Source organism: Pelodiscus sinensis, chromosome 1, assembly GCF_052426305.1.
Source record: "Pelodiscus sinensis isolate ZL-2025 chromosome 1, ASM5242630v1, whole genome shotgun sequence".
NCBI lineage: Eukaryota > Metazoa > Chordata > Testudines > Trionychidae > Pelodiscus > Pelodiscus sinensis.
Window position 1 is genome coordinate 312,464,923 of NC_143052.1, and position 288,358 is coordinate 312,753,280.

General features: G+C 43.2%; 2 protein-coding genes and 1 pseudogene across 8 annotated transcripts; 1 reads left to right on the forward strand and 2 right to left on the reverse strand.

Moving 5' to 3' along the window:
• Window positions 1-4,915: 4,915 nt before the first annotated feature.
• Window positions 4,916-17,045, reverse strand: LOC149525839 (uncharacterized; annotated as a pseudogene).
• On the forward strand, window positions 6,725-205,610 carry ZMYM2 (zinc finger MYM-type containing 2). Of its 7 annotated transcripts, XM_089775574.1 has the most exons (26): window positions 6,744-6,896; window positions 7,796-7,852; window positions 30,434-30,544; window positions 31,692-32,190; window positions 32,452-32,545; window positions 59,723-60,008; window positions 68,692-68,857; window positions 70,283-70,495; window positions 103,161-103,311; window positions 104,225-104,340; window positions 128,769-128,885; window positions 132,622-132,772; window positions 155,420-155,592; window positions 162,168-162,333; window positions 164,236-164,270; window positions 165,797-165,926; window positions 166,081-166,196; window positions 166,980-167,151; window positions 171,768-171,875; window positions 182,731-182,825; window positions 190,111-190,279; window positions 191,217-191,368; window positions 196,016-196,130; window positions 197,251-197,502; window positions 197,889-198,009; window positions 202,803-205,610. In XM_089775574.1, the coding sequence occupies exons 4-26, from the start codon at window positions 31,702-31,704 to the stop codon at window positions 202,993-202,995; spliced, it is 3,780 nt and encodes a 1,259-aa protein (XP_089631700.1). In that variant the 5' UTR covers window positions 6,744-6,896; window positions 7,796-7,852; window positions 30,434-30,544; window positions 31,692-31,701; the 3' UTR covers window positions 202,996-205,610. The 7 variants fall into 7 exon arrangements, with proteins under 7 accessions (XP_089631697.1, XP_089631699.1, XP_089631700.1 ...); XM_089775571.1 differs by having other exon boundaries at window positions 6,725-6,843; window positions 31,692-32,545; XM_089775573.1 differs by having other exon boundaries at window positions 6,743-6,896; window positions 30,434-30,514; window positions 31,692-32,545.
• Window positions 205,611-263,516: 57,906 nt separating this feature from the next.
• GJA3 (gap junction protein alpha 3) lies at window positions 263,517-280,863 on the reverse strand. Its single transcript, XM_089775577.1, has 2 exons — window positions 280,718-280,863; window positions 263,517-271,974 (listed from the first exon to the last, which is right to left on the reverse strand). Exon 2 carries the CDS (start codon window positions 271,955-271,957, stop codon window positions 270,431-270,433), a length of 1,527 nt encoding a protein of 508 aa, XP_089631703.1. The 5' UTR covers window positions 271,958-271,974; window positions 280,718-280,863; the 3' UTR covers window positions 263,517-270,430.
• Window positions 280,864-288,358: the final 7,495 nt, after the last annotated feature.

Sequence of the window (288,358 nt, forward strand, 5' to 3'; positions counted from 1 at the left end):
GCTAGGACTATAACAGAGTTTAAAGAGAAGCTAGATAATTTCATAGAGGTTAGGTCCATAAAAGGCTATTAGCCAGGGGGTAGAAATGGTGTCGCTGGCCTCTGTTTGTCAGAGGCTGGAGATGGATGGCAGGAGACAAATCGCTTAATCATTGTCTTCGGTCCACCCCCTCTGGGGCACCTGGGGCTGGCCACTGTTGGCAGACAGGCTACTGGGCTAGATGGACCTTTGGTCTGATCCAGTATGGCCATTCTTATGTTCTTATGGGGAAGGGGACTGAGTGTCTCCATACACTGCTCATGCCCACAAGTGCCACTTCTGCAGTTTCTACTGGCCAGGAACCATGGAGCTGCAGGGACAGTTCTGGGGGTGAGGCCAGTATACGGAACCACTACTCGTCCCCTTCTGTTAGGAAGTACAAAGACGTGATAGCAACCAACGGCTTCCAGGAGGAGCGTGGGGTCATAGCATGCAGGCAGCCCGCCTGAGCCCGCCTGGACTTGTAGCAGCATGGAGATCATAATGGATTGGCAGAGGCTCCAGTATCAACCGGCTGATCACAATAGATGGGTTGTTCGACCACTGAAAGGGTTTATTTTTGCAGGGCCCTTTTAGCTTGGGACTCTGGGCTGCCCCTAAAGCCCCTGTGTTAATCCGGCCCTTGCTGTCATGACAGGATTGTAAAACTTCCACTCTTTAAATACCAGCCCATCTGCTGATTTCCTCCCTCCCCGCAACGTAGCTGGCTTTTAATTCCTCTTCCCGATTTACCTATTATCTTGCTTGACAATGCTGGAATCAAGTCACTCTGCAATTGATAATCAGTGCACAAAAATACATTATGTTCCTATACAGGACCTCAAATAATTGTCGTGTTTTAAAATGTTCCCTTCTCATCTGTAGTTCTGCTTATTCAGCTATATTTTTTTTTCTAATTTTCCAGTTATCTATTTTATACAGGATGCCTGGTCACCCACATCAGTGCACCCTGTACTCCATTTTACATTCTCTTGCCTGGGCATAAGGAATTGCTGATTGCCAGTCAGATTGCAAGTCGTCTTTGCAGGTTTAATTATACAAGTGTCCATATCTGGTGATATTAGGGAATAGTTCACAGCAAAGGCCCCCAAATATCTTCTGTGAGCAAATGTCCATAGGAATTATCCACCTTTCTAGAATCCCTTCTGGTAAGGCAATTGCATACCACTACGCTATGTCTACACTGCGCCCATTTGGTGCAATAAATATGCAAATGAGGCTAAGCGTGGAATAGTGTTGGTTGCCCCTCATTTGCATAATTAATGATGCTCTATTTTTGTGCAAAACCTCCCTCTTGCGCAAGAGCTGTTCTTCCTGAAAAAAATGCAGAAGAACGGCTCTTACGCAAGAGGGGGTTTTGCACAAGAGAGTTTTATTTTGCAGAAAAGCCTCTTGGGCAAAAACGTAGCCTCATTAATTATGCAAATGAGATACAGCAATATTCCACACTTTGCCTCATTTGCATACGTTTTTGCGTAAGAGGCCATAGTGTAGAGCTAGCCATAGGGTTAGGAATGGTCATAGGCTTAGTTAATCACAGCCTATATTTGCCATGTCCAGTATTATCTGTGGGCTTTTGTGGTATTTTTATAGGGGCAGCAGTTCCCCCACAGTGCTGCTCCACCACATCTTGTCAGTTCTGTCCTCAAATTATCTGCAATTGTTTATTTTGACAAGTCTTCCTGGTTACATTGCAGCTAGCCTTTGTAGCTGAAGGCTGTTCCACTGTCTGCAACCATGGACATGTTCAGTGGTAGATGCTGCAGCTCCTGGGATGATTACACAGGGCACCTAGATGTATACCCCCTTGTGCTAGGCGCTGTATGAACACACAGAAAAAGACTGCTCCTGTTTAAAGGAATTTCTAAGCTTCCATTTCTTTATTTTTTACATTTGTGTGTGTATATATATGTAACTACTTAGTTTAGGATGGGGCTGGGGTGAGGAATGATAGAAGGGGTAGAATAAACTGGAGTAAGCAAGAGGAATAAAATAAGGAAGGGAAAAAAGAAACTGAGGGAGGAGACATGGAAATGAGTGGAAGGAGAGAAAAATGGAAGCAGGGATAGTGAGATGGAAAATAGAGAGCTTGTGAGGGAGAATGACAGGAGAAGAAAAATGAATGCATTAGAACACAGTTTTATTTTGGTTACAAATTGTACAAGGGACTAGATTCTGTTTTCACTCACACTGGTCAGGTAATCACACTGACACTTTTAAAAGGTATATGCTTTATTTGGGTTGCAGACCTATGTTTTTCCAAGCCGGCCTTCAAATCAATTGTAATAAACTGTAGGATTGAAATACTGTATCAAGTTTATCAAGCCATCTTCAAATCAGGTGTAATAAATTATGGGATTGGAATGTATGTAGTTTAAAGCTACCTGTTCCCTATCACTTTACAAGTGTTCACATATGCCAAACAGTGGTAGACTCATACTTTATCAAAATATTCCTTCTTCCTCCTTGAAAATGGGTCACCTTTCTAGAGGTTCTTGGACAGATTCTGTCCTAAGTTAAAGTATTGTAAATCTTGATAATGAAAAGGAAGTCCATGAATACATGAAATATTCACTTTTTAATTCTGGAACAAGAGTCTAGTTATTTGTTTGCATGTGTGAACACCTGTGAAATGAGCAGTAGTCGTAGGAAGCTTTAAACTACATATAGTCCAATCCCATAATTTATTACACCTGATTTGAAGATGGCTTGATAAACTTGTCAGGATTCCTGTGAAAGCCTAAGCTGTTTTCAAAATGTCAAATATTTGATTTCTTCTCCATGAAAACACAGTGGACTGCTAGTTGACACACTTCTACTTCATGTGACATTGAAAGATAAGTCATGTAAGTCATTACTTATACTAGTGGTTCAGATTTGGTGAATTTATCTATTTCAAGTCAATAAATTAGAACTTTTGTAATTAAGCTGACAACATCAGACCTGTCTACAGTGTGGAGAGTATAAATATATCAGTTTCATGTCCATGGTGCTTATGAAGTGATATTACACTTGTTTTTTGTTTTGTGTATTTTAGTTTTGGGGTTAGAACTAGTGCTTACCTGCTTGAGATGGGATTTATTTATTTTAATGGCCTTTTTAAATAAGGTCAGCCTCACCATGAATGTTTAGATGATGAGACAGATAAGACTAGATATACCAATGCTTGATTTGGAAAACATAGGTATCTATGCCATCCTCTGACTTCACTCCTGTCAGTTGAAAAAATAATTAATTAAAAGATAATTGGGACTATGTCTACACTGAATTTCTTTTTCGGAAGAGGCTTTCCCGAAATTTGGCCTGTCTACATTGGGCCAAATGTCAGAAAAAAACCATTTTCGGAACAACCTTTCTTCCTCATATCACAAGGCTTACAGGGATGCCGAAAAATGTGTTTGCTTTTCTGAAATATTTTTCGGAAAAGCAGACGTGTTCCTTGGATGTGGCAGAGTTTTTCTGGGATATCCTGGAAAAACTCTGCAGTCTAGACATAGCCTGGTATATATCATAACCTCTTCCCAAGCTTGAGTAATGAGAGTGAATTCAAAGCTAGAATTTGTGATCTTTAATGGAATTATGACTAGCAAAACTCTGGTTAAATACATATATTCCTAAAATTGCAAGCACAATGTTCAAATTTAAACTTAAACTTTACATTCTGGTGTCCTAGTGATGATAATCTGTACTAATGTGCGAGGGACCCACATGTTACTACTAGTTCAGGTCTCCTGCTGTGACTTTGTAGAGGCAGAATGCTCTTTTGACTGATTAAACAGAATTAAACAGGTTCCATCTACAAATCCTGATTCTTAACAACACTTCAGCATATGCTTAAGTTCATCCCTATTCAAAAAGCACTTAAATGTGATTTTTTTTTTTAAGTCTCACTTTGGTAGGATTTTAAGTATGTGTTTTTAGCATGCACTTAAGCACATTTCTAGAATAAGAATGTTTTAATAAACAGAGAGGAGAGTTACATTTTTCCCTTTGCAACAAGATGGCCAAAGTGTATGGACTATTGAGGGGAAGTTAAATTTGTTCTGATACTCAGAGAACCCAACAAACAAACCAACAGAACCATAAATGTCAAACAGGTAGATCATATTTTTTGTTTAATATTAAGCATTTCTTTGGTTCTTATGTATACAGGCAGTCCCCAGGTTTCGTACAAGATAGGGACTATAGGTTTGTTCTTAAGTTGAATTTGTATGTAAGTTGGAACTGGCTCCAGATTCAGCTGCTGCCACTGAAACTGACCAGGGGCTGACTACAGGAAGCGGGAGGCAGAGTTGCTCTGCCCCCAGCTTCCTGGAATCAGCCTGATCAGTTTCAACAGCTGCTGAATCTGGAGCCTGGGACAGAGCAGCTGGGGCGCTGCCCGGTAGGTTCCCACAGGACCAACCGGGTAGCACCCCAGCTGCTCTACCCGAGGCATCCCGCAACAAAAGCCTGGTCTGCTGGGGGGGCGCACTAGCTGCGCCCGCTCCCCCCCCCAGCAGACCAGGGAGACCCGAGCAAAGCCGCACAGGCGGAGGGACCCTGCTGCCTGTGCGGCTTTGCTCCTGTCTCCCTGGTCTGCTGGGGGGGTCTAGCAAAGCCGCTGGACCCCCCCCCCCCAGCAGACCAGGGACACCGGAGCAAAGCCGCCGCCTGGGCGGCTTTGCTCGTTTGCCCGGGAGCAAAGCCGCCCAGGCAGCGGGACCCCTGCTGCCTGGGCGGCTTTGCTCCTGTCCCCCTGGTCTGCTGGGGGGGGGGGCGGGTCCAGCGGCTTTGCTGGACCCCCCAGCAGTAGACCAGGGAGACCGGGAGAAGCTTTTCTCGCCCCGTTCGTAAGTGCGGATCCGACATAAGTCGGATCCGCGTAAGTCGGGGACTGCCTGTATAACTAGCTGAACACTTTTCTATTTTCAAACCATTTACTATATGTGCTGAAAAGAACCGTTCACTGCAGATGGTGATTAAGGTTATTAAAAGTGTCATCCTTTCATAGCCATGGAGTTAGACTTTTCTCATTATCACTTCATTTCTTCCTTGCTTCAGACACAACAATGGTTAAGTATGACATTGTGCTGTAGGTGCCTCAATCATGGGACCACGCTTTGCCCCATAGCAACAGGCATTCTAGTCTTTCTAGAGCATTTGCAGCTAGGGTGAGGAGCATAATCATCCTTTCCTAGGGGTACCACCATCATGCAGTATCACAGAAACGTTTGGCTTGGGCTGTTCACTTCCGTCTTAGAGTCAGAGGGGGGCCGTTGATAGGAAGGAACTGTACTGTGAGAAAAGAAGGCAGATATAATATTTCTAGTCTTTCCCCTGCATGGGAATTATCCCAACGCACCAAGGACTGGAGAAGAGCCCAGCTCTTCAGTCGTTTCTCCTCCCTCTCAGAAGCACCGCTCCTTAGCAGATTACTACACAGATTCCCTGGCTTGGTGTGTAGAGGTGGGATGGAAGTGGGGCAAGAACCTCGAGTCGCCCGCCGTGCTCCTTATACAGGCGTGTTGAGGCGCTCCCCGGGGGCGTATTGCACAGCGTGGTTGACATGAATTGACGCATGATGGAAAGAAGAAGGCTATCTGCTTCCTTGCAGGGCAGGGGGGGAACAGTCCAGGAGAAAGGGCTGGATTAACTAGCAGCGCAAGAGGCTGAGCTCTCCAGGTCCTCGAAGAAGCGGGCGTGAGTCCCATGGCTGGAGAGGGGGAAGCAACCGCGCAAAGGAAGTGCGCAGCCTCCATTTTGGCAGAGGGAGCGAGGAAAGCCAGACTCTCAGTGCCTTGTCGCCTTTGGAGCTCTGAGCCCGGCGGATCACCCCGGGGCATTGCCTGGTGCGTCTTGCGTGTGTCACTACAGTACAAAGGCGCTTCAAATTGGCCCTTTGCTGAGCCTCACGTTGGTTTGAATTGGTCCCAAGTTCCCCGCAGCAGCTTCCGACAAAATGGAGGACGTTACCACTACTACCACCACCACCACCACCAGCAGTTCCTCCAGGAGCCATAGCGGCTGCTGCAATGACTCCCTCCCCCAGCGTGGGTAGGTGTCGGCGGGAGTCTCTAGTGGAGGAGGCGAGGAGACTCCTAAGTGGGGCATGGGTGTAGAGTCTCTGCCCTGGGGGAGGAGACTGCGCTCTCTCGCTCTTCTGTGTGGGAGGGTTTCCATTAGCCATACTCTGCCCTTCATGGAAATGGCCCCTGTTTCATAGCCCTGCCGGGGGCGGGGCCCAACCTGTAAGAAGCTAAGGATGAGCTATGCCAGCCCTGCCCTCGGCGAGCACGGGCTGTCTGGCCCCGTGCTCAGGGCTGGGGCCGTTGTCCATGGGCTCTCAGCACAAGGTTGGATAGGTAATACTCTCCCCGCCCCAGCAGATGTCTGGATGAGTGTGGGCAGCCTTGTATCTAAACTTCTGCAAGTTACTGTCAATCAGCAGCCCTAGAAACCGGAGTGGAACCCCCGTCGCGTCCATGCCCCAATACCCGGCATTAAGTGTTGCTGCTAGTGGGCAACGAAATTCGGGTTTCTCTAACCTGATGGATCAAAGGGGGAAGAACCGTGGGCGTGGTTGGGAGAACGATTGACAGCTTTGAGGCTCAACCAGCTGCAGGATGCTCTGATGGGCCGATGGGTGGCTCAATCAGACTGCCTAACACTAAAGCCCGCCCTCTGTGGGAGCCAATGGGCGGGCTAGGGAGGCCGTTCTTCCCCAAGCTCGGTTGGCCCTGCTCCTCCTTCCCCTCGCTAGCAGCTGCGCTTAGCCCGGGACTGGACCGAGTTAGAGTTGAGGCGGCGGAGGAGTAGCTCGGAGTGCGTGTGAGCGGGGGGAGGGGGACCCGTGCCTGTGAGCGTTGGGGAGCTGGGTAAGGTGGGGACGGGGAGCACTGCACCCTAGGTGCGGAGAGGGGGCAGCTGGAGGCGCACAGCTGCCCCCAGGGCGGGGATGGGAAGGGAGCCGCCGTGCCTCAGAGCCACCCGGGATAAATACCCCAATGTGGCGTCGCTGCTGTCGCCTCTCGCCACGGCGGGGGAGCTGGATAGGACGGGGGCAGCTTAGCTGACAATCCCGGTCTGGTGGCGGTGAGGGGGGTAAATGGGAGGCGCGCTGGGGCAGAGCTGGGGGCGCAGGGGCATTTGGGGGAAAGGGGTATTTCAGTTCTAGCGCCTCCTATTTTAAGTCGCTCCCTACCCCTCCGGGTCTTGGCGGCTGTTGTGCCCCGCTTCCTCGCCCCTCCCGCCCGCGGGTGTCTCCCTCCTTTGCCCGGCGCTGCGCTGCGCGGATCCTGCTGCCGCCCTGCTCCCCTCCCGTATTGTTTGGCTGGGTGTCTCTAATGGCGGACAGGAGGCGGCAGTGCTGCCGGCCGACTGCAGGGGGGCAAACCGGAGACCCGGGGCAACTGCTAGGGGAGCTTGCGGGGGTATAAGGGCGCTATTCCAGCACAGAAGGGTGGCTGCTGGGGGTCCATGCCCTCCCGCGCTAGGGGTCTACTATTGGGGGCTGTTTGGGCAAGTTAGCAGGTTATAACCCTTCTCTGCTGCTGGGCTGCTGCATACTTGTACCTCCTCAGGAAAGGCCCCGGGGTAGATCCGTGAAACCCTTTTTTGGGGGTGGGGGAGCCGACTGTCCCCATAACGCACTGGGAAGGCCATGTGTAGGGAGGGGGAATGAAAGGGCAATACAAGTAATACCTGCCCATGCAAAGGGGACGCTGATGGCTCCCCCCCCCCCGGCCGTATGTTAACCCCCATGCCTTTCCCTTAGGCTCCAGCCCAGTTTGGTGCAGCCTTGGCAGAGACCAGCAAGGAAAGGAGCTCCATTGTGAGTGCTATTTATGTATCTATTTCTGCCTCAAGTAGCTCTGCCTTTGGGGGAGGGGTCAACCCCCTTCTCCGTTGCGGTGCGGGGTTCGGGATAAGAGGAGCGTTCGGGATAAGATGGGGGAGATGCCTGGGTGCAGCAGCTGCTGCCCTGGGGCGAAGCCCCAGTAATGGCTGTGAGGCGGCTCCTCCTCGGGGTGGGCGCTGCTGCAGGCATCGCTCCTGCAATACCAACTCCTGCAAGCAGACGACGGGCTCCTCCTGCTGCTGCTCACGTTACTCAGCTTGGGAAGGGGGGAGGGCATATTTCGGCTGCCCTCTAGAGTTTTAGATTGTACATTAAAATACACAACGTGACACATTTAGCCATCTTTAATTTTTGTATCTTCCCCGTAACCTGCCTGTAGGAGTACGGGGGAAGGCAGAGATCTAAAATAATCCAGTAATTCGTAGAGCCTTTTCTAGTGACTGGCCTTTGTGTAGTTGGATCAGTTCTTTCTGCCTTCGGTTTGCTTGGGTGATTCTGTCGGGTGCCATTGGCGTTTCTTGTGTCACAGCAATGTTAAGCAACCTTCTCCTTTGCTCTTTCCCCCGAACTCCTGAGGTCACCTGAGAAACTCACAGCTGGGCACTGATCCGTTTCAATGTTTCATCTGTATGTGTTTTTTCAAAGCAGATTGTGTTCTCTTTTGGGTGTTAGGTAAGCTAAGAAGAGACTGAGTGTTGATTCCTATTCACATAGGTATTTGTCGCAGGTTTGCACCTTTTTAGTAATGCTCTTTTCTGCGCTCTGGGCAAATAGGAATCCCCAAATTACAAAGTAGCGCAGTGAAGGCGAAAGTAATACCAATATGTATAGACACAATGTATTTTGAGTGCTCACGAGACTGGATGCTGTCGGTGTTGCAGGTGTTTCTCCACTAGAGGCCGCTGCAAAGAACTACTGATTGCATTGAAACGTCTCGTTAACAAAACGCGCTGAAGGCAGAACAAAACAAGAAGTTACTAAGTACATACTTTGGGCAGTAAACTCGGTTTTGTTCAGGATTCCAGATTTGAGTATTTACATTTATCTCTTGTTTGATATTTAAACATGATATAGGGCAGTGAAAGAAACTAAAAAATTATTTTTCAGTAGCATTGGGCAGTGTCTTTACTTTGCGCTTTTTAGTGTTATGTGCATAGATAGAGACTAGGTGGCTCCCTAAATAAATCCATGGCTCTAATCCTTTGGCATTCAAGTTTTGATTTATTCTGGAGTTCTAAAATGAGCAGTAAAACTGACCATTAGAACTCACTGCTTCTAATTAAAGAGCCTGTTCTAATATAAGATATTTTTTGTTTGTTTCTGTTCTGCTTGTGGTATAAATCTATCTTCTTGCCTCAGCTCTGATTCATTATATATTCCAGTGTAATAACTATTGTAGATTTTGTTTATAGTGCATATTCGTGTAATAGCTAAGTTCTGAGTAACATACCTTATGTCAGTCAGCATTGCAAAATTTCACTAGCCTTCTCACCCAATACAAGTAGGGTTTTTTTGGATAAGTAAATGTAACATCATTATTACTACCACTCACAATGGCAATGGGAAGGCAAGTAGATTTTTGTTTCAGAAGAATATCTGTGTTAATCTGTTTCAGCATAAGCAACAAGGAGTCTGGGACTAGAACACTTTCATGACAGTCTTGCTTGGCTGCCTACAAGAAGGCAAAACCAGACACACAGTATGCTATATTTTGTCTATATAAAACTACAGATAAGAACCAAACATCTTGAAGTAGTATGGTGTTTTAAAGACAGATGAACAGAGCAAATCCCTTTTTCCAACTCTATTTATCTTAATAAACTAAGTCACTTTTAATTTTTCATTGACCCTAAATCTTTCATTCCATTCTACTGTTGCTTTTTCTTTGGAATAAAATGTTGGGAAGGATGATTTTGACAAGCATATAAAAGAAAGTGAATGTGAAATTTTGTATCTTCTATCATTTGTTTAGCACAAGCTCAATTATGACAGCATGTGGGAACAAGGAAAATCTCAGTTGATTTCTTTTCCAACTCTTTTGGTAGATATTGTTGATGCAGTATCTTGTTCAGTACTACTAATTTAACATTGTGGTGGCATCCTTTCATCCCCAAAACCTTGTGTCTTGTACAGATAACTATTGAAATCTAGTTTACATCTTTTATGGTGGATGGCAACTAACATACATATGCTGGACAATAGGGAAAATGGGGGAAATTTGATCAAGGACGCCAGGGCCAGTACTGCTGCTAATGAAAAATACTACAAAATCTTCAACACTTGTGCAGAATGGGCCTTTTACGTTAGATTTTCTTCCAAAATGCAGGTTTTCCTCAAAAGGCAATGAATTCTATCTAAAGTACCCAAGAACAATGAAAGGCTATGGTACAGAAGTCTAGCTGAATGAAACCAGTTGGGAAGAGAACTCCTCTCCTCTAGCTGGATAAAACACTTGTTTAATGTAGATCTTATAACTATGTGTGTTGAGAATCTTGACTATCAGAGTTTAGTTTTGTATCCTGTTGAAAGCAGTTCACTGCAACTTGTTTTAGTATTAAAGCCAAATTTTTGCCTCCAGTGATTTAGGCTGTCTCTACACTAGCACTTAAGTCAGTAAAACTTTTTGTTGCTCAGGGTATGAAAAAACACTACCGAGTTATGTTAAGTTTTGGTGGCATAAGCACTCATCTGCACAGAGCTATGTTGGATGGGTGACACTTTCCCACTGATTCAGCTACCACTGCTCATTGAGCTGGTTTTATTATGTTGATGGGAGAGAATTGCATTGGCGTTATGTGGCTATAAGAGTACCCTTACACTGGCATAGCTTTATCGATACAGCTCTGGTGTTCTAAGTTTGTAAATATAGACATGGCCTTAGTCGTCTTGTCTTCCTGAAGCCTGTGACTTAGATTTCTTATGGATGGGAAACTAATAAGTTCTTTTTTGAACTCTGTTCCTTACTACTTGTAGTCTGCCTACTAGTAACAAATGTTGCTGAAAGTGGAAATTGGTATATCCTGAGGGTCCTTTGTGCAGGACCAAAGCTCACTTCCTAGTCACTTGAGTTTAAATCTTTCATTTGAAAGAAGTTAAGTAATGGATTAAGATTACGAAAACACCTATGGTGTAATTTTCATCCCCTTTTCCACTTAATACTTTGATATATTGATTAAACTTATAGGTACTTAAATAGTAGAGCGTTTTTTGGTAGTCTATGTCCACTTCCAGTTTCTAGAAGTGATCAGTTATAAGATAAAACATAATTAATCTCTGAAACTCAGTGACTCTAGATATAATTGAGTTAAAGAGTTTTATAGTATTCACTAAAAGGTTTTTTTAATATACATTAACAAAGTTACATGAGAAGATTTTTTTTTTTTTTTTTTTTTTTTTTTTAAAGAAGGAATAAAGACTTAGAGCTTCAGGACTTAACTCTTATCAGTTAGAGATTGTCTTAAGAGACTTTTTATAAATAGTTATTTCATAATTGTCCTCAACAGGGTTTCTTGTATCTTCCTCTGAAGCATTTGGTACTGATCAGGGACAGGATAGTGGTTTAGGTAGACCGCTGTTCTAATCTGATATGGCAATTTCTGTGGTTGTGAAACAGCCAGGCTGCTTTCTGCCAGGTGTCTAATTTGGTCCTAGCTTGTATTGGTGTGTGTGCAAATTATTTTAACTCTGTAAATGTTTCCCAGTTATTTCTGTTAATATTTACAGTTAGTGAAAGGCTTACTAATTCAACATATCTAAAATGATTCAAGGTCATTCAATTCTATACTCAAATGAGCATTTTCAGACTGATGCATAGTCTGTATAAACTTGACACTAAAAACTTTTGAAATAGAATATTGTGTGGGTGATAGTCCTACAGTTTGTTTTAAAAAATGGTTAAACTCTATTCTGAGCCCATCCTGCCCCCAGTCACACTGAATGACTATATAATGATGATCTCATACTTAGGTGTTAGTCTCACTTCAAAATTTACATTCAAGATTTTTAGTAACCTAATTTTAAATCTTGCTTTGCTGTTGTACTTCAGGTGTTCACTGTTTTAGGTCCCTAGAACAGAGGTTCTCAAATTTTTCAAATTTTTCTTATTGTATGTCGCCTTCCAGATCTGCTAGCTGCCCACATTTCCCTACCCTGCTCATCACTGATACTGTGTTAATGCTATCTGTCTTTAGCCATCTACCCATATTTCACTGTTATGTACAAATGTATAGTGTAATGTATACAACTGGAAGCACCCTCCCTTCCAAGTTTTGAGCTTAGTTCAACTGGACAGTTGCTGGGCAACTGAACGTGTGCTGTACAGTGATTGGAGATGAGAGCTCTCTATGTCAGCAGTGGTATGCTCATTGGTACATCTTGAAATAAATGAACTACAGGAAACCCTTGTCATCTGCGGTGGATGCATTTCCCTGCACCACTGCACATGACGAAATTCATGAAGACTGAGAGTTGCAGCTCCCAGTTTCAGTGGTGGGGAATTCACTGTGGCTCCTTGTTGCCCCATCCGAACTCCCACCCTCCCTTTTCCCCAGGCCTGGGACAGGAGACTCCTGTGGATATGTGGAACTGTGAACAGTAATTCTGCAGATCGTGAATATTGATTTCACAAATCCTGAGGAGGTGTGTCTCTTTTTTTTTTTTTTTGTCTGAGTAACCTATTATGAGACTTAAATAAAATTCATTGTTACACAATTTCTCTCATGTCTTGCCTACCCCCAGGGGTACATGTACCACAGTTTGGGAACTCCTGCTTTAGAACGTTCAGTATTTAAATGTATTGCCTCTTCATAGAATGAGTAACACGTTTCTTGCAATAAATCAGTCTGCAAAACTAGATACACGCAATACTAACCATGTTCATTTAAATAAATGTGGTGCACTTTCATTTTTGTCCATGCTGAAAAAGCTTTCTTAGGTTACTTGGAAGAACTTTATTTTTATTGTGAGTGCACCAAAGGTGCTAATCCAGACGAGCTCCATAATGTGACAGATGCAATACTGATATCTAGGAAGACATGGTCCTTACCAGACAGTGTTTATCACCTTTCAGTTGTCACTTGTATATGAAATGGCAGTGTGCACATTCTAACAATACTAAATCATTTAAAAATATTGTCCTTTTGCTCTGCTCCCTGCTGACTTAGTTACCATTAGTTGGACCAGAAGGTGATTATTAGGAGATGGTAGTGGCCTTTTACAGGGAATGCATATTTATCTGCATGAGGCATCTCAGTGGAAAGCATGAACATGGGTGTTGTAAGAGGTCAAACTGGCATTTGAGGTTGGCATAATTGTGGCAGAGTAGAGTGAATGGGGGGAAGGATGATCGTTACAGTTATAGTTGCAACAGCGTATTAAGGCATAAATTGAACCATCTATCATTTCTTTCCCTCCTCTCACCAATAAAAAAAAAATTGCAAGCAGGTGTGGCATGCTGGGAGGGATTTCTCTGGTTTGTATAATTTGGGTTATATTGATACTAGGGTAGTGAATGCTGTATACATGCCTATAAAATTACTATGCTAACTTCACATAGCTTTTATCTCAGATTAGGATCAATTTGCATAGAGATTAAGGCAGAAAAGATCACCAGGTCTTGATCTATCTGAATCTTGACTAGTCTGACCTGTACAGGCAGTCCCCGGGTTACATGGATCCGACTTGTATCAGATCCCTACTTACAAACGGGGTGAGGCAACCCCGCACTAGCTGCTTCCCCCCAGCAGACCAGGGAGACGCGAAGCTAGCGCCCCCCCCAGCAGACCAGGGAGTGGCTTTTCTCAGCAGACACCTCAGCTTGAGAATAAAGGACAGAGGGAAGTGAGGTGTGGGAGAATAAAACTGAGCTCTGGAGAAATGTTTGGCTAGAGTTTCCCCTACAATATGTACCAGTTCCGACTTACATACAAATTCAACTTAAGAACAAACCTACAGTCCCTATCTTGTATGTAACCCAGGGACTGCCTGTATATCACAGGCCATCAGCGCCAACTACTGACTAAACCCAACAACCAAAATTAGATCAAAGTATCACAGCTCACAAAAACTAGATTTGTGTCACAAGCAGAGAATGAGGGAAACCAAGTTGAGACTCCTGCCTGATGTCCCATCTCCAGCTGTGGCCACCCCTGATGCTTCAGAGGAAGGAAACAAAAAATACCCTCCCCCCCCATACATTAGGGGGTATTTGTGGTGGGCTAGCCTTTCCAGATCCCTGCAGCTGGCCTGCTGAAATCCTGAAGCATGAGCTTTTAAAAATGTAAAATATAAATCTCAAGTGAGCCCTGGGCTGCTGAGTCTTATCTCTTACCTTAAAGAAGCCCATGACACAATCATGCTCAAATATATCCAGCTCTCTTAAAACTAAGTCTCTTTGTCTCTCTCCGAAATTCTTATTGGGAAACTGTTCTAGAATCTCACCCCTTTGAGGGCTAGAAACTTCTGATTTCCAGGTTGAATTTGTTCAAGGCTAGTTATATATATTCATTCTTATGCTAGCACCATCCTCTAGCTTAAATAGGTCTTCACCCTCCCTGGTATTTATCCTCTGATGTATTTATAGAGAGTAATTATATTGCTTCTCTGCCTTTTTTTTTTTTTCCCCTAGACTGAAAAAGCTAAGCTGATCCATTCTCTCATAAAATAAGCCCTCCATTCCCTTGATGATTCTAGTAGTTCTTCTCTGCACCTGTTCGAGTTTGAATTATCTTTCTTGAGGAAGGATGACCAGAATTATGCATAGTATTTCAGACAAGTTCTTATGATGCATTGTACAATGACATTAATACTACATCTTTTCTGGAAATGCCTCATCTGATGCATGAGGATCACATTTACCTCTTCTGCAGCTGCATCACAATGGTGGCTCATAATTATCCTCTGATCAATCTACATACTCTTGTTTCTCTCATCCTCTGTCACTTCCAGCTGCAGAGGCCCCTGTTTTAACAGAAATCCTTAGACTCTGTCCAAGGTCAAGCACTTGTTTTTGTTGTGCTATTGAATTTCATTCCATTTCTGGTCACTCTAGTCTGGTCACTTCAAGGTTATTCAGATCTTCCTGTATAACATTCTGATCCTCCTTTTATGTTGAAGATGTGTCCCTATTTTGTGTTATCAGCAAATTTTATTAGCACATTCCTACTACTTGTGCCAAGGTAATTTATAAAAATATTAAATATGAGTATTTCCAAGACTGATGCTTAAGGAACTCCACTTGTAACCTCCATCCAGCCTAATAATTCATCTTTCAGAACTATCTTTCTCCCCTTGAGTCAGTTCCTTATCCACCTTAATGTTTTTGTACTGATCCCTCTCCCCTAATTTAGCTAAAAAGCTTTACTGAGTATATTAAATCCACTATGTTTCTTTTATCTGTAAAAATAAATTATTTTCTTGAAAGAAATTGAGTGAATCTGGCATGATCTACCTTTGGTAATCTCACATTCATAGAGGTAAATGGTTCTAACATAATTATTCTTTCCTCCACACATTTAAAGCCTCACATACTATACTCCCTGAACCACTTTTTTCCCCTTTTTTGAACATGGGTGTGATGTTAATTATTCTCCAGTCATATAGTATGCCCCCTGAATAGATATTGTTTAAAAATCTTTGATACAGGGCTGGCAATCACATATGCCTGTTTTCAGTATTCTGAAATGGAAATTATCTAGTATTCCTAATTTGAGCACATCAAGTTTTTAAATCTTTTCTTCCTCCTTAGATGTGGAAATGTCCATATCTAGACATAAGAACGTAAGAATGGCCGTACTGGGTCAGACCAAAGGTCCATCTAGCCCAGTATCCTGTCTGCTGACAGTGGCCAGCACCAGGTGCCCCAGAGAGGGTGGACCGAAGACCATGATCAAGCAATTTGTCTCCTGCTATCCCCCTCCAGCCTCTGACAAACAAAGGCCAAGGATGCCATTTTATCCCCTGGCTAATAGCCTTTTATGGACCTAATTTTATGGACACTCATTTTAATAAGCTGTACTTGATTTCATCCACATTCTCCCTATTATCATCATACTGGAAATGGAGGCAACATACTCATTTAGTTTTTGGGCCACACCTAGATTATTTTTAATTTTCCTACCTGCACTGCGGCCTGACCTCATCCTTCCTTAGCCTCTTTTTATTTATATAACTAAAAACGCTCATGTTAATAGCCTTGGCATGAACTAATTTAACTTGACTATTAGCAATTCTTAATTTATTCCTACATTTTCTAACTTCCACAATGTAACTTTTCTGATCAACCCCCTTTTCCATTTCCTGTATGCTTTCTACTTGCTCCTAATGAGCTGGTTATTTATCCAGCTGAGTTTGGAGTTGAAGTCTTTCTCTACAAATCCCCTCCTTCCTTGCTTGCTATGCAAATTTTATAGCATTTGTATAGTTGCTTTGAAGAAATTCCAAGTCTACTCCACATTTGAGACCTTGAGCTTTTAATTTCAGTTAATTTTTCTAATTCCCTTAAATTCTCAGTCTGGTCTTTTGGAAAAATAATTTGATTAAGCTGGTATTGATTATCGTTCCACATTTTTTTTTAAACTGAATTAGCTTGTGTTCACTTATGTCTTCACTGCTTATCAAAACGAAGTTTAAAATAGCATCACCTCTTGCTAGTTCAGTTTGAATAAAACTGTCATCTGTCCCATAAGGTAGTATTTGGGTCCTACCAGTTTTAGTATTCATTCTCCAATTTATAGCTGGGACATTAGTCTTTCATTATGACACAATTCCTAAAAGTATTTTTCTCTTACAATATTAGAGCTCTTTATCCATATATATGATCCTAGGGCACATAGTAGAGCACTAATGCTATTCACACACAACCTCTTTTACAGTCTATCTGAAAGTGATTTTGAACTGAACAGGCCCTGGCGCACTCACTCACAAACAGCACATTTTTTTTTTATACCTATAGACCAGCGGTGAGTGCTCATTTTCCATGTTTCTATAATCCCTATGCCACTTACATCCTGCACCAGTAGTTCCAGTTCTTCCATTTTATTGCCTATACTCTTGCGTTCATGTACAAGGATTTCAGTTGTTTCCCTTGGACCTTGCCCAGTTTTCTAGTCATGTTACATAAAGCCTTTTCACTAAGTATAACACTTACCTGAGTACTGCTGCAATCCATATTTCACTTGCTTTATGCTGGATGTGAATACTCTTATATTGTAAAGGAGAACACAGCATCACTATATATTCATTTAGCTTTTGTTTTTCTCCTGTTTTGAAGCCTGGCATGGGGATTGTATGAGTCTTTCCAAGCTACTCTCCATACTTGCTAGTTTTAAAGCTCTTATCAGTTATGTCATCCTTGATCCCAGCTGGTATTCAAGTGGAGCATCTCATTTTGGAAAGAGCCAGGTGCTCAGACTTTTTTGTGTTGGGTGCCCTAAAAGGATCCAGTACAAACAATTCTGAGCATCTAGCTCTTTGCTTGCGGATATCCTTTAATTAAGTTCTTCAGTGTGGTTTTTGCTTTTTGCACTCCACAGAGAAACTGCTCTTGATAAAGACTCTGATTTCTTCCTAGCCAAATCTGATAATCGGTATTCCATCCTTGGTCATCTTTGATGCAGTCATCTGTGCTCTTCTGGGCTTTCTTAGCTTCCAGATTACTCCTTCAGCATGTCCTTAGGAGGAGCCTTCTCATCTCCCGCTTTCATGGGGGGAGGGATATTTCTGGGGTCTGCCCTTGGGCTTCTCTCTCTACACCTTATCTCTAGTAATCTCATCTTCAGACACAAATTCAACTGCCAACTCTATGTTGACTCATCTCCTTTTATCCCAACTAGAATGTCACTCAATCTTTGCCCCCAAACCCTTTCCAATACAGTCTGTCTTCATCATTTTGGACCAAATCACAGTCCTTCCTGGGCCATGAACTCAGTGATAGCTTTGACTTTTTTTCATCTCTTTCTAAGGTTCTTGCATCCTGGATATGTCTAAGTCTTGCAGGTTTTCTGCATAACATCTCTTATGAAGTTTCTTATTCATCCACATAGCTGTAACTCTTATGCAGGCTCTCATCACCTTACATCTTGATTACTGCAACATCTTTATCTCTGACCTTGACACATGCAGTTTTGCCAGGGCTTGTATCCATCTGTAATGCTGTTGCTAATATTGTTTTCTTAGCCCATCATTTTGATCACTTCATGGTTCTGTTTGCATCACTTTTCTGGTTGCTCCCTTTTTTTTTTTTTTAAACCTTATCAGATGTTAGTTAGCTGCTTGTCTTCATTTGCTTGGCCAATCCCCATCCTACTTGCCACCTCATTTACTATCGAGATGTCCAGTCATTCGGACTGTGATGGCAATCTCCATTGCTCACTTCTTACATTTTCAAACAAATGTCGTTTTGCTTTCTCCTTTGCTGCTCCTCCTGAAAGTTTTTCAGATGTCTATATGAAATATATCTCATCTACCTTTTAAAATTCTCCTTTGCTGTGATACCTACAGACAACTTGGCAATAATGAGGCTGTTGGGCTGAGACAGTTACCTGTCATGATGACCAATACTGTCTAATTGTAGGCTTCTGGAGAAGGGACTTCTTTTTGTTTGTTCTACGTTTGTATACTTTAGAGTCTAGTCAGTGACTAAGGCTTCAGGAGGCTAGGATGTTGATAATGTTATTAAAAGCTGTAATGTATTAGTAAAGATTCACCATCACTTAGATGTTTGTGGTGGAGTTGGGGAATAGGTCTAGTTTTCTGTTAAAACATTGTATTATTTGTCGAGCCCTGATTATATACAATCTACTCACCTGTAGCAAGTAGATTACAACCCGGAAGAGCTGGGTTCAGGTGATCTGCGCATGCGCAGATCGCCGGACAACGTGGCTGGTGAGCGGGGCTCACCGCGGTTTGGCGAGCCCTGTATATAATTTTTTTCTAAGATTAATATCCTGCTTTTCCAGTTAAAATATTTAATGTGTGCTTAACTTAAACTCCTCTCATTCTGATTTATCTCTCTCCCTTTGAACTTTCTGCCTTTGTTCCACAACTAATCTGCGTCCTATGTGCTCTCAGCTCGCTCTTGGCTCCCAGCCTTCTTCCATGTGGTCCCTTACAGCAAGAAGTCCTTCCCTTATTCAGTTTGGTGTTCAAGCATCCTGATGTGGGGTTTGCCTGTGCTGTAGTGCCCCCTCTTAGTCAAGGGAAATACAGCTGGCTTTCCCTGCCTGAGTTGCCTTCCCTGAGGTTTGTTTTCTGGACATTCCACACACCCAGGTCTGTGTTGGAGAGGTGGGTTAGCTGGATCATAAACTTTGCCCTCCACATCTCACAATATCAAAAGATCAAACCAAAAACTCTCAACACACAAAAAAAGGTTATTTTGGCTTTTGAAGGGCTTCTCATCATTCCTCATTTGGGCTTTCTTCCCAGCTCTTTTCTGGGCTACCTTTTTAAAAAAACTTTCTGGCTGTAGATAGCGCACTCAGTCCTAGGGTTCTTTTGGAGAGCTGTTCTCAGCCACTCCTGGACTATGTTCTTTTGAGTCCTTCTGTGCTCTGCTTTAAGAGCACTGGGCCTTGGAGTATCATTTTCCAGTAGACCCTAGGTCTGTGTGCTTCCACTCCCCTGACTGATCCTTTTTATAATATGCAGATATTCATTAAGTTTGCACTTGACGGTCTTTAGTCCCACCTTTCCAGCAGCCAGTTGACACACATTACTTGCCCATCCTTCTTGAAAGGAGCCAGCAATTGTATGACGCCCTCTCACAAATGTCTTATTTTAAACTCACTAAGCTCTTTTATTCCTTAGTCCTCTTATCTGATCAGTGCTACCAAACTAGATGATAGAATCTTTACAGTTGTGGACTCATGCTATACTTAACTTGCTGCTTCCTTTCTGTTTGTGTTTTATGTAGTTCTTAAAAACTCTTGAAGGGATCGTGATTTTTCATATTTCTGGCACGCAGTAAGAACTGTACAAATTACATGGTTTTGAATTAAGTTCTGCTGATTCATATTATACCTAGCCTATTGTTAGGAGTAGGAGTTGTGATTTGTCCATATGAGGATCCTTGGAACTGTGATCTTTCAAGATGTTCCCTCTCTCAACAAATTATTTAACTGAAGCATGCGAGCCAGTCCTTGAGAATATCTTCTTGACACATGGATACAAAACTAATTATTTAGATAATGAACTCAAGAGGTTTCCACCTAGAACCATGGCAGTTTTTGATTTTTTTTTTAAATCCATAGGCTACCTGTCCTTACCTCCATAATATATGCTCGTATATCATTCTGAGTGCAGTGAAGACACCTCTCTTGTTAGTATCTGAATGAGAAGAATCTCAAAAGATTCCCTCTGAATTAGCAGACTGGATAATAGTGACCATTGAAAGCAATCAATGTTCATGGCTGAAAAGTGTCTCCCGTGTTTGAGTGAGCCAAGAGTGTTCTGAGAGCCTCACATTAGAAAGCCAGGAGAGAACACTGTGATAAATTAATCTGAACTCCTGCATAACATAGGCCACAGAACTTCTCTGAAATGTGCTCTAGTTCATACAGGAATTCTCTCTTTAGAGCAACATCTGTAGAAATCCTTGCATAACGCTTGGCAAATTTTTCCTATGTTGAATTACCATCACTATTAAAATGGTATGCCTTATTGTCTAAATTTTGTTTAGCTTCAGTTTCTCACCCCTGGGTCTTGTTTTGCTTCTGTCTGTTACATTGAAGAATACATTATCAAACTTCTGGTCCCAGTGTAGACATTTACACACTGTGATCTCTTTGTAAAGATGAATAGATTGAGCTCTTGAGTCTTTCATTATAATGCATATTTTCAAATCATTTAATCATTCTTCTGGATCTTCTCTGAACCGTCTCCACTTAATATCTCTCTATCTTTATGGAATTGTAAACACTAAGGATGTAACAGTGTGGTCAATTAAGGAGTAAGCAAAAGCTAATAGGTTAATGCTATAGACTGTATGCCTCCTCCCCCCGCACCTGCCACCAGTAAATTTTTTAGCAGTCTGTCCAGCAGCCTGGTTCAGTTCTGGCTCGCGAGAGTCTGGGAGCTCAGATCTCCCCAGACAGGGGCTGCTACCAGCCCGTGCTGCTGCCTCTTTATCAGAGGTAGCAGGGCAGGGTGACAAGCAGCCGTTCTGCCAGGGAAGCTGGTTTTTAAATTGGCTCTCTTCAGACGAGCTCCCGCCTGGCACCCCGAGGTAGATGCAGCAGCGCCGAGTGGCAGAGGGCTCCTCAGGAGTGAGGCTGGAGCGCATTGGCTGCCTGTCCCGACCTCAGGGACTATAGAGTAGTCAACTAACCAATAAGAATTAATGAGGTTACTCAACTATTCAATTAACCGATATTTAACATCCCTAGTAAACACCAGAACAGGTCACAATATTCTACTAATGATTGCACCAATGTCAAATGAAGGAAGGCAATGTATAGTTTATCTCTATTCAGATTTCTGATTTGGTCTCACTTCAATTTTTTGTCCACTTGACTGCTACACCTCCATCCAAATGAAAAAAACTACCCAAAAAATTAGACTGGCAAAGTAAAAAATTAGGAAATGCCAGAATTAAGGTTTCCTGTGCAATCTTAGTTTGGCCCTTTTATCTGTGTACATTGTAATAATGTCACTAAAGGCTATTCTATTTTTTTCCTTGGGTCCCCTGCTTCATTCTGTGTTCTAGGATGAATGAATCAGAGTTGTAGTGAATGCAGTTGTAGGGTCTGTGCCATAGTTGTTTTCTCTAGCCTTTTCCCGAGAAAAGGATGAACCATTTTAGTTCAAACTTTAAAATCAGCTTGAGGCAGATACCTAGCATGGAAAATTGAACCGTGGACAGTTTGTTTTGCAAAGTTATAGGCACCTGATGACAGGATATTTATAGTGGAAGGAGCTGGGCTGCTTCCTGTGCTACCCATAAAAATATATTTAAAATTTGTCTGTCTTGTTAGTCTGCTCAGAGGACAAGAAGGGAGAACCAGAGTCCATTTCCAATTGCAGGATTACTTTTTTACATGTGAAATGACTACAAACTGGGATGCCTTTAGAATTGCAGAGTAGTATGTGACTCCCCTTTTTATGTTAATTACTGGTAACTGATGCAACAGTATTTTTTTTAAATGAGAAGAATAAATGATTTTGGGAAATAGAATGTAGACCTTTCAGCTCCTTATGCAGCATTGTCTAGACCAGTGTTTTCCAAATGATGTTCCAAGGAACCCTGGGGTTCTGTGAAGTGAAAGTAAGGGTTCCACGAGAACCCGATCACTCTTTTACCCCCCCCCCCCCCCCAAGAGACAGAGAGGAGCCAGTGCACAAAGACACTGGCTCCTTCTCTGGTTTCCCACCGGCTTTCAGACACCTCCCCTCCCCCACTGCCACTCTGCGTCCTGCTGCCACTCTGTTTCCAAAGCCCACTCGAGACATGCATGACTCCGTGGGTTTTTTTTGTTTTTGTTTTTGGCTTGGCAAATTTTCTCCCCAGCTGTAGGGGTTCCTCGAAATTCTTTGAGTTTAAAAGAGTTCCATGGCCAAATAAAATTGGGAAACACTGGTCTAGACTATATTTGAACCAGTGACCATCGCTGCCATGTAACATCTGTCTGGCTACGTGAAATCAACAGTTCTAGACAACACTAATCGTTGTCATATATCGCCATATTAGTTGAGGGACTCTAGTGTCCATACCAAAAAAAAAAAAAAGAGCTCAGAGACTCAACTGTCTGCTGGCTCTTGGAGGTAAAGAAGCATACAGGCAGTCCCCGGGTTACGTACAAGATAGAGACTATAGGTTTGTTCTTAAGTTGAATTTGTATGTAAGTTGGAACTGGCTCCAGATTCAGCCGCTGCTGCTGAAACTTACCAGGGGCTGACTACAGGAAGCTGGAGGTAGAATTGCTCTGCCCCCAGCTTCCTGGAATCAGCCACTGATCAGTTTCAACAGTGGCTAAATCTCGAGCCTGGGACAGAACAGCTGGGCTGCCAGGTAGGTCCCTGCAGGACCAACCCGGCAGCACCCCAGCTGCTTTACCCCAGGGTCCACAACAAAAGCCTGGTCTGCTGGGGGGGGGGGGGCGCAGCTAGTGCGCGCCCCCCCCCCCCAGCAGACCAGGGACACGGGGAGCAAAGCCGCAGCGGGGTGCCACGCCTCTGAGCGGAACCCCTCCGCCTCCCCGGCTTTGCTCCTGGTGTCCCTGGTCAGCTGGAGACAGTCCCCAGCAGACCAGAGGCACCGGGAGCAAAGCCGCAGCGGCGGCGGGGTCCCGCACCTCTGAGGCTTTGCCACAGCAAAGCCTCAGAGGCGCGGAACCCCTCGGCCTCCCTGGCTTTGCTCCGGGTGTCCCTGGTCTGGATACGGTCCCCAGCAGACCAGGGGCACCCGGAGCAGCTTTTCTCGCCCCGGAGGTCGAGGTGGCGGGACCGCTGCGCTCTGGGCGGTCCCGCTGCCTGCGAGCTCCAGGGCGAGAGAGCCCCATTCGTAAGTGTGGATCCGACATAAGTCGGATCCGCGTAACTCGGGGACTGCCTGTATCTAGAAGTTAAATATGAGCAGTGCCACTACATTTTATCTGGGTATGGATTACAGATGTTAGATAGTGATTAATTGAATAGTCGTGTAACTATACAAAATATTAGGGATGTTAGATATCAGTTAATTGAATAGTCAACAAACTGCATGAGTTCTTATCGGTTACTCAGCTATACTATGGTTTCTGGGGGTGGGACTAGCAGCCAGTGTGCCCCTGACCTCTCTTCCAGCCCCATTCCCGGAGAGCCTCCTGCCACCCCATGCTGCTGCCTCTGTTTCAGCAAGGTGGGAGCCAGTTCACAAGGGGATCCAGTTTAAAAAACAGCTCCCCGTGCAGACTGGCTGTCTGCTCACAGCTGCCTCTGATACAGAGGCAGCAGCATGGGGTGGCAGCAGACCCTGCCTGCAGTGGGTCCGAGCTCTCCATGGACAGAGGCTGTTGTGGGGCGGGAGGGCAGGGGAGGCTGCCATGAAGCAAGCTCTGTTCACGGTGGCCTGGGAGCATGGAAGCTGTTCCCAGACAAGAACTGCTAAGCAACGCCCTGTGGTTGAGGGCTTGTCCTTCTTGAAATCCTTACTGGGTGTGGGGCGGGTGGGGGTCACTGCTCTGCCTAGCTCCTTCTCAGAATCTGGCACCTTCCTGTCTTGGGCCTTTTGGCTGTGCAGGGAACCCTTTGCAGGCTGCTGTCAGCCATGTCCTAACCTCAGCCCTACTCCCCACCTTAATTTTCAGTAACTGTAAAAATAGTTAAAAATAGAAAATCTAAACAATAAAAATGTTAATTGTCAACACTAGAAAAAAAACTTTCTGCCAAGCATATGTGTTAGGTTTGACTGTAGACTAAGAGTTCTAATGCATTTCAGTATGAAAAATAAACATAATGTAAGACAGGTGGTGGCACTCAATTTAAGCAACAAAATTAAGGGCTTTTTCAGCAATAGGCCTGGAGTGCTGTATCTTAGGAGATAATTGGATAAGATTGTTTCCAGCTTTTCTCAGTGATCTTGGTGTCTCTACCTTACCCCAAAAGGCTATAAGATCAACCTCATTGTGGCTATATACCAATGAGTCTATTTCTTGCAGAGAAGATCTGTAGGAGGGGAAAAATAGATTAGAAGGACTTACTGGTTTATTTAGTTCATTCCCTTTACTTGTACAAGATTTGTTCTCTACAAATTACCTAGAGATTTGTACAGTCAAATTTTATGTAACTTTAGCAGCGGTAATTCCATGGTTAAGTAGACTTTATTGGTCAGAAGATTCTTAATGTTGTTCAGCCTAAATTTATTTTTCTTATCTTCATCCTCTGGGTCACTCCACTCATTTAGTCTTACTTTCCTTGATGTTTCCTTACTTTGCTTGGTGTTAAGTCTCTTAAGTGTTTGCAAGGTACAATTTCCTGTTTCTCCTCTGAACTGTTTTTTTTTTTTGTAAAGTCACAGTGTTATACATGTCCTTAATTTCTCTCTGAATGTGTGTGTTTGTATAAGTGTGTGTGTGTGTGTGTGTGTGTTTGTGTGTGTGTATACCTGCCGGATGATAGAATGTCATCTCGCTCTCACTCCAAAATGCCATCGTCATGCTTTCTCGCTTTCTGGTCAGAGCAGGGGGTGGGTTGGCGAGCATAGCAAGTACTAAGTTCTGCCTGCTAGTATTCATAAAATCAGTATTTTTAACTGCTCATTTTTGTCCTCTAAGCTCCTATAATTTATAAACTTCTTACTAGTAATGAAATGCCAGAACCGTACAGAATCTAGTAGAGGCAAGAATCAGAATTTTCACAAGAGCAGTGTTGCAATCTCGCTTATGACAATGGTTCGAAGAAAAGTCTTTCTTTGAATAACTCATTGGAAAGAGGTGATGGAAAAGCATGAAGGCGATGGATCAAATTCATTCTTATTCCATTATGCATGACTGTGGTCTAGCTTTTCAAGACAGTTGCCACAACTCCAGCTGAATAACTTTTTTTTGTTACTATTAAATGCTATTATGCAACAGCAGTTTGACTCGAATTCCTTCATGTATTATTAGCTCAAATGGGTGTGTGTCTGACTTTTAGGGAGGATTTAGTTCTTGATTTTGTTTGCATACTGTATTTCTTCAAGCTTGGCTAATGGGTAAGGGGGCATTAGTCCAATATTTTCCATAGTGAAGAGTCCAATATAAGTATCTTTTTAAAATGAAAGTATATTTACTCTAAGAATATCAACCCCCCACCATGACTCTAATTTTTATTTTGTTCATCCCATCGTTTCCTCTGGCCCCTTTTAAGACCTGGTTTTACAAAGGGCTACACTAAAGAGGTGGCTAAACGGATGGGATGGACAGACTACAGACACCATTTTAGTTTTATTGCACCTGGAAAACTTAATGATTGGTACAAGGCATGAAGAGTAAGTTCATATTTAGCTTAGTTTGACATTTTCAATCCATAGTATGTGATACTGCATGTTAATTTAATAATATAGGCCATGGTTGTAAGTTGGGATGAAAGTATTACTTTTGACTGAGGAATCCTGTGGCACCTTAAAGACTAACAGATTTATTTGGACATTCCATCAGTGCATCTGACAAAGTGGGTCTTGGCCCATGAAAACTTATGCCCAAATAAATCTTTTAGGCCTGGACTATAGTAGGGATGTCAGCGAATAGCTGTTCAGATAATTAACTGATGAGCCTAGGCTTATCCGTTAATCCAAATGACTAAATGCAACCCTCCTGGAGATGGAAGATTGGCTCTCCGCACATACCGGTTCCTGTGGAGCCTTCTGTCTTCCCTCCCCCACTGCTGCCTCTGATAGAGAGGCAGCAGCACAGAGGATGAAGGGGAAGGTGGAAGCTGATACACACAGAGAACCAGCTTTTAAGCCGGCTCTCAGCACTTATCAGCTCCCGCAGAGTGACCTACCACCCCTTGCTGCTTACCACAGAGCCAGAGGGGTGGGAGGAAGGTATGATACAGAGGCAGAAGTTTGGGGAAGGGGCAGGAGGAATACCAGCGCAGCCTCTTTCCGTGGGAAGCTCAGGCCTCCCATGGACAGGGCTGCTTCCACAGGACTGCAAGTGAAGGAACAGGACAATGTCTTTTCCCCTCGATGACTGTGATGGAGAGCGTTGTGGTGTACCTGGAGAAGAAACCTCATCTCCTGGCCCTTGCTACATTTAAATTGCAGAGCTGCAGCTGGGGCAGCTCCTGGATCTGGCACGAGCTGGGACGGAGCTGGGGTTGCTCGATCCCAGCTTGTGTCGTGTCCGGGACCAACCCCTGCTTGTGCCTCTGCAGTTTAAATGTTGTAGGAGCTGGGCTGTCTATGCCTTTCCTTATCAACTAATCATGTAGTCGATAAAAATTCTATTGACTACATGATTAGCCGATTACCTGTCTCTTAATATCCCTTAGTTTCTGAGCCCCCTGCCCACTTTGAATTCCTCCCCCTTTTCTGTCCTTCCTGTCTTTCCCTAAGTAAAAATGCATGATCTCTGAACAATAGTCTCTTTATTGCTTGTTTTGCAGGGGTGGGATATTACAGGCATACAAACTGAATGTAGAGGCGCATCGTTCAGAGCAATGTGCATGACTCTCAAAACTGGCTGTTCATAAAAATTTATTTCAAAGCCTCTCTGATTTGCACTGCCCCAAGCTGTGTTCTCTTTATCGCCCTGTTGTCTTCCTGCTCAAAATACGGTTATGCACACTGCTTCAGGCCCCTACCCTGCCAGATAGCTTTCCCCCTAGCTCTCACAAATATTATGGAACATGCGGTAGGCTGCTACCACAAAGGGAATGTTGTGTTTGCTGAGGTCTAATAGTCAGTAGACTCTTAAACCTTCCCTTTAAACACCCAAAAGCACATTCAACCACCATTCTGTACTTGCTCAGCCTATAGTTGAACTGTTCCCTACTATGGTCCAGGTTGCCCATGTATGGCTTCATGAGACACAGGAGCAAGGAGTAGGCTCGTTTGCCAAGGATCATTGTTAGAATTTCCACCTCTCCAATTCTAATTTTCTAGTCTGGGGAAAAAGTTCTACCTTGCATCTTTCTGAAGAGGCAAGTGTTCCTAAAGATGTGTGCGTCATTTACCTTTCCTGACCATTCCACGTTGATGTCTGTGAAACTGTCTTTGTGATCTTCTAGCACCTGCAGCACCATAGAAAAGTACTCCTTGTGATCTATATACTTCTTGGGAAGTTGGGTGGGGTGCCGAGATAGGCATGTACACTCTATTGCCCTACCGCAGTTTGGGAACCCCATTGCAGCAAAGCCCTGTACCGTGGTATCCATGTTTCCCAAAGTCACTACCCTTCGTGATTGATTTGGCTACTTGTATAACAGCCCCCACAGTAGGCTTCCCTGCTCCAAATTGATTCCCAGTCGACTGGTAGCTGTCTGGCATTGCAAGCTTCCACGATGCAATTGCCATGCACTTCTCCACTGTCAGAATGGGTCTCATTTCAGTGTCCCTGCGCTTCAGGGAAAGCCATTTGCAAAGTTCCATAAATGTGCAAGGCACTTTTGAGAAGTTTTGCAGCCACTGCTGATAGTCCTGTACCTTCACCATTATGCAGTCCCACCAGTCTGTGCTTGTCTGATGGCCTCAGAACTGGCATCCCACTCTTCCCACAGGATCAAATGCCATCTGCATTTCCAATTCACTCAATGCAAGGATTTGCCTGTACAGTGTGCCCATGGCATCGTGAGATGCTCTTCCTGGTGCAGTGATGTGCTTATGCTCCCTAAATACTGCACTGTTAGGCACACCAAGGTAGACCACAACATTACAATGGCTTGATGCAAAATGGGATCCATTAGGGGAGCCATGTTCACGTTGCTGTGGCATCTATGTGGGTAACCAGGACACAAAAGGGTACGAAAAGACTGTTTCCTCTTGATCTCAAACGAGGGGGAGGGAGTAGATGAATATGATGCGGATGATATGAATCCAGAACAACCTGCTGCACGGTTTTGGTCCCAGCATGCACCAGGAGCATAACCCAAAATGCGAAGCAGTGCAGTCTCCGTAATGGGCATGTGCTACTTTGAACTATGTTGGTTTCTTGCGTACAGTGAGGACATGCACCTTTGACTTTATAAAATCGGGTGGCAAGAAATCTACCATAATAAATCTGACCTTATCTACTAGTGTAGACCTGGCTTAAGTCTTTAAGGTGCTATAGGACTCCTTCTTTTTCCAAATTCAGATAGCTAACCTACCTGACGCTTTTGACCATGTGATGCCATATATAAAAGTTAAATGAAAGAGGCTAAAATAGTGAGACACCCATATTGTGTTGTAAGTTTGATCTATTTTTAATGTCTGTCTCCAACTTGTGTGTTTCTCATGTCTGTTACCGTTTAATGGGTTCATTGCTGTATAATCAGCTCGACATATGGGAACAGATATTGTCCTTCAGAAATTAAAGTGATTGGGTTTGTTACTTTTATTATTCTAAAATTTGCAACATGATTTGATTAAAGCTGTTAGTGATGCTTCAGTTTTCTCTTAAATAAGAAAGTTGTGTTGCATTCCAAGTTAGTGAGACCAGGTCTATACAGTAAACTTCCGATAATCCGGCACCTTTGGGACCCAGGGGGTGCCGGATTATCAGATATGCCGGACTGTCAGAAGGGGGGGCCTATGAAGGGTCGGGGGGGGGGATGCCCCCCAGACCCCTCATAGCCCCCCCTTCCGATAGTCTGGCTCTGCCCCAGGCGTTCCTGATTCAGCCGCTGCTGAAACTGACCAGCAGCGGCTGAATCGAAGACGCCTGGGGCAGAGCAGCTGGAATGCTGCCGGGTTGGTCTGGTAGCGCCGACCCTTGGCACGGCCAGACCAACCCGGCGGCACCCCAGCTGCTCTTGGGGACGCCTGAGGCAGAGCAGCTGGGGTGCTGCTGGATTGGTCCCGCAGTGCCGAGGTGTAGCGCTACTGAACCAACCCAGCTGCTCGGCCCCAGGTGTCCCCAAGTCAGCTGCTGCTGAAACTGATCAGCAGCTGATTCCAGGAAGCCCGGGGCAGAGCAGCTCTGCCTTGGGCTTCCTGGAGTCAGCCGCTGGTCAGTTTCAGCAGCGGCTGAATCGGGGACACCTGGGGTGCTGCTCGGTTGGTCCCGCAGCCCCGAGGGGCAGCGCCCCAGCTGCTCTGCCTCCAAGGGCTTCCCCGATTCAGCCACTGGTCAGTTTTAGCAGTGGCTGAATAGGGGAAGCTCGGGGCAGAGCAGCTTCAGTGGTCTGGCTGCCCGGAGCACTTCCGGGTTCCTGATGGTGCCGGATCATCAGGAGTGTCGGACCGTCAGATGCCGGACCATTGGAGTTTTACTGTACTACAAATTTCTGTTGGTACAAATACGTCACTCTCGGATGTAAATAATCCACACACCTCCCCAACAGAGCTATACCGACCTAACGCCCACATAAACAGTGCTTCATCAGTGAGAGAGCTTCTGCAGTTGACATAGCTACCACCTCTTATGGAGGCTGTGATACAGCAGCCACTGCAGGATTTTAAATGTAGATTTGCCCTGATAGCTGCTTGAATTTTAGCACCCTTTGCTGAAAATAATTTCAGTCCTCTTAACCTGCTTTTAGTGAATGTGTCCATGTATCTATCTAGGATCAACTAAAAAGCTCTCCAAGTACAAACTGTTGCACTAGTATAGAATCTGGAATGACCACCTTTTAGGAGAGATTGCCCTTCAGTTTCCATCTCTTGGCCAGGACAATCTCATCATCCAGGAACATTAAACTGATATTAGTGCCGTATGTTAGCATTATGTGATTGCACAGTTAATAGTGCATTACCCACCGAGAACACAAATAATTATAAATACTATGAGCTGGAGAGCATCTCTCATACAGAAGGATGACGTTACTTTAGAAGTCTGTCTAAACTCTCTTCTGGTGTGAAGGAAACAGATTTGTTATCCTGGTTAGTAAGACTTTGGATATTGGAAACCTTGTTATATGTGCAAGGGTCACATGAATTTCTTTTTGACTCTATTTCAGGGAATTTCAAACAAGGGCACTAGGTTAATTGGTATAAGAGGAATTGACTCTACATTGGAGCACTTGGAGCAACTTATTAAGGTAAACAGGCTGCAGTGGATTTCTGGATGGGTGAGTATTGGAGGGGAAATCCTCCCCTCCGTTCTTTTAAAAAAGATTATTTGTAGAAACCCACAATGACATTTTTCCAGACTTATACTAATCTTCTGTCATTAAATACACACAGAGATTTGATGGTATAACACATGCAAATTCAGGTATGTGTTCGAGTATCATGCAGTTATCTTTATATCCTTAGTGCCTGCAGCATCACCAATGCACTTCATTTACTTCCTGTTTCTATTTTGTCCTTTCCATTGGTCCTGATTAAATATATAATCTTATATGATAATAAGCAAATATCTAGGGATGAAATTTTATTTGGCATATTAAAAATATTAATGTTGTCATGCCAGTATCCACAAGAATAAAAACCCCAGCATACTTCCCAAAACCCCAGATTAACCATCTGAAAACAACCATGTGCTGGATGAGTAGTGGATGAAGGAACCTTCAGCAGCATCTGATGTAGAGAAGAGAGGAGATTAAAAAGTGAATCTTTTACAATTTTTCAAGAATTTTAAAGGAGCCAGGACCTCAAATGAGCCTTGTTTCACTGCTCTCTTGCAGTGGACAGAGTTGAAGGCTGTTAGTCAACATTTTCCTTTTTCCGTAACAGATGGTACATCCCTTCTCCTGAGCTTTCAGCTATCCCAAGACTCCTTTCCCTCTTTGCATTCCTTCACCACACTTCAGCTGGGCTGGAAATGTGTGATGGAGGTTGTACTTCTAATTCAGACTATTAAGTAGTCTTGGTTAGCCTACACCTTGAGAGCATTAGTCCGTATAAAGTAATTCCTTTACTAAGCACATAATTTGTGCATTTGATGTTGAGATGGTTTTCCTACCACTTTAAGAGGAATAAAAACTTCAAATATCCATGCTCTTGATCTTACCTTGCAGTTGAGTGGAAACAATGCAGTTTGACGTATTGTGCATTCAAGAGAAGTGTGGGTTATGGGGGTGGGAAGCTTATGTGTTAAATGGCAACAAAAAACTGACAATTCTGCTGAATTCTATTGATGTTGCCAACATTTAAGGATCTAGTTAAGAGAAAATAAGTAAATTAGACACTTTAAATTTAATGTAATACTTGGCATGTAAAGAAGTTAAATCTTGTAACTACATTACTTTTGTTTCTCTTTTACTTACAAAACAGCTTATCTGGAATGGATAGAAGTTCTCTCGGAGGATTAGATCGCTCTGAACATACTTCTGGTTTACTAGGAACTACTGCCATGGCAACTGGTCTTGCAAATATAGGAAATACTTTTGGAGGTCCGGCTAATAGTCTAGTTTCTAGACCTAATAAATTCCAAAACTCATCTATAGAAGATGATGATGATGTTGTTTTTATTGAACCTATACAACCTCCACCAACTTCATTACTAATATCAGATCAGAGAAACATTACATTTATTTCATCAAAAAGCGAAGAGCTTCAAGGAAATGATTCCAAAATGCTTCCTCCTTCAAAAGACTTAAGTTCTCAAAAGGGAAGTATAAGTGAGACTATTATTATTGATGATGAAGAAGATATCGAAACAAATCAAGGACAAGAGAAGAATGTTTCCAGTTTTAATGAACGAAGACTTCCAGAGTGTAAAAACAGATCCAGCGATATGGAATTCTCAGCTTCCAGTTTTTCAAGAAGTAAGGTAAATGCAGGAATAGGTAATAGTGGTATAACCACAGAACCAGACTCTGAAATTCAGATTGCTAATGTTACCACATTAGAAACAGGTATGAGCTCTGTGAATGATGGTCATTTAGAAAATACTGAAGGGCGTGACATGAACTTAATGATTACACATGTAACATCACTGCAGAATACCAACTTGGGAGATGTGTCTAACGGACTGCAGTCAAGTAATTTTGGTGTTAATATACAAACATACACCCCATCTTTAACTTCACAGACCAAGACTGGTGTAGGACCTTTCAATCCTGGTAGAATGAATGTGGCTGGTGATGTCTTTCAAAATGGAGAATCTGTGACTCATCACAATCCTGGTAAGTAATACTTTAAAATATTTTTCTAAGTGTATAGAAAGTGTAAAATATGAACAGTCCAAAATATTAATTTGTTTATATGTGAAATATGGAGCCTCTTATACACACGCACACATACTCTTAACTTCATTCTTAAAAAAGCAATTTTGTTTTTTATCTGTCGTTTTATTTGTGCATTAATAGAATCTGTTTGCTCAATGAGATGAAGTGTATAAATCAGTAAATTTTTCTTGGATTAATAACTAGCTAGCAAACTGAATCCCTCTCCTGCACTAATAAATACTTTGTGTATAGCTACGTAGTCTTTCAAAATGACAATGTACTTGTTTTATGTGTAACTGAGTTGGGATGTGCATCAAGAAGGCATGTATGTACCTAGATAATTGGTGAACATTTGTGCATAGGCTTAGTATTTGAGCCAAGCTTCTCTTTCTGAAGTTCTGTGGCTTGTACTGTGCATCAAAGCCCTTTTCCCATGAAATGGAAAAGCATTAATTTATGATTTTTGTTGTCAATACTCTTGGAATAATGTTTAATATTCAAAGGATTAAGTGTGAGGCCCTAAAATATTAATTGAATCATCATGGTAGAAGTTAGCATTTTAAATTTAAGTTCTGTGAAGTATGGGCTATACCTTTTGTTTGCATGTTGTCTAGTACAATGAATCTTAGTCTGCTCGTGGCTTCTAGATATTCTCATAATACAAGTGTTCTTCAGTGAGTGGTGTGCCTGTGGGTGTTCCACTCAGGACTCGGTGTATCCTTTCACCTCTGATCAGAGAGTTTTGGTGAGCAGTGCCCCATGTGTCATGCCTGCACACCGAGGCTAGGTCTACACTGCCCCCGTTTTGCGCAAAAAATATGCAAATGAGGTGAAGTGTGGAATATTGCCATGCCTCATTTGCATAATTGAGGCTCTGTTTTTGCGCAATAAACTCCTCTTTTGCAAGAGCCATTCTTCCTGAAAAAAAGAGGAAGAATGGCTCTTGCGCAAGAAGGGCGTTTTGCGCAAAAAGGAGCCATGTAGATGCAAAAACCTCTTGCGCAAAAACGGAGCATTGTTAATTATTCAATTGAGGCACGACAATATTCCATGCTTTGTCACATTTGCATATCTTTTGTGCAAGGGGGGGCAGTCTAGACAGAGCTCTAGCATCTTGTGTCCCTGCTGTTTTTTGAGTGCGCACGCAGCGCAAGCCCCATCTGTTCCTTTTCTACCGTCCTTGGCTGAAGATGAGTCAGAGCAGTTATCTTCTTCCTGACAGAAAAACAAGATTATTAGAATTAGTTTAGTACTTTTTCCTCATAATTTGGTCAGTTATAGTTAGTTTTAATGTTCAGTATACAGAAAAGAAAAAAAAAAAGGACAAGTGCTGTCGGAGGTTTTTTTTCCTTCCATATTCCGGGTTTCCCCGGCTTTAAAAGATGCAACTCATGCTGAGACTTGATGCCTATTTTCAGGGCTTGCCTAATCGCGGCGAGCCCCACTTGCCAGCCACGCTGTCCGGCGTTCTGCGCATGCGCAGATCGCCCGAACCCGGCTCTTCTGGATTACAATCTGCTCGCCATCGGCAAGTAGATTGTATTATTTGTTGAGCCCTGCCTGTTTCTGATGGCCATGCCTACTGTGTTAAATGCCTGGGAGAGTCTCATGCAGCACATAAATGCCCATACTTTCAGAACATGACAGCCAGAGCCAGAAAAGACCATGAAATGGGGCTCAAAACCTCCTCTGGGAAAGTCCCTATAACCTCCACAGGAGAAACCTGAGGGGACACGGGACAGGAGAAGCCTACTGACAGGGCTGCATTACCATCACACAAAGGCTCACAAGCCTCACGGGTTTCCCTGGCAGACTCATTACCAGCACTGCCCAGAGCCTCTTGTTCCCCGGTGCCATCAGTCTCTGGCACTGCAGAGAAACCAGGTCTGCACCAGCCAGAAGAGCTGAGTCAGAACCCAAGTGCACTGCACCGGTTGGTGCTGCTGAGGCAGTGGCACTCATGAAGCCGCATATGCGACCACCACCAGCTCCTACAAGCACCTCTATAGTGCCTGAGCAAGCTGGTCAGACCAAACTTGACCGTGCTCCAGCACCGCAGCATAAGAAAGCACTGTGCAAGACGTGGCACTTAAAAAATCTTCTTACCCAGGCACACTGTTCAGATCAGGAGCTTACTTACCACACTCCTCAGTGGTGTCTTATACCCAGGGGCACACTCATATGCCAGAAAGGGCATCCCACACTCCTATGCTGACCATGGTAGTGGGCATAGGAGCAGATTTTCATCATGCCATTCATCTCTGTCCGGGTCAGTGGCTTCCTGGTATTCATATCAAAATCATTCTTTCCATGGATGTATCCTCCTCAATAGTTCTGGCCTCAGTGGGATTCCTGAGAACCATGGCAAGGGTATAAGCCACGTTTCTCCCATGCATACCACTCGCGATACAGCTTCTACATCACAACAATATACATTTCTAGGTGCTCTCCAACCATATCTGCGCATTCCTCGCTATCTCACCCACCCTCAGTAATAACACAAGCAATGAAAATGATAACTTACCTCATTTGGACTGAGTTCCCCACACAACCCCAGATCCACTCGACTAGACTAGGCAGTCTTCCAGATATTGTCCTCTCCACTGGCAGATGATCTAAAACAATTTCAAGAATTATTTAAGTGGGTAGGTCAATCACAAGACATTACACTCCAAGAGGTGCAAGACAAACAATACAAATGACTGATGATACTACAGCCCATGGCATTTTTGAAGATAGGTCTCACCATCAACGAAGCTATCCTGGAACCATCAGATGCGCTGTGGCAAACCCCAGACTCTATTCCCCCCACAAACCTCCTGGTGGATAGAAAATAATTTGTCCTTACAAAAGATATGGACTTCCTCTTCGTGCACAACCATCTTCCTACCATGAAGAAGCTATCTTCTTCCCACCCACCCGAACTCACTGGTTGTAGACTCGGTTAATCGCAAGGCTATGAACCCATAATTTAAGTTTATACCCTGCGACAAAGAGCATAAGCGGCTAGACACCTTTGGCCGCAAGGTGTACTTTTCTGCCACCTTCAATTCAAGACATCAAATTATACAGCCCTCCTGGCCAGCTAAGATCATGCCAACTATGCCAGACTACAGGACCTGCTGCAGGACCTTCCTGATGTTAAAAGGCCGCACCTCCAGTCCATCATTAAGGAGGGTTTATCTATAGCAAAAATGGCCCCTTGGGCCACAATGGATGTCGCTGACACTGTGGCTAGAGCCACGACTAGAGCCACTGCCACAGCCATTGTAATGCGTAGGACCTCATGGCTGCAGTCATCAGGGGTTCCAAAAGAATTGCAATTGAAGGTGGAGGATCTCCCCTTTGATAGAAAACAGCTATTCGCCACTAAGACAGACGAGGTCCTACACTCAATTATGGACACACTCACCACATTCCTTACTCTGGAGATGTACACCCCACCTAATAAGAAACACAAGTACACCCCCTACCACAGGCCAAGGGGCTATAATTATAACCAGGGCTCGACAAACTGCGGCAAAAACCACTTGCCAGCCCCTCACTGCGCATGCGCGAACCGCCGGTGAACGGGGCAACTGGCTGAAATCTACTCACCCAGGAGAGTAGATAAGTGGATTTGTCGAGCCTTGATTATAACTACTACAGGCAACACCAAAGGCCATATGATAACAGGCCTAAGCAACACACTAACAGGAGGAGAACACCACAAAATCAGTCCACCACCACTCCATCAACTTTACACAAACAACAAATTTGAAGTCTTGGTCGGGGGCCTGAGCGACCACCCCATAGTTCCAGTGCATCCCAATGCCACTTTCCTCCACCACCACTTAACACCCTTCTACCGAGAATGTCCCCACATCACTGCAGACCAGTGGGTCCTGGAAATTATCAAATTGGGTTACACAGTCACCATCATACCCATGCTGCCTACCCAACCTCCTACTCTGTCCCTCTTCAGGGACCCATCTCAGGAGCCTCTGCTACAAGCGGAGGTGCAAAAGTTACTCACCCTAGGGACAATAGAACCTGTTCCCACAGAATATCGAGGGAGAGGGTTCTACTCCAACTATATCCTAACAGTCAAAAAAACAGGCAGATGGAGACCAATCCTGGATTTCAGGAAATTCAATAAGTTCATCCTCAACACGAAATTCAGGATGGTGACTCTGGCAACTATCATACCTATACTGGACAAAGGTGATTGGTTCTCAGCCCTCGACCTTCAAGACTCATGTTTTCATGTAACCATCCACCCTGCCCACAGGAGATTTCTTAGATTTGTCGTAGGTCAAGACCATTATCAATACAGGGTCCTTCCCTTTGGTCTTTCTATGGCCCCTCAAGTGTTGTCAAAGATGCTAGCCATAGTCACAGCCTTCCTCAGAAGATAGAAAGTCACCATCTTGCCTTACCTTGACAATTGTCTCATCAAGGGCTTCACTTGTCAACAAACCATAACAATGACAACCGCTACCAGGGAATGTTTTTCCCGACTTGGCCTGCTTATCAATATACAAAAGTCCACCATAGAGCTCACATACCTGCCACCACAAAGAGCCTACCTGCCACCACAAAGGGCTCATCTAGACTACACAGAAGAGTCGAAAGACGATATGAAAATTCCCTGGGAATTTGCATATCGTCGATATCACTTTCAAAACTGAAAGTAATCAAGACGCATTTTTGGCAACCCCTCCTTTTTTGAAAAGCCGCGTAAACCTCATTTTTGAGGAAAAGCAGCTTTTCGAAAAAGGGAGGGGTTTCGGCCAAAACGCCTGTCCCGTCTTGATGACTTTCACTTTCGAATCTTCTGTGTAGTCTAGATGAGCCCAAAGATTCAAGGCAGTCTGCGACCTCATTTGTGGGGGGTCAAGAATATTCCTTTTTCCACGGTTCGGACGTGTCTCCGATTATTGGGGTGCATGATGTCCACAACCTTCATGGTCCTATTTTCTAGGCTGCACATGTGCTGCCTACAGCATTGGCTCGCAACCACCTACATCCAAACCTGACACAGCCTCACAAAGTGCCTCACTCTTCCTCCACCAGTACTGCAATCTCTCGACTGGTGGACTTCTACCAATCTACTTGCTGGTATACCCTTCCACCACCCAGAACCATCAGTAACCATAACGATGGACGCATCATTTATGGGCTGGGGTGCTCATTGTGGTGCAAGGTCAATATAGGGCACATGGTTCCAACGGGAAAGACACTTCTATATTAGCATCCTGGAGCTCAGGACCATTTGCAGTGCATGCGCCCATTTCCTTCCCATGATAAAGGGCACAACCATTCATGTACTCATGGACAACACATCCTCTATGTTCTATGTCAACTGACGGGGGTGCCCGATCACGCTCACTATGTGCAAAAGCAATCAGATTCTGGAACGGGTGTATCAGGAACCACATAACTCCAAATGCTACATATCTACCATGACAGAGCAGGCACTTCTCAGACCAGCATGAGTGAGCAATCAACACCAATATTCTCCTTTCTGTTTTTTGCAAATGGGGTTTCCCCAACTACAGACCTTTTTGCTACACCACTCAACTGCAAATGCTACAAGTTTTGCTCCCGTTCAGGACTGGGCAAGAGGTCGGAGGGGGATGCCTTCACCATCGACTGGATGGCTCCCCTGCTCTACGCCTTTCCACCAATCCCTCTTCTCACCAGAATGATCAACAAGATCTGATCTGACCAGCCCACAGTAATTTTAATAGCCCCCTCCCCCCCGGCTGAGACAACCCTGGTTGCCTTACTTACGCTCCCTGTTGATAGATCAACTCGTTCCTTTCCCCACGGTGCCGAACCTCTTGATGCAGCACCATGGCAGAACATAAGAACGGCTGTACTGGGTCAGACCAAAGGTCCATCTAGCCCAGTAGCCTGTCTACCGACAGTGGGCAGTACCAGGTGCCCCAGAGAGGGTGGACCGAAGACAATGATCAAGTGATTTGTTTCCTGCCATCCCTCTCCAGCCTCTGACAGACAGAGGCCAAGGATACCATTTTATCCCCTGGCTTAATAGCCTTTTATGCACCTAACCTCCATGAAATTATCTAGCTTCTCTTTAAACTCTATTATAGTCCTAGCCTTCACAGCCTCCTCTGGCAAGAAGTTCTACAGGTTGACTACACGCTGTGTGAAGAAGAACTTTCGCTTATTAGTTTTAAACCTGCTCCCCATTAATTTCATTTGGTGTCCTCTAGTTCTTCTATTTAGGGAACTAATAAATAACTTTTCTTTATCGGCCCTCTCCACGCCACTCATGATTTTATATACCTCTATCATATCCCCCCTCAATCTCCTCTTTTCTAAACATGCCATGTGAACATCAAAACTCTGAAACTCACAGCATGGCTACTCCATGGTTCCAGAATGAAGAACTTACCTGTTTGGACAGGGTCAAACAAATCCTTCTGAAAAGTAGACTGTCCTCCATGAGAAGCACCTACCAAAACAAATGGACATGCTTTCAACAGTGGTGCACAACACACAATTTACATCCTAATACCGCCCCTATACCTACTGGGTTGGAGTATCTCATGGAGCTCAATGACGCGGGTCTCTCCATCAGCTCTATCTGGGTCCACCTGACGGTGGTCACGGTGTTCCATAAACCTGTGGACGACCTCTCTCTCTCTGCACATCTGATGGTGAAGCGTTTTCTCCGAGGCCTGCAGAGAACGTATCCAAGCCTGCGTTCCCCAGTGCCATCGTGAGACCTGAACATGGTCCGCGACACGCTCTCCAAGCCCCCTTTGAGCTACTAGCCACTACACCACCACGATACTTATTTATGAAGGTAGCCTTCATACTGTCTATAACATCAGCAAGATGTGTAGGTGAAATTGCAGCCCTTGTGGCAGACCCACTTTTCACCACCTTTACTAGGAATAAAGTGATACTCAGGCTTCACCCCAAGTTGCTTCTGAAAGTCATATCTGACTTCCACTTAAATGAACCTATTTACTTACTTGCTTATTTTCCTAAACCTCCTACCTCCTCCAAGGAGGCCATATTGCACATTAGATGCAAGGCAGGCGATTGCGTTCTACCTGGAGAGAGAGAACCAGAAAATCAGGTAGTCTGTGGTGGCTGCTTGCCACCAAGTTCATAAGCTGTATGGATGCAGCTGGCAATCCTTTTGGACAGATGTTGGGTGGAGACAGTTGTTCCTGATCATGCTACAAAGAGTCTATCAGGGCTCACTCCACACATGTGATGGCCATAACAATGGCCCTCCTAAACTTGTACCATTAGTGAACATTTGTAGAGCAGCCACATGGTCCTCCCATCACACCTTTGCACAGAATTATGCACTGCAGAAGGGGCCAATACCTTTCACATCTCTAGCAGATGCGGTCTTTCCTTCCTCTGCATGCCTCCAATTCCCACCACCATCTGGTGGGTGCTGCTACTGAGTCACCTGAGTGGAGCACCCACAGGGGCACCACTTGCTGAAGAAGTAGTAGTTCCTCACCAGTACAATAATGATACTTCTTCGAGATGTGTTCCCTTGTGGGTGCTCCACTACCCTCCCGTCCTCCCCTCTGGCTGGAGTCTTAGAGGACTTCAGGTAGAAAAGGAATGGATGGGGCTTGCGCTGTGCATGCATTCGACGAACGGCAAGGGCGTGAGACACTGGGTGCACAGGCATGGCGCGAGGGGCACCGCTCACCAAAACTCTCTGATCCGCAGCATGAGGATGCACTGAGACCTGAGTGGAGCACCAACGGGGGGACACATCTCAAAGAACCATCATTACTGCACTGGGTGACTAACTTTTTCTTAATTGTTACAGAGTCCTAGAACACTAGAACTGGAAGGGACCTTGAGAGGTCATGGAGTCCAGTCCCCTGCCCTCACGGCAGGACCCAGTACCCAGTAGACTATCTCTGATAAATGTCTATCTAACTGGCTCTTAAATATCTCCAGAAATAGAGATTCCACAACCTCCACAGGCAATTTATTCTAGTGTTTAGCCACCCTGACAGTTAGGAAAAACTTCCTAAATGTCCAGCTTAAACCTCCCTTGTTGTGGTTTAAGCCCATTGCTTCTTGTCCTATCCTCAGAGGCCAAGGAGAACAATTTTTCTTCCTCCTCCTACAATTACATACAAATATGTAGTTACTTGTATGTTACCTTTCAGAGTTACTTATGCTAAAACATATGTGCTATATACACTTGGGGATAGTTGGTTTTTGTGTTAGAGCAGGAATATCAGTAAACGTTACTTAGCTAACAACAGGTTCCAGTAGAATGGTGGTACTCACAGTTAAGTCACATGGGAACCACATTTGCAACCACTGCTAATCAAGAGAGCCACATGATTACTGTGTGCTCTGCTCCCCACCCCACCAAATACATACACAATAATATTAAGTATGTAACTGTAAATCAGTATGTCTCAAACTTTTTGGCCCGTGGCCCACCTGGCTCAATGCAAACCTTTCTGTGGACCACCCGTTGCTAATGGAAACTCACTAATGGATTGATAACTGGTTAAAAGACAGGAAACAAAGGGTAGGAATAAACAGTAAATTTTCAGAACGGAGAGGTGTAACTAGTGGTGTTCCCCAAGGGTCAGTCCTAGGACCAATCCTATTCAACTTACTTGTAAACTATCTAGAGAAAGGGGTAAGCAGTGAGGTGGCAAAGGTTGCGGATGATACTAAGATAGTCAAGACCGAAGCAGACTGTGAAGAACTTCAAGAAGATCTCACCAAACTGAGTGATTGCGCAACACAATGGCAAATGAAATTTAATGTAGATAAGTGTAAAGTAATGGACGTTGGGAAAAAATAAACCCAACTATACATACAGTATATGATGGGGGGCTAACTTAACTCAAAGATCTCTTTCCTGATTAGTTGTAGCTATCATGGATAGTTCTCTGAAAACTTCCATGCCGTGTAAGATGCTAGGAATTATTAAAGGCATAGAAAACAAGATGAAGAATATCTTACTGCTCCTATATAAAACTATAGTACACCCCCATCTTGAATACTGCGTACAGATGTGGTCCCCTCATCTCAAAAAAGATATTTTGGCATTAGAAAACGTTCAGAAAAGAGCAACTAAAATGATTAGGTGTTTGGAACGGGTCCCATATGAGGAGAGGCTAAAGAGATTGGGACTTTTCAGTTTAGAAAAGAGGAGACGGGGAGGGGGGGTATGATAGAGGTCTATAAAATCATGAGTGGTGTGGAGAGGATGAATAAAGAAGTTATTTACATGTTCCCATAATATAAGAACTAGGGGACACCAAATGAAATTAATGGGTAGCAGGTTTAAAACTAATAAAAGAAAGTTCTTCTTCACACAGCGCACAGTCAGTCTGTGGAACTCCTTGTCAGAGGCGGCTGTGAAGGCTAGGACTATAATAGAGTTTAGAAAAGAGCTAGATAAATTCATGGAGGTTAGGTCCATTAAAGGCTATTAGCCAGAGGTAAGGAATATGGCCCTGGCCTCTGTTTGTCAAAGGCTGGAGATGGATGGCAGGAGACAAACTGCTTGATCATTGTCTTCAGTCCACCCCCTCTGGGGCACCTGGCACTGGCCACTGGCGGCAGACAGGCTACTCGGCTAGATGGACCTTTAGTCTGACCCAGTATGGCGGTTCTTATGTTCTTACCATTAATTACATAATTATGGCTGAGCCATTCAGCTAGTGCTGAAGCTACGGAGAACGGTTTAATTTAACCAGTAAGAAAGGAAATATTAATTTAAATTATTAAACAGATGAAGCGCTTTAACTTTCTCATGTTAGTTTATCAAACTTAATTTTAAATAAAAGACATAAATATTGTACAACACAAAAGGTTCCCTTTTTTTCTTTATTTATGGGGAACTTTTTTCGGTCAGGGGCCACTGACCCACAGAAAAATCAGTTGAGGACAAACAACACCAACACAACCCATCCCTCAAAAAAATCCCCGACTCATTGATGTGGCCCCCAGCTGAGACACTTCACTCTTCTGTGGTTCCAGCCCCACTGTGAAAATGGGAAGAACAGGGAGGACTGAAGTTCAGGCCTTCTCTTAGGCCAGATGTACTCTTCTGGGCTTCCAGGATTAGTGAACTCAGGTTGGGACAAAAATGAGGGGTTCATTGTGCAGGATAGATTTGCCAGAGAGAGGGATGGGGGTGCAAGGTCTGGGCAGGAGGTGGGGTGTAGGATGTGAGGTCTGGATGGGAAGTAGGGTGCAGAAACAGGGTAGGAGTAGAGTGTCTGGCCAGGGGAAAGGGCAAGAGCAAGGGAAGGTGCCGTGTTTCGCCAGGAGGGAGGGTGCAGCAGGAGCAAGGGAGGGTGTTGGAGCAAGCTGCAGGTGCAGTGTCTTGGTGGGGTGTGTGTGAATGAAGGGGATTGGGGTGCAGGTTTTGGGTGTGGTGGGGCCACTTATCTGGCTTTGCACCTCTGTTTTTTCCCAAACACATCTTCCTGCTGCTCCCATTGGCCATAACTCTGGCCACTGGGAGCAGCAGGGAAAGCTTCCAGACAGTGCATCACTGCAGCGTGCACCAGCTTTGAAGGGAGGGGGGTGAGGAAAGCCCCGATCTTTCCTGCCAGACTGGCTTGTGGAGAGAGACAGAGAAGTGGCTTCACACACTGCCGCTCCCTACCCCCTGTCACTGGGCGAGCGCAGCACTTGGAACCGCTTGCTCTACCTCTTTCTGAGCCAGTCTGGTGGGGAAGGGAGGGGATGAAGAAAACCCCAATCTCCATGTTCTCTCAGTGGAAAGTCGAAGCTGGTGCTTCAGCCTTGTGGTTGCACGATGGCTGCAAGGCTGGACCACGAGTGCAGGCTCCATGCTGTACAGAGGAAGGAAAGAGGGGAGCTGAGCTTGAACCATGGACCACGTGTAAGGTGGTTGCAGACCAGTACTGCACTTTTAGAACCACTGCTATAAATAAAACCAAATACTCTACGATTTCCAAATAGATTTAGTTTTTGTTGTATAAATTAACTCTTATTGATTGCATGAGGGGTTCAGAGAGAAGGGGCAGAGCGTTGGGGTGCAGGAGGGTCTGAGGGCTTTGATTGAGGGTGTGGGCTCTGAGGTGTGACTGGGGATGAAGTTTGAGGTGCAAGAGTGGGTTCCAGGATGGAGCGAAGGAGTTTGGAGTGCGGGAGAGCGCTCAGGTCAGGAGGTTGGGAGTGGGGGTGCAGGGTCTGAGCAGGAGTTGGCATGTGGGAGGGTGCTCAGGGCTAGAGTTAGGGTTCAGGATACTTAACTTCAGGCAACTCCCATTTGGTGGTGCAGCATTGCTGACACAGGGTCCCTGCCTGCCAGCCAGCCAGCCAGGCCTCCTGCCATTCCTGGAAACAGCTGGAATGGGGGTGAGGGCAGGTGGCGCTGCATACTGTTCTTGCTTGTAGGCATCTCTGCTACAGCTCCCATTGGCCATGGTTTTCCTAATTGCAGGACAGGTCCAACCACGAAGGGTGGGTGTGTGTGTGTGTGTGTGTGTGTGTGTGTGGGGGGGGGGGGGAGTGGGAGTGGGAGTGGGAGTGGAAGGGAAACAGCAGTGTGGAGACAACTCCCTGCTTGTCAGATTACTGCAGGAGCTTTAGTGGCTGCAGCCCAGAGCCCTGCATAACTGTGGGCCCCACAAAAAATCTGAACTTTTGGTGGTCTGGAGATTTTTTTTGTGCCCCTCTCCCCTTAGCCTGGGGCCCGTGGCTGCAACCCTAAGGCTTCTGCATTATTCCAGACTTGCTTCCTCCAGAAGTGCCATAGATCAGCTGTTTGCCATACTCCAGGAGGAAGCCTTAAAGAGCTGCAGGTTACATTGCAAACAGTCATATGTGACTTGTGAGCTGTGGACTGAGAATCAGTGCTCTAGAAGCAAAATGAAACAGTTGCAACTGCAATTTCCTAGAGTTCACAATCTGCAGAATTTAAGCTTTCACCTCAATAATAAAACTTAATTCTTGCTTATGAAGATGAAATTTTGCCAATGTCCTTCAGTGCACTGCAGGCTCATTAAATTAGCCTTGTGGAAAACCATCTCAAATTAATACAGTAGCAAAAGTATTAACTCTCATCATTTCCTTATGAAGTTAATAACTTCAGATACTACTTGGGCTCTTTTCAAAGGTGATCAAATACTTAATTGGAATCCAGATATATTAGAACTTTGCACAATATACAACTGTTCATTTTATAATTCCCAGATATATTGCTAGCTTCTATCTGTATCTCAACAAGTATCTTGATAACAGTTGTCTAATTCATGTATCACTAAAACATACTTTTCACTGTGTATTAGTACATTTTATAGAGTACTACAGAAATATTAACATAAAACTAAATGCTTTCCTCAAAATAAGACTGAAAAAATGCTGTTCTCTGACTAACTTGCAAAATGTGTCCACTTGAAAAGTTATTTAGTTTACTGAAGCCCTCTCCTTTCTTATGAATCAGTTATGTCTGCTGAAACAAAAAAGGGAAGGTCACAACTGAAGAGTTCTTACTTTCTCCTGAGTATTTCTAGGTAGCTTGGACATTCTTTCAAAAGGAAGATAAAGTGTGAGGTGAATTCATTCCCTTTTTCATAAAATTTTCTGTGGATACTTGATACACTAAAAACATAAAAATTAATCTTTTTTGTGACATTACAAGTCAAAGACATTGGAACTTCTGGCACCTGTTAATGCAAAATACATTTTATTTGCCTTTCAAGACCAGTTTGTGCTTTTACATAAACTACCAGATAGTTTCTTCTTTTACTGCTGGCCCAGAAGGCTTTGTGCATAGCTATTAGATTGATTGACTGGTGCCTACCAAAAATATACAAAATATGGAAGGTGGTCCACAAGCAGCATGAGGAAGAGTGAATTCTGTCAGTCTGGATAAACAGGAAAGAGAAGAGAGAAGGTTTCTTTGGGATTCAGTGAAGAGGGCCAAGTATAGTAAGTAAGAAGGAAAGATAAGTTCAGAAGAGGGTGGGAGCTGAGAGTATGTTGAAAAGGTCTTTATCCGTTGCACACCTTTCCAAAGGTTGCTTGCCTTCTGGAGAGAATAAAAAGGACCTGTTCTTTGTTTGTGGTCCTCACACATGAAAATAGCACAGTGAAGGGTAAAAAAGAACAGGGAGAAGTGGGAGCAGAAAGGACTACCACACACACAAAGGGAGAGACAGTAAGTGAAAAAAGGAACAAGACGAGAGCAGGAACAAAAGAAGAAACAAGAAGGAGAGGAATAGATAAGAGAGCTGTGGTGGAAACTATTACAGGAGAAGCAACTGAAACACAGTAGGTGTGGAGCTCAGGTTTCATTTACAGTAGTAGGGAAAATATTTTCTGGATAACTTTGTTTCTGCCCTCCTTTCTCTATTTTTCATAACTTACTTTTTGGGGAGGGTATGACCGTCCAGTGAATACTCTTCAGCATTTTATCCAATTAAAATCTGCTTAACATGAACCATTTCAATCTTAAGTATAGCTACCAAGGATGTGTTCTGCAACATCCAGTGGTTCAGGTCAGGGTTCCCTCTAATCTTTTTCATCCATGTGCAGAATAATATTTTTAAGTGTACCAGCAGTAGAAACAAAAAACCTAGCTGTAGGTGCTCTGCTAATCATCTGGGCAGCATTTGACTCTCTCCTGAGTGGTCCACAACTTCTAGGAAATACTGATGCAGGTGTAGGCGGAAGACGTGGATAGACAAATCTTACACGCTCTCCATTGTTACCCCCTCCTCTAGTTATTGCTGCTCCTGACTTTCACCGTAACTGAAAACTTGGGATAAAGTATATTGTTAACAACTATTGGAATAGTTTTCCTAATCTTGTGTCCAGCCCATTGTTGAATAGAGTCTAAAGCAGGGTGGACTCAAGACTTGAAGTAAGTCCATAGTCTCTGGATATCACAGGGGAAAGCATACCCATTCCCCTTAAGGGTGGGTACCTGACCTCTCAGGGGGTGTTCAACCCTGTGTGTATACCAGTTTGGGCAAGGGGATGTGGTGCCTCCCCTCCTGACTATAACCGTAACTTGTCCCAGGCAATAGGATCTGTAGCTTCAGTCATTAATAATGCCCTCATTCTGCAGGGCAGTTAAGCCTAGCAACCAGAGCCAGTAACAATGCCCTCCTGTGCAGAGGCATGGGACCCAATGGCAAGAGTCAGTAAACCTTCCCCTTCATGCAGGGCAGCATGGCCTAGCATCCAGAGTCACTAGCAATCCCCACGTGGGGTTGATGGGGATGGAGTAGGGGACCCAGTCCCAGGCTGAGCTCCTGGGGTACAACTCCCCACTGTGGGCTACTTCCTCCTACCTGTCTCTCCCGTGCAGTCCTTTTCTGCTTTTCACTTCTGGAGGCTGCAGGAGAAGCTCCTTCATCTTGGTCCATTTGCAGCTCCTCGTCAGGAACCTCCTCCCCCATCAGCAGCCAGCCCTGACTGAGCTGCTCTCACAGGCCTTTATGCCTGGCCTCCAGCTGGAGCATGCCCAGCAGGGCTTGCGGGTGAGGGGGCGAGGCCTCCTCTGCCAGGTATCCAGGGTTAACCCTCGCATCCCCAGTTCAAGGTTGATATACCCCGTCACTGGGGAGCAGCCTTGAAAAAAGAATGCCTGAGAGCAATAAACTCTAGCAGTATCAGTCTGTCACTCTAGGAGGGCATTACAGAAGGCAGACAGTAACGAGTAGGGGAGGATGTTTCCTGACAGAGCACTGATAGTATGGAGAGGAGAGCAACTTGAAAAAATGGAGACTTGGGAGTGAACCAAGGATGGTTAGACCTATTTTGTTCTGAGATAAGGCTTTAGGAATGATTTTGAGGAAGGAAGGGAGGATACAAGGAAAGATGAAGGAGAAAAAAGGGGTGAGAGACTGAAGGATGAGGGGGAAGAGAGTTGGCAAAGAAGGGTAAAGTGAATGGAGTGCAAATATGAAGGAGAAAAGAGTGGAATAAAGAAAGATAAGAGGAAAAAGTGAGAAGTCCAATGTTAAGGTTAGATGCTTAGGGCATGTCTACACTGGAAAGTTATTTCGAAATTTATTTATTTAAATATTTTTACCCTGCCTCTCTATTTAAAACATTCGAGGCAGCTTACAAAAAATGTTTAAACACAATACAAATATATATAAACATTTAAAATGAGACCCCCAGAGGGACATAAAATCTCCTAAAAACATATAGAGAAGAGGGACATATACATAAAGATTCAAACATTAATAAAAGCATGAGTAAAAAGGGTGGCTTGAGCCTGATGCCGAAACAATACTAGCGTTGGCGCCATGCGAATATCCTGAGGAAAAGAATTTCACAGCCTGGGAGCAAAAGCTGAGAAGGTCCTGTTCCGAGTAGATGTTAATCTTATCTCCACAAGTAGGGGAACATGAAGCAAAGCCTCCCCAGCTAACCTCAATCCCTGGGCAGGCTCATATGGGAGAAGACGGTCCTTCAGATACCCCAAAATGAACCCATTTAAGGCTTTATAGGTCATAACTAAAACCTTAAATAGTGTCCGGAAACATACCAGAAGCCAGTGCAGCTGCAGAAGCACTGGCATAATGTGCTCCCTGTAATGAGTATTAGTTAAGTCCTGAGCAGCCGCATTCTGGACCAGTTGAAGTTTCCGAAGGCTCTTTAGAGGACCCCTTCCCCCCATAAAGTGCATGACAGTAATCCAGTCTAGATGTAACAAGAGCATGGATCACTGTAGCCAACTCATGCTTGTTCAGAAAGGGTCACAGCTGGCGAATCAAATAAAGCTGCCCAAAAGCACTCCTGGCCACTGAAGGAATCTGATTTTCAAATGTTAAAAAAGGGTCCAGGAGGAATTCCAAGCTGCATACCTGTTCTTTCACGGGGAGAGTAACCCCGTCTAGAACAGGTGCCACGCCACATTCCCGAACAGTTGGCCTCCTGATCCACAGGACCTCAGTCTTATCTGGATTCAACTTCAGCTTGTTTGACTTCATTCAAACCATTACCATCTCCAGACACTGATTTAGATCAGTCACCTCCACACCTGGTTCTGATGTCACAGGGAAATAGAGTTGGGTGTCATCTGCATATTAGAATCATAGAATTATAGGACTGGAAGGGACCTCGAGAGGTCATCGAGTCCAGCCCCCCACCCTCAAGGCAGGACCAAGCTCCGTCTACACCATCCCTGACAGATGTCTAGCTAACCTGTTCTTAAATATCTCCACAGAGGGAGATTCCACCACCTCCCTTGGCAATTTATTCCAATATTTGACCACCCTGACAGTTAGGAATTTTTTCCTAATGTCCAATCTAAACCTCCCTTGCTGCACTTTAAGCCCATTACTCCTTGTCCTGTCCTCAGAAACCAAGAGGAACAAATTTTCTCCTTCCTCCTTGTGACACCCTTTTAGATATTTGAAAACCGCTATCATGTCCCCCCCCCTTAATCTTCTTTTTTCCAAACTAAACAAGCCCAGTTCATGAAGCCTGGCTTCATAGGTCATGTTCTCTAGACCTTTAATCATTCTTGTCGCTCTTCTCTGTACCCTTTCCAATTTCTCCACATCTTTCTTGAAATGTGGCGCCCAGAACTGGACACAGTACTCCAGCTGAGGCCTAACTAGTGCAGAGTAGAGCGGCAGAATGACTTCACGAGTTTTGCTTACAACACACCTGTTGATACAACCTAAAATCATATTTGCTTTTTTTGCAACAGCATCACACTGTTGACTCATATTCAACTTGTGGTCCACTATGACCCCTAGATCCCTTTCCGCCATGCTCCTTCCTAGACAGTCGCTTCCCATCTTGTATGTATGGAACTGATTGTTCCTTCCTAAGTGGAGCACTTTGCATTTCTCTTTATTAAACCTCATCCTGTTTACCTCTGACCATTTCTCTAACTTGCTAAGGTCATTTTGAATTATGTCCCTATCCTCCAAAGAAGTTGGAACCCCACCCAGTTTGGTATCATCTGCAAACTTAATAAGCGTACTCTCTATCCCAATATCTATATCATTGATGAAGATATTGAACAGTACGGGTCCCAAAACAGACCCTTGCGGAACTCCACTTGTTATCCCTTTCCAGCAGGATTTAGCACCGTTAACAAGAACTCTCTGACTACAGTTATCCAGCCAATTATGCACCCACCTTATCGTGGCCCTATCTAAGTTAATTTTGCCAAGTTTATCAATAAGAATATCATGCGAGACGGTATCAAATGCCTTACTAAAGTCTAGGTATATGACATCCACCGCTTCTCCCTTATCCACAAGGCTCGTTATCCTGTCAAAGAAAGCTATCAGATTAGTTTGGCATGACTTGTTCTTCACAAACCCATGCTGGCTAGTCCCTATCACTTTATTACCTTCCAAGTGTTTGCATATGATTTCCTTAATTACCTGCTCCATTATCTTCCCTGGGACAGATGTTAAACTGACCGGTCTGTAGTTTCCTGGGTTGTTCTTATTCCCCTTTTTATAGATGGGCACAATATTTGCCCTTTTCGAGTCTTCTGGAATCTCCCCTGTCTGCCATGATTTTTCAAAAATCATAGCTAAAGGCTCAGATACTCAAGGAGCTGATAGAGGAGGTATCCTGGGATGCATTTCATCAGGACCTGGTGACTTGCTGACATCTAACTTTCCTAAGTGACTTTTAACTTGTTCTTTGTGTATCCTATCTTCTAAACTTACCCTCTCTCTGCTTGTATTCACTACGTTAGGCACACCTCCAGACTTCTCGGTGAAGACCGAAACAAAGAAGTCATTGAGCATCTCTGCCATTTCCAAGTTTCCTGTTACTGCTTCTCCCTCCTCACTAAGCAGTGGGCCTACCCTGTCCTTGGTCTTCCTCTTGCTTTTAATGTATTTATAAAAAGGTCTTCTTGTTTCCCTTTATTCCTGTAGCTAGTTTGATCTCATTTTGTGCCTTTGCCTTTCTAATCTTGCCCCTGCATTCCCGTGTTGCTTGCTTATATTCATCCTTTGTTATTTGTCCTAGTTTCCATTTTTTATAGGACTCCTTTTTTATTTTGAGATCGTGCAAGATCTCCTTGTTAAGCCAAGCTGGTCTTTTGCCATATTTTCTATCTTTCCTACGCAGCGGAATTGTTTGCTTTTGAGTCCTTAACAACGTCCCTTTGAAATACTTCCAACTCTCCTCAGTTGTTTTTCCCTTCAGTCTTGCTTCCCATGGGACCTTACCTACAAGTTCTCTGATCTTATCAAAATCTGCCTTCCTGAAATCCATTACCTCAATTGTGCTGGTCTCTCTTCTACCTTTCCTTAAGATCATGAACTCTATTATTTCATGATCACTGTCCCCCATACTGTCTTCCACTTTCAAGTTCTCAATTAGTTCCTCCCTATTTGTTAAAATCAAATCCAGAACAGCTTCTCCTCTGGTAGCTTTTTTCAACCTTCTGAAACAAAGTTATCTCCAATGCAGTCCAGAAACTTATTGGATAGCCTGTGCCCCGCTGTGTTAGTTTCCCAACATATGTCTGGATAGTTGAAGTCCCCCATCACCACCAAATCTTGGGCTTTGGATAGTTTTGTTACTTGTTTAAAAAAGGCCTCATCCACCTCTTCCACCTGGCTAGGTGGCCTGTAGTAGACTCCTAGCATGACATCACCCTCATTTTTTACCCCTTTTTACTTAACCCAGAGACTCTCTACACAGCTATCTCCTACGTTCATCTCCACTTCAGTCCAAGTGTGTACATTTTTAATATACAAGGCAACCCCTCCTTCCTTTTTTCCCTGTCTGTCCTTCCTGAGCAAGCCGTACCCTTCCATACCAACATTCCAATCGTGCGTCCCATCCCACCAGGTTTCTGTAATACCAATGATATTTATTTGTTAGCAATTCCAGTTCTTCCTGCTTCTTACCCATACTTCTCGCATTTGTATATAGGCATCTAAGATACTGATTTGATCTTGCCTCCCTTTTGTGCTCTGACCCTCCTTTCTCCTTGCCATTATAGGCCGTAGTCCCCCCCCATTTCCAACCCATCTCCCAGTCCCACACATTCAGCACTTACCTGTGGGCTTTGCTCACCTGTCCCCGTCGAACCTAGTTTAAAGCCCTCCTCACAAGGTTAGCCAGTCTGTGTCCAAACAAGGCCTTCCCGCTCCTGGAAAGGTGAACTCCATCTCTGCCAAGCAGTCCTGCCTGGAAGAGCACCCTGTGGTCAAGGAAGCTGAAGCCCTCCTGGCGACACCATCTTCGCAGCCAGGCATTCACCTCCATATTGATGGCACCGTCCTCCAAAACTCCTTATGACCTCTCCCAGGAGCTTCATATAGATATTAAACAGTATAGGGGACAAGATGGAACCTTGCAGGACCCCATAGCACAATTGCCATGGGGTCGAATAGCAGCCCCCTAGTTCCACCTTCTGAAAGCATCCCGACAGGTAGGACCAGAACCATTGCAAAACTGTGCCTCCAATACCCAACTCCACCAGGCGTCCCAAAAGGATATCATGGTCGATGGTATCAAAAGCTGCTGAGAGGTCAAAGAGAATCAACAGGGATCCACAATCCTGGTCTATCTCCCGGCGTAAGTTGTCTACCAGGGCGACCAAGGCAGTTTCAGTTCCAAAATCAGATCTAAAGCCAGACTGAAATGGATCTAAGTAATCTGTTTCTTCTAAGAACGCTTGGAGTTGCAATGCCACTGCCTGCTCAAGTACCTTGCCCAAGAAGGAATATTAGCAATTCGGCGACAGTTATTTAAATCATATGGGTCCAGGGAAGTCGTCTTGAGTAACGTTTTTATCACTGCCTCTTTCATGGTGTCGGGAACCATACCGCATCTAAAAGACTCATTAATAATCCCCTGGACTCAGCCAGTCATCCCTTCCTGGCTAGATTTAATAAGCCATGAAGGGCAGGGGTCAAGTGAGCACGTGGTTGGTCACACTCCTCTAAGCACTTTGTCCACATCCTCAGTCTGCAATAGCTGAAATTGATCCAGGAAAAAATGACTGGGTTGTGCGCTCAACACATTCTGTGCCCAATGTACGTAGCAACCAGAGTCCAAATCCGACTGAATGCGAGCGATCTTATCTGCAAAGTGCTTCGCAAACAGATCACAGTGGTGCACCAAGAGCTCCTTCATTTCATCATGAGTGCCAGACTGCAAAAGGCTCTGCATTACTTGAAACAGTTCCTCTGGATGGCATTGCGCGGATGTGGTACGGGTGGAGAAGTAGCTTTTCTTCGCTGTCAGCACCACTACAGAGTAAGCTCGCAATTCGGCTCTAAGCCACAATTCATCGGACTCAGCTTTAGTTCTCCTCCAGTGGTGTTCTAGTCATCGCACAGACTGTTTTGCCACTGTCAGCTCCTCAGAAAACCAGGGAGCAAACTTGGCTTGACTAGCCCGAAGAGGGTGCTTAGGAGCAATCATATCAACTGCCCGGTCTACTTTGATGTTCCGTGTATGGACTAGGGCATCTAGAGGACCTTTTGCCATAACAGCTGAACAATCCCTCAGGAACCTCAGGAAATCCTCCGGATCTATCAGCCTCTGAGGGCGGATCATCTTAATCATTCCCCCGTCTGAGGGGAAGGTCATCAGATAGTCTAAACTTGACCAGGTAGTGATCAGTCCATGATAAAGGGAGTGTAGCCACATACCTTATCCCAAGAACTCTATCACCCTTAGTCCAAAAAACCAAATCGAGCGTATGACCTGCAACATGCGTTGGGTCAGTTATTTCTTGGGATAGTCCTAGGGTGGTCATGGTAGCCATAGAATCTCAGACCAGACAGGAAAGCCTCGGCGTGGATATTAAAGTCCCCCAAGACCAGAAGCCTCAGGGTCCTCAATGCCATGTCTGAGACCACGTCGGCCAGCTCGAGCAGAGCATCTGCCATACAGCGAGGTGGATGGTGCAGAAGCAGTTATACCCAACCTATCCCAGCCACCCAACTTCAAGTACAAGCACTCAAATCTAACACTTTGTTGGATCAGGGCCCTAGCCAGTGAGATTGTATCTTAATGGACAATCACCACCTCACCTTCCCTACCATCAGCCGCGGCTGATGCTGTACTGAGAACCCAGCCGGTTCTCACAATTGGGAAAGATCAACGCCTCCCTCCACTCCTAGCCAGGTCTCAGTGATACTAGCCAGGTCAGCCCCTTCATCCAGGATTAAATCATGGATGACAGCTGTCTCCTGGGATACTGACCTGGCATTCAGCAGCAGTACCCTCAGAGCTAATGGCCAGGTATTAAAGTTCCCAGAAATATTGAGGCTAGGAACATGACTGGAAAAAGGAATAGCACATAACTGTCTAAGCCTCATTCCCCTTGACTGGCCAGTCCGTATCTTACTTCCATATCTTCTCCTACCTGTCACAACTGCTACGATGCCATCTGAGCCCTCCACCTTAGGCATGCCATCTGTGCCAAAGCACGTAATAGGGAAGGGGAAGGAAACAGAACAAATACAAACCTTTAGTTTGGGCAGGTAAAGGGTACTTCCTCTCACCAAGAACCCTTGTCTGCCCTCCCTGCTCTCACAAGGGACTGAATAGATCGCTACACAACCAACAGTGTGCTGCTGTCACCAGCACACACAAACACATCCCCCATAATTGTAATATCACACAAAACTGCTACCATCACAACACACACCTTTGCCCTCGATCTGCCCCCAAAGGGCAGCCCCCTCTGGCTCGCCCCTTAGGGGTGGCCTGCCGGCAGCGGCCTCCCATCAGAGGCAGCCTCCTGGCTTTAAGCCCGCCCCTGGTAATGGCTGTAGACAACACCTGCAGCTGAAAAGTTTGAGTCCTAACAGGGCAGGCCTCTTACTCAGGAGAGAGGCAGCAACAGCAGTGCAGCAACAGCAGGGCTAGATCTTTCCTTCAAGGCGGGGGGGCTGGGAGAGATGTTAGTCCTTGTGCCCAGCCCTCACCCTTCCCTCTGCCTTCTGAGGTCTAGGAGAATAGATAACTCCCCTAATTTCACAATAACAAGGTGAGCGTCCACACTACCAAGCCTGTTGTTTTGAAATAGTGGGCTTGTTATTTCGAAATAATAACTCCTGCTTGTGAAGAGGAATAAGCTTAGTTTGAAATAGTTACTTCAGAGTTGTTTTTAAAAAAACACCTTATTTTGAATAACCTGGTAGAGTAGACATAGCTTTACTGTTTCTACGCTTTATGGTATTTCCCTTTCAGAAATGAGGGAAGTTGTCAGCTGACGGTCAGCGCTGTGTGTGTGTGTGTGCGCGTGCGTGCGCTGAGATTTAACGTCCGTGACTTTACTGCTAGGACCGGAGTCCCGTCGCAGAGGGTAGCCAAGAGGCTGACAGATGCCCCTGTTTATAGGAAGAGCTTATTACATCTCAGATTTTAGCTTCTAGGATATAGGATCCCTTCGCAGTGGGCAGTCTAGGGAAGACTGAGAGATGCCCCAACAGATCTGTCACCTGGGAGTGACACGATCCAAACGCCCAAGCTCCTTTTATACCTCTCCCTTATGACCGGCTGAAGTTCTTTTAAATTGTGCTTGGTTCTGTTACAGCAACTGAAGGAGTCAGGTTAAAAACTTAAACAGTTACAGGTTTATTAAAAAGACTTATAAAAGCATATGGTTACAATGGCTATTGCTCTCTTTCTTAACTGCTAGCAAATATAGATCTTAAAAATGGTTACAAAGAAAATAAAGATAGAAAATAGAAATAATGGTACCAAGTAACAGCTTAATCTTTAAAGAGCTCTAAGTCTATGTGTACACTTAAGACAAAGGACCACATCCAGGTACAATTTTTACCCCTTTCTGTGCCTTTCGACTCCAGTGGGTCAAGCCAGGGCCGGTCCCTCAATTCCTAAGAAAGACTAATACGAGGTGGGCGTCCCCATGGAACCTCAGGAGATCAATCACCTAACCCGACCAGCAGATAGATGGTAGATTGACACTCAGAATAAATGTGCTGCTGGACCCATCTTTATATCCCTGGGTGCCCGTATCCTCTTTCTTATCTAAAATGCCGAATTGTACTGGTCTGTTTTGTGGTGCCAGTTCTTACAAGGGAGTTTCAAATAATTTACACTTGTAAGAGAGGAAGATAGCTAAATTAGGAGTGCCGGATATTCTTTGCTGGGCGGGAGATTCCTCCCCCCGCGGACAGCTGTGTGTTCGTAACAATATGGGATTTTAGTCAAGGGCACTCCTCGGCAGCCTCTTGGTCAGCAATTGGCATATCTCTGTTTATAGCCATTCATGGTCACAGCAGCCTGCATATCCGGGCCTTCTGTTCCAAGGCTTTTACTGCTCTGTGTGCCCTGCATGCTCCAGGCAAGCAAAAATGGATGTTACAGGGGGGTTCCTGTCTGGCTACAGAAGTCCACTTGAAATCTTAAGGTGTAAGGGGAAGCTCAAGGATAGTTGCAGCCTGTGGAAGGGTAAGGCACTAGAAGGTATGAGTGGCAAGTTGGGGTCTCAACTGAAAACAAAGTGCAAACCATAGGGTCCATGAAGCATCAGTTAGGTAATATTGGTGGAATAGTCTTGTTGTGTTTTTCGAGTAATGTCCCCATGGGTACTCCACAGTTGGTGTTGCACTCATCCCGGCACCATAGATCGGAGACTTTGAGAGCAGTGATTGGGCGGGCTGCACATGTGCGAGCGGAGAGTGGCGCTCCTGCCTTTGAAGTAGCACGCACAGCCCGCTTCTCTGCAGTTCCTTCTTCACTACCCTCGGCCACAGACAGAGCTCAATTGTCTCCTCTTCAGTGTGCTCTGCAAGACAAAGCAGAACCACTTTATCAGCATAGATAGTCCTGAGGCACTCAGGACTCCCTTTTCTTTACAGAAAACAAAACAAGCCACCGCTGCCAGCTTTTACCGCCACGCAGTGGCAAGCCGCAGCAAGCAAAAGAAAAGAAACAGGAACCAGCGATCCATGTGCGGTCAGCGCTGCTTGTATAATTAGTTAGCTTTTGGGAGACATTGCCAGACTCTCGTAAGGAGAAAAGATGCGGTAAATGCAGAGAATTTATTCCAGCCTCTGATGCCCACAGTGAAGGTATACACTGTTGGGGGACACACATGTACCTCACAATTGTGTCCATTTCTGTAGCCTCACAACAAGAGCTCTCAAAGAAAGGGAACTCACAGCGTGCATGCAGTCTATGGATAGATTCCTAGACCCCCATAATTATCAAGGGGCAGTAAGGGCTCAAGCGCAACTTTTCCTCGGGGCAAACAGCTAAGCCCTTCTCCTCAGAGAACACGCTCAGAAACTAGACTCTCACCAGTCCCCTCTCTCCCTTCAATAATTAGCAAAGGAGATGAGCCAGGCACTTCAAGCCGGCAAAGTCTTGAATGCATTACCCTTCGCACATTGGGGATGTATACTCCCCCTTACCGAAGAAAGTGTTACACACTGCATCAAAGACACAAGGGGACAACCTTCATTAGAAAACACTAATACCAACCTTTTGAGCAAAACTGCTTCAGACTGCAAAACCAACGAAAGAGAGCCGTCAACTGCTCTTTTGTGACCCAGGCCTCGAGGCAGCACGTTTGAAAATTTGGTCAAGGGTCTGTCTCACTTCCCCCCTGGTTACAGTACCAGGCGAGCACAATATATTTCACCACCACTTGTGCCCTTTCTGCAATCAGTGGGCAGCAATCACTACAGATCAGTGGGTCCTAGAAATCGTCAGCTGTGGCTATTCTATCCCCTTCATGGCAATTCCTCCAATCTCTCCACCTTTTCCTTCCCTCTTCAGGGACCCCTCTCATGAGACTCTGCTCTGCCAGGAGGTTTTACACCACCTCAAAATAGGAGCCATAGAGTGGGTGCCTGAAAAATACAAAGGGGGGGGAGGGGATTTTATTCGAACTACTTTCTCACCGAAAAGAGAACAGGAAATTGGAGACCTATCTTGGACCTATGCCAATTAAACTAATATCTTCGCAGGCAACGCTTCAAATTGGACATGCTCGCTACAATAAATACAGCACTGGACAGGAGGGACTGGTTCACAGCCCTCGACCTTCAAGATGCGCATTTTTTACATTTCAATACATCCTGCACACAGGTGCTTCCTATGATTCACGGTCACTTCAGACCACTTTCAATACAGAGTCCTCCCATTTGGACTCTCCTCTGCCCCCAGAGTCTTTTCCAAGACCATTGGAAAAGGTGGCTGCAGCGTATCTAAGATGCAATGGGATCACAATATTCCCTTCTATAGGCGATTTGTCTTGTCCAAGGTTCCTCACAAAGGACCATCAAGACATGATCACATTCACAAAGACCACTCTTCAGTCACTGGGCTTCATTATCAATTAGCAGAAATCCATACTACGCCCCACACGATGTTTGGAGTTCATAGGGGCTCATATAGACTCCACAACAGCTCAAGCCTATCTCCCCAACCACCATTTCGACAATATAAGCAACCTTGTTACAATCATTACCACCAGCCCAACGGTACCCATCATAATGCGCCTCAAACTTATGGGGCACATGGTGGCTACGGCATATGTGGTTTGTCATGTCAGGCTGCGCTTCTGTTTCCAACACTGGATCTCTTAATGTACACACCAGCTAGTCGTCAGATCCACAGGCATGTTTCTCCTCTCCTAAAAGTCCTCACTTCCCTATAATGGTGGACACAGGCACACAACCTCTTCAGTGGGGTGCCTTTCCACCGGCACCAGCCATTCAAACAAATTACGATGGACGCCTCACTGATGGAATGAGGTGCACACTTCCAACAGCAGTTGTGCAAGGGAAACTTAAATTCTGGAGAAGTAGCTAGAAAGAGGGCTTTGTAGGAGAATAGTTTTGCTTAGAATGTTGTCTTCCGAATCTAAGCAAGATACTAAAAATTCTGTTGAGTAGACACAGGGATTTTTTTTAGTTAATTTCCTATGGGACAAATTGAATTATGATTCAAATAGATCTGCAACATGCTAAACTATAGAATAACTGATTGTCTAAGAGTGTCTCTGTATTCTGGGATTGTGTTATCCAGAGCTAGGTGGGAGGAGAGAATACTCATTGGAGGAATGTACTGCATGGACTTACACTATTCATTCAAAGTTGGTTGATCCCTATTGAGAAGACCAAAGTCTAGAGAATGCATCAGTTTTTTCTAGCCTGCAGATTTCTATTGTCCTAATTCAGGAGTAGGGAATCTAAGCTTTTGGGGGCCAGACATGGCCCCGGCTTAACTGGATCTGGCTCTTGAGCTCAGGGCTCGCCTCCTAGTTTGGGAGCCTGTGGGGCTAGAGCACACAAAATCTACTTGCCTTTGGTGTAGGAGGGTAATATGCGGAGTGTCTTTCTCCTTGTCAGTTGCGGACTTCTCACTTGTGTGTGACCCCTTGACCTAAAAAAGGTTCCCCACCTTTTTGGTAGTTATTGCCTTAAACAGGGTTTTAGAGTAAAACAGAAAATGCTTCCCATAGGAATCATATAGGTACATGTGGCGATCGGTGTAAATCTATTTTTGCATGTCTTTAAATTGTAATACAGAAATCTTCTGACCAGACTTGGGGCCAGAGAGGCTGGACTGGGAAACTAATTCAGAAGTTGCAAATCTATTTTTGTATGTAATATTGCAAGCTTTAAATTAGAATAATTTTTACGTTATTCTAACTACTTTATTTGTGATCTTTTCCTTAGATTTTCTGTAGATGGTTTGCTTTTAAAATAAAAAATGACAAGTATCTTTGATAACCACTGAAGTGGGTTAAACATTTGATCGGTAAACATTTGATCGGTACAAATTTATAAACCTTCAGTAATATTTTAGAAAATGGAAATTTCTAATTGATGAAATCTTCAAATTGGAAATTCTGCTTTGACATTTCTGGCTAATTTTTAACTGCATGTGGCATGATTATATGTTTGTTTACAGGTTCAAAACCAATTTGCAGACAACTCTTGGTGTGAAGTACTCTAGTATCTCCTGGTCTAGGAAATGGCTGCCTTGAGATGCTCTCCTGTTTTGGGATTTCCTGTGATGGCAGAGAACAGTGCCATTGATCTAAATATACTGACTCAGCATGTTCTTTCAATTATTTTACATATGCCTCTAATCACTTGTTAGCAAATTATCCTAACATAATCAAATCTGTGAGAATATTGGAAAATGTCTATTAACTTAATTTTCTATTTATTTTGTATTTTTAAGATTCCTGGATATCCCAGTCAGCTTCATTCCCTAGAAATCAGAAGCAACCAGGTGTGGATTCCTTGTCACCAGTGGCCTCACTTCCTAAACAGATTTTCCAGCCTTCTGCACAACAACAGCCTTCTAAACAAGTTAAAGTCACATGTGCAAATTGCAAAAAGCCCTTGCAGAAGGGACAGACTGCATATCAGCGGAAAGGATCAGCTCACCTGTTTTGTTCTACTGCCTGCCTCTCATCATTTTCACATAAACCTGCTCCAAAGAAACTTTGTGTTATGTGCAAAAAGTAAGGGGTGTTTTATTTCTTGTTCCCTTAATACTTAAATGCAAAAATATCTGTTTTAGGACTGTTAAGATGATTTCTAATAACTGTCTGGCACTTCAAATATCTGACTACAAAAATATTTTTCCACACTGTGTATGACCATCATAAAGTTGGTTGAAAAAGACTAACCCTGTTTTTATAGCATGTATAGAGGCAGTTAAGTAAAGTACAGTACCTTTCCTTGACTGCCAACTCTCTAATTCAGAATAAGGCAGAACAGGGGAGTGTAATAGTTTGTGTCAATGGGAGGCTTTACTGACACCCTACAAGCTCCAGAGTTTAGGGTCTCAGGCCTGACTGCAGGCCGAATAGCAGTTCTAAAGGCCAGGCCTTTATTTGGGGGCGGGGCAGCCAACAAACAATCAGCTCTGGTAACCCAGGCAACTGTCTAGAGGCTACGCCTGCATTTGGGGTGGGGTAGCAAATAAGAGTTTCTGTTAAACTGGCTGGTAGTTTGAGCCCAGGGCCTTGCTCAGGGTGGGGCAACAAAGACAGTTAAACAAGTAAGTGGTCCCAAAAGGTTCAAGGCACAGACCTATTTGCAAGCTGAGCCAAGGGTTGGGTCTCCTTGTTGGCAGAGAGCCCCCTCTTCTTTCGCCACAGGGGGAACCTGCCATCCAAGGGAAGAGTGGGGGGAGGGAGATGCAGACCCACCCGCTCCACTGCGTCCCAGCCCAGGGCCCTAGTAGTGGCAGCACTGCAGTCACTGAGTTGGCAGGGGTCCAGGCCATGACGTGCTGTCCAGGTTTGTGTATTAGTGGGGATCTGAGCCGCAAACACGCTAACCTCCATTTCCTCAGCCACCCCAGGGTTGGCTGTTCCTGGGCCACATCCCTGTTCCTTTTGGGGGCCAATTAGCTCGAGTCGGGTGCTGCTCCTCATTGTTGGCTGGGGACGGAGGCTCTGGCAGCATGTCTGTAGGCTCGGGATCCTGCGTGGGTAAGGGTCCAGGTGGTCCAGAGGCTTCCACAGTTACCCGGGTCTGGTGGAAGCCATGGCAGTCTAGGCCAGTGCTCAGGGCCTGGAAATGGCCTGGGCGGCCCAGCCCAATCCTGCCTCGGAAGGCAGCATGGCAGGGCCTTCCTCTGCTGGGGCTGGGTAAGAGCCTCTGCTCTGCTCGGCAGCCAAGCTCTAACTGAGCTTGGAGCTCCTCTCTTTATATCTTCAGCCCTGCCTTCTTGTTTCCTGTGGGTGGGACTGAATGGTCCTGGCACCGTCCACCAAAGGGTTTTTGGTGAAGTTTCCTCTTCTGGGTCAGTGGGAGGCCATGCTGACTCACTACAGGAAATTTCTTCACTTTAAATATATAAATCAGTAATTTTGATTTAGTTTTTTTATATAAATCATTTCTAAAAGTTTACACAATATAGTACAGTAAACAACATGGCATTGATTCACAAGAAAAATAAAAATTGTATTGTATAAATGCTTCTGTTGTAAGAGGGAAAAGATGATCAAGAGGCAAATGCATAGGAGAAAAAACTTGAGATTTGGAAAGATATGGCAGAGAAACATAGAAAGACTGTTCCATCAACTGGGAATTTTGGGGGAAGGCCCTGGCCAAAGCAACGGCTGCAAGAAAACGGGAGAGGAGCAATAAGCCAGCAAGCCTATGAGAGGGTCTACTACAAATATGTATAGTCTTGAAGCCTGGGAATTGAGAATTCAATCCTAAAATCATTGAGGCACCAGTGCAAGTGTTTGTGAGATTAACTAATGGATCACATTTCTCTGTATGTGTGAAGGGGTAGGCACCTACCTACAGGAGTCTGGAGAATGGAGCCATGTAGAAGCTATAGAAAGTAGAGCTGAAATAGTGAAGGAATGAATGAGTGAGAGCTTAAGGGTTTCACTCCATTGTGTGTTCAAGACTGTGTAATATGGGCAGTATTATAGAGGTCTTTAAATATATTTAGTGTTCTGTATATTCAATTTTTATTAGCTTTCATGGATATTTTGGGGGCTAATTAAAAGGCTTTTTTAAAATTGATTTACATCCACTTATCAATCCACTTAATTTTTGGGGGGAGGGGTATGTATTTTGATTAAACACTAATGTCATAGATCAGAGTGGGGAAACTTTTTTGGGTCAGGGGCTGTTGACCCACAAAAAAAATCAGTTGGGGGCTGCACACAAGTGAGAACTCACTGACATGGTCCCGACTGAAAAGGAGAAACACACTCACCACATCATTCCCTCACACACCAGAGCCTACGGGTGCCCAACCTAATAGATTTTGTGTGCTCCACTGTGGGGCAGTGAGGTGGCTGGAGCACCAGCACAGGCTTCCCAGTGCTGAGGGGGACCCTGAGTCTCGGAGGCCGGATCCAGGCAAGGTGGGACCACATGCAACCTCTGGGCTTCAGGTTCCCCACCCCTGCTTTGCATTATTGTTGTGTCCTGCAGTTCTGAGATTGATGCAGTTCCACAGTGTAAAATTCAGAACATACATGCAGCAAATCAAACAATATTGCGCTATACATGGTGCCAGCCTATTTCTTTGTATTCATTTAGAGTGGTGCAAAATTTAAACAATTAGCCCTCTACAGATAAAGGTAGATAAAGTAAAGAGGAAAACATGGGGGAGGGGAGGGCAGATGGGGAGGGAGAATGCAAATCTATACCAAAATACCCCCCCCCCCCCAAAAAAAAATCAGAGCTTTGAAATTTTCAAGAAAAGTAAAGACCTAAGTGAAGAGGATGCATTATGCTGCAAGTACTTCAGCACTGAGGTCAGTATTCATACTGAAAGAATAAAGTAGCATGTTGAAAGCAAGTGACATGAAGCTTAAGGAAGAAATTGAGCTATAGCATAAACAATCAATTCAAGCGCTTTCACCAGGGCTTTAATGAAAGAGAGGACACAGCATGATTATGTCAATGAATTTGTTCATAGTCTTTGTTTTGCCAGACAATTGCAATTAATTGCAGAGGTGCCTGTTGATGATTTTGTGACTGTACTGTCCAGAAGCAAATATCCTTCCTAATGCAGACAACCTCAGTCATAAGTACATGAAAGAAAATGATAATGCTTTATATCTAAATTGATGGAAATGTGGCATCTAGTCTGATTTGATGATTCTCATGATGCTTTGGACTATTTGATGCTTGGCCCTTTTTTTATATATATATATATATAATATATATATATATATATATATAAAAAAAATATAAAAAAATCAAAGAGAATAAACCCATATTGTTTTGTGCTGATGTGATATCCCCAGTGCTGACAGCACTTTAGTTGACACACCAATAACTGACACATTTGAGATTTACCAACTAACTTGGGAAAACGTTGCCACAATTAACACAGATTCTGTTTCTTACATGGCTAAGCTATTAAACTCCATGAGAAACTGTAGTTGCTACATATTACCTGACCTACTGATCTGATTAATGTTGCGCTGTCTGCAACTGTTGCTACAGAAAAAATGAAAGATGTGAAATCTTGCATCATTGGATTTGGGGCTATTTTCAAGCATGCAAACAAATTGAAGGCTTTGTTTTGCACAGGGTGATACGAGTACAGGGCTGACTACCAATTACCTATACCTGTTTTGCCAATTGGTGGATGAGCATGTGTTTTGCTGTCTGTCATGTAAATAACGTGTGGACTGTGCTAATGCATCTCTCATATCTTCCTGAGTTGGTTGTTTCTAAAGCAGAAACACTGAAGATACTGGTAATTAACCAAAATGACAACCATATTCCGCACACCATCAGAAAGTTCATTGTAGAAAATCTGGAATCACTGTGTGAAACACAAAAAACACTGGAGTTTTCTCTGAGTACTGCCAACACATTTTCCAGTGCAGATGTTTATCAGACCCTGACAACCAAAATCTTAGCTGAACTGAGCACAAAAGCTACAGGAGAAACATACAACAAGAAAACGCAGATGTTTCTAGAAATCTTTTGGACCCTGGGAAACCTAGAAAACACTACAAGTGTTTAAAATATTTAACAGAACTCTTGGCACAGAAATGGGAGAGTATAGTAGCCCATAATTTGCATCCTGAAGCATTAGGTGCCACAGAATCTTTTTGGAGTATCATCCAGGTGAATTGTGCTGCAGACAGTGACAGTTATGCTAGAGTTTCTCAATAATTTGCCACTAAAGATGGAATTTCACATTTCAAAGGAGAATTTACTACTTACATGAACATGACTAACCCCGACACTATGAAATTTGATGCAGTGGCTTTTTGGAACAGTCATCCAAACACACTTCCCAACTTCAGTAGAGTGGTATGGCAGGCTTTGAGTGCACTCCCTGATGATATTGATGCAGAACACTTATTTATACTGCCTCCAAATCAGCAAGAGGCTCAATGTGAGTGAGAATACTTCAAAGAAAATTAAGTGAATGTACACAAACCAGGATTTCTTGAAAAACTATTCTCTGAGAGAGGAAAAAAAATACATTCATACCCGGCTTTGATTTTCAGAAAATAAACACTTAATAGGTTTTTGTAACTTTTTACAATAAAAGCTGAAAATGTAGAACACTAGACATAAATACTTCACCTTGAAATTTATTATTAATTCATTTCTCTGAATGCCTAAAAGAACCACTGTAGGAACTTAAAAGTTGTACTCAAGCAACGTTCGATTGTAAAATAGTTACACAGTATATGATATCTCAACATACTTTTTCTTTAAGATATTTGTGGTCAGTTTAGCTTTCCCTCTTCTGTATTCATTCAGTGTTGTTGCTGTATAATCTAGTGTGTTACATGCACATGTAATACATGATAAATTCTAAGGGAATTAATTGGAAGCAGAATAACTGTAAAGAATGTTTATTACACATTTTTAAAGTATGTGATTTGAAAGTGTTAAAATTAACTTACGGTATGAGGTATCGGTGGCTTAAGGCATATTTTTACATTTCCTTGATTGAATATGAATCTTTTTATTTAGTAGGCTCTGCATTCTCAGATGAAAAAAGTCCAAGTATGTTGGGTGATGGGGGATACTCACTCCTCATGAGTGCCTCCTAGTAGTTGGGTGTGTTTTGTTTGGGTTTTTAATCCACTCCTTCACTTGATCTTCTAAACAACTCTTGTTCCCTTCTCAGGGCTTAGGCCTTATTCTTAGTGATGGCACCTGGTTCTGCATACTACAGTAAAACTCCAATTGTCCGGCACCCTGTGGTCCAGCACTCCCTATAGTCCGGCACCAACTGGAACCCGGAAGTGCTCCGGCCAGCTGGACAATTGGAGCTGCTGTGAGCCCCATGGGCGCTCACGGCTGGGAAAGGGAAGGGGAGAAGAAGGGAAGGAGATTATATCCCTGTGACGAGTCTCCCGGGACCTGCACTGCGTCTGGGGGGGGGGGAATGGCGTGGCGAGGGGCAAAACTTCTGCCATTTTGCAGGAAGGCGGGGGAAGCTCTGTGCAGCCGCCGAGAGTTTCCAGGAAGGAAGCGGGCTCCCCACCCCGCAGACTGCAGTAATTATCACCAAGCGGGGGGGGGGGGGGGGGGGGGGGGGGGGGCAACCCGGCAGCACCCAAGTTGCTCTGCCCCGCTGCTTCCCCAAGGCTGCCGCTGCTGCTGAAACTGACGAGCGGCGGACTTGGGGAAGCTGTGGAGCAGAGCAGCTGGGGTGCTGCCGGGTTGGTCCCTCAGTGCCGCCCTTCACCCCCCTGCTCGGCAATAACTACTGCAGTCTGGGGGGTGGGGAGCCCGCTCCCCTCCTGGATACTCTGTGGCGGAGCGGGGCTTCCCTCGCCGTGCTGTTCCCCTCCCGCCCCACGGATGCAGTGTGGGTCCCAGCAGACTCATCACAGCCCCCCACCGGAGTACCTCCTGATACTCCGGCATATCTGATAATCCAGCACCACCTAGGTCCCAAAAGTGCCTGATTATTGGAAGTCTACTGTACTCTGGGTTCTAACTCAGGGACCCTATAAATGACAGCCATGTACTGCTGTCTCCAGCTTACAGCTGGTATCCCTGGCCTTTCCTCACATAGTCCCTTTCTCTTAACCCTTACCTCAGGGCTGAAGTTCTCATTTGCTGAATGCAAATGTCACCAGAACTAATCTTTTGGTTCTCTAAGTGCCTTTGATTAGCCATGAGTAACCTTACCTTGCTCCTGTGGCACCAACCTGCTCAATTCCTCCAACCTCTTTTATCTGGGCCTGCTGGGCTGTAAGTGTCTGCTTCTATCCAGCCTTGCTAGACAGGCATGGAGGACCCGTCTTTGCTACTCTTTTTACTGAGGTAGGGTATCTGGGGATTCCAGCAGGGAGCCAGGAAGGCCACATTGACTCCATCACAATATGCCTTCAAAGATTTATGGATAATGTATGAAGGGGCCTTGACTTTTGATTCAGAACTATACTGTTAATTGTAAAGAAACAACTTTGTGTATTAAATCCCCTTTGAGAATATTTTGTGTCTTCGGCCAACTATAGAAAATAATAATCTCACATAGTTTGCATGAAATGACTGAGTAAAAATGCAATTAAATAGTACACATTCTAGCTGCTTCTAAAACTGTAAACTGGACAGCTAGTGATGCTATTTATAAACAAAATTTTAATCTAATCTCTCCTTTCTCAGGATTAAGATATTCAGAACTCATGCCTAAGGCTACTTTTTAGTCATGGGTATTTTTAGTAAAATCATCAACAGTTCATGGGTGGTAAACAAAAAATTCATAGCCTGTGACCTCTCCATGACTTATTATATACCCATGTCTAAGAGTTGGAGAGGGGATCTTGGAGGTGCTGTGGATGTTCTGGGAGAGGAGATGAGTACTGGGGCAGGCTCCTTACACAGCTCCTGGGAAGTGTACAACCTCCAGTGCTCAGTTCCATGTGCTGCCTCTGATCTATCTAAAGCCCTGGTTCTGCAGCTCCCGTTAGCATGCAATTGGAATAGCATGAAAGGACTGCCAATATGGGGAGGCAGGCACGTGGAGCTAGGAGCTGAGCAAAGGGAGTCACTGTCACCTTTTTGGAGATTGCCCCACACCCAAACTCCTGCTACTGGAACGTGGGGAGTCCCAAGACTGCCTCAGCAGTGGCTGGTGCACCTGGCTTGGAGGTCTGCCTGAGCTGCTCAGATGGCTCTCCCTCCAGGCGTACTGACTGCTGCAGAAGTCATAGAATCCATGACTTCCATGACCTGCACAGAGCCTTACTCATGGCCAATGTGCCCTCTAATTTTTTCCAACCATGTGCAGATTTTTTCCATTCATGTGCAGAATGAAGATTTTATGTGCACCACAAGTAGGGAAAAAACTTAGCAGTGAGTGCTCTGCTAATCAGCTGGGCAGCATTTGACTCTTTCCTGAGTGGCTGCACAGGTGCATCACTTACAAGGAAACACTGTTTATGGCTAATTCTTCTTTTTCAACTCCCCATTTCTACAACTAATTCTGTGGTGATTCCAAGGGTAGGATGATGCAGATTACAAGAATGAATAGTTTTAACATATATTTACCATCCTGAAAGAAAGCTTTTGCTAATGTCCAACTTAAACCTTCCTTGCTGCAATTTAAGACCATTGCTTCTTGTCCTATCATCAGAAGTCAAGGAGAATAATTTTTTCTCCCTTGTAAAACCTTTCAAGATATTTGAAAGTGCTGTCATGTCCCCCCTCATTCTTGTTTTTTCTAAACTTAAATCCAGTTTTTTCAGTCTTCCCTCATATATCATGTCTTTTAAACCTTTAATCATTTTTGTTGTTGTTCTCTGGATGCTATCCAGTTTCTCCATATCTTTGTTGAAACAAGGTGCCCAGACACAGTACTTCAATTGAGGCCTAATCAGTGCAGAGAAGAGTGGAAGAATGAATGACTTTTCGTGTCTTGCTCATAACACCCCATTAATGCATCCCATAATCATGTTGTTGGGGTTTTTTTGCAACAGTATCACACTGTTGACCCATATTTAGTTTGTCCTCCACTATGACACCTAAATAATAATAAATTAATATTCTGCCTAATATTTTTTGCAGCACACACCAAACAATAAAAACATGAGATTTATAATGTACCATTGGGCTGAAGACCAAATGTATCTTGCATTAGCCACAGAACACAATAATGCAACTGACTTTCAGTGAAAAGGAGTGAAGGACTAGTTCAGAGTAGTTTTTATTATTCATTTGATTAGTTCAAAAGTAGATTGCAGTGTCAATGGAATGTTTAGCCACTCTTCCCCCCCCCCCCACCCTGTTTTGTGATTAAAACTTAAATTTTTTGCATGTATTATATAAAGCAAGTTGGATATTTACAACCATTAATTGCTCATTGGTGAAAGTTATTTTACAAATACTGTATCTTTAATATTGAAAGTAATGTAGGGGAAAAATACATAACCTGATATTCTTTTAAATATATAATAAGCATTGCTTTGTTTTAAAGGTCCATTTGGAATGTTAGTGTAATATTACTCATAATTGTTTTTATTTTAGTAAGTGGTATTAAACGCAAGAGAAATAAATGCAACAGATGGAATGAATCATTGTTTCAGTACAGTGGGGACCATCTTGAAAATACCATTGAACCAAAAGCTGTTTAGAATCTGAGAAATTAAAAGTGCATAATAAGGCAGGGAAAGAATTAATTACATTGTTATAAAATTCTATTTTAAAAATTTTATGCTCTAGTGCTTTTTCTTTCAGAGATATAACAACAATGAAAGGCACCATTGTTGCTCAAGTTGATTCCAGTGAGTCTTTCCAGGAGTTTTGCAGTACATCGTGTTTGTCCTTTTATGAAGACAAGCATAATCCCTCAAAAGGAATCTTGAATAAGTCAAGATGCACTATCTGTGGTAAACTAACTGAGGTCTGGTTGAATTTTTGGTCTTTTAAATTGCTTAGTAGTAGAACATTTGTTAAAAAGTTGGAAAAAGTGGTAAAATGTCTATTTTAAAAAAAAATTCAGTTTTTTTTTAATTTCAGTAGTAATTGGGCTTAATATATTTAGCAGTTACATAGCTTTTTCCATTTTCAATCATGCTTTATAACTGTTAATATTACTTTTTGTAAATGTCTTTATTGTATATTTAAATTGAAGACACCTATGAAGACAGTTATGCATTACATTTTTTAAGTCATGTCGCTAACATTTTGGAGTTTATTTCCATGGCTGATTTATTACAAGTCTGGCTTATTTTTGGAAGGCTAGTCATTTTACAATTTTATGAAACTTTGTTGAGTTGATCTCCATAAGAGCATAAGGACCATACTGTTTCAGACTAATCAATAATCCACCTAGCCCAGTATCCTGTCTTCTGACGTTAGCCAGTGCAGCATGCTTCAAAGGGAATGACTAGAGCAGTGCACTTATCAAGTGATCCATTTTCTGTTGTCCAGTTCCGATCTCTGGCAGTCAGAGGCTTAGAGACACCTATAGCATGGGGTTGAAACCGTGACCATCTTGGCTAACAGTCACTGATGGTCCCTATCCTACATGAACTTACTTAATTCTTTTTTGAACCCAGATATACTTGATGTCTTCACAGCATCCCAGGGCAATGAGCCCCACAGGTTGACCTGTATGTTATGTTTTTGTTTATTTTTATTAACTTAATTGGGTGATCCTTGTTGTTTTGTATGCTTATAAGAGAGAAAACTACAAACAGTTACTGGTCTCAATTTCATTTAATTTTTCAGTAACTATTTTGAGAGCTCTCAAAGCACAAATCCAGTAGTAATTGGTACTGATCAGTATCAGTTACATTACATACAAATGTTGCCATCAAAACAATTCAGGATGTTCTCTATTTTAATTGCATATTTTGGAGAATCCTTTAGAGTAATATACAAATGATTCACATAGTACAATATACTCCTATTCAAATTCTACTAAGTTGGGATTGCTACATTCTGGATGGAAACACTGGGCCCAGTTAACATAGCAATGCTACCAAGACAAGCCATATAAAATTAAAAGCCAAACGTATTAAAAATCTTGCTTACTATCAACAAAGTGTATAAAATACACACAAATTTGTGTAAATTAGCTCCCCAGTCTCTTGAGCAACCTTGTGTGAATCCCATCCTGTGACCTTGGATTGGCTTATAAAGTCACAAGAGTAGCTGGGGTTAGGGATTTGTTTAGAGGTTGTAAGGAGATAGTTTGCTTTATTTGTTGTAGTTATTTCAGATGCATATGTCATGATATTATCTAGGATTTCAGTTGGACCTAATATTGTTTAACTTGTGATTTGTCAAGTGTAGTGTGCTGATGAAGAATCTTTTTTTATAGATTCGACATGAAGTTAGCTTTAAGAACATGACCCATAAGCTCTGTAGTGACCACTGCTTCAATAGATACAGAATGGCGAATGGTTTAATAATGAATTGCTGTGAGCATTGTGGGGAGTACTTGCCTAGTAAAGGAGCTGGAAACAACATCCTTACGATTGACGGTCAGCAGAAAAGGTTCTGCTGCCAAAACTGCGTTGGTGAATATAAACAGGTAACTACTTCTATTTATAAAAAAATGAATTTTAGCCTACACATTTAAAAAAAACAACTCCAAAATATTGGTACAGCTCAGATGCATTCTGTTATTGATTAACTGAGTTGTGCATGACATTTTTTGTAAAATAGGAAGAAACTTAGATTCAGCTGATTAACCTATGCAAGTTTGTATGTGCACCTGTGGGAGTGGAACTGTATTTGTAAACTCTTACTGTAAAAGGAGGCATGTATTTTTTTCTAAAATGCTAGTGACTTTGAAGTTTTCTTTTTCAGAATATTTTATCTTTCTAGTGACAACTTTAATTTTTAACATATTTGTTTAGGGTGCACATGACAACACCATTCTGGTTGTGTAACACACTAATGCTCAGATATAGAAACTCACTTGCACATTTAGATATTTATGTAAAATTAAAAATATATATGGGCCATGCAGGCCGGACGTGGCTGTTGACTCCCTTAATCACATTGTTTACCTGTACATTGGATATAGTTTTAGTTCCTTTTCGGTGTAGACCAGTGGTTCTCAAACTTATTGTCCAATGGCCTGCCTGCCTCAATGCAAACCTTTCCTCAGACCACCAGTTGCTAATGGAAACTCAGCATTAATTACATAATTATGTCTGAGCCATTTTGCTAGTGCAGCTAGGGAGAACGGTTTAATTTAAATTATTAAACAGATTAAGCGTTTAACTTTCTCATGTTAGTTTATCAAACTTCATTTTAAATAAAGGAAGATATTAATTTTTGTCCAATACAAAAGGTTTCAATGTTTTCTTTATTTATGGCAGGGGTGGAGAACCTTTTTTTTTGGGTTGGGAGCCACTGACCACAGAAAAATCAGTTGGAGACCACACAAGTGAGAAGCAAAAAAAACCTCCTCCATAAACTCCCACCCCCACTGATGTGGCCCCCAAGTGAGACACCTCACTCCTCTTGTGCTCCAGCCCCATATGGCAAGGGGGAAAGGACAGGGAGGACTGAGGTTCATGGCTTCCAATAGGCCAGATTTACTTTTCTGGGATTTCAGAGAGAGTGGATTTTGTGGAACCCCTTCGGCTCTGGAGTAGGGTAAAAAATGAGGGGTTCAGTGTGCAGGACAGGGCTGCCAGCAAGTGGAATAGGGATGAGGTGCAGGATAGGGGAGGGTGGTGGGGTGCAGAAAGGGGAGAGGTTGCAAGGTCTGGGTGGGAGGTAGAGTGCAGAAGCAGGCTGGGAGCAGGGTGTCTGGATAGGAGGAGAGAACAGGAGCAAGGGAGGGTGCAGTGTGTGGCCAGGAGGGAGTGTGCAGGAGCAAAGGTGAATGCAACAGCAAATTGATAGTAGGGTGTCTTGCCAGGGGGGAGGGTTCAGGAGTAGGAAGGGTATTTAGCCAGGAAGGAAGCTGCAGGAGCAAGGGGTGGGAGGTGGAGGAGTGGGCTAGGGAAAGGATGTCTGGCCAGTGGGGAGAGTGCAGGAGCAGGTTTGGGGTGCAGGATCTTGGCGTTGGGCGGTGCAGGAGCAGGGTGGGAGTGCGGGATCTAGGATTGAGTGGGAAGGAAGGCACTTGCTTTCTTGCCCCATGCTGCTCCTAGGCATCATGTTCTAGGCACGGCCTGCCGCTGCTCCCATTTGCCGGATTTTGGACGATGAGAGCAGTGGGTAAAGTCTCTAGGCAGGGCCTTGATGCGCTGCTGTTCTCCCATGGGGGGGAGGGGAGGAGAGGAGAGGAGAGTGGCAGTTCTTGGAGCCACTTCTGGCTTTGTTTCTTCCCCACGAGCCGTATCTGGCAGGGAGGCTAGGGGCTCCCCCGACTGCCTCAAGATGCTGGCACTCAAACCTGGCAGGGGGCAGGGCGAGGCTGGAACATCAGCACAGGCTCCCTGCTGCGAGGTGGGGCTGAGCTCAAGCCTCAGACCACAGTTTGAGAACCACTAGTGTAGACCTTCCCAAGTCGAAAGCTAGGTTTTATGTATGTTCTTTAATGTGTGAAAGTCTGAAGGTCGTCCTCTTGAAATTATTATAGCATTTGAAAGAAGTCTTTGTATTTTACATTTTGCTGTCTTTATTTTGGAGGGGGTTGGGGGCTGGGGGATTACAAGAACCTTACCCCGTGCATTTGCTTTAGGAGGCAGTGGTTAACACTAGTAGGAAGGTTGGAATGCTCCTTAAGGTATTCCTGATATAGCAGGATAATTCATAAGTTATTAAGTTTTGTGCTGATTCTCTGTAGAAATTTTTTTTTTTTCTGAATTGTGTATGTTTTCTCTGAGAGTACATGATGACCTGGTATAGGTTGGATCTCATTGGTCCAGTACCCTTGGGACCTGACCAGTCCTGGATGAGGGAATTTGCTGAATCAAGGAAGGTCCCCTGCCACCAGTCCCCTCAGCCTGCTACTGCTGGCTGAGTGACTTGGCTGCCCTAGCCCTGCTGCCATAGATGCTGCTCCAGTCCCACTACTGGCACGACACCATGCAGCCCTGGCTCTGCTGCTGCGGCACTGGTCTGCTATCAGCCGGTACGTGGTCCTGATTGGGCTACCAACCTGCTGCGGCAGACGGGCTTCCCCTGCTGGTCTGCCACGGCCCAGACCAGCTGCCAGCCGTACTGCCATGGCTCTGTCTCCACTGCTAGGCTGGCATGCAGCCCCTTTTGGGCTACTGTGGCACAACCCCACTGTTGGGCTGGCACTCATAGGCTGCCCAAACCCCAGATGGGTTACCAGGCTGCCTCTTCCCCGCTACTCTGGCCCCGCTACTGTTGCTGGGCTGCTTAGGCCCTTGCCTCGATACTACTATGATCCAGGCTCTCAGCAGCTAGCCCTCTTTGCCCTGAGGCAATCCAGACATTGCGGGAAGAGAGAATCCCGGTTTATGGAGGTGCAACCTCTATATGCAACCTGTATATAGGGATTGTATTTTAAGACTTCTGAAATAAATGTTCCACTTGTAACACATACCTATATTTTCTGTAGTTTTGGAGTTAATATTTATATACATTAAGTGATTTGTTACTTTACCAAGGCTTCTTTGAGATGGTTGTGCATTGAGAATTCATTTCGTTTCACTTCTAAAAGCTGGTGAAATACACTCAGTCATAGGAAGCCCAGTATTGAATTAACAAAGCTTCATTATATTTGACTAAAAGATTTACCCAGCACTGCTTCAGTCCTTAACTCAAAGATTATTTGTTTTTCTTTATTTAAATCATTGTTCTGAGATGGTGTTGGGGGTGAGGTGTTCAATATGAAGGCTGCCCTGGGGAGAGAGGACAACCCCAGCCCTCTCTCACTTTAGCAGTAGGGGCGGGGGAGGAGGGCAAGGGGTGGGAGAGGGAGAAGTGCTTGTCTGACGGCTGCAGTGGGCTCAGCTGGGGAAGGGGGTGCATGTCCCCTGGCTGGGGAATAGAAACACACACAAACTCTCTTAAATATATAGTAGACAGCTGTCCGTTTCTCCACCCCTGCTGGTCCAGTGGGGTTACAGCGATTCTGGTCCTCATCTCTGTCCCCCTGTGGTCATTTTGCAGTATAACTCCCACCTATCATATCCCTCCCTTTCTATTTTATATGAAACAATCAAATTCCAGGCACATCACATTGTCTTGGAACAACCAATTCCTGACCTTGGTTTAAGTTATGAGAAGAGGGAGCTGCTTTCCAAATTTGGTGGTCCTAGCTCTTACTGTTTAGGAGCACTTAAACAAACAGACACATAAAACTTTCTCAGATATATAGTGGATGAATTAAAGAAAAGCTCTATAATGTTTGATCTCTGTTCTGTATTGCTATTGCATTTTTGAATGTCAAGTGCTGCCTACCTTTACTATTTTGGACTGCTTTTGTGAACTTGTACAGAACTCAAACAGTATTTCTGGCAATATATACATGTATAAACAGCACAATTGAAAATATAACAAGCCTTATTGTTTTATCACACAGCAAAACAAAAAAAGAGCAATATAGGTTTTCAAGATAATAAAAATATAGGCATAGAGAGAAGCCATGGAAAGACTTGGAGAAAGCATTGAATAAACACTCATGAAGGAACAAAAAGATACAAGATTAACTTTGAACTTGGGACTGTCCCACACAACCTAAAAACATGCACTGATGAAATGCCATGTGAGCATGAAATTATGAGAGGTGGAACGACAATTCTGAATCTATTATACATTCATTGCAAAATGTACTTTGTCATCTGTCTGTTTATATATTTTTGTACTATTATGTTCAGATATTAAATCTCCATATGTTAGTGAGAGAATGAGGTGGCATGGTATTGTTAGGATATTGTACTCTATTGTGTGCTGAGGAATTGCATGATTAGTAAGCTTCACCATTAGTAGTGAGAATTATGCAATAGCATGCTGATCCTGAAGTGAATCTCTTCTCCTTTTAACCTGGATAGTTTTGCTGCATCCATTGCCATTGGCAGACTTTGTACCAGCAAAATCTCTTGTGTTGCGAAAGGATTATTATGTATTTGATGTTTGTGGGCTGAATGGCTTAGGGATTGGTAATGAGCTGTGAACAGATTAATCTCTGCTGCCAGGCTGCATCCACCTAGGTTGTTGTGACCAAATGTCATTCATAGTACGTTTTCAAATAAGACAAATAGTGAATGGTGGATTTAAAATCCTTGCTTAAACGAGGTAAGATCCAAAATGGTATAATTGAGTCGATAGTATACAGAGGGGTGGGACCCTGACTGAGAGACACATTCCCCTTGCACACCAGAGCCTAGGGGGGCTGAGGCTAGTAGATTTTGTGTGCCTGCACCCTGCGGTGAGGCAGCAGGGAAGCTTGAGTGTCAGTGTGGGCTCCCCAGTGTTGGGGAGGCCATGAGCCTCTGGGGGCTAGATCCAGGCAAGTCAGGGACTTCATCCTGCCCCCAGGCCTGAGGTACTTCACTCCTGGTATATGGTGTGAGTGGTAAAATGTCTTGGGCCATAATTAATTTTAAAATTATAACTCTTAAGGTGCATTTAAGAACTTGCATTTGAATTCATTTAATGAAATTTTGGAAAATGATTATTAACTTTTGTTAAGTGGGTGCTTCTTGTGAAAAATGTATCATCTTGTTCAGCAAAGGGTTTTAAAATGGAATATGTCTATCAACTTAATCTTTTACAAGATTTTTGACCATGAAAGCTAAATAACTGCTAACAATGGATAATTATAGATAAAATATATTTACTTTCATATAATAATATTAGACCTCTTTCTGTGAATTTTTGTCATTTTATTTTTTTTAAAGGGGAGTGTGCTATAGGAAAGGAAGAACAAACTTCTGAAATAATGAAGAAATAGTACTCCTTTTTTCAAAACAGTAATAGTGAGGATGATGGGGAAGCATTTGGCCATATAAGTATTTTGTTTAGGTGGTTATCATGTGTAGTATACCTAAAAATTTTATATTCCATTTATGTGACTGCTGTTGTACAATGTGTGGTGTTCTTGCTATGAGATTTGTATAAATTAGTATATGCTAGTAATTGTTATATCCCATTTGGTCTTTTCTACTTTACTAATACTACTTATTTATAAATTGACACAGTATTTGTACCTACTTACTTAATTCTCATATGTGAAATAAATATTAAAAAATGTTTAAAGCTAGCTTTCATAACTTACGTACAGTTTTTTTTAGGATTTAAGTGAAATTATGTACAGACCAAAAGGTTGTTATGCCTTTTGGTAGGGACATTGGTGGCAGAGAATCAGGGAAAATGGGTCATGGTTTGTTAGGCTGATGCTTAATTTTACATTGTGGTGGGGAAGAGAGGGAAAGATGAGGCAATACTTTTTTTGAGTTAGAGGGACATTGGGTAAAATTGTCAAAATTCTCACATTTTCAGATTTATGAATGCACTTATGTGGTGATGTCCCATTGACATGAGCTTTTAAATGAGCAAGCCATTTTTGGAAATGGGACTCTATTTTAAAAAGTTTGGTCCTTCATGTCACATACTAAGGAGATGATAATTGGCCCCTCTTATATAGGAATAGTTAAACTGTACTGGATACATCAGTACTTGAATACACCTGGATAAATCAGAACTTGAAAGGTATCTATTAAACTAAAGAATTACTGGGGGAAAGTAACATCAATAGGCAATAGAAAGGTGAGGAAAGATTAAAAAAACCTCAAAGATACAGTTTCATTTCAAACTATTTAGATATGATTATTTAAAGTGTGTTCATACCCAGAAGAAAGACCAATTATGTTTGATGGCACAAGTGGTATAATCAAGACATTGAGTGATACCAAGTAAAGGACACCTTAGATTCAATGTCAGGAAAACTTCTGAAAATGGCTGTTAAACTGGAAGACTCTTCCAAGCAAAATAGACCCTAAACCCATACTTGTCTTATTTGTTCTTGAAGCTCATACTCTCCAGCACTGGGAGAGGTAGGGAGCAACTCATAGAAGAAAAGTAAATGAATTAACAGAAGAAAACAAGATATTTTTAAATGGATGTAGCCGTGAATTCCACTTAAGGGTAGGTGTGCCCAGCACAATGGAACCTGAGAAATTTGCCTACCAGTATGTGTAAAGCGGGGTGCTTGTGCTTTGTGGAAGTAGCCCCTTCCCTGGCTACATGATGTGGTGCTTTCCTGACCCTCCCTGAAGTGGCCTTTATCTCCCATGTTTATATGTCTTTTGTGTAGGGGAGTGATTCCCAACAGTGATTCTCACACATCGTGCTTGCTCTGTCTTGGTGATGCCGACATTAGTGAGTGTGCTATGATCTGCAGATGGTTTAAGAAATGGACTCACGTGGCTCTAGACCTTGGCCTGAAGCAGTGCCCGCTTGAATAGGTCATGTGGTTTACATTGGTACTGAGGCCTTCAAAAGATTGGAGATTGCCCGTGAACTTCAAGAGCACTGCTGCTTCATGTTCTGGAGCAAGCATCTCTTTGAAGAAGTTGTATCCTCCTGTTCAGGGAACGTCAGTCTTCTCCAGTGCCATGGTAACAAGATTATTAAAAGGGCTTCTTTAATTACATCCTCTGGTCCGAGAAATGGTTCCCCATGGAACCTAAACAAGATTCTAGTGGATCTGATGGGGAGCCTCTAATATCTTGTTCCTTGGTGCACTTGTGTAGTAAAACTGCTTTCTTGATAACTATAACATTCATAATGAGAGTGTGAGAGTTGCGATGAGAGAACCTCTTTATGCACAGTTCTTCAAAGGTGACTTTGACTGCACTCACAAATTTTGTGTCAAGTAGTCTTTGTTCCATATTAACCAGGCAGTATATTTACCAGTGTTTTTTTCCTAGGCTGCCTTTATCTCTGGAGGAGCAGTGTCTGCATACCTTAGATATCAAGTGGTGTTTAGCCTTTTATCTTGACAGGGCTAAATAATTTCATCCTTTGGCTTGTTTGTTTGGATGACAAGCTGTGAAAGACCAGGCAGTCTCTCCTAGATGATCTCCAAATGAATAACATCCTCCTATTCTCTCTTAGCATACCTGAGCTGCTTATATGAGGGCTTAAGCAGTGCCCATAGTGTTTGTCAGTGATGTTCCTTACTTGATGAGTTCAGGACTGCTCTGTGGTCACTGATACATACCTTCACAAATTATGTAGGTGGAATGCATAGCTGCATTTATTTGAAGAAAAAATGGTTATTTACTATAGTAGTGGTTCTTCACAGTGTGATAGAAATGTGTAATTCCTAACCCACACTCCATCCCCTCTGCATCAGAGGCTCATTTCTAAATGTTTGGTGTAAGAGGGACCCACCTCATGTAGCTTGGAGAGGGGCCATGACTATAAGAGACACACATTACCCCTCCATGGGCACTGCTGGGCCAATTTCTCCAGCTCCAGAGCACAGGGTACATACATACCGAAGTGGAATATGTGTCCGCATCATGTCTCAAAGAACCACAGCAACAGTAAGTAACCATTTCATATTTCTCAAGGATGCTACTAAAGTAGTGATCTCAAAAACTGAAAGAAAAACTAATGTTGTTATACTAAGTTACAGTGCTTGCAATTAAACATTTTTACATTTATTACTGGTTTGACAAAGTGTTTTCTGTAGTTCTAATGAGGAATATTACCTATTCTAGAATTATCTATTTAAATATTAGCCTTACTATGAGGAGAAACAGGACCCAAAATGTCTTTTGTATAACTATCTCTAATATGAGGAGTGACATCATCTTTTTTTACCTGTGACCAGTATGTCTTCCTTGTTTCCATAAACCAATCAATAGAAGATCCTTGCAAGGGAGTGGCAGTGCCTGGTTGTGCCTAGGGTTGCTAGTGGTTTTTGAGCACTGGCCTGGCAAGATCATCTTTGGACACAAAGCAGAGCAATTGTCTTGATGATGATATCAACCATACCTATGAGCTAGCTCAGTATAAGCGTGGTGAAATCCAGTGTGCCTGCTTTTACTAGATGGCATCTGCTACTAAAACATTATGGCCTGTTTACAATACAAAGTTGAGTCAAGTCTGTATACAACTGCAGTAGTTAATATATTTCTGTGTACATGCATATTTGGTTTCTTATGTCACCAATGTGCATGCTCACCAGGAGTGCTTGTATCAATGCAGAGTGCATTGCAATATGCACTAGTATCCCACTCTTTAACTCACCACCGTGTAGTGTGTTGGCATGTTACCAGAAAAATGAATGTTGAGATGCTGCTATAGTAATCTGTTGTCTCCTTAATCTGTTCTCCCAAGGTAAAAGTTTCTAGGGTTGTTAAGGAAGCATTAAAGGACATAGATATAACCTTCCAATAAAGTAATTGACTGGCAGTATTCTTTGAAAAAGTCACTTTTTGTTAGACTACTACATTTTATTAGGGATTTAACAATCCTTACTAAAATCTCTGCCACCAATCCTTTGTTGCAAGTAAAGAGCATTCAAATAACAATAGTATCTATCGGTCACCACTTACTGCACACGCTCAATAACCAGCAATCTTACGTGTGTTTTCTGTTGTCTTTTATCTTGGAGCTTGCATCTTTAAGAACATGAGATTGTTAAAAAAAGCCAGGAGCAGAGCTGTCTTTCCAACCAGTGGATTACCAGTGAGAATATTGAAGTGCCAGTAGTGATTCTGGGGGACTTTACCTACTTTCTTGGTCCTTTGGCTTATGAAGCCATTCATCTGGCACCTCATTGATGTGAAGGAATAATTCAGCTGCTGGCTTGGCAGGTGCAGAATGATCGTTGAACATGTTAATGATGATTTTAAAGGTCACTGGTATTACTTAATCAAAAGATTGGACCTCAGTGAGAAAAGTATGCTTATAACAACTGCTTGCTGCATCCCCCCTAATATCTATGAAGCAAAGATGGAGACGTTTTCACTGGAATGGAGGGCAGAGAAAGAGGCTTTCTGTTGAATTTGAACAGTCAGAGAAAAGGGCTATTAAAAAGAGCTCAATATGGCGCTATATAGCTCAGGGAGGCTTTGAATGGCCATTTTAACTGAGAGCCAGAGTAATGTGTTTTGATGTACTGGTGCTCTGTCTGGGCCTGCTCTTTCGTAGCCTGGTAGGAATTGTGTAGTGATTGTTGTACATGTAGGAAGGCAACATTGTCAGTACACGTATTTATTTTGTTTGTGACTGATCACTAGAAGGGCCATGAAGCACTGGAATGGGATATTGGGGGAGGTGATGGAAACTCCATTCTTAGAGGTTTTTTAAGGCCTGGCTTGACAAAGCCCTGGCTGGGATAAATTGGGTTGATCCTGCTTTGAGCAGTGTGTTAGACTAGATCAGTGGTCCATCCTTTTTAACCCCAAGATAACTTTTTCAATTTAAGTGCAATGTAAGATCTATCTCAAACTCAAATACCCTTACCCCATTTCCTTCCTGCCCTGACTTTGAGGCTCTGCCCCACACCTCTGAGGCCTCACCCTGCTCATTTCATCCCCTTTACTCCCCCATCCTCACTCACTTTCACCAGGCTGGAGTAGAGGTTTGGGGTGCAGGCTCTGGTCTTGGGTCAAAGAGTTGGGAGTGTTGGAGGGGCTCCGGGTTTAGCCCAGGGTGGGGGATCGGGGTCCAGGAAGGATTTCAGGGTGCAAGCTCTGGGATGGAGTTTGGGTGCAGGGGGACTCACGTCTGGGGCAGGAGGTTGGGTGCAGGAGGTGGTTCAGGGCTGGGACAGGGATTCAGGATGCAGGATCTGTATGGACACCATTTAACAGATGGTTTCCGGGTGGTAGAGCAGTGGGGGTAAGGCAGGCTTACCCCTGTCCTGGCCCTGTACCACTCATGTGGAGACCCCCTGCTCTGCCCTTCTTAGGGGCCTCAGGGACACGCCAGCCACTTCCAGGAGCAGAAATTATCACAGGGATAATTACTCCAGCCACGACAGGTTGGGCATTTTAGAACTCATTACTCAAAGAATTACATTTACACATAAGAGAGAAATGAAAATGATGAAATACACAGACAGTGTGCATTTGTGAGAGTGACAGACATACAGAATGTGAAAAAGGTTTCAGAGGGGTAGCCATGAAACAACTGAAACTGAAAAAACAATGAATAGTCCTGCAGCAGCTTGGAGACTAACAAAAAGTGTAGATGGTATCATGACCTTTCATGGGAGTGACAGTGACATTGCCAAGCTCCCTTCATCCCCTTCTCTCTGTGTGGTGATGGGGTACAGGAGTGGGGGGAGGAGGGACAGCCTGATATCAGCACCCCCCCTTCTACCTCCCATCCCCTGTAGAGCAAGCAGGAGGCTCCTGGGGGGCAGCTCAAAGGCTGAAGGTAGGAGCAGCATGAGAATGAGTGGAGGTGTAACTGAAGTGCCAGCACTTTGTAGCTTCCCAGCCAAACCAGTCAGGATCACCTGTCAGAGGATCCAAGATCTACTGGAAGTTCCTGATCTCCTGGTTGGTGACCACTGGACTAGACTAGATGACCTTCTGAGGTCTCTTTCAATCCTAATCTTCTGATTCCTGGCTTGAGTACCAGTTCAGTCTCTCTCTCTCTCTCTCTCTCTCTCTCTCTCTCTCTCTCTCTCTCTCTCTCTCAGCCCTTTCATCACATGAATTAACATTTGATCTCTTTTTCAGGTCATAAGATCCTTTTAGTATCTTAATTTGGCTTCTTTTCCTTATATAGACGGCTTTCTTTCTCTGTTTCTTTGCTAAAATATGCGTTTGAACCTGTCTCTCTGGGCTGCTTTCTAGCAATCCTTGGTATGTTGACAGGGAAAATGGGGAGAGACCCATCTGCTTCTTGGAAGCTAATTCTAAAACTGGGTACGGTGAGAACTAACCAACTGAGGAGAAGCCAGTTCTTTGTCTAGTCGTAGCTTTCCTTTCAGATGTGAATGTAAAAGAGTGATGGAGTTTCTGGTTCTTTTCCTTGTTTAAACAGAGATCCATCATCATAACATATATACTGCAACACTAAAAGCTACATATCCCCTCCCCTCTCAGGGATTCTTAACAAGCACTGCATGTGAGGAATTTTTCTGTCATGCTCTCTGCTTGGTCAGTTCATTCTTCAATGTTTAATTTTTTTCTCACTTAAAACTCCTTTTTAAAATTTTGGTCCCTGTGCTGGGATTGTCTTTGCTCTTTCTATTCACCAAGCAACCTCTCTTTGAAATCTCTTCTAAAACTTCCATCTTTCAGCTTTCCTAACTTGTGTGGTGGCACTGTTTGCTTCTTTTCCATCTGGATCATGGTCATTAAACTCTACAAAATGGACATGTTGACCAAGCCTTAAAGTACTGCTTTTATGAGAACAGTATTGCAAATACTATGGGTTTATTTGGTATCCTCAATCACACCACACTCTGTGAACCTTCAAACTAGGCTGCAAAACTCTTTGAAATAAGGACCTTGTCTATACTGTGTCATGCACATCAATTTGGCTGTTAAAGTTCTGATAATTTATCATTTTGCATAGTTGCTAATGTTGCTGCATTTTGGTAGAATTTTTCAACTGTTAATTCAACACTACATTACTTTGGAGGGGGAAGGGAAAGGATTACCTAGTCTTCCAACTCTGATTTGGAACTTTTGGCACTTGATACAGGAGGCTAGAGTAATTTTACTAGTATAATACATGCCAGTCTTAATTATTATTATACAGATACAGAGGCAGCTGTATGGGGCAGCAGCCAGTGTGTGCTGGGAAGCATCTGAGGCATCAGCGCAGGGCGGCAGCCAGCACCCCGGGAGTGGGGCTGCAGGTGGGAGCTGATGCACGCTGGGAGTTGGCTTAAAAGCTGGCTTCTGGCTAAGGATGTTAAATATCAGTTAATTGAATAGTCAAGTAGCCTGGCAAATTCTTATCAGTTAGACTATTCTGTAGTCCCCAGGGGTGGGACCAGCAGCCATTGTACTCCAGCCTAACTTCTGAGGAGCCTCCAGCCACTCCGCACTGCTGCCTCTGTATCCGAGGCAGTAGCACAGGATGCCAGGCGCAGGAGCTGGTCCACGAGGGGAGCCAATTTAAAAACCAGCCCCTCTTGTGGTCTGGCTGCCTGTTGCCCTGTGCTGCAGCCTCTGATAAGGAGGCAGCAGCATGGGGTGGCAGCAGCCCCTGACTAGAAGGGTGTGAGCTCCTAGACCTGGTGTGAGCTGGAACTGAGCTGGGCTTCCTGCCCATCTGGCTCCTAATAAACATTAAATGCAGAATCACGGCACCCAGCATGAGTCAGGATAGAGCCAGGCTGCCTTCCTGCCCAGCTCCTAATATAATTTAAATGCAGAGATGCAGCAGGGGTTGGTCCTGGACCTGTCACAAGCCAGGACTGAGCTGGGCTGCTGGCCAGCCTGCTAAAAAATTTACTGTCAGGGAGGGGAGGGAAATGAATGTAGTCTAATTGGTTAATCGACTACACTATTACATCTTTACTTTACTTCCAGCGCATGCGGACTCCTGGAGAGTTGGCTGCCATCTCACACTCACACTGCAGGTGCAAGTAACCATGAGGTTTTTTTTAATAGTTGCACATTTATGCGATTCCCCCACTTTTTAATATCCCTATTGTGCACCTGAGTCTCTTGCCCCAGGTCACAACTCCTTCCACCCTTTGTTTCTAGAAGAAACAATTTCCTTCCATTCTAGAACCCACTTTGAATATTTTTTTCTCTACTTTCCTTGTCCTTGCTGGAAGGGACCTTGAAAGGTCATTGAGTCCAGTCCCCTGTCTTCACAGCAGGGCCAAGCACCATCCCTGACAAATTTTTGCCCCAAATCCCTAAGTGGCTTCCATAAGGATTGAACTCACAACCCTGGGTTTAGCAGGCCAATGCTCAAACCACTGAGCTGTCCCCCCCGAGGCACTTGACATTCAAACCCCCCCAGGAAAACATCTTGCTCTCTTGACCCCCATGTCTGAGTAGTATCCCTGTGTACAGTTGAGTTCAATGCACATGCACCCCACATGCTGTTGACTGGAGATTTTCACTAGCCATACCTGTTTGGCCCTCGCGTGCACTCTACACATCCTCTGGCCATGCACTGAAGCTATAGGCAGAAACCTGCAAATCTGCAGATATCTGTAGCTCATTTTTGCAGATACAGGCAGTCCCCGGTTTACATGGATCCGACTTACATCGGATCCTTACTTACAAACGGGTTGAGGCAACCCCGCACTAGCTGCTTCCCCACAGCAGACCAGGGAGACGCGGAGCGGCTTTTCTCAGCAGACACCTCAGCTTGAGAATAAAGGACTGAGGGAAGTGAGGTGTGGGAGAATAAAACTGAGCTCTGGAGAAATGTTTGGCTAGAGTTTCCCCTACAATATGTACCAGTTCTGACTTACATACAAATTCAACTTAAGAACAAACCTAAAGTCCCTATCTTGTTCGTAACCCGGGGACTGCCTTTACAAATTTTGTATCTAGACCCCTGAAAATTTGTGGTTATCCCCTTTTATGTGCGCGGGCATCTGCATCCACAGATGTGGAGATCCACAGCTCATATTATGTGGATACACTAGAGCTGTGTGGATGAACTGCCATAAGTTTTTTTTCCTCAGTGGCATTGTCATGAGATGGAATGTGTGTCTGCTTGGAGCATGTCTTGTCAGATTAACATTTTGCTTACTGTGTTTATTTAGCTCAGTATAGTTGTTAGTTTAGTTTTACTAATGGGGAGGAGGTGTGTTTCCCTCTCTCTTCTCCATTTGGGGTGCTTGACTTCCTCAGGAAGGCATGCCCGACTCTTGAGACTTCAAAACACTCTTGCTTGATAGGAAGGCCATCACAGTTAGCAGCAGCCGCATTTACTGTGGAGAAAAGTTGCACATCCCATGGGGACATGACTTTTGTTTATCCATTAAATTTGGGGCCAGGAAGAACTGGAAGATCAAGCTGAGGCTTTTTATAGTGGCGTGCCCTTTTTCCCTGCTTCAGCACCAGTTGGGAGAAGTCCCCTTTGTCATTCAGTGGGCAGATCTAGTGCTTCTTAGACTTAAGCTCATCACTCCGCCAGAAAGGAGAAGGCTCCAGAGACCTCCAGAAGTTCCAGGAAGAGGAACCATTGGTACCAATAAAGTACCACAGACATTTGTCTGTGGTACTGAGTGAGCCCAGGGTTCTGTATGAACTCTGGTACCTTGAAGACTTGATGTGTGGGGAAGAACCACAATTCCCATTATATGGTGCCAAGGTCCTGGTACTGAGCACATCCAGGCACCTGCAATTGCTCTTAGCACCAGCTGTGTACCACCAGGACCCCAGTCAGTGCTGCCCCTACCCAGTGACAAGTCTGACTGGCCAGGAGGAAGTCATGGTCCATTGTCACAATAAAAGGTTCCTCCCTAGTTTCATTGAGCCCATCCATAATCGTAGTATGGGACCCCATCATCCATGCCTTCATTTTCTCTCCCCTCCCCCATTGCCTTATTGTAATCCTTGGGCAATATACACACAGGTTTTAGACATCCAGTGTCTCTCAGATCAATTGGTTCCTATAGAGTAGCTGTCCAGAACCCCTGAGCCAGGGGCACAGGAAACTTTTTCTGAATGGGAGGATCTTGCCAAGAGGAATGCAGATGAGCTGCATATTCCCCTATAGGAGGTGGCAGATGCACATCACAATTGGGGGATATTCTGCACACCTCATCCAGAATTCCCCCCACGCCCCATTAATGAGGCAATTCTAGATCCTACCAATTCCATCATGGAAGCAAAAAACATAATGCCAATTCAGCCCCACACAGCTGGGTTTGGTAAGATGGAATATTGCTGATATAACTGTTTAGAATTGCAAATGATCAGAATGTTATGTCCAGATATGATTGTATCAGTTATGGGAAACTGTGTGTTTCTGGAATATTTGCTGGAGACACAGAAATTACAATTTCCTTAAAGAGGGTCAATTAATAACCAGCTTGGTGCTAGTGACAGCACTGTATGTAGCTGATACAGTGGCTTGCCTGCTTTTCATGACACTCATACTGAGGTGGGCTTCTTGACTACATTTTTATGGATTGCCCAAATTGTTGCAGGAGACAAACTCTTTCACGGAGAAGAGAGATTCTTCTCCCCAATCCTGTATTGCTGGACCACATTCTGTTCCCTAGGAATCTACACTGCGGGGCAGAAAAGATGATCTACCTCTGAGCCACACAATATCCACCATCTCAGCACTATTACAAGCTATAGGATAAGAGGACCAAGGCTCAAAAGGGGAAGCAGTCTGCACCTCAATCTGCTACTTCTCAAGCCACCTCTTCCAAGTGCTTTACATGGGACGGTAGAGGGCCTGAAAAATTATAGCTTGCAACTTCAGCTGCCATTTATGCACCTGTCAGAAGTCACCTGGCCCTATTTCCCAGCAATTGGATCACCTTTGAGAGATGGGTCCTAGGGATTATTTAAAAAAGTTAGCCAGTCAATTAATGTCCCTTCCCTACTACAATCCTCCTTCCCCATTCCCATGAAAACCTATTCATCAGAAAGTATATAATGTGTTATTCCATTGAACCTGTCCTGTTGCAACTTAGGAGCAAGGGGGTTTACTCTTATTATTTCCTGATTGCCATTCTAGATCTAAGGACATTAAACAAATACGGGAAGGCACAGATGTTCAAGATGGTTACTGTAGCAGCCATTATTCCACCTCTAGAAGATCATTATTAGTACAGACTGCTCCATCCAGATTTTTCACAATAGTTCTCCTCATTGAACTGGATCACTAACCCCAGTAAAGTGTCTGGACTTTCTCACCATCACCCTTGATGCAGTATACAGTCTGACCACCTTGGGACAGATGCCTTCTTAAAAGGCTGGGGAGATCCCCGCATAACCACAAGGTTCAGGGCAAATAGCCTTCCACAGAAGTGATCCTCCGTGTCACTCTTTCAGAGTGAAGTGCTGGCAGTAAGCATAGAATCATAGAATACTAGGACTGGAAGGGACTTAAAGAGGTCATCGAGTCCAGTCCCCTGCCCTCATGGCAGGACCAAATACTGTCTAGACCATCCCTGATAGACATTTATCTAACCTACTCTTGAATATCTCCAGAGATGGAGATTCCACAACCTCCCTGGGCAATTTATTCCAGTGTTTGACTACCCTGACAGGAACTTTTTCCTAATGTTCAGCCTAAACCTCCCTTGCTGCAGTTTAAGCCCATTGCTGCTGCTTCTATCCTCAGAGGCCAATAAGAACAAGTTTTCTCCCTCCTTCTTATGACACCCTTTTAGATACCTGAAAACTATCATGTCCCCCCTCAGTCTTCTTTTCTAAACTAAACAAACCCAATTCCTTCAGCCTTCCCTCATAGGTCATGTTCTCTAGACCTTTAATCATTCTTGTTGCTCTTCTCTGGACCCTCTCCAATTTCTCCATCTTTCTTGAAATGCGGTGCCCAGAACTAGACACAATACTCCAACTGAGGCCTAACCAGTGCAGAGTAGACTGGAAGAATGACTTCTCGTGTCTTGCTCACAACACAATGACTTCTTGGTGCTTGCTCACTAGCACCAAGCTGGTTATTAACTGACCCTCTACTGCAACACATCTGGGCTCAATGGATTTGCTATAAAAAAAATCTCCGATTAGAAGCGCAGGGAAATGCCTGTATGCACTTTCTGCCTTTCATTAAGAATACCTGTGTGAAGGTAATGATTGACTTAAAATGATCTGTTTTACATAAATCACCAAGAGAGTACCAGATCCCTCTTGATCTTTACAGAAGCACTCAGACTGTGGAAATGTTATATCCCTCACAACATATTTATGCCAGGTATCTATCTGTCAGGGATACAGAGCTTGACAAGTTGCCTTTCAGAATTTTTCATGACCCCAAATGGTCACTGAACTCGGAGGTGCTTTAGCATATATTTGCTTTCTGGGTAACACTGTCTACAGATGTCTTCACTACTTACTGGAACAAGAAATGTCCTTGTTTCTACCCCAGACCTGGCCTGGTGAAATATTCATGGGGAGGTGCCCTCATCCTCCTATGGCACAGAGACCTCTTGTATGCCTTTTCCCAGTTTTCTCTTCTATCCAAGGCCCAGCTGAAAATTCAACAAAAGAAAGTGAGAATTATTCTGATTGCACTTTTTGGCCAAGACAAGTCTGACTCCTTTACCTGACACAGATTGCTATATTCCCTCCTGTTCCTCGTGTGATTCCTCACTTGATCTCTTAAAGGCCTGCTCCTTTACCCCAGTCTGTGAGTCCTTCACCTGCAGGTGTGGCTCCATATTAGTCCCAAGGCTTAGAGTCAGAATTCTCTGATGAGCTAAAAGAGGTGTTGCTATGCAGCCAAAGCTGACCATTCAATATACTTACTCACAAAATGGAAATGATTCCAAGTTGTTAATCTAAACACATAGACCCAATCTCATTTCCCTCCCTCTGATATTACATTACATTTTAGACCTCAAGAGAAGAGGTCAAAACTCTCATTCAGCTCTATTAAGGTACATTCTGTTGTGAAAATGTCCTTCCATGACCAGGTAAACAAATACTCAGCATTAAGGGCACTAGAAATCTCTTCCCGTGTGTTACACACCTGCTCCAACCTGGGATCTCAACCTACTTCTCAGGGCTTTGACTAGACTTCAATTTGAATCCATGGCAGCTTGCTTTTTTGTACATTTGTGCATATAGACATATACAAGAAATGGTCAATTCCTTTTTTAAAGAAAAAATAACTAATGCCATATTTCAAGTTTTTCCTTACCATCTCTGCATTTTCCATATGAATTAACAGATCCAGCTCCCTGTGTTTTTCCCCAAACCCACTTTGTGAGAACGGGATGATTTTGCATATGATATATGCTAGAAGAACACTAACATTCTATTTGCAGAAGGCAAAGGATGTTAGGAAATCCCCAAAACTCTTTTTATCCACAGAAAGATCCCAAAGCTTTGTGATATTGGCTCAGACTATCCAAAGGGTCTCTGATTGCATTAATCATTATTATCAAGGGCATGGTGTGCCTTCCCACATGCTATCAGAACATTATGTGATCACCAAAGATTCAGCTCCCATGCTATCTTCGACCCCGTAGTACTCTTATGTAGTAACAGACTTCACGCTGAAGTTCCAGCTCCAGTGATGAGCATCGCTTGAAGTTACCTGCAGTGGAGCGCACCCATAGGAATACTACTTGAAGAAGAAGAGGAAGTTACTCACCTTGTGTAGTAACAATATTCTTCAAGATGTGTGTCTGTATGAGTGCTTCAAAAGCTGCCCTACTCCTCTCTGCTTTGGAGTTATATCTAGGGCTCTGTGGTAGAGAAAGAAGTGGGGGCTTTCACCTGAACAGTGCTAGATAGCTTTGAGGTAGATCACAAGGGAGGTAGAGCATATACGTTGGCTCAACGGATATTGCTATCAAAAATCTCCCATTAGAGGCACAGGGAATGCCCGTACACCTTCAGTGGAGCCCGCATAAGGACACATCACAAGGTGAGTAACTTGGTCTTTTTGCTGATAAAAGCTTATGCCCAAATAAATTCGTTAGTCTTTAAGGTGCCACAGGACTCCTCATTGTTTTTGCAGATACAGACTAACATGGCCACCCCCTGAAACCTGAACAATGACATTGAATCACAACTGCATTTGCAGCTTCAGCAGTGTGAGTATTTGAGCGTTCCTTTGGATGAGTTGTGCGATGTACAGGATAAACCTGAATTAGCGTTTGTTTGCACCACGTCTGACAATTGTGTAAGGGAAGAGCTCCTCAATATGTCACTAAAGGACAGAATTCATGGATGACATCTAAATGAGGTATTGACGTTTGTTTCTGCAAAAAACAACTTGCCTTTACAGAAGTTCACTGGCTGTGCAACTGCAGGGGCACCATTCATGTGGGGCTCTGTGAATGGATTAGTAGCACTTCGTAAGTCTGAGAACTTTTCGGAATTTTGGACATTTCACTATATTATTCATCAGTAGCAACTAGTATCTAAAAATCTCAAATTTGATCATGTCATGAAACTTGGATAGCACATTGTGAATTTCATTCACTGAGATGCACTCAGTTTCAAAATGTAATTGAAGAACTGGATGAAGATGACTTCCCTACAAATTTGCCATTTCATTGTGTAGTTCAATGGCTTTGAAGAAAGGGAGAAGGTCTTTTTCTTCTCACCTATTTTTTTCTTTATTTTCTTTTTTTAAGCTCCTGGAATATATAGTATAATAGTTGATAAGAAGAGAAGCCTAGAATTCACCCAAAGCTTTCAGATCCTAGGTTGGTTCTATTTGGCATTTCTTTAGACAAAAGTCAACATGGTTTCTGTGAAGAGAAATCATGTCTTACTAATCTATTATGCTGTGTCTAGACTGGCCAGTTTTTCCGGAAAATCAGTTGCTTTTCCGGAAAAACTTGCCAGCTGTCTACACTGGCTACTTGAATTTCTGCAAAAGCACTGACTTCCTACTGTAAGAAATCAGTGCTCCTTGCGGGAAAAACTATTCTGCTCAAGTTCAGGCAAAAGTCCTTTTGCACAAAGCTTTTGCGCAAAAGGGCCAGTGTAGACAGCTCAGATTTGTTTTCTGCAAAAAAGCCCCGATCGTGAAAATGGCAATAGGGGCTTTTTTGCGGAAAAGCGTGTCTAGATTGGCATGGACGCTTTTCCGCAAAAAGTGCTTTTTTGGAAAAGTGTTCGTGCCAATCTAGACGCTCTGTTCTGAAAATGCTTATAACGGAAAACTTTTCCGTTGAAAGCATTTCCGGAAAATCATGCCAATCTAGACGCAGCCTAAGAGTTCTTTGAAGGGGTTAACACACATGCTGACAAGGGGGATCCAGTAGATATAGTATACTTGTATTTTCAGAAAGCCTTTGACAAGGTCCCTCACCAAAGGCTCTTGTGTAAATTACATGGCCATGGGATAAGAGGGAAGGTCCTTTCTTGGATTGAGAACTGGTTAAAAGACAGGAAACAAAGGGTAGGAATAAATGGTAAATTTTCAGAATGGAGAGGGGTAACTAGTGGTGTCCCCTAAGGGTCAGTCCTGGGACCAATCCTTTTCAACTTATTCATAAATGATCTGGAGAAAGGGGTAAGCAGTGAGGTGGTTAAGTTTGCGGATGATACCAAACTGTTTAGGATAGTCAAGACAGAAGCAGACTGTGAAGGACTCCAAGAAGATCTCACCAAACTGAGTGATTGGGCAACAAAATGGCAAATGAAATTTCATGTGGATAAGTGTAAAGTAATGCACATCGGGAAAAAGTAACCCCAACTATAGGTACAGTATAATGGGGGCTAATTTGGCTATGACAAATCAGGAAAGAGGTCTTGGAGTTATCGTGGATAGTTCTCTGAAAACTTCCACACAGTGTGCAGAGGCGGTCAAAAAGGCAAATAGGATGCTAGGAATTATTAAGAAAGGGATAGAAAATAAGACCCAGAATATCTTACTGCCCCTGTATAAAACTATAGTATGCCTACATCTTGAATACTGTGTACAGATGTGGTCTCCTCACCTCAAAAAAGGTATTTTGGCCTTGGAAAGGGTTCAGAAAAGGGCAACTAAAATGATTAGGGGTTTGGAACAGGTCCCATACGAGGAGAAGTTAAAGTGACTGGGACTTTTCAGTTTAGAAAAGAGGAGACTGGGGGGGGGATATGATAGAGGTATATAAAATCATGAGTGGTGTGGAGAGGGTGGATAAAGAAAAGTTATTTATTAGTTCCCATAATAGAAGAACTAGAGGACACCAAATTAAATTAATTGGTAGCAGGTTTAAAACTAATAAAAGAAAGTTCTTCTTCACACAGCGTGTAGTCAACCTGTGGAACTCCTTGCCAGAGGAGGCTGTGAAGGCTAGGACTATAACAGAGTTTAAAGAGAAGCTAGATAATTTCATGGAGGTTAGGTCCATAAAAGGCTATTAGCCAGGGGATAAATTGGTGTCCCTGGCCTCTGTTTGTCAGAGACTGGAGATGGATGGCAGGAGACAAATCGCTTGATCATTGTCTTCGGTCCACCCTCTCTGGGGCACCTGGTGTTGGCCATTGTCGGCACACAGGATACTGGGCTAGATGGACCTTTGGTCTGACCCAGTACGGCCGTTCCTATGTTCTTGCAGGCATGTTGCTGAATTTGGATAAACTAAACTGAGTTACAAGGAAAATTCTATTTCGCTGCCTGCGTTTGTGAGCAAATTGTAGTTGTTTCACAGACAAATGCTTGAGGGAGAGCGCACACACTTTCCCTCAATGCCACAACTTTAAGACAGTTTAAAAGAAGATGCAGCAGAACTTGTGAGACAGAGCACAATGAGATATGCAAGCATGATTAAAAATAAGGACAGTTTTGAGGAAATATTGTAAGTTCTTTGAGTAGTGTCCCCGTGGGTGCTCCACTCCAGGTGACAGGTCGCCCGGAGCCGCAGATCAGAGCTTTGCTAAGCAGTTTCCCCTGTTGAGCTGCACATGCGCAGGAGGCATCTCGAGACATTCCCGCCTGATTGCCTGCATGCGGCTCAACTTTCCCTTCGGTTCGTCTTCAACTGCCCTCGTCAGCGGACGGAGCTAATACCATCTGCCAGTTAGACTCGTACCTTCACAGTTAGGAGTTTATTTTAGATAGTTAGTGTTTATACTTCTTAATTAGTTTCCCTCTTTTTTTTTCCTCAACTCTCCCCACCCTCCCCAAAAAAAAGGGGGAAGGGGAGAAAGCTGAAGAAAACAATTTCCCTCAGGGGGCTTGAACTCGCTCCAGCGCGATCCTCTGCAGCCAAGACTACCCTAGTTATTCCTCAAAAAAAAAAAAAAAAAAAAAGGCAAAAAACCCAAATAATAAAAAGAGAAGGAAAAATCAGAAAGAAAAAGGATAAACATACATAAGGCATATTCCAGCGAAGGAAGACACTTGCATAACCAAACATGTCCAGGTCCTCCAGATTTAAAAAATGTGAGCAGTGCCATGAGCCTATGCCTGCATCACATGGCCATGCGCTCTGTATCCGGTGTTTGAGAGAGACCGACATACCACAAAAGTTGTGACCATTGTTCTTCCCTCATGGTGAGAGCCAGAAAAGATAGGGTGCTCTGCCTGGGGATGATTGTTCTTTGATAAGGCTTTACAGCTGCCTGAGGCACAGACAACCTGCCGACCTGCACAAAAGCCTTCCCCGGCTCCTGAAAATGGCCAAACAAAGAGAGCTTCATCTTCTCACTCTCTCTCCCCGTCCTTCTCTCAAAGAGCCAGCCGAGGAGAAATGCGGAGCACTTAACGGACCCCTGGCAGCGGGGCACCCTTCAGACCAACCGCCGGGACTGGGACCAGTGCCTCCTCGGTGCACCCTTCACATGCTGCACCTCAAGACACACCGGCGCAGCATAAGAGACCGGCTCACTGTGCCAAAGCGGCACTGGCTTCAGCAGCGCCAAACGTCCCCGCACCGGCTGCTTCAGCTCCAGCTGATACTGACAGCCAGAGCAGACATGAGTATCTGCGCCTTCCTGTTTCTGAGTGCTCACTCACAAAATCTCTGGACAGAAGATCTCTACACAGCCCACGACCACCTATGTCACCCCACTGGGGTAGAATACCAGATGATCAGCGCATGTCTATGTACTCTTTGCGAAACTCATCACCAAGGAATTCGTGCCCTCATCATTATAGGGCTGGACCACACCGGAGCCCTTGGCACCCATTCTGGGGTTACCCACCCCCACCTTATCCACCACAGTGGGGGCCCTGGGAACACTGGGACCCATACAGACACCGGTCCCCTGCCCATTCTACACCAACCAGAGGAAGCTTGCCCCCCACACGGTCCCTACCTCCTACACAAGACTCAGAAGAGGAGGACCAGCTGTTGGACAGAGATTCGGACACCCGCTCACTGGATGTGCTGCACTCTGACAAATCTCCACCACAAACAGAGGACGCGGTTATACCACGTGATACTGGGGCAACAGACGACCTCAAGGAATTTCAAGAATTGTACAAAAGAGTGTCCATAAGCGAACAAGTCTCCCTACAAGAAGTGCAGGAGAAACAGCACAAACTGTTAAAAAACCTATATCCCACACTACATGGCAAAATAGCCCTACCTATAGATGAGGCAATTATGGAGACTGCAGAAGACTTATGGAAAACACCTGCATCCATACAACCCACTAACAAGAGAGTGGACAGGAAATACTTTGTCCCTTTGAAGGACATGGAATTTTTGTTCTCACATCCACAAGCGAACTCTTTAGTAGTAGAATCAGCCCAGCAAAAATCTAAGCTACCTCAATACAGCGCTGAAGCAAAATGCAGGACAATGTAGCACTTTAAAGACTAACAAGATGGTTTATTAGATGATGAGCTTTTGTGGGCCTGACCCACTTCCTCAGATCAAATAGTGGAAGAAAGTAGTCACAACCATATATACCAAAGGATACAATTAAAAAAAATGAACAAATATGAAAAGGAAAAATCACATTGCAGAACAGGAGGAGGATGCGGGGGGGGGAGGGGGAAAGGAAGGAAGGTAAGTGTCTGTGAATTGATATTAGAGGTAGGGAGAGTGGGATGTTTGTGAGTTAATGGTATTAGAGGTGATAATTGGGGAAACTATCTTGGTAATGGGTGACAAAGCTGGCAACGGGGTTTGTTGCAAGGGAAGGTACCAGGTTAGTCTTTAAAGTGCTACATTGTCCTGCATTTTGCTTCAGCTACCCCAGACTAACACGGCTACATCTCTATCACTACTGAATACAGCGCTGGCACTCAGGATAAAGATTATAAGAAACTAGATCTGTTTGGTTGAAAAGTTTACTTCTCTTCAACGTTACAACTCAGAATCTCAAACTACTCTGCCCTTTTGGCAAATCATAATTTTGACAATTATTCGGAACTAGGAGAATTCATGCAACACCTCCCTGAGTCCAAAAGATCCACCCTCAAATCAATAGTTCACGAAGGCCATACGATCGCACGCACTGCTCTACAAACAGCAATGGATATCGCTGATACTGCAGCCAGAACAACAGCTACAGCGATCATAATGCGCAGGGCATCCTGGCTATAAACATCTGGGGTTCCCAAGAACTCCAATTGAAAGTAGAAGACTTGCCATTCAGTAAGCTTAATTTGTTTGCAGCTACAACAGATGAAATGCTCCATAACAGTAAAAATTCAAGAACCATACTTCGTACCTTGGGCATGTACACCCCGCCCAATAAACGAAAGTGATACCAACCATATAATCAGTATAGCCAATACAATCATAATAGATATATGCAGTACAACCGGCCACCACAGAGGCCATTTGAAGATACGAGACCAAGACAACGCATATAGAGGAGGCGCCCCAACCAAGGTCACCCTTCTACTACTCAATCTACAAAACAGCAAATTTGAAGATGTGGTCGACGGTCTGCAAGACCTCCCTCATGATCTGATGTCAGGACAATATGGCCATCTCTTTACCAACTGTCTACGCCCCTTCCTTCCCCAATGGGAAGCTATAACTTCAGATCGTTGGGTGCTAGAAATAATTCGAGTAGGATACTCTATCCCATTTATCGCTACCCTACCCCGTCCCTCTTCAGGGACCCCTCCCATGAGACCCTACTGAAACAAGAGATCGAACACCTTCTCATGATCGGAGCCATAGAGAGGGTGCCCAAGGCATTCCACGGAAAAGGGTTCTTCTCAAACTATTTCCTGTCAGAGGAAAAAAAACCAGGGGGTTGGAGGCCCATTCTAGACCTCCGCGGATTGAACAAATGTCTCAAGAAACAACGATTCAAGATGGTCACTCTCATGACAATCATTGCTGTGCTAGATCAAGGTGACTGGTTTGCAGTCCTCGACCTGCAAGAGGCGTACTTTCACATATTCATCCACCCAGCCCACAGATGTTTCTTATGCTTTACTCTCGGGCCTCAACATTTCCAATACAAAGTTCTACCCTTTGGCCTCTCATCAGCTCCTCGGGTATTCTCCAAGGTATTAGCTTTCGTCGCCACACAGCTCAGACAACAGCAGGTAATCATATTCCCATACCTCGATGATTGATTGCCTAATAAAGGGATTATCAAAGGAAGAAACTGCCTCCATGATAAGCATAACCAAGTCTCTCTTCAGTCATCTAGGCCTGCTCATAAACGAACGCAAGTCAACATTGCAACCAGTGCAAGACATAGAGTCCAGGCGGGCCCCTATAAACTCTATCGCAGCCTGGGTATACTTACCGCAAAACTGTTTTACAATCATTCAAGATATTATAAACCGGATACTTATATCCCCTACCACAACAGTACTCACCTGCCTTTGATTAATGGGACACATGGCATCCACTATGTATGTAGTCCGCCATGCTCGCCTATACTTTCATTGCTTTCACCTCTGGATCGTAACCATTTACATCCCGTCGTGAGATCCTTGAAACAAAAGATTTACTGTCCCATCAGATGTGCTCTTGTCCCTATGATTGTGGACAACACGAGACATTAACAGGCATTCCATTTCATCAAGCTGAACCCACTTTACAAATTACAACAGATGCATTCCTCCTTGTTTGGGGAGTGCATATGAACGACCAGGCGGTTCAGGGCAGATGGTCTCGCAACGAGACATCCCTACACGTCAATCTCCTCAAGCTAAGAGCAGAAAGGAATGCCTGCATACATTTTGCACCACAGTTTGCCAATTGCACAGTTCACATACCTAAGACAACATGTACAATGTATTATATAAACAGACAAGGTGGTGCCTGTTCCCGCTCCCTGTGCATGGAAACTGTATGCCTGTGGAACTGGTGCATCCGCAACCAAGTGACACTACTTGCATCTTACCTACCTGGGGCAACCAACACCACAGTGGACATGCTTAGCCGCAACTTTGCTATAGACCGCGAATGGGAATTACATACAGAGGTCTCCAACACAATATTCCGCCAATGGGGGTGGCCGATGATAGACCTCTTCGCTTCCCCCCGCAATACCAAATGCTCCCAATTCTGTTCTCGAGCAGGAATTGGCAGACACTCTAGGGCAGTGGTCACCAACCAGTAGATCGGGATCTACTGGTAGATCTTGGAGCCTCTGACAGGGGATCTTGACTGGTTTGGCCAAGAGGCTACCAAGTGCCAGCACTTCAGCTGCTCCTCCCTGCACTGCCTGCACCTAGAACCCCCTCTTACATCCCAACTGTCTGCCCCAAGGTCAGGTCAGAGCCCCTCTCACACTCCAAATCCCTTAATCCAAGACCAGAGCTAGCACCCCAACTCACTGCCCCTGCTTGGTGAAAGGGAGGGAGGATGGGGGAGAAAGGGAGATTGGAGTGAGCAGGGGAGGGGTCTCAGAGAAGGGTCACAAAGGAGGCCAGGCAAAGGTATTTGGGTTTGAGGTGGAACTTGGATTGCACTTAAATTAAAAAAATGATCTAATGCTTAAAAGGTTGGAGACCGCTGCTCTTGGGGATGCCTTTCTCATCAGATGGACTGCTCCCCTACATTATGCCTTCCTTCCCATACCACTAACCCCCAGGGTGATACACAAAATCCTCAGGGACGGAGCCCTGGTCATCCTGATAGCTCCCTCATGGTCTCGTCAAACATGGTACCTATACCTGTACAGACTAACGGTGCAACCTCCACACCCATTACAATATCGAGCAGATCTCCTTTCTCAGGACAATGGGAGGATACTGCACCCACAATTACATACGCTCCACCTTCAGGCATGGCTTCTCTCTGGTTCACAGAAATAGCGGACCAATGCTCGCAGCAGGTCAAAAATCTCCTCCATAGTAGGAGACGGTCTACAAGTAAATCTTACCTACAAAAATGGACACGATTCTCCCACTGGTGTCAGAGGGCTGAAATAGAACCCTGTACATCTCCATTGAATACTGTCCTCAACTATATCTTAGACCTCAAAGCATCGGGGCTCTTGATCTCCTCCCTAAGAGTCCATCTCTCGGCAATATCAGGGTTGGTTTAAGTTGGGGGCTGTAGGTGATGACAAGTGGTGTTCTATTGTTGGTTTTCTTGGGTCTGTCTTGAAGTAGATGGTTTCTAGGTATTCATCTGGCTCTTTCAATTTGTTTTTTTATTTCTCCGGGTGAGTAGTTGAGGTTTATAAATGCTTGATAGAGATCCTAAAGTTTCTGGTCTCTGTCTGTGGGATTAGAGAAGATGCAGTTGTATCGAAGGGCTTGGCTACAGACGATGGATCGTCTAGTGTGTTCTGGATGGGAGCTGGAGGCATGTAGGTAACTGTATGAGTCGGTGGGTTTTCTGTAGAGAGTGGCGTCTAATTTTCCATTGGTGATTTGTACTGTGGTGTCCAGGAAATGGATCTCTCGTGTAGAATGGGCCAGGCTGAGACTGATGATGGGGTGTAGGTTGTTAAAATCTCTGTGGAATGTCTCCAGTGTTTCTTGGCCATGCATCCAGATCATAAAGATGTCATCGATGTAGCATAAGTAGAGAAGGGATAAGAGGGGACGGGAGTTGAGGAAACGTTGTTCTAAGTCAGCCATAAAGATGTTAGCGTACTGTGAGGCCATGCGTGTACCCATGGCTGTGCCGCTGATCTGGAGATATAAGTTCTCAAACTGGAAATAATTGTGGGTGAGAACAAAGTTACAAAGGTCTGCTGTCAGATTGGCAGTGGTGTCCTCTGGGATAGTGTTTCTAATTGCTTGTAGTCCGTCTTCATGTGGGATGTTGGTGTATAGAGCTTCTACATCCATGGTAGCAAGGATGGTGTTATCGGGGAGGTTATCGACGTTTTGTAGTTTCCTTAGGAAGTCAGTAGTATTTCAGAGATAGCTGGAGTGTTGGTTGTATAGTGTTTGAGAAGAGAGTCTACATAGCTGGATAAACCAGTAGTGAGCGTGCCAATACCTGAGATGATGGGACGTCCGGGGTGTCCAGGTTTATGGATTTTGGGAAGCAGAACAATCCTGGTCGGGTTTCAGAAGGTGTTTCTGTGTGGATTTGTTCCCGAGTAGCTGTAGGGAGGCCTTTAAGGAGACAGTGTAGTTTCTTTTGGTATTCTGAGGTGGGATCAGAGGAGAGAGGTTTGTAAAATGTGGTACTTTCCCTTGCAACAAACCCCATTGCCAGCTTTGTCCATATATTCACTCTGCTGATACCATTATTGGACCTAACCAATTGAATTATAAGATCAAGAACACATATTCGTGCTCAACAAGAAATATAATTTATGCTATCATGTGCCGAAAGTGTCCTTCTGCTATGTACATTGGACAAATGTCTCAGACACTTCGCCAAAGAATCAATGCTCACAAAACAAATATTAGACAGGAGCACAAAGAAAAAACAGTTTCTTGCCATTTCAACCAGAAAGGGCATTGTCTTAATGGCTTGATTACCTGCATCCTGCTTCAGAGACATTTTAACACTAGACTTGAAAGAGAATCCTCTGAACTGTCATTCATGCTTAAATTTGACACTTTACACCTAGGTCTTAACAAAGACACTAATTACCTTACCCATTACAAAGATAGCTTTCCCAATTATCACCTCTAATATCATTAGCTCACAGACATTTACCTCTCCCCGTCATCCCCCTTCTGTTCTGAAATTTGATTTGTCCTTTTCATATGTGTTCATTTTTTTGATTGTATCCTTTGGTATATATGGTCATGCCAATTTTCTTCCACAATTTGATCTGAGGTTGAGCCCACGAAAGCTCATCACCTAATAAACCATCTTGTTAGTCTTTAAAGTGCTACATAGTCCTGTTTTTTGTTTGAGCTGACTTCGGGGCCTCCATAATGTCTTCGGAGGGGGCCAGGTGCAATTGTGGCCCTGCCTGACTTTTCCTCAAAGTTTCATGATTCCATGCAAATCAGCACCTATTTCTCCCAGTTTTCTTTTCTAAACTACACGTTAGCAATCGGGAGCAAATAGTTCACTCCTTGTACGTTTGGCAAGCATTAGCATTTTATATTATAAGAATGACACTTTCAAAAATCAGCACACCTCCTTTCATTGCAGATGAAGTAGATGAAAGAGTTTCCAGTGTCATCCAAAATAATTGTCTCCTGGATCATGGCCTGATCAGAGTATGCTATGGTCTAATGTAGGTACCCACCACTACACTGACAGCACACTACACAATAGGGCAGGCATCCTCAGTGACATTCCTAGTGTAGATCCCCATTTAAGACCTCTGTAGACCAGCTATGTGGTCATAAGTCTACATCTTTTACCATACTAAATCATTACATAGCAGGCCAGAGATGATGCTGCATTTGGCAAAGAGGTGCTGTATTTTGCTGCCTGCTTCCCCTTCTCTTCAAAATGCTTGGGAGTCACCTATTTGGAATTGACATGAACAAGCACTTAGAATAATTAAAAATGGTAACCTACCTTCCTGTAAGTTGTTCTTTGAGATGTTGCTCATGTCCATTCCGAGACTACCCCATCTGTGCCCTGTTGGAACTTTCTTCCTGGATTCCAATTTTGCATAGATTCTGACTTGACTTTGCTCAATGTAGCTGAGTTCATTAACTTTTGCTTTATATTGTTTCGAGAAGTGCTGCTGAGAGAGGTTCCTCAAAGTGAATGTGAGTTTTGTATTTTGTGTGTTGTGTTGTTGAGTGATCATGTGGATGTCATGTATCTGATCAGAAATGTCACTTTCAGTGTGTGAACTTGGAAGCACTCTTGAAAATTTCCTGGGTATGAAAATGGCCTGGAATCCTTCAAAAGATTGATTCTCTAAATAGAAGCCAGACTTGAATTATCCATGTACGCACAGACCCAGCCACTCTTGAGGCAGACTATATGGACAGCACAAATTGTCTTCAAGAAGTATGCTCAGATCATGAAATTGAACTGTTGGAGTACCATGAGGCTTTGTTAGCCGTTGCAAATTAACTCACCAAATTTTGGCGGTGGTGTGTGTACATGTGTATCAACATTTTATGGAAGCAAAATAATATTGTAGACTCTGCTCTGGAAGAGCTGACCTTTCTCAAGTGGCTTCCTAGACTTTTGGATTTCACTGAATAACTGATAACTCTTTAAAGACTGAGAGCCAAAAGTACCCAAACCATGTTTCCATTGCAGATGGGTTTACTATGTCCTTACATCTTCCTCTTAACTGATTGAAGCAAAAGCGGAAGGCTCCTTTGACTTCTCTCTCCGGGACCAGAGTGTTGAATTATTTTTGAGAAACTATTGCTTAAAAAAAACCCAGACACCTTTCTTGACAGACTATCATCTAGCATGTAGTACCGGAAAAAATTAGGGAATGGATTTTTTTCCCCAAGTGTTTCCAGATAACTAAAATGTCAGAAGGGCTTCATCCAACTTGGTGACACATTAATCTGTAACCCTTAAAAGAAAAAATTCAAGATGATAACCTAGAAGCTTTCTATCTGAGAGAAGCTACTGGTTTTGTGTCTATCTCATTGATAGATCCTACATTGCTGTGAAATGTGTATGGAATTCATATAAGACATCAGCACTATCCATTTTGTGTATTGCCTTTTGTGTTCGCATCTGTACTACTTGTGCTCACTAAGTAATTACCTTGGCCTTGTTTGACTTATCTGCATTCTTTGAGAGTGCTCTTAACTTTAAAGTTAGGGGGATAAGAGGTGTCTAAAATTAGCAGGTCACCATCATGGTGTTGTAATTACCTTGAGTTCACCCAAAGTCTGAACTTGTCATTGGGTAATCAGTTGATAGAAACTCCCTCAGACATGGCTCAGTTGCACCAGGACAGGGGCCCCAATATATTCTAAACATAAGAGAAATCCACTTTTCGGGGTTTCAGAGCCAGCAATTTCAGTTTTAATAATATTAATGTTAGCTCTTCTGGTTTCGACAGTATTCATTGTATCCTTGGTGTATCATAACATCAAACAACCTCAGTGAAGCTTGTGATCCCACTGAAAATATGTATTTCATCTGTAATTATTTTGTTGCTAAGTATCAGAGGGGTAGCCATGTTAGTCTGAATCTGCATAAACAATGAGAAATCCTGTCACACCTTATAGACTAACAGATTTATTGGAGCATAAGCTTTTGTGGGCAAAGACCCACTTCGTCAGAGCATCTGACGAAGTGGGTCTCTTCCCATGAAAGCTTATGCTCTAATAAATCTGCTAGTCTATAAGGGTGTGTCTATACTATAGGGTGTTTTATTTTAAGTGCCCTTTTTTGGGGAAAAAAACCCACAAAACTTGCCCTGCATCTAGACGGCTGCTGCATTCTTTCAAAAGTAAATCAAAATAACAGTTTTTTCGACCGTGGAAAACCTCATTTGACTAGGAAGAACACCTTTTTTCGAAAGTGCTCTTTCGAAAAAAGGCGCTATGTAATGCAAACTGCTTTTTTGAAAGAGAGCATCCAGACTACCTAGGTGCTTTCTTTTGAAAAAGCGGCTTGCTTTTTTGAAAATACTGGTTGTAGTCTAGATGCTCTTTTTTGAAAGTGGCTTTTTCGAAAGTATATAAATATTATAAATATTTACTTATAAGTATCTTTCGAAAAAGACTTGCTGTCTAGAGATAGCCTAAAGTGCCACAGGAGTTATTTTGTTGCTGATAGTCTTATAGGAATCACGGGTGGTAGGTCAAGTTAGAGTATTTCTGTAAGATACATAAGAGCTTGTTAATTTTTGTATCTCAAATAACCTTGGTAGCTGTTTAAGATGAAACCAGGCTTACTGCTTGTATATCTATAAACAACTGAGCATTTCCATGTATTTTAGTTCAGCTACATGAAAACATTTTTAATATTTCTTTTTTTAGCATTTAGCTTGAAATTCTACATACTAATTATCATAGTAAGTTCTGTGCGTCTGCCTAATTACTTGTACGCCTTCTCCATGCGTGGTTGAGGTCCTTTTTGGGCCTTAAGTATTCCTTAGTTTAATCTTTAATTCTTAGCCCCACTTCCCTCTTTTAAAAAAAAAAAAAAAAGAAAAAGAGATACCCTTCTTTAATTACACCATTTATCCTCTAGAAAGAAGGCTTATATTTGGTTATTTCCGAACTATTGTATCCACGCAGACTTACCTATGTTCTAACACAGTTCACAAAATTGTTTTCAATACTCTTGAAATTTAAAAAAAGTACTTATATTTAGCCCGCCCCTCTTTCCCCGCCAAAATAAATGTTCTAGATCTTTTATACAATACAGGAAAATTCTAATGAGGTTAGAATAGAAGAAATGTGTCTTCCTGTGTACGTGTTGTAATATAATTTAAAGCCATAACTAATGCATTGTTTTGCTTTGTTTTATGTTTTAGAAATATGGCAAATTAACAACTTGTACTGGTTGCAGAGCTCAGTGCAAGTTTTTTGAAATGACTCAGTGCATAGGACCTAATGGATATATGGAGCCATACTGCTCAACTGCATGCATGAACACACACAAATCAAAATATGCAAAATCACAAAGTAAGTGTAAAGGATGGTGACTTTTCATCACTGATAAGAGTACACTTGAATTAAAAGAAATGGACTTCCATGTTCTATTTGTTAATTTCGGTTTCTGAAGAAAGCCATAAAATTAGCAAAAATAATTTCACTTTGTACAATTGTTTTCTCATTTCAGAACATAAATTTATGTAGTTTTTTAAATTACACTTATCACTATTGTATCTGAGCGTTTTACAGATTTTAAGAGAAAAATATGCTCTCTTTGTATATTCTAGACTTGTAATGTCTTGGTCCCAGTTGTGGTCATATCCCATTTAGAATACTGCAACCTTCTCTTCATTTTAGCTTATTGATTTCCAGATTATTCTCTGCTTAAAAAAAAAAAAAAAAAGTTTCCAGTATATTGAGGCTTGTAGGTTACTGAAGGGGAAAGCACTGAGACTTAAAGAATAGTGTACACTAGTGATGCTACATTGTCAGATATATGCAGTCTTCATGCATGTAGGTGGTACTTTTTTATATTTGATACCAAGCAGTATTGAATAAATTCATTCCATGTGCATGTGACATTGCAATGGTAACTTCATAAGATATGTCATTTGGTCAAAACATTTACTCTGAGGAAGGGGCATATAAACTATCAAGATGTCTGAGTGGGAAAAGGAGACAGTTTTACATTTTTTATAGGAACGTGAAAATATTTTGTTAACATCAAGGTTTAGCAAAGAAGATCAGGAAAAACTAAAATGTATATTTTTCTCTCTCGCGTGTGAGAGATTTTTTTGAGCCTAATAGGTTTTTTAATAAGAAAATTTGATGATGAAGTTTAGGTTTTATATTAATAAAATTGAGAAGTGGTAAATTATAACCCAGTAAATTTCTACACTACTACTTGTATTTATTTTCTTTGTAAACTACATTTTTCTTTTAGGTATGGAAATTATTTGCCACTTTTGTAAACGAAACTCTTTACCTCAATATCAAGCCACAATGCCTGATGGAATACTGTACAACTTTTGCAGTTCCAGTTGTGTAGCTAAATTTCAGGTTAGCTGTTGTGTTAAATCTTTTCCTCCCTGAATATATATATATATATATATATGTGTTTATGAGTGTGTTAAATATATGCATATTAAAATCTGGCTTCTATATAGCTTTTACCAGATCCTTCCTCTCCTCCCTCTTCTAAGAAAAATGGGTACAAAGATGAGCTTTGCAGCATATACTGAAGGTCAACAATTTCTGGCTCTTTCAGACCAAGTGGGGGAAGTGAATTCCAAAGTTGAGGGTCTTTCATGTTTGAATACTTCCCATATGAGGCACCACTGACTGCAACCACAGTAATCTCTCATGGGGACAATGAGACCCATTGAAATAGTTACATCCTATGCCATTAAGGACTTGAAGATGAAAACTAACCACTTCAACTGCACCTGGAAAATGAATAGGTTACCAATGCATATCTCAGAGCACTGATATCCTGCTCTTTTGTGGGATATGGAACTTACCAAGTGGATTGGCACATTCCTCACAAGCTTCAGTTTCTGGTTTGGTTTAGGGTGTAGCCTTGATACAGACTTGATTGTGGTAGTTAAATCTTCACATGAGAAAGTTGTGAACGACAATAGCCTAGTCTGCATCTATCTCCAGATTAAACAAAAATGGAATCAAGCCTTATACTGTTGCTATATGATTGTCTAGCAGTGACTATGGACCCAGCAATGCCTTCTGATGGCTTCCCATGTGTTGAAGTTTGCACATGCCCTCAGCTGTGGGAGCAGGTGTAATCCTCCTTACATTTTGTGGCTGCTTTTCACAACTCTACCAGCTTTGTCATTCTTCTCCAGATTGAGCTTCAGACAGATGATAGCCTCAGTCTCTATTAAACAGCTGGGAAGGCATCCAATAGCAATGTCTAGATTGGATGAAATAACAAAATAGAGCTAGGTGTCATCAGCATATTGAGAACGCTATGATCCATGCCTCTTGCTAATGCTCCCAACAGGCCTGTGCATATTTGTCATCCCCACTTACCCCTCAGTAAAATGGAATCCTGTAGAATTCCACATGAGAGCTCCTGAAGCTGAAAAGCATTTGCTCAAAACAGTTTCGAGAGAGAGAGAGCGCTACCAAAGGATAACTTTGTTTGCTCCTGCTCGGTTTTGCAGATCAGACAGTGTTTCGTGTACAATACTGAAGTCATCTGTTAGATCTACATGTTGGCATGGCTACCGGCTCTTCCTCTTTCATAGGAGATCTGCTAATACTACTGTTTTAGTGTCTGTGCTATACCCATGTCTGTGCCTAGACCAGATTAACATGGACTAAAGCATTCCGAGGCATCCACATCCTGGCAGGTGTCTTGATGCCATCTTTTAAATATGTTTAGCAAGGAATGGAAGGTCATATATTTAGTGTTAGTTGGCTAAATCAATGGCTCTCAAAATGAGCTGCAGGCTTGGGGCTCCCCTCCCCCCTCAACAGCAGGGAGCCTGTGCTGGCACTCCAGCTCTCTTCCCCTGCAAAGTTGGAGTGCCAGCACTGGCTTCTGGGGGTGGAAGGGGGCTTGAAGGCTGGATCTTGCTCACAAGGGGCATGAAATGGCTCTCCTGCCCCAGCTGGGGAAATGTCAGTGCAGGAAACCACTTAACCTGTAGGCTTTCCCCACTGCTCCCATTGGCCAAAATCACAGCTAATGGGAGTAGGTGGTGGCAGTGCTGGGAGCGGCGGGAGGCATGGAGCCTGATAAGTGGGCCCCCCACCCCATCCTCCTCAGGCATTCCTTCCCACTGAGACCCTCCCTCAATCTGCTCCTGCATCCTCCCTCCTGCCCAGACCTTGCAACCCCACCTGCACCTCCATCCCATACTCCCTCTCTGAGCCTGCTCCTGCATCCAACCTCTAGACCTGCACCCAGTGTCCTGGCCAGACCCTTCATTCTCATCACCTTATGCACCCATTTTGTCATCATTGGTGGTTGGCTGGTGGTCCATGGAAAGGTCTGTGTGGAGCTGTGTGCGCCATGGGCCAAAAAGCTTGAGAACCACTTAACTAAATCATCTACTTTAGGTCATTACTTTTAAGTCAGGGGTTGGGAATCATTTTTGGGTTGGGGCCACTCACTCTCAGAAAAATTAGTTGGGAGCTGCACACAAGTGAGAAGCAGAAAAGAAAATCCAAACCTTCACTGACGTGGTTCCTGACTGAGAAGGAAAAACTGCTCCTCCACATTCCTTTCACACAGCAGAGCTTAGGGGCGGGGCAGGCTAGTAAATTTTGTGTTCTTCAGCTCCATGGTGGAATGGCTTTGAAGCTGGAATGCCAGCGTGGGCTCTCCAATGTTGGGGGAGAGCCTGAACCTGGGGAGCCAGATCCAGTAAGCTGGGAGCTGCATATGGCTCTCTGGGATTGGGTTCCTCAACTCTGCTTTAGGTCATATAATCACTTAATAGACGACAGCTTCCCTGAAGGAAGAGTTGATAATATCTGTTAAGTTCACCCATGTTCGACTCTTTGAGGTTTAGTCAAAGAGGAAGGACACAAATCTGAAGCACAGGTTGTGTCATGAAATATTCCTAGCATCTTTACGTGATACTCAACTGAAAAAGAGAGAACCAGGTTTTATCTCTCTTCAGTTAAGATGATGTCCTTCATCTATGGAAACAGACATTTTTTAATGTGCTTGGTTTTAGGCTCTGGGGGACAGACCCATAGTCTCCTATAGACAACCACCTAACCTCAGGAAGATTCTTACCAACAACCGCAGGACATACCACACTAATACCAACCCTGGAACTTTCCCTTTCAACAAACACTGTTGCCAACTTTGTCCACATTTACTCTGGTGACACCATCACTGGACCTAACCATGTCAGTTATATGATCAAGAACACATATTCCTGTTCATCCAGTAATATAATGTATGCCATCATGTGCCAACAGTGTCTTTCTGCTATGTATATTGGACAGACTTCTCAGGGTGTGTCTAGACTACAGGATTTTGTCGACAAAAGTGGACTTTTGTCGACAAAACTATACCTGCGTCCACACTACCACTGAGTTCTGTCGACATAACGGCGACAGAACTCAGCAGTTTTGTCGACGCTGGTAAACCTCATTTCACGAAGCATAACACCTTCTGTTGACAGAAAGCGTTATTGCATGTAAACTGTCCTTGCGTCTACACTGCCATGTCGACAAAGCAGCTTGCTTTGTCGACAGAACTGAATGTAGTGTAGACGCTCTTTGTCGACAGAAGCTTTGTCGACAGTATCTGTCGACAAAGCTTCTGTTGACAAAACCTGTAGTCTAGACGTACCCTCAGACATTTCGCCAAAGAATTAATGCCCACAAATCAGACATCTTCACAAGGATAAACCAGTTGCTTTTCATTTCAGCCTACCTGGACATAGTCTTAACGATTTTACTACATGCATCTTACTTCAAAGAGACTTTAACACCAGATTAACGAGGGAAACTTCAGAACTTTCTTTCATGCTTAAATTTGACACTTTACGAATGGGCCTTAACAAAGATGCTAATTACCTTAACCATTAAAAGATAGCTTCCCACTTAGCACCCCGATTAGCCATTCATTTACTCAAATAGCTTTTGTGTCTCTCCCTCCCCCTCACCGCACCTTCTGTACTAAATCTGATTTGTCAGTTTAATAATGTGTTCACTTTTTTCATTGTATTCCTTTGGTATACATGGTCATGCCAGTTCTCTTCCAGAATATGATCTGAGGAAGTGGTTCTGGCCCAGGAAAGCTCATCACCTATTAAACCATCTTGTTAGTCTTTAAAGTGCTACATAGTTTTTCCTTTTGTTTTACCAAAATATGTGATTCTCTGATAATTTGAGGGATACTCAGCCACCAAATGCATGTACAATGATTCAAGCAATGGGTGATTGATTTACATATTGAATTAATTATGTGAGCAGCACTTCTACAGGCCATGTGATTGATCAATAATTTCCTTAATATAATAATTCTGAATTTTCTTAAATGTTTGCTAATGTAAATATAGTTTCATTTTTTCCTCATCTCATCAGTAATAGCTAATATGTGCCTAGTAGTTTACCTGTTTTCTTTATTAGACTTTAAGTGAATCCTTTCAAACTAGGGTTTATTCACTTAAAATAAGTTTAGCATTAATTATTATCCAGCATTTGTCATCTAGCCACTCTGTACAGTTTACTTCAGTGCCTAAAGGGCTGAAAGTTTTGTAGAAGAGAGTGGCTTTAGGGTCCCATTGGTGATTTTGCTCTCTACTAGTCATGGGTGAGTTTGCACTGTTAAGAGAAAATGCTAGATATTACTTTGACCAAATCCTTTTCTTATTCTTTCACTCTATTCTTAATGTATCAAAATTCAAAAACATACCAACCTACAAAATGAAAAGTGCTTGATAGTATATTAAAAGCATTTTAATAATTTAGTTGTGGCATTTCTGCTAGTATATATGTACTGTTCTCCTTTCCATGAGCTGGTGAGTGTAAGCATTCAACTTGGTGACTTCAGCTTGTTGCCTATTTTGTTGGTGGAATCTATGTGACAGGAAAGTGGCATGCTGGGGAAGGAAATTCATGCTATCAGTTTGATGGCATTAGAGAGAATATTTGACATTTCTGCGCTGAGGTTATAATGGAGGTAGTTTTTTTTTCTTTCCCTGTGTTGACCTGAATTTACAGCTAAGGCCTTATGACTTGCCACTGGTTGCATCTAACCAGAGTGTGAGAGAGAGTTCTCTCTCAGAAAAGGACTCTTGGGATGTGTGACAAAGACACTTATATTGAGAACAATACCATGTCGTTAAAACATTTATTAAAATAAATGAAAGAAAAATAAATCATATGAAACTTAGGATTATAATACAGTAATACAATTCTATGACTTCTTGTGTAACATTTCTGTAATAAAAGAACTACTTAGACTAGCATACGCACATCCTTCGCTGAAGACCTGGTGGACCAGATCCTTAACTTGACTGAAGAAGTGGGTTGTGCCCACGAAAGCCCCTGATAGCATCTACATGTTTTGTTAGTCTTCAAGGTGCTGCTAGGCTATTAGTTGTTTAAGTTTTACCAGTCACAGACTAACTCGGCTACCCTTCTGAAGCTTTTTTACTTACTCTATAGGTTAACATATTATGACACCTATTCCTACATATTGTAAGTTCTTCTTGGAGCGGTGTACCTATAGGTGCTCCACTCAGGTGTCGGTATATCCTTGTGTCGGCAGTCAGAGATTTTTAGCCTAGCAGTGCCTTCCTGCGCATGCGTACCAGTGGTTTTGCTCTGTTTTCTTCCATTATCTGTGCATACAGCGCATGTCTCCCTCCGTTCCTTTTCAGTTTCCAGAAATGCTCTCCTCAGCTTGAGAAAAGATAGCAAAAATTAGTCAGTTCTTAGATTTAGTAGTCTGTTTAGTAGTTAGTGTTTCTTAAAAAGAAAAAAAGTTATTCCCAGGTTTTTTCCCTCATCTCTTTTCCCCCCAATTCCGGATGTCCCAGTTCAGCATTATGCCTGGCTCCCCTGACTTTAAAAAATGTATTTCCTACAGAGACTTAAAGCTTGCTTCAGATGGGCATGCTTCATGTACAAAGTGCCTAGGCGAAGGACATGTGGTGCAGAAATGCCCACATTGTGAAAGCATGACTGCCAGAGCCAGGAAAGACAGGGAAATAAGGTTTAAAAACTTGCTCTGATTGAAATCTCTCCAAGTGCCAGAAGCCAAGATGATTGCCCTTCAAAACCTGTAATTCCCAGAAAAAGGGCTAACTCATCCATACTGGATTCACAAAGCTTCTTGCCAGATGTGCCTTTGAGTGCTGTATGGTCCCCAGTGCCGTCAACGTCTGGCACAGTGCATAAACGAAAGACTGCACTGACACAAGGTTCTGAACCAAAACTGAAAAGAAAGGGTACTGCTCTGGCACCAACAAATATGCTGCTTCTGTTAGTGCTGAAGGACAAGATGGTACTGCAACAGGTAGAATCTTGGCACCCAGGAGCACCCAAGCATTCCTTGGCACCGCAAGTCCCGAAGCCCACATCGCACGAACCAATCTGACACCCAATGTCACCATCACTGGTGCCAACTGATAGAACCTCTATGCACTGTCCTAGGATTGAGAAACCTAGTTCATACTGGCCTTCCTCTGAAAATACCTTATTCTCCCCCACGTTGTCATCTCTGGGTACTCGACCTTGCAACAGACAGAGGAGTCCCTTTTCCTCCCAGTGCTCGTTACCAATGGGATCAGTGAGCTCTTGGTGCTCAAGTAGGCACAGGCCACCATACCAGTATCCTTGGTTCAGTCACTCATGGCCATATTCACTTCAACAATACCAGCCTCAGTGGCCACTCTGTGAACCATGAGGCCAGTATCATTCTCAACCACCTCATTGGCACTGAGCTCGTCAGCCAACTGTGGCTACTCCACAGATTGCTCAGTCCTCTCCAACTCATCCTCTACTCTTTCAGTCACCCACGATTCAGATGGGTTCTGCAGAGGAGAACAGTGACTTACATCAATCATATTCAGATTGCTGCAGTGGAGACTGGCTATCTACATCTTCCCCTGACAAAGGGGTGTTTGTCGTCCTCCTCTTCTCCGGCTGATGACCTGAAACAATTTTAGGAATTATTCAAAAGAGTAGCACAGTTGCAAGACATAGCCCTACTAGAGGTGCAAGAAAAGCAGCAGAACCTCCCAAAAATTTTATAAGCCACCACATCTTCCAAGATTGCACTACCCATAAATGAAGCCGTTATGGAGCCATTAGAAGCCATATGGCAAATGCCAGCCTCTTATTTCACCCACCAACTGTAGAGCCAATAGAAAATACTTTGTCCCAGCTAAAGGCCTGGATTTTCTTTTCTCTCTTCCCCCAGCCAAATTCCTTGGTTTTGGATTCTGTCCATCACTGAACTAGGAAACCACAGTTCAAATCAACACCCCAGGACAAGGAACACAAAAGGCTCGATATTTTTGGGAGGACAATCTATTCATTGGCTATGCTCTAGTTTAGAATCTCTAATTACACAGCTCTCCTGTCCCATTGTGATGACTCTAATTACAATAGGCTTCAGGAACTGCTCAACAACCTCCCAGAACAAGAGAGGCCGCAACTGCAGTTCATCATGAAAGAGGACCAGTCCATTGCTCATATGGTGATCCAAGCGTCGATGATTGGGCTGCCGTATCTGCTACATTCAATGCCCGATAGTTATGCACTGAGCTTCTTGGCTGCAGTCACCTGGTGTTCCCAGGGTACTGCAAACCAAAGTAAAGGACTTGCCCTTTAACAGGGCTCAGTTTGTCTCAGCCAAAACTGATGAGGTACTCCACTCAATGAAAGATTCACGTATAATCCTCTGGATACCCAGAATATATATGCCACACAATAGGAGGAGGAGATACAACCCATACCAGAAGACAAGGGACACCTGCTACTAAAGGCAGCACCAAAGGCCATTTGATAACAGGTCCACATAACAAACAAACAGAAGAAGAGCTCAACATGCCCAAGAGTCCGTGTCCCAATCTGCAGCTCCCAAATAGTAAATTTAAAGGTGTGGTCAAGGGCATGAGAGACCACCTTCTAGATCTGGTGCATACCATCCACATGTTCCACAATTGTTTGAGACCTTTTTATCACCAGTGGGTTGTTATCACTATGGACCAATGGGTCCTCAAGATTATAAGAACCGGCTACACCATTCCCTTTATGTCTGTACCCCCATCCACCCTCCTATCCTGTCCACTCTTCAGGGACCCCTCTCATTAGCCCCTTCTATAGGCAGAAGCTCAAAGATTGCTCAGCCTAGGGGCCATAGGAGTTCCACCAGAGTTCCATGGAAGAGGGTCCTATTCCAACTATTTTCTCACGTCAAAAAAGACAGGGATGGAGGCCAGTCTTCAATCTCAGGAAGCCCAATAAGTTTGTATGCAACAAGAAGTTCACGATGGTAACGCTGGGAACAATAAATCCGGCACTGGATGAGGGAGACTGGTTCTCATCCCTCGACCTCCAAGACATGTACTTTCATATAACAATACACCTGGGCAACAGGAGGTTCTTTTGGTTTGTGGTGGGCAAAGAATATTTCCAATATCGTGTCCTCCCTTTCGGAGTATCGACAGCATCACACATCTTCTCCAAGACCGTGGCTGTAGTCACAGCCTTCCTCAGAAAGCAGGGAGTCGTCATATTCCCGTACCTCGATGATTGCTTAATCAAAGATTCTTCTCGGCAACACATAATGATCATGACACACCTTATTGAAGGCGTTTTCACTCATCTGGGATTTCTGATAAATGCAGAGAAATCTACTCTGGATCTCACCCAGAGAATAGAATTCATTGGAGCACTACTAGATTCTATGTTGGCCAGGGTGTTTCTCCCTGAGCCGGTTTCAAACCGTGTGCCACACTGTACAAAACATTCTACAGGCCCCGGTGACAACTGTCTGCACATGCCTACAGGCCCTAGGACACATGGCAGCCATGACCTTCGTGGTATCCCTAGAGAGACTCCACATGAGATGCCTACAAGCCTGGCTTGCATCTGTGTATATTCCCAACTGACACAGCCTCTCCAAGCAAGCTACACCCACAGCACTAGTGCTGACATCGCTGATATGATGGACCTGTCCATACAATCTTCTCTGGAGTCCCCTTTCATCACCCAGATCCCTTAAGGATAATCACTACAGACTATTCCCTTGTAGGCTGGGGAGCTCACTGTGGACACCACACAGTGCAGGGCAGATGGTCATGCTGAGACGAGACTGCACATCAGTATTTTGGAAGTCTGGGTGGCCTGCAACACTTGCCTCCATTTCCTACCACTTATCCAAGGCCATACTATATGTGTCCTGATGGACAACAACATGTATGTATTACTTCAACAGATGGAGGGGCGGTGTGCCCGATTACACTTGCTATGTGCTGAAGCAATCCTGTTCTGGAACTGGTGTATGAAGAACAACATTACATCAACCACAATTTACATACCAGGTCGACAGAATACCAGAGCAGATGAACAGGGCAGACAATTTTCCCAACAGCACGAGTGGGAGCTCAGCCTGAGAACCATCCTACCTGTATTCTGACAATGGGGGTTTCCAGTCATAGATCTCTTTTCCATTACAATCAACTGCAAATGTCACCACTTCTGTTCCCAAGTGAGCCAGGGCAAACAGTCCCCAGGAAACGCGTTCACCATACCATGGACAGCTCCTCTTTCATATGCATTCCCTCCAACTTCCTTGATTCCCAGGGTAGTCCACAAGATCGGAGTGAAGGTCATTTTAATAGTGCAGTATTGGCTGCGATAGCATTGGTTTCCTTACCACCATTACCTGTCAATCACTAAACCTAGTCTCCTCCCTATCACTTCCCATTGTTAACACAGTAGACTAACGTACCATCCAAACCCTCAGAATCTGAAGCTCACTGCCTGACTTCTCCATGATTCCAGAATGATGAACTTACCTGCTCCCAGAGAGTGAAAACAGATCCTCCTCAGCAGTTGCCGCCTTTCCATATGGTACACCTATCAACTCAAATGGAAGAGGTTTATGGTGGAACTAGCACCATCTACATCCCCGAATACTTACCATATTGGAATACTTAATGGATCTCAGTGACACAGGGCTCTCCATCAGTTCCATAGGGGTCCATCTCTCAGCCATCACTGCTTTTCATAAGCTGGTAAATAACATCTCAGTACTCACCCCATCACCAAGCAGTTCCTAGCTGGCCTATGAAAAGCATGACCCCACATACGTCCGCTTGTTCCATCATGGGACCTAAACCTTATGTTAGACTCGTTAACCAGACCACCTTTCGAACCTTTAGTGATGGTCTCAATGCAGCCTATGGCCATGAAAGTGTCCTTCCTTGTCGCTATCACTCCAGCATGAAGGGAGGGGGAGATTGCAGCCCTTATGTCAGGACCACCCTACACACACTTCACCAAAGATAAAATTATCCTCCAAACTCATCTTAAGTTTTTACTGAAGGTTATTTCCGATTTCCATATCAACAAGTCCATCTACTTACCCACTCTACCCATGCCACACAACTCCCCAAGGGAAGTAACATTACACAACCTCAATATGAGAAGTGCTTGCTTTTTACATAGATAGATATTCTGAAAGACTTAGTCCTAATAGACTTTTTATATCCACATCCAGTCCTACAAAGGAAACAGCTATTTCCGCACAACATGTATCAACTTGCATAAATACTTGCTACAGACTTCGTAACTAAAAGCCATTACAGCTGGTCATTGCACATTCCACCAGAAGAATGGCTGTATTTATTGCCTTTTTACACAATATATCACTAGCTGATATCTGCAAGGTGGCTATATGGTCTTCCTCACATATGTTCACACAACGTTATGCACTACAGCAAGGACCAGTACCTACCATGTCTGTGGATGACACCGTCCTTGCTTCTTCTAGCAGATAACTCTGAAGACCCACTGTTATAGCTGTGGCTACTGCTTTTTAGTCATCTGAATGGAACACCCACAGGGACACCACTCGAAGAAGAAGTTACTCACCTTGAACAGTAATGATGGTTCTTTGAAATGTGTGTCCCTGTGGGTGCTCCACTATCCTCCCTTGTTCCCCTCTATTTTGGAGTCGGTTACAGGATTTCTGATAGAAAAAGAACAGAGATATACTTGCTGCACACATGCAGCTAATGAACAAAACAGTGCAAGATGGTTGCAGTGCAGGAAGGCATGGCTAGGCTAAAAATCTCTGATTGCTGGTGCGAGGATGCACTGACGCTTAAGTGGAGAACTCACGGGACACATCTTGAAGTACCATTGTAACTGCACAAGGCAAGTAACTTCTTCTTTGAGTGGTTGCTCATGTCCATTCGAAGTAGGTGTGCACACCGCGTCTTCCGGAGTGTTTTCCCTAGCGGTACCCGTAGCGCTGGCAGGGCGCCCCCTGGAGTGGCGCCGCCATGGCGGGGCATAAGTACCCCTGCCGGCGCTGCCCCACCTCAGTTCCTTCTTAGTGCAGTGACGGTCGTTGGAGCATCTCCATATCTCTCAGTCTCTTAGTTAGTTAATGGTTCCCGTTCTCACATTGGTTTGTAAATAGTTCTTGCAGTAAGATAGTTAGGTTCTTTGTTTTGTTCCTTCCCCCTTGGGGGTAAGGAATGCCAGGGCCGCAAGGCTTCAAGATGTGCGCTGACTGCGGGAAGTTTGTGCCCAGGGGCCACCCACACGACAGCTGTCTTAAGTGTTTGGGTGAGGCTCATCTGGCTATTGCCTGTAAGATCTGCAAGTCCTTTAAGCCCCATACCAGAAAAGAAAAGGTTTCCCGCCTGAAGCTTCTCCTCATGGAGACAGCGCTTCAACCGGTGCCGCCGGAACAGCCTGCGGTGCGCAGCGCACCGGCTTCCACGCGGGAGGCTCCTCACCGGCACTGTACGTCGGCGTCGAGATCTCGGCACTGGTCTCACTCTCCTCCGACTAAGAGAGTGAAGAAATCCTGGGGAAGGTCCCCTTCGAAGAAGGCAACTTTGGCTGGGCACTGCGCCGTGGGCTCACCAGTGCGCATATCGTCCCCGCCGCACCATCGGCGCCGAGGAGGCCTCAATAGTCCTGGTCGCCTGCCTCCACACCGCCCGTCCACGCCGGATACGTTCGAGGTGGCGCAGGACCTTATTAGCCTCACGACCCCCCCTCCATCCTCGGTTGACTCAGAAGGGTCGAGGTCACCATCGTCAGAGGCTCGGCTGGCTACGGCTTCGCCCCAACATGGCGCAGGTCAGCATGCTAAGGTGGCTTATGCGTCGGGACCACCCCATGTGGGGTCAGTACCGGTCGCTACTTCGGCACCCTTCTCGACGCCGAACTGTCATTCTCAGGGAGTTTCCAGCCATGTGCGAACTTCGCTGCAGTTGAGCTCCTTGCCAGCTCCCCGCCTGGTGGTGCCAGTGCCGTATCTGAGTAGCTGGTGCCGTATCTGAGTAGACATCTCTCTCCTCCATGGAGGTCACCCAGGAGCCGGCGTCTGTCTCCGTGCCTTCATCTGTACCGGCATTGATGCAGTGGTCGCGCCAGGCACCGGGCCTGGGTACCCCGGTGCCGCAACCGCCGGCTGCAATTCAACCGGCACCGGGCCTGAGCACCCCGGTGCCGCAACCATTGGCGGCATCTCAACCGGCACCTGGCCTGGGCACCCCGGTGCCGCAGCTGCTGGCGACTCAACCGGCACCAGGCCTGGGCACCCCGGTGCCGCAGCTGCTGGCGACTCAACCGGCATCGGGCCTGGGCACCCCGGTGCCGCAACTGGCGACGTTGCAATCAGCACCGAGCCTGGGCACCCCGGTGCCGCAACTGGCGACGTTGCAATCAGCACCGAGCCTGGGCACCCCGGTGCCGCAACTGGGTGCCGTAGAATCCTCAGCACCGGGTCTGGGTCCCCTGGTCCCACAGACAGTACGGCCCCGACGTACTCATGGGGTAAGCCTGAGTCCATGGCAAGGTTTGCCCCGCATTCTTCCTCGGCTCCACCCTGGCCGGAGTCCGATTACTCCTCAGACTTGGATGCTGTCTTCGTCCGTTCGGGCTCTTCGGGAGCATTCTCGGCCCAAAGGTCTAGGTCCAGACATAGGAGGGACCACACTCAACAAACGTGGCCTCTGCACCCGCAGTAGCCTTTCTGGACCCCCTGGGTCTACCATCAGTGGCAAGGTCAGCTGCCTCCTTCTCTGGGGTTGGGGACTTCACGGCACCGATCCCAACCATCGGCGTGCCTGTCCTGGGCCCCATCTCCCCTCTTCGGGCGCCGCAACCCGATCCAGCGGCACCACAATCACCAGCACCGGAGGTGGACCCATCGGGAGCGCAAGCTGCCCAGACGGCACCGCAGTTGGCGACAACTGTTCCTGTGCCAGTTCAGGAGTCCTCATTGTCGTTGTCTCCGGATGAGGCACTAGCAGACCCTGCACCGAGTCTGCCGTCAATGGATGCCTGCACGCACCAGGACCTCCTCCGCCGCATGGCTTCCAACCTGGCCGTTACGGTGGAACCTGTCATCGAGGACACAGATCCAGTGGTGGACATGCTCATGGACGATGCGCATACGCGATTGGCCTTACCGCTTAACAAAACGGTGTCAAAGATTACCAATACCCTGTGGCAAACGCCGACAACCTTGACCCCTACCTTAAAAGGGATTGAGAGGCGTTATTACGTCCCGCACTCAGGGCATGACTACCTGTACTCACAACCCATCCCCGGGTCCTTGGTTGTGCAGGCCGCGGCCCAAAAGGAGAGACTCCCTCAGCCTGGTCCTTCTCCAAAGGCGAGGGAGCCTAAGCGGCTGGACCTGTTGGGCCGCAAGGTTTACGCCACAGGAGCGCTACAACTCCGCATCGCGAACCAGCAGGCGATGCTAAGCAGGTATGCCTTTAACACCTGGCAGGCCGTCGAAAAGTTCCGAGACAGACTCCCTGTGGAGGACCGTCAGGAGTTCGCAGCTGTTGCCTCGGAGGGTAAAGTCATCGTGCGAACCGCTCTCCAGGCGGCTCTGGACACTATGGACTCAGCAGCCCGCACGATGGCGACTGGTGTCGTTATGCGTCGGGGGGCATGGCTCCATGTCTCGGGAATTCCCCCGGATGTGCAGCATACGATACAGGACTTGCCTTTTGAGGGCAAAGCTCTGTTCTCGGAGCACACCGACTCTAGGCTCCATACCCTAAAGGACACAAGGTCTACCCTGAAGTCCTTGGACATCCACATGCCAGCCCCACAGTGGCGACAGCTGCCTTATAGGCAGCAGGGGAGGGCGCAGCCCCAGGTCCCCTGTGGGGATTACTGGAGGCGCCGCTCCCGGGCCTCTGGTGGAGGTTCCGGGGCGGCCGCGCACCCTCAGGGTGCTAGGGGTCGATGTCGTCGCCCCAGGACCGATACCCAGCGGTGAGGTCCTCACGGTCCTTCCATCAGCGCAAGCCCCAGTTTTGACTCCCTGTTTGAGAGTCCTGTACCAATCTCCTGCCCTGGCCCCCCGTTTGGGGCCAGGCTATCCCTTTTTGCCCATGCATGGGCTATATTAACATCAGATGCCTGGGTTCTGAACATAGTAAATGGAGGCTATTCTATCCCGTTCCTAGGCCCACCGCCCTCAAAACCTCCTTCTCCGTCCTTAGTAAGGGACACCCCTCATGAACACATCCTGTGTCAGGAGGTGTCTGTGCTCCTCGGAAAAGGAACAATAGAGGAGGTTCCTCTGCATCTGAGAGGAAGGGGTTTTTACTCCCGTTATTTTGTTGTCCCTAAGCCGAAGGGAGGGGTCCGCCCCATCTTGGACCTCCAAGATTTAAACAAGGTGGTCATAAAACACAGGTTCAGAATGGTGACCTTGGCATCGGTCATCCCAGTGCTACAATTAGGAGACTGGTACGCGACTCTCGACCTCAAGGACGCGTACTTCTACGTGGCGATCAGACCCAGCCACAGGAGGTTCCTCAGGTTTATGGTGGGCTAATACCATTTTCAGTTTACGGTGCTTCCTTTTGGTGTATGTACGGCACCAAGCGTATTCACGAAATGCATGGCGGTGGTTGCCGCATATCTCCGCAAACAAGGGGTGCACGTGTTCCCGTACCTCGACGATTGGCAGATCCGAGGTCGCTCGTACGGGCAGGTAGAAGCTCACGTGGCACTCACAAAAGCCCTTTTCCTAAAGTTGGGACTCATGATAAATGTCAAGAAGTCATCCCTGACTCCCTCCCAGCAGATAGAATTCGTGGGAGCCCTCCTCGATTCGAGGGTGGCAAGGGCGTTCCTGCCCAAGAGCAGGTTCCTCTCCATAGTGGAGCTGATCTCGGGGTTAACCCGGTCCCCTATCACGACCCCTCAGGTCTGCTCCAGGCTCCTGGGCCATATGGTGGCGTGTACGTACACGGTCCGCCATGCCAGATTGAGGATGAGACCCCTGCAGGCGTTGTTGGCGAGGGCCTTCAGCCAATCCAGGGGTCTTTGGGACTCGATAATCACAGTGCCTTCAGAAATTCTGGACTCCCTCCTATGGTGGACCCAGGAAACTGTGGTACGCAGTGGGGTTCCTTTCAATGCCCCTTCCCCCTCCCTGACGCTGGTCACCGATGTGTCCGACCTGGGCTGGGGGGCACACCTGGGGCGGCACAGGACTCAAGGCCTTTGCTACCCCTCCGAATGAGCCCTACGCATAAACGTCCGGGAATTGCGGGCAGTGAGGAGAGCCTTCCTGCCAAGGCTCGCCCACTGCTCGATCCTGGTTCGTATGGACAACACAGCGGCGGTCTTTTACCTCAACAAGCAAGGGTGGGGCGCAGTCGCCTCCCCTCTGCAAAGAGGCCCTGCAACTTTGGCACTTGTGCGTCACGCAGAGTATCACACTTCAAGCGGAATACCTCCTGGGATGCAAAAACCTGCTAGCGGACATGCTGAGCAGGTCTTTTGGAGCCCACGAGTGTGGACCCTCAAGGACTCTGCTCTCCGCCAGGTTTTCCGCAGGTGGGGTTATCCCCACCTAGACCTGTTCGCCTTGGCAAGCAATGCCAAGTGCAGGAACTACTGTTCCCTGCTGGGGCTGGGGAAATATTCCCTGGGGGATGCCGTGACAACTGTGTGGCCAGAGGGCATTCTCTATTCTTTTCCCCCGTTTCCCTAATTTCCAGGGTATTGACCAGGGCGAGGACCTTTCGGTCCTCGATCATTCTCATAGCCCCCAAGTGGCCCAGACAATTCTGGTTCCCCATCCTAGTGGACATGCTTGTCCAGGACCCAATAGCACTCCCTCTAATCCGGGATCTGCTAACTCAACCCTGGGGCAAGGGGATCATGGTTCACCCGGATCTCCGGTCTCTCCACCTAACGGCATGGTTTATCCGTCGTTGAACCAACCTGAAAGGGAATGTTTCCAAGAGGTTCAGATGGTTCTCCTCAGTAGCAGGAAATCCTCTACTAGACGGTCGTACGCTGCCAAGTGGCGGCGCTTCTTGTCTTGGGCATCCCGGAGAGGAGTACACCCATCCTCGGCTCCTATTCCAACTATTCTTGACTACCTTTTCCAGCTTCGGTCTAGTGGCCTATCTTTTTCTTCTATCAAAGTCCATGTGGCATCTCTCTCCGCCTTCCACGTTGGTATGGCAGGAGTTTCCCTTTTTTCTAACCTGGTGGTTAAAAGATTTCTTACTGGCCTGGAAAAGCTGTACCCTTCGGTGAGGGCCCCGCTTCCCGCCTGGGACCTTAACGTGGTCCTCCACAGGCTTATGCTACCTCCCTTTGAACCGCTGCCCACGTGTTCCCTGCTGCACCTTTCTTTGAAGGTTGCTTTCATCGTGGCCATTACATCGGCCCGAAGGGTGTCGGAACTAAGGGCGCTAACTGTAGACCCGCCCTACCTTGTTTTTTCCCATAAAAATGTAAGGCTACGGCCTCATCCAGCCTTCCTCCTGAAGGTGGTATCACCATTCCACCTGTCCCAGGAGATTTATCTCCCGGTTTTTTTCCCAAAACCTCACGCCTCCTCTAAGGAGCGGGTGCTGCACTCCCTGGACGCCAAGCAGGCACTGGCATTCTACATTGATAGGACCAAGCCGTTCCGTAAATCACAACAATTGTTTATTGCGTTTGGGACAGGGTGAAAGGGTCGCCTATTTCGACGCAAGGGCTATCAAGATGGGTGGTGCAATGCATCACGGAATGTTATCAACTGGCTGGTAAAACCCCACCCAGAGTGAATGCACACTCTATCAGGGCGCAGGCGTTCTCGGTAGCCTTTGGTGCCCAGGTACCAATCGCAGAAATTTGCAGGGCAGCCACCTGGTCTTCCCGTCACACGTTTGCAACACACTATGCGCTACCTCAGCAGGCCAGGGAGGATGCAAGGGTGGCCTCTGCAGTCCTCGAATCTGTGATGTAAATATGTAAATATATATATATATATCCGGTTGTCTTGGTTCTTAATTGGTACCTTGGCAGTGTTGGATTGTTCAAATAAATCCGTTTATTGTTCACCTTCCTTCATGACTCTGGTGGTATGACTGCTCCGACCCCTCCTCCGTGGGGTTAGCTTGGTAGTCACCTACTTCGAATGGACATGAGCAACCACTCGAAGAGGAAAAGAACGGTTACTTACCTGTAACTGTTGTTTTTCGAGATGTGTTGCTCATGTTCACTTGACTCCCACCCTACCTCCCCTTTGTCAGAGTGTCCGGCAAGAAGGAACTGAGGTGGGGCAGCGCCGGCAGGGGTACTTATGCCCCGCCATGGCGGCGCCACTCCAGGGGGCGCCCTGCTGGCGCTACGGGTACCGCTAGGGAAAACGCTCCAGAAGATGGGGTGTGCACACCTACTTCGAATGGACATGAGCAACACATCTCGAAGAACAACAGTTACAGGTAAGTAACCATTCTTTTCTTCGTATGTCACTCCTGAAACTGTTACCTTTGGCATTTACTTGTGACTTCTGTGTTCTGCAGTGTACACTGTGGTTATCGACCAGTTCTAGACATTGGATAAACAGATTCAATTTTTTGATTCTCTCATTCAGGTCCCCAAAGTCAAGGGGCAACCAGTTGGCCATTTTTATCTATGCCAAAGGTTTCAAGTATCTATACTAACTATACTAAGATACAGGACTGTAGGTTTCTTCTGCTACACCCAGAAAGTATGGATATCTATGAATGACTGTGATGAATATCTCACAGCTCCTGAAAATATTGATTCAGTTACAGAAGGATATAATAAATTAATATAAATCACCCCAAGAGTCATGTTACATTGGATAGTAGGCTAGTACCTTAATCTTATGGACGACACCAGTGCTGTAGCTTTGAGATTTGTTTGTGGAACAATCCTGAGTGGATAGGTCACTGGTAAATTAGTTCTGCTAATGAACCTTTTATGCACTTCAATTTTTTTGTTTTGTTTTGTTTAGATAACTTCACTGTTTTGGAATAATTTGATTCGGTTTGGGTTGTTCATTTTAGCTTTGTCAAAACTAGAAAAATGTCGCATAATAACTTCTGTTCAGACCTCCTAGAACAGTGTTTCTCAACCAGCGATACGAGTACCGTTAGAGGTACTCGAGAGAAGTCTGGGGGGTATGTCAGCACAACTGAAATTTGGAGAAAACTGATTTTTTTTCAAGTTTTAATGAACTTTATTATTTGTATTACTTTTCACACCCAAAAATTTCATCATCCACCTGGCTACGATTAAGTTGTTTAAACAAATGTTCTGCAATGGTAGAAAAAAATGTTGTCTGAAAACTGTCGGCACTGAGCGTACTTTATTTATATGTATATATTTTTAAAGAGGTACTTTATATATATAAAGTTGAGAAACACTGTCCTAGAAGATTTGTATCACATGCACCCACAAAATTTCAACTTCAATTTGAACTGCCCTTGCTCAGAGCAACCCTAAATGCTATTTTAAGACACGTTCCTGTGGGTACTCTCCTGTAATTGTTGATGTGCTGTCAGGTATGCTTGCCTTCAATTTCCTCCCTTTCATCGAGAGCAAACGTATCAGGCTACACACTGACCGTGTAGCCTGCATATTCTATATAAACAGGTAAGGAGGAGCTCGCTCTTGCACACTTGACATGGAATCTATGGCACTCCAGAACTGGTTTCTCTGACACAGCATAACAGTCTCCTCCTGCTACCTTCTGGAGACCCTCAGCACCCAGACACAGAGGCAGCAGCATGGGGGAGTAAGCAGGCGGTAACACACACACACACACACACACACACACACACACACACACACACACCCACACACACACACACACCCACACACACACACACACACACACACACACACACACACACACACACACACCCCCCCCCCCCCCCCCCAAGAGCCTATGTGTTAACGTTAATGTGAAGGTTGACGAATGAGCTTGGCCTCATCAGTTAACCAAGTACATGGTTACAATTTCACATCCCTACTATGCTTACTCTTGGTGTATGCAGAGCATTATCCTTTTTTCTCAGCAGGGCTGAGCTGAGCCCTTGAAATCCTCACACAGACTCTTCATACCCATAGCAGGCCACAACAAAGGCAAAGCAGTTTCTTAGAGACTCTCACACTGGATATTGGACTGTATCCTTTGTTATTGACAGAACAACATGAACACTCATCTCTTTTCAAACACATTCCCTAGAGTGGTCTTTACTTCTATAGCCTGCCTACAGAAGGGTCCAGTTGCAGGCATTTGCAGAGCTGCCGCATAGGCTGCTGAACATACCTTTGCAAAACATTATGTGCTATCCCAAGACCTGTTGTCTGATACTGCACTGGCGAAAGCAGTGCTATCCACAGCTTTTCTGCTGGCTCCTAAGTCCCTTTCTCCTTAATACAGTGATTCCCAACCTTTTTCCCATGGTGGACCCCCTAAAATAATTTTTCATATCCCAAGGAACCCCCTTTCTTGTGAAAACATTTGCTTGGCCAGAAAAAGTTGACAGCGGGGAGAGAAATTCAATTACTGCTAAATTATTGTCAAAAAAATTTATTTGTAAAGAGCTGGATTTTTTTACATAATATATATAAGCCTTACATTGTGAGAGAAAAAATTATTTATTCCATGATTTCTCACGGAACCCCTGACGATGGTCTGTGGAACCCCAGGGTTCCATGGAACCCTGGTTGGGAAACACTGCCTTAATATGCACTGTTTTATAGTCACCTACTGCGGGATCCATAGGGACATCTTTCAAAGAGGAGGAGGAGGTTACTTACCTGTGCAGTAACTGATTTTCTTCAAGGTCCTTGTGGATGGTCCTCTATCCATCCTCCTCCCCTCTACTTTGGAGTTTTTTGGAGCAATGTCTGTTGCAAGTTCCGCTGGTTGCAGTGCCAGTGTAGAATGTAAATTCTGTGTTTAGCATATATATTAGTGCTACATATTAGTGCTACAGACCTCCCAGTGCAATCCCAGACTGTTCTTGTTCCACTCTTTAGTGACAGTCTGACAGCTCAGACCAATAGCCCTGTCAGCTGGTAAGTAGATGGAAGCCTGATTGTGGTCTCTAAGGGTTTCATCTGTGGCTGGCAATTCCTATGTCCTCCGTATTCTGGGCAAGCCGTTGAGCAGCTGCAACGAAACATGATCAGTGTTGGCTCAGCTAAGAGCTCAACAAAGAAGGGCACAAATTATAATTTAAAATACTACTTTAATAAAACAATATTAATAAGTAACTGTTAAATGTGGTATGCAAAATATTTTTAAATGGGTTTGTGCCCTTTTTTTTGTTGCTTTGTTTATTCTAACTATAGTACATACTAGGTGCTAAATACTTTCCAAATAAGGAAGAAGGGTGAGCAGCTTACAGTGTAAGAGTAGACAGAGTTATAGGAAGGAAACAACAATAAGTAATGTACTAGCCTACTCAGTCCATTGTAAACACATGGCAAAATTAGACTTTAAAGAAGGAATTAATTGTGGATGGCATAGAGATCTTGCAGATGAGCTAAGTGAAGTATTATAAGCAGCTTCAAAGGTTATTCTGATATTTTTAAAAATTCATCTTTATTTTAGAAATACTAGGAATATAAATTCTTGTCTTCCCTTACAATCTCTTGTCAACTTCTGTAGTAATTTTTCTGAGTTGTATTTTAATTGAAGACACGTGTATTCAATCTTGAAAATGGTTTCCATTATCTAAAATTTGGTCACTAAACTTTTAATTAAAAACAAATTTGGAATAGTCTGACTATAAATCCCTCTGTTTTCAACTCTTTACATTTCTTTTGTCATGTCACCATTTTGCTACTTGTCCAGTTAGTCTTCTAGACTACACAGGATGTAAATTTCTAATATATTTGTAAAAGAAGAGCAGGGGAAAGAAATAACCTTAAAAAAATCCTTTCAGGCCTTTGTTATATAGCAAAAGGCCGCACAACCTGTTTTTTTAAGACTTACTTTAACATAAAAATCTTCTTTTGCCCTCCCTTTTTAAAAATCAATGGTCATAGACCTACACTATTTGTAATGTACTTATTGCCCAGGGATTGTCACAGGTATTTTATCAATTGCTTCAGCAACATTTCCCACATTCCAAAGTAGGGATGTTAAATTTAGATTAATCATCTAACTGAGTAGTCAATGGAATTTCCATCGACTACTTGATTAGTCGATAAGGAAGATAAGAGCCTCTCGTGGCTCTTGTGCATTTCAAAGCAGAGGTGCAGTAGGGAACTCACGTGAGCAGGGATGAAGCAGTCTCCACTCACTCGCTCAGGTCCTAGGACCCATACAAGCAGGGGTCAAATCAGTACATGGGGGTTGGAGAGGGCATGTGAGCTTTGGGGACAGGATCCAGGCATGCTAAGGTTCCCACCTCTGATCTGCAGCTTACTACACGCAGCTTACAGGGAACCCTGAATACAACTTTCTGGGATCTCCCCTGCACTTAGTGGAGGAAGGAACTGAATGGACAGTTGAAGAGTTGGAGAGAGCTCTTCTCTCTAGATTTAGACTGCTTTTTCCTCCAGATCCTGGAGAGAAATATGAGAGAAGATTTTCAGTAATAAGACAAAGGGAGAAAAATGAACAGAACCCAAAACCTTCAACTTAAAAACTTCATATTGCTTATCTCTTTGAGCACCAAAACTCAGAGGCATGATTGCTTATCAGAATAAATTCTGGTCACCACTCCAGTAGTCCGTGCCAAGAGTGCTCCTAACGTTGTGTGGCATCTGCAAGTATGAGGAAGTATCAAGTTGCAGATCAGGGGTAGGGACTTCAGTTTGCCTGGATCCTGCTCCCAAGGCTCACGCCCCCCTCCTACAAGCGTTGGAGAGCCTGTGCCGGCACTCCAGCCTCCCTGCTGCCTCACCAAGGGGCTAGAGCATACAAAATATACTAATTTGGGCCTACCTAGGCTGTGGTGTGTGAGGAGAATGTGGGAACAGTCAGGGGCCACATCATTGAGGGTGTTTTGTTTTGTTTTTTATGTCTTTGCTGGTGCTGGTGGTAGTGGTGGTTTTTTGATTCTCATTTGTGTGAGGCCCCTGACCCAAAAAGGTTCCTTGCTCCTGTTGTAGATCCTATTCTTGATAGTGTTTGCATAGCTCCCAGTGCAGAACAGAACCATTTAAAGCAGGCAGTAATACAAGCCAAAATGTGATCAAGTTTAAATAAACCCATTACATAATATTGCAAGGATCTGTGCTGGACATAATGTGACAGGTGTGAAGATTCACAGACCCAGAAATGCTTGCGTAGAGTATTGTTTACGGATATTGCACTGGGTTCAAGTTGTGATGACACAGGTGTCTGAAGGAACAAAAGATCATCACTTCTGTTTGAGGTAAAGCCATTTTTACTGTGAGGCCTCATCTATGTTAGTGCCCTAGAGTCAATGCTCACACAAACTTCTGATGTTGTACTTGTGCCAAATGGGCCTTGTACCAGTCGAGTGTACTTTGGTACGTTTCCTGATTAAGATGTGCCACTGTTGGCTGGTTTTAGGACAGTGAAGCACGTCTGTATGAGCGTGAAGTTTGAGAGACCTGTCTTAAGAAATGTGAAGTAAATCCTGGACCAGGATGACACTTGAAGTCAAGCTGAAACAGTGGTAAAGAGTCCATTATTTGAAGTTAAAGCGTATCCCAAATTCTCATTGGTTTCCTACTTAATTTTTTTTTTAAATCGTGCTGCAAAGTGATTGCCCTATATATATATATATATATATATATATATATATATATATATATATATATATATAGTTTCCCTTTTGGCAAGGGCTACTAAGAAGGTGAGTGTGAGAAAGCTGGTCCTGTCTCCCATTTGTTTAGATTTCAGTGATAACCTTTGATTGAGGCTCTGGCCTGACCACAGCACAAAGAATATGCCAGTTTAATTGTTGGTTGATCATGTGATGTGAAAATGCTGATGTTCATAATGGGTCTACAAGACCAATGGAAAGCTACAGCAAGTATAAAATGGAGTTTTTCTTCTAAGGGCTCATCTAGACGACACAGATCCGTCGAAAGAGGACGCACAAATTCCGTGGGAATTTGCATATCTTCTTCCAACCGCACTTTCAAAAGCAGAGCTTTTGAAAGTGAAAGTAGTTTAGACATGGCTTTTTTTGGTGAACCCTGCCCTCATTTTTTGAGGAAGAGTGGCTTTTCAACAAAGGGAGGGATTCTCTGAAAAAGTCATGTGTAAGCTACTTTCACTTTCGAAAGCTCCGCTTTTGAAAGTGTGATCCTCTTTCGACTGTTCCGTGTAGTCTAGATGAGCCCTAAGTGATATTTGTTGCAGGGAATACTTTACACCAGTTCTTCAGCTGTGATATTGACTTCCTTATCCACCTCCAGATGGAATTCAAGATGTCTCTTTTAATCATAAAAGCCATAAATGTCTTGGTATATGGTTACCTGAGTGTCTCTCTTTGACATGCATTTGAGTCCGTTGAGAGACAACCTGTATTCCTGGCTTTTTCTGGGAACTGGATGCAGGGTATTCTTTGTAGATGGCCCTCTATTCTGACTTTTATTTACTCATCTGATCTGCTAGCGCCCAAGTTTGACCATTTAAGATATGATATATGAACTCCCTAGTCTCAGGTTTTTGCTAAGGGCAGTGTAAAATTAGTCGGCCTTTTTTGTTTTGTTTTTTTGTTTACAAATATTGTTTTGTCTAGTTGCTTTCCTACAAAACCCCTGATATAAATGATAGTTCTAGATGAGAATTACATTTATTCCAAGCTATGGAACCTGTCAACCTGTGGAACTTCTTGCCAGAGCATGTGGTGTAAGGCTAGGACTTCATCAGGGTTCAAAAAAGAGCTAAATAGATTCATGGAGGTTAGGTCCATCAATGGCTATTAGCCAGGATGGGTAGGGATGGTGTCCCTAGCCTCTGTTTGTCTGGAAGTGGGTGACGGGGGAGGGATCACGTGAGGATTACGTGTTGTGATCCTCCCTCTGGGGCATCTGATATTGGCCAGTGTTGGCAGACAGGATACTGGGCTAGATGGACCTTTGGTCTGACCCAGTATGGCCATTTTTATGTTCAAGCTACCTGACTGCAGTTAGTTGTGTAAACTGATCAGTGACTGGGGTGTATGCATGTGCATGCGTTCACTCTTTAGCTTTATGCATACTGGACATTGAGTACAGTAGATGGAAATGTAGAGGAAACGAGACTGAAGATCAGAGGTGAAACAAATGGATTACAATGAGAACATGAGTAGGAGATTGTGAAGAGGAAGAGAAAGACCTGTAAAGCAGGTGGGAAAATTAATCAAAAGTGGAAAAACCTATCTATTGTGCCTTCTACAAGGAAAACTCTTGACTTCAAATAGTATTAAAAGCCTGTATTGTCACTGACAATATAATTTTAATTAAATATATTAAGAAAAATAATGTGTTGAACACACTTTCTACAGTGATGTGTATGTTTCCGTATTTTTCAGACTCTTAGCGTGCAGTCTTCAACCAATGGTCAGTTTGTATCTCCAAGTGACATTCAGTTGAAATGCAATTATTGCAAAAGTTCTTTTTGTTCAAAGCCAGAAGTTCTGGAGTGGGAGGTAAGTTCTTGGATAATAGTGAAGCAGAAGTAAGGAGTGGTTACATGTGTTTACCAAATAGGTTACTTACAAAAGGGTTTTAAACTTATATTTTGTTTTAAGTGGATACTCCCTGCTGGCCCTGGGCTCCATGTTGCATTTCAATATTTGAAATGCACAAGAGCCCCTGCTGGGGCTTTTGTACATTTCAAAGCGGAAGTGCCACCTAGGGCCAGCAGGGGACTCAGAGTCCCCCACTGGCCCCAGGCTCCATGCGGCGCTTCCGCTTTGAAATGTACAAGAACCACAGTGGGAACTCTTGTACATTTCAAAGTTGGAATGCTGCTGCTGTGCCTGTGCCCCCTCCCATGAAGCTGGAGCTGGGGTTAACTGACTTTTAAGCTGGCTCCCCCCAGAACTCCCTCCTCTTCCCCCACCCTAGCTTCCTCTTTCTGATAGAGGTGGGAAGCAACTAGTTGACTACTGTGTTAACTGTCCGATATGCTTTTGCTTATCAGATAGTCGACTGGTTGATTAGTCGCTTACATCCTTAGGGTACGTCTAGACTACATGCCTCTGGCTTCATTTAAATTTACATGCCTGCCGCGCTGAGCCGATCAGCTGTTTGTTGGCTCAGCGCGGTAGTCTAGATGTACCCTTAGCGTGTACCAGTGCTAGAGAACTTAAGAGTACACATTGGGTGGTACATGCTCCTTTTGCCCCTGTTTTTGTTCCTTCTAAAGCTTTTTAAGGGTGGTATCTCCCTGTTCTTTCTGAGTTATTTCTCACCATCCAAGTCCTGAGTTAGAGCATTCCATGTGGTATTTACCTCATATTTTTGTCTGCGTCTTCTCTTTTTTTTATGCAGTTACAGTTAGTAGTAGTAGTAGACCATGGTGTAATGCCTTCACAAAGTTTCAATTGCTGTTCCTCATGTGAAGATAGCCATTTACAGTAGCAGTCCCCATTTTTAGTGCTTATTGTGCCTGGGAGATGGGCATATTAAGAAAAAACACTCCATTTTCGAGTCCTCCATCTGTTTTAGGCAAGCAGTCAACTTAGCTGTTCTAAGAAAGTTAGTATACCAGTCATCAACTTCCTTACCAATTCCCTGCCAGTCAGGGACAGATTATCCCTTTTTAGCAGTGTTTAGGAAATAACCACAGTGGTATGTATTCTAAGCATGATAGAATTGGTTGTTTCTTCAAGTTCTTGCTCACGTCCACTCCATATTAGGGGTATGTGCTCGCCACATGCACTGGTGCTGGAAATTTTTTCCTCTGTAGAATCCATAGGGGACCAGCTCTGTTGCTAATGAAAGCTGTTAGAGGACAGTCTCTTATTCCTCACAAGGGGAACGGCAGCACTGTGGGGTGAGTCAAGGCCCATGCTGGGGTCCTCTCATCCAGTTCTCCCGGATGACGCCAAGGTGTGCTGGGAACTGTTGAAGAGGGTTATTTCGTCTTGGCTTGCAGGCAGAGGAGTTTGAACAGCAATCAGACTCCCTGTTTGATGTCCTTTCCTCTGCAGCCACTGCTAGGGTGGCCTAACTCCTTCATGAAAGAGTATTAAAGATTATGACTGTCCTGTGGCAGATGTCCTTCTCTTTACCCCTCCCCACTGTTTCCAAAAGGGAAGAGCATGCTTTGTCCCGAAGGGGCATGAGTACTTGTACACCACCTCAGCTCCTGTGCCCAATTCCCTGCTGGTTGAAGAGATTAACCACTAGGAGCGTCAGGAGCAATCTGGGGCTTCCCTCAAAGAACAAAGACTTGAGGAAGCTCGATCTTTTTGTATGCAAAATGTATTCATCTTTTTAGTCTGGAATTGAGAGTGGCCAACCACCAGGCCCTCCTTGGCTCCTACCACTTTAATATGTGGTAAACTATCATCAAATTTGAGAGCTCTCTCCCAGAAGGCTTTCAGAATCCCTGATAAGGGTGTGGCCACAGCCAGGGTGGTCCTTCAAGTGGTGTCTGATGCAGCAAACTCTGCTGCCCATACCATTGCATCTGCCATCTCCATGTGGTGAGCTTCCTGCCAGTTCCTCTCTGATTTGTCCTTTGAGGTAAACTGGCTCCCCTTGTGGACTGACTCCTGCCTGCCAGTCATGCTGCTGCCTCTGATATAGAGGCAGCAATGTGGGATGGCAGGGGGCTCCACAGATGTGGAGCCGGAAGTTCACTGGCTGCTAGCCCCACCCCTGGGGGCTATCGAATAGTTGTGTAACTGCTAAGTTTTGATGTGGTTATACGATTATTAAATTATCGATATCCCTAGTTACAGTTTGTAACATTCTCATATCGGACATTTGCTGTGGTGCTGTCTTGTCTTCTGTACTTCCTTTTACCAAACACTACACAGTTAAGACCACATTTATATCAAATGTAAACTTTGCAAGGGCAGTTTTAGTTTCCTATTAAGTGGTTCTGAGCCCCGCCTACTTCCATTACTGCCTGTGAGTTGTCTTGGTGGGCTATGTCTGTAACCACTCAAAGAAAATGTGGTTATCTACCTGCTCTGTAGCTGCTTCTGTTCAAGATGTGGGTGTAGATGTGCATTTTATGATCCATACCCTGCCCTCTATACTGAGGTTTCCAGTCTTGAATTCTGGTGTGGAGGAATTGAATTGTCAGAGTGTGCCAACTTTAAATAGCCCTGAGAGGGCTTTGAGGAGCCATAAGTCATGTGTTCAGCCCCAGTGGGTACTTCTAAACAAATTGCTTCTACATGCTCGTGCACGCACATAAGTGGGGTGCACAACTGTATCCACATCTCGAAGATAAACAGTTATTGTACAGTTAGGTCACTGTTTTCTTTGTCTCCCATTGAACTGCTCTGCTTTAGAGATTGTATTGGATCTTAGAGAGTTTTGCAACTTGTCTGTATATTGATAAAGAAAATAGCTAAAGGAAATACGCTGTTTTTAAAGGTTCACCGATATGTATTCTTTCCGGGCCACTTTCTCCATGTGAAATACTTAATGACAAATAACTTCTGTTGCATTATGTCATTTTATCAAAAGCTATTACAGTAAAACTCTAATTGTCCAGCATCCAGTGGTCCGGCACTCTTGATAGTCCGGCACCACCTGGAACCCGGAAGTGCTCCAGGCAGCTGGACAATTGGAGCTGCTCTGCCCCGGGCTTCCCCGAGTCAGCCGCTGGTCAGTTTCAGCAGCGGCTGACTTGGGGACGCCCGGGGCAGAGCAGCTGGGGTGCTGGGTTGGTCCCGTGGCGCCGCCCCTCGGCACTGTGGGACCAACCCAGCAGTACCCTAGCTGCTCTGCTGCAGACTTCCCTAAGTCAGCTGCTGCTGAAACTGACTAGCGGCTGATTTGGGGAAGCCTGGGGCAGAGTAGCTGGGGTGCTCTGCCCTGGGCTTCCCTGAGTCAGCCGCTGGTCAGTTTCAGCAGCGGCTGACTTGGGGAAGTCTGGGGCAGAGCAGCTGGGGTGTTGCTGGGTTGGTCCCGCAGCGCCATCCCCCCACCCCCTTCACCCCACCCCAGAACCCACCCTCATAGGCCCCCCCCCCCTGATAGTCCGGCATATCTGATAATCTGGCACCCCCTGGGTCCTAAAGGTTCCAGATTATCGGAAGTTTACTGTACTGCTATTGGCAGAGGTTCCACTACCTTGTATATACTTGCATCTTTGATCATGCTGCATATTTAAGTATTTGTATATTAAAAGCAGATTCTTGTTTAAAGTTGCACTAAGTTACCTAATCCCTTTTTTATACTTTATTTTGTGTTTAGAACAAAGTATACCAGTTCTGCAGCAGAACTTGTTCTGATGATTATAAGAAACTCAACTGCATAGTTACATACTGTGAATACTGCCAAGAGGAGAAAACACTGCATGAAATGGTGAATTTCTCTGGTATCAAAAGGCCATTCTGTAGTGAAGGTACGTATTTTTCTTTCTGGTATTCATCTCATTGTATTATTACTGTAGTCTCTTTACTTTTGCTTTATAATATTTCACATTAAAATATGTATGTATTACTATCTATATCCATCTATCTGTCTATATATAAATACTATCGTATTAACTTATGCAGCAGTATTTGAGCTGGGACAAGGTTCTCTCCTCTCCCTCCGCACATACCCTTCCCCCCATGTGAATGGACCTATTGAAACCCTGAGAAACTCCCATGAATTCCATTCTGTTGAGTTTTGGCATTGCTTGCCTCAGGTTGAAGAAGACTAGGCCAAGACTTCTGAAAGCCCTTCAGTGCTCTATCCCTTCTCCATCAAGAAAGGTTGCTTTTCAGACCTGTGTCAATGTGCCTAGATTCCTATACGAAGACTGAATAAGCTTTCTGTTCAAAAGGGTGGATAAAATGTGGTGATTTAAAAATAAATAAGTTGGCCATTTTTATTTAAATTAAATGCAGGTTTATTTTTAAAATAAATTTATTTAAATCTAAATTTGAAATTGATGATCTGTGTTAATGCCTAAAATGATAATCTATTAATATTGTTAGCAATAAATACAAAAAACAAGATAATCATATTTGGTGCCAAATTTCAAAGAAAGTAAAACCACTGAAGTAATGGAAGTCACTGGCTAAGCACCTGGAATCAGAATTTGCTGAAGTACAAATCCAGCTTTTGACAACAGCATTGTCTTATGCAGAAGCAAAGGGAATATTCTCCTTCTTTGTTTATTTAACTAATTCCTATTTGACTCATTTATTCATAGCTGAGAAATCAGTTGGGTATTGAAATCTTGTTTTCATCTTCTTGTTTGTGAGTAAAATGTAGATGTGAGAGGATGAGAGCTACTACAAGTTGGACCTCCCTGGTCTGGCAACATTGGGGGCTAATGATAGAATTTTCTGGACTAGGGGAGGTGTCCCTTGCCACCAGCCCTGAGCCAGCTGGCCCTCTGCCTTTGGCCCTCTCTATTCCCCCCCTCCTGCCCTGCCAGGCTATGTGCCCTGCTGCTCCCTGCCCTGGGCGTCCAGGGTTCTCCAGCTCCACACTGCTGCAGTTCCCTGGCCCTGTACTGCTACGGGCAGCAGGGATTCTCCAGCTCCTGACTTATCACTGCTGCGATTCCTTGGCCCTGTGTTGCCATGGGAGCCAGATTTCCACAGCTCCGTGCTGCTGCAGACGGCTGGGGGTGTCTGTCCCTGTGTTGCCGTGGATGGCCAAACTTCTTCTTTCCCTCCCCTGTGCTGCTGTGAACTACTGGGGTTTTCCGTCCCATCCCCCGCACTTTTGTGGGGCTCCATTCAGCAGTCCCTGGCCAGGCTGCTGGCCCTCCTACCTTTAGTCTCCTGGGCTCTCTGGTTCAAGAGCATTAGTGGTTCTACCGGATCAAGGATGTTGCCAGACCAGAGAGTACTGGTTTTCAGAGATTCCACCTATAGTTATAAAATCTTGATAAACATGGCAGCTGGAAACAGTTCTGTTTACTAACTATAGAGAATAGTTTTTATTTACTAAATCATTTGGTTTTAAATGCAGAGTACTTTTTCTATAACTCTTTTTCTTCTATATCCTGAACCTTTAAGGTATTGTAGTCTTATTTAATAATAATTTAAAAATTAAATGTTGTTTTTGTACATTAGTTTGAATTTAAATTTCTATCTAAACACAAAGCTTGACACAAATCATAAGTAAAAAATTAATAATTAATGAATGCTAAATTCATAATTTATCATCTAACATCATAAAAATATAATAATCAATAATCTGAATCTGTATAAAAGTAAGTTTAAGGTGCATAATTGGTTAAATGTATATAGAATATAGATTATCTTCGTGTTTAGCAAAAAGAAGCAACAAATTTAGTACAAAGGAGCATGTTTTAATGGTTGTCAGTTGATGAAAATCAATCTTACTTTGGGAAAATAACTAATACAAATGAAAACTGTTTAATTTACTTTATGGTTTTCTGATATAAATCATTGTTAAATATGGTAATTTAAATTTGATTTAAATCAATCCACCCTGTTGTTCAGACTTTTGAAAGAAGAAAAACACATGAAAGGTGAGGTAATCTCTTTGATTGGACCAACTTCTATTGGTGGAAGATAAAAGTTGTTGAACTTCAGAGAGCTCTTTTTCTTCCCTCTGGAGTTCTAAAGCTTGTACTTTCCACCAACAGAAGTTGATCTAGTAGAAGATGTTGCTTTGCCTACTAGGGAAATAACAGTGTAGTCCGGTGTTTCCCAATTTTATTTGGCCGAGGAACCCTTTTCAGAATTTCAAAGAACCCCAAGGCTTGTCAAGGGGGGGGGGGGAGAGAGAGGGACCCACCAATTCATGAAAATCACATTCTTTCCCCAAGACCCCTCCCCGCCATCTCCCTTCTGTGAGGCCTCATCTGCTCTGCTCCCCTCCTCTCCATCACTTGCTATCCCCAGCCCTTATACCTGTCTCAACCTAGTGAGAGTGAGGTGTGGAGTGGGAACGAGGGATTTGGGTGTGGGAAGGGGTGAGGAGTACAAGCTCTGGGAGGGAATTTGGATGCAGGAGAAGGGGCTGTTGACTCGCGGGGGGGCTCTAGACTGGGGAGTGTTGGGTTCAGGTGGAAGGTTGGGGTGCTGAGCAAGCCAGGGCTTGTGGATGTGAGGGTGCAGGAGTTTGGGCTGGATATATGAGGGACTCAGGGCAAGAAGGTTGTGAGTATGATGGGCTCAGGACATAGATTTGTGATGTGTGGATGGTGAAGGAATGTTGTGGCAGAAGACTGAGAATGTGGGGATGCAGGAGTTTGGGGATGTAAGAGGCTCAGGACGGGGGTTCCAGTGCATGATAGGCTCAGATTTGGGGTCAGGTGATTCAGGAGTGTTATGATGCTGCAGTGAAATGGGGGTTTGGTCCCAATTGGGGGCTTGTTGGCCTGGCTTCATTTTTAAATAAAATATTATGTCAAACTCAAAAGGTTTAGCATTGTCTTTATATATGAGAGGGGTGAGGAACCTGTTTTGAGTCAAAGGTCACTGACCCACAGAAAAGTCAGTTGGGGCCACACAAGTGAGATGCAAAAAAACAAAAAAAAAGCTCCTTCAAAAACCCCCAAGCCTCACTAATGTGGTCCCAAATGTGCTGGTGGGGGTAGGGGACAGAGTGCTAGTGGGTGCTGGGGCGCTGGGGAGAGGGTGCTGCTGGGTGGAATGATGCTGGCTCAGGTGGCAGGGTGCTGGGGCAAGGTGCTGGGACAGGCAGGCGGCAGGGTGCTGGGGTCAGGGACATGGTCCTGCTGGGCACTAGGGTGACTGGCAGGGTGCTGGAACAAGGAACAGGGTGCTGCTGGGTGCTAGCGTGGGTGGCAGTGTGCTGGGGCCAGGGCCAGGGTGGTGCTGAGTCCTGGGGTGTGAGGCAAGGTGCTGGGGCCAGGGCGGAGCTAGGGTGGATGGCAGGGCTGACAAGGAGCAGGATAGGGATGGGGTGCAGGATCTGGGAGGGAGCTGGAGGGGGGGTGGAAGGGGACAAGGTCTGAGTGGTAGGTAGGGTGCAGAAGCAGGCTGGATGTAGGATGTCTGGCTACAAGGGAGGGTGCGAGGAGGGGACTTGGGTAGGAGTTGGACCTCCCTGATCTGGCACCCCTCTAGACATGACTGGTCCCAGATAAGGAATTTTTGGACCAGCTCCAGCTCCAAATATTGCTGGAGCGTGGGCACCACAAGCCCACACAACTTGCTGCCCATGCCTCTGCTGGCTAGCCGGCTCTCTCTGTCTCTCTCTTTTTCAGAGGGGGCGGGAAGCACCGGCTCCTCGCAGAACCCCTCGTCTTGCTCCGTGGAACCCCAGGGTTCTGCGGAGCACCAATTGGGAAACACTGGTGTAGTCAGTTAACTGATTAACCAATAAGCAAAGTCTTATAGGTTGATGCTATAGACCAGTGTTTCTCTACCAGTGGTACGAGTACCCTTAGGGGTACTCGAGAGAAGTCTGGGAGGTACGTCAACACAACTGAAATTTGGAGACAACTCAATTTTTTGTTTTAAGTTTTACAGTGCTTTATTATTTTTGTATTTTTTACACCCAAAAATTTTATCACCCACCCAGCTACGATTAAGTTGTTTAAACAAATGTGTTGCAATGGTAGAAAAAAAAATTGTGTGTCTGAAAGGTACTGGGGGTACTTTATAAAAAATAAAAGATTGAGAGACACTGCTATATAGACTACACACAACTTTCCCCTCTTCTTCCCCCCCAGTACATTTTTTAGCAGGTTGGCCAGCAGCCTGGCTCATGATGGGGACCTATCCGTGCTGTAGCTCTCCATTTAAAGTATATTAGGAGCTAGGCAGGCAGGCAGCCCAGCTCAGTTCCAGCTCGCACCAGGTCCAGGAGCTCAGACCCCCTCCTGACAAGCCCCCCTCTCCAACCCTCTTCCCGACAAGCACTGCTGCCACCCCACGCTTCTGCCTGTTTATCAAAGACAGCAGCACAGGGCGACAGACAGCTGGTCCGGAAGGGGAACTGGTTTTTAAACTGGCTCCCCTTGCGGACCAGTTCCTGCCTGGCACCCTGCACTGATGCTTCTGCTGCAGAGGCAGCAGCGCAGAGTGGAAGGGGAGTTCTCAAAAGTGAGGCCAGAGCAGACTGGGCCCCAGGGACTACGGAATAGCTGACTGTTAAGAATTCATGAGGTTACTCGACTGTTCAGTTAACCAATATTTAACATACCTATCACCTAACTTATCTCTCTCATGTCCTGGGACAAATATTGGTGTAACAGTCTTACAAAGTAAAAAGAAGTGTCACCAGGAAATTTATTTTTACACAGAACTAGGTTATGAAAATCCCTTTCAAGCTATAGTTTGCTGTCTTGATAGGCAAGGGTACCATTTTGGAAGGGTGAGGGGGCGGCAGCAGCTCTGTGCACCGAGACATGGACTGCTTTTCATCCCATTCCTTATATGCTAAAGGAATGAGGGGAAGACTTGCGTTCCATGCATGCCTCTTCCACCTGGCTGGTGAGCTTCCTTCACGAGCCAGGCATGAGAAGCATACACAGAATGCAAGTACTTTCCCCTCATTCCATTAGTGTCTGGAGAACGGGATGAAAAGCAAGTCACGTATCGGAGCACATGACTGCTGTCCCCGCTACCATCCTGAAATGGAGCCCTTGTTGAGGTATTCACCTTTTCAGGGTAGTGCCATCCACCACTGAATTATTTTGATCAGAAGCTGTGCACTGGTTGCTCACTTGATAACTGCAGAGCCAATCATTTTAGTTGCATCCTACACTGTCTACCAAGTTAAGGTCGGCGCTGCTCTTCTCAAATCTGTGGGGAAGCACCATTTATTGCTACCTACAGCGTATGCTGATGCAAAATGCCACAATTCATGAGATTACCCATTGGATAGCCAAGGGCAGCTCTGCATTTAGAATGCTCTCACACCATCTAAGCAGCAATAGGGTATCAAAATAAACACTTAACTAAACATCTTCAGGAGTCATGCTTACCGTGCTTCTGTTTGTGGGACATAGACTAGATCATTAGGATTTAGAGGCATATTGATCTTATGATGCACTGATCAGATTTTATCCCAGTTTTGGAAACTCTGGCCAGAATTCTTTTCCTTCAAGTAGAGCAAAGAGTAGGATCCAGATTTCAGTTTGTAGTTAGTTTTAGAGCCATTTTACTCGAAAAATATTTCAACCAACCAACCAAAAAAACACTTGTCGTTGTTGTTTGTTCGTCTTGCACCATTTATTGCTCATACTGGTAGTATTGGGCACCCCAGATTGGTACACATATCTTAATTACCATATCTTGGCTAATCCCAAGCAATACAGTTGGAGTATTCAGAGGGCAAAGGTGATGTAAATCTAGTGGTTCTGAGAGCAATTTCATCATCTTTCCCTGTTAAAGCAGTTACCCCATCTTCATTATCTCCATCTGATGAATTCAGGCTATATGTCAAACTCCTCCTGCAGATGTGGCATTCAAGCTACAGATACAACTTGAATTTCAAGATCTCCAGCATAGATTGTGGGACATTTTACAGCCTTCAGGTACCAGTTGAATGCCCACCTGATCAATGAGGCCATTATAGTTTTAACAAAAAAGGTGCGGTACACTCCTGCTTCTTGTGCTCCCACCCTAAAGTGAGCTAAGCAGCACTACTGTGTTCTATCCAGTAGGAGAGGTTTCTGTTCTTGTACCCTCTGCTTAATTCCTTTGTGGTACAAGAGATCCAGGCTGCAATGCCCAAAGCCTTTCAGGCAAGGGTGCCAAATGATTGAATCTCCTGGGAAGAAAGGTCTTTCCTTTCATCTCTCTGCAATTCAGGATTTGGAATTTCCAGGCTCATCCCAGCCAAGAGCCTTTCTAGCTATTGAAAGATTCCATTCCGTAAGCACTCTCAGAAACCAGGTTATATTCATGCCTGGGATGCAACTCAGAGTATGTCTGTCCCTCCTCAACCTTATGGCTTTATGCACACATTTGACACCATTTCCCAGGCTGTATCTTTGTTGTCTGAAAACCTGATTTCTATCTGTCTACTCAAAAGTGGGACAACATCAATACCAAAATGACAGATTTCTTTAAAGTCCCAGATTCTCTTGTCCTGTGGATAAAGCCAAAAAAAGTTTAAGGGGGTATCCGTTGGGGAGCTCATATAGATTATCATACTGCACAAAGGCATTTGCACCCCCTGGTAGTCCAAGATGCATACCAATATACTAGAACTCAGAGTGGTCCATTGGGCCTGCAATGCCTTCCTCCCACTCATCTGGTCCCAACATATCCAAATAGCATTGGACAATGTGACCCCTGTTTTCTATACAAACAAGCAGGTGGGGAATGAGATCCTTTCCTCATTTTGTGGAGTCATTTAATCTTTGGGACTGGTACATTAACCATCAAATAATCCTCTCAAAACGTAATTGCAATTTTCTTCTGGACCACGAATGGGAAGTTGCACAATTGGGTTCCAGATGAGGTCTTTATCCAGTGGAGAATGCCATCTTGGAAAATTTTCACCTTACTGGTGAGCAGTAAGCTCCCTCTGTACTGCCCCAGAGCAGCTGTAGGGAAGGGATCATCTTTCCTAGTGGGATTACCTCAGATATGCTTTACCTCCAATCCAATTAATACCATAGATTCTATGGACAATTTGTCATGACAGAGCTTGAGACTTCCTTATTGCATCCAGCTTTCCAAAATGGTTCTAATTCAGGGACATACTGAAGCTTTCAGCTTGTCTTCCTGTAAAGATCCATCCATTTCTGGACCTTATGACCCAATACAAGGACACCTTCAGGCCTCCTAATCCAAAACTTCTGCAACTCAGGGCTTGGATGGGCATCAGTTGTAGATGTTCCTGTTTGGTGCAGTCTATTCTCAAAGTAGGAAAGATTCTACCAGCAGCTGTTCCAATAAATACAAATGTTTTTCCTCTTGGAGTCAATGATGCCATTTGTTTCCAGAATCTGCTGGGATCCCTTATTGTGGCATATATCTACTTATCCTTAAAATGTTGGGTCTTTAAGTTCCCTTTGGGTTCATTTGGCAACAGTAAGAACTTTTTATTCTTCTTTTGTCAACCAGACTATCTTTTCTCATCCTGCAACAACTAGATTTTTTGAAAGTGTTTAGTCAGTTCTCCTCAACATTAGTGAACGGCTCATAACAATAGGACCTCAGTTTTGTCTTTTTTCTCTCACCAGATCTCCCTGCAAATCGGGCAACCTGCAACTCATTAGGATTCTACATGTGGCCTGCAAAATGTTTTGTTTAGCTTTGCCTGTGTACGGGGTTGTCAGTTTCTACTGATTTCTGTTCATATAGGTTTTTTCTTATGGGTATTACTAAAGCAACACTCATGCCACATAAAGCAAGGGCACATGAAGTGAGGTGCATGCTGATTGCGCACATTGACCGTGAGAGTTGTGCATTCTGTCTGCATCCACTCAAAGTGCTGCTATAGTTATTTGGCACACCCACAAATTCTAGGTTACTAAGTGCAGTTACCAAAACTACTCTGTCCTGGGAGACTTTCTTGCTTATGACTATGTTGCAGGCCACTAAGGCTACATCTATACTGCAGCACTACTTCGGGATACAGGAGGCATCCTGAAATAGCTATTTTGTATCTTTTGAGTGCACCTGTTATTTTGAAATATAACGGGTTTGCTATTCTGACGTCCCTGTAAACCTCATTCCATGAAAAGTTGGAATAGTGTGCTGTGTAGATAGTTTATTTTGAAATTTGGCACTGTTTTGAAATTGACTTGAAATAAGTTACACAATTTGTGTAGTTCATATTTCGTAGCTTATTTCGAGCAGCAGGTACAATGTAGAGGCACCCTGAGATAAAGGAAGGCTACTCATTCAGCCCACTCACTAGCCTGAGTTGCCCACTGCTGCCTTACTTGATATTCTGTGACCTATCTTTCACTGAAAGTTACCTTCCTACTCGCAATAACATCAGCCAGAAAAATCAGCAAGCTGTGATTACTCCTATCAGAACCCCTACATGTTATGCATTATTCTCCCTTCCTTACTACTTATGGCACTGACAACCCTTGAAAGAAAAAGGAATCATCGTTTGGCCAGGGAGGGATTCTGGCTGGAAGATCCAGCCAGTAAGACTGCAAGCGATGTGATATGAGAGACTCTTCTGCTTTAAGTTCGCCTAACTTTGTTAAATTAGTTTGTTTACATTTTTCCTCTTATTTCTTTGTAATCTCCTTTTATGCCTCATTACTTGTAATCACTTAGGCTATGTCTAGACTGCAAGCCTCTTTCGAAAGATACTTTCGAAAGAGCCTCTTTCGAAAGAGAGCATCCAGATTGCATGCGGAATTTCGAAAAAGCAAGCCACTTTTTCGAAAGAAAGCACCCAGTGAGTCTGGATGCTCTCTTTCTAAAAAGCCTGTTTGCTTTCAAGAACGCCTTCTTTCGAAAGAGCACTTTCGAAAGAAGGCGTTCTTCCTCGTGGAATTAGGTTTACCACCGTCGAAAGAAAAGCTGCATTCTTTCGATTTAATTTCGAAAGAACGCGGCTGCAGTCTAGACGCAGGTGAAGTTTTTTCGAAAAAAGGCTACTTTTTTCGAAAAAAACCCCTGAGTCTGGACACAGCCTTAAAGTGTATCTTTCTATAATTAATTAACTTGCTTTATTGTTTTGTGTAAGCCAGTGTGTTTGGATTGAAGGGCTTGGGAAATTTCATTTGAGATAACAGGATTTGTTCATATCACTCTCTATTAATGAAATGATGGAATTTCTGTGAGCTTGTATTGTCCAGAAGGAAAGAGCAAGCAGTGCAAGATGCACACTTCTAGGGACAAGTCTGGGACTGGAGGTTTGCTGGTGTCACTCTACAGTGTAACTCACAGCGGCTAGCTAAGCACTCAGGCATTATAGCTAGGAGCAGTTTACATGTTAGGGGCTATGTGTAAATAGGCCAGGAGTGGTTGCTCTACAGTGAAGCAATGTAAAACATTCTTCAGACTGGGAGAATTGAGGGGACAAAGCTGTTCAGATTATACCCTGGATAATGTTCCAGTGTCCCAACATCCAACATGTGTTAAGAAAATAGAGTGGGAATACCCAAGTAGAGCAATCGGTTTTAGAAGACCTGTTTCTTCCTGAGGAAAAGAAAGCTCAATTTAACTTTGTTGAAGTTAATTGCAGCTACTGCTATTCAATTGAGGGTATGTCTATGCTGCATTGTAAATGTGAATTTGTTGGACCTAACCTTGTGGTTCTCAGTATTTTCAAGCTTCCACTTGAGCATTTGCACTGCTCTTTTTTAACCCTGCATTTACAGTTGCTCAATCCAAGTCCACAGCTATGCTAATACATCCACACTCTGCTATTTATTGCAGATGACAGAGCTTTGAACCAAGTCACAATGAGGGTATGTCTACACTTGCACCCTCTTTCGAGGGAGGGATGCAAATGAAAACATTCAAAATTGCAAATGAGGCTGGGATTTAAATCCCACACTTCATTTGCATATATGCATTATGGCACTATATCGAAATAACAGTTACTGTTAGGACACGGTTATTTTGGGAGAAAACCCTTCTCTCTAAATAACTGGTAAACCTCATTGTATGAGGAATAAGGGTTATTTTGAGGGAAGGGTTTTCTTTTGAAATAACCGCGTCCTATCAGCATCTGATATTTCGAAATAGCGCCATAACGTGAATATGCAAATGAAGTGTAGGATATTTAAATCCCGCTTCATTTGCAATTTCGAATGTCTTCATTTGCATCCTTGGCTTAACAAGGAGATCTTGCATGATCTCAAAATAAAAAAGGAGTCCTATAAAAAATGGAAACTAGGACAAATAACAAAGGATGAATATAGGCAAGCAACATGGGAATGCAGGGGCAAGATTAGAAAGGCAAAGGCACAAAATGAGATCAAACTAGCTACAGGCATAAAGGGAAACAAGAAGACCTTTTAGAAATACATTAAAAGCAAGAGGAAGACCAAGGACAGGGTAGGCCCACTGCTTAGTGAGGAGGGAGAAGCAGTAAAAGTGAGGAGGGAGAAGCAGTAACAGGAAACTTGGAAATGGCAGAGATGCTCAATGACTTCTTTGTTTCGGTCTTCACCGAGAAGTCTGGAGGTGTGCCTAACGTAGTGAATACAAGCAGAGAGAGAGTAAGTTTAGAAGATAGGATACACAAAGAACAAGTTAAAAATCACTTAGGAAAGTTAGATGTCAGCAAGTCACCAGGTCCTGATGAAATGCATCCCAGGATACCTCCTCTATCAGCTCCTTGAGTATCTGAGCCTTTAGCTATGATTTTTGAAAAATCATGGCAGACAGGGGAGATTCCAGAAGACTGGAAAAGGGCAAATATTGTGCCCATCTATAAAAAGGGGAATAAGAACAACCCAGGAAACTACAGACCGGTCAGTTTAACATCTGTCCCAGGGAAGATAATGGAGCAGGTAATTAAGGAAATCATATGCAAACACTTGGAAGGTAATAAAGTGATAGGGAATAGCCAGCATGGGTTTGTGAAGAACAAGTCATGCCAAACTAATCTGATAGCTTTCTTTGATAGTATAACGAGCCTTGTGGATAAGGGAGAAGCGGTGGATGTCATATACCTAGACTTTAGTAAGGCATTTGATACGGTCTCGCATGCTATTCTTATTGATAAACTAGGCAAAATTAACTTAGATAGGGCCACGATAAGGTGGGTGCATAATTGGCTGAATAACCGTAGTCAGAGAGTTGTTGTTAACGGTGCTAAATCCTGCTGGAAAGGGATAACAAGTGGAGTTCCGCAAGGGTCTGTTTTGGGACCCATACTGTTCAATATCTTCATCAATGATGTAGATATTGGGATAGAGAGTACGCTTATTAAGTTTGCAGATGATACCAAACTGGGTGGGGTTGCAACTTCTTTGAAGGATAGGGACATAATTCAAAATGACCTTAGCAAGTTAGAGAAATGGTTAGAGGTAAACAGGATGAGGTTTAATAAAGAGAAATGCAAAGTGCTCCACTTAGGAAGGAACAATCAGTTCCATACATACAAGATGGGAAGCGACTGTCTAGGAAGGAGCATGGCGGAAAGGGATCTAGGGGTCATAGTGGACCACAAGTTGAATATGAGTCAACAGTGTGATGCTGTTGCAAAAAAAGCAAATATGATTCTAGGTTGTATCAACAGGTGTGTTGTAAGCAAAACTCGTGAAGTCATTCTGCCGCTCTACTCTGCACTAGTTAGGCCTCAGCTGGAGTACTGTGTCCAGTTCTGGGCACCACATTTCAAGAAAGATGTGGAGAAATTGGAAAGGGTACAGAGAAGAGCGACAAGAATGATTAAAGGTTTAGAGAACATGACCTATGAAGCCAGGCTTCATGAACTGGGCTTGTTTAGTTTGGAAAAAAGAAGATTAAGGGGGGACATGACAGCGGTTTTCAAATATCTAAAAGGGTGTCACAAGGAGGAAGGAGAAAATTTGTTCCTCTTGGTTACTGAGGACAGGACAAGGAGTAATGGGCTTAAAGTGCAGCAGGGGAGGTTTAGATTGGACATTAGGAAAAAATTCCTAACTGTCAGGGTGGTCAAATATTGGATTAAATTGCCAAGGGAGATGGTGGAATCTCCCTCTCTGGAGATATTTAAGAACAGGTTAGATAGACATCTGTCAGGGATGGTGTAGACAGAGCTTGGTCCTGCCTTGAGGGCGGGGGGCTGGACTCGATGACCTCTCGAGGTCCCTTCCAGTCCTATTATTCTATGATCCCTCCCTCGAAAGGGTGTAAGTGTAGACATACCTTAGACAGATTTATCTAGGGACCTGTGATCTGAGTGCTTGCTGAACTGAGTCAGAATGATTTGCATGTGGACAGAAGAAGGGCTTTGACTCAAATCTGAGTCAGAGCTTGAGTTTAATGTGTAGTATAGACATACCTCAACACAACTGAGCCATTAGAGGGGGATGTCTTACTTAGGGGTCCCTGGACAGAATGTTTGTGGATAAGAGGACACCCCTGAGAGATAAATTGAGACTAAAGGATGTTCACTACAAACCTCTTCCACTTCATTCTGTGCTCAAGCTATTCTGGCCTGGACTGATGAAACTGAAGATTCTATTCAACCAACAGGTAGAAATTAATATCAGTTCTTCTGAGTATATCTTCTCCTTGTCAGTGGAGGAATTTTGGGATTCATGCTGCTTAGTCTCAGTGGTATCCGGTATATTAGGTGAGGAGACATTGTTGGCTGAGATTGCGGAAGGTAGATGGAAATACTTAACAGTTAAACTGCTTCTAAATATGTAAGCAAAAAAACTGCATGGGGAAGGAAAAGTCAACTGTCATGAAGGCAATGATGCTACCTCCCTCCCATAAAGCATGACAGAAGGAATTTAAGTAGTCTTTTATTTAGAGAAGCAATTCTTTTATGATCACTGCTCATCTAGAGTGCAAAAGTACAGCTGTGTTCCTTGCAGGAGCTGCTGAACAGGAGGAATTGGGAAACAAGACTAGTCTCGTGTATCAAATAACAAAACTAAAGGACATTTTTGAGGAAGAAGGTGTCAAAAATATATTCATACCTGAAAGAGGACTAACTTAAACAGAAGGGTAATCAATAGGGATGTAATAGTGTAGTTAACTAACTATTAACCGATAAGTGGGTGCTTATCAGTTAACATTATTGACTACAGGCAACACTTCCCCATCTCCTGCAAGTGAATTTTTTAACAGGCTGACTAACAAGCTCGTGCCAGGATCAGCATCAACCCCTGCACCGGGGTTTGCAGTACAGAGCTGCAGCAGGGTTAATGCTAGGTCCTGGGGTGAGCTGGGGCTCAGAAAAAACTGCGCAGCCACACAGCTTAGAGGGAACTTTGGTCTACACTACAGCAGAAGGTCGACTGAAGATACACAACTCCAGCTATGTTAATTATATAGCTGGAGTTCACTTATCTTACATTGCCATCCATACAGCGGGAGGTTGATGGGAACAAACGCTACTGTTGGCTTCCCTTACTCCTCGTGAGGAGGAGGAGTAACGGCATTGATTGGGGTGCCCTTTGAGTTTGATTTAGCGGGTCTTCACTAGACCTTCTAAATTGAACCCTGGAAGCCTGACTCTGGAAGCATTGATCTTCCACCTAGAATCAATGAATCTTAGGGCTAGAAGAGACCTCATGAGGTCATCGATTCCAGCCCCCTGCCCAAAGAAGGACCAATCTCAGTAAATCATCCCAGCCAAGCCTTTGTCAAGACAAGACTTAAAAACCTCTAGGGATGGAGATTCCATCACCTCTCTAGGTAACTCATTCCCAAGGCTTGCCAAACCACGGCGAGCTCCGCTCACCAGCTGCGCGGTTCGGCACGCTGCGTATGTGCAGACCGCGCTGTGCATGTTCTGACCGCGCTGCACAGCTGTGCTGACTTGTAATCTACTTGCCACGGGCGAGTAGATTACATTAATTGTCGAGCCCTGCTCACTCCAGTACTTCACCACTCTCCTAGTGAAATAGTTTTTCCTAATATCCAACCTACAGCTCCCTCACTGTTAACTTGAGACCATTGCTCCTTGTTCTGCCATCTGTCACTACTGAGAACAGTCTCTTTCCATCCTCTTTGGAACCTCCCTTCAGGAAGTTGAAGGCTGATATCAAATCCCCCCTCACTTTTCTCTTCTGTATACTAAATAAGCCCAAATCCCTTAGCCTCTCCTCAAAGGTTAAGTGCTCCAGCCCCCCTGATCATTTTGTTTGCCCCCTGCTGAACCCTTTCCAATGTCTCCACATCCTTTTCGTAGTGGGAGGCCCAGAACTGGACGCAGTACTCCAGATGTTACCTCATCAATGCTGAATAAAAGGGAATAATAACTTATCTAGATCTGCTGGCAATGCTCCTCCTAATGGACCCTAATATGCCATTAGCCTTCTTAGCTACAAGGGCACATTGTTGACTCACATCCAGCTTCTCATCCACTGTAATCTCCAGGTCCTTATTTGCTGAACTGCTACTTAGCCAGTCAGTCCCCAGCCTGTAATAATGCTCGGGATCCTTCTGTCCCAAGTGCAGGACTCTACACTTGTCATTGTTGAACCTCATCAGATTTTTTGGGGGCACAAACCTCTAATTTGTCTAGGTCATTCTGTGCCCTGTCCTTGCCCTCCAGTGTATCTACCTCTTCCCCTAGCTTAGTGTCATCTGCAAACTTGCTGAGGGTGCAATCCATCCCCTCATCGAGGTCATTAATAAAAATATTGAACAAAACTGGCCCTAGAACCAATCTTTGGGGCACTCCAATTGAAACCAACAGCCAACCAGAGATTGAGCCATTGATCATTGTTGGGCCCGACAATCTAGTCAGCTTTCTCTCTGCCTTAGAGTCCATTTATCCAATCTATACTTCCTTAACTTGCTGGCAAGAATATTGTGGGAGCCCATATCAAAAGTTTTGCTAAAGTCAAGATATATTACATCCACCTACTTCTAGGGATGGAGTCTCCATCCCTAGAGGTGTTTAAGTCTTGGCTTGACGAAGTGGGTCTTTGCCCACGAATGCTTATGCTTCAACACTTCGGTTAGTCTATAAGGTTCCGCAGGATTCCTCGCTGCTTTTGCAGATTCAGACTAACACAGCTACCCCTCTGATACTTGGTCCCTGGATTGTCCTTCTTCTGTTTTTTAAAGATGGGCACTACATTGGTCTTTTTCCAGTCATCCGGGACCTCTCCCGGTCTCCATGAGTTTTCAAAGATAATTGCCAAAGATTCTGCAGTGACATTTGCCAACTCCCTCAGTACCCTCAGATATATTTAATGTATTAAATACGGACCCATGGGTTTGTATATGTCTACCTTTTCTAAATAGTTCTTAACCTGTTCATTCTCTACCAAAGGCTGCCCACCTTCTTCCCATACTGCAGTGGTCTCCAACCTTTTTACACCCATGATCACTTTTTAAGTCTCAGAACAGGCGAAGATCTACTGCCCCACCCCTTCCTTGAAGCCCCACCCTCTCTTTTCTCCTGTCCATCACTTGCTATCCCCAGCCCTTATACACTCTGTTAAACAGTTTTTTAAATTATGCAATATATAAAATTAAAATCACATGTTTATAGTTATGAAATAAATGGTCGGTTTTTAATTCATGCTATTTAAATGTCAAATGAAGCATTTACAATTATACATTTTGTTCTCTATTTTGTAAATCTAAAATCAAGTATTGATAATTATATATTTTTTCTTCCAATAACAAAGTCTCAGTGTGACACCTGTGACTGAACAGTATCTGCCAGTGTCTTGAAGTCTGGGTTGTAGTCTGAGATTGTTAGTCGTATACAGTCCATCAGATGGGCATCTGTGATCCTGCACTCAGCCTGGGAAGCTTGCTCCAGCACAGCTGGAGCTAGACGCAGCCTCCCTTGGGCTGAGCTCAGGGCAGCCGGGCTGGAGGGAAGAGAAGTGGCTGCCCAGCCAGCTGGCCATGGCGCTCAGCCAGAGTGCACCAAGCTCCACGTGGCCAGGCGCAGAGAAGAAGCTGCTGATCAACTGGAGCGTGGGGCAGCCTCTTTCAGCTGACAGCCACAGTCAGTTTGCTGGGGTGTTTCAGCCCTCCCGACCTCCCAGCTCCCACCATTCTTCGCAGCTACTCACCTGTGTTGTTGCTCAGTGAGTAGCTGCTCCTCAAATGAGGAAATCTAATGTAAATGTACTGCGCAGGCGTGCAGTTCAGAGGGCTCAAGAACTACTCTTAGAGCCCCTGAGATCTACTGGTAGATCGCGATCTACTGGTTGGTGACCACAGCCATACTGCATTGCCTAGTGCAGTAGTCTGGGAGCTGACTTTGTCTGTGAAGACAGAGGCAAAGAACGCATTAAGCACTTCAGCTTTTCCCACATCATCTGTCATTAGTCTTCTTTAAAATACTGCCAGCTCTCCTGGACTCCTTTCCCCTTCATGTTAGCATCCCGGGGATCTTGCCCATCAGTTCTCTGAGGGTATCAGTCTGCTTTTCTGAAGTCCCAAGGTGTGTATTTTGCTGCTCTTCTTTCTTCCTTTTGTGAGGATCCTGATATTTACCATCTCATGATCACTACTGCCCAGGTTGCCATCAACGTCTGCTTCCCCTACTAGTTCCTCCCTGTTCGTGAGCAGCAGGTCAAGTTGCTCATGACCCCTGGATGGTTCCTTCAGCATTTGTATCTGGAAGTTATCCCCAACATTCTCCAGAAACTTCCCGGATTGTCTGGGTAGTGCTGAATTGGTTTCCCAACAAATATCAGGGTTTTTAAAGTCCCTCATGAGAACCAGAGCCTGTGATCTGGAAGCTTCTCTTAGTTGTCTGAAGAAAGCCTTGTGTACCTCATTCACTTGATCTGGTGGTCTGTAGCAGACACCAACCATAACATCAGCTCTGTTGCTCCCACCTCTAAACTTAACCCAAAGACTCGCAAGAGGCTTTTCTCCCTCTATATACTGAAGCGCTGAGCAATCATACTGCTCTCTTCCATATAGTGCAATTCCTCCTCCTTTTCTCCCTGCCTGTTCTTTCTTAACAGTTTATACCCTTCCTTGACAGTGATCTAGTCACATGAGTCAGCCCACCAAGTCTCCATTATTCCAGTCAAATCATAGTTCTTTGACTGTGCCAGGGTTTCTAATTGTTCCTGTTTGTTTCTCAGGTTTCTTGCATTCATGTACAAACATCTTAGATAACTACAGGCAGTCCCCAGGTTACGTACAAGATAGGGACTGTAGGTTTGTTCTTAAGTTGAATCTGCATGTAAGTCGGAACTGGCGTCCCGATTCAGCCGCTGCTGAAACTGACCAGCGGCTGACTACAGGAAGCCCGAGGCAGAGTTGCTCTGCCCCGGGCTTCCTGGAATCAGCCTCTGATCAGTTTCAACAGGCTGAATCTGGACGCCAGTTCTTACATACAGATTCCATTTAAGAACCCTAGGCGTCCCCAAGTCAGCTGCTGCTGAAACTGATCAGCGGCTGATTCCAGGAAGCCTGGGCAGAGCAACTCTGCCTCGGGCTTCCTGTAGTCAGCGCTGGTCAGTTTCAGCAGCGGCTGACTTGGGGACGCCTGGGGCAGAGCAGCTGGGGTGCTGCTGGGTTGCTCCAGTAGCGCCGCTCCACGGCGCTACTGGACCAATCCACCAGCACCCCAACTGCTCTGCCCCAGGCGTCCTGATTCAGCCGCTGCTGAAACTGACCAGCAGCGGCTGAATCAGGACGCCTGGGGCAGAGCAGCTGGGATGCTTCCGGGTTGGTCTAGTAGCGCCCAGAGTGGCGCTGCGGGACCAACCGGCAGCACCCCAGCTGCTCTGCCCCAGGCATCCGGAGAAAAGCCTGGACTGCTGGGGGGGGGGGGGGCGTACTAGCTGCCCCCCCCACCCCCCCAGCAGACTAGGGAGACGTGGGCGGGGGACCGAGACGCACCGCGGTCCTGCTGCCCGGGTGCTCCGCGGCTTTGCTCCACATCTCCCTGGTCTGGGGATACGTGGAGCAAAGCCGCGGAGCACGCGGACAGCCCAGACACGCCGCGGCTGTCCCGCTGCCGGCGTCCTCAGAGGCTTTGCTTCCCGTCTCCCTGGTCTGCTGGTCTCCAGCAGACCAGGGAGACGGGCAGCAAACCCTGTTCGTAATTGCGGATCCGACATAAGTCGGATCCGCGTAACTCGGGGACTGCCTGTAGTTGATTGTCCTACCTTCTCCATTCAAATCAAGGGTCCTTCTTTGTTGCTTTCTTCCTTCTTGTGTTTCTTCCCGGTATCCCACTTACCTCAGGGCTTAGGTCACTGTCTCCCAACAAACCTAGTTTAATAAAAGTCCTCACTAGGTTTGCAAGCCTGCCCATGAAGATGCTCTTTCCTCTCTTGGTTAGGTGGATACCATCTCTTCCTAGCAATCGTTGTCCCTGAAACAGAGTTCCATGGTCAAACAAACCAAAGCCCTCTCTTTGACACCACCTGTGAAACTACACATTTACTTCCACAATTCAATGATCCCTACCTGAACCTTTTCCTTCAACAGGGAGGATGGAGAAGAACACCACTTGCGCTTCAAGTTCCTTGATCCTTCTTCCCAGTGCTACGTAATCTGCAGTGACCCTCTCAAGGTCATTTTTGGCTGTATTTGTTAGTTCCTACACGGAGAAGCAGGAAGGGGTAGTGATCTGAAGGTTTGATCAGTTTTGGAAGACTCTTGGTCACATCCTGAATTCTAGCTCTTGGTAAGCAGCACGCTTCTCGAGTTTCCAGGCTTGGATGGCAGATGGATGACTCTGTCTCTTTTAGGAGGGAGTCCCTGAGCACCACCACCCATCGTCTTCTCTTGAGGGTGGTGGTTATGGAACCCCTATCCCTAGGACTACACATCCCATGTCTTCTGAACTCTTTCCTAAGAGGTTTCTGCTAAAGCATTCTCCACCGTAGTGCGTGTCCATAGAGCCTGAAAGCGGTTACTTACCTCTACTGGAATTGAGGATACCTGAGTTGGCTGTCTTCTCCTGGAGGTTACATGGTGCCAGTCTTCCTTGTTCTGTACTGCCCTCACTGGTTCTTCAGCCTGCTGTACCTGCAGTATTAAATGCTGTTTTCTATCGAGGAAGTCTTCATCTTCTCTGATAGAATGTAGGATTGATACTTGGGCCTCAAGTCCTCTAATTTTTTCTTCCAAAATAGTGACCGGCCTGTAACTTAGTGGAGATGAAATCCCATTGGTCTTCCAGGAGGAAGAGAAACATGGCACGTGCTGTGCTGGTAACAACAGCAGAGCTATCACTATCTATACTTGCCTTCCTTCAGAGAGATGCCTCAGATGTTTTTAATGCCCCATTGAAGGGCACAAGAGAAACAAAATGCAAGAAAAATACCACCAAACACTATGGGACTTCCCCCAAGGCAAAGTCCCAGGCAAACTCCCCAGTTGGCTGCTCATTGTGTTTACACTGTTCGTACTGTAGACATGGCCTGAATGCCTACTGGCTGCACATCCATTTAGTAAAATATTTCAACTTTAATACTTGGTTTTAACCACAGCTCAGATGTAACCATAAGATCATTCAGATTTTATATTTTCTAATAATGTAGATCCTCAAGTTATAGTACTATGCATAATGCATTGATCTTGTCTTTTAAATACAAAATCTTAGATTATGTAAATTAAAATAAAAATACTGGAGAGTCTTTAAATCTCTGTATTTTAATTATCCAAAAGAGGGTGTGTCAGCAGTTTCTGGAAAGTTCAATGACTCATTGTAAAATGGCTGCAATCTTCTTGATGCTGGAATAGTTTCTCGATAGTTAACTTTGTTAAAAATATCATGAGTTATATAAATTGATACAGCAATTCTGCTTACGGTTTTTTCCTTTTTGTTTTGTTTTGTTTGACCACTAGATGGAGAACTGTACTAAGAAGTTTGCATGCTGTCTTTTTTTATTAAATGCATGTTGTTCCTCATGTTGGGTATAAAATTGTAAATTATAGGGATGAAGACAATTGCCTGACTCGTACATTATTGCCTTGTCTTCTAGATCTCATTATTGTCAGACTTTAGAAAACATTTAAAAAGTAGGTAAATGTCATGCAGAATCCTTGGTGACATGATGCAGAAAACAGCTTCTGCAGTCTCAAGTTCTACACTTTCATCTCACAAATCAGGATGTTGGCATTTTTATTTCGGTAGTAATGTTAAATCATTTGCTGTTTTATTCTTTGTTAAATGTCGCAATATATATTGTGACGAAGTGCTAGCCATTCCCCGTGGGTCTCGCGCTAGTGGCAGATAGTGTTAACCTCAGAGGCTCGCTGTGGCTCTCCACATGGCTTCTTTCTCATTACTAGAAACAGGAGCTACAGCCTACTGAGCCATACTCATCACAGGCTGGTTATAAGTTTGGTGTAAAAATCCCCTCTGGAGTGCTGATCTCCCTTTTCAAGGCAGAAGTTGAGATGTTGTAGGGAGGTTGGGGGAACTCAGGCCCGCCCACTACTCTGAGTTCTGGCCCAGGAACCCTAAGGCAGTGGCAACAGACAGGGTTGCTGCCTCAATCTGGCAGCTTTTCCCTGGGCCACTTCCCCAAACAATCCCTTCTAGTACTTTTCCTTTGGTACCTGCTCCTCAGTTCTCTGCTCTCACCCACACCGCTCCTGCACACAACACTTCCTCCTTCCTGTCCTTCACTCTATTCCTTCTAGCTTCCCTACTGGGGGAGAGCCTTGTTAATGCAGCACCACAGGCCTTAATTGACTTCAAGTGACTAATCTTCCTGTAGCTTCTAGCAAGTTCTAATTGACCCCAGGTGCCTGCCTGATTATGCTGGACTTAGGCTTGGCCTTTTTTAATTGAGGAAAGAGAAAGCTGTTCACCCAAGCTCCGGCATGTATTCCCTCCACCAGTGAGCAGCAGATAGCTGCTCTGGGTCTGTTACAATATGTAATATAAAATGTAGTTTTAGAGAAGTCAATTTCTGTGTGTATAGTGTTTGCTAAATAGTAGGTCACATTGGTGGCTTGTTCATATAATGTAGGGGTGGGCAATCATTTTTGACAGTGGGCCACTCTAAGATTTTGAAAAGTGGTTGAGGGCCACACTCTTCCATGATATTAATGGAGGAGATGCAGGATCTGGGATGGAGGTTGGGTGCAGAGGGGAGTATGGGGGTAAGGGATTTGGGTGCAGGAGGGAGTTTGAGTGAAGGAGGTGGTTGTGACCTAGGGCAGGGGACTGGAGTGCAGGGGCTTGGGATGTGACCTAGGATAGAAGGGGATTGTGATCTGGGGCAGGAGATTGGGGTGCCAGATCTGGGAGGGGGTATGGGTGTAAAAGGGGCACACAGGGTTTGGGTATGTTGAGTGGGTGAGGGCAGAGGGTTGGGCAGGGAGGGGCTGGGGTGTCAGAGGCAGGCTGTGGCCAGGATATTTGCCAGCCCGCACGCAAACCAGCCTGCCTGCTTGCAGAGCTTAAAACGTTTCCTAGCCAGCCTGCCTGCGTGCTTGGCCATGTGCTTCAGTGAATAACTGAGCTGAGGAGAGGGGGCGTGGTTCTTCTTGGGTGCCTGTTATTCCAACAAGCAGCTCCCATTGGCTGGTTTGTGGCCAGATGAAGGATCTCAGAGGGGCAGCCATGTTAGTCTGTATCTGCAAAAACAGAGGAGTCCTGTGACTAACATTTATTTGGGCATAGCCTTTTGTGGGTAAAACCCGCTTTGTCAGATGCATTGGAGCGATACTCAAATAAACCGGTTATGGGCTATCCACACAGTGGGAGGTTGACAGGAGCAAACACTCCTGTCGACTTACCTTACTCCTTGTGAGGAGCAAGACTGCTGCCACCGGTGGTGGCACCCTCTCAGTTCAAATTAGCGGGTCTTCACTAGACCTGCTAATTCGAACCCTGGAAGATTGACTGCAGCAGTGTCAATCTTCCATGTAGTGTATACATGGACATGGTCTTTAAGGTGCCACAGAACTCCTCATTGCAGAGGAAGGATGTCAGGTACATCAGAGGTAAGCCCAGGAACGATGTAAAACACAGCAAAACCAGAGGGAGATAGCCACACTTCTTTCTTCTCTGCTTTTAATGTGATTATGAAAAACTATGTGCCTGGCCTAGTCTGAGTCTAGGAGCAAGTCCCTCTGCTCGCACTACTTCCCGCGCCACGGGAAACAACTTGGGTTGAAGGACGTGTTGGCTGAGAGGCTCCACACAGATCCCCTGTAGTACCGCTGTGGACCACAGGTTGGGAACCGCTGGTTTAGACATACCCATAGGAAAGGATTTTTGTGGGGCTTTTGTGAAATGCAAAACCTAACTACAACTCCGTGTACTTAAGCAAAACCTAAATACAACTCACATGAAACTTGTGATATTTGTGTTTTAAATGCTGTTAAGCAGCCACAGTGTTACATATTGTGAGCTAAGAATGTAAGGAATTATGTGTAACTTTATAGTTGTGCAGGTAAGTTTAATAGTTCAGATAATAATGTACAGCGTAATCTGAATTTGTCTTAAACACAAAGTTTGTGCTTATTACTACTGTTTTAGTTTTACAAATCAGTTAAACAAAAAAATAATTATGAATGATTGTTCTTAAGCCTTGTTTTATCTTTTTTTCCAGGATGCAAGCTGCTATATAAACAAGATTTTGCAAGACGGTTAGGATTGAGATGTGTTACTTGTAATTACTGCTCACAACTGTGTAAAAAGGGAGCAACTAAGGAACTTGATGGTGTAGTAAGAGATTTCTGCAGTGAAGAGTGTTGTAAAAAATTTCAAGACTGGTACTTCAAGGCAAGTAACTTAGAATTTTTCACAAGTGCGCCAAAGTAAAAGACAAAATGCACTTGAGGATATGTTCAAGGACTGTGTAGCAAATATGGCTTGCTTAAGCACAGCATTTGCAGTACAATAATCAAATGTTCTTTCCATCATTTCAGTTTTCTCACAAGTCAGTGCAGCGTTTCTGCCTATCAGTTACCCAAGTTTCCTTTGCCAACTGAGCAAATAAAGAATATGTTTGTTACTTTACAGATACCAAAAAAAGCTGCTGGATCCTCAGTTGATACTTTTGCCAATCAAATATTATTTTAGTTTATATTTGGAATGTTCAGGAAAAAAAACATTAATAATGTCTGACTGGTACCTCAGGTAGACTGGTATTAGATTAGGTTACCTAAATTCTCTCTCTTTGTTCCTATTTTTGCCTGTCCCCCTTTTCCCCAGTTTGTGAACTTCAGAGGCTTTAATCCTAGTGCAAAAGATGCCAAAGTGAAAAATGAGACCAAATGGATATCTTATAAAAGTGTAAAGCAACTGTGGTGCCTTCTTTTTTAAGTTCCCTGGGTTTAACTGTTTTGTTATGCACAACCAGCAAAGATTATGCCTTCAACTTCTTTACCAAAAGTTCTTAAGTGAAATTGGACTGGATTTAACCTGCCCTTGGTGCTATGAATAAAATATTTGAACTCTGGTGTGTGGACTGCCTGAAAAAATGTTTTGATATATCAAAACAAGAGCTACGTTTGTGGATGCAAATGCAAAAACCGAAAGAGTACAAAATTCATCACCTTTCCAAAACTATGTACACAGCCTGGAAATAAGGCAATCAAACAAATGAAATATTAGAGGTTCAGGTACAGTCCAGTTATCCAAGATAAGCCAGCCGAAAAGAACCAAACTTGAAGAGACTTGATATTTTTGAATGCAGTTTCCAGAGGTTTTATGGCTTAGTGTTCTGCAGTCTTTATTTAGAATAATATATATGTAGGGTCCATTTAGGAATCCCCGAAAGAATACCACTGCAGACTGCATTGTTTTGTTGTTGTTTTTTCTCTGTTGTCTCATGTGAAAGGTTGAGGCTAAAAATTGGCTGCAGTTTTAAAAACAACATACGTTATATTAACTGGATGAAAAAGTTTTTAAACTCAGAGTAAGAGATTGAAATTTATCCCATATAAAAAGTGCCTACTGATGTGAAAATATGCTGCAGCCCGGCTATATTTGAATCAGTCTCTTGATTAGGCATGTCAGCTATGAAGACAGTATTGGGCTATTTACCTGACTGACTTAAAATTTCCAAACTTTCAGGGAGATGGGATTTGGTTTGGGAATTCCTTAAACTATTACTTCACATGCATTTCTGTGTGATAAGGACATGCCTTAGATGGGTCAATGAATCTGCTTTGCAATACAACGGATTGAATTTTTCATTATAGTGGCTTTGCCTTAGTACCATAGTGCGGCAAAGACAATGTAATTTAAGCAGCCTTAATGGTCGTTAGATGCTCCTGATAGAATTGTACATCATAAAGTTTCAGATTTTTTTCTATTTTGGGATTTTACGCTTTTGAGGGAACACTAGCATCAGGTGATATTGTTGAATTGTTAATTGTTACAGTTGTATTGTTTTTCAGTGCTACTTTTCCTAATTCAGTCATGGTTATAAAGTTTGATTTTTTTTCTGAGGAAGATATGCATACATTCAAGTGGTTTTTGGAAATTCGTGCATCTTGTTGAAAAGGGTCTCTGCCTATACTTTCCAAATTCCCCCCTTTTTTCAGTTAAAAAAATGGCCACTCTATGTATCTCTTTGGCTTTTTGCATTCTAAAGTTACATTGTATTACTTTTAACTGTTAGCTAAATATCCTTTCCTACCTGCTAATAGATAATTTTAAAATGTCGAAAGAAAGAAGGAATGAACAGATGTTGACCCCCTCCTTCTCCATTCCTGATTTGTACTTCATTTGCTGTTTTTGTCTTTTTTTGAGGTGGGGGCGGGGGAGAGTTAAAAGAAAAATTATTTATGCTTGAGCTGTTAGTTTCACTTATGCAATGTCCAATGTTATGCTGGAGTTTCAATAAAGTTAAATATATTTAGTTAGTAAAATAAGTAGCAATGCTCTAATAATGTTTAATACCAGCATTATGTTAATTAAACAAGTGTTTATTTCCATTTCCTTTGTTGTCTACTTTTTTAAACTGGAAAAATGTCTCGTGTACTTGCAAAATAGCAGGTGGGGCCTCTTAATTTTCACATGAAATGGCCTCAAAATAGCAACCCTGGGGACTAAAATTCTCTCCACATAGCAAGTATGGCAAAGGTCAAGGTCCCTACACTGTCATTCTCTATGATGCCACACTGCAGATTCGAAGGATAAGACTGTCAGCCCTCATGCTTCGCTGAAAGACCTATGAGTTTGTCAGTGCCAGATGTTAGTAATGGCTTTTGAAATATGAATACCTATTGATTAAGGAAAAGATTATCTGAAAGTAAAGGATTTTATATGCTGAGGCCAGCTCCCTAAACTACTGAACACCTTTGTAATTACTACTCAGTGTAATTACTAGTGATGTTAAAGGTTACTGGGTCAGGCTTACCAGTTCCGGTTATCCATTAGGGGCTGCTCCAGCTCTGTGGGCCCTGCTGGAGCAGCCCTGGTCATGGTGAGCCCCCTAAACTCTCCCCCCTCCCCTTCCCATAGGTTACACACGAGCTCCTGCAGCAAAGCCTCATCCCCTGGGAGTGGGGTTGGCAGCAATCATGCTGGTTCCATTCCTGGGGAGGCTTTGCTGCAGGCTCTGCAGTATGAAGCTTATTTAATTATGATTTTTAGAGGTTACATGGTTACACTTTTAACCGCATTTTTACATCCCTAGTAATTACATCAATTGATACAAAAGCAATGGTTTGGATATCATTCTAGGAAAAATACCAGTGTACCTGAGAAAAATAAAAGCTAATTTTAGTTGGTTTGTGGCATTCGGTCACAGTTCCAATAAAGTAATTTTGATTTTTACTGTAAAAGAGCACTGACTGGAAAAAAAAACTAAGGATGATAACATAAAGGGTTTTCCTCAATTCTGAGTCAGGAATTTTTTTTTTTTCTTTATGGCTTCTCAACCATTGTTGAAATGGTTCAGAAGCTTTAAAAGAAAAGGTGCACCTCTCTTTTGCCCATCTTTAGGGGTGACCCAAATTTGTCATGGGTCAATGGGCTAATCATGTATACTTGATAACAGCAATGGTATTGAGAGGGATTCTTTCAGATGTTAAGTTAGTATGCCATACATAATAACTTTTTGTGTGTGGTCTTTTACACGAGCAATATTATAATATGATTTAGAATTGAATACAGTTTACAGAGTTAGATAAAAGTAGATAGAAAGTAGGTTGAAAATTGAAGCCATAGCTAAGGGAGAAAAGATACTTCTTGAACTGAGACATCGGAAATTGAGAGTTTCAAGGGCAAACACATAGGCAAACTATTCCAGAAGGCAAGCTGTAGAACAGAGATCTCATACTCCTAGCCCAGGGGCCATCCACAGCTGGAGCATATTCGCAGTTTGACCTGGGAGTCCAAGGAGGCATGTCTGTTCCCATCCCTCAAACCTCACCCTCCGCCCCACCTTCTCTCCAATTACTTCTCGTAATGCAAGGCACGCAGCCTCATGAATTACAGGAGTGGGGGCTGGTGCAAGGTGGCAGCAGCAGTTAAACATAACAGCAGCCATACTGGGTCAGACCAAAAATCCATCTAGCCCAGTAACCTGTCTTCCGACAGTGGTCAATGCCAGATGCCCCAGAGGGAGTAAACAGAACAGGGAATCATCAAGCAATCCCTCTCCCATCACTCATTCCTAGCCTCTGACAGAGGGTAGGGACACCATTCCTACCCATCCTAGCTAGTAGCCATTGATGGACCTAACCTCCATGAATTTATCTAATTTTGTTGTAACCCAGCATCAGGAGCTTCAGGGAAGCTGAGCGAAAGTGCAGTCTAAGTGTGCATCATCACCAGGCAGGGGTGGGGGAAAGAGAGGGACTGCTGCTGCAGGCATCCCTGTAATCTGGAAAAGGCAGGGTGGTGGCAGGAAGGAAAGGAGTTTGGGGACAGGGATGGACACTTCCTCCCCGGGCCACTGGGATTTGTGAATATGCTCTAGTCATAGGTGCACAAGGGAGAAGGGGAAGTAAAAAAGACACAGAAGGAGTTTGGACCAAGTTCAGGAAGCACTTTAAAAAAAGAGAGAGAAACTAAAAACTATCCTCATGTGCAGAGGAAACAAGGATAGTTTGAGATTGGGAATAATAATGTAGTTACACTTTGTACATTTGAGAAGGCAGGAAACATGTTTTATATGCTCTGGAGTTAGAGAACTACGTTGTGGGAAGGAAGCAAGAAGAGAGACAGAAACGGATAAAAATGTCAGCAAAGGTGGAGCCAAGGTTGAAGTATGGACAGTCAGTCTTGGGAAAGTGATGATAGGCAATGATGATAGGCAGTGATGTAGGAATTCTGGATCAAAGATGCTAATATTCAAGATAGAGGCAAATGGAAGGGAGGAAAGGGGGAGAGATGGGTAACAGAAATGTTTGAGACAATGGTGAAAATGTATTTGGTTCAAGGAAAGGAAGAGGGTGTTTATAGGGAAGAGTTACTAACGGTGTAGAAAGCTATGTGGGTTTGAGTAATCAGTGTGAAAGCAGTAACTGAGGTATAAAGATAAGAGAAGATAGAAAATCACAAGAGATGAAAATTGAACCTTGAAGAGCACTATGAAGAAAGGCCTCTGGGAGCAAAGCTGACACTACTGCCAAAGACAATATAGTTTGATTGGTAGAAGCAGAAACAAATGTCTCTGCATAACGTAAATATGGGATAGTCCTAGAAGGTACAATGATCCACGGTGTCAAAAATTTCACTGAGGTGGAGGAGAGTATGGAGGGATAAATCAAATATCTGCAGAAAGAACACTTCCTCTGTATTTTCAAGATCTGATTCTTTATATTTGCAATGAGGGATTAAATGGAAAGAAAGGTGTGCTGCTAATCAAGCTCCATCTATAAGTCCAAAGTAGATGGATCTTTCTACGAAGCTTGTCAGCTGAAAACACCTGTCAAAGAGAAAGGGGGCAGTTTGCAACTCTCAGAACTAATATTTCCGTCTTTTTGTTGACTTTGGAAGAGTCAATGGTTGCATTGAGTTACATCCAGATGGGTTAGAGACACTTTAAATGCAAGTATTTTTGAAAACAGGTGCCTAAAATTATTCCTAAGTCCACAGATAGTCACCGTAATAGTTCAGAATCTCAGTCAAAAATCCTATATTCCACAGAACTTTTCAGAGGGCCACCAGAGAATATCAAGCAGAAGAGACTGAATACACACATTCTCTCTCTGTACCTACCTCCCCCCCCCCCCCCCAACCTCTCTCTGCACACCACTTACTCTCTTTGTGTTTGAGAATGATACCAGGCCAATTAATTGTAGTTACCCTGCAAACATCTAATGCTGCACATTTCAATTCTTCAACAATCAGATCCTCATATGTAACTTCAGTGCTATATCTCTCTTGACAAATTATCATATCTGTTGCACCATGCTTTAAATGGATTTTTGGGTTATTTCATTCAACAAATCTATCTGGTATTTCCAAGTACTCATAAACCTTGTTTCCTGCCCCCTCTGTTTTTTGGTATCATTTGGCATGTAGGTGTGAACAGATGTGAAGAGCAATATGGCTATGAGTATTTGCTTGCTTGCTGGGGAACTGCGGTTGGTGCCATCAATATTCAGATTATAACGTAGTGTGACTGATTCACTTCAGTGGGTTTAATAGGAAAGAAACCTATCTTTGGTTGGCAAACATGCCCAAGTAAAGTTGTCATGCCAAGTGTGCAGACCTACAAGATTCCACTTAGGATCTTCAGTTATATGCTAATTGTTGGGACCAGAGACAGTGAAATGACAACTTGAGCTTCCTATTAGATTTACTATGTATATGTGCTCCTCTTAAACTGAAGAAATTTACTTAATCATATTAACATATATAGCACAAATTAGATAGACACAAGGTCTCGGGACCAAAGAGCTTACAATATAATTCAAATACAGGAAATTGGACAACAATATTGTTGTTTAATTACTGTTTCATTGTGGTTTGGAAAGAATCCTTATGGAAGTCTCAATCTCTGTCCTTCTCTCTTGTTTTGCAGAATGTTTCAGTGGACCTTGTAAAAATGGCTTCATGGCATATAGATATCTTGCTGAATATATAAAGATGAGCTAGTTTTATGGACTTAAAAGTTTGTAAGCAAAATGAAGCCTGTTGATCCTTTTTTTGGTTTTATATAGTTGAAAACCAAATGACTAATGTGTCTTTACATACAGATCAGAAGGTAACACAGATATTGCGGCAAAGTAGATGTCACAATTGAAAACAAGTCTTTACAGTTTAAAAGTACTCTAGAATAAATTAATAATAGCCTCACCATTAAATATCCCCTTAAATGTAAAATGTTTAGTTCTTTTTCTGAGGTTTCTTTCCTAAAAAAAAAAAAAAAAAAAATCTCCCTTTATGTTAAGGCTGCCAGGTGTGACTGTTGTAAGTCTCAAGGAACTCTCAAAGAAAAAGTGCAGTGGCGTGGAGAAATGAAACATTTCTGTGATCAGCACTGCTTACTGCGTTTCTACTGTCAACAAAATGAACCTAATATGACAACACAAAAAGGACCTGAAAATTTGCATTATGGTATGTAATATTTCATAGATCATAAATAGCAGGACTATATAATCATTTTTCTGTAAGGATTTTTTTTAAACAAAATTCAGCTTCAATATTTTTTACTCACATGACCTCTACAAGTAATATGAATGAGTAATTTACGAAGGATCAACTTCTGTTTAAAGAGAGATCAGAAATTGATGAGATTATATACCAGCCACATTGTGCTAGACACTGTCCAAACATGTTTTACTGTCAGAAATTTGCTTATTGTGCTATTCATATTGGATTTTTGATGTTAGCTTTTCATTTTATTGTCCGTTTCGAGAGTGAAATATTATGTAACTTGCCAATTAATATTCTCATTCCTCGGACAGGTGTTCAGTACATTGCATGGGTAGAACTAAATACACAATTTCTGTTTAATGTTAAAGGAACTAATTTATCAGCAGATAGTGATAAATAATTGCCCTTTACTACATGTTTATTCATATAGTAAACTTACTTGTGCTACAAGATTCACAATTTTGAAATTCAGTTCTGAGGCCAAACACTGGTTAAAAAAGCAGAGTAATCTCCAGAAATGAGGAGGTAATGGAACATTCTCACACTCATTTCTTCTCTTCAGCTCCAGTGTAATTTTGCTTTTAATATGGTCGATAAAGGATAGGGAATCCTCTTGTCTTCCCTCACTTCCAGTTTGTCCTTGCTTGTACTTTGGAGTCTTTTGCTTTCTGAGATCCTGGGGAGTGGGGTAACACCAGGGATTAGTGGTGAAAATATTAAAAACATGTTTTTCTCCAAATGAGAACTGAATTTGCAACATCTTTTTAAATTGTGTAATGCTCTGTTGTTGTTAGTACAAGGAGGCAGCTAAAACCTTTGAAAGAGCAGGAAGGTCATATACATGTGGGGATCATAGTGAACTTAGGGCAGGGGTGTCCAAACTTTTTTCAAAGAGGGCCAGATTTGATGAAGTGAACATGCGTGAGGGCCGACCATTTTGCCTGACATTCTTTGAACCATTAAAATTAAATGCAAATTAACTATTTTATGCAAAGTTTATTGCAAATGGCATACTTTTCATTTCGTCACATGGATGACAAATCTAAACAGGTGTTAAATCACTCTGCCTTTCATATCTGAAGGCCAGATGAAAAAAAAAATCCAGGAAGCTGAAATATATGTTAGGAACATTGTAAAGTACATTACATATTATTGGTAATAAAGGTTGTCTGTCAACTTTTAAGTTAAAAAAATATGAACAGGAACATAACACTAAGTATACATGTTGTATCCAAATATATTTATAACTGATTTAGACCAACTGACATTAACTGAGATTTTACAATGTATTCATCTCAATACATATGGATTCGTTGGGGGCCATAAAAGATAGATATTGCCAAATTACCTGGGGGGCCATATTAAACCAGAACACGGGCCGCAATTGGCCCGCAGGCCGGACTTTGGACATGCCTGACTTAGGGGCTTGTCTGCACACAAAAATGACAGCAGTTTAATTAAATTAGTTTTAAAATCTGTTCAGATTGGTGCAGCATCTTTGTGTATGCATTTTTAAATCTGAGTGGCCATTATTAATTCAGCTCAATTTAAGATAAATTGATATAAGACAGTTTTAACCAGATCAAGAGAATATTCACAGAGCATTGCACTGATTTAACTCAGTGGGTTTAGAAACCACTTAAGTAATTTCTGTGTCTAGGACTGAGCACAAGGGTCATAGAGCGTTAGCTCTGCTTATCTGTCAATACTATGATAAGCCAGCAATCAGAACTGCTGCTATGGTGCTAGCTACCGTGATTATAGTAACTGTCTTTATTTTTGTTGTTGAAAGTTTATTTTATGTACTTTTTATATAAACGGATAAAATAAACACTATTAATTTTGAATCTCTTTACATTTTAGATCAGGGTTGTCAAACTTCCAGAACAAAAATGACAGTAAGTATATAAAATATAATTAGATACATTAAAATGTCCTCTTCAGTTCTTTAAACACCAACAAAATACATAACGCTTTTAAACTATTAAAATAGAAAATATAAATAATAGGTTTTGCTTTTTTTGTCGTCATACTCAGTGAAACTAAATTGAATAGCTTAAGTTATTAAAAAATTGTATTCATAAGTCTTTATTGCTGACTTATATGAGAGTATCCCTTTAAAGATAATTAAGAAAAACATAAAGGTTTTGTGGGTTATGTTGTGGGCGGAGGAGCACTCGAAGCCTCCTCTCACCCTGTGAAAAGCACGTAGCAGTCTGATGTTCCATGCACTCCTCACAGGGCTGGGGCAGGGTTGCAGGAGGCTTCACACGCTCCTCCAAGCCCCAAGGCCAATCAGGGTCTGGGAGTGGGGGAGCTGCAAGAAGCTTCCTTTGCCCTGCCTGCACCTTGTGTAAGTGTACAGCACTTTGAAGTGCCACGCACTCCTCACGAGTGGGAGGGGAGACGAGAGGGCAGAGAAAACTTTGCGTGATTCTCCTGCCCCCAAGCCAATCAGTGCTTGGGGGCGGGGCAGCACAGCATGTGATGGCTCCTCCCGCCCTGCATAGCACTTGAAGTGCAGTGTGCTCTTCACAGGGCAGAGGAAGTTTCACACGCTCCCCGCCCCCAGGCCTCAATTGGCAGGGCTTCTGCGGGCCAGATCAACCCGCTTGGCAGGCTGGATCCAGCCCTTTTGCCCACCCCTGCTGTACAGAGTCCCATTTACTCCATTGAATCTGTATGTGGGAATAACAAAGTATAACTTTTTGAAGGGCTTGTTCCTGTGTAGTGGAAAGCAAGGCATAGCATGAGTGGACCATGGAGTAATCTCAAGTTTGAATTTTAGTAGGTTGTATCAGGTTGGCACAAAAAGGGGGATTAAAATGGTCTCTTCCTCCAGATTCCCTTATTTTAATTTTACACTTATTTATTTCTGTCTCTCTTTTTGAGACCTTCAGAATGTTCCAGCCAGACTATATTGGCTCCTTCAGTTTCCTTACTGCTCTAGAAAAATATATTTAACCTTAAAGCTAAATGTTACACCTATATAAAAAGCATCTTAATTTGTTTAGTTTATGTATAAATATGTATGTATTAAACTTTTGGGAATTGTTTTATTAATTGGAAATGTCAGCTATAATCTTGATTAAAACTTTTGAGCACAACCATAGAAAACTGCGTCTGAACTCATTGATTCAGTCCATAGTTTTAAAATAAAAAGTAACCAAAAGCCTTCTTGACCTAACTTTTACTTTTAAGGGAGTATACGGCCAACTCTTACAGTATTTTTAAATGTTTTACTATTTGATAATATCCGTTTGGAAGTCTGAACCCCTTTCAACTAAAGAGCAGTCACTGGTGCTACTGTGCTTTGCCTTTTTTTTCCAGTACTTATATATGTTTAGAATACAAATATTAATTGGTGTCTGAAGTAAAAAGCTGAAACAAATCAATAATGATGCAGTTATTTGCTTGTTTGTAGGGTTCAGCACCACCCCCTTCTCCAACACCTAACAAAGAGATGAAGAACAAGGCAATTCTTTGCAAACCTTTGACAATGACAAAAGCCACATACTGTAAACCTCACATGCAGACAAAATGTTGTCAGACAGGTAACTAATGAATATTAGTAGAAGTAGAAGTTGCTTCATTTCACCGTTCATGTATTTGAATTTAATTGACTTGGAATATGCTATAGTTTCTTTTCTAAGTTGGTATTGTAAGACACTTTTAAGGGGCTATCAGTATTGTGGCTTATTTTTATAGAAGATGATTGGAAGAAAGAATATGTCCCAGTGCCTGTTCCTGTACCTGTTTATGTTCCGGTGCCTATGCAGATGTATAGTCAAAATGTTCCTGTTCCAACAATGGTTCCTGTTCCAGTAAGTCATGCCTTAATTTTAAGCTGAATTTCATTCAACTGTAGCTAAGAGAATAATTTGTGTTATTCTTTGTTAGTCATTAGTTGTATGTAGCTTCAGTGATGCTACAGAACTTTTTTTATGTAGGTAAGACCGTATTTTGCCAATGACACTTCAGCTTCCTTGCCATTCTTCTATAAAAAACCTGCCTTCTCACATAAATGCAAGCTCTTAGTGTGCTGTGCTGCTCCAGCAACCTTTTTGACTATTGCCATCTATGCTAGATGGTCGAACATAGCAAAGAGAAAGATAGTATGAGAAATGAAACTTGTAGGAGGGAGTTGAAGTAAAGAGGGAATGACAGGGTTGTACTGGAAATCAGGATAAGATTTGAATTTCGATATTTCTTGCAAAGTAAGTTTCTTAATTGTTATCACTTGCAAAGCATTCCACATCTAAGTGATTTGCTCAAGTGATAATGCTGACAACGTTTCTTTGACTTAGAAGGCAAAAAGAATGTTCCTCATTTTCCAGATGGGGAAATTGAGGCAAGCAGAAGAGAGTAATGACTTGTCCAGGGCCACAAAAACTAGGTAGATGAAGTCAGACCTGGGATTAGGCGTCAGGAGGCTCCTGGCACGTTTTTTCATTCTCACCACTAAATTATACTACTCTGGTATTTTTGTTCCCTCCTTTTTCTCCTTCTGGTCATCTGTATTCATTGTTTTTCAATTGTCTTATCAATTGTTGTGTTTTTTGTTAACAATGAAATTTTTAAAGAGTTATTCATTCCTTTCTCCTTAGATACCAGTTCCGGTTTTTCTACCCACCACTCTGGATAGCAATGAGAAGATTCTTGCAGCAATAGAAGAGCTGAGGGGTAAAGTTCCTTCAAATGCTCTGGAGGCTGAACTACTGACTATAGCTGAGATGTTGCCTGGCGATGATGGAAAAATAGAGACTACAGATGTGAACAGTATGTTTTATTGCTCTGGCCTTTGAATCCACATGTTTTTACCTCTGTGTGTTTGTCTCTATGCAGTATTCTTATATGACAGAAATTAAATACAAAACTGCTATTTGTGAATTCTAAATTTAATTGAAATATTTTTCTGTTTATACACATTTATAGAATATTTCATCATATTTGAGATGCAGGTAACTTTCAGAAATCTGTTGTGTGGCTTGGCTGGCAGCCATGTAGATAGATGCTGGAATCCTCCTCACCTGCTCCTAGAGCCAGGAGGCTGTCACCCAGGATTTTCTCTCTCTGCAAAGCTCCTGTGTCTAGTTCGGCTGTTGTTTCATTTAAAAACCCCCACAAATGCAGGAAAGTGACTTCTGCAACTTGGTCCAACCACCATTTGTCTATCAGCCAAAGGAGGCTAAAGGATGAACAAATTAACTACTATTATCCTTGCAGTAGCACTTTCCTAGTAGGCATCTTAGGTTATTTATTAGCTGAGGGAAAAATTCACTACCTCAGTGGAAAAAGTAGAGGCTGAAGTAGTTTTTGCAGTTGTGAGTAACAAAGTCAGCTTCTCAGCATGCCTAAAGACCGTTATAAGGGGTCATTTTTTAACTGAGACAGTAATTAACCATTGGAACAGTATACCAAGGTTTGAGATAAATTCTTAATTTGTAAGTCAAGATCTTAAATCAAGAGTGCATGTTTTTCTAAAACACTAACCCTAGGAATTATTTGGGGGATGTTCTATGGCTTGTCTCAGACGAGATGACCAAAATGGTCTCTTCTAGCCTTAAAATCTATGACAATGTGCAAGAGCAGTCTCTCCTTGAAGCAGAACAAGGAAGCAGTAGGCATATAAGGCTGCAGAATTTCCATGTCTGCTAAAATTTAGTGCTCACAAAACCAGAGCCAGGGCCACCACTTCAGCTGGAGCGTTGAAGGTATTACTGGAAAAGCTTTGCAAAGTTGCCTGCTCAGGTTCCCTTTGCTCTTTCACCAGCTACTGTTGTCAGGACATACAGATGTTTGCAGACAGTGCCCTTTGATTGTGTAGAGCTTGTATGCTCCATATTTGACTGGAGAGTTCTGTGTGCTCACAGCTCTACTTGTGCGAAGTTGGTGAAGAGGTCAAAGACTGCTGTTTCACTTCATCTTTTCCTTTTCTGGTTTAGCCTCTTGTTTTCTCTCTCTCTCTGTGTTTTGTTAAGGTCTCCAACAAAGAGGCCCAGAATCTCTGCTGTTGCAGGCAAAGCCACAGAAAGACAAAATACATTCCTACTTTATATGAATTTGCTTTTCGTGGCTGGTTGAGGCAGCCTAGATTACACAGGAAAGAGCTTTCCAAACCTGGACGTTGGCAAGAGAATTTCTGTAATTAAGCAGGGCAGGGTAGGCTAACAGGTATCTTTCTAGCTGGGAAGGAATCTTATTAGAGAGCAGAATAGAGAGGTCCAGAATCTGGGCTGCTGATTTGCCATCATCCTGCTTGGCAGTGAATATGTGAGGGGGAATTGAGTATCTGTGTTGTCTAGGGATGTAAAAGTGTAGTTGATTAACTGATAAGCAAAAGCTTCTAGGTTAATGCTATAGACTACATGCATTCACCCCCTTCCCTCCTCCCCACACACACGCCAGTAAATGTTTTAGCAAGCTGGCCAGCAGCCCTGCTCAGTTGTGGCTTGCAATGGGTCCAGGACCTACCCCCGCTGTAGCTCTGCATTTAAAAAGTATTAGGAGCCAGGTGGGCACGCAGCCCAGCTCAGTTCTGGCTCGTGCCAGGTCCGGGAGCTCAGACCACCACCTAGACATGGGCTGTTGCCACCCGGCACCACTGCCGCTTTAGCAGAGGCAGCAGCACAGGGCAACAGGCAGCCAGATCACAAGGGGAGCTAGTTTTTAAATTGGCTCCCCTCATAGAACAGCTCTAAAGAAATTATGGATCTTAAAGTGGAGGAGGCCTGGAATTATTTTAAGTTAAAGTTGCAGAAGCTGTCAGAAGCCTGTATCCCTAGAAAAGGGAAAAAATTTATAGGCAGGTGTGTTAGACCAAGCTGGATGAGCAAGCATCTCAGAGAGGTGATTAAGAAAAAGCAGAAAGCATATAAGGAGTGGAAAATGGGAGGGATCAGTAAAGAAAGCTAACTTATTGAAGTAAGAGCATGTAGGGATAAAGTGAGAGAGGCTAAAAGTCAGGTAGAGTTGGACCTTGCAAAGGGAATTAAAACCAATAGTAAACTGTTTTATAGCCATATAAACAGGAAAAAAAACAAAAGAAGAAGAAGTAGGACCGCTAATTACTAAGGATGGAATGGAGGTTAAGGATAATCTAGGAATGGCCCAATATTTGAACAAATACTTTGCTTCAGTCTTTAATGAGGCTAATGAAGAGCTTAGGGATAATGGTAAGTTAACAAATGGGACTAAAGATAAGGAGGTAGATATTACCATATCTGAGGTAAAAGCCAAACTTGAACAGCTTAATGGGAGTAAATCGGGGGGCCCAGATAATCTTCATCCAAGAATATTAAAGGAACTGGCACATGAACTTGCAAGTCCATTAGCAAAATTTTTTAATAAATCTCTAAACTCAGGGGTTGTACCATTTGACTGGAGAATTGCTAATATAGTTCCGATTTTTAAGAAAGGGAAAAAAAGCGACCCGGGTAACTATAGGCCTGCTAGTTTGACATCTGTAGTATGTAAGATCCTGGAAAAAATTTTGAAGGAGAAAGTAGTTAGAGACATTGAGGCTAATGGCAATTGGGACAAATTACAACATGGTTTTACAAAAGGTAGATCGTGCCAAACCAACCTGATCTCCTTTTTTTGAGAAAGTAACAGATTTTTTAGGTAAAGGAAATGCAGTGGATCTAATCTACCTCGACTTTAGTAAGGCATTTGATACAGTACCACATGGGGAATTATTGGTTAAATTGGAAAAGATAGGGATTAATATGAAAGTTGAGAGGGGGATAAGCAACTGGTTAAAGGGGAGACTACAGCGGGTCATATTGAAAGGTGAACTGTCAGGTTGGAGGAAGGTTAATAGCGGAGTTCCTCAGGGATCAGTTTTGGGGCCAATTTTATTTAATCTTTTTATCGCTGATCTTGGCACCAAAAGTGGAAGTGTCCTAATAAAATTTGCAGATGACACAAAGTTGGGAGCTATTGCCAATTCAGAAAAGGATCGGGATATCATACAGGAAGATCTGGATGATCTTGTAAATTGGAGTGATAGCAATAGGATGAAATTTAATAGTGAGAAGTGTAAGGTTATGCATTTAGGGATTAATAACAAGAATTTTAGTTATAAGCTGGGGACATATCAGTTGGAAGTAACGGAGGAGGAGAAGGACCTCGGAGTCCTGGTTGATTATAGAATGACTATGAGCCACCATTGTGACATGGCCGTGAAAAAGGCTAATACGATCTTGGGATGTATTAGGTGAGGTATTTCCAGCAGGGATAAGGAGGTATTAGTGCCATTATACAAGGCATTGGTGAGACCCCATTTGGAATACTGTGTGCAGTTCTGGTCTCCCATGTTTAAGAAGGATGAATTCAAACTGGAACAGGTACAAAGAAGGGCCACTAGGATGATCCGAGGAATGGAAAACCTGTCTTATGAAAGGAGACTCAAGGAGCTTGGCTTGTTTACTTTAACCAAAAGAAGGCTGAGGGGAGACATGATTGCACTTTTTAAATATATTAGAGGGATAAATACCAGGGAGGGAGAGGAATTATTTAAGTTTAATACCAATGTAGACACAAGAACAAATGGATATAAGCTGGCTAGTAGGAAGTTTAGACTTGAGATTAGACGAAGGTTTCTGACCATTAGAGGAGTGAGGTTCTGGAACGGCATTCCAAGGGAAGTAGTGGGGGCAAAAGATATATCTGGTTTCAAGATTAAACTAGATGGGTTTATGAAGGGGATGGTTTGATGAGATAACATGATCTTGGTAACTAATTGACCATTCATTATCGGTGGGAAATAGGTCAATGGAGGGATGATAGGAGTTACTATAGAGAACTTTCTGGGTGTCTGGCTGATGAATCTTGCCCACATGCTCAGGGTTTAGCTGATCGCCATATTTGGGGTTGGGAAGGAATTTTCCTCCAGGGTAGATTGGCAGAGGCCCTGGAGGTTTTTCGCCTTCCTCTGTAGCATGGGGTACAGATCACAGCTGGAGGATTCTCCGCATCTAGGGGTCTATGATAATATCTGAGATATAGGTGAGAGGATTATTCTAGGAGGGGTGGGTGAGATTTTGTGGCCTGCACTGTGCAGGGGGTCAGACTAGATGATCATAATGGTCCCTTCTGACCTTAAAGTCTATGAGTCTGAGTCTATGAGCTCCCACCTGGCACCTTGCATTGCTGTCTCTGATATAGTGACAGCAGTGCGGAGTAGCAGGGGTCTTCTCAGAAGTGAGTCTGAAGCACACTGGCTACTGGCCCAGCCCCCAGGGATTATAGAATAGACAAATAACCAATAAGAATTCATGAGGTTACCTAACTATTCAGTTAACCAATATTTAATATCCCTAGTGTGGTCTTGACAGAGCCACAAAATGAAAATTAACTGTTAAATAGTAATATTTTCTTTTACATAATTACAGGTGTAATAATCGATACAGACTTGCTAACTTCTGGGACAGAGATGCAGACAAGCTTGCCTGATATTCCGTATGATCCAGACCTTGATATTGAAATTGATTTTCCAAGAGGTATTTCTACTTTTTTTTTTAAATAAATGTATCTGAATGAAATTGTCTTTATGGGGGTGCCTTTATGGTTATTTTGGTTGTGAACTATACAGTTAATATAAGAAAACCCATACTTGTACATTGAGCCTCTGTCTGAGAGTGGCCAGTGTCAAATGTTTGAGAAGGAATGAGCAGACTAGGGAATCTTGAGTGATTCGTACTCTGTAATCCAGTCCTAGCTTCTGCAAGTTGGAAATTTAGTGGCAGTGGGAGAATGGGGCTGCATCCCTGGCCATCCTGTTGTATTCCACTACGATTATGCAGGTTCTTGGACCTGGGGTTTGTCAAAGTAATAGTATCTGTCAGTCTACACATGTGCCCTTGTACAATCTCATGATTTCTTCTGAGGCAACTATAGAACACTAGAACTGGGAGGGATCTCGAGCGGTCATCGAGTCCAGTCCCCTGCCCTCACAGCAGGACCAAGTACTGTCTAGACCCGTGGTCACCAACCAGTAGATCGCGATCTACCGGTAGATCTCCGGGGCTCTAAGAGTAGCTCTTGAGCCCTCTCTGAACTGCACGCCTGCGCAGTACATTTACATTAGATTTCCTCATGTAATGTAGGCGGGGCTTCAAGGAAGGGGCGGGGCAGTAGATCTTCGCCTGTTCTGAGTCTTAAAAAGTGATCTTGGGTGTAGACCACTGGTCTAGACCATCCCTGATAGACATTTATCTAACTTACTCTTAAATATCTCCACAGATGGAGATTCCACAACCTCCCTGGGCAGTTTATACCAGTGTTTAACCACCTTTACAGTTAGGAAGGTTTTCCTAATGTCCAACCTAAACCTCCCTTGCTGCGGTTGAAGCCCATTGCTTCTTATCCTATCATCAGAGGCTAAGGAAAACAATTTTTCTCCCTCTTCCTTGTGACACCCTTTTAGATACCTGAAAACTGCTATCCTGTCCCCTCTCAGTCTTCTCCTTTCCAATTCTTTCAGTCTTCCTTCATAGGTCATGTTCTCTAGGGATATGTCTACACAGCATTCCTCTTTCGAGAGAAGAATGCAAATGCAGCCAAGCAAAATTGCAAATGAAGCATGGATTTGAATTTCCCGCACTTCATTTGCATAATTGCGTCCGGCCGCTATTTCAAAATACCCTATTTCGAAAAAAGAAATGCTGTCTAGAGATGGTTATTTTTGAAAGAAAACCCTTTTTTTGAAATAACCCTTAAACCTTATTTTATAAGGAGTAAGGGTTATTTTGAAAGAGGGGTTTTCCTTTGTAATAACTGCGTCTAGATAGCGTTTCTTTTTTCGAAATAGGGTATTTCGAAATAGCGGCCGGACACAATTATGCAAATGAAGCGCAGGAAATTCAAATCTACGCTTCATTTGCAATTTTGCTCAGCTGTATTTGCATTCCTCTCAAAAGAGGAATGCAGCGTAGACATACCCTAGACCTTTAATCAAGTTTGTTGCGCTTCTTTGGACCTTCTCCAGTTTATCCACATCTTTCTTGAAATGAGGTGCCCAGAACTGGACACAATACTCCAACTCAGGCCTAATCAGCACAGAGTAGAGCAGAAGAATTACTTGCTTTTTTTGCAACAGCATCACACTGTTGACTCATATTTAGCTTGTGGTCTACTATGACCCCTGGGTCTCTATCTGCAGTACTCCTTCCTAGATAGTCGCTTCCCATTCTGTATGTCTGAAATGGATTGTTCCTTCCTAAGTGGAACACTTTGCATTTGTTCTTATTAAACTTCATTCTATTTACCTCAGACCATTTCTCCAGTTTGTCCAGATCATTTTGAATTATGACCCTATCCTCCAAAGCAGTTGCAACTCCTCCCAGCTTGGTATCATCTGCAAACTTAATAAGCATACTCTCTATGTCAATATCTAAATTATTGATTAAAATACTGAACAGAACCGGACCCAAAACAGACCTCTGTGGAACCCCAATTGTTATACTGTTCCAGCAGAATTATGAACCATTAATAACTACTCTCTGAGAGAGGTTATCCAGCTAGTTATGCTCCCACCTTATAGTAGCCCCATCTAAATTGTATTTGCCTAGTTTATTGATAAAACTGTCATGTAAGACGGTATCAAATGCCTTACTAAAGTCTAGGTGTACCACATCCACTGCTTCTCACTTATTCAGAAAACTTGTTATCCTATCAAAGAAAGGTTATCAGATTGGTTTGACATGATTTGTTCTTTAGAAATCCATGGTGTCTTTTACCTGTCACCCTATTATCTTCAATAAAGAGTTCAAGTTGGAGCCTCTGCTGTTTTCTCATCCTTAGTGGCATGATGTCCAAATTTTACAGAAAAAAACAATTTTTATTCTTATACCTAAGATTTGACTATTTTTATAGTGATTTCTTGTGATTAAGGACTTTGAGATACAGCTTTTTCCAGATAGTGGATTTTTTTGGAAAAACTACTGAAACAAGACTGTGCCCGTTTTCACACTATTTTGGAGGAGAGCAAGTTGGTTACTAGAAACCTACTTCAGGCTGTAGCTGATTCCGCAGAAGCATCCTTATGGCAACAGGAATCATCATGAGGGAATTACAGAAGACAGATGATTCCTTTCACTTACTGAAAGACTCTAGAGCCACCTTGTGATTGCCAGTATGGCTTATGGGGAGGCAGGAATCAGGATCTCTCTTGGATGCACTCTTCCTGATACAGATACATGCATCTCCCCCCAACCCCCCTCCTATTGCTTCTGAACATGCTGTGGAAAATCCTTCATGAGGCCACACTAATCCTGTTGGCTCCAACCTGACCAAGATGTACCTTGTACTCAGACTTGCTCAACCTCTTCTTGGCACCCCCAGTCATGATCTTCTGGCTTAGAATGGAGGTGAGATGCTGCAAACCAAACTCTGTCTAACCATATGGATGCTTTCTGGTTGACTCAGACAGAGGTCTTGCTTGCTGGAAGTGCAGAAGGTATGAAAAACAACATATAGGAGCTAACAAGAATGACTTATGTGTTGGAAATGGATGAGATTCTCCAAGTGGGCCCATTGGTGGCATATTCCCTCTGTTCAGGAAAGCTTTAATTGAATACCTGTGTCAGTTAAAGTGAGTCTCTCCTAAGGTTCCTGGCAGGTGCACCAGGTGGCCATATCAGCTGGCTGTCCATCCCAGTGACTGATCATTCCTTTATATTCTTACAATTGACAGCAAGTTGAGATTCCTGAAAGGCATCTCTGGTCTCTTCACCACTTAATGACTCTGATGGAGCATGGGACCTGAATCTAGTCCTCTCCATGCTACTGAAAGCCCTTTAGGGCAATGTGCCTATTGCCAGTAGCTCAGTCTCAACATAAAAGTTGATTGTTGGCCGTCATATCAGCCACTAGTGTTGAAAAGACTTGGACATCTATGGTAGGACTCTCCATATGCCATCATATATAAGGATGAGGGGACAATGAAGTCCTTCCAAGATTTCTGCCAAAAGTAGCGTTGAAATTTCACATTAGTGAGACCATCAAGCTTCTTACCCATGCTCTTCCTGAAGCTCATGCAGCAAGAGCAGTATAGTGTTTGTACATATTCCAGAAACTACCCTGGCTCTTCTTTTGTTTATAGGGAAAGGATTATGGGTCAAATAGTACCCACCCAGAAAATATCTGGGTGGAGCTTTATGCCATGCTTTTGACTCACAGGGATTCTACTTCTGTACAAAGTGTTAATATATTCCTCCATACACAGTGGCCTCTTTGGTGTGACTTCCCGTCAGGTATATTTGCAGAACGGCAGCATGGTCATCTGTCCACACATTTACAAAACATTATATACTGGTGTAGGTGACCAGGGATGAGGCTGATCATGCTATGGTCCTGTGAGGACTACTGTTTGGGAGTAGCCACCTGCTGTTACTACTGGTTTGGAGTTCCACAAGCTTCACCGAGCTCTGAAGGAACCAAGGGTTATGAGATGGCGCCAACACTTTTACCTTCATTGGAATGCTTGAAAATATAAGGGTGCATGCAATGCCTCACGGACAATGTGGACTAGAAAGTTTTTTGGTTCATGCACTGCCCATACAATCAATCACAAGCCGTTATGATTTGGACTACACATCTTAAAGAATATCAATGGCTGAATAGCTGAGCACCTTTTCCTTGCATGTGTGGCATAAGGCTGTTCAGCCCCACTCTGAACTCAGTCATGGCCTGGTAGTTAAAGGGAAAGTCAAGCCTTTTAATGTTAATAGTCAATAAAGTTACAGCCTGCAGCTTTAAATCCAGTCTGCCTTCGTTTTGCTGTGTGTCCTAATAAAAATTAGTGACTCTTTCCATCTTTCAGGGGTTTAATCAGAGATGCAGTATTGGGGCTTTATCTCATAATTACTAATACATTTTAACTACTAGGAGCACTAGTTATGGACTAGATCCCATTGTGCTTTGCAAACACAGAACAAAAAAGACAGTCCTGCTCCAAAGTCTCAGTAATGTTTATAATAAAGTGTTAACAAAAATAAATGAATAAAGTACATTTTGTAATGTCACTCTAGTTGTTTGTTTTCTACAGTTCATTCTCTAAAGGTATGTTTACACAGCAACTAGATACCCTGCAGTCTGAGCCCTCTGAGCATGAGTCAGGTGGCATGGAGCAGCCATGGTGTCTAGTTGCTATATAGAAATACCATTAATTGCTAATTCACATAACGAGATCAGAGCTCTGATAGAAAGCTTGCACAGGTGAAAGAAGAACTGTAAAGCGATATGTTATGTGCCTGACTTTCTTAATAGAACATAAGAATGGCTATACTGGGTCAGACCCATCGTCCACCTACCCCTGTATCCTATCTTCCAATGGACCAGTTCCAGTTGTTTCAGAAATAATGAATGGAACAGGGCAGTTTATCAAGTGATCCATATTCCATCATCCAATCCCAGCTTCTGGCAATCTGAGATTTGAGGATGTCCAGAGAATAGGGTTGTGTTCCTCACCATCTTGTCAAATCACCACTGATGGAGCTTCCCTCTGTGAACTTGTCTAAGTCTTTTTTTAACCCTGTTTTACTTTTGGCCTTCATAACATCCTCTGGCAATGAGTTCAATAGGTTGATTGTGTTTGTGAAGAAGTACTTCTTCAGGTGATGTCCCCATGGGTGCTCCACTGTTGGTGAGGAGTGGTCCCTGGAGCCGCAGTTCAGAGCTTTTCTTAGCAGTTGACATTTGGGCTGCGCACACACAGGAGGCGCCTCACACCATTGACAGTTTGGCGCCTTGCGCAGCAACCTGACCCCACCTTCAGTTTCTCTTCAACAGTCCTTGGTTGCGGATGGAGCTCTGACCTCTCTTACCTCAGGTATTTGTCTCTTCACACATACTTGTTACTTAATTGCTTTTTCCTTTTGGGCCATTGCCCTTAATTGACTACTAATTACAACTTCAAAGAACGAACTGCAAAGAGAAAGAACATGCTGTCCTAGCCTCCTTCCCTTCCCCATAGACTACCTGCAGCTTTAATCCCTATCGCTCTCTGCTTCACTCCCTCAGATGGGACACTCTCTTAAAAAAAAAAAAAGAGAGAGAGAGAGAGAGAGTGAGGAAAGGAGAATTAGGCAGCCCGAGATTCAATATCACTCGGCATGCCCAGCCCTACGGTCTTTAAGAAATGTTTAAAATTTAATGAGCCCATGCCAGCCTCAGATGGGCATGAGGCATGTATAAGATGCTTGGGGGAAGCCCATGACCCCCAAAAATTTGATCACTGCAAGAGCCTCACAGCCAGAGCCAGGAAGGATTGTGAAATGCGGCTCCGAATGATTTTATTTGAAAGGGCGCTGCAACCGTCGGATGAGCCCAAACCATTGGCAAAGCATGGAGACCTGAAACACAGGTGTCTCCATTGCCCTATAAACAAAGCAGGGCAACAGCCTCTCCAGCCATATCACTGCCGGCAAAACCGTTCCCCAGACTAACCACCGGGGACGCCTTACACACAGCAATGAATCCCACTGCCAAAGCCACAACCTGCACTAGCTCCGAGCTGGCACGCACGTCAGCAGCACTTTGTGGACTATGCTGGCAGATCACGGCACTGCTGCAGCCGGCACTGCAGCATTCAGTGCCGCGAAGGAGCATGTAACTGCCTGCCAAACAGCCCCACAGATCCTCAGCACCTCCTTCTCCTGAGCCGTCACCTACAGAGAAGCCTTTCACACTGGAGACTATAGCACAGACGCAGCAGCATAAGAGCACAGTGCAAGCTAAAGTTAATTTTGCCTTAACAGCTAAAAAATACAGCAGTCAGCTGAGCTCCTTTCCCCCCCCCCCCATTGGGGGTCCCCCACAGCTAGCTGACTCTCCAGGTCCATCCACACATGGCACTAGATCCCTGCTGACACTGATGAATGTTGCAGTTACAGAATACGATCAAAGAAATGTTTTCTTCTCTCAACATTGATCCCCAACTACAGCTCATCAGTTTCAGCAGTACCTTTTTTCCCATCCCCAGCCAAACTCACTGGTGGTGTATGCAGCGAACCAATGGTCCAAGGCTCCCCAGATCAAATCTGCAAGCAATGAAAAAGAGTACAAGAAACTAGACATCTTTGGCAGGAAGACCTACTCATCTGCCACACTGCAGCTTAGAATAGCAAACTATTCTGCACTGCTAGCTAACCATGACTTCGACAATTACTCTAAGCTGGCATGAACTCATGGAACACCTGCCTGACTCCAGAAGGCCCTTTCTCAGAGCAGTCATCCATGAGGGACACACTGTCACCCATACTGCTTTACTAGCAGCCAGAGATGTTGAAGACACAGCAGCCAGAGCAATGGCCACAGCTGTGGTGATAAGGAAAGCCTCATGGTTACATGTAGCAGGAGTGCTGAAAAAGCTGCAGACAAAAGTGGAAGACCTCCCTTTCCATAAACAAAAACTGTTTGCAGCGAACACAGATGAGATCCTGCATAGCTTCGCATCCTTGGCATGTACAAATCACCATACCGGAGAAAGAGGTACTCTCTTACAACAGAGATAGGGACAGCTACTACAACCATCCTCAGCAAAGGCCATATGAGTATAACCAATCCAGGCAGCGGCCCAGAGGGAGTGCCCACCTTAAGCACACTCCTCTAGCTCACAGACCACCAAACAGCAGACTTGAGAAGTTGGTTGAGGGTTTCCCAACCTCCTCAACCATCCAGTGTCAATAAGCCAGAAATGCATCATTACCTACAGTTTACATCCTTTTTTCCTGGGACTTAATAACATCAGATCAGTGGGTACTAAAGATAATCCACACAGGATACTCCATACCCTTCACGTTCCTTCCCCCCTCCCTTTCCTGTCCCCCTTCAGGGACCCCTCTCACAAGACCCTTCTCATGCAAGAAGTCGACTGCCTCCTCCAGATAGATGCGGTAGAGAGAGTACCTGAACCCAATAAAGGAGGAGGGTTCTATTCAACCTACTTTCTCACCCAAAAGTGTACGGGGGCTGGAAGCTGATTTTGTATCTTTGCAGGCTAAACAAATTCCTACAGAAACAGCATTTCAAGATTGTCACATTGGCTTCAGTAATTCCAGCACTGGACAAGGAGGACTGGTTTTCAGCCCTCGACCTACAAGACACATACTTCATCATAATACAACCCTCACATAGACGTTACCTCCGTTTCACGGTTGGGGACACCATTTTCAGGTTCTTCCCTTTAGACTTTCTTCGCCCCCCCCCCAAATTTTCTCGAAGGTACTTGCAGTTGCAGCAGCCTGTCTTCACCAACAGGGGGTCATCTTTCTGTATCCCAACGGTTGCCATGTCAGGGGTCGATTGCGAGGAGAGACATAGGAGATGGTCTCCAAGACCAGATGCCTGTCCGATTACCTCGGACTCATCATAAACTAACAGAAGTCAACTTGCAAACCAACTCAAGACATTGAATTAATCAGAGCTTGCCTCAATTCTATATCAGCCTGGGAATACTTACCAAACCAATGATTCAGTGCACTCTGGAACTTAGCGACTACCTTAGCCATGAATCCGTCGTCTATCATACATACCTGCCTCCAATTGCTGGGCAATATGGCAGCTACTATGTATGTTGTCCAGTATGGGTGTCTCCATTTCCACGCTATGCAGCACTGGCTGACTTCTGTCTACAAGCCTTCTTGATACTCTCTTGGGAAGTAAGTCACCGTCCCGGCATGTGTACTAGACTCTCAAGTGGTGGGCTTCACATCACAAGCTCCTCACAGGAGTTCCCCTCCTGCAGCCAGAGCTATCAGTACAAATTACCACAGATACCTCACTAATAGGATGGAGAGCACACCTGCAACAACACAAAGTGCAGGGAAGGTGGTCACCGCATGAAGCTATGTTGCACATCAGCCTTCTCGAACTCCAAGCGGTCAGGAATGCATGCAGACACTGTCATCCAGCCATTATGGGCTGCACAGTACGGACCCTAACAGACAACACAACGACCGTGTTCTACATAAACAGGCAGAGCAGCACATGTTCCTGATCCCTTTCCGCAGAAGCTATTCGCCTATGGAATTGGTGTATCCAGCGTGGGGTTGTCATCAAAGCATCTTACCTACCTGAAATCAACAACATTGTGGCAGGCAATTTGAATTGAAGTTTTACAACAGACCACAAGTGGGGACTACATCCAAGAGTTACAGAGTCTATCTTCCACAGGTGGGACTACCCAGTAATATATCTCTTTGCAACCAAGGACAATTCCAAGTGTTGCCGATTTTGTTCTTGAGCAAGACTGGGCGAGGGGTCTATGGGAGATGCCTTTCTAATTGTCTGGAACAAACCTCTATACTATGCATTTCCCCCAGTCCCACTGATCCCCAGGATCCCGTGGAAAATTCAGTCGGACACGGCTCGAGTCATCTTAATAGCCCCACTGTTTTCGTTAAGGACAAAGTTATTATAAGGCCACATCGATCGTTTGTGCCAAAAGTCAGCGCCTCCTTCCATATTAATGAGACCATAGTCCTGCCTACATTCTACCTGAAGCCTCACGCATCCCACAGAGACCCTATCCTTCACAATTTAGATGTTCAGCAGGCTCTAGCTTTTTACATCCACAGAACACAACAGTTCTGTAAATCTCCCCATCTTTTCTTGTCCCTTGCAAACCATTCCAAGGGCACTCCAATTTCAATGCAGCGCATTTCCAGGTTGATAGTAGCCTGTATGCTACATTGTTACTCTCTTCGGAATAAACACCTACCAGCTCCACCTACCGCCCATTCCACTCGTGCCGCTGCAACATCAACCACCTTCCTTCATGAACAGTGTCCCCCTGAAGGACATATACTGGGTGGCCACATGGTCTTCCGACCATTCCTTTGCCAGACATTATGCTATCATGCCTCAAATAGCAGCTGATACAGCAGTGGCTGCCATGGTACTATATTCCATTGCTAAGCAGTAACTCTGAGTCCCACCATCCTCATGGATTACTGCTCTGTAGTCACCAACAATGGAGCACCCATGGGGACATCACCTGAAGAAGAAAAGAAATTTACCCTGTGCAGTAACGACTGTACTTTGAGGTGTGTGTCCCTGTGAGGTGCTCCATGACCCTCCCTTCTACTCGGAGTTTTTAACAACTCAGGTGTAGACGAGGAACTGAAGCGGGGGGGGGGGGGGGGCGGGCAGGCTGCTGCACAAGGTGCCTCCTGTGTGTGCGCAGCCCAATTGTCAACTGCTAAGAAAAGCTCTGAACTGTGGCTCCAGGGACCACCCGTCACCAACAGTGGAGCACCCACGGGGGGACGCACCTCAAAGAACAGTTGGTTACTCCAGAGGATGCGTAACTTCCTTTTCTTTGTGTTAGTTTTAAATTGTATATTAATTTCAGCTGGTGTTAGTGTTCTGTGAAAGAGTAATTGTTAAACAGCACTGATTCCAGAACAGATCCAAGAGGAGCCTTGCTATTTACTTTCCTCTATTTTAAAAAATTACCATTTTTTCCTGCCCCTGGTTTCCCATCTTTAAACCAGTTACTCATCAATGAGAGGAATTTGCCTTTTATCCTTTAACTACTTACATTTTTACAAAATCAGTACTGTCCCTTCCCCCAACATAATATGTTAATCTGTGTGTCTGATAAATCTTTACTTTTTTACTATCATTGCAACCAGTTTGCCTGGTACTAAAGTTAGACTTACTGGCTTGTATTTCCAGGATCATCTCGGGAGCAATTTTAAAAAATCAGCATTACATTAGCTAACCTTCAATCATCTGATACAGAGATTTAAGCGATAGGTTACATGTCATATTTAATAGACTTACACAGTCTTAAAGATGTAACAGAACACTTGAAAATTTTTCTTCATCATTTAATTGTTTTGAAATTGGTATTTCATATAAAATACAAGTTGAACCTGTGTAGTCTGGCAGTCTCTGATCCAGCAACATCCGTGGTCTGACATGATTTTAGTTAGCTGGATGTCCACTTATCATTGGTGTGGCCAAGTTTCCCATGGTCCCCTAAAATTTGTTTACAGTCACTAATCTTCGCGCTCAGTGTCCTGTGCTGTTATTTAGCTCTAATTTACCTTCTAAATGTCTTCTAAGAGCCCAGTAATCTGTGGAAAGATTCAGCAAATCCTATAGTTAAGCACTGGTCAAATCCTAAGTGTGCTGGACTAGACTCTAGAGAGTTTCAATCTGTATCACAAGAGAATGAATAGCTTCTTCGGAAATCCTCCTCTTGTTACTCCTTCAAATGTTAGCAGTATATTATCATTTGCGTGCTTTAGTAGACTCCTTATATTAGCATGATTTATGTAATTCATAATCTTGGAATGTGTAATCTTTTTGAAATGTTATGAAACTTTGTTTCTAATGTACTTGCAGCGGCTGAAGAGCTTGATACAGAAAATGAATTTTTGCTGCCTCCTGTCTTTGGGGAAGAATATGAGGAGCAGCCGAGACCTCGATCCAAAAAGAAGGTAATGAACATGTAATACACGTACAAAAAAGCTTTGCTACACTGCAGGTTGACTAAATTTTAGATCACGTGTGAGAACTGAAAATATTGCTAATTAAAGATTAATGTATAATTTCTTTGGAATGAAATAGTACATTTGTTCAAGTAGTAAAATCAATTCAGTGCCATACAGTTAATTCAGTATAATACTTATTCAAGACTTGTCATCAGGCAGAGTGAGAAGGAGAGTGGTTGCCAGTTCATTTCTGGGATTTAATCCCATCTTTGCCACTAACTTGCATAGCCTTTTACAAATCACTTCTGCCTCAATTCTACTATTTATAAAGTTGAAATATGAAATTGGGGGTAGCCAAACTTCCTGATCATTCAAGAAATTCCATCGAGTATAGGGTTTTACTTTGCTCAGCCAATAGTATAAATGTGTTAGCTTACTAGAGCTGCCTCTGTAAGTAAGGATAAGTATTTTTCAGTTCAAAATTTTCCCAAACTTTGTTTCCATTATGGAATGTTCCAGGTTTCAGGGCTAACCTACTTTAATTTTTGATTGTTGAAACTCTGAACAAAAACAGTTTTATCAATTTTGAGTATTGAGAGTTAGGGAAAATATTTCCCTATTATTTACGCTTTTAAAAAAATGTTGCCAAACTTAATATTTTGAAAGATAATGGTTGGGGTTAGAAAAGCTGAAATGTAGATCAAAAAAACGCTACTTGAGTAGAGTCTGAGTATTTTGATGAAAATTGGTGTTTTGATTAGCAGTTAAGATTTGTCAAAAATTGATCTTTGCCAGAGGCACAATAAGTTTTACACAGATTTTATCCTCCTCCCCTCCCAAACTCAAAGTCCAAAACTAAAATTTCTCTGGCCATGTGAGAAGAATTTAATAAAAGTCCCCTGTGTATGATGTAAATCATATGGGACCATTGAGATTGTTCATGTGCTGTCTTTTTAAGAAGGTGTAATGTTTGACCTGCTCTTCATTGTGTTTGCTGTTTTTTCCATACAGCAATTTCTAGTCTCTTTCAAGTAGGTATCTCTGTGGGTGCTCCATTCTAGGTATGCTTGCATCCTAGCATTGCCAAGTGTAAAACTTTGGTGGTAGTGTCCATTTGGCCTGTACATACACAGTCCTCGTACCCTGTAACCCATGGACTACCATGAGGCTAACCAGCGTGTACTGGTGAATTCACAGTTTTAGTTTCTTTCTTAACATCAAAGGACTATGAGTGGAAGAAAACAACCCATGGCCCCCTGAGGTAAGGCTTCAGAAAAGAGCTGTGAGCCCTGAGCTAACCAAAAAAGATCACCCACATATTTGGTATCTTTAGCATAACGATAGTCCAAACCTGAAACTCATTACCCTCAAGGGTCTGAAGTACCATTAATGTGCCTAAAGAGCTGATGGGCATAGACACTGAAGCAACAGTACCAACAGATAGCGGCAAGAATAGATACTGTGCTGCTACTAAGAAGACTCTGCCAGTATGGTCAACAGTGAACCAGCTGGCTATCACTCAGTGATAGCCCAGACAATGTTCCAATCAACACTTGATGCAGCTGCCTGGTCCATTCCTACAGCAGGGATTATACAGCAAGCATCCTTGTTGCACCTGTTTGGCTTCCCTAAAGAAGTGCAGATTACTTTTAAAGGCACTAAATTGTTTGCTGAGAAGACTGACACATCCCTCCACACACCTGAAGTCTCCAGAGGTGCTCTCCAGTCATTTAGTCTGCAGCCTCATGCATAAATCCCAGACACTACATTTTCTAATGCAATGCTATTATGAGCTTCCAAGGAAAAAATCCAGATTTTCCAAAATAAAGTATTAGCTCCTCTCCCCTGTCTTCCTTGTCACAAACATCCACTTCAAAACAATCAGTTTTGATATCTTGGTTAAGGTACTAACAGACCACTCCCCTCATCACCAACTGCAGCTGACCAATCCTTTGCACTATTTGCACTATTCTTCCTGATACCCAAGAACAAGGGAGGTGGGAGACCCATACTGAACCTCAGACCACTGAACAAATTTGTCAAAGCTAAAAAAATTCAGGATGGTCACATTAGCAGTGATTATTCCATCTTTAGAATGAGAAGATTGGTTTACGACTCTTGACCTGCAACATGCCTATTTCCACATACTGAGCCTACCTTCCCACAGACAATTTCTCAGATTTAGACCAGGTGTATACTAGAGAGCTTACAGTGGCACAGTTGTACCAATGCAATTGCACCATTGTAAGATCAACCATGTACTTGCTCTGTGCCCTCCCATGGACATAATTAAACCACACTGCTAAGCAACATAAGTGCTAGTGTAGACATAACCTTGTCCTGGGCCAGGACTGTTACCAATAAAATGTACTCCTCTTTGGCTCTCATCAGCTTTGAGAGAATCCTCTACTGTCTTCATTGTGGCAGCTCACCCTACATTCTCAGGGGTTTGTGATCTACCCTTGTTCAGTAAGGCTCGCTAGGTTACCCAAAGTGCTGCAGACTTGTTCATGTAACTGGGTCTCCAAATCAATGGCCAGAAATCAACGTTCATTCTCTATATAGTGCTTAGAGTTCGTAGGAGCCAATCTTGACTCATTACAGGCTAGGGTGCTCTGCCACAGCACAGGTTCTACGCCTGGTCACACTCTTAGAAGCAGTACAAATCAACCCTCAAATATCACCAAGGCATTGCTTCCCCCTTCTGGCGCATAGGGTAGCGGACACATCCATGGTGCCTTATGTCAGATTTCACATGAGGTGGTTCCGGATGTGGTGTATCTTGGTCTACAGGCTGAACAAAGAAACTAGAGAAACCTTTATTACTGTCCACCAAAGTCAGACACTCTCTGGACTGGTGGAAGTAGAAGGACCCAGCAAATGTCTAAGGATGATCACTTTTTTGCAACTTTGCCCACATTACTCCTCACTACCAATGCATCCCTCATAGGATGGAGCATACATCTCAACAATCTTACGAGAAAGGGTAAATGGTCCTCCCTGGAGATGTCTCTTCACATCAATATCCTCAAACTTAAGAGTCTTCAAGAATGCCTACACTCACTGTCTTCCGTTAATCAAGGGTACACACTAAAGTGCTGATGCAACACAGCATGTAGGTAGTATAAAACTACATAAATCAACAGGAAGGCATCAGATCATCCTCCCTTTGCATGGAAGCACTAAAGCTATGGAACTGGTGCTTTTCCTCCACTATCATGCTATAAGTGGCTTACCTGGCAGAAGCACAGAACTCAATAGCTGACCGTCTTAGCTGCAGGTTCCCACATGATCACAAATGGGAGATAAATTCAGCAGAACTACATATACTCTTTAGGAAGTGGGGGACGCTTTACTACAGAGCTGTTCGCTACTTACCTGAACGCTAATGCTCTAGGGCAAGAATAAGACAACACTCTTTGGAGATGCTCTCCTTCTGTGGAATAGGGACCTTCTTTATACCTTTTCCCTATGCCCCTTATTATCAAAAGTCATGTTAAAAATAGAGGGGAAATCATATTGATTGCTCCCACCTGACCAAGGCAGACTTTAGTACTCTTCCCTGCTTTATATCTGCGTGTATCCGAGTCTGTGGATGTCAGTGCAGATATCCACAGCTCATTTTTGGAGCTACAGATGTGGATGTAGATACAAATTGTGTATACGCACAAGACTCTACTTATAGGACCTAGATGGATCCTGATTGGCTGCCTCAAGCCTGCTTGTGATTGCCTCCTAGCCCTCTCACAAAGCTATTTTAACCCCATCACACACTTGTATACATTTGAAGAGTGGGGGACCAAGGTTACTCTCAGATCGCACCACAAGTTGCTGTCCGAGGTGACAGGACAGGACAAAGGTCCTTAGTCCCCTTAGTCTCCTAAGCTTTTCCTTTTCATTGCAGAGGTCTGAAGGTGCAGCAGTATAACTCAGAGGCTCTCCAAATGGGTCTTGAGCTGTATCAAATGTTGCTATGAGGTTTGCAAAATAATATCGCCATCCAGCATCCACACACTCCACAAGATCTTTTTCCTCCTCTTGCCTTCCTCAAGAATATCCCTATCTCAGAAATCTGTAGCACAACAACCTGGGCATCTGTGCATAAGTGTGCGGAGCACTATACAATTACTGGGGATTCTGCTTCTGATGCAATCTACAGCTCCACCATATTGTCATCCACAACAGACTCGACTCTGAAGCCTGGCAATCACTTACAGTGGAGCATCCCTAGGGACACTACTCAAAGAAGAAGTTATGCCCTTTATGCAGTAACTAACGATGATTCTTAAAGCACCTAGGGGTGCTCCACAACCCACCTTCCTTTGCTGTATTTTGGAGTTCTTGTCAGGCACTTTGTAGTAGAGAAGGAGCGGAGGGGGGTTTCCCATGTGCCCTGGTGAGCCTGGAGGCAGAACACAGGAGAGTATGTGGGCTCCAAATGGACATTACTATCAAAGCTCTATGAGCAGCAGGACAAGGACTCAAAGTGCACTTACAGTGAAGCACCCATAGGGATGCACATCTTGAAGAACAATTGTTACTTCACAAGGTGAATGACTTTCTCTTTTCTGAGTAGTCTCTCATATGGCACACACTTTGATGATTTGTCAGGCAAATAAGCACTATTGTTGATGCTGTTCTTTAAGCCTATCCTATAGATGCACTGTCACATGTTTTAATTCCCATCCTAGAGATTGTAGGGTGATACATCAGTATTTTTTCATTCCTATCAATTTCATAAAGCTATAAAATAGGATATTTGGGATGAAATTGGGAGATTGATTATGAGAGTTAAATCCACTTTTGGAGGGAGAGACTTGAAAGAAAAGGTCAAAAACGTCACTAGAAAAATATCAGTAGCTTCCTTCTATGTGAGTGGGTGGAGGTGGGGAAGATATACCAACTATCACCACTCTACAGAAGCAAAATCTTGAGATATCTAACTATGTAAGATTTACGAGAAGTCCTGTGGCACCATATAGACTTAGGGTGTGTCTAGACTACATCTCTGTCGACAGAGAGATGTAGATTAGACACGTCAAAATTGCTAATGAAGCAAGGATTTAAATATCCTGTGCTTCATTAACATAAACATGGCCACTGCTTTTTTTCTGACATGTAGCTTTTTTGAAAAAAACAAACAAAAAAAAAAAACCCAGTAGTCTAGACGCAGATCTGTCAAAAATAAACCCTTTTTCAACTGATCCGGTATTCCTCAAAAAATGAGGTTTCCAGGATCTGTTGAAAAAGGGTTTATTTTCAACAGATCCACGTCTAGACTGCCATTTTTTTCGAAAAAGCTCCGTGTTAGGAAAAAAGCAGCTGACATGTTTATGCTAATCGAAGTGCGGGATATTTAAATCCCTGCTTCATTAGCAATTTCAATGTGCCTAATCTACATCTCTCTGTCGGCAGCGAGTTATAATCTAGACCCATGGTCACCAACAGGTCGATCGCGATCGACTGCTCGATCGCGAGGCATCTTGTCCACCCCGTCCCCATTTCCCTCCCACCCCTGAGAAGCCCCACTACCTACCTCAAGTGAAAATGGAGGTAGTGTCAGCTTCCCAGGGATGGACAGAAGTCCCGCAGCTTAGCACCACTTCCGGTGATTCTGGAAGTACGCTAGCTACTCTGCCGGGTGTACTGCAGCAGGGAGCATCTGCTCCCTGCACCACACAGGAGGGGGGAGTCAGCCCCGGGGGAGGCGTGCACGGAGGAAGTCGGCCCTGGGGCAAGCACACGCAGGGCTTTCCTGCGCTGCGGCGGGGGGGTTGGCGCTGGGGCAAGTGCGCGTGGGGCTTCCCTGCGCGGGGGTGGGAGATCGGCCCAGGGGCAGGCACTCGCTGGTTTCCCTCAGGGGGGAAGGAGAGGGGTATCCTGGGTGGAGGCAGATGCAGGGGACTCTCTGCCTCCACTGGCACCCCGCTCCCTGGCCACAGAACGCTGTCCCCACTCCTGTCCCCAGCCACAGAACTGTCCCCACTCTCCTGTCCCCAGCTACAGAACTCTGTCCTTATTCCCATCCCCACTCCCTGAACTCTGTCTCCACTTGCACTCTGTCCCCTGCTGCAGAATCCTGTCCTCTGCCCTTCCAGCACCCTGTTCCCTCTCCCCTACCCCCAGCCGCAGAACTCTGTCCCCACAAAATGTATAATTATAAATGCTTCATTTTAGATTTAAATAGCATGAATAAAAAACAGACCATTTATTTCATAACTATAAACACGTGATTTTAATAGTATATATCGCATAATTTAAAAATAAACTGTTTGTTAGAGTGTGTAAGTAAGGGCTGGGGATAGCAAATGATGGACAAAAGCAGAATAGAGAGGGCGGGGCTTCAAGGAAGGGGCGGGGCGGTAGATCTTTGCCTGTTCTGAGATTTAAAAAGTGATCTTGGGTGTAAAAAGGTTGGAGACCACTGATCTAGACACAGCCTTACAGATTTATTGGAGCATAAGCTTTCGTGGGCAAAGACCCACTTCGTGAGATGCATGCATCTGATGAAGTGGGTCTTTGCCCATGAAAGCTTATGCTCCAATAAATCTGTTAGTCTATAAGGTGCCACAGGACTTGTTGTTCTTGCAGATTCAGACTAACACGGCAACCCCTCTGATATATGTAAGATTTGGCTTCCTTTTCTCTAACACTACAGTTTTAATAAAGATGCATTACATTATCTGACAATCGTACTTTTAATGTGCAAAATAACTGAAAGCATGTGAAGAAATGTCCATGTATGCTAATAATAACATCCTGATCACAACGGTGTTAGATTTCATTGTTTATGTGCTTCATAATCTTTTTGTACTTCACTCAGTTTAGGCATTGAAAATACATTAGCCAGATTCTTTTGTGCTTAGTCTGTTTCCAGTCAGTTCCCTTTATGGTGCACAGGCACCCACACAAACTTGTGGTGTTTGGATTACAAGAACTATAGTCTAGCATACTGTTTCATAGCATTTTGAAACGATGAAGAAAATTCTTTTAGGGTTTCAAAAACCTTCTGTATATTTAGCTTTCAAAATTTAAACGTGGGGCCCGCAGAAGAAATACCCGAGTCTGCGCCACTAGATCTGTTCATAGAAGTGCCTTCAGTATAAAGACCTACCTTCTTACTTTAGCTGAATAAAACAAATATTGCTACTTCTGTTTTATAATTCAAAATCTGGCTGGCAGTTTGTTATAGTTTGCCTACTTTTATGATTTTAGATAAGGGTAATATTACTGACTGTAAGTTAGATCAGTTTAATAAGCAGTAATATTTACAGATTTATTTTAATGACAGGGAGTGAAGAGAAAAGCAGTGTCAGAATACCAGTCTCATGATGATAGCTCTGAGAATTCGGAGTGTAGTTTTCCTTTCAAATATGCATATGGTGTAAATGCGTGGAAACACTGGGTAAAAACTAAGAGTCTAGATGAAGATCAACCAGTATTAGAGGAACTGAAATCAAGTAAGTATGGCCCACATATTTGTAATTAATTTTTATTAAGAACGTTTATATTTGCATGAACTCTTCACCTTTTATAAGCTAATTCTTAATATAAAATATAAACTAATGTTTTTCACATTTTAATTAAATCCTGTGTGCAACAGGTTTATTTCTAAAAATAGCTGTTTAACTCTTTTTCCAAGTCCCCACAATACCTTTTTCCTAAAGATACCATCTGCACTACATTCTGAGTCCTGGGCCTTGTGTTCCTAGTGTGAAACAGGATGGACCGCCCTAGCTCTCAGCATTTGTTGTGGCCCCTTGGTTTTCTAGCAGGCCCCTGATTCTCCATATTGCTTAGCCTGCCTCAGAGTTCACCAGTCTTTAGGATCTCCTAAACAACACAATAGAGGCATCCTAGTTCTTCATGCCTTAAGAGACCTTTAGCTGGGGATGGAGTTGTCAGTGCCCAGCTGCTAAGCTCTACCTGAATGTGGGGTGCTGCTCCAGTGGACTTAGGAGTTATGGAATGCAGTTGCCCTTCCTGCTCTGATACCAGCATTGATGTTAGACTCTGGGACCATTAATCTCATCTGTTAGTTTTTCATGTGCCTTAACGTGGATCTCCAGAAATGCAGACACTCTTTCCGAAACCTCCCTCGCTCACTCCCCATATTTAATACCTGGAGCTGTTCTCTGCCTCCACTTTTGCCCCAGCCATGAAGGACAGTTCTTCAAAATAGGTAATCTTCTCCCCATCACTGCACAATGCAGTGTAGTCAGTTAACGTAGTCTTGAATCTAGTGGCTTTGCTGTGCAATTGACATAAAATGTACCAGTTACAGCACTGAAACTAACTTATTAATGTTCTCAGAGACCATCTAAACCATCTCTTCCCAATAGCAAGTAATGTTAATATTGTTGTTAATGTTGTATTTATTTTATCTTTATTTTACAGCAAAATCTGTAAAATTAAAGGAAGATCTGTTATCGCATACTGTAGCTGAGCTAGACTATGGGTTGGCGCGTTTTGTCAATGAAATTCGAAGACCAAATGGAGAGAACTATACACCTGACAGCATCTATTACCTGTGTCTTGGGATTCAGGAGGTTAGTAATCTAGAAGATTCAGTAGACTGGAGCTGATGATTTGACTCTGTATTACACTTTAATGAAAGAATGGGGATAAGAAAATGTGGATTTATTAGTTAAGTGGCTAGGAGGCATTATGAATATATAGGAGCTGTGTTAGTTTGGAATGCAGAGAGATGATATAAACTACACAGTGGAAAAGGGTGTGCTTTAATTACACATATATCTGGAAATTTGAAGGAAGGATGGTAAAACACAATACTTTTAAACTTTTTGCTAAAGGTCTCCTTACGTTCACTTGTATATGACCAAAGTAATTTTTCAAATGTTGTAGTTTGAGTGGATTTTCTAAGATGATTTAATGATAAAGCAGAATGAAATAGTTAACTGTCTCAGAAAGTGAGAATTTTCACAAACTGTGATAGCAACATTGATCATAATAATGACTAATTTATTCATTAGTGGATGAAGGGGACAGTGCTTACTAGGCAAAGCAGCCTTTGCTTAATGCTGTTCACTATTGTAGCCTTCGTTATTTTGTGGTATGTAAAAAGGCTGAACAATTACAGAAAGTGAGTTAAAATTCTACCATACTTGAAATCAGAGAAAAGCTGTTATAATACCATTGCAGATAAAAACTACAAAAGACCACTTGATTCTTAGATAAAGATGTTCTGTAACATTTATCTTTGAAGTAGAGAGGCATTTCAATTTTATTTTCTGTTTGTGGTGCAGAAAGCAGACTGTAGATTAAACATTCTAAATTCTGAGCTGAAAACGATAAGGCTAAAAATTTCAATCAGTCCAAATTAGGATGTAAAATCCTGTTTAATTGGTCACAGCAGAGCTGGAGTAGTCCCCTGCCTGTGTTTTCCCCCCTGACACCTGGAGGAGCCTCTGCCTGAGATGCACCTTGGGCCACCTCAGACTTATCCACAGTGGGCCCTAGGAGGCTGCAGCAACCCAGTGTCCATGTCAGGTGGGGATCTGCTTCAGACCCCACCAATTAAGGGTGATGCTTACCAGTTAACTGGTTAACCTTTCACGTCACGAGTCCAGACATCATTTATATATGTATCTAATATAGAGTAAGAATGTAAAATCCTGGTTAATCAGATAACCGGATAAATGTTAGATTAACCCAGTGTTTAGCCAGTTAACCAATTAAGCTGGATCTTGGTGGGGGACTACTCCAGCCCATCTGGAGCAGCCCATGCAGCCCCCACTCCCAGGGGGACTAGGGTTGCTGCCGGCTGCCAGCTTCCAGCCTCCACTGGAGTAGCCCCAGGATGTGCCGTGCTGGGTTCCCAATGAACAAAGGTTGCTCCAGCTGCACTGGCACAGCCCCTCCTTATGGGGCGCCGGCCCACTGCAGACAGAACACGTAGTTTAATAGCAGGTAGCTTTGTATCATTGTCCTTGGAGTATCTTCTGTTACTCTGACACCATAGTCCCTGCTAAGGTTTGTGCCAGCACACAAAAAATTCTTCCCCCGCCCACCTCCTCTGGAGAGCTGCGCAGCAGCAATTGCACGGCAGGTGGCTGCTCCAGCGGGCAGGGTCAGCTGAGATGGTGTGTTGAGGGAGCCGCTGGGGTGGGTGTGCCTGCATGGTGGGGGGTGGGGAGGATGCTTGAATGCTCTGGGCTGCCACATGGCAGCGTGGGGGGTTGGGGCCTGTTCTGGGAGCCGGGGCTAGGAATAGGTCCTACCACATGGGGGTGGCGGTGTCTGCTTGGCAGCTGGGAATGGGACATGTCTCATGGTCTGGGGGGCGTAGTCTGCTCCAAAGGCTGGGAACAGGACATGCTGGGGGGGGAGGCTCTGCTCTTGCAGCCGAGAACATGTGTGTGTGTTAATACACTGGGTGCCATTGTGGCACACATTCAAACCAGTGCACATGACCTCAATATTGGTGCACCAGCCAAAACTCACTCTGCTCATGGTTGGAAAATCTTAGAGGGAACAGTCTGACACAAGAATTTTTTATTGAATTAAAAGGAATCAGATATGCAGTACTGAAAAAACAAATCATCTGCTTATAAAACAGTGCTCTCCAAATAGTTGAGCTTGCTTCAAATTGTTCTTTTTATCTCACTTACCCTGCGTATCATTACTGTTGCCAATATTATGCATATATCAAATTTAATGTTAAGGTCTTATAGTAAATGATTTGTCTTGCATGGACATTAACATCAGGAATCCTAACACAAAAATAATGTGATACTGGAGTAGCATTCTTAATTGATCTTGCCATTCCAACTATTATTTGTATTTGTGTTTCATATTTCAGTTGGGATTGTGCCCCTAGGTTTCAATGGGGTTTTGGACCCACTTGTGCTAGACATGTAGGAAAACATGGTCTTGGCACTGAAGAACTTATAGTCCACTAAGACAAAAAGGGGAGTACAGGATATACACATGAGCAGTTGGGGTGACAGCAGGCATCTTGCTTAATTCTAGATTTTATGCATTTTAAGGAAATAGCCTCAAGTGTCTTCCCCCTTCCATACAAGCAAAAGCAGGTTCAGACTTTCTCCTGGGCCCTAGCACTGAGAGTGTTTGTTTTTAAATTACAATGTACTAAATTTGATCCCTTTGTCCCTATGTACAACAAAACCCAGCTTACTTCTTACATCATTAAACTTCTTCCTACCATCTGACAACTCTAGACTGGAATCTGTGGAATGGAGAATAAATATAACTTCCAGGAAAACCGACTGTTAAAAGACTTAAACAAAAGAGGCTTTGATAACATAGGAAGGCTTATGTCAGATATTCGTAGTTAAAGGGTTTTGCTAGTATGATAAAACAAAATTAGTATGAAAAATCCCTCAGACTTGTATATTCAAATAAAACAGCTCTGTGGAAGAAAACTAAATTTGAGAGATCAATATATTGAGGGAAATTATGATTGCAATACATTTTACAGAAGAAAAGAGTTTGTTCTTTTCAAATCAAAGGAGTAACATTGACATTGAAGAAGAAAACTGAGAAATTATCGGGCAGGCAAAAAACTTAACAAAAAATTAAAGATTTGAGAACAGTATTAAGCCTTCACTCAGATACAATGGAATTTCCCATGCATCTAAATCAAATCAGAAGTGTTTTAGTAACTTAGTATCAAAACTTATACTAGGAGGAGAGAACATTTCTTTCCCCCATATTACCATAGTTGTTGGGATTAGATACTGTTGCAGGGATGAGCTTTATTCTCTAATCAGTGTAGACTCTGAGCATAGTGAGGGTGGTGCAGAAACCTTACTTGCATTAGTTTTTCTGACTAATGTATTTTGAAAGCACATAAGAATATTTTTAAAAGGGACACTTGGAAAAAAAAGTCAATATGTTCATGACCCAGATAAATATGTTAACCAAAACAAAGATGAAAAAATAAGTGGAGGGATTCTCTTAAGATATCTTATACAGACATTGCATTATCTGATTTAGAATATAATAAATTTAAATTGCATATCTTCAGTAATGAAAATATTTGGAAGGGTTTTAAGTTTTTAATGAAAGTATTTTTGTAAATGTATCCATTACATATCAGTTATCTGAACTAAAGTACTATGTATTCAGGGAAACTTCAAAGAAAGTGTACGGATTCATTTTTCCTTATGAAACTAAGTGATAAGGTAGGCAAGATATGCTGAACTTCTGCTTAATGAGTGCTGTGTTTAATGTTATTTCAAGGGTGTGTACAGAAATAGATACCATTTCCAGGAGCGAGGACATGTTTTTAGTCTGTCACCTTTATTGTATTCACTAGCAACAGACTTGTTTTCACTAAGATAATACTGAAGTGGAAGTTTTAAGAAACCAAAAGTCCACTTCTTAGAAATGTCTCCAAAGGGGATAATGTAAAATTCTAGTATAGTCCTCATAATTAATTCTTGGTCAGTGTTCAAAAGAGCAACAACTTTTGTCTGTAAAATCAAGAGGATTAAGAAAATTTTACTTTAGACTCCAGAATATTCAGGGGCTTTGCCCAGTCTACTAGTTTTTCTTGCAATGCTACATATTGTTACCATGAGTAAATACTTTTCTTTGCTCTGCCTTTGAAATAAAGGTAATTCTATTTGCATTATTTTTGTCAGTATTCACACTTTACATTTAAATGTCATCCTGCTAAAACGTTCTACTCTAATGACCTAGTTGAAAATCTCAGAGGGGGTATTCATGTTAGTCTGTAACTGAAAAAAACTTAAACAGCGAATACTTCTGCAGCACCTTAGCTATTTATTTGTACACTGAGCTCCTTTCTCCAGTCATCTGAAGAAGTGGATTGTACCCACGAAAGCTCATGATACCATCTACATTTTTTGTAGTCTCTAAGGTGCTTCACAACTACTAGTTGAAAATGAAAAATGAGTGTTGGTGCCATAACTAAATACTTTGGATTTCAGAGATTTTTAAAATATCCTGTTCATTGATATGAATTAGACTTCTAATTAAACCAATATTTTTAATGTTTTCCAAATATTCTTCTCTGTAATTTTGTTACATGTTATGTGACTTAAATGTTACACTATTTTGTTTTATAGCCAACCTATAAACTACTAAACTATTTTGTTGTATCGTGAGAAGAAAAGCCAGTTCATAACATAAGCTATTTTGTTACTAATTCTCCCAACACAGTAAATATTATTTGTTCTTATTTTTAGTACTTGTATGCAAGCAATCGAAAAGACAATATATTTATTAATCCAAGCTACCAGACGTTTGAGCAGGAATTAAATAAAATCCTTAAAAGTTGGCAACCAAGCATTCTTCCAGATGGTAATTTTCTTTTTTGTCATGTACATTCTTCTACTAACAGTTCTGTACTCTTAAGCATGCAGATATGCACAAACAACTATTTTGAGCTTTGTGTTGGTGATTGATGAAAATTAAAACAAATACAGTTGTAGGTGTCAGTCACCCCCTCTAACTGCCCCATGTTTCTCCTCTCACCCTTCCTCCCCTTGCCTCCAAAATCATTGCAAGGGATGAGGCCAGCCTACTGAGGAGCAGCTGTGCAAAGGAAATGCAGCAGCAGGTAGACCATTTTGGAAGTGGCAGGGAAAGGTGAACCTGTATTCCTGCACTCTTGTAAGCTATCTGTTACCATTGAGGGGAGGAACACCTGCACTAGCCATGTACACCCACCAGAGGAAAGAACAGAAGGCCTGGGTGGCATCACTTGTGCTACCCTCTCTCTGCCAAAAGGAATCTGGGCCCTTTCTGGAATATGGGGGGGTGGGGGCGTTGTATCAAACCTCACCGTTCCCCAGGTAGCTCTGGGGAGCTGTTAAGAAGCCTTTGAACCGGTGCAACCCTGAGAATAAGAGGAAGAACAACCCACTTTTGGAGGAAGATGGAAGAGCGTTGTTGTTTGTTACTTTAACAAAAAAATTTATGTAACTGACTTGTTTGTGTGGACATTCCTGTTGTCACTTCCTGAATCAGTGTGTTCCCATTTCTCCTCTTAGGGTACGTCTACAGAGCAGGGCAAAAGTCAAATTAAGCTACGCAACTTGAGCTACCTTAATTACGGAGCTGAAGTCGAAATAGCTTAATTCGGCTTTTGGCAGCAGGAAGTCGAAGAACAGTCTTCCTTCGATTTCCCTTACTCCTTGTAAAAAGAGGGCTACAGGAATCAGAGTGAGAAGCCCGTTATTTTGAAATTATTTCAAAATAACGGTCTCGCTTTGTAGATACACTCTTTGTTATTTTGGAATAACGTTATTCCAAAATAACACTGCTGTGTAGACGTACCCTTGGAGATGTAGGCAGGCATGTTCAGTGTTCAATTGAACACTTCTGTTTGATTTTTGCAGTTGATAGAAGTTACTGATTCTTTTAATAAATGTGAGTTGGTTGCCTCATCGTATTTTCTCTAATTTTTTTTTTCTGGAAGGGTCAATATTCTCTCGAGTTGAAGAAGATTATCTTTGGAGGATAAAACAGCTAGGATCACACTCTCCATTTGCTCTTCTGAATACACTGTTCTACTTTAACACTAAATATTTTGGCCTGAAAACAGTGGAACAGCATTTAAGACTTTCCTTTGGCACTGTTTTTAGACAGTGGAAAAAAAATCCTCGAACAATGGACAGGAAAGCTTGTCTTCAATACCAGGTTTCTTCTCTGTGCGGAGCTGATAGTGAAGGTACTATTGACAGTTTCAAAATAAGTATTATAGGGGCATCCAGATTTTGCCCAATTGAGGGCCACTTTGGCACCTGTCCAGGAGCCTGAGGACTGCACCTCATTTCCATAAAACTAAGCAGCTTTCAGCTACTGGATCTTTAATATGAATGTGGGGTCTGCAGAGACTACAAGGTCACTGCATTTAAATGTTCCATCTTGATTCAGCTGGCCTCCATGTCAAATGCTGAAACCTTGTGTATGGGCTACATCTCCAGTTTAGAGATGCAAGTGTCTGCATTGCAATATTCACCCTAATCTGTTATGTTAAATATAAAAATGAAAATAATTATATTAGCTAATGTTTTCAAGTTGTGGTTTAGAGGTTTGTTTTTTTCCTTTTTAAAGATAAAATTACTACTGGAAAAAGGAAACATGAAGATGATGAGCCAGTATTTGAACAAATTGAAAATACATCAAATCCTGCTAGATGTCCTGTGAAAATGTTTGAGTGCTATTTATCTAAGAGGTAAGTGTTTTCATATAATAGTATAGGAGTGTTTTTAGAGTTGTTAGGATGCAGAAGGAGAGACTATTATGGTGCAATGTGAAATATGTTTACACAAATTAATGAATGTAGTATTTGAGAAATATGCTAGATTGAAAGCACTGGAATTTACAGTATAAATTTCCTCTTGTTCTGCAGAAAGACACTCCCTCTAGGGATGAGTGTGGGGTTTGGTTTTCTATCTGTATTAAATCATGAGAATATCTGCTCCACTTGCCAATAGAGGAGGCCTAGTTCATTCAGATACTGATGTTGTGTCTTTTAGTATTGCATATCCATTCACAAAACAGTCTTATTTTACATAGACCTCCAGGAAGTCGTATAATAACAACAACTTTCAGTTACTACCGATTTCTGGATTTGGAAATACAGGCCTATAAAACTCCATTATCTGTCGATTTCTCTGTTTAGATGTTAAATGAGAATGTGAATTACGTAAAAGAAAACCACCAGGTATTTAAACTTGGAGAAATTCAAAATACTCAACACCAACGAAACACATTTTATTTATGGTGATAGTATATGGTTATTCCAAGCAAATATTCTCTATTTTTATTGAAGACAAGTATTTTAGGTTTTTTCTCTTAGTGACTGAAAGTCTTCAAACAGCTGTAATTCTACTTTTAATGGACTTTCACTGCATATTAATATTCTTTTGGTCTTTTTAGGTTGAAATAAATTTAAGTTTGAGCAAACATGATTATGTTCTTTATATTGCGTTCTTTATATTGCTTGTAAATTGACGAGTTGGTATAAAGAGCCCAATTGTGTGCTTCTCAGCCAGGCAAAAATGCCATTGAAAAATAAGTTTCACATTAATTACAATTTAATGAAAAGTTTTATTATGCAAGTAAATGTTATGGAGTAATTTAAAAATTCTGGAGTTTATTTTCATTGAAGACTGCCTATATGGTTAATTCATTTCAAGTTCAGATAGATTTGCAATAGCCCAGTCAAAATGCAGGGTTACATTTTTTTTTCACAATGTGAGTCAGCAGTTTTTGCACTGACTCATCATTTAGAAAGGGTGTATGACTTTCCTAAATTAATTGTTTAAAAAACAAAACAAAAAAAAGCTTTGGGCAGATAAAACTTGAAAATTTTCATTTCAGAAATTGAATATTTTGGAGATGTCTGTGGTAGAAAACTGTACAACTTAACATAGTAAACATTTTGCAACTTTTAAATGAAAGTATGACTGACAACTGCTGTGATACAAATATATAGCTGTCAATTGTTATGTTACAATCTTACGCAAACTGAGGAAAATCTCATTGCAGGTTTTGCAAGTGAATAATGTAAGTTCCATAGAAATTTCACAAAGTATAATATAAAGCCCAAAATGTTTTAGTAGACTGTACTTTAAAATTGAAGATATAATTTATGTGGCAGAAACTACATCTTTAGTTTCTCTCATTGTAATTTGCAATGTTCTATTATATATTTGAAAATCAGTTCCCATTAAATAGTCCTTGCCCTGCTAAAATATGTTTGCTTGAACATTAAAATCACTCACCCTGTAAGGCGCATATGCGATTGCATGTTGTAGAGCAATGGTTCCCAATTGCCAGCCTGTGAACCGCTGGCTGCTGGGCCATGGCACACTGCTAGGCCATGCCCATGCCTCGATGATTGGCTCGGTGGGACTCTGGAGCCAACCCAGCTTGCCCAGAAACCCCCCTTCTCTCTCCAGGATTGTCTCTTCTCCCTGGCTTCTCTACATGATGCTGCCTTGATGCGGGGAATACTGCCTGAGCCCAGGGTCAAGAAAGCCCCCAGGGACGGGGGCTAAAGCATGGCAGGTTGCTTTCTAGTACCCAGTAGCAGCAGGCAAGGGCTCTGGGAGCCAGGGCTGGTCTCAGCCCCTGCAGTAGGAAGTTACTCGCAGCCGCTGCTCATGGTGACTGGGGCCAGGAGCCTCTCCCAGGGCAGTGCCCCCAACAGCCTGGCCAGCCCCTGATCCCAGAGTGGGCTGCGCTTGGGGGGCAGGTAAAAGAAACCTCTCCATCCCACCAGGAGCAGTGCCCCAGGGCTGCAAGGGGGGGAGGGTTTGGTCCCTGACTGCTCCCAGCGGAGCTGGCTGCAATCCCTGCCCAGGGCCCAGGGAAACTGCTGCCAGCTCCCAGCGTGTGTGGTGCAGGGGGAGCCAGCCCTGAGGGGATCAGGAGGGGGCCGAAGGGAGTCGGGGCGGGTAAGGGGGAACAGGGATGTGTGAGGAGGGGGATACAGGAGGCGCTGAAGGGAGGTTGGGGAGATTCCAGGGAGACTTATGGGGTGAATGGGAGCAGGGGTGCAATGGAGAGAAACTCTAAGGGAGGGAAAGGGGGGATGCGGGATGAGGAGGCTGGGGGGAAACATTGGGAGCAAGAGCAGCCTGGCTGGGGAAGGAAGAGACACAGGGCAGAGGTTGTACAGTAGGAGATGGAGATGCAATGGCAGTGCCCCCACCCCAGAGGGCAGAGGTGGCTGATGGGTAGCACTTGGGGGGCACTAGCTTCTATGTCACTGACAACATTTCAGTTGCTAAATAGGGTGACCCACATGCCCCCTACCCCTGTGGGTGCCCCTCAGTGCACCCCTCCCTCTGCAGGGACCAGTTGCCCCTGAGAGAAGGGCTGCCCCACCCAGCAGCCAGAGGGGAATTCTTTCTGTGAATTCTTTTTAGTGTTGTAGATATCTGCAAACTCTGATCCGTTATGACATGTATTGTGTGCATTCAGACGCGATATAAAACAACACGTGACATCTTAAAATTAATTTCAATAATTTACATGCAAATACGTAAATAAAATGTTACCGATCCGCCAAAAGGTTGTTAATGGGTTTGCCAGTCCATGGTATAAAAAAGGCTGGGAATCATTAATGTAGAGGTATATTTTTGTTTACTACTACTACTACATAGCCAGTAAATGGAACATAAAAGACGCTTTCAAGAAGCTTACTTGAAAAAATGGAAAGGAGAGAAAAAAGCAAACAATTATAGAAGCATCCAGAATATCTCTTCTGTTCCTAATAATGTCATAATTTTAAAATAAAATACAATATTTTAGACTGGGACTGCAATTGTGGACTGTCTGTCCTGGTCTTGTTTGCTGCCATACCTGTTAATGCACTCATCCAGTGAAGGGGAGAAAAAGGTTTCCTGCATAGTTGAAATTATTTTGTAAAATATCGCTTTAAAACAATATTTAATTAAAACTCTTCTCTCAATTTCAAGTAGTGGTCTTGTAGTCTGTAAGTGGGTTTTGAAACTGGTACTTGAGAATCAGCTGAAAACCTGCATCTGGAATTTTCAAGGAAAGCCTTTCACTTTAAGCTGCTGGGAACATTTCATAGCCAGTTTCAAAATAAACAGGTCTTGTTGTTGAGAATCAGGTGAGGAGGATATTACAAACTTCAAATATAATATCAAATCCAAACAACTTCCAAAAGGCATGTATCAGTACTATTGGTTTTGAAAATCTGTAGTATTTAAGGGGAGAAAATAATTTTAAAATGTAACAGTAAAATCCTCAACTTTCTCTGAGACTCCTCTAGATTGTTAGTTTTGTATTGAGAATTTTCTTCAGAATCTTCTTCACTGGCTTAAAGAAAGCTGACATGCATCTGAGCCACGACAGCACCAAGTTCACCAGATTTGCATGGCTCAGTAGAAAACTGCAAAGCACCTTCATAGGAAAAACGAGAGGAGCCATGCAATCATAGAATACTAGAACTAGAAGGGACCTTGAGAGATCATCAAGTTCAGTGCCGTGCCCTCACGGCAGGACCAAGCACGGTCTAGATCATCCCTGATAGATGTCTGTCTAACCTGCTCTTAAATATCTCTAGTGATGGAGATTCCACAACCTCTCTAGGCAATTTATTCCAGTGTTTAACTACCCTGACAGTTAGGAAGTTTTTTCTCATGTTCAATGTAAATCTTCCTTGCTGCACTTTTAAGCCCATTGCTTCTTGTCCTATCCTCAGAGGCTAAGGAGAACAATTTTCCCTCCTCCCTCTGAAACCCTTTTAGATACCTGAAAACTGCTATAATGTTCCCTCTCGGCCTTCTTTTTTCCAAACTAAACAATCATTTTTATTGTTCTGCTCTGGACCTTCGCCAATTTTTCCACATCTTTGTTGAAATGTGGTGCCTAGAACTGGACACAATACTCCAGTTGAGGCCTAATCAGCACAGAGTAGTGTGGAAGAATGACTTCTCGTGTCTTACTCACAGCACTCCTGTTAATGCATCCTAGAATCACGTTTGCTTTTTTTGCAACAGTGTCATGCTATTGACTCATATTTAGCTTGTGGTCCACTATGACCCCTACATCCCTTTCTGCAGTACTCCTTCCTAGATGTCCACTTCCCATTCTGTATGTGAGAAAAGGATTGTTCCTTCCTAAGTGGAGTACTCAATAGGGACCCAGGAGCTAATGGGACAAGATAATTAGGCCAAACCTTGAAAAGAAGCAGAAAAAGGGGATTTGAGCTTTTTCTCTAATTTTGAACTCATGTATAATAGCTTTTAGTTTGTAGAGAACTATAGCACTTTAGATTGAAAAGCAACCTCCGCTGGACAAGTATGCTTGAAGGAATTTATGCCATCATAAGGTTCCATTTTAAAAACATGAAGGCAGTATTTTTCTGAATTAATCCTCAATTTCTAATATGTACGTGCACAGTAATAGTTATATACACAGGATGTTAAAAATAAAAATGTGTATAAATATGAAATTTTGACTCATCTAACCATTTTTTCCTTTTAGCCCACAGAATCTTAATCAGAGAATGGATGTGTTCTATTTACAACCGGAATGCTCTGTTTCCTCGGATAGCCCTGTCTGGTATACTTCCACTTCACTGGACCGCAACACTTTGGAACATATGCTTGTACGGGTTCTTTTAGTAAAAGATATTTATGATAAAGACAATTATGAACTCGATGAAGACATAGATTAAAATAAACTTCCAAAAGCTGTCAGGACAAAAAGAACAGCATTAGATAGTCATGCTGCTAGACCTTTATTATGGAAAACATTTCAAGTTTACTCTTTGTTTTATGAGTTTTGTAGCAGTGTACCCTCACCTGGGTATTACCATGTAAATAATTTGTGAGTGAAAGTTGCCATTATTCTATGTAGTGATTTTAGGATACTTAACAAACACATTCAAATTCATTTTTTATTATTTATTTGATTAGGTATGTTTGTAACTTTTTACATTGCAAAATATGAATGAGAATGTGCCATGTGTAATTTTTTTCTTGTAGTAAGAAACATCCATATTGCACAACTCTACTGTTGAAAGCTTCCTTGAAAGGAGGCTCTTTTACTGGGTTCTTCAACCAGATGGTTGTGTATGGGTAGCACTACTAAAGTTTAGAACTTGCTGTGTCTTTCAGGATTTTTAAATAAATTGTAAACTAATAGGTTTTTTTACTTTTTAGTTACTGAAGCCTTATAAGGTTATGTAGAGAGATTCCATCTTATGTACCAAAAATAGACAAAAGAGAATGCTGTCAATATTGGTGTACTGTAATGTGAATCTATACTGGTGAAAACAACTTTTTTGTTGCCCTTATTAAAACCTTAGTGTCCTTTCCTTATTTGTGACTCTCTGAATTGCCCCTTCAAATAAAATATACTTTAAAAATGAGCATAAGTGTAAGGCATGTGATCATCTAGACATTTATTTTGTGAAAATGTCTGATGGCAATGCTATAATTTTCTTTTCCATTTTTATTTTGCCAAACATAAATGCTGGTACCTCATATTTCTATAAATCAGTCCTTCATAGCAAAAGGGACTTTAATGCAGTATTACAAAAAGTAATACAGTATGCTAAATTTTTTAACTTTTTTTGCTTGTCATTGCTATGTTGTACTTAAAAACTAACATTTGATTATGGGTTGTAAGAGTTCTTTTAACGAATGTCTTCATTAAAAATATAGAAGACACATGAAGTTACAGAAAGTCAAAACATACTTTTTTAAAACTGCTTTCCTTTGTGCTATGTCTTTTCAATATATTTATTTTGTATAAGGAATCTGATTTCCAGATGTATATGTTTAGCCTCTCAAGTTTTGTTTGTTCCCTGCTCTTGATTGACTATAGCAGGCAAAATGGTGGTTTGTGCAATGATCTTTCCTATAATACACAAGAAATCATAGTACAGCATTCGGCTATCAAGAAGGTAATTAGTATGGTATTCCTAATGATTTAAGTATCTATTGATAAGGATCAATTATTACTGAGATGAAGGAAAGAAAATTGTTTTATATAACTTTTTGCCATGAGATTAATTTCCTGCAGAGATGCAAATGTTTTTCATTTTCCGTATTTCATTTCCTGGACATATAGGGGGTGTTAACTTCTATAAAGAGAAATAAAGCTGCAAGTGCTTTGTTTTGATAAAGAAATGTATTTAAATTTCTGCTACTCTCTTCTGTCCATGAGTATATATTAACTTCAGATACATCACCAATAGAAAGGCAGATGAATATACACATTTTTAAATTTTTCTTTATTTTGATTGGCTAAATTGGTACTAGGTCTCCCAAAATGATTTCAGTTGTACTGTTGCCTTTTTCCAGGCAATGGTGCAACTTCAGTAACTAAAATTTAATACCTGTTTTTTCAAGTAATATTAGTCTAAAATATTCATGAGATAGAAAAGCTACTTGATTTTAAAATAAATTTCAAGCGTTATAATCACTATTTTAATAATTCTATGTTTTGAGAGCTAAGTTTCCAATTCAGTGAAGTACTTGAGTCCAAACTTAACTTTAAGTAAGTGAATAGTCCCAGGGTATGTCTATACTAGCCCCCTAGTTCGAGCTAGGGAGGCTAATGTAGGCATTCGACATTGCAAATGAAGCCCGGGATTTAAATATCCCAGGCTTTATTTGCATGTTCCCTTCTGGTCGCCATTTTTAAATTCTACTAGTCCGAAGTAACTTCCCGTGGCTACACGCGGCAGTCAAATGGTAATTCAAACTAAGTCCTTAGTTCGAATTAACTGTTACTCCTCAAGAAAGTACATAATGTTTGACTCTTGTGCTTACATTTCTGTATACGCTGGTATGTTTTTCCTGAACAAAAGCTGATTATGGATATCCTTTGAGTAAAAAATAAGGACTCTCGTTAATATGACATACTGGAGACTAATCTACATTGTTCTCTATTTCATAAGGAAGTAATTACTGAAGTCTATCACGTTATTGCCCTAAATTTCTTCCATTCTCTGAGTTCTACTCCCCAATTAAAATTTAAAAAACGTAATTTAGGCAGGGTTTAAAATAGACGTTTCTACATATTGAGCCGAGTTGGTAATATAAAGATGGCTGACATGAAAATAACTCTTACTCCAGAAGATGGAGCTCTTCCATCATTAGCAATAATGTTTATTTGGGTGTTTAGCGTGTTTAGATTAAACACTGTAAACTGTTGAGATACTGTAGTCAAGTACACATCATGCCTCAATGTATACATGTTGTTATATCATTTCTAAATTTTAATGGTGATACAAACTGCAATAAACAGCCTTAGCTCTAATAAATAAATAAATAAATAAATGCAATTTTGTAATAATTAGGAGTTCAGGGCAAATATTTTTTCTTTTTAAAGACTATTGCTAGTCCAGTTCTTGACCATCTTGGTTCCAAGGAACAATATGAAGATATGTGTAGGCCTGTATAGCCATCTTGTTTCACACCAGGTGTCTAGGTTAATGGCATACCTAAATAATTTGCTTGACCTCCCCCATCTTGTGCAGAGTAAAGAAAGAAGTATGAAAAAGTGCCTTGGCTTTCTTGGCCTTTAGTGTTAACTGGTACAGCTCACCTTAGTGAGAAGTATAACTTGGTAATTAATCAGTTGTATAGTTGGTGTCTGTGCGTTTCCCCCTTAGAGGGCACTGGCAACATGTGGTAGCCGAAAGACAAATTTTCTGCCACTTCCCAAAATTTGCCACCTTGTGCTAAAAGTCTCTTTTTCTGCATAGAAGAAACGTTTTATCTAGAAACTGACTCTCCAAAGAAACTTATATTTTTAATAATAATTAAAACTAAGATGGCAACTTGAAGATACTGAGAAAATTAGAGTGGCAACACTAGGCACGATGCAATGCAACTACAACTTGCAGTGAAAAATTTTATACAAACAAAAAGTTCCTTATTGGAAATTGTAAAAGTATTTGGTTTTCTATTAAAATGATGCTTTCTGTGCAGTGACATTGTGAGTGTGGAACCAGGTTTTTGTAGTTTTTGCCTTATGATATAAAGCACAATGAAGACTTGTAAGAGCCTGGCTATTAATTGGGAAAAAAGTAGTTGTGGAAATAACTTTCAACATTTAACATATCGTTTTTAGAAGGTTTTTGAAAAGGCTAAAAACAAATCTAGAATGCAATAATTTATGTGCTTCTTAGAAGCTCCATTATGGTAGGTAGAAATGTATTAAAAAGACCTTTGCCCCAAAGAGCTTGCATTCTAGAAAAAGGACATAGATAAAAAGTGTATGTGTGGAGAGGAAGAAAGATAACATACAAGCAGAATGATGCTAGGCACACATCTTAATTCAGTTTTTTCCTGTATATATTTTAAAATTTTAGCGTAACTACTTTTGCCTATTCTGTTTTTATTAATTTTGGTCCAATTTTCTATTAAATAGACAAAAATAAATATCAGACACCTTTAATCGATTTTATTCAAAAGTAATCTTATAGGGAATGTATATTGGGAACTTCTGTTCTCCCACTTGTAACATAAGAACAAGTGAATGATCAATGAATTACACAATAGCAAATTTAAAACTAATAAAATATTTTTTCCACACAACACATTATATCATTGAGTTCTCTAATCAAATTGTCATGGAGGTAAAGAATTAGCAAGATTCAAAGAGGGATTGGACATCTATATGGAAAACAAAATTATCTACGGTTATAACTAGTTCTAGCAAAATTTTGGAATGGATTTTAACATCATTCTTAAAACTTAGTTAAATTATCAAATTTGTTTTAAGAAAATAACCTTTTCTATAAAAACCTTTCAGCCTGAAAGGTCTCATGATATGCAGATCATACCAAGAATTCCTTAATCTGCTGTTCCGATGCATCCAATCTTGGTATGAAATGTGGCAAGTGTCTAACATACTATCACTACAAAGTGTTTGACAGATCAATATTTACTCTCTTGAGCCACCCAGAAGTATGTTAGGAACCTCACAAAGTCAAGTGGAGATGTGGGGTTTAAATTTTTAGCTCTGCTCTGCTTTTTGTACTGCTTAGGTAGTAAAAAGGGAATTGAAAATACTTTTTGGAGATGTCAAGTGTGGTCGGGGGGTGCGGGGGAAGTCCCCAATGGATGTACAGCCTCCCCAAAGGCAAGAAGAGGGTGGCTGGGGCATGCTGTACACCAGGTGTGCTCTATTTGTGAAGAGTCCATGGGGATCATTGCCAGATGGCTTAGAGTAGTCTGAAGGCTGTCTTGGGTTGCTTATGTAGGGTACTGAATGCAAGTTTGGAACTTGACAAATAATATTACATGAACTGTGTATAATGTTATAAGATATCAAACACCTTCAGGCTGCTCTAACTTAATTCAGCAGCTGGGCAGAAAATCTGGGCATTTTAACAGTTTCAATGAGGTCTCTTATTCTTTGTTATGCTGAATAGTTCCTGGCCACAGCAAAGATTTTAGCTCATGGTCCATACCCAAAAAAGTAAAAAATGTAACCTGGTACAACAGCAATTCCCTCTCATTTTTCCCACCTCTGAGAGGAATGAATTTTGTTACATGCACCAATATAGAAACAGAACCAGAAAGGACCTCAGGAGGTCATGTAGTCCAGACCCCTACACTCAAGGCACTAAGCACCAGTTAGTCCATGGGTGGGCAATAATTTTTGGTGGGAGGCCACTCCAAGATTTTGGAAAGTGGTCAAGGGCCACACTTTTCTGTTGAGGGGGTACGGATTCTAGGAAGGAGGCTGGGTACAGAAGGGCACACGGGGTAACGGGCTGGAGCACAGGAGATGGTATGAGGTCTGAGAGGGAGTTTGGATAAGGAGGGGGTTGTGACCTGGAGCAGGGGATTCAGGTGTAGGGTCAGGGAGGGAGTATGGGTACAGAAGAGGATTCTGGCCTGGGTGGAGGGATGTAGGACAGGGTGCCGAGTCTGGGAGGGAGTTGTGACCTGGGGTAGGGAGGTGCCAAAGGTTTGGATGGTGACCTGGGGCAAGGAATTAGGGTGCAAGAGGGGAAGAGGTAGGCTCTGACTGGGAGGCGCTTACCTAAGCATCTACTGGCTGGCAGTACCCCTAAGGCAAGATGGGCACCCCGCCTACTGCAGCCCTCGACAGCTTGAAACTGCAGGCTACTCCCTCTCATATGGCTCTCTGGGAGGGAGGAGAAGCTTGTGCTGCCCTATCTCCCAGGCTAATCTCTTAGCTCCTTCCTATTGGCTGGTGGTTTCCAGCCAATAGGAGCTAAGTGATTTGAGGTTAGTTCCTAATGGCCAGTTGTTTCCAGCCAATGGAAGGAGCTGATGATTGACCTAGAGGCAGGGAGATCATACAAAGTCTCCGCCTCCAGAGGAGAGAGGCCCAAGGAGCAGCCCTGTGCTTAGATCAGTGGCTGCTACGTGCCTGAGAGTCCCGGCTGGGGGGGGAGGGGAGGGTCTGCATGCTGGATCTGGTGGCTCAGAGACATATCTTGCCCACCCCTATCTAGTCCATCCCTGACAAGTGTTTGTCTAACCTGCTCTTAAAAATCTCCAATAATGGAGATTCCACAACTGCACTAAGCAATTTATTCCAGAGTTTAACCAACCTGACACAAAGATTTTCCTGATGTCCAACCAAAACCTCCCTTGCTGCAGTTTAAGCCCATTGCTTCTTGTCCTATCCTCAGAGGTTAAGCAGAATAATTTCTTTCCCTCCTCCTTGTAATACATTTTTAGGTTCTTGAAAGCTGTTATGCCCCTTCATATTAGTGCACAGAGCAAAATTCATGTGATAGGGGGCAAAGAGTTCTGAGTTGGCAGGAGGGGCTCACGTCTGGGGCATGAGGTTGGGGTGCAAAGGTATATGGGCTCTGGGATGGGACTGGGGAGGAGGAGCTCAGGGCTGGTAGAGTGCAAGAGGCTCAAGTTGGGGTGTGGGCTCTTGGAGGGGCTAGAGATGAGGGTCACAAGGGTGGGGATGCAAGCTATACAGTGAAGCTAGCTTGAAGGGTCTGGGAAGATGGAGAGTGCTTGGGGGTTCCTGAGAGAGGATTCCCCTCAGCTTTCTCCTGGCAGCAGTATGAGAGCTGTGTGTGGGGGGGAGACATCTTTCTTCACTGTGGCACCTCTGGGGCTGGGGCAGTAGGATAGGCATCCTCCTCCCAATCTGTCAGCTTCAAGTCAGGTCTGGGTTGGAGTTGGGATTGAGCCATCCCAGCCACAGCTGGGGATGGGTCTCCCCCATCCGCGGTGAGTTAAAGCAAGATCAGGGGATAAGTGGGGATCTGGCTCTTGAAAGGGGCGTAAGGGGTGGGGACAGGGCAGCGAGCCCTCTGCACTGCCAGGGCTCAGGCAGCAATTTAAAGGGTCCGGAGCTCCAGCCATCATGGCCACTGCATTAGTAGTGGCCAAGAGGCTCTGGCCCTTTTGAATTGCTGGGTTCTAGAGCAGTTGCCCTTTTGCATCACCTGTCGGCACCTTCAGGCCATCCTTCCCCTCGCCACAGCAGGTTGGAGGATGGGCTAGATTGTGGCTAGGCCCTCCTCCAGCTGCATAGGTACCCCCGGCAGGTTCCTTGAGCACCTGCATGTTGCTAGATAGGTGGCTGTGCAGCTGACAGGGAATGTAGGCTGGAATTTGAGGTTCATCAATAGCCAAAACGGGCAGATAGAGACAAGAAGGACTAGGATGTTTCTTACCTCAGTAAATGATCATTACATCGTGCTGTACCTTTTTTATATAGAGGGGAAGCCGTGTTAGTCTGACTCTGCAAAAGCGGCGAGGAGTCCTGTGGCACCTTATAGACTAACTGAAGTGTAGGAGCATAAACTTTCGTGGGCAAAGACCCACTTCGTCAGATGCATGCATCTGACAAAGTGGGTCTTTGCCCACGAAAGCTTATGCTCCTACACTTCAGTTAGTCTATAAGGTGCCACAGGACTCCTTGCCGCTTTTTTATATAAGCTCCCCTCCCTCTCCTTTCAATTCTATTAAGTAAGATGGCAGAATTGAATTTTCAGGAGGGATTTGAATGAGACAAGCTTGTGTGGCCAGCAGGTTTCAGAATGCAAACTAGATGTTGAGGCTGGTGACATAGACAGGCAGAGAGCTAAATGTGAAAGGAGATCAGTCAGAGAAGACTGTCTCTGTTTTGAACAGCTAAATAAATGTAGGAAGGCAGAATTCAGTACCTAATTCCAAAGTCAGAACGAACCCTTAGAACATTTTAGTCTTAACCCAGATATCAGACAAAATAAGTTCAACCATTTACCCCATATCCAATCACTGGAGTTGGAATTAGCTACAGTGTCCGTGTTGTAGTCTCAGTTGTTCAAAAGACCTGTATCAGGCCAGTTAAACATTTTAGTTTTCAAGATTCACACCAATGTATTGGTACTTCCAAAAAGATGAATAGCAAAAAGTCATGTGTCAAGGAAATGCTTTTATTTCATGGATTCCAGTTTTGTTTTATAGCTTCATTCAGTAAAGTTACTGACATAGTACTAGTGCTGTACTTCTGCACACACTATTCTAACTGGTTGAGATGCAGTTAGATCTCTAGCTGTCCATGAGTCTGGAGAACATTTCAACTACTATGTCTAAGTATACTTCTATTTGCAGCTAACCTTTCCCAAAATAATTCATGTTTGAGCTAAAGCATATCTTTTAGAATAACATCCAATGTCTAAATTAAAAAATTTCTAGTGATGGAGACTCCACTGTGACTCTATAAATTGTTCCAGTGACTAATTAAAAACGTGTTCCTTATTTCCAGTCTGACTTTCAACTTGCTGTCATTGGATTGTGTTACATCTTGGTCTGCTACAAATCACCCATGAACTTGTTACACTAAATAGACTACGGCATGTTTTCAAATTCTTATGGAGCTTCTGGGAATCCTCCAAATTATCAACATCATTCTTTGATTGTGGACACCAAGACTGGGCAAAGCATTCCTCCAGAGATTTCTCCAATACATTATGTAGAGGCAACATAACCTGTTTATTCCCACTTATGATTCCTCTGTTTACGTGTGCAAGGATCATAATAGCCTTTGGGCCACAGCATCACACTGGGACTGCATGTTCACTTGCTTATCCACTATGCTCTCCAAGTCCTTTTCAGAGTCACTGCTTCCTAGGGTAGAGTCCCCCATCAAGTAAGTGTGGCCTTTGTTAGATTTTCTCTATATTTAAAAAAATATATATTCCTGCAGAACGTCATCACGTCATCGTTGTCACCCACCCCCAGCCTGAGTTCATCTCCAGACAAGGCGCCTCACTGGCTGCTCTGGGCAGCTCCTCTGGTCTTTTCAGTGCTCCCCCACAGGAGGGGGTCATCTAAGGACATCACCAGCTCCTGCCCCCACCTCCTGGTCCTGGCCACCTTCTATGATGACTGGCCTTTTCCCCTGCAGCCCCTCCTCACACAGCACCATACTTCTATAGCTGCTGGCTGTTGCTCCCTTTCAGCACAGCTACTGTACATGCTCAGTGTGTCTGAGCATGCTCAGCAACCCTAAATCCTCCCTGGGTAGCACAACCCCATAGGGAGAAGCTCTGTACAAATCACTGGCCAAAGCCAAGACACCCACCCTGCTCACAAACAGCCCTACCAAGATCCTGCTGCCCCCGCCCCGCACAGGCTCTCAGTGTGGCCCTTTCCGGCTCACTCACTGCCTTGCTGAGACCCTGCAACCCTAGCCCCCTCACTCACTGCCCTGCCAAAACCCCATGCTCTCAGAGTCCTCACTCTCCACCGAGACCCCCTACTTCCTCAACCCCTTCCACTGTGATCCCTCAGCCTGCTCCTGCCCTCTCTCACTTGGCCAGACACCTACACCCACCTTTCTCTTGCACCTGCCCCCTCCCCCCTGGCCAGACACCTTTCCCCAGCCTGCTCCTGCACCCTCCCACAGGCCAGACAACTACCCCCCAGAAAGAGGAGGGTTGGCAGGCATAACTATAAAATATACATTTTAGATGTTTGTCAGAGTCCATTTGTTCAAAAACTCCTGAACAGTAAGAACTAGGGCACCAAATTTGATATGCAGCTTCCTCTTATCCTAACTTAAAGCAAAGTCAGGGTTTGGTTGTACCAGGAAAATTGAATGTGTCTGGAATTTGATAGTTTTCCATAACATGGAAAGTGCGGGGGAGGAGGGGGAGAATATGATTCTCATATGTGTCAGAGGGGGAGCTGAGTTAGTCTGTAACAGGAAAAACTAAAAAACAACAAATAGTCTGGTAGCCCTTTAAAGACTAACAAAACATGTAGATGGCATCAGGGTATCATACTCACCACTGGGGGCAGGAAAAAGCAATCCTACAGTGATCACTGTGAGCAGCCATACCACTAATGGAGAGGCCATCTGGGGATGGGACTCCACCTCTTTCCTGCCACTGGTAAGTGGCCTCCCTAACTAAAACCCTTCCCCTCCTCCTCTGCTACTCCTCCCCTGCTTCCCTGGGAGCAACACTGTGGCTGGCTAGGCCCAGTCCCATCTGCCCCACTGGTGGTCCCCTTACTTCTGGATTGCTGCAGGCAGCCTGTACTGCCTTCAGAGATGGAAGCCTCCGTCAGCAGCTACTACACTCCAGCTGCCAAGCTCTGAAAGCAGTAGTGCAAAAGTAAGGCTTGCATGGTATGGCATTGCCAACCTTACTTCCTTGCTGCTGTTGGCCAACATCCACTGTTCTCTGGCCAGTCAGCTCTGAAAGCAGCAGAAAAGTAAGGCTGGCAATACCGCAATCCCCACTAAAATACCCTTTTAATCTGCTTTTGTCAGGACCCCCAATTTGAGAAATGGATCTCCCCTGCAATGAAGATTTTGTTAAATATCCTAGGCTACATCTACACAGCTTCCCTCTTCTGCAAAAGCTTATGCAAATGAAAAACAGATTAGCATATTGCTGCATTTCATTTGCATAATTAATTAGGAGCCATTTTTGCGCAAGAGCTGTTTTTCCTTATTTTTTCAAGAAGAATGGCTCTTGTGCAAAAACGGCTCTTAATTATGCAAATGAAGCACAACAATATGCTAATCTGTGCTTCATTTGCATAGGCTTTTGCAGACGAGGGAAGCTGTGTAGACATAGTCCTAGGGTCAAGAACTAACTCCAGCAAGACCCCACTAGTAAACCACTTGCTCAATGATGATTCCCCATTTTAAATTGCATTTTGAGACCTATCAGTCAGTTTTAAATAAATGTAATATGTGGCATATTAATTTTATATCTTTCTAGATTTTTTTAATCAAAATGTGTGATACCAAGTCAAAGCCTTTACAGAAGTTTAAATGTTAAATCAGCCCTACTGCCTTTATCAATAAAACCTGTAGACTCATCAAAAAAAGAAGGTTAGTGTTACAGGAACTATTTTCCATTAATCCATGTTTATTGGCATTAATTATATTATACTTTAATACTTTATTAACTGAGTCCTGTACCAATGTCAGGGTGTCAGGCCCAAAAATGCTTGGCTTATTGCCTTTATCTTCTGGAAGAAAACTAAAGTTGTGCCCAGTCTTCTAGAATTTCAGTATTTCAAGAGTTATGAAGACCAACATTAATAGTCTAGAGAGCTCCTTGGCCATAACTTTTAAATCTCACGAATGCAAGAACAGAAACATTTATTGAACAGTTAGACTCTTTCTGCATTTTGTTTATGCTTTTTTCAGCATTTATATTGACACTTTCTCCTTCCAATAATATTAATTAATGGGAACGCCCTGTCAGATCTTACATCCATGCAGTTTAAATTTCACATCTAATTTGTTTCAGATCAATAAATATACTTTAAATGAGGAAATATTTTCTTGTCTCTCTCTTCTCAGAGAGAACAGAAAACTGGATCTGCAGACATGCCATCTACAGTCATATGGATTATGATTTTCCAGTTGTGCATCTTTTAAATAAACGGAGTAGCATGGTAGGCATGTTTGCATATGTATCCTTTAGCTAGTTATGTTTGTTGTATGATCTTTTGAAGTATTCTGTCTAAAATTTCATGGGGGAGCTCAGGGACACAGCTCAATATTGCTCCTAAATAGCATAGTAAAGGACTTTGACTTTCATTGCCAAATCAGCAGGCTGCTATTTCTGCATAAAAGTACCCCGAAAAGCAGAGGTCGGCAATAATTTTTGATGGGGGGGGGGCATGCTAAGAATTTGGTAAGTGGTCAACGGCTGCGCTCTTCCATGATATTAATGGAGGTGGTGTGAGATCTGGGATAGAAGTTGGGTGTAGAAGGGAGGTTGGGGTTCAGGAAGTGGTGTGGAATCTGGGAGGGAATTTGGATGAATGAGGGGGTTGTGACCTGGGGCAAAGGACTGGGGTGCAGGAAGTGGTACAGAGGTTTGGTATATGACCTAGGGCATAAGGTGGCCTGTGGCAGGGGACTGGAGTTCTGGGTCTGGCAGGGTGTATGAGTGCAGAAGCGGGGATGCAGAGGGTTTGACTTACATGGGGTAGGGATGCAGAGGATTGGGGGGCTGGAGTGCCAGGTGCAGACGATGTCTATTCCTGAGCAGGTGGGCTGCTTCCCATTGCTCCTTAGAGGAGAAGAGAGATCAGGCATTTCCTTAGAGGCAGTAATACGGGGGTCCTCCGAGAGGTAGAGCCAGGCCTAAACAAACTATTGGGGTAGAGAGGTAAATAAATTATACTGGTACCAGCAGGCTGGGAAAGTGCACATGATGATGGCAAGGGAACCAGCATAGGGGTGAATGTGCATGTGGTGATGGCAAGGGAAGCAGCAGCTTGAATTAGCTGTGTTGGGGACAGCCTGTTGAGGAACACAAGCCCCCTTCCTCCCCTCCTATGAGAAGTCCACCCATGGACTGTGTTTGGGATGCCCAGGTTGCCAGTCAGTCTGCAATTTAAAATTTACAGCAAACAAGGGAACATGTATCCAGTCATTTTGTCACCCCAGTTTCTCCCAATCTGAAGAACAAAGGCGGGTGATCCCACAAAGGAAGCAAGCCCAAGGCTTTCTGCAATCAGATGTCCATGGCACCTCCTTGCCTACATCAATTCTGCCATCTTTATTAGGATAGATAGTAAGAAAGAATGGTCAAGGGAGAGACCAGTCAGCTCAAACTGGCCAAGAAGGCTCCTGTATTTGGATCTAGTAGAACTTTCTCAGGACTCCTCCATAATGGATCCTAACAATCCTGAACTGCTCTACTGGTTTGCACTGCTTTCCCCTCTCCAGCATAGCTGAGCATCACAGCCTGACTGTAGAATGCAACAGAAGTGTAGCGAGGGTGTTATGCCCCCCCCTTCACCACCTCCGCGCAGTAGGGCCCCGAACCTGGTGCATAACTGAGTCCGACCCAGGTGGGAGCTTGTTCCACGTCTTCCCCCACCTCCTCTACTCCGGGACCGGGCCAGGGGTGGAGAGGCAGGGAGGAGGCTCCAGCCGCCTCCAGCAGAAGGAGGAGGAGCAGGCGAGTCAAGGGATGATGGGGAGCAGAGGGGAACTAAATTGGCACCCCCCCAGTGTGGCACCCAGGGGCAACTGCCCCCCTCTCCACCACTTCCTCGCTACACCACTGGAATGCAAAGGCTTGAGGAGAGTGTGGTTTCTAAAAGATTATGTAAACTCTACTTGATACAGGGCCTCCTATCATCTCCAAATATGCCAATCCCTGTGTGAAAATCAGAGTAGCCAAATCCCATACATTTTGCAATTGTAGGTTCTGTCTTAAAGGTGAGTCAGAGCCTTTAGGCTTCCTTCCCTCTGCTCAGTGCTGCTAGAGCTATGGGAGGCAGGTTTGCTCATTTCCAGCTCTGCCACCCAAATGAGTTAATTCCCTGCCTTTTAATTCCTCCAGCACAGGGAGCAATTGCTCTTGGCGTGTTTGGGTGGATTTGGCTGAGCCCAAAATAATCCCTTAACCCTTTGTTGCCTGCTGTGGGGTTTGTATACCTTATAACAAGATAGTGAGTAAAATTTTTGAATTACTGAAAAGAGGCCTGAAACTATGGTTTCTGGTTTGGATATATACAAAAGAGCATCATCTACATATAACATCAAATTATATTCTATGAAACTGTCTTGCATACCTCAGATATCTAGATTGTATCTGTGACTCAATGAGGGGAAAAACAATAACAGAAAATACAGACATGGCAGAAGTGTTAAATTACTTTTGTTTCAGTTTTCACCAAAAAGGTTAGTTGCAATTGGACATCAAACATCCTGCATGCCAGTGAAGATGTGGTACTATCAGAGGCTAAAATAGGAAAATAACGAGTTAATAATTACTTAGACAAGTTAGCAAATGAGGGGCAACCTAGACTGTTGAGTGGGCTGTGTAAGTGGAAGCAAATTTTGGAGAGGAAATTTTGGAGAGGAAAACACAGCAAGATTTGGACATAGGCGAGGAGGAAAGTTATGAGCTTGATACCAGGGTGGTCGGGGTTATGACAAGAATAACAGTAACAAGGAAAGGGTAAGCACATAGAAAGTAAAATGTGGAGCTCAGCTCTGGCTGTGTTAGCAGCCAAAATTCAGTAGTGAAGTAAAGGAGACAGGTCAGAAGCGCACAAGTAGATTTGTGAGTTATCAGCATAAAGGTGATAGAGTGTGTGTAGAAAAAAGCAGTGATGGAGACCCCTTCATAGAGTGAAGACCCTGAGGTGCAATAGTAGTCACAGAAGTAAGAGGAAAACCAAGACAGAACTCTAATGCCATGGGAGGACGTGATATCAAGGTGGAAGTTACTCATAGTGATAACAGTGAAGGGTGAAGAAGGCCTGAGTTTTGGCTTTTTTCCACTTAGTCTTAAAACTATTTTCAACAGGAAAAATATTTAAAATGTGGGAAAAAAATCCATTGTGAGGGGGTCTTTTAAAAACTCTGGGCAAACTCCTAGAAAAATATACTATAGGGGACATTGCTGAATTAGCAGAATGATACTCTAGATAATCTCAAAGGGCACATCTACACAGCAGTGTTATTTCGAAGTAATGTTGGGCTGGAGGACTTCTTACTCTGACTTCTATAACCCTCATTTCATGAGGAGTAAGGGAATTCGAAGGAAGAGCACTCTTCCTTCAACTTCCTGCTGTGTAGACAGAGCCAAAAGCCAAATTAAGCTATATCGACTTCAGCTACACAATTCATGTAGCTGAAGTTGCATATCGTTAATTTGACTTTTGCCATGCTGTGCAAACGTACCCAAGTGGATTTCCCTTGTGAACTTAAAGGGTTCTATTAAGTATAGGAGTTTTACAATTATTTTTGTCATCATTATAGGCTTTTAAAGTTTTATGCTCACAGTTGCCTATGGCGCAGAACTGAAGTTTAGTCAGTGATCCATGGGGAACTGATTTGGCTTGTCAGCTTACCTCACAGATCCAATGAAAAAAACCTATCAGGATCCGAGCTCAAGCACCCTTGCTTCTGATTTGTTCATGGTAATTCCAGATTTGGGACACTCCCTATTACTTTCTCATATTCTATTTTGTCATGTGGTTCTCTTTAAAAAAGAAGTCTGTTTTAGTTCTGGGTGCCTCCTGCAGAAACACAAACGTTTGTTTTTTCCCCTAGGACATCACTTTCTTGTTTGTACTAATTGGACCTGAACTGTGAAGGTTCAGATTTATTTGTATACATATCTCCCCCAAGTCTTGGAGAAGGTTTAAACAAATCCAACATTGGCTGTTACGTGAGCAATTCTTATAATCCATAGCTTGCTTTTTCCAGCTGTCAGGAAAAAGTAAATGCACAAATTATAAAAGTGCTTTCTTTCCCAAACTGTAAGTTGACACCATATTGTAGACATCAATCCTTTGATGTTAGTCAGCATGATATACTGCTTATATGGCAAAAAGAGAATTAACCACAATAAGCAGCAATGGTGTGTGCTGTACGTAGTTGATGTTAAATCAGGTTGCCTTGAGTATATGTCCTATATCTCTGTGAAGGCAGGTATTTCTTCCCTGGTTGAGTTGTTTCAATTCATTTTAAATACACCAGGAAGGATTTTTTTGTTTGGTTGGTTTTTTAGAAGATGGAGATTTCTATTAAGTGGTTTTGGCCAGACTCCAGATTTTTTCTATTCATTTAGAGCTATAATAGTACTGAACACATAGCTGTGAGTGTGAAAGCAATTTTCACCCCTGCATTTTTTGTTTCTGTTCATTCCCTTGTGCTTTTTGTCAGTATAATAAAAGTGCTTCGGTAAGCAGGGTCAAGTAGGATATGCCAGGGAGAAACGTGAAAATGAGACTATAGGCTGCGATTATGGGCTCTAGTGTGTGATGAATCCTTTTTAATCACATGATATGAAAACTAATGTCACCATTTATTATAAAACAATAAAGTGTCCAGCTACAGGAGGAACAGAATGGATGACAACGGCATTTTTAAATGTTCTTGTTTAAGCAAGTACAGTGTGATCATTTTAGACAAGGAAAAAACAAAGTTAAAATAATTGCAAGTATTTTCAGTGAGTTTCATTATAGGACTAGTGTTTCCTTTCTTTATGATTGGTCATAGATTCAGCATTCCTTACAATTCTTGGACTGTTTGTGATTCATATTTGGTCAATAGGGAGAAGTGAAAACTGAATTCTGTTAAGATCAAAAGTCATCGCTTAAATTATTTTAACTATTTATCGAACTCCCAGATTCAATACTGCTGTGAATTAAAAAGCACAGGGCACCAGCTGTAGTCAATATGTTTTTGTTTAAAATTATTTTTAATTGCTGGTAAGCTATTAATTTTTAAGCTACATTTGCACTCCACACTTGGATAAAACATTAACCCTTTGCTGTCCGACATCTTCAGCTAGCAACTCAAATGGGGATTCAAACTCATCACAAGATTTTGGTATATTTTAACACTTTAAGCACAAAAGCATCCTTCCTGTTGTTGTCCTCATCATAATAATCTAATTAATAAAAATGAACTTTTATAAAATTATGGTAACTACAATTAAAATATACTTTAAATATATTTACAAATTTACTGCATACAGATGAAAGTTCAAGAGACATTGCCACAGATTTTTCAGCTTTGGTGTAGTATATGAAATTCTAGCTCATTAATCACTAGAGGTATGTCCACACTTGCACCCTCTTTCGAGAGAGGAATGCAAATGCAGCAGAGCAAAATTGCAAAAAGAAACGCTGTCTAGACGCAGTTATTTCAAAAGAAAACCCCATCTTCTGAAATAACCCTTATTCCTCTTACAACAAGTTTTACCAGTTATTTTGGAAGAAGGGTTTTCTTTCGAAATAACCACGTCTAGACAGCGTTTCTTTTTTCGAAATAGTACTATTTTGAAATAGTGTCATAACGCAAATATGCAAATGAAGCACGGGAAATTCAAATCCACGCTTCATTTGCAATTTTGCTCAGCTGCATTTGTATCCCTCTCTCAAAAGAGGGTGCAAGTGTAGACATACCCAGAGGTAATACTGGAATGTAGCAAGAGGTCAGATCTGTAACATAGGCTGTAATGGCAGATACTAGAGTACCGATCCCTATCATGTGATGGTCACATTGGCCTTCATAGTCCTCATCAGCTCACATAACGAGGGCCAAACAATAAAGTTCATGGCACTCCTACACATCGCACCTTCCTTATATGCGTGTGGGTTTGGATCTGGGGATCTTGGTTCATCTCTGTCAGAATTTCAGTCTATGAGCATCTGGCAAGAGCACAAGGTAATATTCTGTACTGTACTTTAGTGACCGATGACAAAGTTTAGTGAAAAGTGTAAGTGAAATAATCAAGGAGGCTGCTGATTGCTAAACATACAGTATTTTCTTTTCCCGTACATGCTTCCTATCTCTCTCTAGTGATGACAGTGCCAGGAGTACAAAACGTGGCCACAGTAGAGCAGAAATATTCTCACTGCTGTGCTGGAAGAGGAAGGAAACTAAGGTCACCAAGAAAGGCATGCAACTATTTGCTCTCAGAATTTTTTTCAATGGTTTCTAGTATACTTGATCTATATGATTCTTACTATTGAGTTAACACAATAATACCAAACATGTCTACATCCCATCCAAATAATTAAAATGGAATTTTATCATGTCTTAAATGTATGAAGTTTAGCACACCAAGAGAAAGATCAGTCTAATAAAAGCACATTATAAACATGCCTGTTTGGAGCTATGGAATGAACCTAGATGAGCACTTTGCAGCAATGGAAGAACATCTGGCTGCTCATGATCATGAAAAGCAAACTAGACAGAGTTTAGGTAAGTACCCAAAAGGATTCTTTCCCTCGTGGAGTAGTCACTGTTAGGAAGCTTCTTCCCTCATGCTACATCTACACTACTAGCCTCTTGTGGAAGAGCAAATGCAAATGGAGTGCTCATTTACATATGTTGTGCTCTCATTTGCATTTCCTCATCCTTTCCCTTTTGCGCAAGAGGTTTTTGCGCAAAAGAGCGCTGTGTAGATGATGCCTTTTTGTGCAAAAAAACCCTTTTGCACAAGAGCTGTTCTTCCTCGTTTTTTGCACACAGCACTTTTTTGCGCAAAAACCTCCTTCCTCAAGAGGCTCGTAGTGTAGACATAGCTATAGAGGAACTGAGAGAATCAACATTTTAGGCCAAATACTATCCTCAAAATCTACAGGAAGGAGAGGGAAACTTCATAGGAAAGTTGACAAGTTTATCCTTATGGAGTTTTCTGTTTGTTCTCTCTTTCCAGGATAGGGGTTGGCTTTTTTGGGCAGGAATAAACCTCTGCAAACTCAGTAGAACTTGAGAAGCGCTCTCTCTCTCTCTCTCTCTCTCTCTCTCTCTTTCTATAGATAGATAGGTAGATAGATATGCTTTTGCACTCAACACAGATTGATCATAAAACCTGCCCCCTCCCCATTCATTGCAAGGCATCTTCCTACCACTTGCCCCAAGCCATCTCCCGGGGTTTGATTTAGCAAGTCTACTAAGGACTGTTTAAATCATCCACTGATGGTGCCCCTGTCAACCCTGGAACTCCATGGGGTCGTGAAGAGCAAGGAAAGTCAATGGAAGAGTTTCTTCTGTTGACCTCCCACTGTGTGAATGCCACAAAAATTCACCTTACAATTTGACAGGGAAAATGTTCTGAGTTGTGCTGAATTTTGACTTGAATTCTATTAGTAATTTAACATCAGGACAACCTTGTTGATGGAAAGATATTCTGGGAAAGATTCACTACTCCTTATCTGGCAGGGCTGGGCAGGTGGCTGGATGAATGACTGGATGTCTTACTACAGAACAAAACCCAATATGGCTCAGTAAAGCAGCCTCTAAAAGGCAAATTAAAAGGGAACACACATCATATTTTTCTTCCCTCCATCCTCACTTGCAGCTTAGCACACTTTATATTACAGTGAGGCCAATCAATGTCCACTGTCATGGAGAGCCATTGGAGAAGTTCCTGAATTAGGTACTCGGTGTATTGTTAGGCACACAACTCACTAGAAAGAAGATTCTGTAATTAACGTAGAGCTATATGGGACAACCAGAAAGGACATGAAGCTGACTAATGAAGATTCAGAAATAAAGAAGGTGTTTCCAGTACAATACTTAAGATTAAAGTGTCATAGTTTTTAAATGATTTCCTAAATAATTTGTTAGGAATAAATAGGGTTTCTTCACTGAACATTTATTACTATAACTCTCATTAAATTTTTAAATTATTTTGATAACTATTAACTTGTATTTTCTTCCAGGCCTAAACTTGTCTGCATCATTTTTACATGAACTTAAAAAGTAACTTTCCTCTATTGTGATAATCGGGCCTTCAAATATACCCTTATTGTAAACTCAACTGTAAAATGTGCCTGCCTGAAAGTTCATAAAGTTCATATAATAATCTATGAGAGCAAATGCTGATGAAGGTGCAAAAGTGAGCTAAAAAGAATGGATTAGTCCAAACAAAAAGGTCTAGTGATATAACTCAAGGACTGTGTTATGATTGTATCTGGTAAACAAGACAAGTGTAGACCTGGAAATCAATAAACCAGAATTTGTATGTTGGATGATAAATGAAATAATGAGGGGATAAATAGAAGCTATATTTTCCTATCTCTTCCTTTCTGTTTGTGTTTGACTTGTTTGATCCTTTTAGGAAATGGGATCAGACTTTTACAACAACAGCTCCAAATCATCTCAATTGACTTCTTCTGTTTTACCTGAAAGGACAGTTGTTACCATCTCTGATTCCATCTAAGAGTGTGCCTATACTACAGTTTTAAGTCAGCAGGTGTTCACGCTACACTCCTCTTGGGGGTATGAGTCCTCATCAGAAGTGCTTCCACTGACTGAAGGGAGTTCTATGTCGATGTAGCGGGGCACTAACATCAGTGGGAGCAAGGCTATAGTACTATAGACACTGTGATATTTAGGTTGACATCATTTACCTTGTGTCCACCCAATTTTGTTGTTTAGACCAGTGGAGGGGCATCTCTGGCTCGCAGCTGCATGCAATTTGTCAGGGTTAGCTGCTGGTGGGTCACCAGATGGTTTGTTTGCCTGAGCTTCTGTAGGCATGGAGCACTGCAGCTCCCAGTGTCCGTGGTATGCCATTTCCAGCCAATAGGAGCGGTGGGAAGCAGTGCAGGTTGGGCTATGCTGCTTCCTCCAGCTCCCATTGGCCAGGAACAGTGAACCATGGCCATTGGGAGCTGCGAGTGGCCATGCCTCTGGACACTCAGGCTACGTCTATACTACAAGTTTTGCTGGAAGAGGCAATGCAAATGAAATGCGGATTAGCATTTCCTCACACTTCATTTGCATAATCTCTTCTGGTCCATTTTTGCACAAGGGGTTTTTGCGCAAAAACAAGCAGTGTGGACAGGTCCGTTTTGCGCAAGATCCTTATACCTCCCCTGAACCCGTCCACACTGCTTGTTTTTGTGCAAAAAACCCTTGCGCAATAACAGACCCGAAGAGGTTATGCAAATGAAGCATAAGAAAATGCTAATCTGTGCTTCATTTGCATTAACTCTTCCGGCAAAACTCATAGTGTAGACATAGCCTCAGGTAAACAAACCATCTGGTGGCCTGCCAGCAGCTAATCCCAATGAACTGTGTGCAGCCCACAGGCTGGTGGTTCCCTGCCCTGCTTTTGGCCATGTCTAAGAGACCATCAAACAAGGGCTTTTTTTTCCTTCTAAAGAACTCTGTCCTGCTAAAGGGAACAGGAAATGTGATTAAAATGAAAACTTTACTTAATATTTCACATTTCAAATGCTTTAATGGATTTTTCCTTCTTTCCTGTGTTGCTAATGAATGTTTAAAAGATTCTAACAGTGTCTTTGTCATTGTACGAAGCAGGCTGAGCTCTCTTGTTTAACACAGTTTAATACTCAACAGTGAGAGTCACATTAATAACTTTGACTCTTCGGGTTCATTTAGTCCATCTAAATTACTGCAATGCCCCCATCTCAGCGAGTGGCTGAAATCATTCCTGTACAATATACCTAATCCACAAATAGTGATGATCACTGCACTTGGCTAAGCAAGAAAAATATCTTTATCTCCTCTTTACAGATGGGGAAACCGAGGCATGCAGCAGCAATATGACTTGCTCAGGACCACACAGTAGAGCTAGTAATAGAACACAAGTTTCTTCACTCCCAGGTATTGGACCCTGAACCATGTGCCCCTGGAGTCTAAATGCTTTTCAAATGAGAGTCGCTGAAAGTTTAAGCTATTATTATTATTATTATTTCATGTAAGAAATATAGTAAGTAATAATATTCTACAAAAGCTTCCATGACTGCAAGAATCCAGGATTGGCAGGAGGTCATTTTTATAAGAGGTTACTGTAGCCAAATCACATTCCCTTGGAACTACAGGATTTGCATCTATGGACAGTCTAAATTCCTAACCTTCATGCCATGAATTCTAGAGCAACAGATAATTTAGTCAATAAAGTCTACAAGTCAATTGGAGTTTTAAAACTCAAACTGCTTTTATGTAGGGGGATCCAATGATCTGCAGCCATTCGTTAAAACAAACAGATTGGGGCAGCACTCATTAGTAAGGGAAACAAAGCAGATTGCACTTCTTGGGTCCACTTCAGTGTCATACATTCCTTTCGCTGAGCAGTCTATTGATAACGCAGTGTTGTATATTGTAAGAAGAAAGTTGCTTGGTAACTATGCTACATTTTAGCCTTAACTCTTTACATGGACTATTCGGTGTGGCCATATTTCAGTTAATACAGCTACTGAAAGGCAGTCAATTAGTTAAGGCTTTGGCACTAACAGGCAGCATGTTAATTCACAATTGTTCCTCATATGTAGAAATTCAGGATCTTAGCATTAAAAGCAGACCATCCCCCACAGCCAGAGAACTAAAAGTAATTCTGAAAGATGAGCGTGTGCACATGCACACATGGGAAGGGGGCCCACCAGTGAGATCTAAGTACTGGTGCTAGAACTAGTGGTGCTGGGGATGCAGTACTTGAAACATTTTTCATCATACACAGGGGATATAGCTTGGCTCAATGGTTCTCTGCACTCCCACTACAAAATTTTTTCCTGCACCCCTGAGTTTAAGAGGAAAAATCCTGGTGATAAGCCCAGCTGCTGAAATTTCTACCAGTCCCTGGCCAGCAGGCATAGTTCTTGGACAATACCTTCAAACAGGCATAAAGAAGTTTCCTTTACTATGACAGAGGTATGTTGCTTGGGTCCATTTTTGTTTTTCTAGTATAAAAGAACCTTATGACAGAAGCCGGGCCTGGGGCCTCAAGCAAGGACTTTTGGGTTCAAAAGGAGGCAGAAATTTGTAACTTGTTCTGGTGCTTTGAGAAACGAACCCTTTGGGAATGTTTATGATCATACCAGTGTATTTTAGGTACTCATCACCCCGACTTCAAGAGAACCTAAGGGGTAGTGAATTAATGAAAGTGAATTAATTCCATTATCTGATTGCTCTACTTCCACCCTATTAAGGTTTTTTTGTTTTTGACTTTTTGTCTGGCTAACATAGATGCTATGCTGAAACACAATTTCACCTAGAAATGCATTGCCAGCCACTGTATGTTAGGTACATAATTCTATGTTTGTGAGTTCAACTTTCAGATAAAGAGATTGCACTACAGTGCTTGTAATGGTAAAACTGAAAAATACTTTTGGTTTTTTTACAATATAAGTGGTTGTAAAGAAAAATAAAGGTAAAATGAGTACTGTACTCTTTGTATTCTTTCTTATAATTTAAATCCATATGTTTGAAAATGTAAAAAAAAATAAAAAATTTAAATAAATGGCATTCTATTATTAACAGTGCAATTAATCAATTGAAACAGCCCTAGTGCAAATATTTGAAATGAAAATATAGACAGCACTGTACACTTGTATTGTTGTAATTTAAATCAATATATTTGAAAATGTAGAAAACATCCACAATATTTAAATAAACAGTATTATATGAACAGTGCAATTAACCATGACTAATAGTTTTAATTGTGATTAATATTGTTAATCTTGAGAACCTTACTTTTTATATCTTTGACTAAGGTATTGCAGTTTTTCCTGTTGGCTATGGACTTCACTAAAGTCATCCATGCATTTTTTTCTATAAAATAAATTACTGTAATGGAATCTTATCTTGAAGACAGCTGAGAAGCATCAGTCTGGTGCAAGAAAATTATAGCTGTGCTTCACAGTGGACGCAGGTCTTATTTGGAGTATGTCTGTGGGGCTGTGTGCTGATAGAGCAGCAGTCATGACTGAGCAGAACAGTGAGTCTGCAGCATGAGTAGAGTGGTACCAGCAGCATTTTGGATGCACAGCATGATTCACTGCCAAACTTTGGCACAGAAGTTGAAAACTGAAGTGCATTAGGCCCTCAATACTGTTATTAAAATTGTTAATTACATAAAAACCTGGGCCGTGAACACATGTCATTTAAGTATGCTGTATGAAGAAATGGGTCCTGACTGTACTCAGATCTGTTTTGCAGTGAGGTCCGCCAGTTGTAACATAGGAAAGTTACAGCGTTGCTTCAAGTTGTGTGGCAAAAATCAGAATTTTCTTCCTTGGGAATTGGGAACAGAGCCCTTGTAGATTCCAGGTGTAACATGGACTTCTTGACTATGTTAACTTATCTGGTGGACACAATCAGCAAATTGAATGCACTGAACCTCACACTTCAAGCTAGGATTATTAGACTATGTCTAGACTACAAAGAAAAGTTGGAAAAAGATATGCAAATTGTGAATGGCAATTTGCATATCTTTTTCTGCTTTTTTTTCAAAAGAGGCTTTTCTGAAATTTGGCGCATCTACACGGTGCCAAATTTTGGAAAAACCTGCCCTTTCCACACATCCCTTATGCCTCGTAGACCGAAGTTTACAGGGATGACGAAAGAACTCATCTGCTTTTACGAAAATTTTTTTGGACAGGCGGACGCAGTCCTTGGACATGGTATTGCTTTTCCAGCAGGTATCATGGAAAAGCACTGCAGTCTAGACATAGCCGTGGATGTGAAAGAGGAAATCAGGGAAATTCACGAAGAACCTGTGTCTCTGGAGATGACACATTGAAAAGGGAGTTACCAAGATGTTTTCAGTCTTTTTAAAAGAACAGAATAAAAATGATTACAACATAATTAAAGAACAACTATTAACTAATTTGTCTGTATTGTATTCCCATTGCCATGAATATTTTTCTGGAATTGCCTATGAAGCTCCAGATACCAATGGGATTTGAAACCCATTCTTGGTGACAGTTGATTCTATTCCAGGGAAGCCTCAGCCTTGTAAAGAAAGCTCATGCTGAATACCAAGTTTGCGGATCTAACAAAGTAGAACTTCTGAATTTCTGTTAAAGGAGAGCATGAATAACCCAGTGATGAAGCTATGAAAGTGCTGCTTCCATTTGCTTCCAGATATCTTTGTGGGGTTTTCAGCAATGATTTGTGTGACAGCTAACAGAACTCTCTAATAATGCCAATTTGGAAAACAGACTACATCTGACATTTTCAGAGGTTCAACCAAGCGTTGAGCAGCTATGCAGTTCAAAACAGCCCCATTCGTCTCACTAAAATGTTAGGCTGCATGAACGTGATAAAATCCATATTTTTCAAATTATAGTTTTAAAAATTTGGATTCTATCATATTATATAATTAAACTGTATGCAGTTGAATAAAGTCACAAAACCATTCACATCGTAGTGGTCCTTCCCTTTCCCATATCAGGACTCAAAATTCAAGAGGGAGGAGTATACGGTTGTGGGAAGCCACCAAGTTTTAAAATATCTTTTAGGGAACCGCAGCACTAAAACTTGGCATTATGACGCTAAGAGAATACATAATTTTTCTGACAACTTCGAAAGGTGTGTCTCGCCTCATTCACCAGCATGTTACCAGTGTCCCACTTGCCTCGTTCACGTCACATTGTTCATGGAAATGCTATACATCTAAATGCTATACATCTAGGGGTTGCAGGGAAAGAAGGCTGATTATTTTAACTAAAGAATCTATCAAGTGCATATGCACAAGGGGGCAGAGTTAAGCTTGAAAGTATCATCTTCACTTGGCTGTTTCCTATTAAGAAGTGTAACTGAAACTTTAATATTCTCGTCACAGTTTTTTCTAAGCAAACTTCCTGTGTGGCTGGGATTTTTTTTAAATAGGCCAAATACCACCAAAATGCTCTGTCATATATCCCTTACAAGTTTCAGAACAGGGAGTTTAACAGAAAAATGTTTACTAGCATTACCACTGCCAAATTAAAAAGTTTTAATAAAAGCGAGGTAGTGCAGACCCCAAGGATTTGAGGGAAGAGAGAGAAAGAGTGATGGTCCTTAGATTCACAGGAGTTCATTTCAGCTTGAAGTGCTCTGCCCACCGTTGCTTTCCCAGGGACATTTCTAAGCCTCCTGAGAAGCCCTGCAGAGGAAGTGTCTCATGGCAGACCATGCTCCACAGCCATGTGCCCAGGCTAATATTTACAGGTATCTTCAAAACTTACAGCTTGGACATTTACATTTCAGAGAAAAACTAAAAATAGACAGACTGTTTATGGGACAAGGATTCTAAATATACATGCATTTAGAATGTATATTGAAAATAGCGTGTTTCTTTCTGATGATTTATAACATAAAAAGACACCTATTTTTTATGCTGACTGCCTTTTGATATTATCCAAAGTAACAACAGAACCAGCAGCAAGAACTCAAGGAAAGAAAAATTCCAACAAAACTCACCCACCCTAATATCACCAATTGGTGGGACTTTCCTGTCAAACTGCCTTTCCCCACAGTCATTCATCACCATTAGTTTCCAACCTTTTCAGCCAACTGGAGGATAGATGGACCTTCCAGCATGTCTTAAAGGTCATCAAAGCTAATGTGAGTTGATTGTGGCTCATTACCCAGAAGACTCCCTCATGAATGGCCATAAATCAGTAGAATCCAAAACTATTGTGTTAGAATTTTCTATTATGTCTCCTCTCCTCTCGTCACAAGCACAAATGGACCTGCACTAATAAAGTCAACGGGAGTCTATAGTGGGAACATGATCACAGCCATAATTAACACTATCAGCAAGGAGCCCAGTGGCATTTTAAAGACTAACAAATGTATTAGGGTATTAGAACATGAGCTTTCTTGAGCTACAACTCACTTCCTCAGATGCTGAAGAAAAAAAGAAAGATTAAAAAAGCATACAGAGAGGGGACTGTGAAATCATTGTTAATTAGATCAGAAAGGATGTAGCTCATCTCCAACAGTGATGAGAAGGCAAGACTATCTAAGCAGAACATTACCTATTGTAATAGGAGAACCACTCTATGTGTTTATTTAGAGTTTTAGACCTTGAGTCAGTGTGAAATTTGCATATACGTTCCAGCTCAGTAGTTTCTCTGTGCAGTCTGTTCTTGAATATTTTCTGTCTGAGAATAGAAATGTGCAAGTCCGATACTGTGTGCCCACAGATGTTAAAATGCTCCCCCACTGGCTTTTGGGTGTTGCCATTTTTAATGTCTGATTTGTGTCCATTTATTCTTTTGCTTAGAGATAGCCCAGTTTCTCTGATGTATATGGCAGAAGGGCATCATTGGCACATGATGCATATTACATTAGTAGATGTGCACATGAATGAGCTTTTAATGGTATAGCTGATGTGGTTAGGTCCTATGAAACAGGTTTTGCTGAAACTAATATGCTGCCCCTCTGACTTCTGTCATAATTATCATTGATAGCCACAGAAGTTATAATTATGCATATAAAATAGATATGTAAGTATTTTGTAGGAATATCGTGCATTTTTAACCAACAAATATTTAAAGTGATTAGATCCCCTTTTAATGGTCCCTGACTTAATGGGGATTGCACGAGACCTAAAAACTGTGGTCCACAATTTCTCTTACTTTAAATTGAGTTAAAATGTGAATAATATGCTGATTTAACTCTAGTAACAACCTCTTTTATGGTGCTATTCAAACTGCTCCTCCCAATCCTATTTGCAAACTGTGCCTGGAATGATTTAGTTATTTTAAATGAGACTTTGTTTTAATCTTATCACATGACAAAATGTCACGCTCTATTAAAGCAAATTGCACTGCAGCAAATAACACTATGTTAAAACATTGATAAACTAGGCATCAGCTGTGTAGCATGTGGCATGGTTAAATTTAGAATATAAGCGTTGAGAGACTAGGAAATGACATTTTAAATTAGCTTTCTTTTTCCTGATTCTTAAAAGAAATAATGTAGCAGCTTATTTAAAGTTCAAACAATCTTTAGGACTGCATCTAATGATGAAATGTTAAACTCACACCACATTATATTATACTTCTTCCTTAGGCATGTGTCACTGTGGATCCCACTGTCTCATGCAGACAAGTTTGGATACTTTAAATTAACAGTGTCCATTGGGGCCACTCACCTGTCCTCCTATTTGAGAACTTATGAAAGTTGCAATCTTCCTTCACTTGTCTCCAACCACCCATGGCAACAAATCTGGCAAGTATCTGACCCATTACTCTTTTCTTGAGCTTTAAATTCATTCCAAATTAGTTTGTTTCTGGGAAGAAATCCCTCTTCACTTCCCTGATTTTTAATTCTCTTGATTGATATATACCCCTCCTCTCCCCAAAAAAAGAAAGAGAGAGAGAGAGGAAAAAGCTGAGGGAGACCTCCGTGTACATTGAGACATTGTGCTTCACACCAATTTACCATGGTGGATTCCAAGCATTCTAGATTTAAGCCCTGTCTGACCTATAATAACCTGATTCCTCTTGTTGATGGGTATAGACCAATGGTTCTCAAACTTTTTGGCCCGTATCCCACCCTGGCCAATGCAAACCTTTCTGTGGACCACCAGCCAACCACCCAAGATGACAAAATACATTTACTTATCTCTCACTACCTTAAATATTAAATTATTCATATTAGAACTACTGCAGCATAAAAATGTAAATATAAAGCTATAACATTAGAGGGCGTATATAATCGGTAAGAAAGTAAATATAATGAATCAAATCATTAAATAGATTAAGCACTTTAACTTTATCATGCTAATTTACCAAACTTCATTTTAAATAGAGTAAAATATTAATTTATATCCAAAACAAAAGCTTCAACACTGTTTTTATTTATGGCCAGGGTGAGGAACCTTTTCTGAGTTGAAAAATCAGTCAGGGGCCATACAAAAGTGAGAAGCCAAAAAAAAACCCAATTCTCATTGATGTGGCCCCTGACTGAGACACCTCATTCCCCTCATACTCCAGCTCCACAGTGGGGAGAAGGAGAAGGAAGGACTGAGGTCAGATTAACTCTTCTGGAGTTCCAGGGCTAACAGATTTTTGAGCCCCCCTCTCCCAGGCTCAGGAGTGGGGCTGAAAATAAGGGGTTCAGTTTTCAGGAGGGGGTGCCATGGAGTGAGAAAGGGTGAGGTGCAGGGTCTAGGCAGGCAGTGGGGTGGGGCTCTGGGTGGGAGGTAAGCTCCAGGAGCAGGCTGGGTGGGAGATAAGCTGCAGGTGCAGGGTCTTGGTGGGAGGAGGATGAAGGTCTGGGCATGAGGGGGATGGAGAACTTACCTGGCTCTTCACACCCAGCTGTTCCTAGGTACTGCCCTCCGCTGCTATCATTGGCCACCATTCTGGTCAATGGGAGCAGCAGGGAAAGCCTCCAGGCAAATGGTTCCCCCAGCCAGAAGGAGGGAGAGTGGCAGTGCATGGAGCCACTTCCTACCCCTGTGAGCTGGATTCGGCCCACCAGGCTCAGGGCTCCCTCTCACTCCCTCAGCAGGAAGCCGGCACTGGTGCTCCAAGTATGCGGAGGGAGGAGGGAACCTGCCAGGCTGAAGCACCAGCACAGACTTCCCACAGTGTGGGGAGGGGGAAAGGCATGTCTTTTCTGAAGAAAGTCATATCCCAAATAAGTGTGTGGTGTGTGTCAATGGGGACTGTGTCTTTAAGGGCTGAGCATCCTAGATAGAGTCTGGGTGAGGCCCATGAAACTTTTGTTGATATTATAAACAGCGAGCAGGAATCAGACACAGAATAAAAAGGCTTCTTGCAAGTGGCTTAAGCACGGAGGGATCGCTGAACACCACACTGTGGGCAAATCATTCTCATTGAGGATTTGGCTCACAAGCCTTCTTCCCAAAACTGCATTTGGTGCAGGGAGAAAAGAAACTGCACATACTAGACATATATTGGCCTGTATTATATGCCAGGACTAAACCATTCAAACTGTCACCCTTCTATTTCTTGCTGTAGCCAAGTGTTCAAAAGGCCAAGCTAGTGCATCTAAAAGTAGAGTGAACTGGATCACACAATGCACTGTGCTGAGTTACCCGTTGACTGATGTGACTCTCCCACTCAACATAAAGACTCATTCCAAAGCCCAAGGGAAATCTTGTGTCTGCTTCAGATGTGCTGATTTCAGAGATCAGCAAGTCAGTGACATGTTCTCTTGACATCCGCTCAATAGTTTAAATACATGTAATGGAGTATCTTGTTTTAAAAACCCTGGCTCTTCTAGATCAGGGATGGGCAATAATTTTTGATGGGGGGGCACTCCAAGACTTTAGAAAGTGGTCTAGGACTGCACTCTTCTATAATATTAATGGAAGGGGTGCAGGATCTGGGATGGAGATTAAGTCCAAAAGGGAGTTTGGGGTATGGGATTGGAGTACAGAAAGCAGAATGGTGTCTGGGAAGGAGTTTGAGTGAAGGAGGGAGTTGTGACCTAGGGCAGGGAACTTTTTGGAATATGACCTAAGGTAGGAGAGGACTATGATCTCGGGCAGGAGATTGGGGTGCCAGATCTGGGAGAGGGTATGGGTACATGTGGAATAGAGGGACAGAAGGTTTGGGAAAGGAGCGGCTGACATACCAGAAGGTTCTGGCCAGGAGACTTACCAGCCAGCAGCCAAATCTGTCTGCCTGCCGGCTTGCAGAGCTTAAAATGTTTCTGCCTTCTAGGCCATGTGCTTGAGTGAGTAACTGAGCAGGAGGGTTGTGCTTCATGGCTGCCTGTTATTCAAACAGGCAGCTCCCATTGGCCAGTTTCTGTCTAGAAACTGGCCAATGTGCTGGGGGTAGGAGCAGCGTCTGAATCCTTCTCCCTCCCCTCTGGACTCATAAAGAGAAAGTGCCTTGCAGCCACGTTTCTGAGTGGTGCACTAGGATGTGGAGCAAGCAGGGGAGCCTGCCTGGGGCTCCCCACTGCCTCTGTGGGCTGGAGCTGGTGGCTTGGTGGGCCAGATCCTGCCCGCAGGCCGTATTTTGCCCAGGCCTGTTCTAGATGATGTAGTCAGTGTGAATCTTACAACCCATTTTCCATCCCCAATTGTAGGAGTCCTCCACTATCATGGGCTTCAAACTACAAGATATTTGAGAGAGGGTTGCAGCTGCTCTGCCCTTCTGTTGTAAAGGAGCACAAGGAGGAACAGGGTGCGTGCCGAGCTCCAATAAACAGAGCTATTAAAAAAAGTCCAACTTTATATGCATGATATACCTGCACCCATACCTACAGTGGGATTCACACTAATGACATCTTGAAGAACCATAGTGACAGCAGGGTAAGTTCTTTTTAAATAACAATGTTAGGTAACACAATGTGTCACTTTTGGTGTAAATGAAAGCTGTATAGTGATCAAGCATGAGAATATTGAAATGTTCTAGAAGATGGCAGCATTAATTAAGTTGTTCAATGCTGAAGTAATCCATTCAGTAATTGATTTACTGTTTGCCACATTTTGCTGAATGTTTTGTAAATGTATATGATATCCTTTGAGGTGCGCGTGCCAATATATTTTGATTAGAAAGGCAATTGAAAGATTTTTACTGTTAATGAGCCATCTCAAAAACAATGTTTATTTGGTTATTATTTTCTTCAAAGATTTGCAAAGGAGTAAACACACACATGTATTAGAAACCACAGAATACTAGAACTGGAAGGGACCTCAAGAGCTCCTCATAGCAGGACTGAGTACCATCTAAATCAGTCCTGACAGTTGAACTAGAGTGGCTGTCTAAACAAAACTGATAGACCTGTGGTAGGCAACCCATGGCCTGTAGGCTGCGAGCAGCCTATCGGGGTAATCTGATTGGGCCATGAGACATTTTGTGGACATTGATCATCCACAGGCACTGGCCTCCCCTCCCCCTCGAAGCTCCAAGTAGCCATGGTTCTCTGTTCCTGGCTAATGGGAGCTGTGGGAGCAGCACCTGCAAGCGAATGAGCAATAAAGACTTGCTGGCCACTGCTTCCCACAGCTTCAACTGGCCAGGAACAGTTAACCACAGCCACTGGACATTGGGGAGAAGAGGGGCGTATGGTGGTGCTTGCAGAGGGTCAAAGTCAGCACAATGTCTCGTGGTCTGCAAACCAAGTACTCTGATGAGCTGCATGTGGCCTGTGGGCCACAGGTTGCCCACCAGTGCCATGGATAATGGTCATTCCCCATTTTCATATGCTCAGCAGACCAGCTATGTTCTCTAGGCAGTGTTTCTCAACCAGTGGTATGAGTACCCTTAGGGCTACTCGAGAGAAGTCTGGGAGGTACGTCAACACAACTGAAATCTGGAGAAAACTGATTTTTTTTCAGTTTTGCAGTGCTTTATTATTTTTGTACTTTTTACACCCAACAATTTCATTGCCTACCTGGCTATGATTAAATTGTTTACACAAATGTGTTTCAGTGGTAGAAAAAAATTTGTGTGTCTGAAAACTGTAGGTACTGGGGGTACTTATAATTTTTTAAAAGGGGTACTTTATAAAAAAAAGATTGAGAAACACTGCTCTAGACAAAGCTGAATGTGTTTAAAGTGTAATGCATTTAGTTGTGTATAGTTATATATGAATTATTGGAAAAGTTCCCTCAGGCCAAATTAATTCTCACTGCAACTCCACTGAAATCAGAGCACTTGTCATAAACATTAATTTGGCACATTATGTACACAAATTGAAGGTATACATTTTTAACTGCTTTCTATGCAATTGTGTTCACTGCAATCCCCTGAATGTGTCTTTGTTCTCCTAGTTATACCACAGTACTGGAGGTATACTGGATTTATACTGTTATAGCTGAGAAATTTTTTTCAGCCCCAAATAATCAGAAACAAGATGATAAAATATTTTATGTTTAGCTCATTGCACACCTGTATGCATCTTAAAAAACAGTGCACATTTACAGCATTATGTCTTTGTTATAGCAACTGTACCCTATATACATTTATATTCCCGCAAAAACTTAGTTGAAATATTTAGTGGTATTAGGGGAAGCTAAAAAACAGTTGCAATTTTTCATGTGAACAGTCTTTTCACTGAAAAATGCAGATGTAGGGTGGCTGGACTATTCAGAAATTGTAGTTGATTTTGGTGAATAGCTTCAATTAAAAATTTCAGACATGTCTAAATGAGAACATTACCTTTGAGTGTCAGGGACTAGTATATACTAAACTGCAAAAGTATGCAATAGTTTTGTGTGTGACCAAACTTTCTCATATCTTTTCCAAAAGTTTCTATTAAAGTAATTTTCTCCATTAATGTAATAGTAGAGATTAGACAGTCTATGTCTGGGGGAGAAATTGCAGATTTCAATTTTCTGAAAATAATTCCTTTGTCTATTAAAATAATTATTGAAATCCATTTCTTAATGCTAACTGGTAATACAGGCTCATTGAGCATTCCTGAGAGAGAGATCTTGAAAGGCAACAGGCTAATGATCAATCAATCTTGGGTAGATATTCAGCTTAACTATTTTATTCTCCCCCAGTAGGGACAGAGGAGATTCCATCATTATAGATCCTTAGAAAGTTCTTTTAATATGTAGTTCATTTGTATAGAAAAATGCGGGGGACTATTAGGACAAAATTTAACAGCCAAAGTTATTTCCTTGCATATTTGAAATGGAAAATACTGAAACTGGGAAGGATCTGGTTTTTTGTATATATCCATTGCTTTTGGCTTATTCCATTTAATGCATGCAACAACCAGAGATCTTTCCAAAAATATCAGCTACATTCAGTAATGATGACATTGATGAAGATGGATTCTTCAATAGATTCTTCAATGTCATCAGCATGTAGACTGATTTTGTATTCATTCCTTTTTATAGTCACACCTTCAAGGGCTAAGTGTGGACGTATGTACATAGCCAGTGTCTCAAGAGAGATTATAAAGAAGGGGTCCCTCTTTCTGTCTGAAATGTGGGAGAAATAATTCCGTTAGCTGATAGTGAAGTGGGGGGAGAGTTGTATAATATGCTGGCCCGATTCAGGAATATTGTCTGAAATCTGAAATTCATTTAGGACAGACATTAGATAAGGCTATTCAACCCTAGAGATAAGGCTCTGGAGGGAACATCTGGTATCTGAGCTTGCTGGATCAAATGAATTGTTTTTTTCATATTACCATCTGCCTTTGATGAAACTTACTAGATCAATGTGTGCAATTGATGGGATTATGGTGTTCAGTCATATTGCAAAAATGTTTGCAATTTGCATTCGGTAGAGATTATAGGGAAGAAGTCACCACAGTTGCAACCATCTTTGTTCTTCTTTAGTATTTAAGTAATACTTAAAGAGGCTAACAGCACTTTTTCATGGCTTGTAACCTTGCACCATGTGGGCAAAACTTTTAAAGTGTAGTAAGCTTGACAAAGCAAAGCATGGCCAGAAAAATGGAGGTCAGTGCTGGAAAGTCGAGTTAAAGCAAAAAGCTAACAGGATGGGGTGTATTCCATTTTTTAATAATGAATTGTTTTTTTATGTCACCAGGAGAGCTCTCTGTCATCAGCATAATACGGCTACACAAGTATTAGAATGGCACAGCTCTACTGGTGCTACTGTAAGCTTGTAAGTATACACATGGCCACAGAAAGGGCCTCCACCTTTGTTTACGTCCCTCTATCATAAAGCCCCCTGATTATCAGGGGTCCCTCCCAGGCTAGGTATGCTGCCTATCTAAAATGAACAAAATTTAAGAGCTTACGCAAAGGTTGGGATTTTTTAAAATGGGTACATGAAGTTAGACTCTAGGGGCATGTCTACACTAGGAAATTATTTCAAAACAACTTATTTCTAAATAATAACTCCCAAAATAATAATTTCAAAAGAGTGTAGCTACACTACAGGGAGACCTCGAAACTAGTCCAAGGCAGGTTCCTTAATGTAGATGCATGACCTCGACTTAGAGCCCCAGAAAACACTGGAGAGTAATTACTTTGAATTACTCTGGAGAGTAGTTATTTCGAAATTGCAGCAGTGGAGTGTCCACACTAATGCTATTTTGAAATAACTATTTTGAAATAAGTGTTATTCCTCATGGAAAGCAGGAGTTGTTATTTCAAAAGGAACCAGCCCCTTATTTCGGAATAACAGGCTTAATGGTATTGATGCTCCACTTGTTATTTTGAAATAACTCCCTAGTGTAGACCAGGGCTAAAAATATTAAATGATTGGCAGAGTAAGTGACCTGAGAAGTGACCTTTCCCCCAAAAATGATCCATAGCTATATCCAGTCCAGGACAAGATTATTTAGCTAGATCAACCCCAAATGCTTACTTCTGAGTTTTCTGCAGAACTTACATAGTAGAAACCATCACATAAGCCATATAAAATAAACAATAAGTTCCTCTAAGACAGCGGTTCTCAAACTTTTTGGCCAATGGACCACCTGGTTCAATGCAAATCTTTCCACAGATCACAAGTTACTAATAGAAATTCACCATTAATTACATAATTGCACCTGAGACATTTTGCTAGTGCTGCAGTTAGGGAGAATGGTTTAATTTAAATTATTAAAGCGATTAAGCACTTTAACTTTCTCATGTTAGTTTATCAAACTTCATTTTAAATAAAATAGAATATTAATTTATGTCCAATAAAATAAGTTTCAATGGTTTCTTTATTTATGGCAAGGGTGGGGAATCTTTTTTGGGTCCGGGGCCACTGACCCACAGAGAAATCAGCTGAGGACCACACAAGTGAGAAGCAAAAATCTCTTCAAAACCCCCCAACCCTCACTAATGTGGCCCCCAACTAAGACACCTCACTCCTTTGGTGCTCCAGCCCCACGGGGCAAGGGAAAGGGACAGGGAGAACTGAGGTTCAGGGCTTCCCATAGGCCAGATTTACTTTTCTAGGGTTCTGGAGTTAGTGGATTTTGTGGACCCTCTTAGGCTCTGGGTTGGGGACAAAAACGAGGAGTTCAGTGTGCAGGACAGGGCTGCCAGTGAGTAGCATAGAAATGGGGGTACAGGATCTAGGTGACAGGTGGGGTGCAGAAGCAGGCTGGGAGTAGGGTGTCTGGCTAGGAGAAGGGAGGAAGAGCAAGAGAGGGTGCAGTGTGTGGCCAGGAGGGAGGGTGCAGGAGCAATGGTTGGCGCAGGAGGAGGGTGGGGATAGGTGTGTGAGCAAGGGAGAGGTGCAGGAGCAAAGGAGGATACAGGAGGAGGCTTTGGGTAGGGTGTCTGGCCAGGAAGCAGGGTGCAGCAGCAAGCTGGATGGAGTGTGTCTGGCCAGGAGGGCAGCAAGGGAGGGTACATGAGCAAGCTGGGGGTGCAGGGTCCTGGCAGGGGGAGGGGAGTGAGGGGAATTGGGGCATGGCAGTATGAGGGGAGCCACTTACCTGGCTTTGTGCCCCCTTGAAGCTTTGAAAGTTTCTGGACAGTGTGCTTCCATTCCCTCAGCAGGGTGGGGAGAGGGAAGGAGCTGCGAGGCCGCAGCACCTGCTCTGGCATCCTGCTTGGAAGGTGGGGGGCAGGAGAGGAAAGGGGAAGAAAGCCCTAACTCGGCCAACCCCACCAGCCCAGCTCACGGAGAGTGGAAGAGCTAGTGGCTCCATGCACTGCCTTTCCCCCAGTGGGGTGGGGAGTGGCGGAGGGAGAGAGAACGGCAGCACACAGAGCGCACCTGCCAAGCCTGAGTGTACCCCGCAGCTCCCCAGCCAGACTCCACGTGGCCCCACTTGGGGTTCGGGCTGCAGCTCCAAGGCGCTGAGGTCCAAGAGCAGCTCCTCGGCATGTTTTGCTTCGGACCCGGCTGTGCCCACCTCCCCACAGCAGGGACGGACATTGTAACAAAGAACAACCAGCCACCTGCACATGTGGAGGAGAAAGCTGCGTGGCCAGATAGGGGGGCCTTGAGTGATATAGGCAGTCCTGTGGGGTGAGGAAAGAGGTCATGTGGCACATTGTGGTGAGGCAGGCAGTGGCGGGGGCTCGCTGGGTGGCATGCTGGAACACATTATTGTTTTTATTTTATCTGAATGAATTCTAAGTCAATTATGCCCAACTTCTATCCTATGCAGAAAAAAACTAATTTTTCCCCAGGTTGCCTCTGACTTGATGTAGTGTAGGGTGCTCAGAACTTGTAGTGACTTGCTAGACTTATTTTTGCCCTTTTTAAAACTATGTTGTTAGGTCTGTTTCTCTCACATGCTACACATTTTGACCAGGTCTTTTACTGTGTTACTGAACATCCCTAGCCCAATTCTTACCACATCCACTGTAAGGTCAGCACTTCGCTATCCCTCTAATGCCAGGTAACTAAAAATTCCATGGGAGCAGAACTAATACCCAAAGCAGCATTTACTAATTTATAACATCCAATGAAATTAGGGCTTGATCAGACCCTTTCAACACTGTTCATTGAATAATGCTATTATTATATGGCTCTAATTAAACCTTATTTGCTTTTTGAATTACAGCCAGAGAATTAACCCAGTGTATAGGTCATTTCCAAATGTGCATGGGATTACGGATGTCTATTTTAATGTAATATTCTCCCCACAGACATCCCCTTCATCTGCATTTCTGTGACATTTACAGAAAACCTCTCAAGGCCAGACATGATTTTAATTGTAACATAGCTGGCCCATCCACTTTTTGAAAATTAATACAGGCTTGTAAAGAAAATTAACAGTTTATTGGTCTTGTGCTGATTTTATGTCCTGAAGATGAAACAACTTCACTCTGGTTTTTGAATTCTCTTGTTAGTGTCCAGATGTTTCAGATGTATCGCCAAGCAAGAGAGATGCATCACTGTCTTGCTCTTTTCCAATTCCTGGAGACTCTTGGATTTAATTGTACAACAGCCCTTTCTCTGGAAGATTGTTTTTACATTGCATTGGTGACATTCCTTCATTTCTCATTTTCTCAATGAAATGATGTCACATGATTTATTTGTATATTCAGTGCATGCTCATTGTCAGACTCAATCTGCACTGGAATGTTGAAATCTGAAGGTTACATGGCAGTGAGAGAGGCTGGAGGAAAGTGTGCTGAGTGGGAACAGTGAGGAATGGGGAGCATGTAAATGTTAACAGGGAGCTGAGAAAGGAGAGGGGAAGACATTCGAGACATAAGTGGTGAGAGCAACAAAACCTGGGCAAAATAGACAGAGAGAGACGAAAGCCACCTATGAAAGTAGGTGAGTTCCTGGCTTCTGTATCTGTGCATCCAAGGCCCAGGAAGGGGCTAAGCAGCTGCCTGATCAGTTTTGTTTCAACATAAAATGCAAACTATATTCATCGCCTCTGACTCTAAGGCTCCAAGGGCCAAGCCTCCCACAGAGCCTCCCTCAGTGGGGTAGAGAGATGATGGGCAATATTTGTAACCATTTTTATATCGCCGACCATGCAGGTGGGTCCCTTTGCAAGAAAGGACTTAGTTCTGGCAAGGGAGAAGCAACTGTAGGGTGCTACAGAAATGATGCCACGTCCCTGGGGCTAGCAGACACATGGCGTGGCAGAGTCAGGTTTGACAAGAATAGGGTGCTCCGAGCCATCCATCTCTTAGGACTTATGCTGTGCAATTTTTGTACAGATTCAGGACATGCCAGAGGAGGAAGATTATCTTGTGAAACATTTCCTCCCAGCTCCCAATGTCTCTGCCAAGACACAGATCCTCAATGGTATTAGTGGGATTTGTGAATTAATAGGACTTAGGCACCTAAATACCTTTGAGTATCTGAGGCCCATGTTGCTAGCATTTGAAGTGGAACTCAACTTTTAAAGACAGGATATGGTACAAGTTTTACTAATTCAAATCCACCCCTCTTACACTAACAATATTTCCTATGGTCTCCACCAGGCATGAGGCAAAGGCAAACAACTATCGCTCTAGTAACAGGGTAGCTCTTACAGAAAGGGAGAATTTCATAACTGTCGTGCCGCTTTTCCAACATTTTTTTTTAAAGCGGATGCATTCCTTGGATATTGCAGAGCTTTTCCTGGAAACCTCCAGTATCCCAGAAAGGCTCTGCAGTCTAGACATATCCTAAGATTGTCCATCCATGAGTGGAGTGAGTTTTGTCTTGTGCTCCAATATTGAGGTCATGAGCGCTTCTTCGGATGTGTGCCACAGTGGCACCCAAGTTATAAACCTCTCCCTTTCCCTCTCTGCTGCCATGGCTTCAGTCCGCCTCTCGTCCCATCTGCTCCATTGGTGCCTGCTGCTGCCCCGCCCCATCCTCTGATGTCCTGGCTCCTGCCCTTCTCACTCCTCTCAGCCCCCCAGGACTTGCTCCACCTCCCCATCCTCTCTGACATCTGTACTTACTCTTCTCTTCCCCCCTGTGCTCACCCCTCCTCTAGCTCCCTTCCCCATCCCTTCTCCTAACACCTCCCTCTCTCTACCTGTCCTGCCTCTCTCCTCTGCCCATGCCAACACCATCTTGCCCCGTGACCCCACCATGCCCCCACCCATCACCCCATTGCCCCACGCCTGCACTCACCAGAGTGAGGCTGCCCCCTCTGGGGAGCATGGCTGTTACTGCTGTGTGGTCAAGGAGAGCAACCCTCGTCTTTCATACCCCCTCCTCCCCAAGCACGTCTTGTGCTCCCATGCATATAGAGGTGGAAGCACAGAGCCCCAGCCGGTCAACATTATGGGGAGGCAGGTGGAGGAGGGAGAGAGGAAGGTGACTCCTGCTCCCCCTCAACCCCAGTTCCGCTTCCAGCAAAAGTGGCTGCGCGGGTAGGGGGAGCAGTCATTGGCGGTGTGCGTGCCTCCCTCCTTCACACCCCCTTCTTCCCCAAACATGTCTCCCCAAGCATGGAGTGGGGAGGAGGTAGGAAGGCGCCTCTTGAGCCACCATGGCTGCTGGAGGTTAGCTGCCAGGAACAGTCAGCTTGAGCTCCAATAGCCTTCTTGGCCCAGCAGCAGGCTGCGTCTTGGTGGTTGGGAATGGGCTGCATAGAGCACAGATTGAGTGTTTTGCCAATGCTGTAGCAGTATCTTGTTATCTGTAAACAAAACATATCTTTGGTAGTAGTCCTTATTAAATAGAAATGGTAGAAGTATAAATAAAGCAGAAGAGGCAAAGGTGTTGCAGAAAATATTTATTGATTTGGAAAAAACCTCCAAACAGATAGACAAATTTTATTAACTGAACATTTGAAAGCAAGTTTGAATTACAAGTTTAACAGTTATGGAGTGAATAGGGAATCCGGGGACAAGTTTCAATAAGAGGGAGGGTGAGTACGTAATGAACAAGGCCAGTAACATGCCGCTCAATCCCAATGTGCTTATTCCATGCCCTTTTGCTGCGTTACATGATATATCCAGTGGGAGTGACCCACACGTATAGCAGACCGGCATCACCTTGAATATACAAGTTGTGCCCTGTACATGGGTTGACAAGTACATATGCAAATTCTGCTGGATTACGGGTGGTGAGGGGTTAATTACAACAAGTGGATTTTAAGATACAAACAGAACATAAGGAGTATGACCCACATTGCCCCGGATTCAGGTGAGTGGTTGTTTTTAGTAACAGAGTCTATATTTAGTTGTGAGGGCACCTTCCCTTGAGAATAGGCAAACCATTTGTAATAACACAGTCTGTATTATTAGGGTAAGTGCACGTCCCACAGTATGGCCTATACCTATGTCCCAGCTTTTGTTTTGTTTTGGGGGGAGGGAGTAGAAAATATATTATTGCTCGGGGGATGAAGCCTGTGATTTCCCCAGCTCTGATCCTCATCAGGATTTCTGTGGTGCCCTCCTTCGTGGGGCCCACGACCACTAGAGGAGTGAATCGGGTGGTGCCCCTGGCCGCGTCCCACTTCGGTGGGTGGATTAAGGTGTCCCAGAGTCTTTTGGCGGGGAAAGGCCAATGCTTTCCCAGGTCTTCTGCATCCTTCAGTGTCCTCTTCTTCCATGTCCACGTCCTCTTTTCTTCTTGAGCCACACCTGTTGGTGGGAATGGGGGAAGATGAGTGGAATGCCCCTGGATTTGCCCTGGTTATGCCCCCCTCAGTGGGTGGTAATACCTCAGTCCATATGGGGGCAAAAGGTGAAAACCCAAGAAAGTCTCTTGTGTCATTAGTCTTTTGGTGGGGGAAGCTGATGCTTTTCCAGGCCTTCTGCATCCTTCGGCGTTCTCTTCCTCCACCTCCTTGTCCTCTTGTCTTCTTGAGCCTCACCTATTGGGGGGAAGATGGCCTTTTGGGGGGGATGATGAGTGAAGTGCTCTCGGGTCTGACCTGGCCATGCTCCCTTTGCTGGGCAATAGTAACTCGGTCCGTATGGAGGGAAAAAGTGAAAAGAAGGGGAAAACCCAAAAAACCCTCCCACAGTATTATGTGCTTCTAGTTGTGTTCTGGCTGTGCTCCCCCACCCCAGTGGGCAATAGTGTATAGCTCAGTACGTGGGGACAGAGTGTCACAATGTCCCATGTGACATTGGTGTCTGTGAAGTTTTGCCATTGAGAGACTTTACTTGGAAGGTTGGTGGGTGTGGCAGAGAGGTGGGTGGATCGCTGTGGTGGTGGTGGTGAGGGGGACTCCGTTACTCATCCCCGTATTGGCAGTGGCCCGTGATGTTCATGTAAATGTCATGGGACCACCGGATGATGCCTGAGACCATCAGCTCCCTAATGAGGCGGGTGTGCCTCTTCCTGATGCCAAAGGCCTTCAACACTGGTTCGTTCTGGGGGGTCCCATGAACTCAGGGCCTCCTCTAGCAGGACATGGATTTCTATGGAGTATCCCCAGGCTCTCAGGATGTCTGCTCGAGGGGTGCATTTCTCTATTCCTTGTTCTCACTGCTTGAAATGCCTCAGTCCGATTCTCAAATGGGAAGGACACATTCACCATGATGATCTTCTTTGCCTCCTTGTCGGTGATGACAATGTCTGGTTGGAGGAGACTGTCTGGGCCCGGCACGATGGAGTCCTGATGGACGTTGCCCAGGATCAGTAGCAGGGCTTTGACAATTTGGGCCTGGATATTATAACTCTTTCCATTCCCCTTCTATCTCAGTAGGATGTTAAATAGCAGTCACTTACCATTGACTTTTTAAAAATCAGCAGCTCCTGATAACTGTATCCAAGAATTTTAAAAGCGCTGGCTGCATAGTTTTCTGGACCATTAATGCTGATTTTTCAATAAGTCTTTCAAACACTGGGAGAATTCCAGGAGGCTGTAGAAAGCTAATGTTGCTGCAGAATTTTAAAAGGGAAAACATCATGACCCAGGGAATAATGTATATTTGTCAATCTGACATCAATCCTGGAATGATAATAGAGCAGCTGAAAGAGGCCTCAATTAATAAAGAATTAAAGGAGATTACTATAACTTAATACCAATCACCAAGGGTTTATGGAAAATAGATTGTGCCAAACTAATTTGATTTTTATGAGATTACAAGTTTGGCTGACAAATGTAACAGTGTTGTAATATACTTAGAATACTGTAAGGCATTGACTTAGAATCATAGAATCATAGAGCTGGAAGAGAACTCAGGAGGTCATAAAGTCCAGCCCACTGCCCAAGGCAGGACCAATCCCAACTAAATCAACCCAGCGAGGACTTTGTCAAACCGAGACTTAAAAACCTCTAGGGATGGAGAGTCCATCACATCCCTAGGTAACCCATTCCATTGCTTCACCACCCTCCTAGGCTGTGTCTACACTACACCCCTTTTCCGGAAAAGTCGGAATTGCAAATGAAGCGGGGATTTACATCTCCTGTGCTCCATTTGCATGAACATGGCTGCCGCTTTTTTCCGGCTCGGGGCTTTGCCGGAAAAAAGCGCCAGTCTAGACGGGGATCTTTCGGAAAATAAAGCCTTTTCCGAAAGGTCCCTTATTCCTGATTTTAAGAAGAATAAGGGATCTTTTGGAAAAGGCTTTATTTTCCGAAAGATCCCGTCTAGACTGGTGCTTTTCTCCGGCAAAGCCCCGAGCCGGAAAAAAGCGTCAGCCATGTTTATACAAATGAAGCGGGGTATATTTAAATCCCCCGCTTCATTTGCAATTCCGACTTGTCTCATCTGCATCCCTTTTCCGGAAAAGAGGTGCAGTGTAGACACAGCCCTAGTGAAATAGTTTTTCCTAATATTCAACCTAGACCTCCCCCATTGTAACTTGAGACCATTGCTCCTTGTTCTGCCATCTGTCACTACTGTGAACAGCCTTTCTCTGTCCTCTTTGGAACCTCCCTTCAGGAAATTGAAGGCTGCTATCACATTTCCCCCAACTCTTCTCTTCTGCAGATTAAACAAACCCAAATCCCTCAGTCTCTCCTCATAGGTCATGCACTCCAGCCCCCTAATCATTTTGGTCACCCTCCACTAGACCCTCTTCAATGCGTCCACATCCTTTCTATAGAGGGGGCCCAGAATGGGACACAATATTCCAGATGTGGCCTCACCAAAGATGAATAAAGGGGAATAATCACTTCTCTAGATCTGCTGGCAATGCTCCTCCAAAATGCACCCTAATATGCCATTAGCCCTCTTGGCTACAAGGGCACACTGTTGACTCCTATCCAGCTTCTCATCCACTGTAATCCCCAGGTCCTTTTCTGCAGAACTGCTACTTAGCCATTTGGTCCCCAGCCTGTAACAGTGCTTGGGATTCTTCCGTCCCAAGTGCAGGACTCTACACTTGCCCTTGCTGAACCTCATCATATTTCTTTTGGCCCAATCCTCTAATATGTCCAGGTCATTCTGGACCCTATCCCTGCCCTCCAGCATATCTCCTTCTCCCCCTACGTTAGTGTCATCTGCGAACTTGCTGAGTGTGCAATCCATCCCCTCATCCAGGTCATTAATAAAGATGTTGAACAAAACTGGTCCTAGAACAGATTCTTGTGGTACTCCACTAGAAACCAAGTGCCAATCTGACATTGAGCCGTTGATCACTACTCGTTGGGCCCAACAGTCTAACCAGCTTTCTATCCGTCTTACAGTCCATGTATCCAATCCATATTCCCTTAACTTGCTGGCAAGAATACTGTGGGAGACTGTATGAAAAGCTTTGCTAAAGTCAAGGTATATCACATCCACTGACTTTCCCATATCCACAGAGCCAGTTACCTCATCATAGAAGCTCATCAGATTGGTCAGGCACAACTTGCCCTTCGTGAATCCATGTTAACTATTCCTGATCACTTTCCCCTCTTTCAAGTGCTTCAAAATGGATTCCTTGAGGATCCCCTCCATGATTTTTCCGGGGACTGAGGTAAGGCTGACTGGTCTGTAGATCCCTGGATTGTCCTTCTTCTCGTTTTTAAAGATAGGCACTACATTTGACTTTTTCCAGTCATCCAGGATCTCTCCTGATCTCCATGAGTTTTCAAAGATAATGGCCAAAGGCTCTGCAATGACATTTGCCAACTTCCTCAGTACCCTCGGATGCAGTAAATCCGGGCCCATGGATATGTGTATGTTTAGCTTTTCTAAATAGTTCTTAACCTGTTCTTTCTCCACTGAGGGCTGCTTACCTCCTTCCCATACTGCGTTGCCTAGTGCATTAGTCTGGGAACTGACCTTGTCTGTGAAGACAGAGGCAAAGAAAGCATTGAGTACTTCAGCTTTTCCCACATCATCTGGTTACCTCCCTCATCCAGTAAGGGCACCATACCCTCTCTGATCACCCTCTTATTGCTAACATGCCTGTAGAAACCTTTCTTGCTACCCTTCACATCCCTTGCTAGCTGCAATTCTAATTGTGCTTTCTCCTTCCTGATAACTCCCCTGCATTCTCGAGTAAGGGTATGTCTACACTACCCCCCTAGTTCGAAATAGGGGGGATAATGTAGTCATACGGAGTTGCAAATGAAGCCCGGGATTTGAATTTCCTGGGCTTCATTTGCATAAAGCCGGCCAGCGCCATTTTTAAATGCCAGCTAGGTCGGACCCCGTGCCGCGCGACTACACGCGGCACGGACTAGCTAGTGTGGATTAGGCTTCATATCCGAACTAGCTGTACGCCTCGTAGGGGAAGTAGAGGTGGGTGACAAGGTGTACAGCTTGTGGAACGAGGTGTACAGCTAGTTCGGATTAGGAAGCCTAATCCGAACTAGCTAGTCCGTGCCGCGTGTAGCCGCGCGGCACGGGGTCCGACCAAGCTGGCATTTAAAAATGGCACCGGCCGGCTTTATGCAAATGAAGCCCGGGAAATTCAAATCTCGGGCTTCATTTGCAACTCCATATGACTACATTACCCCCCCCTAGTTCGAACTAGGGGGGGTAGTGTAGACATACCCTAATATATTTATACTCCTCCCTAGTCATCTGTCCAATTTTCCACTTCTTGTAAGATTCCTTTTTGTGTTTAAGCTCACCAAGGATGTCCCCGGTAACCTTATCTGGTTGCCTACCATATTTGCTTTTCTTGCTACGCATTGGGATGCTTTCTTCCTGTGCCTTTAATAAAGCTTCTTTAAAATACTGCCAGCTCTCCTGGATTCCTTTCCCCTTCATGTAAGCATCCCAGGGAATCCTGCCCATCAGTTCTCTGAGGGAGTCAAAGTCTGCTTTTCTGAAGTCCAGGGTGTGTATTTTGCTACTCTCCTATCTGCCTTTGGTCAGGATCCTGAAATCTACCATCTCATGCTCACTGCTTCCCAGTTTGTCACCCACCTCTACTTCCCCTACTAGTTCCTCCCTATTTGTGAGCAGCCGGTCAAGCTGCGCATGGCTCCTAGTCAGTTCCTTCAGCACTTGTACCAAGAAATTATCCCCAACATTCTCCAAAAACTTTCTGGATTGTCTGTGTACTCTTGTATTGTTCTTCCAATAGATGTCAGGTTGATTGAAGTCCTCCATGAGAACCAGGGCCTGCAATCTGGAAGCTTCTCTCAGTTGTCCGAAGAAAGCCTCGTCTACCTCAACCACCTGATCCGGTGCTCTATAGCAGACACCAACCCCAACATTACCCCTGTTGCTTCCACCTCTAAACTTAACCCATAGACTCCCAACAATCTTTTCTCCCTCTAAATACTGGACCTCCGAGCAATCATAGGGTACATCTAGACTACAGGGTTTTGTCTACAGAAGCTTTGTCGACAGAACATGGCAGTTTTGTTGACAGTGGTAAACCTCATTGTACGAGGAATAACCCTTTTTGTCGACAGAGTTCTGTCAACAAAAGGCTCTATTGCATCCACACTGTGCTTTTTCAAAAGACAGCGTCTAGACTCCCTGTCGACAAAGCGTCTTGCTTTGTCAACAGAACTGGCTGTAGTCTAGATGCTCTTTGTCGACAATAACTTTTCTTTATCCGCCCTCTCCATACCACTCATGATTTTATATACCTCTATCATATCCCCCCTCAGTCTCCTCTTTTCTAAACTGAAAAGTCCCAGTCGCTTTAACCTCTCTTCATATGGGACCCGTTCCAAACCCCTAATTATTTTAGTTGCCCTTTTCTGAACCCTTTCCAAGGCCAAAATATCTTTTTTGAGGTGAGGAGACCACATCTGTACACAGTATTCAAGATGTGGGTGTACCATAGTTTTATACAGGGGCAGTAAGATATTCTGGGTCTTATTTTCTGTCCCTTTCTTAATAATTCCTAGCATCCTATTTGCCTTTTTGACCGCTGCTGCACACTGTGTGGAAGTTTTCAGAGACCTATCCACGATAACTCCAAGATCTCTTTCCTGATTTCTCATAGCCAAATTAGCCCCCATCATACTGTACCCTTGTCTGCATGTTTGTTAACCCCTTCAAAGAACTCTAATAGATTAGTAAGACATGATTTCTCTTTACAGAAGCCATGTTGACTTTTGTCCAACAAATTATGTTCTTCTACATGCCTGACAATTTTATTCTTTACTATTGTTTCAACTAATTTGCCCGGTACTGAAATTAGACTTACCAGTCTGTAATTGGCAGGATCGCCTCTAGAGCCCGTTTTAAATATTGATGTCACGTTGGCTACCTTCCAGTCATTAGGTACGGAAGCCGATTTAAAGGATAGGTTACAAACCACAGATGATAGTTCAGCAATTTCCCATTTGAGTTCTTTTAGAACCCGTGGATGAATGCCATCCGGTCCTGGAGATTTGTTAACATTAAGTTTTTCTATTTGTTCCAAAACCTCCTCTAATGACACTGCAATCCGGGATAGTTCCTCAGATTCATCACCCACAAAGGATGGTGCAGATTTGGGAATCTCCCTAACGTCCTCAGCCATGAAGACTGAAGCAAAGAAATTATTTAGTTTATCCGCAATGGCTTTATCGTCCTTGATTGTTCCTTTTATAACTCGATCGTCTAGGGGACCCACAAGTTTTTTTAGCAGGCTTCCTGCTTCTAATGTACTTAAAAAAAATTTGTTATTTCTTTTTGAGTTTTTGGCTAGCTGTTCCTCAAAACCTTTTTTTGCTTTTCTTATTAAATTTTTACACTTGATTTGACAGTGTTTATGTTCCTTTCTATTTATCTCACTAGGATTGGACTTCCACTTCTTAAAAGATACCTTTTTGTCCCTCACTGCTTCTTTTACATGGTGGTTAAGCCACAGTGACTCTTTTTTAGGTCTCTTGCTATGTTTTTTAATTAGTGGTATACATTTTAAGTTGGGCCTTTATTATGGTGTCTTTAAAAAGTTTCCATGCAGCTTGCAGGGATTTGGCTCTAGTCATTGTGCCTTTTAATTTCCGTTTAATTAACCTCCTCATTTTTGTGTAATTCCCCTTTTTGAAATGAAATGCCAGAGTGCTGGACTGCTGAGGTGTTTTTCCCACCACAGAATTGTGAAATGTTATTATATTATGGTCACTATTCCCAAGTGGTCCTGTAACAGTTATCTCCTGGACCTGATCCTGCGCTCCACTCAGGACTAAACTGAGAATTGCCTCTCCCCTTGTGGGTTCCTGCACCAGCTGCTCTGAGAAGTAATCATTTAAGCCATTGCGAAATTTTATCTCTGCTTCTCTTCCTGAGGTGACATGTATCCAGTCAATATGGGGATAATTAAAATCCCCCATTATTATAGAGTTCTTTATTTTGGTAGCCTCTCTAATCTCCCTCAGCATTTCAATGTCAGTATCACTGTCCTGGTCAGGTGGTCGGTAATATATCCCTACTGCTAATTTTGTATTATTGGAGCATGGAATTACTATCCGTAGCGATTCTATGGAACATGTTAATTCATTTAATATTTTTATTTCATTTGATACTATATTATCTTTCACATCCAGTGCCACCCTGCCACCCACCCGGCCTGCTCTATCCTTTCAATATATTTTATATCCCGGTATGATTGTGTCCCACAGATTTTCCTCATTCCATCAGGTTTCAATGATGCCTATTATGTCAATGTCCTCCTTTAATACGAGGTACTCTAGTTCACTCATCTTATTAGTCAGACTCCTAGCATTTGTGTAGAAGCACTTTAAAAATTTGCCACTGCTTATTTGTCTTCCCTTCCCTGATGCATTGGATTCCTTTATATGCGGTTGTTTGTCTGCTCTGGCCCATGGTTTGTCCTCTCCCCTCCTCTCTTTCTGACTACAGCTTAGAGAATCTCTATCAATGGATTCTCCTCTAAGAGAAGTCTCCCTCTGATTTACGTGCATCTCCGCACCAATCGGCTTTCCCCCATCTCTTAGTTTAAAAACTGCTCTACGGCCTTTTTAATGTTTAGTGCCAGCAGTCTGGTTCCAACTTGGTTTAGGTGGAGCCCATCCTTCCTGTATAGGCTCCCCTTCTCCCAAAAGTGTCCCCAGTTCCTAATAAAGCCAAACCCCTTTCCTACACCATCGTCTCATCCATGCATTGAGACTCTGAAGCTCTGCCTGTTTACCTGGCCCGGCGCGTGGAACTGCAAGCATTTCCGAGAACACCGCCATAGAGGTCCTGGATTTCAGTCTCTTTCCTAGCAACCTAAATTTGGCCTCTGGGACATCTCTCCTACCCTTCCCTACATCATTGGTACCTACATGTACCACGACCGCCAGCTCCTCCCCAGCACTACACATAAGTCTATCTAGATGCCTCGAGAGATCTGCAACCTTCGCACCAGGCAGGCAAGTGACCATACGGTTCTCCCAGCCATCACAAACCCAACTATCTATGTTTCTAACGATCGAATCACCCACTACTAACACCTGCTTCTTCCTAACAACTGGCATTCCCTCCCCCTCAGAGGTATCCTCAGTGTGAGAGGATACCGCAACATCCTCTGGAAGGAGGGTCCCAACTACGGGATGGTTTCCCTCTGTTCCCATTGAATGTTCCCTTGAGACTTTCATCCTCTTTAAGAGCACTGGGGCTCTCAGACTGGAGGTGGGACAGTACTACAGTGTCCCGGAAAGTCTCATCAACATATCTCTCTACCTCCCTTAGCCTCTCCAGTGCAGCCACCCTGGCCTCCAAAGCCTGAACTTGGTCTCTGAGGGTTAGGAGCTCCTTGCAACAGGTGCACACATATGCCACTCGCCCACAGGGCAGGTAATCATACATGTTACACTCAACGCAATAAACAGGATAGTCCCCACTCTGCTGCTGGGCTTCTGTCTCCATTTTTCTTATGAATAAGTTTAAGTATAAACTGGGCTTCTTATTAAATGTCTAGAATATCGACTATAAAAGTTATGTTTAAAGAAGGTCAGAAGTCACTAGCGCCCTTTAACCTCCCCCTCTCCAAACTCCCTGTTAGCTGCTCCTGGTCGCAAGCTCCCTGGTCGCTGACTCACAGGCTTATGAAGCTCTGCTAGCCCCTCCCCCTGACTGAGGCTCAGCCAATTAACAGAGGCTTCTAGATTTCAAACCTTTTAGAAGCTCCTTCAAACAAACCAAACAGACAAACACAAGCTCAGCACACAGCAAATAACCCCTCCCACATACACAAACACACACTACAAATGATTTATAGCACTTAACAAAGAATGCAGGTCATACTTATGGGATGGGGGACTCTGGGCAGCAGTGACTCTGGAAAAGTTTTGGGGGTCAGGGTGGGTAATTGGATGAACATGAGCTCCCTGTGAATGCATAAAGAGTGGAATCTCAGGAGAAGGAGTTGAGGATATTTTACCTCTCTGTGTAGCCCGGGTGCAATTGCTGCTGCAATACTGATCCCAAAGTTCATGAAGGATGTTAATAAATTGGAGTGTTCAGAGAGGCGCCACTAGAATGATTAAAGGATTAGAAAACATGATTTATAGCACTTAACTAAGAAGCTCAATCCACTTACCAAAGAGAAGATTGAGAAGTGACTTGATAAGTCTATAAGTAGCTGCATCGAGAACAAATATTTAATGATGGGCTCTTTAGCTGAATAGAGAAAGGTATGACATGATCCAATGGCTGGAAGTTGAAGCTTGACAAATTCAGACTGGACGTAAAAGACAAGCTTTTAACAGTGAGTGTAATTAATCATGGGAACAACTGACCCAGAGTCATGATGGGTTCACTATCAGACAATTGTTATATCTAGACTTGGATATTTTTCTAAAAGATCTATGCGTATAACGGTTTTGTGGACTTCTATGGCCTGCGTTACCCCTGAGGCCAGAGTGGATTATTGCAGTGGTCCTTTCTGGCCTTGCAATCTATGAATGTAAAACTCACTGAAAGGCAATAAAGAGAGAAATGCATGATGAGAAAGTTTTAACTAATTTTAAAACATTACTCTAAGGTATAGAGCAGGGATGAGGAACTTCAGGCCTGGGGGCTAGATGCAGCCCCCAGCTTGCCTGGATCTGGTCCTTGAGGTTCAGCATTGGAGAGCTTGTGCTGGTGCTCCAGCCTCTCTGCCTTTTACCCAAGGGGCTGGAGCACACAAAATCTACTAGTCCGGGCCTCCCTAGGCTCTGGTATGCAAGGAGAATGTAGAGAGTATCTTTCTCCTTCTCAGTCAGGGGCATCTCACTTGCTTCTCACTTGTGTGTGGGCTCCTCACTGATTTTTCTTTTTTGGGCCCCCAACCCAAAAAAGGTTCCCCACAACTTGGCATAGAATGATAATAACATTTTTATTTCAGCTGCAATAGCCATCAATGGAAGTACTAATGTGCTTAAAGGTAAGCATGTGCTTACATACTTTATTTCATTGGCACCTTTGAAAGGCCTGCTGAGGCCTTTACTTTCAATTCATTTTATCATTAAAGATTAAGCCTATCACTTGTTACAGATGTAGAGGTGCCAATTCCCAGGGTCTTCACAAATTCTAATTTGTATAATTACATTTTGCCTGTCTAAATTCTCTTGGTACTTTAGCTCTTCTAGATGATTGTGTGGTATTACTCTGCACTGGTTAATCATTTATTCTAGTTTACAGCCACTTGTGCAGTGTGTCAGTGAGAGGACAGACTCAACTTTGGAAGCCTCGGGGCCACAATGATATGACACATACCAAGGGCCACAACTTAAGTGTGGTTGTATATACATGCAAATGTATATGTAAATATATGCAAATAGTTTCTTTAACACAATGCCCCGGAGCTCCAGGCACCTCCTCCCTGAGGACTAGAAACGCTGACACCCTATACACATCTGTTCCAGCCAACCCATCCGCTTGCATGTTTCAATGCTCACCCCTCCTTGGAGATGTCTCACTGTTGTGGAGAGTGTTCCTAGTGGAGGCCATGTTCAAGGCATCCCACCCACAGGCGGCGTGTTGAACCCCGCATAAACCCAAACCACACCGCGGGCCTCAAACAAATGGGCTGCAGGCCACATATGTTGAGTAGCCTTAGGTAAAATGAATCCCAAAATAAGCAACATGATGTAAAAATTAGTGCATAGCAAACAGAAACATGTTTTAAAATTCAATCACTTTTTAAGCACAAGGGGTTTGTTTTAGTACAGCTTGAAACCTCATCTAGAAGACAATGCCCATGATCTTCAGGTTAGTCAAGCCTTGAAAGACAGTTGCTTTTTCCTTCATTGGAACCCTCCTTCCTCAGGATTCTATGTCTGAGTGCCTAAGTTGAGGAGTCTTATTCTGCATTGTTTCTGATGGTAGATACTTTCAATCCAAGGCTGCAAGCATGCTAGAAACTTCTGTGTGAAGGGGGCCTGAGCTGTTTTTATTAAGAAAGTACAACCTTAGTATCTGAGATTTGAACAGGAAACACAAACATAACATCAATTTCTTTCCCCATGAGCTTCAGGATGACCTGATGTAAGAGCAAATGGTTTATATTAGAAAAGGTTTGCTAGTTAGCTAAACCAGCAAAACCTCTTAATGCAGATCTGCTTAACAGTTAAAGAGTGCTTTTGACTGTACAAGTTATATAGGTTCCTCAAGCAAAATAAGCTATCCCATCAGAAACACTTTTATATTGATAGTTGCAAGTAAATGAGGGAGCCTACCAATACAAAAGTGTCATTAAAAAAGGCAACACGCAAAAATAACCTTGTTATACCTGCAAAAGTTTTTAATGTAAATTTGGCCTAAATTTTTAAAAATCCACAGCTTTTGAAGAGCCCTGCTTAATGTCCCTGTAAATGTTTGTTTCCGTTGTATTCGTTATACTTTCTGCTTGTGTGGGCTGTTCATGGATCAGAAGGCACAAAGCCTGAAATCATTTTTCCTCACCCATTTATTTCCCTCCACATCTGCTTCTTTTAAAGGGCAACTTTAAAAAATGTGTTTGTTTATTTTTGACCTGTTGAATGTGAACCTCTGCATGGATAACATTAAGCAGTCCTTAACTATACATCTTGAAAAATCAACAGCAACATCAAGAATCCTACCTCAACCCATTCACTCAACCTTGATTGAAAAATCAGAGTTCCTTCCACTTCACTGTCTCTGATTATGGTTCAGACAATGGTGAACCGCAGAGGCTATAGATGAAGGATAGAGATGAAAAATCTTGGGAGAGATGAACAGTCACTGCTATCCATTATGATCTATTAAAGAGTCAAGACAAGTGACACTCATTCTCCATGTCAGGTTGATAGCTCATGGTGGTGGGTTTTTTCGGTGTTTTGTGAAGTCCAAAGCCAGTATATAAGAGATGATCTGTTATTAGCATAAATGCCCAGCCTGTAACAGTACATCTAGGAGAGAGGGCTGTTAAAAACTGAGCTAAATCTTCTCTAGCAAGTGCATCAACTTATTAGAACTGCTACAGAAGTAGATAAGTGAGCCACAGACTTTCTTAAAGAGAGATGATCCTCATATGTCAACAAAAATCCACAAGAACACTATCTTTTCTACCTCTTTAAGGAAATGGTCAATTGACAAAAATCAGTGCATTTTTCATAATAGGCTAGACATAAAACTAGATGGATCCGTGTCAAAGAAGTTTATTCATTATGGTCTTCTTCAGAAAAGGAAGGTTACAGACGATTAGAGATATTTCCAATGTCAAAAGGTTTCCTAACAATTGCTTCTTTTAGTGGTGGTTTTTCAAAGGGAGGCACTAATAATTCTGTCCAATAATGCACTTTCAAAGTCCTTGCTAGATTTTTATCATCCAGAAGGCATGTGGAACTAACTCAGATAATTTCCTGAGAAACATTCAAACTTCGAAGGCTTGCATTTGTTCCCTCCAAGAAGAAGATTTTGATTTCATTGAGGGGTTATACAACAGGAACTGATAAACTCACAATAAACAAAAGCTATTTCTGCCATGTAAATATCCTTCCAGGAAAATATAGAAAAGAAGCAATACTTTGTGCCTGATTGCGTACAAACATCTGTAAAGATTGCATAGTTGCTCTATAAATAACATTTTTCTAAATTACAAAAATATTTTCAATGGGGCATCAATTACTCTTTAACCATGAAATAAGATCACTTTATTATACATAATTCACTTGATGAAGATTTAAAATTCTGTGCAACTGGGACCTGATCAGGCAAAGAGCACTTAAGCACTTGCTTAAATACTTTTCTGGTTTGAGGTCAAAGTATGCAACAGTATATTTTGTAAAACTGAGTTCATTCTGAAGTTCTTTACTTTTGTTTGACATTTAATGCTGATGAATGATTTACTACCATTTAGTTTTTGCTGTATTTATATAAAAAGTGGGAGTAACAGCAAGTTAAGATTTGAATAAGTATTTGCATAATAGCTTAAGTTGCATAAGCAAACCCATTCTAGCCCTAGTCTCCAGTGACTTGTCGCTTTCCGAAAAAAACATATGTTGAGGAGCAGACATTTTGTAAGGCTGATCTCTTCACAAAGTTCAGGAAGTCTGAACAAAACTATTTCATCAGTTAAAGTACAAGGGGAGTGAAAAAGGTACAGTACTACACACACATGCATGCATGTACATACACACACACACAACCTTTCTAAGCAGATTTATAGCGTAAAGAGCTGGAGAAACTTGAAATTTGGCATGGAAACAGTCCTTACTAAAGAGAAGAGCCTTTGAGTGTTCTGGAAAGAACTGTTTTTTATTTGACTGAATTGTGAGCTTTAGAAAACTCTGTATGTGCACCATACATTTGCATGAATTGTATTAAGCTTCTATGTATATTGGTAAGTCAGGTTTCACTTATGTGTTTGCATAACCACTTAGGCCATGTTTACACTAGTGAGCTTATACTGGCACTGCTGCACTGATGTCAGATCACTTGTGTCGCTGCTCTAGGCTGACAGGAAAGAACTCTCCTGTTGACAAAATAAAACCACGCCCATTGCGTGGCAGAGTCATGTTGGCAGACGACCTCCTCCCCACCCCCCCACCCCCAACATAGCCCTGTGCACACTACCAACAAAACTATGTCACTGTGGCATGTTTTTCACATCCCTGAGCAACATAGGTTTTGTTAATGTAAGTGGTAGTGTAGACATGGTCAGTCTCATTTTGAAAAGGGTATTGAAGTATGTCTTGAGGCACAAACTCAAAAGAAACCCTTGAATCCAATTCCCTGTGAAGTTTGTGTAAAGGGAATGTAGAGGATTGCTACATGGTTGGCACTTTGGAGCCTTTGTACTATACTGCTGAGTCTCTAAAGCTCTTCAGATTCACAGGAGAATAGATTCCTGCTGTGGAGTTTTTAAGCCACTATTAATTCCGGTGGCATCTATCCAAATAGTTCCAGATTATGGAATTTACACGGTCAGCGTTTTAATAAACCAGTGGAGCTTTCATGTCCTGCAGCATGCAACTCCTTCATATTATGCTTTCCTTTCAAAACAAGTAGGGAATTCTACTCATAAAAGCATGTTGAACATGCAAGTAATATCATTTCAAGTACTTAAACTTCAAGAAGTGTGACAGTAAACTCTGATCTCTTGTGTATCTCTTACAGGATAGTCTTCAGTTATATTATCTTTTACTGTTTTTCAAACAATTCAATTGTAGATGTACCAAGTGATAAATCAGTATTCTAAAATCTCTTAACATGGATTAATTGATACCAGTCATTCATGAAGCACTGAAATTAGTTATCCTATTAGAGTATAATGGAGGGGGCTGATAGATCAATAGTAAAGGCTTGTTTTCATTTTTACCATCTCTGTGATGAAAGTACTATTTTAGTTAAACCAAAATGGTTGAACACTGAGTTTTGTTGGCATTGACTCACTGTAGGCACACAAAGCAAAAAGTGTTGTGGAGAAAAACTGGAACTTGGGTAAGCTCACCACTGTCCCAAATAGTTGTAACTTTGACTTCAAAAGAGTTAAACCTACATGATGCCCACAGTGAATAATTTGTTCACTTACTCTAACCTTTACATTCTTAAAAGTGGGGAAAGGACATCGTCATACAAACTTTATTTTTAAAATTACCATTTTTTTCATAAGTGAAATCACATAAGAGAAACAAAGGCTAGGGACACCATTCCTACCCATCCTGGCTAATAGCCATTGATGGACCTAACCTCAATGAATATGCAAATGTATGGTGCACATTCAGAGTTTTCTAAAGCTCACAATTCAGTCAAATAAAAAACAGTTCTTACCAGAACACTCAAAGGCTGTTCTCTTTAGTAAGGACTAGCTCTTTTTTGAACCCTGTTAAAAGTCTTAGCCTTCACCTCATCCTCTGACAAGGAGCTCCACAGGTTGCTATCTGCTGAGTGAAGAAAAACTTCCATTTATTTTATATCTGCTGCCTATTAATTTCATTTGGTGACCCCTAGTTTTCATATAGGAATAAGTAAATAACTTTTCCTCATTCGCTTTTTTCACACCAGTTATGATTTTATAGACCGCTCTCATATTCCTTCTTAGTCTCCTCTATTCGAAGATGAAAAGTCCAAGTCTTTTTAATCTCTCTTCATAAGGGACCCATTCCAAAGCCCTAATCATTTTTGTTGCCCCTTTTGGAACCCTTTTTAATGCCAGGATATCTTTTCTGAGGTGAGGCGACCACATCTGTACACAGTATTCAAGATGTGGGCATACCATGGTTTTATACAGAGGCAATAAGTTACTCTCTGTCTTATTCTCTATGGGTACGTCTACACTACAACGTTAATTCGAACTAACTTAGTTCGAATTAGTTAATTCGAACTAAGCTAATTCGAACTAACACATCTAGAACTAAAAACTAGTTCGAATTAGCGTTTTGCTAATTCGAACTAGCGCGTCCACATAAAGTGGACCCTGAAGTGGGGTTAAGGATGGCTGGAAGCAGTGCCGGCAGGGCATCAGAGGAGGACTTAGAGCGTGGAGATGCTGTCTCAGGCTAGCCGAGGGCTGTGCTTAAAGGGTCCCGACCCCCACCCCGGACAAACAGTTCTCAGGCGTGCCCCGCTTGCAAAGCAGTCCTGGCTTGGAGTGCCCTGAGTGCCCACACTGGGCACATCACAGCACTCGGCATTCAGCCTGGCTGCACTTGCCGCAGGCTGCCATCTGGGGAGAGGAGGCAATTGGGGGGCTGCAGGAGAGCTTCCACCCCCAGAAGCCCGCAGAGCCAGCCCAGTCCTCCCCATCGGGGGCTCGTGCCCCATTCCTCCCTCACCTCCTTCCACTTACCCTTCCCTAGCCCCTCTTCTTGATGTACAAAATGAAGGACAATTGTGTTCAAAAATGGAATCTGTCTTTATTGAACAAAACTGGGGGAGACTGGGAAAAGGAGGTGGGAGGGGGAAGAGAGAGGCTGGGAGAGGGGAGGACAACTAAAATGATCAGGGGTTGGGAACAGGTCCCATATGAAGAGAGGCTAAAGAGACTGGGACTTCTCAGCTTAGAAAAGAGGAGACGGAGGGGGGACAGGATAGAGGTCTCTAAAAGCAGGAGTGGGGTGGAGAGGGTGCATACAGAAAAGTTCTTCATTAGTTCCCATACTAGAAGGACTAGAGGACACCAAAGGAAAGGAATGGGTAGCAGGCTTCAAACTAGTAAAAGAAAGTTGTTCTTCACAAAGCAAAGAGTCAACCTGTGGAACTCCTTGCTGCAGGAGGCTGTGAAGGCTACAACTAGAACAGAGTTTAAAGGGAAGTGAGATCAAGTCATGGAGGTTGGGTCCATGGAGTGGTATTAGCCAGAGGGTAGGAGACATACCCTATCCCTTTTTAAATGATTCCTAACATTCTATGTGCTTTTTTGACTGCCACTGCACACTAAGCAGATATTTTTCAGAGAACTATCCACAATGTCTCCAAGATCTCTCTTGAGTAGTTGTAGCCAAATTAGTCCCCATAATATTGTATGTATAATATGCAATATAATACAACAAAGCTCTGGTTAGGCTAGTCTGCAAGACCCGGATTGAAACCCACCATCACCAGCCATTGCAGCCTGCATGACTTCTGTTTCCCTCTCTTACTCTGGTTCTGATTCTGGTTCTGGTTTAAACAGACTTGCACTAGGAAGGAAGGGAGAGGGGTCTCTTTGGTTCCACCCCAGGCCATGCCAGATGTGGCCAGATTAGACAATCTTTCTGTTGGCTTTCGCAAGCTGTTGGCCTAGCTACCTCCTCAGGATCATATCCTGAAGCCAGAGGGGCACTTCCTATATAGCAGCTCCAAAGAAGGAGCTATCATTTGGAAGGCCCTACTTAATGTGTGACATTGCAATATTAGACTTCCACTGCAATTTCATAAGCTAGGTGGTGCTGACAGTTGTGGGCTGACGGAGGAAACACTGGCTGACAACTCCAAGTGTTTAATGGTCATGTTTGCTGCTAGGAACCCCAGGTGACTGACAGCTGGGGCTCCTTCCGGTAGCTCCATGCATTAATGACTGTAATGCAGTTGCAGCAAAATGGTTATAAAAATGAGCAAGCATAATATAATATGTGCATGTTTATATTTTTCCAGCAATTTTTTTCTTAAATAAATAGGTCTTCTCTGGCTTTTCTGAACTGCTGAAAATAATAAAGGTCCGTTATTACTTTTTCATTAATTTCCAGGTCTTGTCCACAACTCAACGGCAATTATTTGACAGTCATACCACAATTCAAGTAAGACCTTAATCATATGCTTCTAGCATCTTTCTTCAGGAGAAATGACGCATATGTTGGATAGTTGGATGCTGTTGGATGCTGGTTCTGTCATCACAGCTCAGTAATATGTGTCTTTCCTTTTATTAGATAGGACATTTTTCTTAATTTTGAAATGATAAAAAACTAAAATATGAGAAGCTTTATGGTGTTTGGATACTGTGCGGTGGCTTAATCTGTCAATAGCTCATGATCAGATTTTGGCTTTTCTCAGTATGGGCAAGACAGAGTGGCTCATCCTCACGTCACACTCCTTGGCTGTGTCTAGACTGGCAAGTTTTTCCGCAAAATCATCTGCTTTTGCGGAAAAACTTGCCAGCTGTCTACACTGGCCGCTTGAATTTCCGCAAAAGCACTGACGATCTCATGTAAGATTGCCAGTGCTTTTGCGGAAATACTATGCTGCTCCCATTTGGGCAAAAGTCTTTTTCCAAAAAACTTTTGCACAAAAGGGCCAGTGTAGACAGCAGAGATTTGTTTTCTGCAAAAAAGCCCCGATCGTGAAAATGGCGATGAGGGCTTTTTTGCAGAAAAGTGCGTCTAGATTGGCCACAGACGCTTTTCCGCAAAAAGTGCTTTTGCGGAAAAGCGTCCTGCCAATCTAGACGTGCTTTTCCGAAAATGCTTTTAATGGAAAACTTTTCCGTTAAAAACATTTCTGGAAAATCATGTCAGTGTAGATGTAGCCCTTTGGTCTTGTTCAAATTGCTTGAGCAACTAATTGTGTAAGGGTTCATCTCCACAGCATGCTTCTTTTGGCACCATGTAGTGTACATATCCTAAGAAGCCATGTAGCTGGTGAGGCATGACTGAGGCAAGTAGAGGTAAGACATGCCTGAAGGATGTGGGTGTGTCTGTGGGTACGTAGCCTACATCAGTGATGGGCAATCTAGGTTAGTGAATGAGCTGCATGAGTGGCCCTCCTTCATCACAGTGGACTGCAAGATTGTCATAATCAAGATAGTTTCCCAGGATAGGGTAGTTTTGGTAACTGCGCTTGGTTACCTAGAATTTGTGGGGTATGCCAACTGAACCGTAAGGCACCTTGTTTGGCTGCAGAGGGAGCACATGGTTCTCACGGTCAATATTGTGTGCAATCAATGAGAACCTCACTTGAGTAATACCAGTAGGAAAAAAACTGTGCACATGGAAACCAGCAGAAAAGTCTCATGGGCCACACATAGAACCCTGATGAGCACGACTTAGCCAAGCCATGCCTCTCTTTCTATCCTGCTGTTTTTAGCAGTGTAGTTTCCTGCTTCTCCCTGATGCTGGAGCTTTTCCCCACTACAGGAAAAGACTTCAGGAGTAGGGAAAGACTCTAGCAGGGGGGAGGTAGTGGGAAAAGACTAGAGCAGCTCCCTGCTATTGGAGCATTTTCCCAACACAGCAAAAACTCCATCAACGGGGAGACAACAGGGAAAGGCTCCATCAGTTCCCTGCAGCTGGAACCTTTCCACACAGCCAGGAATGATCTGGCAGGGCACTTCTTCCAGCTGCCTTCTTCCAGCAAGAATTTTCCTCCCAGCAGACAAAGGCTCCAGCAGAGGGGAGCTGCTGAAACCACTCCCTGCTGCTTATGTGTCACAGATATGTATAGTTACACACCACAGTGTGGATTCAATTTGCTTTTCACTGGGGATTGAAATTGGAAATTCAGTGTGGATTGAAATTGTTTTTCAATTTGCAAACATCACCTAATACAAGATGCCAGGTGCCCATATGTATCTACATGTTAAATAGAAATTAGAGCATAAGGCCTTATCCTATAAACCCTTCTGCTAACATGAATAGTCTCCCTGTAGACCTTATGAGATTTCTCCTGTCAGTATTTTAATAAAGGTTGCAGGATCAGTTTCTTAATTCTCAAAATGCATATATGTTTGGCATTTAAGTAGAGAAGCAAATCAGTAATTTGGGAATACCAATAGGCTAGGTATTCTTTGTGTGTAAATGATATTTGGGGCCAAATTCAGGACATCCTAATCTTGAATTGCATTACTGAAATCAGCGGGACAGGTTATTTGATTCAGGCAAGCAGAAATTGGCCCCTTTACCTCATATGCATGGACAGAAAAAAAAAGCTAAAAAAGCAAACTCCCTGTAACTTTTCTAACAGCTCTCATCCATTCTGCTGCTCTCAGAAAGTTAGTCTTCTGGAAGCTTGACCTCCTGGTCCTGAGGAAAAAGCACCACTTGCATAATTTTCTTCCAAAATGCCATGTTTTATATACATACCTGGATTACATTACTTAGCCTGTGACTGAGATTGCTTTTCCACACAGAATAAAATTCCCTTACATCCTTTGCTTGAACTATATGGACCTTTGTGTATGAGCATAGAGCCTACCTGCTGTCTGTGGAAGGGATGGGAATGAGCAGGAAATGGATGGAGTTGTGGCCACACTCCCCATTTACAATAGCTGTGGAGAATGAGAATGGCTTCCCACAGCTTACTATTCCCAGGAGGAAAGATGAAGTGTGGGAGGAATTCTGACTCCAACATAGGTGCTGGAACTGTGTGTGTGTGTGCGCATGTGCACTGCAGCACTCCCTGGCTCAAAGTGGTTCTCATTATGTATAGAATTTACTGTTTGATTCAATGAATCACAGCACCCCCACTAAATACAAGCTGCCCCCGACTTGCAACGCGGTCAATTCCGTAGATAGCATCGCAAGTTGGGGGCATCGTAACTCGAGCCCGCATTTACGATAGGTGTTGTACGCCATTGTAAATGCGGGGCTGAGGACGTAAGTCAGGGGATTTCGGACTCTTCCACACTTACGGAAAAGGTCATAAGTGCAGGGGGTTGAAAAATGGGCTGTTATAAAGCGGGGGCCTCCTGTAAGTTGTTCAAGGGTCCCTAGACTCACGTGTATGAGTCAAAATCTAGGGTGAAATCCTGAATCCACTGAAGCCAATAGGAAAACTGCCACTGACTGCAGTAAGATTAGGGCGGTATCTCTTAGTTCCCCTCTGCAACAAGAACTTCCTTCTAGTGAAGTCAGTGAAAAATCTGCCTATGGCCGGTTCATAGGAATCAGCCTTTAATTTTCAGACAGGTCTTATTCAGTCAGCTGAATAAGAGTGATTGTTAAAAGAAAGCAGATTAACTGAAGAGTGGAAATTATCTAATTTAGTTTGATCCCCCAGAATTTTCATGGTTTTAGTGATCATCTACACATGGCAAATTCAATCTAAAAGAGACACTCTTATGGTACAAAAAGTTTATTTAGTAACAGTTTTGTAAACATTTGAGGTAAATTAACATTTACATCAACTTGTTCTTACAGAATTGAATACATAAGGCACTTCTTCAAAGACACCACTTGAAACAGTTTGCTGCTTTACGTGTAATTAAAAGTCCCTGACTGTCCAGAAAATTGTCTTCTTTTCTTGTGAGGTTCTGTCATGTAAAAGCGGGGGAGGGGGCAACAGACTTGTCAGTCTCCTGGGAAGGGGCGGAGTGGTTCTGTGCTTGTAGAAGAGGGGGGGCCTCAGGTAGAAAGGGCAGGGCTGGGGCAGCCAGCCCTCAGCACCACCAAGAGTGCACCACACCACACCAAGCCCCCTGCCAGCCCTCAGAGCCACCCAGAGCATGCCACTCGGTGCTCCAGGGACAATTTAAAAGCCTGGGGCTCCAGCCACTGCTGCTGTGGTCATGGCAACTGCTGGGCCCTTTTGACTTGCCAGGCCCTGGGGTAACTGCCCCCTTTGCCCCCTCTGTTGGCAGGCCTGTGTAAAAGACAGACATCCTTTTGGCAACAAGAAACCTCTGAGTAAGCCTTCTTATACAATACAACCTTTTAATTGTGAGAAACTGTAACTGGAAATAGGAATATGTTCCCCATGTTCAAATGTACCCACACTTGTTTCATATCTTTTAATGGGCTGACACCTCAATAATTAGCTTGCATATTAAAACAAATGTAGGCCCAAACCTGCAAATTATTATTTACATCAATATTGTTTTACTTATGCAAATAATCCTATTGCCTTCAATAGTACTACTTGCATGAGAAAAATTCACTCACATGTAAAGGTTTTTGCAGGACCAGACCCTTGCTTTTATCTGGAAAACAAAATATTGATCTTTTACAACATCTTCCACAATGTAACAGTACAGTGTTTTGCTACAAGTATTGTTTTGTGTAGGACTTCAAGCCATACTGTCAGTTTAGCACAGAGAGAACTGATGGCACTGCTAATTTTTGCCATTAAACAACCTAAACATGCATATAACATAAAAAGATAATAGTAAAACCTATATTTCATTTTGTGATAATTCAGTTCACGATGACATTTATTTTTTTCCACAATAATGTGCTCCCTGTATACCGTATATCAAGATCCTGTATTTGAAACCTATGTAGGAAACTGACATGTAGGTTACTAGTAAGAATTCCCAATGTGAAATGCATTTTCTTTAGTGGAACTGCCTTATATCTGAAGAGTTCTGTGTTTCTATTAAGACATTTTGTTTTAGGATTTGCATATTGGCAGCATCATAGCCTTAATTGTATTACATAGTATAAACTTCCAGAACAGTGTATTCAGTCCAAATGTACAATTCTGAAATAAAAAAATATAATGTAAACTTCAGGAAACCAAAGTTAGAAACAGAGCACACATTTCACAAGGAAAACCCGAGTAAAATAAAACAAATGCATTTAGATCAGCCTGTTTAATTCAGCTCTAGTAAGGAATTTAATAAATAAAAAACAAGGGGCTAGATCCCCTGCTTGTGTTAACCAATGGAATATGACAATTTATGCCAGCAGAGCAACTTGCTCCCAATCTAACTGGAAAAAAATACTTAATTTTTTAAGAGTTGTTTTAATTTTTTTTATTCCTTCTACCCTGTTAGATATTCCTCCAAAAAAATAATATGAAGAATTACAGTGTATCAGTGCACTTAGTGATGAGCGCATTCATGAAGAGCAAACATAATGAGACAAATTAATCCCTGAGCTGCAGCCATTAACTTCATCTATGCAAACCAGTTGACTGCTGCTATCACATCAGGAATAAATTTGGCCTATATTGTTTTTTCAGTGCATGCTACATGTTCGCAAGATGATATAGACCAATGCTAGGAGAGCTCAGTATTTAAAGATCACATTTTTCTTTTTCTTTATGAAAAATCATGAGTTGGACTTTCATACAAAGAATATTCAGTTTTTAAGGGTATGTTACCAGGCAGTTCTATCAGACTGTTTTCACGGAATCAAAATGTGAAGGAAGAAACTGTGCAGTTTGAAAATCTGTGCTTCATTTTCTTTTATATTAACAGATAGCGGCACTAACTAAACAGGCCCAGCTACAAAAAACAATATAAATATTCTGTTGGCCAAAACCCAATGTATGTATGTGCAAATACATTTTATAAAATGTTTTGTATTTATGCTACTTATTCAATTGTGAAAATACTGTGAAAAAAATTACTTATGAAATCTAGTGATTTTTAAAAAATGTCAGTGGATACTCTATACCTGGTACCTTGGCCAATGTGTGACATTTTCTGTCTTTATCTTTTATTTCACATATTTTAGCTTTTCCTTTTATCTTTACAACTTTAAATACCAACCATGTGTAATAAGCCTGTACACCACCATCTATCCACACAGTGAAGATGAGTACTTCTTTCAACTTTAAAATATCAGACATGATTCTATAGTCCTTATTGATGTTCCAATCCTGCAATGATCTACACACCTACTTAAAGTCAAATAGGAATGAGGCATGAGTAAGGGCTACAGGGTCAGGTCCATTTACAGTATCATCTCCCATTTTCATTTTTTAGACCAATGAAACAAAGTATGGCAGACAAAATGATCTGAAAAACTTACAAATATTTCCATCCATAGATGATGTTCCATTTCCCAACATTTGTTATTTCTTCATGTTTAATTGTTTTCTAAAACTGCTGTAAGGTACAAATTGAATTTGATTTTAAGTTTTATTCAAAAACATATTCTTCAGACAAATGTTCTCACTGATTTAAATGTATACCTTTTGGCATAAAATAATTGCTTGCCACATATAGGGCGTCCCTGCTATAAATCACCCTGGTATACATCCGTTCCTCACTAAAGTTGTTGTTACTTATAGGAGCTGATGCATTATAAGTCCTCCCATTCCCCGCTCTTAAGTCATGGAGGGGAAAAACCAACAACAACCAATTTAGGCAAATGGAAGCCAGCCATGGGGACAAAAATCCCCACTTTAAGTTGTTTCACTATAAGTCCAAGTTTTTTGGACTTTATCTTGTACTTATAGCAAGGACGGCCTGTGCTGAAAAAAACCCCATATCCTCTATAGCTTGAATCAGTGCTCTTTACTCAGGGAAAACTCTGTAACTCCAACAGGAGATTTACCTTAGTAAGAAGTGCAGGAAAGAATCCAGTCCAATAGCATTATGGGCTGTTCTTCAAAGCTGACTGAAATTAATGGACATTTTTCCTTTGATATCAGTGGGCTTTGGATCAGGCCCAATAAGCATATTAAAATATTATGAGTACTAGGCCAAATCCTGAGACTATTATTTTAGTCTTTACTTAGTAGATTCTTTTTTATTTTAAATGGAGGTTTTTATGAGTAAAGATTGAGTAAAACTCTCAGTATTTTCCCAGCCAATATTTTTAAATAAATTTGTTCACCTTTTTTATCCTACAGCCTTCAAAGAGACAATGTCCACTGAAATCAATTGACATTTACATCTGCAAGAACTGCAAGCTCAGATATCATGACTGAAATTAAGAAACAATTTATAACACTTTAAAGTGTGGTTAACCAAGAAGCTTGAGATTTTACAGTTGGTTTGGTAGAATTTACAGAAGCCTGTGTTCAAAACACAACCTGTGAGTTGTAGCTTTGCTTTGTTTTATCTACTATTTTTTTTCACACTATTGTTGATCTGGTCTGGAGGCTGTTACATCATATTTCTCCCAAAGGGCAATATTAGAGTTGAAAGTATCCTTTCCCACACCAAGCCTATATAACTGAAATAAATGGAACTTTTGCAAGGACAGCTGTCTAGTCCCTAACTATATATGAAAATGTCACATACCAGAAAACTCTTTGAACTCTGTACAGGACACATGTTAATCTGAAAATGGCAGAGTAAATATCAGTTGATTCTAAGCAAGTTATAACAATCTCTCCTCCTAGGCTTTTATATATAATATGGGCTCAATCCAGGGTGTTTTTGTTTTTTGTCTGAGTAAGGATTGTGGGATTAGTGACCCTCAGTAACAAGGAGTCATATTCTGCTTTGTCGGTACTCAAAATGCTCTTTTGAATCAAGGCCTTAGTTATCAATATACAGCTGGAGATACTTTATTCTTCACATAGGTGTAAATGAGCGCAGAATTCAGCCTTTTGATGCTGTTCTTTAAGTGTTATCATAATATAGAGGTGCACATTATGTTGCCTTAGCAATATATTGACCCAACATTCAGAAACTGCTATAAATGTTAGTAGATCTAAAAATGTTCAGGGTTAAATTCTGTCCTCATGTACATTCATATAATCTTATCAACTCTGTTAATTTCACTGTTGAATGGGTATAGCTCTGAGACCACAATTATTTTAGCTTGTATGTGCTTAAAACAGCTCATGAGTAGATGTCTTCAAACTGGACTATTAAATAATAGCTATCTGCTGATACTTGTTAATCAGTATATTAACAAGGGCTTTTAGCAGGACAGAGCTGCATCCCACAATCCTTTCTCCCACAAATAGGTAATCTGAAGTCAATGAGACAACTTGTATAAAGGTCATAAAACAGAGCCCTGTTCTTGCTCCATGGTTATTCAGAAGCAATTTTAAATCTGTTTAGGATATTTTTTAAAATATCACATTTTAGGCTGTATTGATGGGAGATACTCTTAATTGTTTAATAAAATAAATACATTCAGGAAAACATATATTAACAGTTGAACTTGTAGCCTTTAGCTATGCAGGAGCTGAACTCAGCTTTGTCTAAATATGTATTGTATGGCCAGGCCAACACACTTTGAACAGATTAACATTATTTATTTTAATTATGGAAGTTCAGGCTTATGTTTGCAGTGTTGTTGTAGCCATGTTAGTCCCAGGATATTAGAAAAACAAGGGAGGGGAGGTAATATCTTTTATTGGACCAACTTCTCTTGGTGAAAAAGACAAGCTTTTAAGCTTACACAGAGCTCTTCAGGTCTGAGATAGGTACTCTGAATGTCACAGCTAAATACAAGTTTAGCTTTATGGCAGCCAGAGGAATAGCACCAGACTTCAACTAACTGAAATGAACTCTTCAACCACAAGAACAAACCGTGGGTCTGAGTCTGCACACTTTGTACACCCAAATCTCTCACCAGCTTTGTCAGGAGTTCAAACTTCTGACGGCCTTATCTGAGAATATTTGTAACCCTGGGAATGAAGGATTGAGCCTCTTTTAAGGAAAGCTGACTCCTTAGAAAAATACCAATCACTTGTCTTCACTGTTTTAAAGGAAATGGGCCTAAGCCTCCATTCCTTGTTGCACCCAAAACTTCCTTTGATTTCGGATGGAGTTTTGATAGAATAAGGACTGCAAGATGAGAGGGCCCACTCCTGCTTCTGCGGAGGTCAACAGAAATTCTGCCATTGATTTCTGTGGAATCAGAATAGCCCTGAGGCCCCTAAAATGTTGCCATGATATTTTAGTCACCTTTTTTTGCAGTTCAGTATATTCTATGTCTGCTGTTTTTCAGTTTGTCAGAAGAGGTGAAAGTAAGCGGATGCGCCCTGGTGCGCAGATCTGGCAAGAGCTGGCTGAGCTGTGGCAAAAGCCAGAACGGAGCTATTTAAAGAGCTGGCAGGGACCTGGGTTGCAATAGGACAGTACCTGTAAGAAATTTTAAGTTACTTTCATTGCTGTTTGTAAGACATTACAGTTTGATGTAGGACACAGTTGAACATTTACAGCATACAGCAGGAAACAATGTTGCTTTGGACTTTCCTTTCTTTTCCCCTTATTTTTTTCCTGTGAGATCAAAGATCAAACTAAAATGTATAAGTATCTGTCTAGTAATTTAAAACTACATATTCAAATTTATTCTAAAAATGTTCAAATTCTTTAAAAGTATACACTCTCTCATTTTATGTCTATTATGCATTTTTCCAACTACCTTAAGCAGATATAAGCATGTATGTAATAGTCTAAAATGCAGAAATCTACTTTAACCTATTGTTTTCACGAGCAACATAAGGGTTCACAATGTACTGAAACCATAATCCTTTCTTCGTGAATTAAAATTGTTCTGTGTAATACTTCATGAGGGGTATGGTTTAGTTTCCTCAGCAATTTCAGAGGTTATCTCAAAATTTAACCAAACATATTCAGGAATACATGGGTTTAAAAACTGTGTGTGGTTGCGGTTGGCAAAACACCAGACAGAAGGTCAAACTGAACATTTCCTCATGGATCAGAGTAAAAAATTGTAATAATAATACAAAGATGCAGCTCTGAATACTAAAAGCTGTTAGAGGGATTACTCAAACTTTGCCCAACCAACAGGGTCGCATTGACAATGTGCCATGAGTGCAAAGGCGGCCCTAATTTGCATTAAATGGAAAAGACTGCTGTCACCCCGATGTTTAATATGGCAGGTTGGTCCGCAGAAATGACAGGTGCCAGCAGGCAATATGCCATCCTCATTTTCAAGGAGTTGGTTGCACAGGTCTACATGGGGTTTCAGAGGAAGGAAAGAAGTCAAGGCCTCTGCTCATGAAGTGCTTATATAAGACAGGATGGAAGTGAAGGTGAGAGCTAAGAGTATTAACCTTGCTCTTGGCAGAGCTTCCACATGAACACAGATGGCCAGCTGCCACCATCACCACCTGTTATCTGTGCAAGCCCTCCATATGGCTGCCGTTGGGATTTCTGTCACTGATGTCAATGACAAGAGGATTGGTCCCTTGGTCCACGGGCTGCACTTTGGCCACCCCTGACCTACTAGAAAATGTAGATATTTATCCCCACTACAACTCACAGAGTGCAAGAACAGCAAGCTTCAAAGTTTGGAACCCCAGCCTCCCTCACCCCCTGGCCTGGGGTGGTCTCACCCCCATCACCCTTTGCTTTCATCATCTGCTTCTCCCAGTGCTGGGGTCCACCCTACACAGCTAAGTCATCTGACCTGGCTCTACTGCTGCTTGACTTACTAGCCCTGCTTAAACGCCGAGTGTCTATGAGCTGCGGCGGCTCATGCATTTCTACTGTGGTGCAGGCAACTGACAATGGCCATGCCTTTGTGGCCTCCTCTTCACCTTCTGCATCCCACTTGCTGCTGCTTCCCCTGCTCAGGCTGGTGCTGCTGCTACTACTGACAGCTGCTACAGGTGGCAAAAGAGGTGGCAATGGCAGCGGCAGCTCACTGGCCTCCTCTTGCTTTGGAGATTGTTGTCGGGTGCTGCTGGGGGAAGAGGAGGTTGCTGAGCGGGCTGGTGGCTTCCTCTGCTGCTCTACTGCCAGATTGGCCCAGTTCTGCTCAGCAGCTAAGGCCTGGCTGCTGCCGTTGAAGTAGCAGGTGATGGCTTGCACAGGCGTTGGGACGAGAGTTGGAGTTGGGATTGGGGTTGAGGCTGGAATGGGAGTGGCAGTTTTGTGTAGTTCCTCGGCAAATGGAAGAGCCCCGGAGTAGCCAGCCAAGGAAACTGCGGTGGCTGGTTGTGCCCTAGCAGTGGCTTCAGCATAGTAAGGTGGCACAGTCTGTGACGAGAGCAGTGGCGTGATGGCACGGGAATCCGACAGAGCAGGTGGGACAGCAGGGAGCACTGCCGGAGATGGCAGTGGCAGAGTCAGAGGTTTGGAGTCCCTCACAGTGGTAGCTGGCGCCATGGCAGCGGGGTGTGGATCAGGTCTGTATTGGTTGGTCATGCCCTGCTTGAGCTTCTTCCATCCCAGGTGGTACATCTCAAGCATGTTGAGCAGCAGCGAGACACATGCCACCACCAGCATGAAGATGATGAAAATGGTCTTTTCAGTGGGCCGTGAAATGAAGCAGTCCACAGTGTTGGGGCAAGGCCAGCGGCTGCAACGGTAGAGTGGCTTTAGTTCAAAGCCATACAGGAAATACTGGCCCACGATGAAGCCCACCTCGAACAGAGTTTTGAAAATGATGTTAAAGACATAAGTGCGGAGCAAAGCCCCCCCAATGCGGATTTTACCCCGCTCATCACGGATTGGTGGCTTCTCCTTCTTTGGGGGTTCCTCCTTAGTGGTGCTGTTGTTGTTGCTACTCCCTCTGTCACCACTTAATGCTGCTACTCCCCCCTGGGGGCTGCTATTCCTGCTGCTTCCCTTCTTTTTTAGCTCAGCCTCTTTCTTCTTTTCCTCCATGCGCACAATGTGCAGCACATGGCCCAGATAGATGAGAGTTGGTGTGGAGACAAAAATGATCTGCAGCACCCAGAAGCGGATGTGAGAAATGGGGAAGGCTTGGTCATAGCAGACATTTTCACAACCAGGTTGCTGTGTATTGCATGTAAAGTCCGATTGTTCATCTCCCCAGACCTCCTCAGCAGCAGCCCCCAGCACCAGGATCCTGAAGATAAATAGTACCGTCAGCCAAACTTTGCCAATAACCGTGGAGTGCTCTTGTGCATTCTCTAATAGTCTCCCCAGAAAGCTCCAGTCACCCATTGTCTCAGATCTCTAACCTACAATAAGAACATTATAGCAGTGTTATAAAAAAAAATAGAAAAGTAGATAATATTATAAATCCCCACATACATATTTGACTATTATGTTTCATGCCAATTGACAGGTATTAAAATTGGAGTGAATATTTTCTTTTACAGAATATTGCATGTATGTGTGTTTAGAATTATATAGACCAGTGTAAAAAGTGACTATCAATGTAAGGAAATAGAGAATTCTGGGTTGCTAGTGTCTTACACCTCACTTGTACTGTGTGTCAACCATAGGAAGCTAGGCAGTAGAGACTCAGACCTGTAATCTGTAATAGAAGGACTTAAATATCAAAGTACTAGCCTGCTTGTTTCTTTACTTCCCTTATCTAGGAAATGCTGACCAATCAACAAATTGTTCTTGTCTATTTTTAGAACACCTTAATTTTAATCTTTGTATCATTGTTGTTAGTGAGATAAAACTGCCAAATTATACAAAGTTTGGCTGACACTATTAGATTAACAATAATAAATAAATAATAAATAATAATAATAATAATATAGCCCTGATCATAGTGCTAGATACTATTATGTTAGTTGTTATATAAACACAGAACAAAAAGATGGTCCCTTCCCTAGAGAGTTTACAATCCAATGTTGTAATTATGGCTGTGAATGTTTACTTGGACAATAAAAATGTTCTCTTGAAAAGTAAAATAATAGTTCAGTTTGCTTATTTTAAATCAGAAGGGAACATTTGATACAAGAAACTTGAAATACGTAGACTGCACTATTAGAAGCCATGAGATGAGTAGTATAAATGAATACTGTCCCCAATATCCTGTTCGTTGGCTTATATTGGGAATTAGTATTTCAATGAGATTATTTTGCCAAATAACATCAGACTGGAACCCAGGTGCTTGCTATATAAAGTTATAATTTAGCAGAGAAATTCCTCATGGTCCTATTGTTAGTCATAAAAATGGTAAGCCTGAACTTTCAAAAATGTCTAGTGGTTTTGAAACTTTAATGGGACCTGATTTTCAGGAGGCAGGTACTGCACACTATCTCAAAATCAGGCCCCTGATCTCAAATTGGGCACCAAAAATGGGAGCACCTATAATCATGAGTCATTTCAGGGTCTTGCAGTGCTTTGGGGTCATCATTATCAACAGGGCTTGACAAGCAGCGGCAAGTCCTGCTCACTAGCCGCACGGTTTGGCACGCAGCGCATGTGCAGACCGCACTGTGGCGCCGTGCTGGGCTAAAATCTACTTGCCACGGGTGATTAGATTGCCCTAATTGTTGAGCCCTGATTATCAAAATTAATTATCATTGTAGCTGTAGAAGGTGTAAGTGATAGGGCTGAATCTGTTATGACCTTTTGACACACCTCAGAAGCTGCCTTTCTGAATTAATCCATGATATCAGTTTGCTTGTATTCTGCCATTTTTGCATAAAAAGAGAGTGCATAAAATGCAATTGCATAACATGCTGGGCAATATACTAGTCCTGGCTACTAGAATAAAGATTTGAGTTGGGAAATATCAGAAATGCCGATTAATTGAGCTTTCTGGGTTAACTGAGTGCTGGATAACAGAGCTTTTATTGTACATACTATATGTGTGTGCATGCTGTTAGCTTCTTAAGTATCAAAGCATTTTCCATAGCTATTCTATTTATTTATTTATGCTATTCTGTTTATTGACACACATAAAGTGCATTCTTTTTATATTTTGTTGGCAGGGATTTATAGCAGTAGTGTCCAATGTTTTGCAAAGCTCTGGTTTTTCAAAATCTGCGGTAACAGTCTTCATGACAAATTGTAACGTGTATAACAGCTTCTGTACACAATTATCTAGACATTAACATCCTGTTTCATCACAGGAACTGATTTTCTTTAATGCATTATAATCATACGTAAAATACACCACTTTATTTTCTCAAGGGAATGAAGTAATGAAAGTGAATACTTGTTACTTACATTACATTCTATTTCTGATTCTATTCAGACCATTCTTTTTTTTTCAGAAGTAAAAATATCTCATTCTGCTTTCCTCCCCTCAAAAAATGTGCTTTTGAATTGTATAATATTATATGTTGTAGTATATCTTTCAATTACTCAGTTAAAATATATTCAATAGGATTGTGATTGGAATTACATAGAAATTAAATGCTTGTTTTTTTTCAAAATTATATTCTTTCATATACAAATGTGCAGTTGTTTTATAATTTAAGAAAACCATATAGTGCTCGCATTTTTTCTTCCTTCCATCACTGCAAAATTAGGTCTTCTAGAAAAATTAGCTATTGTATTGCTTATTAAAACACAATACCAAATGATTAATAATTGTGGCACTATACACTATGTGATTAAATTAAACTGATTTTTTTAAAAGGCACCCTAGATTTTTTTTTTAAATATCATTTTGTCTCAGTATATCATTACAAGGTAGAGTTAAGATTGTCTATCTTAATTGTACATTTCTGTACTTTAACACATTTACATTTCTTCCAAATTCAATCTTGCTTTCAAATCTCCTAGGTTTATAATATTTGTTTCAGAGGATATTTTTAAATTAAGGAGATTATTAATTTTGCAGAGATAATTAACCTTGTAATTTTTTGCCCTAAATGAATGTACAGGCAGTCCCCGGGTTACATGGATCCGACTTACATCGAATCCCTACTTACAAACGGGGTGAGGCAACCCCGCACTAGCTGCTTCCCCCAGCAGACCAGGGAGACGCAAAGCTAGCGCCTCCCCCAGCAGACCAGGGAGATGCGGAGCGGCTTTTCTCAGCAGACACCTCAGCTTGAGAATAAAGGACTGAGGGAAGTGAGGTGTGGGAGAATAAAACTGAGCTCTGGAGAAATGTTTGGCTAGAGTTTCCCCTACAATATGTACCAGTTCCGACTTACATACAAATTCAACTTAAGAACAAACCTACAGTCCCTATCTTGTACGTAACCCGGGGACTTCCTGTACTCTCACTCATAGTTCTATTTTCATGTATTTTTGTCTGAGTTTTTTATTATTAAAATGGTTATAAATGAAGAGTAAAATGAGTTTGATAATTCCAATGATTTGAAGATATGAACTATCAACCTTAAATCAAGCTACTTCCTTTCTTCTGTATTTCACATTCCTCTGCACACACACACACAAGATTACCCTTCCCTGCTCTCTCTATTTAGTCAACCAAGTGAAATAGGTAGTTTTTGAAAGATCAGTATTTAGGATGAAGGATAATTTTATCCCTAAATTTCTCTATCACTGAAGGCTGGTTCATTAAATCTTCTCCTTTGTAAAAACTCACTCATAATTACCCTCTTTCAAAATGGTTTCCTTCACCCATTGCTCTTGATGAAACTGAGGCCACAGGCTATCTTCAGTAAAGATGGCCACTGTCTCCCATTGATCCCAGTAAAAGCAACACCAAGCTAGACTGTTGAAAGTTGATGGCCCTTATTTGATAAGAAAAGCAGAAAGAAGAATTATGAGGGCATGGTGAATGGCAGTGATGGCAATCTTTGCAAAGGGCAACCTGGGGTTCAATTCTATCCAGAGCAATAGGAGATGGTGAACATTTTGAAAGTAGGTGTGTTTTTGGTGAATTTCTCTAAAGGATAATTATATTAGTTAGTATCTTGTAAAAAAGAAAATTGTATTTATGAAGGGTATCAGGGGAAATTACCAGTAAATTAAACAATTTATTTTCTATAATTTTTCCATTGCATCAGCATTATTAAAGAAATGTTTAAAGTTATGTAATGCCTGGGCTAAGATTATTGGGAACAAAAACTGGCCTGACAGAATGCTTAATTTCTTGACATACTTTTAAAAATTAATTCTAGCCCACATGTTAATTAATGGATTTTCCTGTGTATTATCAGAAAATGTATTCAATACTCAAAGAAAAAAAGTGTTCTTTGAGTGGATACAGAATATTCTTTAATCATAACAAAGCAATTGAATACCTGCTTGAAGTGTACAACTCAATTCAGTTTTAGTTATGTAGCTGTAATCAATGCCTCTATAATGTATATATTACAGAAATTAAAATGTGCCAGGAGCCTGATTTCCAAAGGTGCTGAGCATTGGCATCTCCAATTGACTTGGGAATACTCAACATCTCTGGAAATCAGACCTTAAATCTCCCATCAGGGTCCTAGCTTTGTTTGTGTAGCTTTGTCAATGATAGCAATGGTGGTGGAAACAGTCATCTTTGTCACCAGTTATCTTCACTTGCTCTGAGCAAAATCAAGCAACATGTTTATAAAATACTAGTAAAACAGTACCTGCAAAGATTTCAACAGTAGTTCCTTTGGGCCGTATTATGTCATTGAAAATTATGGAACTGTGCTTTAAAAAAATCAGTGAGGAATTTGGTTTAAAAATCTATGGAATGTTATTATAGACTTAGTATAATGGAAGTAATTGAATGAATAAGGAGAGAAGAACTTGGCTATTACAGTTTAAAAATATTCAGAAAATTCTATCCTTACACTATCCAAGCATCATAGTTGTCTGAGAAACAAACTTTGATACTACAAAATGGTATGACATCAAATGTGTGTGCATGTGTATGTGTGGGTGTGTAAAAGAGAAAAAAAGTATATATATGGCACTACTTCATTCGTGATATTGCAGATCCTGCAATGTTAGGCTTCTACTGCAATTTTGGTTTTAAATAGCTTACTTTACACAGTCCACAGTTTTGCAATTAATATTGCACTAACATTACATTGTACAAGCACTGAAAAGGCTAGTGACTGAATCTGATTTCTACTGTAGCTGCGTTAAGACTTTTAGTCTTCTAAATTTTATAGTATACTGGTCACTTTTTAAAATTAATGTAATATAGTTGCAGAAAAATATCTGGTTCTCAAAAAAAAACAAAAAATTAGCAGCCAATACTTGAGTGCTTTCATCATTCTAGCAAATTTTTCTTAAAAAATTGGTCTTCTTTGGATTTTCTAAATTACTGCTATTAATAAAGGTCCATTATTATTTTTCAGGGATTTATTCAGGTCCTATCTGCAACTCAGCCACAATTAAAGATATCATGACAGAGTACATTACATACATTGTGAAGGGGTATGACCTGATTTTATTTATAATTGTCTGTACATATAAATTGTAGAATCTCACAATTGTATCCCCTTGTTTTATCACCAGAACCATTTAGTTAATTCAATATATTACTCAAGGCTTATATTGCTATATCCATTAGTGAGCAAAATCACTCATCAATGGAAACATCTTTAAAATTGATAAGAGTTTTCACAATTAGAAATATTATACAACCATAAAGTCATTATTTCCTGACTCAGCAGCATTATCCCCCAAAAGAGAGAATGTGTGTGTAATACTTTGTCACATCTCATTTTAAATATATCAGAAATGGGGCTTTTGCCACATTCTGTGGAAGATTATTTTGAAACCTAATTGATGTCACTGTCAGGAATTTTCCTAACATAAAATCTAAATTTCCTTTCATTCTGTTATTCATAGTAATATATTTTATATCTTTATCTCCTATTTGTTTTAGATTGTATTTGTGAGAAAAATGGCATTGAGATGAGAGAACTTTTAAAACGAACTAACATCTAATTTTTCGTTAAATTACCAGACATCTCAGTCATTGTCCATTGTAGTTTTAATTCATTTTTAATTAGTAGAAGTGATTCACAGATGTGACATTGCACAAGATTTCCAGTGTGTTACAATACAACTGGAATTTAAGGATTTTTCATGTCATCTTTATTATATTTATGATCAGATGTCTTCAAATTAAACTGAAACTGAGAAAGGGTCAATACACTGTTTTATTTGCTGGGTAAAAATGGCTATAAATTGTACACAAAGAACAAACATTTGAACCAAACTGTCTTCCTTTCATGGAGAGGGATTGTAAACAGAATATTTCCTTTAAATTCAACTTGCAACCTCATTTAAAACATTAAAAAGTTAATATTCAGTCCTTTATGCCAACCATACATCAGTTGCATCCAGGAGGAATGCTACAACATTGGGATCTATCATATTTGTAACAGTGTAAAAACTCTGTGACAACAAATCATTCAAATCAGCTGACCTTACTTGGCTGTATTACTATCTCTGAGCCTGTTCCTGATGTCCTTAAAATTTCCACTGATTTCTCTGAACAGAGTTTTCCCAGAGTAAAAGAAAGGCACAAGGACCTCTGGAAGCAAGCCCATTAACCTGCATCTGCTGCATCCTTTTGTATAGTTCCAGAACAAATTTGTAGTGTTTACCTCCCTCAGGAAAAAGAAAAAACAGAAAATCTTAATTGCCACTTTAGATTTCTACAAATGAAGAGTTTTTCTGGTAAATTATTCTATTTTATAGATGTAGAACAATGGGCAGCGACCAGGGTACCGTAGAAACATTTTGGGACTTAAACGAAATCTGCTTTTAGAATGGCTGAAGCATGAATGTGACGCATCTCTCAGATGCCCACAGAGGACTAATCTCATCGATCTGAAAACTGCCTAATCCGGAAAGTTAGGAAGGATGGACAGACCCTTCGAGTTCTGAGTTAAAAGTGTACACTCTCCTCCCTCCTTGCAAAAAATGGCTTGCAGAGTCCCCGGGAGGGATGTGTAAGGTTTGTGAGAAATGCGTTTCAAAGCAGCTATTGGTGACTGTGATTGCTACAAGTTCGAAAAGAAACTAATTGTTTTGTCGTTGGGGGTGGGCTTTTAAAACTTCTTTTAGTGATCATGTTCCAAACCCTCTCAGGCATATCGCTACCCGAAGAAAATATTTGGATATATATTTTATTCTAAAATAGCTACCGCGGGATTTTATTTTTTCAGTTCAATGCTGGTTCCTCTCAGTCACATTTTATTATAAGGCAGTTCATGCTGTCACGATTTCAGGTAACAGTTCGATCTTACATGATTTCTTCAAGGAGAAAGGAGTCTGCCTAAAGAAAAATGCCTACTGTGTAAGTCTTACACGAGCAAACATTCCCTAACTGAACTACGAATCTTTCCGGGGAGTCAAAAGCTCATTAATGTCTCAAGTATTTCATAGTTTGGGATTTTGAACAATTGAACGATCATCAGATGCAGCTTGACGTAACGATTAGACCAGAGATTGTTGTCTGTGTAAGCACATGGTTTGGTATGTGTAAAAATACCTCCTAGTCTTTTGCTATTAATAGGTAGGCTCACGCTATGGGGGTCACCCCATCCCCCCTTCAAATAAAGGTATTTCAGCTTAGGAAAAAACCAAGCACATTTCTATCCTTCCGGGTAATAAAAGATATAACTGGAAAAAGAAAAACCCAAAACAATTGAGATACATTTTGTTTATCACATATTATTGAACCTTTTAAGAAGCTAAAAGAAAAACCCCGTTGGCTGAAGAATTTTCTACCACAAGACTAAAAAGGGAACTACAATGTATCTTAGGGCTACACTTATTTAAGAGAATAACTATAGTTTTCCAGCTGAACTTTGGCAGTAGCTGTGGTTAAATAACATGAAGGGAAGGGGGGAAATAAAAGACAAAATAGATAGTATCATTCGGGATAATACAACAGAGATATGGTACCGCTACATAAATGAAACAAGACTTAGTATATTCTGTACGGAACGCTGTTCTAGCATTGTCCGAAGAATGCTTAATTTACCATTTCATTATCTCAACGTGCTTTTTATGAATCCCTGCGTTACAGGTCTCTGGGTACCACCCTCAGCAGGCTCTTCTCTCAGCAGGCAGCAAACTGCTGAGCCAGCGCAATTAGTGCCAGGTCAACTGGTGCCTATTCCCAGCAGAGCGGCGCTTTTAAAAGAACATCGTTTCCCTTCCTCGCTCTTTTTACGTCTTTTCAGATTTCCTTGACCTCGTCGCTTCATAATGTGATTGGCAGACGAGACTGGCACTGCCAATAGAGACAACTGCGACACCTTTCCGGTGCACATCTGCACTGGCCTCTGTGCCAGCTCTCTGGCTCCTCCGACCAGGGCGGACACATTGATAAGAGTGTGTTTATGTTCAAGAGTAACTCCGGGCCTAACTGTATCTTCAGTGAGGCGCGATCACACACACAGACGGAGAGTCCCTATTTAATGTACAACGTAAAAACGCAGCCCTACTGACAGGAGTTCCCACACGTAACCCTCTATTGCAACATCGCTAAATACTCTCAACCCAGCACAGGCAGCATATTTGTATCGACACTCTGAAAGAAGCATCCTGCTCGGTCATAGCCAAAGCCAAAATCCGACATGTGAGCCTAGGCAGGGCTGTGTTTCCCCCCGAGGCGGATCACGCAAAAAAACCCCAAGCCCGTGAATGAGCCTAGCAAGCTTGTTGTTATTACTACCCCGAGGCAGGCCGGCCACCAGTACTTACGCTTTGCCGAAGTAGCATTACTGTCAAGGAGGAAAGCCTTAAATCCAGAGAGCATTGAGTCATGGCTCATTCAAAAATCCCGAAAGGAAAAATGTTGCTCGGCCCAATACAAAAATATCCCCCCAGGGAGCAGGTCCTGGCTCGCATTCTGTCCTGGGGACTCCAGAGAGCGCGAGCCAGTTAGTCACTGATAACGTTGCCAGGCCCCGGCACAGAACCGCTACCTTCTAACACTAGGGCAGTGGAGAGAAATGCTACAAAAGGGGGGGACCAAGAGGCTCTCTCGCGCGAATGCTGCCCAGCCCCCCCCCCGGCCCCCCGCGGCTTCCAGGCCGGCCAGCCAGGCTCCCCGGCAGGGGTGGGCAGACATACCAATCATACCTGAAGCTGGGATGCCACAAGTGGTTAACTGGAGCGTGCAGCGCACAACTGCCCATGCCGGAGTGCGACTTCGCAGGATTTCAGACACACGCGCCTATAGGCTGAGCGGGCAGCGTCCCTCCCTCCACCTCTTCCCCGAGCCCAATGCAGCAGCTTTGCCAGCTTACCACACAGCTCCCCCACCCCCGCCCACAAAGCCCGGCCCGGCCCGTGGCAGCTAAGGCCACTCTCTAGAGGGCCCTACCGGAGAGGGAGACGGACGGTCACACCCCTCCCGCCCCCACCAAACGCCTGGACGAGGAAAAGTTTGATGGAACTTAAGGTTTGACTCCCACCCAAGCCCGGTTCTCCTCTTCAGTCATCTCCGCGGTCCCGCTGCGCGCCCACGCGTGGCCGAGCCCAGCTGGGCGAACGCCACGCCCCAGCTCCGGCCACGGCGCGGCGCTGGGCTGCGGGACACGGGCGGAAGCCTCCTGTTGCATGGCGTGGCCTGGCGCTTTTCCAGCGCCCGTGACGCGGGAGGATCCGCGCCCTTCAAAGGCCGGGCCCCATCGGAACCGGACCCCCCTCCCCGGCACAAGTCAGCTCGTTGGCTTTTTCCTCCCGGCGAGCCCAGCCCCCTGCTTGGGGCTCGGATACGGGCCCGGAAAGGGACTGAAGAGGCAGCCCGGTGAATTCAAAGCCCGGGTTTGCCCATTGCCGTAACCACCGCTTCCTCATCGCCCAGTCCGTGGCGCTTACAGGGCCCCCCAACCCATGTTTTTCCTCGTCTTTCCTTTGGAGCATGTAGCCGCTGCCCGGCTGGATGAGCAGGCGTGCTGAGGCCAGGCGCGATGAGGGGGAGGAGGGATGGGACTGACAGGCTCTCGCCCAGTAAAGCCCCACGAGGCTATTTCTATAAGTTCATATCTTGAGGGGCATATGGCGGGTAGTTGAGTAATCATGATGGTTGGGGATATTACAAAGTCACCCTCACTGACATCTATTCAGCAGTAAATCTAGGCTTTGCAGGAATAGTACCACCCTGTGACCTCCAAGGCTAGGTCTACACTGTATGTTTCTCGCACAAGAAGCCTTTGGGGCAAGAGTTTTTGTACAAAAACTTCTTGTGCAAGAGCACGGCCACACCTCAAAGCACATCGCAAAAGCCATGTGTTTTTGCACAAGAGAGTGTGCACACTGCTTTCTTGCGCAATAGCTGTACCGCTAAAAGAAGTTATGCCTTAGAAAAGGAGATTTACCTATGGCAGAAAAAGCCCTCTGTTCTGCCATTTAAGTGCCCATTTAATTGCGCAAGAGCACATTTGAGGTGTGAACGCTCAGGTTTTTGTGCAAAAAGAGCTGTTTTTGTGCAAAAACCTTGTAGTGTAGACGTAGCCCAAGAGTCTAAGCAGACGCCTGAGCAGCCTTCAATGCTGGGCTCTTACATTCAGGCTACATCTACACTACAAGGTTTTTGCGCAAAAACCTGGAGAGCATCCACACCTCAAATGAGCTCTTTTGCAATTAAATGGGCAGTTAAACAGCAGAACAGAGGGCTTTTTCTGCCCTAGGTAAACCTTCTTTTCTGAGGCATAACTGCTTTTAGCGCTACAGCTATTGCACAAGAAGACAAGTGTGGACGCTCCAGAGGGGTGCAAGAAACCCCTATGGAAAAAAGCACAGGTGGTGCTCTGATGGCCATTCTGTGAATGGCCATCAGAGCTTTTTTGCACAAGAGTGTCCAGCAGGGTGGACGCTCTCTTGTGCAAAAACACATGGCTTTTGCAATGTGCTTTGAGATATGGACGTGCTCTTGCGCAAGAAGTTTTTGTGTAAAAACTCTTGTGCAAAAGTCTTCTTGAACAAAAAGCATGTAGTGTAGATGTAGCCTCAGAGTTAAAACCTCTCAATAACTCCAGCACAAGCTTAGTTTAATGGGATAGTTATTTGTATGTTTTCATAACCTATGTACAAGTTAGTGGATGTATCAAAGCCTTTTACCTGTATATCACAGGTTTCAGTTTGACCAACACTCTAAATATCTACCATCAATGGCTCTTTGGTGGCCCACCTGAAATGAATTGTTCTAGAAGACCTTTATCCACAGGAGAGAAAACAGCATAATAACTATTCACTGCCAGGAATTGCTAAGAAAGGAGCAGAGACTAAATAGGGATGGGAACAGAATTAACTTCACATCTGTAGATGATCTTGCAAGTCAAGAAATCTTTTCTTGCACCCCTTTCTTTTTGTATTTGCTGGTCTGAAACACTAATGATATTTTCACTGTTTTGTGTTCCTAAGTTCTGTTTGATTTTCAGCCATGAAAACTCTGGACTTCAGAATTTTACTGGTTGTTTTGTCTCATAACTCTTGGAGAATTAAAAAAAGACATTGGAAGTATTGTCTGTTCCTATTTCTCAAAGATTTTAGTAGACTTTCTGAGTCTGTGGCCTCTTTGACTTTTCAGTTTCCTTAGCTCTAGGCAAATTGGTTTTGTATCAAAGACAGCTAAGAAAATGGTGAGTTTGCAGCATCACAGTCTCTAGTCTGTGGAAAAATATGAAGGGAAAATTTTTCCAAAGGCAATTCTTGGGAGACAGATGGCTAGCTCCCTCTTACACCCTTGAAAATCTTTTCCTTCATCTTTATTTAACAATTATTTACATTAGAGCCACAAACATAAGTCTTTGCCAGTATTCTTTAGGGACTAATAAATAATCTATCGGGATCAATGGTAGTCTTCCCAATGGATTGGATCAGAATTCCACACAATGTTGAAAATTGGTCTGAATTCAACCAGATGAAATTCAATAAAGGCAAGTACAAAGAACAACATTTAGGAAGGAAACATTAAATGCACAGCTACAAAATGGGGACTAGCTAAATAGGTAAGTAGTACTGCTGAAAAGATGTGGGGGCTATAGTGGATCACAACTTGAATATGAGTCAACTATCTGAAGCAGTTGTGAAAAAGGCTAATATCATTTTGGGATTTATTAACAAGAGTATCATCTGTTAGATAGAGGAGGTAATTGTCCCACTCTACTTGGCACTGGTGAGTTCTCAGCCATAGTCATGTGTCAAATTCTGGGTGCCACTTTTAAGAAATAAATGGATGGATTGGAGAGTCCAGAGGAGAGCAATAAAAATGAAAAAAGGTTTAAAAAACCTGACCTTTAAGGAAAGATTTTAGAAAGTGGGTATGTTTAGTCTTGAGAAAAGCAGAGTGAATGGAGATGTGATAAAGTCTCCAGATATGTTAAGAGTTGTTATAAAGGGGATTGTCATCAATTATTCTCCATGTCCACTGAAGGCTGAACAGGAAGTAATGAGCTTAACCTGTAGCAAAAGAGATTTGGATTTACAAAAAACTTCCTAATTATAAGGGTAGCTCTGGATGAGTCTTCTAAAAGAGACTGGGGAATCCCCATCATTAGAGATTTTTAAGAACAGGGAGACAAACAGCTATGGAGCAAATGTGATGTGTCGGGGGTTGAGGAGGCATGTGGCCTCTCAAACATCATGGGCAGAAGGGACAAGGGTCCAGAGTCTGTGAGTGGCCCAGGGGACTAGAGGAGGGGCCTGCTTATATAATCTCAAATAGTGTCCTTCACCACATCATTAATCTGTGCCTGCATTTGTATGCATGCCAGAGCCAAAGAAACATTACTCTGGAGGGCTGCAAAAGCTTGCAAGAAGTGGAGCAGTCCTTTTGTTGGGATTGCTCCTATTTTTCTGTATGGAGCTTAGCTGTTCTGAGGCCACCCTCAGGGTATGTCTACACTACAGCGCTAATTCGAACTAACTTAGTTTGAATTAGTTAATTCGAACTAAGCTAATTCGAACTAACGCGTCTAGAACTAAAAACTAGTTCGAATTAGCGTTTTGCTAATTCGAACTAGCAAGTCCACATTAAGTGGACCCTGAACCGGGCTTAAGGATGGCCGGAAGCAGTGCCGGCAGGGCATCAGAGGAGGACTTAGAGCGTGGAGCTGCTGTCTCAGGCTAGCTGAGGGCTGCTCTTAAAGGGACCCGACCCCCACCCCGGACAGACAGTTCTCGGGGTGCCCCGCTTGCAAACCAGTCCTGGCTTGGAGTGCCCGGAGTACCCACACTGGGCACATCACACCACTCGGCCATCAGCCCGGCTGCACTTGCTGCAGGCTGCCATCTGGAGAGAGAGGGCAATTGGGGGGCTGCAGGAGAGCTTCCACACCCAGAAGCCCGCAGAGCCAGCCCAGTCCTCCCCATCGGGGGCTCGTACCCCATTCATCCCTCACCTCCTTCCACTTACCCTTCCCTAGCCCCCCTTCCTGATGTACAAAATAAAGATAACGTGTGGACAAAACTAGAAACTCTATTTATTGAACAAAACTCGGGGAAACTGGGAAAAGGAGGTGGGAGAGGGCAAGAGAGAGGGTGGGAGAGGGGAGGGGAAAACTGGGAGGAGGGAGCTGAAAGGGGGAAGCAAGGGAAAGGAGGGGGTGGGGAAACTGAAGGATCAGGGGTGGGGGTCTCGCCGGGCCAACCGCCTCCCAGCACGGCGAGGGAGGGGGCCTCGGCGTCCCGGGGGGGATGGGGTGGAGGGTGCGGAGGTTGAGGTGGGGGGTGTGGTCATTGAGGAAGAGGTTGTGGGGGTTGAGGAGGAAGAGGTGGGAGGGGGGGCAGGAGTGGGAGGAGGGACAGCAGTTGGGGGGGGGGCAGCAGGCGCAGGACCAGCACGGGGCACCATGCTCTGCAGCAGGAGCTGCAGGTTGGTGCTCAGCCCTCTGAGCTCAGCCAGCAGCTCGTGGCAGACCTGCAGGTCTTCCCGCATCCAGGCCTGCAGTGTGCGGTGCACGGCTCGCAGGGCCCCCAGGTGCTGGTCCCGGTACTCCTGCTCTGTGCTGGCCTGCCCCCAAATCTCAATGAGGTCCATGACCTCCGCACTAGACCAGGAGGCCCCGCGCCGTCTACGGCCCCTGGCTGGCCCCTGGGTGCTCGGGGACTGGGGCATAACGCAGTCACTCTCTGACTACGGTTATCCAGCCAATTATGCACCCACCTTATCGTGGCCCTATCTAAGTTATATTTGCCTAGTTTATCAATAAAAATATCACGCGAGACCGTATCAAATGCCTTACTAAAGTCTAGGTATATGACATCCACCGCTTCTCCCTTATCCACAAGGCTCGTTATCCTATCAAAGAAAGCTATCAGATTAGTTTGGCATGACTTGTTCTTCACAAACCCATGCTGGCTATTCCCTATCACTTCATTACCTTCCAAGTGTTTGCATATGATTTCCTTAATTACCTGCTCCATTATCTTCCCTGGGACAGACGTTAAACTGACCGGTCTGTAGTTTCCTGGGTTGTTCTTATTCCCCTTTTTATAGATGGGCACAATATTTGCCCTTTTCCAGTCTTCTGGAATCTCCCCTGTCTGCCATGATTTTTCAAAGATCATAGCTAAAGGCTAAGATACCTCCTCTATGAGCTCCTTGAGTATCCTGGGATGCATTTCATCAGGACCTGGTGACTTGCTGACATCTAACTTTCCTAAGTGATTTTTAACTTATGTCCTTCACAATATTTGTGAAAGCAAGAGAGAGACATTTCTGTCAGGATGGAGGGCTGAGGCTGACCAGATAGATCGGCAGGGCCTTTGAGCAGCTGCGCATGGCTGCTATCCAGCAGGCCCATCAGGGGCTGTGCGTATCTGTGAGGCCTTGTGGGAGAGTTTCACACAAGGACCCCAGTGACACTCTCTCCTGGGCCTCCCCACAAGGGGACTGTGCATTGCCTATCTTTGCCTTTCCTCCCCCTCCGCCTCCCCTTCCTGCACAGACAATAAACTACACTTCTGGTTTGGAAACAACAGACTCTATTTTTTCTATTGGGATAAATGTAACTGTGGAGGGACTGGGGAAAGAACCTGGGAGGGGGAAGAGGGAAGTGAAAGGGGGAGGAGAGGCTCAAGGATGAGGCTGGGAGTGGTGCCTGTGGTGGGTGATGCCACCACCTCATGTGCGGGGCCCTTGGCAGCCATGGGAGGGGCTAGGGGGAGAAGCCAGAGGGGCAGGAACAGGCATTCAAGAGGCCACCCGGTGGTTGATGAACATGTGGAAGGCCATGCAGATGGATAAGCTCTGCTGCAGCAGCTCCTGCCAGGTATCGTGGTGCAGCTGGAGGTCCTCCTCCAGTCTCCAATCCTGCCAGTCCATAGAGTGCTGTAGGACTCACAAGGAAGCAATATGCTCTCTCATGGGCTCTCTGGCACCAGCAGTTCATGTGGGGTCAGGAGGCTGGTGACCACTCCCCTCTTGCAGCTGGTCCAGCTGTGGAGAACAAAGAGATGGGCAGTTATCCCAGGGACACCATGCATAATGCCTAGGCCTCATCTCTGAGCCAAGACCAAAATGCCTTGGGTCAGACGAAGGCAATGTGCTTCGAGCAAGGCCACCTGAGTCCTAGGCTGTTGGCCCTTTCCTGCAGGGGCACAGATGTCCAAGGGGGGAGCCTCACTAACTCCACATTCAGGGGACAAGCAGGCCTGGGAAGGTGCCGGCCAGATCGGGGTCCTGCGGGCAGGAGGGGGACCATGGGGTAGCTGGGTTTCCCTCCATTCTGCACATGTTGGGTCTGGCAGTGGTGGTGTCCCACGGGGGGAGGACTTGCCAACTAGAGAAGAAGGGGACAGGGTGTTGGGGGGGAGGGGTGTGTGAGTGGCAGATGCTCCTCCGCCTTGTTGCGCTGGCCCTGGGAGCAGATGCTGCCCCAAGAGTGTGGGCATGCCCATGTGCTGTGTGCGGCACTCCTGAATATGTGTGTGTGTGTGTGGGGGGGGGGGGGTTATCTCCATGTCCCCAGCCTCCTTCTAGTGGTGGCTTGTGGTGGGAGGGTGTCCCACTCCTGTGTCCGGAGCAGTGTTCCCTCTAAGCATGGCAGCACAGCTTCAGAAGTGATTAATCAGCACCACCCAGTCAGTCAGCTCTGTGCACAGAGCCTTGTGCCTCTGACTGGCTGGGGCTGATCAATCACCTGTGAACCTGTGCTGCCATGCAGCTTAGAGTGAACACTGGTCAGGAGTAAGACAGGCCTTTCTAGACACCCTGTGAACCAGAGCACAAGGGTCCATCTGTTGCTGCCTCCTGGGGCTGTGTGCCCCGGACTGGTGTTCCACGTGCACCCACAAGGACAGACTGCTGCACGATCCCCAGGCTAAGACGGCGGAGCGAGGGGAACACAGCAGCCCCTCACCACCCACTGCCTCCACCCATGTGTGTCTAGGGAAAGTAATGGCACTCACCTGAGGGGCCTTCCCTGGCTTCAGATGATACCTGGTAGCCATCCTGGGAGGGGGTACCGGCTGCAGGGTGAGCATGACATCCTGGCTGGCAGGCATAGAGCTGGTGCTGGCGTCATCTGGCTCCTCCTCCTCCTCCACACTGGCTCTGCCCCCTGGGAGGGTGACAACAGGCATCTCCGAGTCCACAATGAGGGGGGAGGGAACTGCCCCTCCCTCCCAGGATGCGATGGAAGTGCGCATAGTAGGGACAGGTCTAGCATGCTGTCCCTGAGCAGGAGCTGTGCTCCCTGGGCTTTGTGTAGGCCTGGTGCAGTTCTTTGACCTTCATGCACACCTGCTCCTGGTCCGCATTCTAGGCATTATTCC

What these genes read in the sequence shown, in the direction of transcription:
- ZMYM2 (XM_089775571.1), top strand. Translation starts at nt 31,702, where the DNA reads ATGGATAGAAGTTCTCTCGGAGGATTAGATCGCTCTGAACATACTTCT. An exon ending in CAGAAGTTCTGGAGTGGGAG is followed by an intron (nt 128,886 to 132,621) that starts GTAAGTTCTTGG and finishes TTTTGTGTTTAG; the next exon opens with AACAAAGTATACCAGTTCTG. An exon ending in ACCAAGCATTCTTCCAGATG is followed by an intron (nt 196,131 to 197,250) that starts GTAATTTTCTTT and finishes TTTTTCTGGAAG; the next exon opens with GGTCAATATTCTCTCGAGTT.
- GJA3 (XM_089775577.1), bottom strand. Translation starts at nt 271,957, where the DNA reads ATGGGTGACTGGAGCTTTCTGGGGAGACTATTAGAGAATGCACAAGAG.